The sequence below is a fragment of the Tympanuchus pallidicinctus genome, unplaced genomic scaffold, assembly GCF_026119805.1.
Source record: "Tympanuchus pallidicinctus isolate F22 unplaced genomic scaffold, pur_lepc_1.0 scaffold16, whole genome shotgun sequence".
Classification (NCBI taxonomy): Eukaryota; Metazoa; Chordata; class Aves; order Galliformes; family Phasianidae; genus Tympanuchus; species Tympanuchus pallidicinctus.
In genome coordinates, this window is record NW_026294679.1 from 2009771 (window position 1) to 2253563 (window position 243793).

Sequence of the window (243793 nt, forward strand, 5' to 3'; positions counted from 1 at the left end):
TGCATTCAGACTGTCACCAACTAGTTCTGAAACACCCGAGCTTGAGAAGGTGATACTTAGCATAACAGCAAAGACCGTGCCAGGTCACATTTGGAAGAAACCTAATTAGGGTTAGATCCAATGCACTGTAACACTGGAAAGTTTTGGACCAAGCCCTTAAAACACATGCTGCTGATAGTTTTCTACTTCTCAGCTTACTGAGCATGTTTAACAGCATGTACTGAACTGGCTTGACTACAGATCCGCTCCACAGAGAAAGGCAGTATGAGACTTTTAGGATATCTTATTGTAGAGCTTGTCTAAGAAGTGAGACTCAGATTATGAAGTTCATACGTCACTTTTCAAGATTTATGTATTTTTTCTTGGCAACACAGCTCCAAAGTCCAGAGGCCAAATCCTACAGAATTCAAAGTCCATAGTTATGCCACTGACTTCTGTGATGTCAGAATTTCAGGCTTGGAAACCAAGTTATTGTTTATGGTTTATTTTCTTCTTCTGGCTGCATTTTTAAAGCCCTTCCAAAAAAAAAAAAAAAAAAAAAAAAGAAAATAATAATAATAATAATAAAAATCTGTATAAAAAAGCTATAATGAACATTCACATAAATGGTATTCCCGATACACAAACCATCAAAAAGCAAGGTATCAAAGACATTGAACAGAAAACTTATTCAACCCTGACTTCATCATTTTGGTTTAAACATATTGCACTTCTTTTTTCAAACTGTCTTTTTAATTACTGCAATACATAGCTCCATTTTGGTGATTTTAGATATTACTGACGATCAGAGAATCACCAAGGTTGGAAAGACTTCCAAGATCAGTCAGTCCAACCATCCACCTACTACCAGTATTTCCCACTAACCCATGTCCCTCAGTACAACATCTAAATGTTCCTTGAACATCTCCAGAGTCAGTGACTCCATCACTCCCTGGGCAGTCCTTTCCAGCATCTGACTGCTCTCTCAGAGAAGACATTTTTACAGATGCCCAACCTGAACCCCCCCTGGTGCATCTTGAGGCCATAGATACCAGACTGTGATATCTATCACACAATCTGTTACGTTAACAATCACTCTGTACGATTATACTACTAAAAATTAAAGTATGTTCTGCCTTCATAACTAGCTCCAGCCAACACAAGCAATCACACAAGATATCAACACACGCCTCAAATGTTTATTTGAAGACTATTGGTGCCCCACACTGCTCTCTGACGTGACCAAAATGACTCTTGGTGGCATTTTCTTAGGACCACAGTAGTCAACCTGCAGTGCAATCCCCACTCTGTATCGCAGCCACAATGGAATTAATGGGGTAAATGACTTTCCAGATATGGACATGGACAGATGAAAATAATAAATGCAGCCTATGAGTCATTAAGTGTAAAGCTTATTTTTTCACACACCTGCAAGTACTTCTACGGATAAGTTCTGGAGAATAAAGCCAAGTTAAAGGCAGCTTCCAAATAACCAAGTGGAACTCGTTAATGTTGAGGCCGAGACTTTGCCAATGGTATGTAAATTGAAAGACAAGCACCTCATTTAATGGAAATAAAGTTTTATTTTCATTTCACATGTGTTTAAGACATGAACAGCTGAAAAGAGGTTGCACTGTGCATAACAGGCACAAGATAAACGAATGTTAAGAAATTAAGCTTGGAGGTCATTGGCTACCATGCTCTGCACTAAACCCCGTTCCGACCTGCTTTGATAAAAGATGTAGGAAGTTCTTCTAACGAGTTTTGATCTTAAGTATTGAAATAGGCGCCATTTTAATCTCCAGAGCATTCTGCATGCATCACTGTACAGAGAGCTGGTGACAGCGATTTGCAGGGACAAATATGCCTCTCCACGTATGCATTTGTAACTCTGCTGGAGGCCCCATGATGCTGTTACCTAAGCCTATTGCAAACGTACACAATTTCACACTGGCTGTGGCAACAGCTGAATTTTCCAAGAATGGCAACTTCTGTCTGAATGAAAACACAGCCTGTCGTGGTGGAGGACTTTGAAATAATACCAGCATGGAACAGTGATGGATGAGTGCAGTAGAATCAGAATCCCCACTTCACCATTGCTGGTTCCACAGGCAATTTCTGTTCTCTGACTCTGGCCATTTCCTACTGTCATCAGCCTCTTTTGTCAATTTGCCTCAGTTTTCTCATCTGTAGAATGGAAGGTGTAATATCATACTCAAAGAGTGCTTTCAATGCTCGCTTATTTATTAATATACAGTGATGGTTTTAGAAAAAGCTAAATGTTATCCATTTAAATCCCACATAGTGACAATAATATGCTTCCTCCCAGGGTGTTTATGCATTCAGATACAGGTATGTCAGTGTTTTCTGACATACTGACATGTTTGTCAGTGTTTTCATATATGTATGTGTGTGCACATGTCTACAAAAACATTTTCCAATCTCCATTAACCTAGGTCTACACTAAAACATAGGTGGAAGTTCTACTTCTAATTCTTGATTAGTATTTGCTGACAAATGGGGCTGAATTCCCTCATGATCACTCAAAAGCAATGGTTGATCAGCACTGAAACCAGCTCTGGACCTTCAACACCACCTGCAACAACAAACTTAAAATGACCCAGTGTTGCTCCCACTCACCTCCTGGCCCATGCTGGGTGACCACCTACTGTAACAAAGTCCAAATGTAAGGGTAATCCCCTGATCCTGTAACTGATCTGTGCGATCTACAGAACAAATTCCTCCTGAGAAGATGAGGAAAATTGGTGGAATTTGGGACAAACCAAAATCTGACGAGGCTGACCTGCCAGCCTAATGAAAGATCTGTAAGAAGAAATGTAATATTATACAAATATATATTTTCTCAAATGACTCTACAAACCCGCAGGAAATTTTTTCTTAAACAGAGAGGAGAAAATCTATATCTGGGAGAGTGAAAAACAAATTAAAGGTTCTTGAAGAGTGTTTCTTAACATTTACCAGTGTTTTTCCCCATGGAAATGATGAAAAATTAGCTTGAACCCTTGAGCTTTTGGTCTTTTGTATTCCTTCCCCCCCTCCCCCCCAATGAATATAGATTTTTTTAATCCTACATATAGAGATTTCACATATTTAGATCTGAGAACTCTCCTATTATTCTATGAGACTGTTTTAAATTAAGAATGCATATAAGACTCACCTGTGCAACCAAAACATACCAGCGCACAAGCATCTGGAAACACCTGTGAATCTGAGGCGGTTCTGATCTGAGAGGTGTTGAGATTTTAAGGTCTAAATAATGAACAGGGACACAGAAATCTGAGTTATCTTTTTTTTAGTGAAAATTACTCTGTCTTGAAACCTCTTGATTCTCCTCAGCCAGGCAGGAGGTGATATTTCCTTGCTCTCTCCCTTTTTCTGTTGAAATGCAAAAGACAGGGGGAATCACCTCCACAATCTCTATGTTTCTGAGTCCTCCAGCCTGGCCCAATACTGACAGGAAGTCTAGAGATAGAAAGCGATTAATGTTAGTGAGATGGATTTTATGATACACCTGACTAAAAAAGAAACAAACCGATTACAACAGTTCAGATGGAAACAGCAAAATTTGCCAAAATAAGAGCAAAATTCTTATTTAGATTTTCAGAGTTTATGTTTTAAGATATTGTTGAATAAATACTCCTTTTGAATGTCTGTTTCGAAGAGGATTCCTCCTCAAAATGTTTCCTGACAACAAAGAGCAAAAAGGTTAAGAATTCGTTTAGAAAGTCCTATGAACAAGTGTGAAAGTTCTTTAACTACTGCATCTGAGATACGAGTCAACAGCTGAAAACCAATCGCTGAAAGCCAAGCATGGCACAGGTAGTTAATGAAAGGGTTGTTCACTTAGGACAAAAAAAAAGTGGATTCTGACAATCCTCACTCACCTGATTCATTCAAATACATTGAGACTTCCCAGGCTTTGGTGTTCCATTTTGATTTGGGTTTTGCGGCGTTCCTTTTGCCATGAAATGACGGTTGTGAATTTTGCCCAACAGCTCAGATATTTAGAGCTACAGCACATGCTCCTCTGACCATCAGATGTATCCTGTGAGTGATATGCGTGTGCCTGGAGCCACCTGGAGCTGCCCCCCACCACGGTCACTAGAAGCACACCAGCAGCATTGGTTGGAGTTAATGGGAGCCATTTGGCAACGCTGAAAGAGATGCGAGATGAGACCTGCGCGAAAATAAAGCAGAATTTTCCTTTTTTTTTTTTTTTTTTCTCATGCATTATTAAAATTGAGACTTTAAAAATTAAAACTTGATTTTTTTTTTTCCTTTAAAAATGCAACAGATGTGTGCAAAGAGAAAGCTGATGCCCGCGCTACCTTGTGGAAGCTGCTTTGTAGCTATATTGAGCAGTTACCGGCGGAGAGCACAGTGAAATGACTGCATCTATCTGTCATATGTTAATTAGGGGAATCTGTATAGAGCCAAGTTTTATAACCTTGTTCAGTTTTAAGAGGTTTTTACAGTTACTGAATGCATTAAAAAACAGAAAATGTTAAGGGGATTGTCCATTGAATTCCACACACTGGAAAGCTCACTTGTTGGGCCTACAGGGAGAGCTGATTTAGTTTTGCTATATAGCCATATGAGTACAACAAGCAAAACAATGGTATAAAACTGTGCAAAGCAGAGTCAGCCTAAACCACAAGACACTACACAATAAACCTTAATTTGACTGCAAAAAGCAATTTATGAAAGAGAGCTCTTGAACATCTCCAGTTCCTCTAATCTCTTCTAATTAGGGATAGATAGGTTCTGTACGTAGAGCACTGGGAGAACATGTTGCAGCTCCTCAAGGCGCGATGCTAAAGCCCTCAGTTGGGTAACTTCCCCTTGAAAGCAGTCTGTGTCCTGCCTCAGGAAGGCAGGTCAGGCCCTGAGAAACAGAGATCTTACTGAAATGTGGTGGATAAGCAGAGGGATTGCCCTGCTAGAGAGCAGCAGAGGATAAAATGAGGTATTTTTCATGTGGCGTTTAGTGGCTGCAGTAGAAGTGATCCTATCCACTTTATTTTACTGATAGGAGCCGTCCCCTCATCAATGGGACCACTGCCCCTGCTCACCTGCAAGGCATACAAATATCCATTCTCTTCCACCTGAGCTCTTCCCTGTGCTGTTTGGCTCTGCAAAGGGCAAGAGCCCGCCACTGCCATCACCACCACTACCACCAGCACCATGAACACCACTGGCACCACTATCACACCACCATTAACACCTTTACTACAGCCACCACCACCATGCAGCATCACTGGCTACCTCTCCGAATCACAGCTGAATCAGTCAGACATCCAAAATGAACATTTAACTCCCATCTGGGAGCTGGGGATTTGGAGATCAGGGCAGAGGCGGGAGCTTCTCCAAAGGTGTGAGCACAGGATGCTCTGACAAACTGTTGGGGCACAGCAAAGAGGAACTCTGCTCATGGCTAATGAGGCCGGAGGAGGTAAGAAGAAGCAATCCCAAACCTTAAGACTCACTGCTCACTCCCAGGAGGCCCCAGATGCAGGGGACAAGCAGCATCATGCATTGCTAGCAAGGATGAAATGGACACAGTATGAATTATCACTGTGTAATTCCCAGAGTTAATAAAGCTGTGGCCTAATTAAACCTTCATTCCCTCCCTTCTTCTCAAGACAGTGTGAATCTGTGCAGCTTTTACATCCGTGCAGGGAAACCCACGGAATTTTCTCAGAAAAAAATTCCCGTTCAAGTCTTTCTGCATTTCTGCTAGACAGGCCCCACTCTACCTTCAGGTGAAATACTCTCATTAAGCAGAGAAGATAACAATAGGAAAGCCAACACGGGATCAAATTTTTTTGTCACGCAGTTATTCAGTAATTACATCAGAAACGGGCCAGGTTGCTACGCCTGCATTGTCCAATTAACTCCATTGAAACTGCTCATACCAGAATGACAAACGAGATTTGGCTTAGCATAAATTTAAAAAGAAAAAAAAGGAAGAAAAAAAAAAGAGCAGGGTTGAATATACAAATCAGGATGCCATGGAAATTTCATATATCTGCAATATAGTCACACAACACACACAACAAATACAATCAGGAGATTTGGTGCTACACCCTGATTTCAGGAGATTTAAAATGGAGCAGCCACAAATTATATGTTTTCCACAAGGAAAATGTGAATGAACAGCATGATCTGTTCCCAGTCTTCAGAAGCAAAGTCACATCCATTATAATCACACTTTCTCAGCCATAAACATAGTGTGAAAAAAAAAAACCTCAGAAATTTATGTTGAATATGGTTATAGTTATTATTTCCCTTTTGGGGATTTATTAAGTATGTGTTAGGAGTTTAGGTATAAAATAAAATTGTTTTTTTTTTGCTACATGGTTGTCTTCCTTGACTATCTGTAAAATTTCATTAAGGTGTTAGACTTGATATTGCAGATCAAAGTAATCCCTTGAGATTAAGGAGACCCTGCTAATTGACTAAGGTCATGTACTGCACTTCCCATTGGCACTTTGGCCTACACTGACAACAGAGGAGCAGTCCCATCTCAAAGGACCGCTCTATAAAAATACCCTTTTCTTTATCTGTAGTCCAGTTTTCACACTGCTATGATAACAAGGGATTTCATAAATCCGGGTGGACTGATTAGAGTTTTGAGTATGTAACTTTCTGAGTAAAATATATACATGATACTTCCGAACAATTTTGACATTTTATCTTACCCTTTAAAACTCACGGGAACATACTGCACATTAGGTGTTTAAGAACAAAAATTGTCAGCATCTATAGCAAGTTCCATCATTCAAACTTGGCACTAAAGAGGATATTGAAAGTGTTGCTGCAGACCATTAAAACCAGCTAATTTACAACCATGGACACCGTTGCATGAAGTGCCAACTTGGTCAATAATTAGGCCCTTGAATATATATCCAGCTCTGACAAGAAAAAGTTTCTCAAATCCTTTCCCTGTTGATCAAAACATACAGTGATATATTGCTCTCAACTGGACAGTCAGTGTTAGTTCCATATTGTGATATTATTGAAAATTATGGACTACCAAGGGGGCGTGGTGAGGAATTATTGCTGCTGTCAGCAAGATTTGTGAACCCATTGCTGAGATATGTTCTCCCTACTGGATCCTACACTTCAGAATGTGAATGCTGGAAAAGTTCGAGGGAATTCAGAAACGAACGACAGGAATGCAGCGTGATCTGGAAAATATGCCTCTTTTCTGTCGGCATCGTGGGAGAACTAAGGAACTCGTAGCCAATTGACCAGAAGATTAAGGGTAAGATTCACAGTTGCGTGGGTACAAACAGGGGAGCTCAGATTATGCAGCTCATTAATTTAGCAGACTATGAATAAGGACAACTGACAAGAGCAAGCTGGGAGAGGAAGGTGAAAACAAGAAATTAGGCGTCGTTTTCAGCTCCGAAAGTTATATACCAAATGATTTTGTCAGTGCTCTTCCATGAAGTGTCTTAGAATCAAATTATTTTCTTAAAATTGCTTTTTTTCATACTTGTCCATTTTTCAGAAATTGATTTACTGCTTGTTTTCCCTCAAGCTTATCCAAGTACTTCTTGAGCAGAAGATTCAAACTTGAGGCAATGTCATATGCAAAATGTTTACTGGGTATATTTCAATGATGCTAGTGGATCAGCGAAACAAGCAGCCTTCCATTCACTGGATGAAATCTGCATCTATGCAGAAGGGTAGTAGAAGGCTTATGACATACATAAAATGTGTGTCGTTTGCATGGAGATGAATTTCAGACTTTAGAAGCCAACAGAATCACATTTTCCATTATGTTCACCCAGCAGAACGGATTTCATTAATCAGCCTATCATCAATGGCTAAGTTCTACCACATTACTCATACTAAGTAATACCTAAGATGCAAATAGATCCACTAAAGCCAAGGGACGCATCTGGAGAAGTTGTGCCATTCTGGAATAAAGGTACTTTAATGAACTTTGCAATATTCTTAGCTTCAAACCTGAAATTCTCATACCCTTTCAGCTCTTCAGAAAGGCCTTGAATAAATAAGCTGTTCAACAGAAGTATTTAATCACCTAGCGCACTGGAGAACTATTAAAAAGTTAAACTGTTGAATGATGTTTCTAATGAAAACAGATAAAATTTACCATATACTACTTTGTTAGCTCAAAGACATTCTTAATTCCCTTTCATTCAGCAATTGACATTGAACTCTTTAAGCCACCATTTTGGATAAAGTGCAGGACAACTGAAAGTCCCAGCGATGTGAAAAGGCACGGCTTTCTTGACTCTTGATTCACTGGAATTCAACATGTACCCAATATTTTTAATGCTTCATACAGCCGTATCTCTTACGTTGGCTGGCTTTATCCAGTGATAAGTGATATCTGTTTTAATAGAAAACGAGATACTTGTTTTCTATCTATCTCTTCAAATCTTCCATTTTATTTATTACAAAGTTTGAACGAGCAAACTAACCAAAGCACAGGAAACCTTGACCTCGGTGTCTGCATCCCGTTGCCCTTTGTTAAATCCCATGAAGTTTTTCCCCCTGGCTTTTCTCCAAATGCAAATCAAAAGTAACAAAACTTATTCCTCCCAGAGAATTGAGCATTCGTGTCTGATTGCTGACAAAATGCCTAATAGATGCTATGTGCCATTTATACCTTTTCATTTATTAAGTACGTTAGCTGTGGCACGTGAACCTTTGAAAGGCTCTTTGGGATAAAATGTGGAAAAATAATGATGTATTTGCTAATTGTTGTCGCCTCTCTTGCTGTGATCTTTGGCAACACCTGCTGGTGACAGCAAGCAGTGCTGTAGTCACTCTACATGAACACCTTCAACGTATAGACCTTCAAATGGCATCACAATTGCTATCCAACCGCAAAGAGCACAGGCACCGTGAGTGCGCTCGAAATGATGATGCCAAGCTCATGAAAGCATTTACACGGGGTTTACAGGCTCAAGCATTTTTTTCATATTAAAATGCACCTGTTTTTTTTTCATCAGTGCATCTGCTGTGATTTATGTAAGTTGTGATTTTGCACTAACTGAATCCAGAGGAAATTTTGTGCGGATCTTCTGTGCACTTCCTGGTGATAAGGTGTTTTGAATGACAAGATTAATAGCAGTCATATGTCTACTAAAAAATTGTCTGGTTTGGTTTGGTTTTGGTCTAAAATCCTTGTTTTTACATAGTGCAGCAGCAAAGCCCTGCATCGTAGGTGAAAGTCTGTAAATCTGCAGTAACTGAAAAATAACAGAAGGCGCAGCAGCATTCTTTATGTTAGTCTATATTGATCGGCTCTAATGAGCACCAGTGGAGCTGTAGCTAATGGTGGTATGTCTGGTGTTAAGGGCAAATGTGGGAGAAGATTATCAACCCAAGGGGTTTAACAGTTGCTGGACTGCCCTCAGCCCTCAGGGCAATGATGCACTTGAGAGGTCACTGTATCAAATGAGGGAAAAGATTCAGCTTGTGCTGCTGGAAGAAATGCAGCAGGAGCTGTATTTTAGCCGAGACTACAGGCATCAACAAAACAGTTACTACTGCCATTGGCTTTTCCACTCCTCATTCCCTCGACCACTGCCTACCTTGCGTTGCATCTCTAATTAAAAGCCATAACATCAGCGATCCAGTAATGAACAGCACAGAGCTGCTCCAAATTATTGAGGTTTAAGCATGCACATGGGCAAAGTGGGCACCTCAGCACCGTCGTCAGCACGAGGGGCATGCACAAACCCAAGGAGAGTGAGATGTGGCGGAGCAGAGTGCTCCCGCACCTGGAGCCTGTTTATTACCTGGGGGTCACACTACTATTTGATGTGAATTTGCTTGATATTTCATTCACTGTGTTGCTTGCCACCACCTTCTGAGATCTGAGAGGGGCGAGATGAGTGACCACCAGAGCTGAGCAGGCCACTGGGCTTCAAGGGGAAGTTAACTGGCAGAAACAGGAGAACGCTCGCAGTAAAATGTTAGTGCAGACAGGAAGCTACAGGTATTCAAAAAGATAAAAATGAGCTGAGAAATGCCTTGAGGTGTACGGCGTGCTGCACATTCTATGCTTTAATAGCGTAATGGAATAATTTTAACCGTGTGAGGCTCCAAAACACACCAACAAGGTCTGTAGAGAACTGAGCAGTGAGATTTCAAGTATTGATCAGAATAAATACTGCTAAAAAAAAAGGGGAGAAAGAAAAAAAAAAAGAAGCATAATATTTACTTAATGCTGTAAATAAGCAAACTAAATATTACCTTAGCTCCATGATGCCATGGTACCCTGTGGTTATGGCAAATTATTTATTAGGTCTTTAAAAATTCTAAGACATGGATTCCTCTTGTTCCTTAGAGACATATGATGGGTCAGATTATTAAGAAAATCCTCACAGATCTAATTTTTTTTTTTTTTTTTTTTTTTTTTTTTTTGCAGTGTTAATATGCAACACGGGTGAATCCAGCATTCTTTGTTCCAATAAGGAATTTCAACCAGAGTTTTACTTCTGTGAGAACAGAGAAGTCAGGATTTGGTCAAAGATGAGGAATATTTACAACTACCATTAGCAAATAAATAAATAAATAAATAAAATTAGGCTTTTGGCTGTTACCAGTATGCTGATGCAAAAATACCTGAAATTAGTGAAGCAGGCACTGCAGCTGACATGCACACTCACTGGGAGCAGTGATGCTGGAGACATTTTCTGCGAGGAAGCAGGAGTTGACAGATCGGATACTGGCTGCTGATGGGCTCCAGCTCGGGGGTTTGCCGTCTGCTGGCTCCCACACTGCCCATTAGACAGACACCTATGCCAGAGATGCTGCATCCACTAATATGCTCAACTGTTGACAGCAGGGAACCCGCAGAAAAAGGTGTTCATAGCTGCAGCTGCATGCACGGCTGAGAAGTAAGCCCACTTGGCAAAACAGAGCAAGAGAGCTCGCAGCCATCCTCCTCTCTGGTTAGTGCTGGATTTTCCAAACATCCCAGCAAAAAAATAACCCACAATATTTCTAAATGTATATTCTGAGATGTGCTTTCACAATGCATTGCCTGCTGTAGCTTGAATTTGTTCCTGGTTCAGCTAACGCCATGCTGTTTGTATACAATACGAGCCTGTGAGTGGATTATGCATGGCAGATTCATGACAACGTGTTTCCTAGGGACTTGAGCTCAGAAGCAGCTTCAGTGGGCTCTCCAAATTGCAACAACCATTGAGACTTGGTCCAATCTAAAACACTGTTGCTACAAGTGGTACAACACAAGCTGAAGACAGCCACCTGAGCTAAGGAATGGTACAGAAATGTTGCTGAACAAGCCAGCCTTGTTCTCAGCGAGGCGGAGGCTAGATTCAGGTGCTGTAGAGAGAAGAAAATGAGATTCCCAAATCAAAATGAAGCAAAGAGCTGCACGGTCTGTTTCATAGAATCACAGAATCATAGAATCACCAAGGTTGGAAAAGACCTCCAAGATCATCCAGTTCAACCATCCACCAATCTTTCCCACTAAACCATGTCAACATCTAAACTGACCTGTTCCTTGAACACCTCCAAGGTCAGTGACTCCACTACTGCCTGGGCAGCCCATTCCAGCACCTGAATGCTCTTTTGGAGAAGAAGCATTTCCTGAGATCCAGCCTGAATCTCCCCTGGCCCAACTTGAGGCCATTTCCTCTTGTCCTATTGTCTGTTACATGGGAGAAGAGGCCGACACAGAACCCACCACAGCCTCCCTTCAGGCAGTCGTAGAGAGCATTTCAAAAGGGTGTGCATCCTCTTTGAGCAATTTTTACACAACAATACATATTTAAGCATGTGTTTTACTCCAGCTCAGTTCAGTCCTAAGATGTCAGCTGATCATGTAAAATTGGGCACCCAGAAACACAGAGGGCTGCTTCAGCTGAAGAGGTAGACCTTATTTTCAGAATGATTTTTTCTGATACTCACCCTCATTGTCACAGATTTTTAGTTTGGGGCACGTTTCATGTCAAGAGGAAGCCATCAGAAAACTTGCAGATGCCTTTTTTCTTCTAATGGCAGAATCTCGATCAATTCCCACCCTTACAGTGGCAAACACCACATTCTAGGACCAGTTTTAAAATGTTTTTTAAAATTTCTATCTATGCTCTTTAGTGAAACATTCTGGCAAAACATTTCTCCAAAAGAAAACTTTGAATAACAGATTTAGAACAGTTCCTATGGCAGACTTTGCAGTTTTGTTATGTGCGTCATTAATTTGGTTCATGCTTTGTTCAACATCCTGTACCTTTGGACAAACAAGGGTCTGGGACTCCGCAGCAACAATTATTGGTTGATCTAAAATATTAACTAACGTACAGGTAAGAAACAGATGTTGTTAAATCATTTCTCATCTGTCTTTCAGCATTTCTCTTTCTCTATGTCTCTTTGGTTCTAGGCCAGTTGAGCATGAGAGCACTCATCCCAGTCCATAGATGAGTAAATCTCCTCAAGCACTGGCAGGACAGTGGGTCCACTTTGGGTTTACCTGGGACCCTGCTACATTTTCCCATATCAAAGATATTAATTTCAAAATCTAATTAATTCAAAATGCCCCTGCTAAAGCAAAGAGAAAAATGTAAACAAGCCCAATCGTTACTGTTACCAAAAAAGCCCCACCATATGATTGGCTGATCATGACATTTAGCTGGCGGCTTTAGAAGTCATTGGTTTCCTGCAATTTCTTGCTGTGACAGGTGTATAAGGGTAGGATCTCGCTCTGACATGTCTACAACAAAACTTCCTTGGAGTTTAATGATGCGGGAGCCCAGCTAAGGGACCGATCTTTTTTTTTTAATAGTCAGTATTGACTAGTCATTTTGAAATGTTTGCTTTGAAAAGGACACGCTATTTATTTTTTCTTTCCATTTAAATATCAAAAATAAAAGACCACTCTCTAGCTCGAAACAATAATCCATACAATGAATAACCACCCAGCAGCATAACAAGTTCCCTCATTCAAATGAAGAAATATTTTCAGCTCTGGAGATTAAGTAGCCACGAAGTCTGCCCCTTTATCCATCAATCCTGACAAATCCTACCGAGTCATTATAACCTAGGGAGTAAATAAAAATCTTCTAGTACAATTTTTTTTCCACAAACATTTCAACCACTTACATGAAATGCAGCTATTCCAGGGGTTTATAGGAAGTGTACCTTATTTTCTTTGCACTGGAGGATTTCACTTTGCAGTATCCTTGCCTTCACCCCTTAAACACAACTAAATCCCATAAGTGATCCCACGATGATGCTGTTTAGCACAGTACTATTATTTTCAGTGAAGCAGCAAGAGCAGCTATGTGAGCATTTGAAAATACAGGAGTCTTGCCAGCTTGTGAGAGGAACCAAAAAATTGAGAATTTAGAGAGGAAAAAAAAAACCCAACAAGATAATATAAATAAAAAAGTGCTACTTTAAACTACTTCAGTAATTAACCTGTGTTAACATAATAAAGACTGCCTCATATACATAGATATAAGGAAATCTCTTCCTAAGGAATCAAACCCTTCCACTTGCTAATATCCTCTCCGCTCTCTGCATCCTAACTGCCTTCCTGCCACCTCCTGGGGAATCTCACTGCCAGGACCTTCCCATGCGCTTCCCTTCTGGAATCACATCCATCATCCACGTCAGCCCTGGTGCGGTGAGAAAGTTCCCCGGTCCCAACACTCCTGCTTGGAGCATCTTGCTGATGGTTTGCAAAAAGTAAGGCGTCAGTTAAGCCATTCAAATGCAAAACAGCACAACTAGCTGTAGATTTGCAGGAAAGGGGTTCTGCCATTTACTTCAAGAGGTGCTCGGCTGCATTTACAGCACATCTCCTCATATTAAGCTTGTCTGTGAGCTCACTGGGTGGTGAAATGTTTTCAGCCTTAAGAAGTTCTCAGAGCTTATTTGAATAATATTTAATAGCAAGTCTCTTTGTTTGCTACTAGAATGAAAGATATAAAAAAATGCCCAATTTTCTCTGTGAAACAGAACCCAATTAACACTTTTAATTCCTTGGCTTCATGGATTCACTCCTTTCTTTTCAGTAATGGTGGGTCTTTAGATCTGTGCAGCTCAAGTCCGAGCTCAGCACAGAAGAAGAGTCTTCCTAATGTGGTATTTCCTAAGAATCTGAATATATTTATAGGAACTCTGTCAGTCTTGAGAACTCCTCTTTGGCTGATAGTTTCAGTCCACATCTGCTGCGTTGTCAGCTCTGCTGACTTGAACAGAGCTTCACCAAATTATATGAACAAAAGGCCTCTTATTCAGTGTTCCCGACTTACTTGAGGACAAGATAATCACTGTAGAGAAGATGTATCTGCCTGTCAGTATTCCTTTCCTTTCTTTAGGGTCAAAATGTTAAATATCCCCTTACCTGTGACTGCCAGAGCTTGGACTTTCTACAGACTGTTCTGGAGACCACGCTTTTTGGTCAGACAGTGCGATACTCCTGTTTTCAGGGATTCTTTCCATTTGGATTTCACTCTCACAGCCAGAAGGACGAGGTTTGGTGCGTGTATTAAATCTCACTGTAGATGACCTTTGTTAACAATCAGCTAAATGAAACTATCACCATTACATCCCTCCACTCATTTTGATGATCAACCTTCCATCTTAAGGCTTACTCCTAATTTTTTCTTTCCATCCTGTTTCTCGTTTTTCAGTGGATTCAATCCACCTCTACTTGCTTTTGCCTCTGCCTATATCATCTCAGTTTCTGTCTCTGTCCTCCTTTTGTCCTCCATCACCATTTTTCAGTAAATAACACTCCTGAGACAATAATGGTGCTCTGCATTATTTACCTGCATTTCTTACCAGTTTCTTAATGTTCAGTCTCCATCTTTGTGCCCACTGCCAAATGGTTTGGTCATTGTTGTCACTGAGTTGAAGCAGCTCTTCATTTACCTGCATTTTCCAGAGAAAGACAAGATTAAAAAAATGATGTTTCCTTCAAAAAATGTTCTTGAACCTCACAAGGTTCAAGAATGTGCCCAATGCTCTTCCAGAATGCGTACTTGATTCTCCAATATAGAAATGCTATGGTACCTAAAACTGAATTGTGATGGTTTCCTAATGTAAAGAATTATCAACAGCACTATTGCTAACAGTGCATTGATGTAGAAAACAGCAATAGCTAATTCGATACGGAGAAAAAGTTTGTCGATGGGAAAAGAAGGAAAAATACATTTTATTTACCTGATCCTACAACATCGTTAGCAGTAAAAGGACAGCAAGGAAAGAAAAATCAAGTGCTGAATCATGAAAAGAGTCAGCAGATCAAGGTCTTTCTTCTAAAAAATCTTTAGCAGGGAAAAGAAGAAACAGTGGATATTATTTCCAATTATTTCTCAAATTGGAACAGGGAAAGGAAAATAAAATGCACACACACACACACACACACAAAAATAAAAAAAAAATAAATCCCTGACTTGGTGCTACTGGAGTTTGTAGCTGGAAGGAAAGTCCTTGCTTATATTGAAGTAAAGTTCTGAAAATAAGCAAAGAACAGATTTATTGATTTTTGGTGAAGTCTGGGTGTAAAAAAGAGAAAGAATAAAGAAGTGCTCTTTGCCCGCTATGTCCAAATGACATCCCCAGTGGCCTTCTTAATGGTGGGGGAGGGGAGGGGGCAGGTGCCTACCCCGGCACATGGACACAACTGCCCTTAGGCTAGGGCTAATGGTATTGGCTGAGCCTGCTGTAAGCCTCTCTTTTCTAATAGCCAACTTTCTCTGTGCGAGAAGACAGACAGATATTGATTGGTCCAAATGCCCTTGAGTTGACAACATCTGAAATGAAAATCCACAAGGCTAGCACAAACTTTCTGCAAGTTCAATTTCTGGAATCTGATTATGAGGCTGGGCTGCGAAACCGTTCATACATGTAAAAGCCCTGCTTTTGTCGCAGGCTTTGCACGCGCCGTTATCGGGAGGTAAGCAAAGTCGTCAGATTTGCTAGACAGACAAATGGCAGCTTTAAAGAGGCAATTCACGGGTAATAGCGTTCTCGTTAAAAAAGGAGAGGAAATTACCTCCACTGCCGCGTTTACCCACGCTGGGTCTAATTCGCAAAGGCACAGGTCGCATTCCCAAGCTCTAAGAGATAATTACATATAAACAAATGAAATCAGCATTCCCTTTTCATCTGCTGCGACAAAGGGCGCTTTCAAAAGTTTCTCAGTGATGACAGAGAAAGCCTTACGCACCTGAGAGAGTTCACCTCCCAGCGAAGTTCCTTCATGCAGCGTCCAAGGTTCAGATTCACGCTGACTACAAGCAAGTCCCATTTCATTTTCTAGTGACTTTGCTGTCCTGAATTAATACACTGAAGACAGTTTGCAAGCACTAAGGATGGGGACTGGAGAATGCTGGAGGAGTTTATTTGAATCTTATTAAACATTCCTTTTCATTCTGCAAATTCCTCCTAAATCAATACATTGACGGCTATTGTATAAACCTTAAATAAAGCGTTATTAAACTGGAAGCAAGGTTCATGTCTTAGCAGGCTATTCAGAAGCACAAAAGATACAGTCTTAAGAATCAGGCTGATGCCAGGTAAAGTACAGCTGGAATACACATTAAATTTATTCAGTCATTGATTTGTTATGTTGATCCTCCACAGCTTCATGTTTCTTTTCTCATTAATCTTAGTTAACCCTCTCAAAACAATGCCAACACTGTTGTTTGACGTACTGAAGATCCAACATGCAGAGTGATGCTGCGTTCAAGACTATGATTCCTGCCATCAGTAGGGCTAACGTCACAGAAACAGAGAATATTTTTTGCTTATTTTTGTGTTAAACTCAAAAGGGAAAGTTCTCCCCTCAAATGGAGAAACAAAGAAGTTGCCCTGAGACAGGACATCTTGAATGAGCTGGCTGCAGAGTACTAATAGATCTGCTGGAGGTCTTCTGCAGAGCAAGCAGCAAACTTCCTGATGTTTGCACCAAAAGCCATCTCCAGAAGAAAGCCACTGTAAAGGAAGGCAGAAAGCTGCAAGGAACGATCTTAATTTCAAAATTAAGAGCTGTGCCTATAAGCTGCCACACTTGGATTCAAAATGACTCTTGCTAAAATATTTCCACAATCTACCTGCAGCTCCTTCCTCTCCATCCTATAGGAGCACTTCTGTAGAGAAGCAGGTCAAAGAGGAAGAGAAGAGGTCGTTTTTTGGAGGAACAAACAGCAAGTGTGCATCAGTGTGCAGAGCCTCAGGAGCACAACCACTCTGCAGGAGGCAGCACTTGCCATGAAACCCCATCTTTTCCCAGGGGCCTGATCCAGGCTTAGCCCAACACTCCTGTGGACTTCAAGTTGGACAGGCAGAAACTGAAGTGCTATCATTACTAGCCATTTCTGGAAATCTTTTCTGGTCTCTCTTGTCAAGTACAATATATTTGCCACCACATGTCATGAAATGTGACAGATATCAGCTGTTCAAACTAAATGGCCTACTTCAATTGTTTCTTTTCCTGCAAAATCATAGCTGGGTTCATAGTCATTCCTGAGGGTGCAAACAATTCTGTTGCTGCACATCAGCTCTATGGGTTTTTACTTTTTCATCCTGCTTTGTTTAAAATCTGTCTTTTAATTATCAGGCTCGAACTCCTCCCTCCCGTTTTTCAACAGTGTTTGATTCCCAGCAATTCACTGTCAATACAAGAAAAAAAAAAAGAAAGAATTTCCCAGGCTTCCATTTTGCTGATACTTATTTATAGGCAGTAGGAGATCAGGACACAGATGGAGAACGCACGTCCACATTCATATCCATGGTAGTTGCTCTTAGCATCAAGGGGGAAGTGTTTTTAGCTGAGGACAGAGTATGGAGTAAACATTAACAGCAAATGTGAGTCTTGTTTCTGTAAATCCATCCCTTGAAACTGTTTCTTCCTTCACTACCAGTCTTTCAAATCTTTTGTCTTTTCAAATAGCTGTGATAATATTAAAACCATGCTTCACGGTAAACAGCATTTTTGGGATTTTCCTAAGAGATGTGGCTTTGGATAAGAAAGTGCAATTGAGTTAAAGCAGTAGGAGAGCCTGGAGTCCGTGGGGTTTGTTGTGATCAGTTGACCACTTCCCAGTAGGCATCTCCGCAGTCGCTGAGAATTACTAAACACCATTTCAAGGAATATAGGTAATTCATTCAACCAAAAAAAAACCCCAAACAAAATAACCCCAGCATAAAATACATTTTAAAAAACCCTACTGGCTTCTGAAAAGTGGAAATCTGTCGAGCTTGCTTTGAATCATTCCTGGTGTACCCAGCTAAGTGAAAGTCAGATGGACAAAATTTCCTCATGTGTGCGTGGATTACAAAATCAGTATTTCTGTAAGTACTGAAATATTTTCTAGTTAGAGAAAAGTCAAAGCTGGTTTTATTTTCCCCAAAATACATAGAACATATCACTTCTTTCATGCACGGATGTCACAGCACTTTAGGGAGTAAATAAGAATTCGCTATTTGACACAACAATTCGGAACAGACACTGAAGCTGAAGCACTTCCTTGCTGTCAGATAAAAGCGTGACAGGTTTGCCCTGCATTAAGCATGGCTCTCTGTGGCCTGACTGTGATTTTTGCTGGATTGCCGACAAAAACTTCTTAATCCCCGCCACATTTTCTCCTAATTTTTCATGCTGACTTGAAGCAAGCCGATAGGAGCCAGGACAAACAGCTGAGGAGCCCTCAGGTACAGCTTGCACCATTCTCACTCCCCTGTCTTCTCACTTAAAGAGTCTCTGAAATAACAGCAAAAACAAACAAAAAAACCCTCTTAAAAATTACTCTGCGGGGTTTCCATTGCCACTACCGACACGTAAATGCAGTTATATATGCCCATACAGATGCCACACACTTTCCTAAAATACCAGGGCATGCAAAATGGACTGAGCACTCTCTGCTCTTATTTTTACCATTATTGCACTTCTAAGACAATACCGTGCTACCTCTACAAAGAACGATAGGGCAGGCAGGCTGGAGTAGCTGCAGGGGATCCTATGCCTGTTGACTGCCAAAGCTGCTTACTACTTAACAACTGATCAACTGGCCCCCAAGGCAACAGCTTAACAAGCCCCAGTAGAAGTGGACTCAAGATTTCTTCCTCAGCAAAGAAAATGAAACCATTTACCAGGTATGACCAATATCTAGGAATCAAGGCTAGCCACATCAACAGCACTTCAGCTCCTGAGCTCTTTAGGAACAGCAAGGTATTTTCAGTCTGAATTCCTAAAGCTGAGCATGGATTACTGATATCACAGCAGGTTGGGGGGGCTGCTGTCCACACCGTGCCCCTGACCCCAAGGCCAGGAGGGCATTTCGGGGCAGAGCTGTGCCTATGTGTCTCTCAGCAGAGAGACAGAAAGGGGGAATTCGGCGCCGCAACGCGGCCGTTCCTCTGGGGTGAGATGTGGCAGCTGTTTACCAGCGCAATGCAATTCTGTGCAGCAGTTCTGGAGAGGAAATGAAGAATGCTGTACTCGGCTGGAACTACAGGGGGGAATGTAGGGAGGCAGAATTTAATTACCCAAGCTGGATTTTGGCCAGGACACCAGGGCTCACACCTCTGCTCTCACAAAAAGTGCCAAGGGGTCTTTAATAGCAACAAACAGTCAAGATTTGGGGGTAGTGTTTCACCTCAACGACAGTGTCCTCAATAACATATTCTCCTTCACAGAGTGCTAACAAAACTTTACCCAAAAGTCATTGGCTTTGCAGTTCTGAAGCAGAGATACTGTGAAGGACAACTTTTCATGTGAAATTTCTGTTTATCTCAGGGTCTTCTAGGGAAAATAGCTTTCTAACACTTCTTCAGGGCCACTGCAGGAAATGAAAGCAGTATTTGCCATTTTCAGGTGGGGTAGGCCTCAGAGACTGGCACCTAATATATCCAGATTAGCTGCATCAGTCTCATAATCTACCCATAGCCCAACACATTTTCTAAAGCACCTACACCCCAGTTCTTCCACCCCTCAAGTCAGCAACATTCTTCTTATGAGAATTTTTTTGGAATGTTGCAAAAGGGAATGTAAAGGTGGAAGAGGGTTGGTATTTCTCAATTTATTTCTTTTTGGAGTTTTAATCCCGCAGCCACCAGGGGAGGTGCGAAGAAAACCTGCAAGGACAAACTGCATTTGCAAATTGGAGTGATCTGTTGACAGCCCTGCATCCTGCACACAGATTTATTAGCATATGTTACTCAGTGTGTTTCGTGCAGCATTATTGCATGAGTAAGCAAGAGTCCTCTGCTTCAGATCTGCTCTCTGTTTTCCACCATTTCTTACTTAGCCCTGCTCTCCAAATCAAGCCTGCAGCTTTTATAACGGAGTTCTTCCTGCACTTCGTTTCTAGATCACTATTCACCATCTCCCTTTATGAAGTGAACTAAAGAACTTGCCAATAACGAGTCTGCAGACTGCTGAAACGTCTGTATTAAGTTAACCAGTAAGTGTCACATCATTTCTCTCTATTTTCTACTCGTAACAAACCTCTTTGTGCTAAGATTGGAGTAAGAGCTGATTTCAATTCTGTGCCTCCATGCTGCCTTCTACAGAAGTACTTATAAACACTTTTTGTGAAAATCAAATAGTTACTAACAATGTTAATAATGAACAAGATACCAATACTGCAAGCCCAGACTCTTCCATTAACAAAGCCTTCTTCAAAATAGTGAGGTTTCAAAATTTTAAGTCAAAAATGCTTGTAATGACTTCTGAGAAGGTCTTCTTGAGGACTTCTGAGTCCTCAAGAAGGGAAAACCACATAGCTCTGAGGCTCTAAGCTCTTGGGAAGTATTCTGCCATGCTTCAGAGGCAGCTTTTTGTTGTTCTCCTTACATATGTTCAAACTTATGTATCCTAATCTAGTAATCCTTATCCAAACACTCAACCTGCAAGGGAAATGTAAGGATCTTTAGGACCCTTCTCAGTGGGTTCCAGTAAGTAAAAATAGAGCTTCAAAAGCAAGAAACTTGTTTTATATTATACTCAGTATCACATTCAACACATGAGAAAATGGATGAGATGCTACATACTGACCCCCTTTTGGAAAGTGATGTGACAAGCACTAAGTATTAGATTGTTAGACAGCTGGGGGAAACATTGTGAGATCTCTTGAATTCTGTACACATGAGCTCAGTGAAAGAAGAAGGACAAAAAGTCTTACTCAACAGAAGTATGAATAAAATCTTTAAATTCTAAGCATGGCTGCACAGTGATGCTGTACCACCATGTGAAATGTGAGCTGCACGTCTGCCTGCACCAAGAGGATTTCAATATCACAAGCCTTAATGATTTCTATTGCCTCATTGTAGAATCCTCTGAAAGAAAACACGGGACTGGATCAATGCAGTCATTGACTGACTCTGTGTATGTATAACTGATGCACATTAATATGGTCTGTATTCAACTGGAGTGCTCCTCAGAATTGAGACTAGAAGTATAACAATGCAACATTCACCTTAACCTGAGCAACAGCTGAATTGACTTTTCCAGCTCTGTTTTCAAGTAAAAACTGCTGGCTCCATTGCAAGGCAGTGTTGCAAGACCCCAAGCACCCCTCCCATAAAATGTAGTGAATCTCTGGGTGAATTAACCCCACTATACAAACCTTCACAGAATGCATCTGCACCATTTAGAAGTACTTTGCACTTCTAAAGCACCTCAGCAGAGTACACTGATCTATAGGTGCTTTATATAAACTTTTAAACCTCACAGGAGATGGTGTGAGATAGGAATCAATATTCACAGTTTATAGACAAGCAAGCAGATTAAACAACATACCAAAGGCTACAGATTTTTGTACCACGTGGCCACAAAACTGCAATGCTACTCCATTGCTGGAATGCATACAGGATAGCTTCCTAAGCTATAAAATTCATCCTCCTCTCAGGTAGCATGAACTTGCCCATAGCATGTAACTGCTCTCCAACTTTCCAGCCTGCTTCTTTTCATCTGTTTGTTTTACTGACCCTCTGTCTCACCTCTGTAACGTGGAAACCCAGACAGACCATCAAGTCCTGCTTTCTGACATGGCAGAGCGTGGGGATTAGAGAATAACAGTTCAGCCTGTAAAAGTAAATTACACATACTGTACACGCCATAGTGCATTTTATGTGCTGCAGAAGAGATCTTGTCTGTGCAGCTGAGGGTTGAACAGGGTCCTAGGTGTTACGTTGTTTATTTCGATGGAAAAGTGACCAGACGGAGGAAATCCCTATGACCAATAAAATTAACACCACAGTTCACTGGTACCCAGAGGGCAAGCAAGCCTGGGGGATGGATACCTGACAAGGAAAGCTCCGTCAAGCCAAGATAATTACTCAGAGTAAACAAATACAGAATCTCAAACACAACTGTGAATAGAAGTGAAATGCTAAGCGTGGTCCTTGTGAGTGCTCCTCTTGAAGTCAGATTCGTTCATTGTTTGGTCCATTTTTACATTCTTGTGCACAGAAAAACAAGGAAAAGCTGCTTCTGTGCCAGGGGACTATTTGTAAAGAGCAAGGAGAGTAAATGTACAGAGAATGCTTAACCTTTGAATATCCAGAATACAGAAAATGCGATTGAAAATTGTGCTTCCATGTGACTGACGCACAGCTTTGGAAATTCCAGTTTGGTATGTTTCAAAAGTAAAACCTTCCTTTCCAACGGGCTGAGGGAGTAAATTGGCAGGGTGATAAAGACTGCCATTGCCTGTGGTACAGCTACTAACAAAGGTACTGCTGCAGAATGTTGTCTTTGGTATACTTCTGCACTGATTCATGATGTCCTTTAACAAATAATTAATATGTACTATAATAATAATACGTAATATGCATCAAAATTATCTTAAGCTTTGAATATGAAAAATCTTGTTTTTTGTTTTGTTTTGTTTTGCTTGCTTCTCCTTTACTGACACTAATAATTCTCATGTCACCTTTGGAAACCAGATCAATCGTGGGAGTCATTTCTGCCATTTGGGGTTATTCAGGAATTTGAAGCAGAGATCATTGCTTTGTGGTGCAACGCCACACAAGATGTACCAGGTTTAAGCAAAAATATGGGCCCTAACTGTGACTTCTATAAGACAAATGCAAACTTTCCCCACATTCACATACCTAGCACACGGTCACCACAACTCCTTGGGGTATCATGTTTGCACGTAGGTACCCTCAGCCAGAGATTTATCTAGTATCACAGCTGCAAACATCAGTTTCATTTTTCTTTCAGAAGAACATGAAGGAATCATTTTTAATAATCTCAGCTATCAAGCTTTTTAAATTATTGTTATTATTTTGATTTTTTAAATCTTCTCCCTCCCCTTGATCTTCTACTTGGTGTAATCTCAGAAATTCTTGGCAGCCATTTGGCAGTTATTAGCAACGCTCAAATGAGACAAAATGTTATCACACACACATACACAATTACAGTATCTACAAGGCTGAAACAGAGCTAAAAAATATACATTTAGAATTCAGTATCTAGGTATTTATATGTATGTTTGTGTTTTTGCCTCTGTGTCTTACTTCACAATGAAAAATTTTGGAAATACTTGTTAGGTAGCCTAGACTGAGGTTAGATACCTTGAAACCTTTTTGAAGGTATTAATTCTAGCCACCAAAATGGAGTTCACAAATATTTTCATGTCTAGGAGTATCCACAATTTCCACTTTTCCAGTGAAAGAATTTCGCTTAACATCATGGGTCAATCAAGTGTCTTAGTCTCAGGAGAAAGTGGAAGAAATCACTTGAAAATGGCTGGAAAAAATCTTAGTTCCAGAAGGAGTTTTGAAAAGGTGGACTCAAGGTCAGCAAAGTGCTAAACGCTGTTCCCGACTCTTGCCAATCCCTTGGTGCTCCCGTTCATACAGCAAGTTGATTAGAACAAGCAGAGCTGGCTGCCTGAAAGATGCCCTGTAATTGGCCACAGTGCATCTGTTAGACTTGTAAAAATAAGGCATATCTTATGGAGAAGGAAGGCATACATCGTTTTGTTTTAGAAGAGGAAGAGTGTATGGCCTGTGTATTAAAAGATATAAATATACAAGCTGTGACTCAAGTCATCAAGATTCACAAATATGTGGGGTTTTTTAAAATCCTTCTCAGTTTCCCTTAAATATCTGGAAAATGATGCAACTTATTTGCCTTGTCGAAGTAGATGGCAGCCTTTATATGACAAAGCTATTTTTCCAAAGAGAATTCAACCATAGAACAGAACCATTTCTGAGCTCTGTTAATCTTACTCTGTTAAGTTTGGATGCATAAAGTACAATGATCAAATTGTAATGGATGTCATAGTATTTTGGAGGTGACTCTCCTATCCAGAAAGCAAATACTGCTATTGACCTGAATCCCAATAAACTGACATTATTATGTGCCAACAGTCATTTTTATATTAAGAATTAGCTAGTACATGCAGAATTGATTATAAAAGCCAAATGCTCTTGGGATCCCCTACACTGAAAATAAACCCAACAAGCTCCCAGGAAAGCCAAACAAACTGCACAATATATTTGTTACTTCTTCATAACGTGGTCTGAATTTCACAAGAAACTTTATCTTGTCTCTAACAGAAAAAAAAACCAGCAATCTAATGCCCACCCCTTTAACAGCACTAAAGGTCACCAAAACTGCAAATGCTCAGGCAATATCTCCGTTCCAAATGTACCTGTGCAAAATTTATTTTTCCGTGCTCTACTGGAGCTTCTGTATTTCTATAGATTTTCTATTTAATAAGGTTTTTAAAACTGTAAAGTTACCTGTAAGTTTTGTAGTGTGTATGGATTTCTTCTGAAAAAGCATGAATTACTGTGCTGGAATTCCATGTCTGCTCATGCAGAAGGCCAGACTGGATGACCATAATAGCAGGTCTTAATATCTATCAGTCAATTAATATAAGAATCTGATACAGCATAGGGGCTTCTTTTCATAGATTCACTAGAGATTAAACATAAATGCAAAATTTTTAATTATTTTAACATTTGATATTTGTAAAGCATGTTACCCTAAAATCAAACCACGACAGGTGAAAACATTTAATTTCACTAATTACTAGTAAAATTACACTATTAGTTCAGTCTGGTCTGAAATGCTTTTGGTTAGTGTTAAAAACTGACTCTGTTTATCATCCCTCTGGGCTGCAGCACTCAGGAACATTTCCCATTTCTACCAAGGAAAATACCAATGCATTCACCTGCAACAGAGGCACCACCAACAACAACAACCTGTGCCTTGTGATCCCAGAAGTGTTTCCAAAGAGTTGAAGAGTAACAAACGTGATCATTAAGAATGCAAGGACCTTTCAGAAGAGCTACCACGGAGTTTATTTGTGTAAGCTGAAGAAGTTCCCTAAAATGCCCTCAAAAGAAAAACTCTAAATCAATAAAACAGCTGTCAGTGACAACATGCCTACAAAGCCAGAGCTACACTCAAATAGAAGGAAGCAATTCTTCAACACACCACCAACAGAAGGTATTGTGATTATTGACTGATGAGGACCTGACAGCTTTTCAGTACCGTGACTCACAAGGAGGTTCTAGGAGCAAGAGAACCCCATTTTCTTTAGGTGTCCATTTCCTTGTGGTTGGGGTTAGAGTCAGGGTTATGGTTAGACACCAATACTCCTTCAATCTATTTTCCCAGCCACATCTGATCATTTCTTCAGGAAAATCCTTCTGCAATTGCAAATAATTTTTTTTTTTTTGGATGTGGTCTCACAGCAAAGCGAGCCAAGAAATAGAAGACTGTAATTGTCTGTGGGGAAGCAGAGTGCTGTTCTAAAATGAGGCATTTGCAAACATCAGTGTTAAGTTTCACTTCCAGTTATTAAAGTGAGAGTGATCTCAATAAGCAGAGGTAGCATTATGTTGTTCTCATTTGCTTTTATTCTACATTTTCATCATGACAGTAAAAACGGTTCTCTGGAATTGTTCTAGTCTGCATATCCGGAAGTAGTAAGGTGAAAAACAGCAGAAAAATAAAATAACATTCAGCCTCGCAATGTGTTACTGAATACTGTGATAAAAACTGGCTTTTATTTCAACAAGTTCACGTATTTAAGGATCACACATTCTGGATGCATAAATCATTCTCATGCTCCGAGTCTCACTTATGCAGGAAGGCAGCCTGCTAAAGCCCTGTTTTGAATGCACATTGGGATAAAAATGAGTGTCTTTGCTTTAACACAAAGAATTCAACAGCCCCTGGTCCTGCTCAGAGCCCATTACTGCCTGAGTTGCTGGCTACAGCTAAGGTGAGCAAGATATGGAGAGATAATTAATTTATACCTATTTAGAACTGATTCTGTGGCAAATCTTGAATGTAAGATTCAGATGTAACCTTACCTGGAGAACTTCTCCCTGCAGAGATATCAGAAGAGAAACACACAGGCTGGCAGAAAGGTGTAGTCAAACGCAAAGTGCTCTTCAGGCTGGTGGTTCTCATCTCTTCTAATCTCCCTCTCTTGATTAACAGTAAGGGCTTCTGCAAAGGACAATTGACATGGTGCTATAGGTCATTTTCCGGTCCCAACCTTGACACAGTAATCAGATACATGGCATGCTTAATAGAGGTCAGTTAATGCAAAGATTAAAATTAACTGGAAGTCAATAAGGGAATAATAAAGGGAAATGATCATCCTGTTGCTCCTACTTTGAAAGAGTAAACCTTACATTGCAGGCCAGTAGTAAAAAATGTAGTCACAAGTGATCCGATAGGCCTTCATAAGCCCTCCAGCAAACAATTTAATGATTTCAGGTACCTTTTAAACTAAGTGGCCAATCACTGTTAAATCCTTTGGTATTCGTTGTAATAACATTGATCATGATGAACTCTTTTGGTATTAATGTGGATGTAATATATACCTTTTTAATTATAGAACAAGAAAATCCAATTACCCCTTTGCCTCATCAAAGTTCTTTGCTAGCTGTGACTATTTAAACATACATTATGAAACATTCAAGCGGAGAGATTTTTGTGCAAAGCAAGGGTTAGATCCTGCTGTCTACCAACCATGGGCATTTCAGTGCCAAGCACCCCAAAAGGTGCGTGGTCCCTGGCAGCATCAGGCCTCCATAGCACATGGGAAGAATGGAGGGCATAAGAAGCAGCTTCAGGGGGATGCTGATTGAAAGGGCAGAAAGCATTTGTTTATGTAATGGAACGGAAGGTGTTCTGAATAGTTAATGTGGTTGGTTAGGACACAGTTTGTTCTGCAAGAAAGGATGCTTAGGGACATGATTCAGTGGTGGGTTGGTGGGGTTGCACGGTTAGGTTGTGGTTGGACTTGATTATCTTGGTCTTTTCCAACCTGAGCAATTCTATGATTCAGATTCTATTCTATGATATATTGAGTGTATTGCTGTTGTTTTATTCCATGTGCCATGGGCATAACGCTCGATGTTTTTGACTTGGCTGCAGGAAACTTTCTGTGTTCCAGCCCAGGTCAGTGGGAAGCAGCAGCTCACATCCTGGATGACACAAACCCAAAACACAGCCCAGCAGCCCACGTGAACTCATCCATCTTCCTGGACAGTGATCTGCTCAACCACCTACCTTGCTGTGTGGGCAGGGACTACTTACATGTGTAAGACTACCAGGACTCCCCTCTCAATCAATAACCAGAAAGAAATACCCAGAGAAAAACATATAGATATTCCTTCCCAAGAGATTGAGTGCCGTTTTTTTATTCAGTTCCTACTTTTGGGAAAACTGGCAAGCTGAGCACACAGTTCAAGGTGTAACTGTTGGGAAATAGGAGCAAAAAATATAAAGTTCTGGAATTAAATAACTCCTTTTTCAGTTGATCCTCTACTGTAAATAAATCTAGCTTCAGAAATGTATAATTATACCATGTATCACTCAAGTTCCCAGACACCGTGCAGTCAACCTTTTTGAAGCATCAGATCACTCCACACCTAATGATTACTCTTTTTAGTTGATTAAAAAACATAGGGGTTTGTTGAAATACCTTCAGAATTGTCCTTTCCTAGCAACTGGCCAATCAAAACTCAACTCTGAGAATTTATATTTTCATGTTTTGTGACCAACCTATTATTTCAGTCCCACAGAAGCAACATTTACCAGATCAGGCCCAGTAGAACTTTTTGCTTCGTGGAGTCCCCAGGGCAGAGTATGAAATATTGCAGGAATCTGCTATGGAAATGAGTTGTTTGGTATTTTCTCTTTTTTCAGTTCAAAACCAATCCAGAATCAAGCAAACAGGAAAATATCATGGCACCAGTAGATTAACCTAATTAGTATAATTGTCCAAAATGGCAAGTTGTGATGGAGGAGGCAAAACACACTGCCTGTAGGTGGGTATGCTATCTGGCTGGGGATCGAGTGAGATGTGTCCTGTGATACAAACAAATAAATAATGTATTACCTTAACATACCTAAACAATATATGTTTTTACAGCAGCAAGGCTTTTAATCACATCCCACTGTAATGTGCAACTTATCACTGAACATTTATGAGCTCCTTTGCAGCTAGAACCCACGAATCTCAAAAGCAGCATCCAATACCACATTGTCACAATGCTTTAGTACTCCATGAGGCAGTATAGGATTAATAAAGATATTTTCAACGTAGAAAACCTAGTTCTTTCTTTAAAAATTACATTCTATATTCTTTTCCTAAAGATTATTTGAATAAAGCCTCATTACTCACAGTCCAAAGAAGTTCATTAGGAGGAGATCACTTTGGAAAGCATTCAGCTAACTAGCCTTTCTTCTCAGCAGTGAATTACATTAGCTACTTCCTAGTTATTTAAATCTTGAAATAAAAGATGTAAACGCTACAGTGACATCTTAAGATCATTGGTAAGGCAGGTCTTGCATGCACAAAAATGCCCAGCTGGTCTGGAGATAAAACAGATTGATAATTAGTTGCAAAATGTAACATTTCATCAGGAATATTTTGAGTAATCCAATTTATCTTTGTCAGATATGCGGCTTTTTTTTCTTTTTTTTTTTTTTTTTTTTTTTTTTCCTTCGGAGACTCTTTGTTCTTTAACATAATATTATAATTCCAGCCTCCTAATTAAAGCGCCGGTCGGCCGGCCCTGCCTTGGTGCCCTGCCGTGGATGGTAGGCTGGCGGAGAAGGTGCGTGCCCCGAGCCACGCGCACCCGCTGCCTCCACCGCCCCGCGGAGCCGGAGCCGGTGTGAGACCAGGAGATCAAAGCTGGCTGGGTGGCAGGGAGGAGGCCTGGCTCTGCGGCTGGGCTGCGTGAGAGGGGCTGGTGTGCAGCAGCTGGGATTGCTGCTTCTTTGCGCTCTCAAAGCCTGGCAGTATGGGATCCTACCGCCACGGGTTTTCTAATTAACTGATGGAAATGCGCTGTCCCTTTTGGCTGCCTGCAGCGGGGCTGGGGTCCCGTGGGATGCGCCTCAGCTGGGATGGCCCCCTCCAGTGGGCGAGGGCTGTCTGGGTCTGCCAATGCCCTCTCCAAAACGCCCACTGGTCATCTTGGCCCCAACCTTTAGTCCCAGTGCGGCAAAGGATGTTCCCTAAGCAAACACCGCTCTTTGATGCACCGTAGATGTAGCAAAGACATGGAGGAGTTCTGCACGGGTTCTCCCAGAGCCACCAAGTGTTTGTTGGGAAGCCCTGCCTGGCTCATTTCTCAGCCATGAACTGCAAGTGACAGAAAACAGCTTGCAAATGCCAGGATGCATTTTCAGCCACATTTTAGCAATGCTGTTTTCTCAGAAGCAATCCAACAACCGAATATCTCACCTGCCGTAAACAAGGCTGAAAGGTTTTCTGTCTTCTCTTACAAACAGTGCGAAATTTCCCTCCATGAGTGCCCATGTATTGCACAATGCTTCTGACATGCAACAAGAACTCACACCCATCTCGTGCTCTCGGCTATTCCTTGTACAATTCCTAAAACAAACTCTTTTGCACAGACAAGATTGTGACTTTCCCAATTTTAACACGTATTTATGAAAATAAAATTAATCTGGGGACCTAGACTAAGGTTTCTTGCTCATTCTTTCCCAAACTACCTTCAAGAAGATGGAAGTCATGTAGCCTTATCAGGCTGCACCTCTGATATGATAATGATAGCTGTACCTCCCAGAAAGTAGGTCACAGTAATTCTTCATAGCAGTTTTTGTAACCTACTCAGGGACTACAAGGCCAGCTATTTTAAAGATAATTCTGAATTTCTTTAATAAGATTTTATTGGATTCAGATAATTGATCTGATTATTGAAACCTGGGGAAAGTGCTATTGACCTGAATATATAAATCAGTAGTTCTCTTTCTTAAATGAATGTAGGTCATTAAATACGTATTGCCTCTGCTTAGCGTTAGGAAAGGTGCCCTCTGCAGACCCAACAAAGGGGCACAGGTCTCACACCAAGACAAGTCCCATAGCCCATCCTGTGTCTGCCCACAGTCTCCCAGTCACAGGGGCAGCTCCTTCCACTCAAATTCACCACGGAATGGGACTCAATGCCTGAACCAAGCTCATTAGAACTGGTTTCATTTATGACAATGAGAATCATGGGTTTTGCTTTCTTTAAATCCTCTCTCATTTATAGTTTTTGTAAGCAACACCAGACGTCCAAACCTCCACAGCTCCTTGTCATCTTGTTTCCTGTACTCCATCTATTTCTGGCAATTCAATGCTAGAAAAACACACTTTCTTTTCCACCTCGCTCTTTGCTTACTTTCTGTACTCATATCTATGAGATTTTTCTCCATCATTTTTGAGATATTTATTTCTGCAGAATCTAGCCCTATCATCCTTTCACCTGCATGACACTCTGTGGCCTTGAACACACACAGACAAAGGCTTTGCCTAGGCGATGTGGAAGGAAAAAATCCCATTTCTCCACTTCTTGCAGTTTATCAAGTCCCGGTGTGGAGTGACCGGGTGCTCTGATTGCCTGGGTACGCCCTGCTGGCCAGGCCATTGCTCACCCTATTTCCTTGCTTTAATGCAATGCACTTGATTAGATCTCACACACCAGATACAGCACTGATGGCCATGATAGAAATACGCACAGAGACAGAAAGCTGGAACATCCTCATTCCCACTGGTCATATATATATATAACGTTACTGAAATTATTTGTACAGCGTGCCAGGGACATGCCTCTATCATCCTGGATCAGTTCCTGATGACTGACCTTCTGCAGGAGCGGTGGATTGCATTCATGAGGCCTCAGAAAGAAAGACACAATTTTTTTTTCCCAACTATAATCAGCTGCATAGTTGTAGAAACAAAACTTTTCTTTGACCTTAATAACCTCACATTCAATTTGGCTATGCAGGGAAACTTTTTGTTCGACTTGAATTTTGCCTTTTACGTAATCTTTTTCTCTCTTGCATACTCCAGGCACCACTTGTGCTGCCCTAAGTGTTTTCTCTTCTGTCCTGAAGCAAAAGTCTATCTCCAAACGCTACCACGTCAGCTCCAAGCCGATGGCAGTAATACCCATCCTTCTGTAACCGACCCCTTGGAATCATTTGAAGCACTGAAACGACAAGACCATCCATGTGGGAAAGGACGCAAGACATCAAATATTGAGCAACTATGGAGTTTAAAACAAAGGGAACGAGCATGGCTTGTATTGCATATCATTGGATTATGTTCTCGAAACTGTGCACAGGTCCCCTCCATCCGTGGTGCCTGGCTCTACTCAAGAATACCCCTAAAGACCACTTGGGAAGAATGGCCATTCTGACCTCACAATCCTGACAGCTCCCAGGGCTTTCCTCTAGTCTTCAATAACCAATCTGTTCAGCAGTGCTTTGCTGTGATTTCCCCTTTGCTGCCACTGTTTATTTTGCTATGGAATTACATGCTCTAATTGCGTAAATAAACAGTCAGAAACCAACCCAAACCGCTGGGCATCCTGAGGGCTTTCCCTTCCCTGTAGACTCACTGCCCATTTCCAGGTTCCCGCTATCTTTGCTTTTCTCCTTTTGTTCCTTCTTGTACTGCCTAGAGGGGAGAATTTGTCACCAAGCGTGAGGAATGCTCCAACTCCTGAGAAAATCATAAACAGGATGCAGTCCCTCATGAAAGAGAGGAAAACAAACGTGAGGAAGGCAAAATCCACCATCTTTATTTATTTTCCATCAAAAAGCTGACTGCACTCATCCTCAGAATCATCAAAAATGCCTCAAAGTGTTGCAAAGCACACAGGTGCTTGGGCCAACCCCTGGGACTCACAGCCAGCTTTATCACCTGCACTCAGTGCCAATGGAGATGATGACCCTACCTGCTCAGTTAAAGGAAGCACCAGGTAGGGGTGCAGGTCCCCATCTCAAAGGAAGGGAACAACACACAGACATGGCCCAGGATATCTTTTCCAAGACATTGTCAGGTAAGATGTGAGAAAAGCGACTTCCCACAGGGTCATGTTTTGTTTCTAAAGCCTTTGAGAAAAAAAAATGACTTTGGAAGACCCCTGTAGCATTCAATAGATGCAACTCCTTAACGCATCTAAATAAAGTATGGATAATTCCTATAGGCATTGTTTTAAAAGAAACAAACAAGAAACCACACCAAGCTACCTGAATATAAATGATAATCTTACCTGGAATCTGTATTAAAAAATAATAATAATAAAAAAAAAAAAACCAATTGAAAAAAAAAAAACAACAATTTTCTACAGTAAGATAAAACCCTCGATTAAATTTTACAGTCTGGTATAACAGCACTGCATAAAGGTTGTTATTTTCTATTAACAATCTTCTTTTTCTTTAGGGCTCTCACTAGCTCAGCAGGGTTTTTCTCAGACCTGATTTAAGACAGCCAGAGCTCAGCCTGAGCCAGCGAGGCAGATCTCCTGAAAGCCAAGGGAACCCCTGGGTCAGAGCAGGAGCACAGGCACGGCACAGGCGATCGTTTTCCCTTTCCCTATTCCCAGTCAGACAGCACAAGGACACAAAGAAGCTGGCCCTGGCTGTGGCAGCTCCCACGGGAAAAAGCAGTTTGCCCAATGTTAGATCAACTTAGAAAATGCAATAAAATGCTGGTAGCATCTTCTACAAATAGTGGCGTCCAACCAGGATATAGAAAAAAAGAAATAAATACCCAAATGGGAAGATAGATGGGAAAAAAAAAAGAAAAGAAAAGGATGAGAAATTGCAGAGGATGGGTGAAATGGTGAGGAGGCAGCAAACACACAGACCCTGCCTGCTGCTCCATGGTCACGTCCCAAGCCTTGGTGCCCATCCTATGCCTTCAAGCTCCTGAATGTGAACAAAGACTTCTTGAGTTGCATGAGTTGACAAAATTTCTGTGTTAATTTGCACAATTTGGTGGTAAAACTGTGTTAACAGTATTCAATCTCAAGCACATTCAGCACAAAAATTAGGGGTTTTTTTTTGTCTGCTTTGTCTATATATTCTTTGGCTGTAGGTTTCTTAAATATCTACAAAAATCTGATTCTGAAACATGGGTTTTCCTTTCTTTTTGTCTGTCCTTTCTAGTGAAATAATTGCAGGTATAGTTAAGTGTGTGTGTAATCAATATCCTCCTGCTGAGTTATGGGGACAGGCGATAGCATGAAGACAGTCCCTCTCTGAAACAAATCACTGACACTCACTATTAATCATTTCTGAAGGCGAATTTTTTTTTCCCAAACCAAATACAAGCAAGGAGTATGATCTTTGTACACACAATCATAAGGTGATCATTTGAGAGAGCTACAGATTCTCTGGGTATAATGCAATCTTTCATCACAGATTTATGCTGGATGGGCCACAACGCTTTATGCAAGCTGTAAATGGTACATAGCTCAGCTGCATGTGGAGATGCATTGGTGAGCCTGCAGATTAGCAAAGTCAATGCATGAGTGGAGGAAAATACTGCATTCTCATCAGATGGAAGCCATCATCTTTCCACAGAATGAGTAAACATGCTGTTTCCATTCTGAAAACCACCTTTTCAGCAAGAGCACAAATGACAAGGTGCCACTAAAAAGATGTCTACAGTACTGGGATGTCCCAGCATCCCCTTTCAAAGTCCTTTTTCTCTCCATTTAGGAAACAAGAAAAAAACACTGGTTTTGCCCAATGGAAGTGACACACATATTGTAATAAACATTAAACTTGCAATTTTGCATTAATCATAAGCCACAAGTAAAATAAAGCCAGGGTAAAAATGAAAAAATAATAAGGAAATGAATACCTGAACCAAGAAACTCTTTCTCTCGAGCAACTCAGTCAGCAACTGACTGTCATCAGGAGATAAATCAATTTGCAGCAGCTGTGGATCACTTTTTAAGTGTGAGCCCTGAATAGTTAAAGCAGAGAAGTGTGTTAAAAGTTGAAGGCCCCATCACCTGCAGTGCACATTATACTTAGAGGCATCTGTGTGAGCAATGGTACTCACATGTGATCTTCAGAAAGGCTCTTGCCCTCAGTTCTGCAGTAAAGGCACGCTCGTCTCTGCTGATCTGTGAGGACCCCAAATATTGCTGTTTATTTATTCGCAGAACTTTCTCAAATGAGAAGGGAAAATAATGACGCTGAGAGGATCGTGGAACAGATTCAAAAGTGAAATAAATGAAAGTCAAATAGCTTTCAAGCGGAAATGGACCTGTTTTCTCCTTTGAAGACAGAGCAGGAGATGGGAGGGAAGGTGGTGTGGGGCAGGTCCAAGTCAGACAGACAGAAATAGCATTGGGGAAGATCCAGGTGATCCTGCAAAGACCCTGGGAAACACCTCCCTCAGTCCTGGCAGCTCACGGACGATGAGATTGTACACTCCTAGCTTATCAAAGGCAAGCATTGCTAGCCAAGTCTCTAATGGCTCACTTTTAAACCCCTGACCCCCAAACTTCTGGAAATCTTGTAGCAATGCATCTCACATCCATCCTAAAGCATCTTTCTCCTTTTATCAGCCTGAGACATGGTCCCTGTCACTTCCTTTGGCCGTTCCTGTGTTCTTGCATTGGCAAAAAGGGAGAAAAAAGGCCATCCTCAACAATTTCCAGAGTGCTACTCATTATTTGATATCTCTTCACCGTTTTCATTCTTGTTAGCCACATAACTCATCTTCCGATCCTGACAGCCTCCCATCATGCACGAACCTCGCTCTGTGTCTAATCATTTCCATCAACTGTCTATGAACTTTTATATTTCAGCTGTATCATTTTTGAAATGGAAATGAAGACAGCGTTCAAGGCAAAGGCACATCACCCCTTTATGTAACAGCATTCAAATACCTCAGTGCTATTTTCTCTCCTGTATTTGCATGCGTCCTATACACTTTTATCAGTGGGCTACACACCTTTCAAAAAAGGGAACGCAATGTGCTGCCAATCACTTGGACTTGGTGGGTAGGAGTCGTCTGGTTCTCACTCTTGTCTCCAAGAGGTGGGTCGTTCATTTCTCCATACCATAGATTTGTCCCCAGAACAATAAATCACAATAGAAAAGAATTCTGGGCACTTCAGGGTACACTTGTCACCTGTCCTAAAGTGAATTAAATTGCTTTCTGCAACACCAGCACCTACCTTGACATTCTTGAGAGCCCCTCGTGGCATCGCAAGCCACAACTTCGTTATTCCCAGATTCAAAAACTCACCTGCTCACACGACTCCAGCATCCCAAGGACGGGGTTGTATCAAACACTGCATCAGGCTGCTCAGGAGCTGGGAGGCTCCCCATCCCTGCAGAATCATGACCAAGTGGCACTGAGGTATGTGGGCAGTGGGCACGGTGTAGGTGAGCTGGGGTTGGGGGGTCTCAGAGAGCTTTTCCAACATGAATGACTCTGTGGTACTATGAAAAACAAGTACTTAGCCTTCTCACCAGGACTAACTGTGCCTCATAAATAACAGCACTTTTTCTTGTGGGGGGACCATGCCTGCTATGTCTGAACCCATTTGCTTTTGAACGCTTAATGGCGTTGCTTCTTCACTCACAAATGGAAGTAACAAAACGGTATTATTTCTCCAAATATTGGAATCTCAATAATATATCACACTAATCTCCTAGCCACAAAGGTATTTTATAACTAAAGCAGGGTGTTTTTTATGGGTCAGATGTTGTTGTCCTACCGTACCGCAGCTTGTATCCTCCTGACACCACACATGTTTGTTCTCTACTTAATTTTTAATGTATGAATTTGTTTTTATATTAAAATTCAATAAAATTTTAATTATAAAACATAATATATCACACTGAAGTATATATATCTGCAGAGACACACATCTGCAGTTTTACAACAGATGCGTGCATCTCTGCAAATATTTAAGATGCAGATTTTACTGGTAAAACGAGCACTTATCTAGCATGATTACAGCTGAACGTTTCAGGTAGGCCCAGGTTGAAGGCCTCTAAAACATTCCTGATCTCACTGAAGCTGATAGGTGAAAACTCAGTCTCACAGGGGAGCAAGAAGGAAAGGCCACAAGAAGCCAAAAGCCATGGAGAAATTCTCAACAAGCAACAAGCTCCTAGTTTTGCACAAACGTGTTTTTGTAGACCGAACTCCTTCTAGTCTTTCAGCTTGCTTTTCTGAATCACACACACCTGGCATTCACCAGTAGAGGATAAACCAGCCCGAAGGCACACATGCAGTGTATCTGGTGCTGCTTGCACCCTGGCAGGACTCGGAATAACCCACATTTTCAATTTTCTGCTGCCTTTGACACGAATGGACGCCCCTATCTGCCATGTCTGCCATGTTCTGTGTTATTTCCTGTGTCACAGATGCAAGATCAGAGTCTGTCCTGCATATTTCACAAGGCATGTGGGATGAGAGAGAGGAAGAAAGTAACACTGAATGGTCAAAATTTAGAGTTGGTTTTGACTCTTATTTAAAGCGGTCCAAAGGTTTTTGCAACGGTCGTGTAGGCATGAAGCAAAAGGAGCCCCACTATAAAAAATACACGATGGGAGAAGAATGGGGCCCAACGGAGAGCAGGAACATAGAGCAGCTTTTTCAGAGTGAGATGTTTTATCACTAAACCTTCACGGTCCCAGTTTTGCCGGTGCAATTCTGGTGCAGATGGAGTGCTCCAGATTTGCGTTGAGTAAGTAGGTGTTAAAGCGGGCTCTTGACATGCAGGAAGGCTGCATGGGAGGCAACCCAGGCCTGCCCCACAGCAGAGCCTGCCCACACCACTGCCACTGGGACCTGGGGCTTGGCTGGGACCGAGGGGCCTCCAAGAGGTCCTCGTTCAGCTCCTTCATCTTCCTTATCTCACAGCCAACTTTCAGCTTCTCAACTTACGCTTTCAAATTAGAACGTGGAATATTTAAATCCTCATCTGAATAATAAATATAAATAAATCCCAATAAATCATCCGGAGGAGCCTACAACAGCGCATGACGGCTTGCTCTGCGGGGCCTCTTAAATTGGCATCTCACACTTTGCTGCTCCAAGCGTTGCCAGCCTCTTCTTTAAGGACATATAAAATTCAGTTCCTGAAATGCAGTGTATTTTCCCATTCATTGCCCACATCATAAGGCTGACCCACAAAATTTTAAGTGAGAAGCAGAAATCCTAACCAAACTCCGCAGAGATTACATGCGATATTGTTCTAACTGTTTGCTGAACTCTGCCTATTATTATTTGTGCTTCATTTTGGGGAAATAAAGTGAATAAATAATCGTGTTTCACCTGGGAGCATAAAATTCTAGCAGTGAAACCATTTTTTCGGGAGGGATAAGGGAGAAATCCGAGTCTGGGAGCAAGGTCTGCAGGTTGTCTACATGTTTAAAATATTAATCAGTTGGCAACCTTTCTCCTCTGGAAGAGGCAAAAATAAAGAAGAAAAGAAGAGGAATAATAAGAAAAAAAGACACATTACATCGAGCCAGTAACACTCACAACTTGAGAAACTGTAAGATGATCCTTTCCTCAGAAAAAATCCATCACCAGTTTAACTCCTAAAGCGGAGCGCATTCTCAAGATTGCTATTTTCAAACAAATGAAAGAGCTGTTCATTTTCTTAAAAGCATGAGACGGCTGATGCTAATGATGAGTTTCTGCCATAATTGCCACAATCTGTCATCTACACGAGCTTGCAGCTCAGAGCCTGCGTTGGCAGAACTGTTGGACAGTACAGCACAGAGTAAATCCTTCCATGACAAACTTCTGCAGATGATGCAGATTTATGCTGTCTGTTAGACTCCGATACCATGCGCTGTCTTTCACCTTTTTCTTCCTTTCTTAAAAAAAAATGCTTATATTAAGAAACTCCTTGGCGTGATTTCCTCCTTAACGTGATGACTGAAACCAAAGTATTTAATACTATGAATAAACTTAACCCTTTCTGCTTCAGGAATGTCTTTGCTGTTTGTGAGGAAACCTCCCTTTCTTCTGGCCTTTTTCTTCCTTCGGAGAGAACCTAAACCCACCATCTTCTTAGACTTTCAAATATGACACACAGATCTATTTTTAAGCATCTATTTTCAGATACAGAAATAAACTCTTTCCTTATTCGTGTCCCTCTTCTTTGCAGATATTATGGGAAAAAAAAGCCCAACTTGACATTTCCCTCCTTCTCAGCTGTCTCAACAGTTTATTTGCTGCCCGTACTGGGGACAGTGGGAGCTCCAAATGCTCAACCACAGCTCACCAGGCCCAAAGCTCAGCCTTGTTCTGCCATGATGGCAAACTGGGCTTTGGCATATTGCTCAGTCCTGAGCAAATCGCCATCTGATAAGTGCCACGTTTTTGTAAACCATCATTTTTATATTTCTTCTGCTTATAAGAATGAAAACTGGACCTTCGAAACCCTTTGTAATTCAGCCTGGCAGCCATGCAATACAAATATTTCCATAATCCAAGTAAGAATTAAAAGTCAAATTACTTTATGGATTTATTTATATTTGTACACCAGGGACATCATCAAAACAGACCTCCAGAGCTGAAAAACAATTTTTTTCTTAAGCACAGTTTTTCTCCTTCAGCGTTAGGTTAACAGGTTCAACTTTGAGATATTGCAAGCCAAGAAGGGAAAAGCAACTGTACTCTGTGAATTTAATGACTCCGACACTTGTGGTACAAGGCGTCTAAATGCGTGTGAAAGAAGCGTGAATGTGTTACAACACAGCTGTGGTGAAAAAGCACTGCTTGGACTCATCAGGACAAGAACATGGGTGAGATTTGCATGTGCTGTGCTATAGCCCTGGCTCTGCTCAAGCTGGTGGTGAGACGCCCAGTGAGCTCCATCCCTGTGCCATAGGGGATTGAGGGGCCTGCATACGTTCCCCTTCTCTACTGCATACCTTCTGCAAAATTTAATCACGGCTTTCTGGTGAGCTTGCTTCTTTTCAACAGCTTGTCTTTCATATGTGGGGCCATGTCAGCTTCGTGCCAATTGAAATTTGGGATTCTGTTAAAAAAAAAGAAAAGAAAAGAAAAAATAGTGACCTTTGGATGCAGTCTACAAAGTACTCCCACTAAACAGGCAATAAGTGAATCTAATAGACACCCCAACCCACGCCAAGTCCCATAAAATCAGGGTGTGAAGCATAAGGGAGAGAGGGATTCATATTAATAATTCATTCCAAGCAACCCCCTGGAGCAGTTTTACTATGATATGCTATGCAGAATGCTTCAACACACTAATTAATATTTTCAAAGTGTTCCACGAGCCCCTTTTAAAAGCACTTTTGCCATTCATTGAGCATTCTGCGTTTTCTAAAGGAAAGATGAGTTCTGCCCCCCAAACCAACTGATGAACTGCCCCCTTCAACCGAGACTTTCAGAGCAGAGGAAAGCACTGCAAAGACAAACACCCATGCCAAACCTCTTACATTCACTGGATTAATAGCCTGTGCCTCTTTGCTCTTCAAATCCAAAATTAACTGGAATAAATTATGCTCCCTTTGCAATACGCGTAACTGAAAACGCAGGTGACCTCAAGAGATATCTCATAATTGCAGTGAAGAGTCCCTGCCGCATTCCCCTTCCTCACTAATATGGAAATAAAAGCACTGTAAATAACTTGGTATTGATACAGCACTAACTTCTTGTGCACAGCGTCGATTGTTTTTTTGCAATGAGTTAAAGCGTATCTGCTGCTGGTTTGCCAAGCAGCACCGTTCCCTACTCCAGGTAACGAGGAAATATAACAAGGTGGCAAAAAAAATGCCCATTCTTCTTTACATGAAGAATGGACTTAACCCACTATTTGCACATCACGTCTGCCCGCAGCAGCACAGCAGAGCAGGTCTCCCCATCATACTTCTATTAAATGCACTGTAACACATAAAAAATAGTGATAATAATAAAAGCTTGGGATAACACATGACCTGCTCATGCTTAAAAATCATAACAAAAGGATTTCTTTAGTAAAAATGAGGCAGAGCATGCCATGTGAGTGAACTCTGCCCGAATGGTTCTTTCCCGTTTTGTACAAATAATCTCTTCTAATTAAGCACCGAGGACTCAACTAGCAAATTATTTTTAACCTCTGGCATGCCAGAGAGTATTTTGAAAAGGTTGGGGGTGATCCTTCTAAAAAATGAGACGCTGATTTGGCACGAGGATAAATTTCTGCAAAAACTGATTGGCTTTAGATGGACAAATTTAAGAATTAAGCCACCCAAGGCACGCAGGGTTGCAGGCAACACACGCACAACTCTCCCACATCCATGCAAAATTCAGGCCCTCTTTGACATTTGAAGATCCAAATTATTCACAGAATCACAGATGTTTGAAGATCCAAATTCACAGAGTCGCAGAAACCTTAAGATTGAAAAAGACCTCTGAGATCCCCAGGTCCAACCCCAACCCATTCCCACTGTGTCCACTGACCACATCCCTCAGTGCCACATCTCCACAAAAGAGGCCATTGTCTCCCATTCAGCTACACAGCCCCTTAATTTGGCGAAGCAGTGACCCATTGCTATGTAGGTCTTAATAAAGGGTTGGACACAGTGTGGTGAGATGAAATCTGAGCACAAGGTTGATGTGGGGACAGGGGACACAAGGTCTGTGGTTAGAGCTCACTCAGCTTCACCCTTGGTCCAGCTGCTGCCCTGTCTGGTACTGATTTCATGGAATCAGAGAACCACAGAGACATAGAACAACAGAAACATTGAATGGTTGGGTTGGAAGGGACCCAAAGCCCCACCCAGCCCCATTCTCTGCCACTTTCTGGCTGGCCCCCCAGCTCAGGCTGGCCACAGCCCATCCATGGCTGTGGGCACCTCTATGGACGGGGTAGCACGGCTCTGGGAGAAGTGCCAGGGCCTCACCATCCTCTGAGTGTGGGTTTCTCCATCAGAGAAATGGCAAAGTGAAAGCCACATCCTCTGAAAACAGGGTTGCCTAACCCAGCAGGAACAGGGGCACTGTGCTGGCAGTTAAGACCTACTGGAGAAGTTTGGAGTACTGCATCCAGTTGGTAGATGATACATTCAGGTGAAGAATGGAACAAAGGAGCAAGATCTCATGCTTTCCCTGCCAGGAAAAAGCAGCAGGTCGGTGACCTGTACACAAACCCAGGGCAAGCTACTGGCTGAGCAAGCACCGTGAGGCTGCAGACCCAGAAAATCCTTCCAGCCCCTGACCACAGTCCCAAACCCACCTGGCAGGCAGGGGGAAAGGAACAGAAATTGCTTGCACGGCTGTGCTGGTGTGCAGTGATGTGCTGATTTTTCAGACAGGCACACACATACCTCCCAGACAGGATGATATAGCCATCAGGGTAACTGCACAGCACAGAACAGGATCTGCCCCCACCGTCCCTCCACCTCCCTTCCCTCCCACACACACTTTAATATGGAGCAAATTTAGCACTCCGAGAAGTTGCCAGATTGATAGCAATGGATTCTTGTTTTTAAAAGACACTTCATAGCTAAAGCTGTGCAAGAAAGCAGCCCACGCTCTGACTTTTGTACAGCTTAGGCAGTGCAGAACCAGCTGCAACACAGGCAGTGTGACCTTTTTCCCCTATAAGCATCCAAAAAGCAGCCAGATCTGGGGCTGCTGCTTTTGTGGCCCTTTTGCCACACAGAAGGGTGTTTGTGTTTTTGTTTTTACCAGTTCTTTGAGTGCATCCAAACTCACGTTCCTGTCGCCTCTCAGCCATGCCAGGGCTGTGTCCCCATGTGAAGCTGTGAGGCCGGGATGAGGGGCTCTGGGGACTGCACAGGACGTGTCCCTTCCGAGGGGACTCCGCGTTGCGTGCCGCGTCCCCCCGTCCAGCTCCTTCTTTGCTTTTGGCAGGGGAAAAAAAAAAAAAATCACCAGCTTTCGCATTAAATGCAGTTAAATGCAATTGTTTGAAAGCTGAAGAGTGCCATCGTGTGGATAGGAGGCTGGCAGGGCCGGGCGCTCACCCCCAGCCCCGTTTGTGGGAGCAGCAGTGAGAGCCCTCCTGGAACTGCCAGGCTGAGCCCAGGTCCCCAGCATCAGTCATCCCACGTGTGACAAAACCCCTTGCCAGGATCCTCCCGGCATCCCCAGGCCGTGCAGCTTGTGGAGGAAGGGATGTGAGTGCCAGCAAAACCTCCCCAAGGAGCAGAAGGGATCGGAGCAGAGCGTACTCACAATCTGCCAAAATGCAAAAAGCAATTTGGGAGAACCAATGCAGCAATTTCTGAGGGAGCTGCTGGGCCTAAGGGACTAAGAACTGATCCCAAGCCCGCTCCTCCCCCATCAGACAACACAGTCCTTAATTCCCCAACGAGCCCTGTTTTGGGGTCCCACTGACTCGCCCTTCCTCCACTTGTAATGCTCCTCACTCCTTTTTACTGTTTTTTTTTTTTCCTATGTGGCCATCATTATTTTTTATCGTCATTACACTTCATTACCAGTTTAACCTTTTCCCTTTTTTGTTTATAGAACACACTTTGTCCTGGCACAAATCACGTGAAACGAAATAAACCACGTTACAGGGAAGCAAGAAGAAAATAAACGCCTTCATTCTGAGGCCATTTCCTTTGTGCTTTCGGACTACTTTTGCACCACAGAGTTCCATGTTCCGATTAGAAAATAAAAGGATAAACTGCTATTAGTGCCTTTGGTTTCGCTACATACGAATAATTATACTTCTGATATCTGTGAGGCTTTAAATTCCATACGTCTGCAGGAAATCTTTGTTATTTCCATTCTTTAGTGAAAGCAGCCCATGCATGCACAAAAATACGAAAGAAGCAGAAGGACCTTTTCTCCTTCAGGTTTGAACAGTCAAAGGCAACAAAAGTCCTTTCCTTTTGTCAGAGGGACCGCTATTAATTAATGAAATACTGTTAACAAGATATTGACGTGCATGGGACTGATCCATCTCTGAACTTAATGGTCCAATTCCTTCTCTATTCAGTAGGTCTGGGATAAATATCTGTGTTTTTGTGCCAGGGAGAGTTGAATCCAGTCCCACTGAAGTCACTCTGGTACCTCAGGCTGCCCCGAGGGGCAGGAGAACACACTGTCCTTACAGATCTGCTATTAAGCAGCCAGGCCCCGTAGTTGACTTACCACAAAACCACTGCGTTCTGGCCAAGAGCAGCCCCTGGATTCCAAGTATTTCCTTTTTTCTCAGAGAAATTCCAAATTCAAACACAGTGTGTGTGTGGGGGGGATGCTGCTAAAAAGACAACTCCTTGTCTTGGGGGCAGACAGAAGCAGCGCCATGTAGACAGCAGTCCACCTGCTGCCCACCTCCTGGGCACGATCCCACCTTCTGTGCCTCACCTTAGGGGAAAAAAAGCAAAATACATTTAGGAAAGCATGCAGCACTTTGCCCAAAATGCTTCCTATGGGTCAGCAGGTGCCCACCGGCCTCTCCTCCCTGTCACTTGGTGAGTGCTGCCTCCTCCCTGCTCACCCCTCTGCTCTCAGAACCCAAACTTTCCTGGGGCCCAACGCCTCCGTGGTGCCACATCCAACCCCCCGCAGCACTGGGAGCAGCTCAGCCCAGCACCCAGCCTCAGAGCTGGGCATCCCTGGGGGCCGAAATCTCGGCTCCCCACCTCCCTGCTCTGAGCTGCAACGACGCCGAGCAGAATGGAAATGGAGAATATTGGGGTGGAAAACTGCATCTAATTTGTTTTAAATCCACAGAAGCCTTAATCTTTTGGGACGTATTTTTACTTTACATATTTGTTAATGCAAAATGTTCTCGTTGCCAAATACGCTTAATATGCAAGTGGAAACCAATTCTGCCTTCACCTCCTTACTCTTCCTGAAACGAGAATAAATCTGCCTTTGCAGCGCACAGATTTCCCTCATCCACCCATCCTTCGGACTGCCAGCTGAGAAAGTACGAGCACAAATGTCACCGGGAGGGTGGGATTTTCCTTTGTTGTAAGAAATGTTGTGTCAGAACATTGCTGCACTTTGCTTTTCTAAACAGATATTGTCGTGGCTTCGGAAGAAACAGTACAAAGCTTTCAGCGCGGAGCGCGTTTCCTTCGAGTGTTAAATCTCAGCAGCCGAACGTGGCTCCTACAAACTTCATTTTAAAAGCAGTGCAGACGCGGGCTATCGCAGCCCCGAAATTGAATAATTCATATTATTTGCCATCATTTAGGCAAGCTGCTGAGCGCCAATGAATAAATATTTTGAGAAGTGTTGAAACCCGTCCTTCAACAAGAGGGGAAGAGAGATGTGCCAGCAGGGAAGGAGAGAAGCATCCCTGCGTCAGACAAACGCGTTGTGCTGCGAGGAGGAGCGGGTTGGGGAGCATCTGCTCAGCAGTGCCAGCTGGAAATCCTCCATGGGCAGCAGCAGCACACGAGGCACCGTCCCAGCAGCACAAATGAACCCACCTGGAGCCCAGGCCAGCAGTTGACCCAAAAAGCAGCACCCCATCCACAGCGCAGCGCTGTTTGGGGGCTGGAAGGAGCCCTGCCTCACCTCCGTTGCTTCTCACACCACGTTTGTCATCAGTCATATGATGGTAATAAAATTTGTAACTGTTTCGCTTACACCAGCGCTGCGATTTACCTAGTCTAATAGACAATGCAAATGCTAAAAGGCACATATACATCTTCATTATATAAGCTGGTGCCTGAGTCATTTGCCTCCAGAGACAGTTTTATTCATTTTTGTACAATTTGCCTACTGTACGGTGCAGATGGTTTCTATTAAGTAAAATATCTGTTTGCTTCCAAATTTTTAGTTTTTGTGATTAAATTACTTCCAAATGATGGTACGTTGTATTATCCTCTTCCACGTCTTAATTTCATTGCGCCGGCTCAAGTCAAAACTCCAAAGCCCAGCTCCACCCGCTCAGAAAATGGATATTTCTGACCACATGCTGAGAATTTCTTAGGTCTGGTTTGCACTTGCTGCAGCATTCTCCCATCAGCCTGAAGTGTTAAGGATTATTTACTGCGTGTGTCTTAACAGGGGATTTAAACAAAAGCATCAGGCAATATCACAGGGAGAAAAGAAAAAAAAAAAAGAAGAAAAGAAAATTAAAGGAAGAAAAAAGAAAGAAAAATGAGGGGGGAAAGAGGGGGAAAAAACGAAAAAGGAAAAAAAAATAAAAAAGGAAAAAAAACAAGGAAAGGAGCCGCGGCGTGTGGCGGTGCTGCCACCGGGTGGTCGCGGGGACGCGCTGCACGCCGCCGCGCTGCCATCAACCGCCCTGTCGCGATGTCGCGACAGCCCCAAGACTGCCACACACTGACACCGATGAACTCCGAGTGCTTGGAGCAGCTGGGTTCAGCAGCGAGACTCGTATCACCTCCACCTGATTTTCTTCTCTTTTATTTAGCATGAGTCGTTGTCTTTACCAAACCAGTGCCTATTCCCAGCTGCGGGGTGGGGATGGGGAGCGCTGAGCCCCGGCAGGGGTCCCCCGGTGAACCTGCTGAGATGGCTTTGGGGCAGCAGAAAACCTGCTGGGATGAGAGACTGGCAGGGAGAAATAAATAAAACAAAGTGCAGCATGCCTACAGCCAGCCCTCGGTGCCAAACGTGAGCTAAAAACAAGCTAACAGCGCTTTCAGGCGTGTGTACAGCTCTGCTAAATGCCAGAAGAGCGGGTAAGGCAACCTGGTAAGGGAATAAGTGATCCAATTTCGTGATCTGCAGTGTCAATAAAAGCTCCCTCCCAGGGACTGGAGGATGGAAGCAAACCCTAAACAAGTGGCAACCCCCAGGAAAGCTGAAACAGCTCTGGTGCCTCACACAAATGGCAGCGTAAGCCTGTTCTCTTCCCTTCCCAACCCACATCTTCCAGGATGAACAAATTTCTGGATGAAGATAAAAGGAAGAAACACACATCTGTAACAAGTCTCCACGACGCCAAGTAAAAATCCATTATCAGTCCAGATAATCTACTGGCAATGGCAGCACATAGTCATAAATCAGAGAAAGCAAAATGTTACTTTCATATCTGTTTGAGATAGTCAGGGAAATAAGGATCTCATCTCCTTAACTGATACAAGAATTATCTGTTACATCAGAGAACACGGGTTGTGAATGTCAGCAAAAGCAACAGGGATGTCCATGACGTTCAGCTTGTCCACAGCCCTTGTCCAGAGGAGAAAACCCACCAGGAACAAACAGCAGCTTCTGCCCCTGTCAGGGTAGGGCACATAACAACCACTGCCTCCCAAAAGGTCTCTGGACAAGCACTCCACACCTTCAGACACCACGTTGAAGGAGTTCGGTCACCAACAGCTCAAAGCCACACCAGTGCCTGCCTACAGAACGCCTCAGAGGCACAAAACTGGAAGTCCAACACTTCACTCGTGTCCAACTGGCACCAAAAATGGCAGCAAGAATGCTCCACTGAGCCTGGGTAATGTCTGCACACATACAGAAGAATGGGAAGCAACAACCACTGGCACAGATTCTTGCTACAGGTTTTAATGTAGCGCTGTTTGCTCTCTAAACTTAAGAGATTTGTTGAAGATCGGAAGCAGAACATTAACATGTACAACATGCTGGGTATCAATGAAACGTAAGATTCTTGTTTTCCCATCTGCCACCTCTCAGCAGGGTAAAGAAATTCCTCTTACAGCATATGAGCGGTCTGCTATTTTATAGCTTTTCTATGGGAAACAAACCAAACCTCTCCAACTTTGGGATTTATCGCAACCATCTTGAAGCAGCCCTTGGAAAGCCACCCTTCCTGAGAGCTGCACCAGCTGCACTGAGCGATGCCAAATCACTCATTCACAGATAGCCAGGAGGTTCAGGAGGTAACTGGAGCACCTGCCATCCAGCTCCACACGATGACTACATGTGGTGGATAACACGGGGGAACGCGGTTGCCAACTGAAACAATACTGCAAATTGAATCACAGGTAACCAATTTAAGCAAAGCCAACATTTTTTCGGGATTAAATCCCACCGTATGATAACCACAGAATAAAATCATTTCCTGGCTCCAACGTGGAACTTCATTCTCTGCGCTGGATTTTTGTGAGCACCATGCCTAAAACGAGTAACCATTAAATTGCCACCAGAAGGACAACATCAGGCTTACAGCCAATGTCCAGTGTGAACCACATCACTAAAAAGGCGCAGACTATGCAGAAGGATTCATATGTGGTTAGCAAGAAAAAAAACTTTGGCCTGAAATTCTGAAAATACCACTCAAAGGTTTTCATTTTTGAGTTTCTATCTTAAGATACAACTCCGTTAGCAAACGAGTGCTCTCCCAGGACAGGCTGGAACTGTGAGGCCTTTGAATATTTCTGGTCCCCAGAGTCAGCAGCAGTTTGGATTTAAGTTCAGCAGAATTGTTGAGCACACAGAAGAATGGATACTGCAGACTAAAAGGAACATACTGAGGTGCCAAAGTGAAAGTACTAAAGCAAGTTAAGTGTTGAAACAGCACCATAAAGCATAAACAGGAACAAAATCTTAGTAGATGGAACTCTTGGAGAAACACTCAGGAATTTCTTAGGGCAAGAAAAAGGAGAGAAAAGAAATGCAGTACTTGAAAAGATGCTCTGACGCAGCTCGTGAGCAAAATGACAAACAGAAGACAAAGTCCCATCAGTAAATGTAAAGAGCAGATTATGGCCATCCATGGAGTGTCAGCTCCTCCAGCCAGCAGCACCATTCTTCCTGGGTGAGGGATACCACAGAGGCAAGAACTAATAGCACAAAATTGGCAGTGTACATCGAGAAGAGAAATATCACATCTCTTCTGGGACCTACTCCTCTCTGAAATACAGCAGCAGAGAATCAACCCCGATGACAAAAGGAAATCATGCTGTCAGACGCTTCCAAAGGTGGGAAAGGCCAAAAAAGTCAAACACCCCATCATCCCCCTTCCCCAAAGAGAGAGAAAAGAGAGGCTAACAGCACAGGAACAAGTTCTTACCCTGAAAATATACTGGGCTTCTGAGCAGAAAGTCTGTAAGACAGAAAGGCAGCATCCCACCGAGCTTTACACTGACCAAAGCAGAAATGACTCCCTTGTTCCTCCTGTTTGAGATCAAAGGGCAGAGAGTAGAATAACTGGTCAAGTGTTAGTGATATGAACCACAGTCACATCAACAAAAACTCTTCCCAACAGAAGCATTTTACCCAAAGTTGCCTCTAACATTGCTGTCGTTTCATCTCAAGTGCTTTTAACATACAATAGTTACTTCAGCAGAACAGGAAAGAGAAGGAGAGCTGTGATTTAAAGCCACTCAGAATAGATCACGTCAGAGTGATGGCCCGTCTTCTAATGAAGACCAACACTTGTCCCTAAGAGCATTCATTGCACTGAAACTGCATCATGAGATGTTATATCGTGATAAAGGGTCGGGGTAATAATGCATAAATTGGAATGTAAATTTCGAAATTCCAGTGGTTGGGGGAGAAAAACTGAAGAACAGAAGAAGGAAAAAGGAAAATGAATCTCTTTGTGGGGAAACTTAAAAAAAAAGGGTTTCAAAGAATTGTAGTAGAATCCACATTTGAAGTACAGCATCTAATGACGCCCCTCTGCAGATGGCAAGGCAGTGAGTGAGTCCTCAGTTCAGAGAAACACCTACACCACCACCACCACGAAAAGACCATCTGCATCCTTTGGGATGGAGTTCTGAAAGGGAAATTAAATCTTGATCGTAAAGCATTGGAGTATGAACCAAAACCAATACTTTTTAGGCTCTGCTTCGATCTATGTCCCGAGCAAGTACTTAGGCATCTTAGTACTTGGCAGTACTTAGTACTCTGTGCATCACAGCCACGTAAAGCAGATCACTGCTTCTGTATTCAAGGATAAAACCTCCTAATCACTGAGATGGTCTCTCAGTAGGTTTGTAAGGCACCTTAACCATGGAAAACTCTCATTGGCTGAGACTGCACTACAGGGCTGCTCGCAGATGACCCCAGAGCAAAACCAGCAGGCCTGTGACCACATTCAGGAGAGCAAATACACACCTTTGTTCACTGAAGTTAACCCAGATGTGCATCTCCTGCAATGGGGCTTTACCTTCAGCCAGGTGGCTGGTCCTGAACAAGGAGCGTACTTCTGCACCTCAGCAGCAGCCATCAGGCCTGATAAGGGGCTAACGCTTCCAGCGGTCAGGAACTTGCCAAGAAACTCAGGTTCCAGCTAAATGAGTGGATCCACCCTGGCTGTGGGCCAGCTGAAAGATTTATGAAAACGCTCAAGAAAACCTTTCAAACAGCTGTAACAGAAAGGAAATCCATGCGGCCTCTGAATCACAGAGTTATTACCCTGCTGCTCCGTACAGTGTTACCAGGGTCCCTCCAGCAACTACATTATTTAATAGACCATTTAATGGACTATTACGAATCCAGTTGTCTTCATTACGGCAAACAGGCAAAATGCACAGACAGCGGAGCCGTTTTTGTGAGGGGAACAACTGCTCAGAACAAAAGGTGAAACAACACCAACAGAGAAAGCCCACAACTGGCAGAAGCCAGAGCGCATTACACGGGCGGAAAAGCATAAAGCTTCAGATGCTAAACAGCCTAATTCTTATGCTATCTTAAAGAGAGAGCAAATATAAATAAATCAATTAATATGAACGCGAAGGGGGAGGCATGTGGTGCTAATTACCTGATATACATCACGTTTTAAAGCTCTTGCACAGATGTTGACCATTTTTTAGGATGAGTCTGCTTCTTCAGTACAACCCCAACATCTGCAAACAATCAAGAAGGAGACGAGGCCCGGCGTTTCATGTTGCTCTTACCAAACGTGGTGATTTAATATTTGTAGGGTCATGATTCAATCCTGAAACTGAGCGTGGATGAGCCAGGCTGCATCTGATATGAGGTGGTACCAAATGCATGCGGGAGAACAGAGAGAAGCATGTAGGGGAACACGCCGAGCACTCAGCACATGACAGCACCAGCTCCTAAATCAGCTCCACCACGGGCAGGACTGGAGTTGGCCACACAGAGCTCAACCGAAATGCTTTTTCCATGATACAAAAGCTATTGAAATTAAAGAGTCCTTTTTGGAACTTTCGGCACTTTCCGCATTTCTAAGAGTTGCTAGTTAAGGAAATATATATCAAAATTAAGAAATGGACAGAAAGTACTTCCCTTTTTCAACACTGCTTACTTCCATAACAAACAAATCCAGGGGAGAAGCAGCTGTCCCAAAGTTGCAATGCATTCCCTGCCTCCTCCTGGTGAAAACACCAGAAAGTGGATTTCTCCCTCGTTTCGCGTCAACAGCACTCTCCTCTGTGACACTGCCATGGTGAACACCCAAAGGAGAGGCAGGGTTCCTCAGGCTGTTGTCTTCTCTGTGAGCAGCCAGCTCAGAGACGTGGCACCAACTCATCCCAATCTCCACATCCATGTGGCCACCCATCCCTTATGTAGACCCTGAGCATCTGCCACAAAGGGGCCTCCAGCGTCACTTCCTGACATGTTTCTTCAACAAGCCACTAACTAAGCATCACAGTAATTCACCCAAATTCTTTTCTGTTTTAGTTCTCCATCAAGCAAATTCAAGACTATTTCAGTATTCTCTGTATTTATGAAGCAAAATTCAGGGAACTTTGACTTGTTCTTACAGCACAACACTGTTAACAGTCTGAGGCTTGCAGAAACCTCTTGTAGTAATTCTAAGCAAATAAGAGTTCCCAAATAAAAGCAGAAAAATGAAGATAAAGCATATTTAATGCTCTTACACAAGTCAGGGAAATTGGTATCCCATTTAGGGGTCAGAAAAACATACAGATAATAGAACTCTTTTTCCCAGGCCTAAAACGGTTATTCATTTTAAACATCAATGGCGATGCTTCCCAAGCCTTGGGGTGAAGGCTGTGTTCAACAGCACCTCTTGTAGTGGTGGGTGCAGATATCTGCCATCCCACACCTGGGCACACAGGAGTGTTTTTCATTGGTGTTGTTTTAACAAACAGCCTTTCCAAGCAGTTCCAGGTGGTTCTGTATCGCTGGCAGAAAAGTAGCCACTAATCTTGCTTTCCTGCTCTCCGCGGTGTAAATTAAAGGTCCTCCAGGACTGTTTGCTCCAGAAAGACAACTTGTGGTAGTAACAAGCCATTTACAGCAATGAACCCGAAATAAACAATTTGGACATTTTGATTCTCCACACACTTCAGCTTGAAAGGGAAGTAAAATAAGCATGTGGACTTGCGGCTCTGCCCATGTGCAAACAATTTTAAAGACAATTAACCTTTCAGTTGTTAGGCTAAAATATAGCACTGTGTTGGAGCCATCTATCGTGCTTCTGCTTACATCCAGTAGCTCTCCCTTCTGAAGGTAACTCAGAGAATGAGTAAATCCACTCTTCCAGAGCTCCTGCTGTGTCCCGAAACAAACAGGAATCTGCTATTATTCGCGTTAAGCATGCTAATAGAATCTGAACAGAAAATTGGATCACTAGGAAAAATAAATTCATCTATGAAAATTTTACCAGAGCCATCATTAACACAGATCAGCATGTGTAATGTAAAGCGTGTGCTCCAGTGGTCTTAAATACAAGAAAAAAGTATGTCTTGGTAAATTAGTTCTCTGGAGGCCAAAGTTGAGAACGGAATAAGAGCATATCTTCATTTTCAGCAAACATCAATTCTTTTTCATGGGAATATCATTAAACCATCCTGTCAGTGCTAAATTTCTCAGGGAGCATTCCAGGGCAAAAGTCCCCTTTCCTCTGAGCTTTTTCTCATGCCAAACAATCAACATTTCAGCAATGTTTCACCCATTTAAGAGTGAGCCTTGCTGCACAGAGTGGAGGATAACGTGCTCCGAGTTGTCACCTGGTGCATCTCCACCTTGCAGCAAGGGTTTCACTTTGCCCTGGTGACCAGAAGATAAAACCATTAAAGAGGTGTTAAGACCAAATCTATAACACTGTGGGATGCTTTGCTGGGGTCATGCTTAATACTGAAGATGGGAAGAGTGGGTCCATGGCAAACAGATTGGCTGGAAGCATGGGAAAGCAGTGTTCGTGGACAGACCTGGCACCATCCATCCAACCAATAAAGCACGTTCCAATCTGGACATGAAATAAGGAAGAGAATCTCTGTTTTGAGTGAAACCAACATCCAGATTTTACTATGCCAGCTGGATTAACTAGATCTTGCATTTTTTAATTTCACAGTGCATCAATACAAACACAAAGTGCTCAAAATTGGCCTTCCAACATTTGAAAAAAGCATATAAACAGGAGGGAGAATGACTGTTTATGAGGGTGGATAGTGAAAGGACAAGGGGGAATGGTTTTAAACTGAGACAGGGGAGGTTGAGGTTGGATATGAGGAGGAAGTTTTTCCCCCAGAGGGTGGTGAGGCACTGGCACAGGTTGCCCAAGGAGGCTGTGGATGCCCCATCCCTGCAGGCATTCAAGGCCAGGCTGGATGTGGCTCTGGGCAGCCTGGGCTGCTGGTTGGTGACCTGCACACGGCAGGGGGTTGGACCTGGATGAGCACTGTGCTCCTTTGCAACCCAGGCCATCCTATGATTCTATGGTTATGATCTCAAAATTACTGATTCAAAACCGTAACTCCAGAACTGATGACAAAGCTCTGAAATTTCTGAGGAAAATCACATTTTTTTCAGCTAAACATAAAACTCAGGAAGTACAGCGTTTGTACCAGCATTCACACGAGCACAAAGAGAGGAAAAAAAGGAGAAAGGGAAGTTACCTTACTTCATAGTGGAGGTTCAGTCTTCCTTGGTTGAAACTCCTCACCGCAGAAAAGAACTTCAAGAGGTGGGTTCTGAAAACCACTTACATTAAAAGGTGTCACCACCTACGCGTAACTAAATGAACTTCCTTACCTTGTGGCGCCCAATAAACGTTGAAACTTTGGCTTTTATTTGTCCCAGTTGCACTCCATGGAGTGCTACCACGTTTCTTGAACATCTGGGACTCATCTTATCTCCGCTAATGACTCACTGGTCTGCAGAAAGGCATGCTGAGGCGCAGATGTGCGGCGTCACACGGGTTTAATGGCATGCAAAGGGAACAAATAAAAAGGTACGTGTTAACGATGAGGGGGGTGAGTGCACGCAGTTCAAGAGGTAGAGGATTTACATGGCAAGAGGGAGGCAAGCAGCGAACCGCTGCCCTTGGGAATGCACCAGGCTGCTCCCCTCGCTTAGGCACGGTTGTTGGGCTGGGGAATGGGCCGCCGCTGCCATCCAAAGCAACGGGATGCAAGGACACATCAGTTGAATCCTATTTTTGCTAAAGAAGATGACGACTTTTTTACAAGTGGTTCATTAATACAAATTTGACTTTGTCAAAGACGTGCATCTTTAAACCGTGCTGCTGAAGAAGAAAAGCTATTTCAGCAAGTACTTCTATGCTAAATACAAGGGGATTCACAACCAGAAAGAATATTATATTTTGGAATAAATTTGTGTTAGGATTTTATTACTAATTCATTACATTCTTAATCTGAAAAATCCTGAAGCAGCACAACTACTTTAGAATTATCATTAATAATTACACTGATACTGAATTCTTTTATGCAAATAGTACGGTAGACTTAGAGATAGGACCCTTCGTAAACCTCCTGAGTGTTTGCAGGAAGTTTAATTCATTTCATATCTCCTCCAGTTTGCAAATGAGGTGTGAAACAATTGTCTGTTTCTAGGAGGTGTCAGCATCAGAGTACACACACAGCACCGTTAAGTTAATGGATCGGTATACACTGCCACCCAATATATCCAATGTCACGCAGCCATTGGGTGAGGTCAGCCAGATACTATTAATTAAGATTGTTGATTGAGTGCTGACGGTGTGCACGGCACCGTGTGGCACCTTGCAGAGAGCCCAAGTTCTCCAGCTGCCCACTGTCCCCAAGGGGTCTGGCGTTGAGGTGCACATCACCATGGGATGGAGACTGGGACAGTGCCAACGAGGCAGGAATCGCTCGCTCCCATCATTAGGAACTCCTCTGCTTTCCCCAAGGAGAGATGAGCTCCTGAGCTCACACGGATCGGGATGACTGATTCATGAGCAGCTGCAACCAGTCTCCCAGATACCTTTTCTTTTTTTAAAGGAAAGCATCCCGTTGCCAAATATTTCTGCGAAAGAAACAAAACAATTTTGCTAAAGATATTTCATTTGAATATGTTGCGCCTGAGCCTCATCCTGGAGTATCTCAGCTTTCGCATCAGTCTCTGCTAATGAGTTTAGCTCCCTGGGTAATATGTGTCTGGTAAATTTTTCAAGAACTGATCATTAGCAATGTTTTGTATATTTTATTTTCTTGTTTTCACTGTATATAGAGTTGTCATTTTTAATTCATTGCCCACTGGAATTTTATGAAGGAGAACTTACATTCTTTTAAAAATAATATGAGCATGCTGGCACAGACTGTAACAGAAGCATTCTGTGCTGCAGGTGAAATTTTCTGATTCGACTGCAAGTATGTGAGAATCCAGGCACTGAGAGCAGAACCGTGCTGAAAAATTGCAACCACTGCAGAGAGGAGCAATGTGTTCATATTGCCACACCAGGTCAGGAAAGAGTCCTTAACCTCTCCTGCATGCACCGTGGCCATGGCAGCTCCTGAAGCTGCTTCTGCCCTCTGCCATCAAATTATCTCCCTCCCCATAAATCAGGTCTCTAACAGTCTTCTTACTGTATGGTATTTAAAAGCACATAGTAGAATCATCAGGTAGTTTAACCTAATTTAGCTCTTTATCTATTAAATTTCTAAATTGAGACTAAATATGCTTCTGTGCATAAGGGTTCAAGAAAAACTCAGGCAAAGGTTTGCAGTGGAGTGATACAGTGCAATGCAGCACTCACTGTTAACACATTCCTACTTTTCAATTTACTGTGTCACCGAATCAGAGTGCTGACATATTTGTGTATTTCATCACACAGACCTTATGTTTGATTTCCACTTCATTCTCCCAGGTTGCAGCTGAGTCCCTGTAGTGCCCAATGGGATCAGCCTTCCACTGCCAACAGTGAACTTTCAGTTCAGCAAAGGCTGCACGTCCAGAAGGAAAACTACCTATTAGAATCAAAGATTGGCATGGGTTGAAAAGGAGCACAGTGATCTTCTAGTTCCAACCCCCTGCTGTGTGCAGGTCACCAACCAGCAGCCCAGGCTGCCCAGAGCCACATCCAGCCTGGCCTTGAATGCCTGCAGGGATGGGGCATCCACAGCCTCCTTGGGCAACCTGTTCCAATTATTAGCTTTCTTCACCCATTTTTTCCCATGGAGAAACACCGAGCCCCATGGAAGCATCAAGTTCTCCAGCACCTTTCACTAATACACAAGACCAGAGATGTTCCACCAAGGAAGTCCATCTGTGCAACTATGAAGCTGAGCAGCTGACGGGAGTCAGCCAGCTCTTCCTTCCCCCAAACAAACTTCACAGCCACAAAGCTCAGAGCCAGCAGCTCCTTCCTTCAGCTCACAGAGCACAAACCACCTGCGGGATGTTTCAAAACTGCCTCCAGAATGCATCGATGGGGTTTGCTCAGACGCCGCTGAACTGGAAAATCCCAGGCTCAGAGCTCAGCATGGAAGGCAGAGCATACAAACAGGGCTTTTTTTCCACACACACTTGAGTCGGCATTTTAGAAAACATTTTCTCTCTCTATTTCTTCCACGGCCTGGCTTGGGGGATTTCACTTTCTCAAGCATTCCAGCAGAGCAATGCAAATCAGCAGCTGACGCGTCCCCTTCCAAACCTCCTCCACACATAAAGAATCCGGAATTCGTGTCTCGGGATGTGTCACAGATTAGAAAAAAAATCAACCAGAGCACCTCCCGAATTTCTGCTGGCGGTCACAGATGCCTTTTGCCGTGACGCTCATTGAGGGCGAGCATTTAAAACACTGCAGCAAAACATACTGACAACTGCAGCGCCTCTCACTGAGCGTGCGGAGCACAACAGCGTGGACACGTTGCTGAGGACTGTGCATATTATATGACAGCATATTTATCTGCTTTTGTTCGCCCTTTGAAAACTCATTTTATTGTGATTAAAGAAGATGGATAGTCAGAATAAGTTATCGGGTAACCGAGCCCAGATAGCGGAGGACAAGGAAATATTTGACATCTTAGTGGTAATTTTTAATCAGAAGGCCTGCTCAAAAAAAGAAATGAATGCATAATAAAATGATTCCACAAGAGAAAAATGCATGACTTCAGTCTTACCCATAACATTATAAATGGATTTTGTCAGCCTACAGTCTTACAAAGCTCATTGATAGTAAATTAAATTTGGTCAGTTTATAAAGGTATTGCTTTCATGTTTCTCTCATAAGATCTCACATTCCTCCGAGGTTTGGAATCACCTTGCTTCTCCTAGCTTGTCTCCTGTCTTCTATTCTTCATTACACAACAGATGACCTATCAGATATTCTTCTTCTACTCCAACAGATTTCCCGTTGCCAACCTTCAATGAGAATAAAGCCTGCAAACCTTTTTATCTTCATTCTGCTGCTGTTTCCATCCTGGGTTTGTTGCTTTTTTTTTTTTTGCTTTTTTTTTTTTTCTTCCTAAAGATCGTTTGCCAGCATTGCTTTCTCAGTTTTACCCAGTGGAACAAGCAGCGCCTTCTGAACTGACAATCCTGACTTTTTGCAGCTTGTGATTTTTCTAAAGCATGACAACTTCTTGCATGAAGACATGGCAAACCTTTTCAGATAAGGAACTCAAAAAATAAAAAAAAAAAGAAAAGAAAGAAGGAAAAAAAAAGAACGGCCTTTCAAAGAACAGCGGTGGTTACCGCAGAATGAAACAAGTCTCTCATGTATTAATTTAATTCAGTCATACCTTTTCCATGACAAGAACAATTAGAATCGTGGTGTGGGTGTTTTTTTTTTTTTTCAGCACACTACGTTAAATTGTTTTTTTCTTCTGTCAGGAAAAGTGCATTATGACACAAAGTACTTTTTTTTTTTTCCTGGTGACATATAAAATTTTAATATTGTTGGATATACTTTATTCTGTATGACAAACATCATAGAACCACAGCATGGCCTGGGTTGAAGAGGAGCACAGTGCTCATCCAGCTCCAACCCCCTGCTGTGTGCAGGTCACCAACCAGCAGCCCAGGCTGCCCAGAGCCACATCCAGCCTGGCCTTGAATGCCTGCAGGGATGGGGCATCCACAGCCTCCTTGGGCAACCTGTGCCAGTGCCTCACCACCCTCTGGGGGAAAAACTTCCTCCTCATATCCAACCTACATTTCCCCTATCTCAGTTAAAAACCTGAACATGAATTGAAATAAATAGGATATGGATTACTGCCAGTACATTGCAAGCACAGAAATGTCTGGGACAACATTCGTTAAAGTATTACCCACTGTGGATATCTCCTCTGTCACTTGGCACGTTAATTACTGGTCCATCAGTAGTCATAGGAGGGCAGAGATGGATGCCATGGTTTATTTTTGGTAATTAAGCATAGAAGGGTAAGAGGAGGCCCAGAAGCAAGAAGAGGTGATGCTGCAGAAGGGAGGTGCATCCTCCCGTGCCCCAGGTGCCCTGGCTTTGCTCATGCAGAACATGCTTGCTCCTGATTTGGCCCACAAAGCCAAAACAGAGAGGCTGGGGGAGGGCGGTTTGAAAAGGAATTCCTAGCAGGGATGGCAGAGATGGAGTTTGTTTTGCACAATTCTCAATGCAGTTGATAGAAGACAGAAGAAAAATGCCAGATTCTCTGTGCAGAGAAAGGCATTACCCACACCTTTATCTCTGCTCTTCAGAGGGATTCTCATCGATACTCCGCCTGGGCGGAACGCTATTAAGACGTATGGAAGTGAGGACAGCAGCTGCTACAAATGCAGCTGAAGGAGGGTAAGTCAATAGATCCTTACCTACAGAAACAAAACTATTTTATCCTTCTTCCATAATGGGCTTGGAGAACAGCTATCAGATTATATTATCTTATTGTAAATGTGAATGGAGGCAAATAGCCTTCTCCAGCTCTAATTTAACAGGAAGATTGAATCAATATATGTGAGAAGATGAATCAAGTGTCCATTTCCTCAAACTGATAGCAAAAATAACGTGATAAAGCAGGAAAAGCCCTACTCTACCAGTACTGCCATTTAGCTATGAGGTTTTCACTCAGTACCAGAGGACAGCGGGGCTCTTCTGAAGGGGGAAGCCCAAAAGTGAGAGTGTAGAAGGCACTGCAAAAAGAAACTGTGATTTCAACTATTCACTGATAACTTCAGCTCAGTAGCAAACGTGTCAGCTCGTTTGCTCTTCCCTTTTGCCAGCCTGGAAGTGGTGCAGAATGGACACCTTAAAAACATTTATTATCATACCTGCTATTGCCAATTCACACTGGGAGCATCTCCACCATAAGCACCCACCCTGTACCAGTTCCAAACTGACTTAAGGAGCAATTTTGGAAAACTACAGAGCAGCAGACAGTAATACATCACCTGCTTTCTGCAGACTTGCCTGGGGCCAGGCAAAACAGTTTAAAGGTGAGAAAGCATGCAATGTGACTTGATCACACCGTACCTCCTCACTGAGCTTCTTTCTGTTAAAGCCGTCAGCACCACTCACTGCCTTAAATTTTAGAGAAAAATAAACTATAAGTGCAAAACGATGCCACTGCCACAGCTGTTGCCAGCAGTAATGACCAACCTCCCAAGCTTTTATACAACTTAGCCAGTTTCTCACTGAGACAATATGCAAAGGAGAAAGATGAAGTCAGATGATTTTGGCATTATCAGTGTATTGATTCTGGAAAATTCAGCCCCAGTTCTGTTTCCAACTCTGGCAGAGATTTTGGAAGTGCCGTTGAAATTCTCACTTTCCTCACCCCATGTCCCTACCTGTATGGAGACAACAGTAATTCCTTGCTCTCCTCCTTTGTGCTGCAACGGCAACACAGATTTTCTTCTGACAGCACACTGAAGAACCTTTGCTGAACACACCAATGTATGATACAGTGCAGATATAAACTTTCCCCTTACACTTAAAGTTAGTTTTCCTTAAAAATATAAAGAGAAGAAAAAAATGCCTATATGAGTAAGCCTTAGAGTCTGTACAGCCTTTCAAATAGCTTTATCATGCACTTAATTGAGACCTGCAATACGACCATGCAAGAACTGAGGTTGGGTGGTACCTCTGGAGGCCGTTTAATTCACCCAGAATAACAGTGTTAAAGCTTTTATTCACACTAATACAACTGCACAACACATTTGCTGCTGGTTACTCTGAAACACCACCCAGAACAGCTCAAGTCAGGTCTGTTCTGCCACACACGAGAGAGAAGACCTTTTCTGTCTTCCCTCTAGTTCTGTCAGCTATTTTCATCTTTGTTTCAACCCCCATCATCCTTTGAAAAAAATATCCCTACATCTGTGGTTCTTTCTGAAAACTTATTCTCCTTTTTTCCTTCCACTTCATTTACCACTGTCCTCTTTTGCCCTCTTCACCCCACTGCTGAATATCCCACAATGGACACTGACTTCTCCTGACACTGAGGTCAGTGGCTGCGCAGCCATCCCACAAAGACTGTGCAGTGCCCATTTCTGCACAGATGGCTCTCAGAACTGCCTCCCTCGTCACATTCTGTCTCTTTCATTGAGCCTTGTCTTTCACTCTTTTGACTATTCATAAATATCTCCATGCAAATCCTAATTTGAAGCGACCAAAATTAGACTCCTGATTTGACCTAGGACATGCTCCTTCCACAAATTCACTGCCAGCTTTGTCAATACCCTCACCTGCCATTCAGAACAGTAAATTAAATGGTCATCGATGATAGCACCATACCCTTTACATTTTTGTCAACTAATGGTGACTAGAATGACAGAGACAGGAAGATAAAGAGTATCTCTGCTATTACATCTAAGTGCATTCATGCTCAGCAAGAACTTTAGTTTTTACCAGTGAAAAATATTTAACATACATTTAACGGGCTGCTTGTGGAGTGGTGGAGTTTCTGTCCCTGGAGAAATTCAAGAGCCATGAAATGTTGCACTGAGGGACGCGATGGGATGGGTTGAGGTTGGACTTGGGGATCTGAGAGGTCTTTCTAAAAATAATGACCTATTGTTCCATTTACAGACATGGTCAGTGGGCATGGTAGTGGTGGTTTGGAGTTAGACTTGGGGATCTTAGCAGTGTGTTCCAACCTTAATGATTCTATGATTAGATAGTGTGTCCATAGGATCCAGCCTGGATGTGCTAAACCTAAAATCTGGAAATACAGCCTATTAGCTGTTACAGATTTTCTGTAACTCATCTGAGAAAAAATATTAAATACTAGCAAAAAAGTATTTTAAAGGATCACTACTTAGAAGAGGATGCTAACAAGATGGCTTATAAAGTGAAAAATGGAAGTATATGTTACGTCTGGGCTTCTAGAAAGGCAGTGCACTCATGTTGCCCCTATGCATATCTAATTTCTTCCCAGTCTCAGTAAGGCCATACAGAGGAAATAATTTGCACGATGTTTTACAGGTGAGAATGAAAATCCTGTACATCCACACACCCTTCAGCAACACGGACCCAATGAAGGCCACCTGAGAGACTGTGCAGTGCCAAATGAACACAAGTATGGTTGCCCAGGCTCTGGCCATCAGCGTTTGGAAAGAGCAGAGACAGCCTTGGCTCTCGGCACGGAGCTCAGTGTGTAGCTGAGTCCACTGATCAACACCCCAGGATCTCAGCAGCCATCGTGCTTTTTTCCCTGATCCATTCCCACGTGGTACTGTTAGACAGAGATGGGACAAAGAAAACCAAGAAATCAGCAAACGGTTGCTGCAGGAACACAAGTGCCTGAAGCCCTCCACTGCCTTCCCATACGCAACAAAAGCGGCGTTCCTTGCTATTACCACAGAATGAACGAGCAGAAAACTCTAATTCCAATATTCCCCTAAAAATCACAGATACTGCAGTACCTCCCAGGTTTTCTGCTTCCTTTCCTCCTTGCTACAACAGTTTTTTCAACATAACAGTTACTGACTTGGACTGCCAGACTCTGTCATGTGGAGAAGCGACATGGCTCTCCTCCTGCCGCACGGCTGCCGTCCTGCTGCAGCTCACACATGCCTTCTGGCTGTAGACGCTTTCAAGATCCCCCAAAGGCTTCCTCGCTCTGTCAGAAAATAAGTGAGCATCTTGTTTTTGTGCAAGATGTTGTTTTGTTTTTGTTTTTTTAACTTTTTTTTTTTTTTTTTCCCCTTTAATTTAGGATCTGGAACAGGATCTGGAAAAGGGCATTGTCTTGAAATGGAAAAGGCATGCACTGCTGTCTGCCAGGTCCTGCAGCTGTTTGAGGAGCAATGAAAGTTGTCCTGGCTGAGTTCAACAGTGAGCACTCAATGCTCACGGTGGGCAGATCCCCCCCCGTGAAAGCACTAATGGCAGGTTCACAGTGATTGTATCATTCCTACAAAGGTACTTACTGTAGATCAGACAAATTAAAGCCTTACTCAACCTCAGCTGGCTCATTTATTTTGATGTAAGTACACCTAGGATGATGAAGATGATCCTAGGTGCTCGCACACAAAAACGTAAGTCTTCCTAGATGACACAAAGGAAGTTCAGGGTAGAGATGAATAATTTTTCCAATCAATGACCATTAGGATTTCAGCAATGTTACCAGCACAAATGAAAGCAAGACTTCAGGAGGAGCTTGTTACCCAGAGGGCGGTGAGGCCCTGGCACTGCTCCTGGAGAGCTGTGCTGCCCCATCCCTGGAGGTGCCCAAGGAAGGGCCCAGGGAGCCCCTGGCATTCAGCCCACTGCAGAGGTTGAAGGTCCAATCCCAGCTCAAACCATACCACTGTTCTATGACCTGTGATATTTCTTATTAAAGAGTGCGTCCCATTTTGCCTACTGCTAACTGATCAGGACTCGCATCTGGGCACAGGGACTCCAGCCTGTCCCTGTCATCTGCTTCATTCAGATGAAAAACCACAGTGGCAACCTTTTCCAGATTGAGACAATTGATCTGACCACACTGGTGTTCTTGAACTCTCATACCTTGAGTAGAGAAGTTTCAGCAAAATTGGAAATTCTGGACTTTCTTGCAGGTGGAACAGGGAGCAGGCAGTAAAACAACTGCTGGTAATTCGATTTCAGGAGATCTGCATAAAGAAACAAACCCACTTTCAGGCTTAATTGCCTTCTGCCGATGTAGCAGTTGGCCTCCACAGCCCCCAAGGCTCATCCCCTCAATCCTCACAGGCAGGGGTGGGGATTGCTTGGTCTGACTTGCTGGCACCCAGCAGTGCTGTCGGGCTCCCAGCAGCAGAAGCTGAAAGCCAGACACCAAGCCTGTGTGCTAAGGAGCCCTCGTACTGGGTTGCAGTAGGGCTCGTTGCTGGTATGCCCTGAGGTGAGTCTGATGTTGGATGAGAGCAGCCCATAAATTCACGCTTGCAGTTTGTTTCATATCAAAGCTCTTTGATTTACTTACGAAATAAAGTATCTTCTGCTGCACCATTCTAATGTTATATACAGATTTAATCACCAGCCCCATGATACTTTGTGTTATTCGCAAAGCTGTGCCTCTGTACATCTCAGATTCCTTTCTTTTTTTAAGTACCCATAAGGTTAAGAAGAAGAAAAACATACACCATCAACAGAAGTAAAACACAGGGACATCAGTGACATTTTTCTTTTTACACTCTTATTCCTAACCCAAATGACATGATCCGGGGGACTCACCTCAACTCCTGAGTGCTTGGGATTGCTCGTGCATCATGAGACAGGCTCTGTCACTGGCATACAGCACATCATAAGGACTGGAACACCACGGGTGGCTTGATGCTGCAGTAACAAAAAGTACACAGTCTGCTGGGGAGGGGAAAGGGTAAAACAAGGAGGAAAGGAATAGAAGCGAGCATCTGGATTCAATTTAGGAGAAGAAAAGGGTCCCTTGAAAGCAGGAAGACCTTAGGAATAAGAGTAAGGAGAAAAATCTTAAAAGATTAAGGGGGGAAAAAGAAATGTTGAAATAAAGATTTGAATTGAAAGGCTCGTACTTGCTCATCATCTGTCAAGGCTGAACTTCTCAACCTCCTGACATATCAAACCCAGCATGCACTTCCCCGACCCCAGCCACATCCCCATATTCCCCCTCACATCTTCCCAGTTCTCCCTCACCTCCTGTTTGCGAAAACATTTCTCAGCTCCCAGGTATGGGACCCAGCTTACCTCTTCCAGTAGGTCTCCAGGATTTGTTGGGCCCTCCTGCAGCAGGACCGCAGTTGGGGCATGCAGGGAACGTGGGTTGGAAGGCAGCATATAGCAGCTGGGCAGCTCTGTCTGGCCAACCCTGTCTCTTTGGACAACACTCCAGACATTGGGTCTGGATTCATGGAGGTCCTATCTAGAGTCAGGAGTTGGACCCAATGGTCCTTGTGTGTCCCTGTGATGTTCTGTGGTTCTACAGTTCCAATCTGGAGGCTGGTGAGCAGAAGCCAAATGGACAGCAGCACAATGCTGATAACAGGCTATGATTAAAGAGAGAACTGCTCAGCACCCCACAGAGAGAAAGGAAGAAGTGGCCTTAGTTCTTAAGTGGAAGTAACACACATTGTATTTGTTATTTTAAGCAACTTGGTCTTTCTTCAGTGACTGGCCATAACCAAATTCAGCCCTGCTGTAATTTGCCCATCATTTGCCCATACTGTTTGTATCAGGACAAGCAATTCTTCCTGCCAAATGTCTACTTCTAATCTAATAATGACGACCATGAGGAAAGAAAAATAGATTTACAGTATGTTCCCTGTTGTACCGATTTTCCCAGTGCAGACTTGCAACCCAAAGTCAATTTCTTCTATGTAGCAACAATATTCCTCACCTTCATGCATTTGGCAGGGATTGCATCTGGATCAGCAAATCTGCAGGTCAGCTCTACGTCCATTAGAGAGAGACGGGCACTCACATTTCCATAAAAAAAATCAAAGCCAGCAGCGTCCAGGTGGATGAAACCAAAGCTGTCTGGGAAGAACAGGAGGAGGGGAGAGGCTGATCTGGTGCCAGAGGGCATTGCTGGGAATTTTCACACTTGTTCTGCAAGCCAGCTGGGTCAAGCAGAAGAGACCATGTGCATGCCATGCTCAGCTGCCCTGTGGGGAGCTAAAGCCAAGCTTTGACACAAGGACACAGCCAGCTTTGGAAAAATGAGTAATGAAAACGATTACCGCATCCTTCAGCAAAAGCATCACGGGAACAAAGTCTGACTACCGGGTAAAAAATCAGAGCAAACACACAGCTTGGGCTGTTACTCCTTAAGTCTCTTCTCTGTTTCTCCTGGAACCACAGCTACACCGCCCTGCATGAAAGCACAGTGCAGGACAGACAAAAAAGAAGCCAGGAGTCCCTCTGTCTTGCAGAGGTGCCTGGTTAGAACAGGGCCACATGACCGAAGCAGGTTCAAGGTATAAAAACCAAGAATTGAAAACTTTGCTCATATATATTCTTCAAGTGGTGTTTAATACAGCTTCTTTTGTTTGTTTTGACAATGGATCTTATCTTTTGGTAAGGGCTGTGTTCAGGGCTATTATTACCCTATATAAAAGCCTCATAGTCTTTCTTTCCACTTGTTCAGCACACCAGAGTGGCATAGCAAATTTAATCGAAGAACGCAGCTCCAGGGAGAGCCTTTTGAGACTCTCCCCTTTTTCATAATGCTGTTATCTCCTCTTCCTTGTGTTGGGGATGCATAAAAATCACAAAAAAGTCATTCTGAGTATATTCTTCCCGATAATTATTGTCAGACTCCGAGATAAGTACCCTACGTGATGTAATGTGTGTTAGAACCGACTCTCTGAATGCAAATCCTGCCACTCTTATAGGCCCAAACAATGGTCGCCCTAAACACTAGGGCCTGGTATTTTGCCACAGACAAGAGAGAGCTTTGATTTCTTGTGTTTTGATAAGGCACAATCTGGGTGCCTTTATCTCAGCTGTTATATTTAAAGATGACATTCTAGCCTTGCCGCCTCGCCTATTGTTTTGACCCTGATTATCTCCAAATGTTGTTGTTTAGTCAAACTCACCAGTTTAATGAAAGGCCTGCTCCCAATTTAAGGAAAATTATTTAAATGCAGAGTATCCTATACACTGCGGTTTCGAAAAGAACTAGGCGGTTAATCAAAAGTTAATTGTATAATTCTCATGCAGATTAGGGCCTCTTGCAAATGAATCCCAGGTTGTGATTATTAAAAAAAGGGAAAGTGCTGGAGTAATGCACAAGGGTCTTCAGTCTGGTAAACAATCAGCTAAGGTTTAATTTGTGGTAAACAAAGTGCTGATACACTGGGGGTCTCCAAAGGAGACAAAAAGGTGAAAATAAATTAAAAAACAACATACAGATATGATCTTTTTGTTTTTTTAGGCATCTTTCAAAAACACCGGCTAAATGAATAAAAAGTAACCCATTAATATTGACTGGCAGCATCCCGGCAATATGCAAATGATAGCGGTCGTATAATTATACCCCAACCCTCGGACGGGGATCCTGGCCACAAAACGTTCACACCACCTCCAATAAACACCTATGTGTTGCTCCCAGGTACAATAAATAGCTGTAACGAGCAGCCTGATTAATCACAAAATGTTTCTCTATGTGCCGATAAACAGCGTTGGCAGAAAAGAGCACAAGCGGTTTGTTTACAGCTCACACGTGTGCTCTGAAGGTATCTGTGCTAAGGAATGAGCCAGCAATGCTTCCACTGGCAGCAAACCCTTCCTCAGTCAAACAAAAAAGAGCTGCCGAAGTCGGTCTTCGAAGCCTTTCAGTGAAAATGATTTTGACCGAATGGTTTTTACGAGCTGGATTCATCTGCGACGTAAAGTAAGCAGTGTGAACAGCTATGGGAAGGCCATGGGGCTGCAAAGCCCTCTGCAGTAGTGCTGTCGAGTGGGATGGCAGGAAGCAGTAACAGAATCACAGCATCACAGAATTGTAAGGGTTGGAAGGGACCTCCAGAGATCATCGAGTCCAACCCCCCTGCCAAAGCAGGTTCCCTACAGCAGGTAAACACCAGCCTCCTTGCATTCAATTATCAAGAATTACACTTTCACTAGCCTGTCTATCTCCTGCTGAGGCCAGACCAGGAGCATCCCCTGTCCAGGCAGTGCCAGCACAGCCCTCACCCTGGTCAGCTCTGCAGTGGACACAGGTGCACGATGCTCACCTCAGCTTTTGGTTGGCAGAAGGAACCCAATGTATGTTTCTTCTCTGCAGTGAAGAGGCTCACCCTCAGCTTTCAGGTCTATTGCATCCTCAACCAGATGCTGGTGAATTAAGCAAAAACTTGAATACCTTCTTAGCTGGCCATACTCAGGCAGACAGAAGTCTCCTAGAGGAGAAGAATCATAGAATCATAGAATCACCAAGGTTGGAAAAGACCTAAAAGATCATCCAGTCCAACCGTTCACCTATTCCCAATAGCTCCCACAAAGAGGCTTATGTATGTTTGGATAATTATATTTCTATATATACAAGCTCACAAATACAAATAGATATACATCTCTGTTCCCAATGCATTCATTTAGGTATGTATAACACCATAATACCCACTTTTTTGGTATTCCACACCAAGTAGAAAGAAGTGGGACTGTTATGGCAGCAATCAGAACCACAGCGAAAGCATTAGCACAGAGGTTTTGATGGAATTTGGCACAGTTTCTGAATGCATGAGATCAAATATGGAAGGAGAAAGATAAATTAAGCAGAGGAAACTATCATTCCACTTTCAGTACCTAAATGCTATAATTCACTGCAGTTTCAAGGAGAAAGGGATGAAACATTTCTAAATACTTAACAATTCACAAGATTACAGTAGTCTGCAGAATATGATGATTTTACAGAAACCACAGCAATATTTTAGAGAATATTTTATGTAAAAGATAACTACCAAAGATAGCAAGCCTCCTATAATTTGTGCTGCAGCCTCATGGAGGTGAAGGAAATGCTATCTGACATTAATTACTAATTAAAGGCACCCGTGTACTTGCTTGTAAATGGAAGAAGATTGCTAACCATCGAGACTAATTTGTGTCAGAAGGGGGTTCTATTTTTTTCCAATTTTTACAATGTTTTATTTGAAAACGAAAGCATGAAAAATGTTGCCTTACAAATAAAAGCCAGGGAATTATCAATGGCCCCCTTTTACCTAAAAAAATAAAAACTCAGTTCCAAATCTGTAACACTGCCATTAAAATAATTTCCCAGGAAGGTGAAATCTCCCTGCAAACATCTCAGAACTCCATTGTGGCACTGCCCCACACATCTGTAGGTACTCTAGAACCAAGCAGCTGCAGCAGAACTCAGCTGTGCAGATCCTGCCCTGCTGTCTGACCTCCTGTTATCAGCATGGCTTTGTCCTACGTTTGTAAGAGGGAAAGCAAATGGTGAACATGCCAACCTGGAGTGTCTCAAGGCCATGACACAGAGTTTGAGGTTGCAGAGGAGCCTCGGAATAGCAGAGATGTCTAAGTAGAACTGCCCAGGGTGCAGGTGAGGGTAATGCTGTCTTCCTGCACGTTTCAATCAGACCATTGATGCTACCGACTGAATCTTGCATCAGAGGAAGACTTTTGAAACTAAATTGTTTGGTAATAAGCGTTTTCAATCAAAACACAGGGGAGACTTTAAAAATTCACTGCGCATAAATAAAATATTTGATCTTTCTGACTCTTATTTTCCAACCCCTTACAGACACTTCATGCTCATATTGACATTAAGCCTCAATATTGATGTAGGGATGATGAAACGGAGCAGCACGGTGTAAATATTTTAGGAGGATGCAGTGGGACGTTTTCTCAAAAGCAGGTGTTTTTCAAGTTCTCAGGCTTACTGCCACCCAACATGGGGTGAGGTGAGCACAGCCCCACAGCAGGCCAAGAACCACGTGGGCGAAGCAATGGGCAGCCCAGCAGGACCAGAGCAGATGAGCCTGAAGCAGCAAGAAGGCACATTGGGAGGACATCACCAGGGGCACGTGGCTCTTACTCCAGCACAGGAGGTGCCTGCTCAGCCTATGAAGTGAAATCAGTCTCCACAGCATGCATTATTTTTTTCCTTGAAAAACATATGCTTCAACATTGTGAAATTGTCCTTTCAATGAAAACCCACGTTTTACATTTAGGTATGTTCCCTGTCTGTGGAGGAATAGGGAAGCAATCAGGGCCGATGTGAAAAAAAAAATGGTATTTAATCTACTTTAAAAACAGCAACAAAATTCTAGTAATTAGAGCCAGGTTGCTGGGGAATAATTACAGAAGTCAATATCCAGCACCAGGAAAGCATCTACGAAGTACCAGATGGTCACTAGTAAAATAAAGAACATGAGAACTAAAATACTATGTTGGGGGGGGGGGGGGGGAAAGAATAATTTTCCTTTGGGGAAAACAGAGCTAATCAAAATTAAATTCTTTCATTGTGTTGTGAGCTTGTTATGCTACTCAATATCTGAATGCAAAGCTCCTCCTGCCCTCACCTGACAAGAGAGACCAAACTTTGAGCTGCACAAACAACAAATTCAAGGCGAGATTTCTCAAAATCCATGTTTGAATGGGACAAGGCAGTACTCACAGCACCTGGCACTTCATATTTGTTAAGAACTCCTCAGTCTTACGCAATTATTTCAAGCGAAGCTCAAGAAGTTTGTTCCCCAATTAACCTTGCATAACAAAATTAACCAAAGAGAGCCCTTCTCCATCCTCCTGAGAACTTTCTCTGCACACCATGCCTGTAGGTACCCTGTGGCATCCAGCAAAAAAGTTGTGTTTTACTGAAGAAACAGAAGCCAAGAGCAGACAAAGAAAAGCAAGGGGTCATTTTGAATCCCCTGATGCCTATTGGTGACGTAGGGCTGAGGCCTTTTGCAATCTATATCTTCATATACGTGAACCACAAATAAGCATACTGAGTTAGGCATGAATTTTGTATTGGCTTGCGTGGTATTTAAATGTCACTTGAGCAATCAGAAGCAGCCAATACTACTGATATTTCTGCTCAGGGATAATTTCACTGCCTGCTAATTAACAGCTGGACAAACAGAGTAATGCTAAGCACTCTGCCCAATACCAAACGGTTGCAGCTATAAAAGATGGAAATAATTTTCATGATTTTATATTTATCCCACGTTTTAAGGCACTGAGGTCACTTACACAAACTCCCCTACTGATAGCATAAGTGCAGATGCACTGACCTGGTAATTTATGCTCTCCCATAAATCAGTCACAGAAACAGTCAATGGCTGCATTGAGGAATGCCAAGACTGCAGAAAAACAGGAGAGACAGCAAGTACAAACTGAAATTATAAAGCTTTCCATGATTAATATCTATAAGATCCTGTTTTGACTTGTGCATGACTTCTCCCACTGGTTAGATAACAGGTCAGTATTGCAACGGAACCTGAAATACTTCTAAACTCCTACAAAACGACGTCAGCCATATTAGCATCATGGATGCTCCATTTTGGGGTAACAACACACAGAGGAGCCGTATTTCATCTTTAATTCATTTGAAGAGACTCCATGACATCACAGCGATTTTCCTCAGACGGTCACAGCCAACTGGTGTCACACACATTCTAAGTAAATATGTCGAAATATATGAGCTAATATTTCTTTTATCTGGACAGCAATCAAATTAAATCAACAGAAAACAAAGTAAGATGAAAGCAAACATTTCCACTTTTTAAAGTCTCTCTCAAAAAGGAAAGAACAAATTATTTATAACACTGCAAATTTTACATGCAGGCAAGACCTTCTCTTTAGATTGCAGGAACAAAAAAAAGAAAGCAAGGAAAATATTACAAGCTTATGTTCGAGACTGCACAAATCCAAATTTCATAGGTGTACCAGCCTATGGAACGAGGTGCTCCCAGAGGACCATGATTCAAAATTCTATCTAGAAATGAACTAAGTATCGCTTTTTGTTCCAATGTGAGCATCACAGGAGCCTGGAAACAACACCAATGACTTTTTCTGTCGCTGTTTTCACAGAGGCAGGCACCGTTCCTGTCTCTCATCCCAGTCCCACTGTGAGTCACATAGACAAATGCTGGCACTTCTCTGAATTGCGTTTCACCCAAGCCTAAAAGGCAAATGGCAGCGACTTTGCAAACCTACAGAGACTCGTTCAGCGCTTTGAATCTCTGTCAGACAGCTTGCTGCAGCTTTAAATAATAAATAACATCTTCCACATTATTGACACATTTGTCACACAAACAAACGGCGGCAGAGAGCGGTGCCCATCTCTGTCCCCACAGCCTGGAGGTTCCCAGCCCTCACCTGTTGCACGCCAGGGAGGTCAAAAGCCAAACCGGCACCCAGTGGAAAGCAGCTGTGTCTTTATCTCCTTTTTCCTGTTGGCTTCATGCCCAATTTTGCCTTCAAAGATAAAGCACAGCACAGCCCTCACGCCTTCGCAGCAATAGCTGATGCTGTGCAGATTGCAGTGACAGCGATCGTGGCAGTTCAAGCTGAAGCACAACTGTGATTACAGCCCTCCTAACTCAGTTGCTCTTAATTTTCTCAAATTCCTGTGGGGCTGAAATGTTCCATGTTTGCTCTCTGCCCAGGGGCAAACAGTTTGTTGCTGAAAGAGTCAACAGAACCTGTTTTGCTTTCTGCAAATTGTTAGAGAGAGAGGAAAAAAAAAAAGCTGTCTTCAGCTCTGCAATCAGGAGACATTCCCTTGCAGCTCAGGGATGGCATTTGTGACCAGTCCCTGGATACTAATGGCTATGAGGAATAAATGATGTTTGAAGAATATCACGTTCACAGACTGGGAATAACTCTGCTCACAAATACGAAGTTCATTTGGACTTTTCAGCTGAGATCTTATTTAGACCACAGCTATGAGCAGTGGTTATTCAGAGACCTGCTTCAATTATTGCTTATAGGAAAATACAGAATGCATGGGCCCTTCAGATAACAACCAGAGGAAGGAGAAGTGGGAACTATTACCACCATTTGATGGTGCCCAAAACAGACTACCAAGAAGCATGGAGACCTGGGTGGCACAAGGAAGCTCCTTCCTGTGACAGGCAACCTAGAACAAGCTGCTGATTGAGATAAGACAGTGCCAAGATCAGAATGACAGCTCTTGGGCAACATCCAGTGTGCTGAACTGGATCACACTCCCATGTGTAAGTTTGTCACCTATAAAATGGATGAAATAATCTACCTTTACTGCTTTCTTGTTAGTAAAACAACCTTCCCTCCATGTATTCCGCTGTCCAACCTGCAGACATGGAAGAGGTGGGTGACTTCTTACCACCTGTAAAGCCTGACTCTCCATTTTCAGAAAGTTTTGCAGATGCAAATGGTATAAATGAGCATTCTGTGATTCTATGCAGAAGTATATTTTACAAAAGCTGCAAGGACGACACGTGATTTGGCAAGCACAAGTTTTTACAGGTTTTTACATGTTATCCAGGAATTTAATATGCAGAAACGATGCAGTCTTTACACAGATTAAGAGATATCTTAGATATTCAAACAGACATTGGTGACAGGGAACCAAGCATCAGAAATAACAAACCAAACAGCTCTGGAAAGTCCAGAGTTAGCTCTTTTCTCTTAAATCAGAACCTAAAGAAAAAATGCTAAGCAAGCATGCAACTGTTTGTATTGTGTACAGCTTCCTGTATTTCTTGCAGTTGTTTTCATCTAGCACTTGTTGTGTTGGACATCTCCAGCAGTGGCTTCTTGCATGGGACAATGCATAGCAATGCTCTGACACGCTGTTGTTCTCTATCTAGTGCTGTTCATCAAGATGTATCACCAGTATTTCAGTTTACACCAGGGCATGGAGACAGTATGTATGGAAATAATTACAGTTTAATTTAATGACAGCAACTGCCCACATTTCACAGCCGTGCAGAGGAGCAAGGATGACAGCTTCCCTGGACAAAGGTGGCTATCACTTCCATCAGTTTTGTCCCACATCTGCTCTGGTTTTCCTATTTTCTGCACAGTTCTATCACCAAGTGTGCCATACGTTGAGATAACAGCATTTGTCTACAGGTCCTGCATTAGCAACCTGTGAGATAGTTTGAGGTTCTTCTCATCTGGAAGAGCCTGAAACAAGATTTTTTTTAATGCTAATTTCAGCCAACCTCCCATTGATTTCAAGACCCTGATTTTTCCCTACATCAGATCTGATGGCCACCTGGCATAATGGAGTAAGCCAACAATCTTTCCCACTTTTCCTGGGCATACCTTTGTGCAGAGGTTTGCAAATGCCTTTTAACCTATTGATAATGTAGATTTGATTGGATACAGACAAACTCACAATTCAGACCAGGAGCCAAGTCGACTTTCTGGATGCATCTTTACAGGCAGCCTCACTAACAAATGAACAAGCTGATTTTAGGGCAGGGAGAAGTTTTCCATCAACAGAAAGCTATGGGGCTCACTGGTGGCTGAAAAACATCAAGTGTAATAGTTCAGCCAAACAGTTCCTAATCTGTGAAGAATTCTGCTTCCAGTGGCATACATACAATACATACAAACACACACAAAGTTCTGAGCTTCACTGCACATCAACGCACATTTTGAAGACAAATATTTTGGAATGTTTAAAGATACGTAGCGTACACATAAAACAAAGTGATCAAAAATCACGTTCTGGCCACAAAAAGTACCACGCTTTGTTTTTCTACTGCTTTTGAACAAGCACCACGGTGCACCTCTCTGGAGATGCGTACTCAATATGTGCTCAGAATCAATTTGTAGTATATTGCAGTGATGGGCTGGAGCAGCTCCAGCCTATCGTGTCAACACGCATTTTGGGCAGGCTTTAATCTGAAGAGCCACTCGAGTGTTGTGTAACTAGGTATGTTAAACTCATTACATTTTTGATAAAATGCAGTTACTCCCTATGCACAGAAGCCACTTTCGACTTTGTAACTTGACTATTTGAATAGTTGTTTTTGTTTTTAACTGCAGAGGACGTAGTCTGCATCAGTAACTGGCAGTATTCAAGACCATTACACAGAATGAAGTAGTTTAAAACGACAGTGGTGCTCTAGGAGGAATCTGTAGCCTGAAAATACCATGCACAGCACCATGAGTTCATTTACCATTTACATACCTATTTAAGAAATAAATACCATAGGTAACAGGATGTAGTTTATATTTAGGTCAACCAATTTGTTTTGCTTCTGTACTTTCAGAGGTCAAAGATCTTAAAATATTTGCAAATAAGAACAACAGAAAGAATGACTGACTTTGAAAGAGGAAAATTAAGAGAACTTCAGTGACTTTCCTCACCTTCACACACTATCTAAGGCAGCAGCTGATGCCTGCACGACCTTTGGCTCCTGAACACAGGACTGTTTTTTTCCTAGGATTCCACTTTGCACACATTGAGCCCTAAAAATACTGCAAACAAAGTGAACTATGTGCCACCCCACAAAGACACCTCTTCCTTCCCACTTCCCCGGCGTTATCATCTTGTTCACAGAACTTGTTCCTTCTCTAAATGATACTTTGCTCCTATAACCACAAAGAGATCCATCTCTCTGTGAATACCCATGCCCACGGCGACTGCCACTAATAGTCTTCAGCCATTACTGACTTCTAAAAGCAAGGCTAGGGAAGGGACACTGCAACCATCGTTCAATCCCCTGTTACCAAAATAAAAGCCTATCTGCAGAAATCACATTTAGCAGGGATAAAAGATAGCTAGCAGGAGCTCTATTAGCAACACCATTCAACTGCAGCTCTGGGTTTTCTCTTTCTTTGAACTCTAACCCATGCTGAACTGTAGACAAGGTGCCTGGTTCTTCCCTGGAGGAAAAGAGCACAGCTACCCCAAAGAGCAGAGCTGCCTTTGACCTGGATGAACCAGGCCTGGAGCCAGGCTCAGAGTGTGCCTGGCTTTATGATGGAGCTCACATCCTCTTCCCAAAAGTAGACCTGAAAGAATATCCTGCTAGGAATATGCAGCTGATGTATTCATACCAGCAAACTGTGTGCCCCTCAAATAAAGCACAAGGCCAAACGTCAGCAGAGTTACCTGGCAAAGCTAAAGCCACAAGCTTAGAAGATGAAAGATAATGTTACAAGCTACTCATCCTCCACACTTCCTCTCTTCTGCTGGACATCTCAAAGGGAGCAGGGTATGAGACATTGGCAATACATCTCTGTTAAGTATAAATAGAGGCAATATGTCTTCAAACTACATGTACAGCAAAACGATTAAAAAATAACCTAGCAAAATGCTCACAGCATGCAGAAATTTCAGATAGAAGTTTGTTTATCTGAAATCTGGGTGATGGAAAACAAAGATTTACAGATAGCCAGAAATGTACGTGACATCTAGATGCACATGCAATAAAAAGACATTAGATACCATTGGATACCATCCTGTGCCACATGGTTGCTTCTGCTGACCAAATCAGCACTTTTCAATTTCCAACAAGGTGAACAAAAGCCCTCTAAAAATTGGTAGAAAAAAATCCTTCCAGACAGCATCATTTGACCACAGTTATTGCTGACAATGCTTTCCTTTGGAAAAGAAAATGCCTCCTGCGTTTTTGATTCTGGATTGACAAACAAGTTGATTCTGGATTGACACCACAAAACCTGATTTACTTTCCATCATTTATTCATCTGTCAAAATTCAAGCCAGTTCATTGCAGAAGTCGGTGGAGTTTTCAAACTGAAAAGTTTTACCCAGCAAATCATAAACAGCAAGGGACCAAAAAGGCCCCAAGCATCAATGGGATGAATGAATCTTTGACAAAAAGATCATACAATCACCAAGGTGGGAAAAGACCTCTAAGATCATCCAGTCCAACCATCCGCTTATCACCAACCTTTCCCAGTAAACTATAAATCCTATTTCTAGGTGTAGAAGCTTCACGAATGCATTTCTGAATAGGGGGAGCAACGTTTTCATTTTGTTTGAAAGAGGATGCTGATGCTCCGCACATGGCAAAATTACACAGGAAGAAGCTATTGGAGTTGTGCTAAACCAACACACCTGGCGAGGGCAGCTGGCAATCCTTATCCCACGATGCTAAAAGGAGTTAAATCAAAGACTTCTGCTGTAGAGTAGGGAATAAACATCAGGAGAGCAGTAATGTAATCCCAAGAGATGATTCCAAAGTAACACTTCTTTCTGCATGTGTTCTGTTTTGCCCCCCCGACAATGTTTTGAGTAAGCCAGAACATTTGTTTGAGTTTTTTCAATCCCAGACTTTGATTTTACTACTTCTATGACTTTGGAGTTTGGCTTTAATTGTTTGATTGTTACTAGCAGTTAGTAGGACAGCTCTCATGCCTATTGTATATCCGACAATAATTAAAATGCTAATGGTTGGGTATTTACAAAAAGGGGCAGGAGGAGGTATGCAACAACTACTGATGGCAGAAAATCTGAAATGGGAAGAAGAGGGGTCTTGGGCAAGGAAGGTTATGAAAGAGTTCAGTCTGAGAACAGCAGCACAAGTCATCCAGTGCTGTACTTTTCAAGGTATTCTCCTACGACAAGACCACCTATTTCTTCTACCTCTCAATTATATTTTCAGCCCTCTTCACGGACAAATATTTACTTCCCTGCCTTAACATCATTCCTTCTCATTCAGAAAAGCCATTTACATCAACCATTCAAACACACAAAAACATTTGCATCGGTAGCATGTGGAGCCACTTGTCCATCAGCTGCTTTCCACCCCTACAGTCCAGCAGCATCACCTCAATATTAGCCACGAGCAATAACCCGGCCGCCTGCTGCCAGAGCCTGTCACACACCTAAAGCCACAACGTGAGCAGGCACCAGGAAACAAACTTCCCTCCTGCACCCCTCAGCACTGCATGCTAATTGTCACGCTTGTGCAGCTGAGAAATTACATCACGCTCCTCCATGCAGCTCCGGCAGCACGCGCCAGCCCTGCCCTCCTGCAGCCCTGCTCCTCCAGCCTTTGCCCTCTCTTGAGCAGACGCCGCCAGTTGAGCTAAATTGAGTGGTGGTTTTGGAAGTGAACAAATTGGGACTAAAGAAAGACCCCAAGCTCATTTTCAATTTTGTTCTGATCTCCTGTTTGAACTCGAGTAGTTAGGAAAGCAATAAATAGGCCAGGGCCATAGGGGAACAGCACTGGATGTACATGTGGGTCAGGGGCTACCACTAGGATTTCTTTAGGAATTCAGATTATATTGTATTACAGATAAATAAATAAATAGGAATTCAAGCCACGAAAAAGTTTTGCATGGAACGTTTTGGCTATTTGTAGGCACAGGCACTGCAGCAGCACGATCAGCAGCTGAAAATAAATAAGAACTGTGTTTAGAGTGATGCTTCTTTTACTGTCATTTACACACTGTAAATGGAGCTTCCCACATGTTACAGCTTCTGCTTCCAAATGGGCACTGGACACTGATTGCACACAATTGCTGTGGAAAGGCAGTCACTGATGGAGGCCCCATGCTTAAATCTGACTTTAAAAAAATGCGTAGTTTAATCTGTAATGCATCAATAATGTCTTTGTAGCAAAACGCCAGTCTCTACCATTATAAAATAGATGATTAAACAACACTTATTATACAACCCAAGGTTCCTATAGCTACATCATTCAGCAGAACCACAGATCTGCCCATATGCTGCTTGTTCTTCTCCCTGGTCCTTCAGGTGTTCCCAAAAATACATGCTGATGTCAATTAGGGGGTTTACTGTTAGTGGAGATGTTATTACACCTGCTTAGTGTTTCGTTGGCTATTCAGTTTGATATTGCCATACTATTCTAATGCAGAAATATCCTCATGACCACACAGGACAATGTGTGGTGAGAAGTGATGTCACACACTCCAGTGTGTGGAGTCATCCAAAAAAGAGGGTTTCTGTTTTAACTGCATCTTGGCAGAGATACTATAATCTAATTATTTTACAGGGCTCCACCTGCTCGTTTTTTAAGAAACTTTAGAGTATAATGCAGAACTAATAGTACACAAACCCTCTTATGCACATTGCTGCTATTACTTTTGAAATCATGAAGAGGATATTTCAGTATTCATACAAACAGTTTTGATTAATGCCAACAATGACCATTTGGAGTGTGCACTGACATCTCATCTCTCCAATGTTGGACAGTGATTATTAATTGCTTGTTTCTGAGGGGAAGAAAAAGATAAAATAGTCCTTCCAATGAAAGGATTCATTCAAAGAAACGAGCAAAGAACTGAAAATCCAGAAACATCCATCTTTGCTAGCACAGAGAAAACCTCTTCTCTCCATTCACCCTTGGAGATGCCCTACTGCATTTTGAGACATTTGGTTGCACAGTAGTTTGCTGCAACGGTTTGTGCAAAGGGAGAAAGTCACATGAAGACAGCAGTGAGGAGACATAAGCAGAGTACTGCAGTCAGTACACCATCACACTTACACACCTGGATGAATCTCATGAGCCTTGGAGCAAATCGAAGATGCTGTCTGTTGAGGAATTGACGAAGACTTCTTCAAAAAGGGGCACAGATTCAGAAGTGCCCGTCAGTATCTGCATCAATGTAACTCGCCAGCGTTCAAAGACGACATCGTGAGAATCCTGGGATCCTGAAAAATGTGGGCATCTCTTGTCTGTGTTGTGCCAAATCCCAAGGCAGATTGCCAGTTTGGTACCAGGCCTGCACACAATCCTTTTATCTAAGAAGAAATGGCATTCATTAGAGTAAGTGCAGGGCAATGCTAGGTGATAAAGCCTACAAGGTCTACTTAAGGAAAGGCTTCTCAGCCCTGCTTATTATAGTGAAAAAAAGACCTCAAAGATGTGACTTATTCTATTTTCTTGGTCAGAAAAGTAAGCCAGAACTATCTGACCATGTTCTGGGTAGTTCCTGAGTGATGCGTAAAAGCACAACAGAAGTCTTTCAGATTACTCCAACCCAAACCACCCTATGATAGGAGGAACATGGCAATATCTCAGCATGTGGTAATTGTTTATCGTAAGGAGCCTTCAGCTTGATGTCAGCTGCCTGCCATGTGGTCCCCTCATAACCCCATCCTAAGCCAAGAAGAGAAATCTGGAGCCTGAAACATGATGGGCAGGCGTTCATCTCATGTCACAGCCGCACAGAACTGGAGGTGTGACAGCTAGCAGGGCTGCCAAAAATAACCTTTCTTGCAGTCGTTCTCAAAAACTTACTTGATATTAAGGGCTGTGTGAGGTACAGAATCCTAATAAACAGACAACGAGCAACGGAGCAAATGCACAAATTGTTGGCCAGGGCTGGCAGCCAGAGGGAGCACAGAAACTTCCCCAGGGCAATACGGTCTTCCTAGTGATGGTCACAGAACAGCAGTGCAGCACAGACACAGGCCTACAAAGACATCCACTGTACATCCCACTTGTAACAAAACACAATCATAATAATGTATTTACAAAACAGTAGCACTAAAACACCATAGTGATGTGAAATGCAGAACTGTAGAACCAGTAAGGCTGGAAAAGACCATTAAGACACCCAGACCATCCCCTACCCACCTCCACCATGCCCACGTCCCTATATTTAAAGTGGAAATACTTCAAAGATGGCACCACTGAACAATTAGGAGCACGCAGGATGCATTAAACACCTTAGAGAGGTACTACTCCAGATTCAATGACAGGACAAAAACTTTTGGAGGAGAAAAGGTTACGTGAGAACTTTCCTAAGTCTTCCTACAGTTGCTTATAAACTTTATCAACTTTGTATCTTTTTATTTAAGCTTCAGTTGCAGCTGCTAATCAATCTGAACACAGACAGCTATTATTTCAAACTAATGCACTCGCAGGCGATGTCGGTGACCGTCCCACGCTCCGTGCAGGTGTTGGGAATTGGAGGATTTCAGTTTAACAAAGCATTGCCCAGAGCACCCGCTCTGTGCAAGTAGTGCACAACTGGAGCTCCCTTCAGCCTCTCTCTTCACAACCAATTCATTGGACAGAATTAGCACTTGCTATATTTTCAATCTGATATTTGAACTGATTTCTGGATTGTAAACCAATTCAATATGTGTTTTCTACACCAAAACAGACTTTTCTGTCTCCATTCCCCAAGGCAAGCATACTTCCCTTATCCTTCTCCTTTTCCTAAGGGAATAGGTCTTTTCAAAGCATTAAAATTATTTAAAATATTGGAAAAAGGATATGACTTCCAGAGAGGTATCAGAAAGTTCTTCACGTGTGCTGTAACGACACGTCCTCATTCTTAGCCCTGCTCTGTCACCGTTTCGCTCTGCGTACAAGGAAAGGTGTGAGAGCACAGAAAAGGTGGAGAACAAACTAAGAAAGAACGACCCCAAAAGTGCATCAAAAGTGCATCTTGGGGTGTGGGTGTCAGCCAGCAGGCAGGCAGGGCTGTGGGCAGCCGAGGTGCTCCACACAGCAGCATTCAACTCACCATCATAAAGGATGGTCCTGGCAAACACGGTTCGGTCTTGCGTTCGATTCTGTCCGACTACTGGTGTGAAATTTTAATCAAAAACAACAACAACAACAACAACAAAAAACCCCCCCAAAAAAACCCCCCACAACCAGAGAGCTCATTCAAAAAAGAAATTAGTGAAAAAAACTTTGGTCGTCTCTCATCAGTGAAAACTGATTTAGTTATGCAAATTACTGCTATGAATATTAAACCACTGATGAAAGGTTTTTAATGAAGGGATCTTTTGTTTTGGAAATGCAAGGGTATATGCTTTAATTTCTTGCTAATTTACTGTTCTTTGATAATGTTCGCATTTTCCCCAAAGTGACTTCACTGATGGGTTTAATACTGTGAATAGAACTACAGGCCAACAATACTGGTTTTGACAAGCCTTCCCCTGTGTAACTATAGATCATGATTTGCAGCCCCTTATGCACAATTCTATTAGGGTGAATTTTGTCTACAGGGCTTTCCATGAAATGAATTCTCATTTTAATGTTAGCCTCCTGCAGTTTTTAATTTTTAATCTGTAATATGAAATTGCAAATTTTACAAACATCATTTGAAAAAGCCACTAGGACAGAACCGAATGCCAAAGTTTACATATTGCCTAATTAGACTGTTATGAGAAGCAGCTTATCAATGTCAAGCCAAAGATCATCAAAAAATCCAATTACTAATTTGAAAAACACATATATTTATAGGTTCATTTTGTTTAATTTGCATCCGATTAGCTTAATAATTGTTTAAAAATTGTATTAAGGTTAATGATCGTGGTGCAGCTCGCAGCACACCTGGGCTGGGAAGGCGGCACAGCAAATTAGCCGGCTGTCCTACCTAAAATAAAACTCAGCTGCAATCTTTTCCATCATAAAGCACAGAGAATTCATTACTCAAATGACAAGGCAATTTTAAATACGAGAAGATATTAAAGCACTCGTTAGCTGTCTCTGTACAGCTGCAGTGCTGGTCAGGTGCTAAGGAAGGACGCACCCATCCACACAGGCACTTCTGAGCCTTGCTGAGGAGTGCATCTTATTTACAACACAGTGTGCCATGCCTGGGAAGGACAGCAGAGATCAGCTTTGTTGCACTAAGGCAGCATGGGGGGATCTGGGCTCTTAACAGATGGGATTAAAAGCAGACAGTCAGCGTGCGACGCCGAGCGTTGGGTTGGGTTTTATGAAGCTGAAGAGAAACTTGACAAGTTTCGGGTTTATAATTATGGCAGTGGATAAGTCTGCAGAACAGAGGCCTGCTGGATATGACATAGCAGGTTTGATTTGGAGCTCTTCACTCTGCCACTCCTGAGCTTGCCCGGGTGAACCCAGGTATGCCAAGAGGGAATGGCCACAGGCACTGCCAATGCCATGGATGGGGGTTTAGCCCTACAGGACGCCCACAGACACAAGCGAGCAGGGAGGGCTGGGTGGGGTTGGGGGGCTCTGTGCTCCACGGATGACTTGAAGGGCCCCACTGCATGGCTGCCCACAAACTGCCTTTGCCCTGAAACTCAGAAATCAAGCTCAGCCTGTGTCTTTATTCAAATGGGAGCCCCGTTCCAAAGGGCCAGCATTTGCTTGGGGACAACAGGCTTTCCCTTTAGTTAATGGAAAAGAGGAGGCTTCTCTAGAGGGCGAATTGGAGCTGGAGCCTCAGCCAAAGTGCCCTGGAGGCAGAGCTGGGTCTCCGCTGACTGCGCGGGGCTGTGGGAGGCAGGTCTCCAGGTGATCAAATTAGTCTTCGTGGCTGCCTCACTCCCTAATTGCCATTAGATACACCAAGTAACGAACAACGTGCAGCATAACAAAGGGAGCACAGATAGAAAAAGGAGAAAAATCAGCCTGAGCTAATTGGTGGTCTTGGCCAACTGTAATCACACACCTTTTAAGAGGAGGGCTACAAAGAAATACCCAGCTCCAAAGGACTCTGCAGAACCTAACAGTGAGATGACCTTGTCTTGGTATGTGTGCATCAGGAGATGAATGCTGATGGTATTCCACCTGGTCCAGTTCCCAGACCATTGAAAGTCACAGTGATGGCTGCAAACCCAATGGGTGGCAGGCTAGGACCTGAGTGGTTCTCCCAGCAGCTCAGTTAAAACGAATTTGGCCCATCTAACACATGAATTCTGACTGAACCATCCCTTGCCCCTCTGAGAGGGTTTTGCCATTTCACTTTATTTTAAAAGAGATCATTAGGAGCTTTATGAGCGCGTGCAAAATGTCACTGACCACAATTTGCCTGCAATGTGTGCATCTAGTGAGCTTGTGGGGTAGCTTTCTCAACAAAGACCAAGGAGTGACAGCAGTGTGCTTTGCCTTACAGCTTTGCATTGTCACTGTAGCTTTAAGTAGTTAAGAAGAGCCCAACTTTTAAATATAATTTACAGCTCTAGTAAAGCAGGAAATTTTTTGGGTAATGACACCTACATTTTTCCTAGCTTTCATAGACACTGCATTTCAAATACTTGGACAGTTCCAAAACTAAATCTGTGATAAAGAGGCGGGTGCAGCTCCCTCTGGAAGAAGCAGAGAAGTACACGAGCCCATTTCTCAGGCACCCAGCAGCCATCGGATTTCTCCACACCCTTCCACAGCACAGCTTCCCACAGCCTGGGGAGGGCTCTGAGTTGCAAAACACTCCCATCTCCACTCCACCACAACAGCACTTCTTAAACTGTCTTTTCCTACAAAATACGGTCCCTCTCACTGAAGGAAAGAGTAATAAGAGAACGAAATATAAAAGTTTATCACACCTTTATCAGTTTCTCTTGGAAGGGACATGGTTAGGGCTGAAAGAAGCACTGTGTAGAAGCATATAGCTGCAACAGGATTCAAATCCTATTCGAGCCGGTTAGATACCAAAACACTTTTTATCCATGAAATACTTACAGTGAAAGACAGCTGAAAGTTTTACTCACATTGCTGCCATCTGAGCTGAAGAAACCCCAAGCATCTGTTTCTTTGTTCATTATCACAGAGGAGTCCCTGAGGAGAAGTGGCAATGATAGCAGTGGTCACAGGCTGGCAGCTATTAGGGACCTGCTGGATACAGGTGCTCAAGCGAGCCAGAAAAGTGTGTTAGCATCTATCTGTATCTATCTGGAGTGCCATCAGGAGCTATCAGATGATAGCCAACATACCTGGCAGTTAGAATTCTGGTTGGATCTTCTTTTAATCCTATAGAAAGATGTGTTATTTCATGAGATGTTCTTCAACTACATTGCCTTCCAAGCACATCTACCTTTAATCACTGCCTGAGAACATTTACCAGTAAGGACTTCTGGTCTACAAAGAACCTCAAACACAAGTCCTTAGAAAGGGCATTTTTTTTCCTCCAACCAGCCTGGCCACTCTTTGGAGTAGAAATTGACCCTATGAGAACCACAACACCGCATCAAAACTAAACCTCTCTGTTCTAAATTCTGAAGAGGAAAAATTCAAAGCAGACACAACACCAAACACTTTGGTTTAAAATCCTGTTTAAAGCCTTGAAAGCGATATGTAGAATTACTGCTGAAACAGTCACAGGTAAAGCTTTAAATCTGAGATAGACACAGTCTAGCATGGCATTGCTTCTGTTAGAGTTAAGACTAGGCTGGTTTTGGAGTGAAAGTGAGGACAAAAACCAAAAATAATCCACACAAGGGCATTTCTTGGACTGTCCCCAAAGGCTGACAGGACCTCTTTTGGTAAGAGACTTCATTTTCCTTGGATCTCCACACACAACCAGTTGCTCTTCATGGACTACAAATAGAGGTCAATTTCTTCATGGTGGCCATTAGCTGCTCCACACAAAACAAACACAAAGCAGTTACTTTGCTGCAGACTGGAGCTCAAACTCGTAAGTCTGAGCAGCTGCACACACAGAAAGCTCAGCTGGACATTGCTACAACATCCAGGTACCTTATTTTTCCCACTGACAACAATATCCCCAAATTTCATTACCTCACTGATACAAATTCCCTCTGAAGGGAAGTGCCACATCCACTCGTTTCAGCTAGTCAAGAACAGGGAAGCAATTTCTCATCCATCTATCACACAAGCAGTGTCAGTGCAGGATTAGATGAAGACATAGCTGAGAGTAAGCACATTCTGATATTGCTCTGCTGTACCTGTTGCCACAGAAAGCCTCTGCTCTGGATGCATATCCATCTGCAGGTCTGTTATCTAAGTAACTAGCTAAGAGCTCAGCCCTGTTGGTTTCTGTTACTCCAGAAAAAGCAATGTTGATCTTTACCTCGGGACTTTGATATATCCTCAGGCCAGAAATTACTGCCTTGAGTAACCATGGAACGATACTAGAGATGGAAAAGAGGTACAGACACAGGCACTGGATCTCCAACGCAGCTGAAAATTCCCAGATGGGAGCACAGAAACCCACAGGGCTGCGTGGCTCACCTGGAAGGTACAGCAAAAGCCTCAAAAGCTCAAAGCATTCTCTCCTTCCCATTCATACTCATGTTTTCACATCGAAGGCCATCAAGCCAAACCAGCAGAGCTCACTGTGATCACGCAGTCAGGACAGGCAGCGGGAAAAACCCTTTACAGCACAACTAACGTATGTGTGAAAGCCAAGCAGAAGCTGTGCAGGAATGTGAAGGTGGAAGCAGAAGCATTCCTTCAGATGGATCAATAGCAAGCAGGATGCCACAAGCACGTAAGCGACTCTGCAGGAGTATAAAGCCAAAGAAAATGAGAGTTCTCTGCAACATAAGAAACACACATTAATGCAGTGGCACATGCATCAGCACAGCACAGCAGTGCCCTCCAACCTTGCTACCACGTTCAGCATTTCACTCTTTGCACACTGTCATTTATTTGTGTGCACCATCTCTCCCCTTCTCTGCTGACATCTTGTCATCTTCAGCAGAACAAGCTAGATAATTGCCCTCTTTCCCATTAGAACATCCAATACTAGGAAAAACAGGGTAGGAAGTGATACAACATCAATGCTGTCAAGAAAACCTTTCTTTTAGCACAACTTTTAAATAGTATAGCATATATACCTGCAGCAGTGCCTTCAGTACTAAAGTTGTTTTTTACTTTAAGCCTCAAAACGTGCACCATCGTGGTTATGGGTTTCTGACAAACTGATCCACTCTACACCAACTTCAAGGGGCTACAAGCATTAAATTGCTTTGTCCTGTTTCCCTTCTGTGAATAGCTTCAAAATAAATAAATAAATGAGGAATACTTCTACACAGCAGCCAGTAGGGGCTGACACAGCACTAGGTTCGTGAAATTCACATTCCCAACTCTGGCATTAGGTAGACTGAGAGCCACAAACCAAGCAGAAGAGCCAGGACCCAAAAGAAATGCAGTAAAATTGGTATGGATCTGAACAACTCCAAGACCAATCGCCCAGATCTGATGCTTCAGTTGTTGTTGGGACAACACAAGGCTGCATGAGCTGGAATTCTGGATGATCACAAGTGCTAAAGCAAAAATCCAGTGATACATTTTGTGAGAGGTTCCTCAAATCCGGGAGGCTAAAACTGAAACTGCAGGAAACACACCTCAGTCCTACAGTGATAAACGCAATAGACAACAGATCTCACAGACAAGAACTCACCCAAAGGGTTGTTTTCATCCTCAAATTGCCAACAAACGTCAGAACACGGAATCCATTTGCCTTTCCATTTGTCCATAGAAATGCCTGTTACTCCTCGAAAACTACATGAAGAAGTAGGTTCTCAACTCTGCTTTCAAAAATGCACTTAGCTGCTGAAGCTGGATTTTCTTTCTGCATGTAATATGGTAATAGAAATAAATGCACATTCTTACTTATTTCTAAGAATACAAAACACAGGAGACTCAATTTTTTTTTTTTACAAATTTAATGAATTACAAATCTTCCCAGTAAAATGCATTTCTTTTAAAAAACATTTCAACATAGCAGTTTTGCTAATAAATCTATAGGTTTGTTTTGTTTTGTTTTTTTAAAAGAATATTTACACAACTTTAATGAAAAATAAGACTTAAGCACATGAAACTACGCAGAAAATAGCTTACAATTAAATGGATTGTAAAGCAGCACGGCTTCCTGGCTGCTGTACTGATCAAAAGAAGAAGGGGATAAATACTATTAGAAAGGATTTATTTTTATATTTGCCATTCTGCACAAGCACCCCATGGTTTAAGAACCACTATACAGACAAATCTACTAAGAACAGGTATCTATGCTGTATCTGTAAACACATGAAGTGAAGCACTTCTGTTACATCACGATTGCTTTACAAAACCTGAATTTAAAACCCGAGTGCAATTCAATTCATGTTAAAAACTTGTTCAATTACTGAATTGTTTTTAAAATTGCTTCTGAAACTGTGAAGGCTATTTTCTGGTTCTTGCACTGGTTCTTGTGCTTGATCTTGTTCTCCTGTCTGTTCCACCAGGATTCCGAGTTGCTTTTACACCCGTTCCGTCAAGCTCTTCTTTGGCTTTGTTTCTTCTTCCTCTTTTCGGTGATCTGTTTTCATCATTATCTATTTGTAGACAGAAACGTCAATTGGAAGTTTATGTTATAAATGAAACATTTCATACAAAGTCAGTCTTCAGTCACATTGTTTTTCAAGAAATCCCCAGTGACCACATTCCAAAGATTACATCCATGAATTCAACAAACCAGCTACAAAACCCACACTTCTGCACATCCAATATCCTTCAAGATAGATCCCCACGGACTTACAGCTATTCCGGAAAGTAGGTTAGCATTAATGAGAGCACCAAAACCAATTAGCCACCATTTCAGCTAAAATTCATTCCACTGATACGCAAAACTAAAATACAATGCTGGAGAAAAATCCAGCAAAAATGAATTTATAGGAAGAGTTGCATGGCACACCTACAGCTAAGTCGGGCTTTTAACTGTAAACAAGACTGGATCTCTATGTAAGAACCTAGATAGCAGAGAACAACAAAGCTGCTCTAAGAGATGAGCATCAAGCCAAACACCACACAAGGAAACCATCATTAAACCCACACGGGAAAAGACAACCTCCCCAGAAAAGAAACTATCCAGGCAGGTAGGAAAGCACCAGTACAGGTGACTCATTTGGGATGTACACATAGCAGAGTCAGGAAGTGGAAACTAACAAATATCTAAAGAGAAGCAAAAATTTATAAACTGAGAAAGATGGCTGAATTGAAAAGCATGTTACATAAACGTTACCCAGAAGCTACAGATGCAGGAGCAGGAATTCAGATGATATTTAGGAGAAAACAAGCGTGAACGATGGGTCTTAAAGATGCAATGCTCACGTTATGCCTGCTACTATATGTTATGCCTGTCACGCTATATTACCTGCTACTCCTGCAGGTCAGTTAATTGCCATATTACTCTAAATTGAAAGTTGCAGATTGAGAGAGAACATGCACGAGGGCATTTGAATATCCCAGTAGAGAAATACAAGCATCACGTCCATAAAAATCAATTCATCCCACTTAGGAAAAGCATCTTTTTCGAATAGGATAACATAGCTGCTCTTTACTTAAGAATTCTTGCTGTATTAAAGAACCACTCTTTACCTACATTAGCCTATGGCAGTCTGCAGTAATATTAGATCTTTACACACATTGTTCTATCAATACCCAACTTAGCTACACACAGAAAATAGAAAGTAAATTGTTGCCTCACCTGATTTTAACTTTTTGGGTGCTACGTCATTGGGTGCTGGCAATTGACATTTTCTTCTGCGAGAAGTGGAAGCTGGCTGTGGAGCAGGGCTAACCTCTTTCCTAGGCTGCTTGTTTTTCTCAAAGCCAGTAGATGCCAAACACTTATTTTGAGTTCCTGAAGTGTTATCATTTTCTGGCAAGTTGCCCTTATCATGGAGAGAAGTAGAAGGAGCTGCCTTTGATTTGAATTCTACCTTTTCCCTCTTATTTCTCAGCTGCCTACGGTTTTCCTGGGATGAGTTATTTTCCAGAGATGTAACTTCATCTTCATTAAGATTTCCCTTTTGCCTTCTGTTGTTGCAGAAGGTACGTTTTTCCCTGAGAAAATTGGAACTAATACACTCAGATTTGAAAGAAACTGTTTTTTTTCTGCCCAATCTTGATGGATTTTCTTCTGAAGATGGAGTTACTTCCAGAAGCATACTCTGCTGTTTCTCTGGGGATTCATTCTTACCATCTTCTGGCAAGCCCTGAAGAGACCTAGAGTTAACAGGCTGTGAAGTGCTATTTTTTGTCCTAGTGTTGCCTTTTGAAAGATCCATTTTTTCTTGGGAAGCAGATTTTTCAGAAATCAGGTTTTTAGCTTCCCTATGATTATTCTTTCTACCACTTTCCTTTGATAAGCTGTGTGTTCCCTGAGCAGAACTTGTGGCTTCTGACAAGGTCGCTTGATTCCTCCTTCCTCTTCTCAGCTGATTTTCTTTCAGAGATGAAGCAACAGTTTCTAAAGGAACATTATCCTCTTTAGGAGCTTCTTCTCTAACACTGCTGGCTGGGTTTCCTCTAAGAGGAATTGAATTAGCTGTGTGTGACACCAGAGCTTCTTTCCTTCTGCCCCTTCGTAATGGGTTCACTTTTGTGAGGGACACTGATTCCAAAGGCTTATTTTTTTCTCCATTAGTATTCGCCTCTTTATCATCATTTTGTGACAAGCCACACTTCCCCTGGAGAGAAGATGAACTTTTTGCCTCTGCTGCTAGATCCATCTTTTTTCTTTTGTCCCTTGCTGATGCATTTGTCTCTGCCTGCAAAGTTTCATTTCCCAAAGCTGGATTTTGATCTTCTTTCACAGTCATCTTTTTATCATCACCTTCTTGCAAGCCACGTTTCTTTCTGATAGAAAGAAAACTCGTCACTTGTGATGCTACAGCAACCTTTCGTCTTCTTCCCCGTCTCGGTGGATTGTCTTCTGTTGAAGAGGGAGTAGTTTCCAAAGCTGGATCGTGGTCTTTTACAGAAGTCTCATCTTTACCATGATCTTCAATTAAGGTCTGCTCTTTTGTAAAGGTAGAACAAGTCGCTTGTGGAATGGAATTAACTTGCTTTCTTCTGCTCCTCCTTATTTGAGAAGAAGGATTTTCTGAAGTCTCTTGCTGACCAGGTTTGTAAGTCATTTCTTCCTCGTCCCCAGGTGAGCTCCTTTTTTGCCCAAGTGTTTTGGAACTGGTTTGTTCAAGTTCAGAATTAACTTTTCTAATTCTACCTCTTCTCCTCGTAGAGCCATTGTTTTGTGTTTGATTCTCTTGCAGAATTTCAGTTTGCTTTGATTTTAGTGCCTGTTCATTTTCTGTCTGCTCTTGATGGCTATGAGCACCACTGTCACTGTTTACAGCAGTAACTGTTGTGACAGATGTGTAGTTCTGGTCTTCTTCAATTTTGTCTATCTTCTTCTCATCAACACAGCCTGAAGGCTCTTTGGGAGCAGATTCCTCCATTTCTGTTTCCGATTTCAATTTGGGTGTTATTAGTTCTGAGCTATCTACATTTTTAGCAGATTCATCAGTCTTTTGCTCTGAGGAGGCCTTCTTGCCTCTCCGGCTCCTAGTTCTGTTTGTTTCTTGCACTGTGCTGTTTGATTCCAAGACTAGAACAGTAGTTGGCATTTTGTTTGTTTCTCCAGGAGGCGACTGTGATTTTAATCTCCGAGATGCTTCTGTTGTATTTGCCTGAGTATTTTCAGCTTCATCTCCCAGAGACGCTTCCCTCTCATTTTTGGTGGATGACCGTGTTTCAGTAATAGTTTCATCCAAAGTTTCCTTGATTTTCTGAACGTTCTGCGTATTTTCAGGTGCCATCCCACAAGTGTTAGATTTTACTTCTGTCAAGTGTTTTCTAGCATTTCTTGAAGAGTTAGCTCTTTTTTGTGTTATCTTCATTTCAACTGTGGCTCTGTTCTCAGATAGTTCTGCTGGAGCAGTCTCAAAAGCCCGCTCATCCTCTTGTATCACCTTTGCAGATGGTTGTTTACGAAGCCTCCTTGCTGTTGCATGAAGCTCCTCTGAAGAAGCTTGCTTAACTTGGTCATTCTTGGCTCTCCTTCCTCTTTTAGGGGCGATCGGTTCTTCTGCATTTTCTACTTTTCTCACTTCTCTAGCCCTCTTCCTAGGCAGTAGAAGCATTTCTTCACTGTCTCCTGGACTGGCTTCATTAGGTGTGTTTTCAGAGCTTTTAAAATCTGTCTGCAGTTGACAATTTTCATTTTGACTGTTCCTAGATGAACTTTCTGCCTTCATGCTTTGAACATCACCTTTTATTGATACGTCACTGATGATAAAATCCTGCAAAGCCAGTTTCACAGTTGCAGGTTCTTTTTGTAACACCGAAGAATCTTTGCCACAAGACTCAAGGCTCTCATCTGGAAGTTTTAACTCTTCTGCTTCTTTCCTTTTACCTCTTCTGGGTCTTTGAGTAGCAACAGGCATTCCCAAAGTTGAAACAGTTTCAACTTTTTTCTCATCATTATGTTTCGAAATGTTTTCTTCTACCACACAAGCATTTGTTCTCCTTCCTCTTCCTAGATTTTTAGCTACTGAACTTGAAGTTCTGACCTCTCCAGTCTCTTCTTGGAAGCTCTTTTTCTCCAGTCCTTGCAATTCTTGTAAATTTAAATCCTTTTCAGTCTGCTTTATTGAAGCAGGATGTACAGCCTTCCTCAATCTGCCCCTGGTTGGTCTCTGGGTAGACTGGTCTTCACTAGTTGACTTCCTCCGTTGAGAATCTTCACCTTCTGAAGTATTTTGTTTGCCTTCTAAAACAGTTTTTTCAACCCATACAAAGTTTTCACATAGAAAAGAGCACAAGTGAAAGTTAATCAGAACCATGCCTGATAAAAGCATCTGTGAGTTTTTCTAGCAGAGTGGTCTTGTATATTTCATATTCTTAATTAAAAAATAGGAAAGTGTGGTGATAATTTTAACAGATTCTAGCCAGCTTGCTGCACCAAGTTGTTTTATTTGATACTGATAGCCTTCATAGCCTTCAGATGAGTTATTGAAAGTCTTTGCTAAGAAAGGTGATTTTAAATGGTGACCTTTTCATTAGTGTTTTTTATACACTGGTATGTTTGGAGATGACACCATTACTACATCAGAACATTATACACCTCTCCACCAATAGAATTTCAGCTCCAGTGAAATTCAGCACCAGGAATTACTGCACACATTTCACGAGCTACTTGCTCTTTGTATACTATATAATTTTGAGCTTTTAAAGCACGTGTTTAAAAAACTTCCTAATAGCAAGTATATTCATTACAACCATTTTTAAAATAAAAGAATTTATACGCACCATGTTCAGGACTGCAATTAGTAGAAGGATACACAGTATCTTCTTGCTTAGGATCCGTAACACTTACTGACTTGACCTAGGGGAATAAACAATAATCAGTAATTCATGTCTGATGGGATTGGAAATAGTGAAGCCAGCCAATATAAAATTAAAATAGTTGGGAAAAAAAAAGGTCTTGTTGAGTATTCTTCTCATAAAACAAAGTTAATTTACTATAGTGACTGTATCCATATACAATATTAGCACACAAACTGAATTTCATATTTGTCATCTGAGCTAATGTAGCAGTTTTTGAAGTGAAAGACAACACTGGACAGTTTTTTTAAAAAGTGCATTCACTAAATTGGCTGAAAAGTGTCAAAATAAAATCCCAAAAGAAAGGATATTGATGCTGAGTCATTCGATGTTCTGTAGCGTTTTACTGCAGTTCAGCACAGACAAGCACTCAGCCCAGTGATACCCAGTGTTTTAGCTATGGATTTGGGAGCTTACACAAAAATCAATGCTAGTAAAATGCACAAACAAGAGTAATGAAGCTGTGTAAAATCAGAACGGTAACTCAACATTACTTCAGTAACCACATGGACAGAGCTCCTTCAAGCAAAATACACACAAATACAAGCAGATGTATAGCATTATAGTTCTCTCTCTATAGAGTGTCAATTCAGCAAGCAACAAAAGAAAGACTCATAGGAACAATGAGCTATCAAATGACCAAGAGGTTTCACAGTATTTTGGCAAAAGCTTAATACTTATCATGTTTAAAGAAAAGAGAGCTTTAATATTTAATCTAGAGGCTATGAAGAAGCTGTACAAAGAAGCATATGTTACTTATGAAAAGGAAGGCATAGTAAGAATTTGACTATACTACATAAGTAAGGTAAGAGTGCTATAAAAAGGGAAAAAAAATTATTCCTTCATATTTGTACTAAGCTACATCTTGTCAAAGGGAGTCACTGACTTGCAAAAAGCTTCCAAGGAAAACACAGGTTGCAATCTTTACTCTTCCCAAATTACCATGGTGTTTTTCATCTAGAGGTCGCACGCATGAGCTATTTTAATCAAAATATGATGCAATAAAACATGAGGTAGTATTAATGGCCCAGGGGTTCATTTCAGCCACAGACTTCAAGTCTAAATAAATTCCTAAACAAACAAACAAACAAATAAATAAGCAAGCTTTACCTTTGTTTTCTCTGGTGTATCAAATATTTCCTTCACTCCAATGTAATCCACTTCAAACTCAGTATTTTTCTGTCTGGGTTCTGCCATCAGCCTACTCAGACCCACAAAATCATCAACTGGGTGAGATTTCTCTCTGGGAGTCTTCATTAATCTACTAATACCAAATACATCTTCTATGGGTTTAACTTTTTCCTTTGGTGTCTTGAAAATACGGCTGATTCCAATCATGTCTTCTACCGGTTGGGATTTCAATTTTGGAGTTTTCTTAATTAAATTAACTCTTGTCACATCTTTTAATACTTCTTTTTTTTGTATTGGAGTCTCCAGCAATTTTTCAGAGGCGTTTTCATCTGTAATAGGTTTCGACTTTTGCTGTGGGCCTAATAGGGCCTCTGCTGGCTTCAGCTTTTCTTCTGGGGTCTTCATGAGCTGCTTGATGCCCGACAAGGACTCCACAGGCTCTGACTTCTGCTTTGGGGTCTTCATGAGCTGCTTGATGCCCGACAAGGACTCCACAGGCTCTGACTTCTGCTTTGGGGTCTTCATGAGCTGCTTGATGCCCGACAAGGACTCCACAGGCTCTAACTTCTGCTTTGGGGTCTTCATGAGCTGCTTGATGCCTGACAGGGCCTCTGCCGGTTCCGACTTCTGCTTCGGTGTCCTCAAAAGCTGCTTGATGCCTGATAGAACCTCTGCTGGTTCTGACTTTTGCTTTGGGGTTCTCAAAAGTTTCTTGATGTCTGACAGGACATCTGCTGGTTCTGACTTCTGCTTTGGGGTCTTCAAAAGCTGTTTGATGCCTGACAAGGCCTCCACTGGCTCTAACTTCTGCTTTGGTGTCTTCATGAGCTGCTTGATGCCCGACAGTACCTCTGCTGGCTCCAACTTCTGCTTCGGGGTCCTCAAGAGCTGCTTGATGGCTGACAGGACCTCCGTTGGTGCTGACTTCTGTTTTGGTGTCTTCATGAGCTGCTTAATGCCTGACAAAGACTCTACAGGCTCTAACTTCTGCTTCGGGGTCCTCATGAGCTGCTTGACACCTGACAAGGACTCTACAGGCTCTAACTTCTGTTTTGGGGTCTTTAGAGGCTGCTTGATGCTTGATACAACTTCAACTGACTCCAGCTTCTGACTTGGAGTTTTCCTTTTATTTGGTGACCTCATTTGAGGTGCTTGTTTCTCTGGATTTACTGAGACACTATCCATGCCAGTATCTTCTTTCAGCATACTTTTTCTCTTTTCAGGAGTTTTGGTGGATACTGCATCAAACACAGACTTTAGAGACTCCCTCTCTCTCAGAAAGTAAGAGATGTCTTGAAAATCCTGTTTCTGTTCTGAAACATCTGAAGCGTTTAATGGCGACACCACCATCTCTCCTGAAACAAAAGGTAGCTTTATACAATTTGGAAGAAACAAGAACCAACCAATAAAAAACAGTAAATCTAACCACACTAACTGCTGTATAGCTAAGCAGAAAACAGACTCAGTAAGCCCAAGCATTCTAATAAGCTAAAATCCAACAATGTGCTTCAGCAATCAATTTGGTAATTAGCATTAAGATAATCAGCTCCTATAAGGCACAGCATAAATCTACAACAACGAGTAGAGGTTACAAAAGAAACCAAGATTTATCAATCTGATATAAAAAATGATTTTATCAATGCCTCTTCTATAAACATTGGATTATTTATTCTTATTTTTTTCTTTTGCTAGATGCTCATCTTTACTAAATTCTTAAGAAAACAGAATTGAACAGAACTGTGATGAATTCTAAGCTGTACAAGGACACAATGACTGGTATGCAATTAAAAAAATACACCTACTTCCTGTTGTAAGATGCTGCCACTGGACAAAGTCAAGTCCACAAATAACCAACTGAAGAACTGCCACGCTTCAACAAAAGATTTGCCTGAAGCTACACTTTATCATATAGAAATGTCACACTAAATCCAAATACTAAAAAAATTAAAGCCTACAAGAAATTACTGAAGCTACAAAACGTTTTTTTAATACATTATAGATACTAAAATGTAGTTGCAAAATAAAATATCTTGTCTCTACACCAAGTCTGTCTAGCTCAAGACTGCTCGCTGTCTCAAATAATTGTAGACACTATTACCTTACACATACACATAAGTCTTCCTTTCCAAACAACATACCAGATTCTTCAGGAGTTTGCAGATCAGAAATCTCCATTGCAGTGAATGGTGGTGTAAAATTATGAGCAGTGGTCAAAGCTAAGGTTTTTCCACCCTTATTGTCTGGTGTTTGAAACATCTCGGTCAGTCCTATAAAACACATTCAAAACAAAACAAAACGCATACACTAAAAACAAAACCCACACATCAAATCAAACCAAATCAGTATCAGAAAACCCCACAGTTGACAGAACCAGTAACAGATCTTAAGATTTCACAGCTTACCTGTGAAGTTTTCATCCATACTCATGTTCTGTTTCAAGATGGGATTTTTTACCACTTTAGGGACCTTCCCAGCTGTTTGAACTGTGGTGGAATAAGCTCTACCCACAACTATTGTAGCAGGAGACTCTGCATGACCTGTACTAAAATGACCTTTTATTTTTCTTTCCGGTGTCTACAGCAAGAAAACAAAAAAACAACACCAAAACCATTAGTAAATATTGTATATTTAAAACCAAATGAGAATCATGCAAGCCTGCCACATATTTATTGCTCTTGTTTAGTTAATAAATGCTGTTTGTTCAGCATACAGAAGCGGTTAAATTGCAGCTAAACTAAAGGGTTAGATCTCTGTGAAATACAGCTTGTATCTTCTGTTAGATTTTGAGGGACTGTGCTCAACGAGCCGTGTGATGAGTACTCCTAGCTTAAGGAATGCTCAGAGATTACCCTGAGAGTGCTTCAGTCTTACTCCTTTTCATCTTCACAGAATCAACTATCTAGTCGATCTATTCAAGGTCATCAAGTCCAGTCATCATCAAGAAGTGTTTAAACTAAAATAGACACTCGTCCAAATGGCAGTACAGTTTGACTGTAGACCAAGGGCAAATACTTAATCCATCTACCCAATGCATTTGGTTATTTAGACATACTCTTACGACGCCTTGATTACCCTAAGTTCACTTTCAGTTAATGAAACTTGGTACTTATTTCACATGCTCAACATAGCACAGAATCCAGACACTTACCTAGTCCTTAACTACTGCTAGCACCTAATCACAGAATCACAGAATCACCCGGGTTGGAAGGGACCTCAAGGATCACGTAGTTCCAACCCCCCTGCCTAGCTGGGCCACCAAACATACACATTTAGATCAGGTTGCCCAGGACCCCATCCAACCTGGCCTTGAACACGTCCAAGGACGGGGCATCCACAACCTCCCTGGGCAGCCCGTTCCAGGGCCTAACCACTCTCCTTGTGAAGAACTTCCCCCTAACATCCAACCTCAATCTTCCCTCCATCCATCCCTCCTAATGGAGCTCACCAGAAAGAATAACTAGACATGATTCTTGACTTCTTCTTACAGGTCACAATATTCTTACAAACCATGAAAAAGACACCAATACCATTTAACATCTTCCTAAAAACTTACAAACTTCAAGCTTTTGTAGCAAAACACCTACAAGCCTTTCATAGTTCAGCAAACCCACACCCTTTAAATAGCAGTATAAGAATGTACCTTTGGTGAGCGTGTGGTTTTCCTTGCTGGTCTTCCTTTCTGAACACATTTTTTGACAGCCTTTGCCTGTGGTCTTGCAACACCTAATTTAACCACTTCTGCCCAAGTTTTTGCAACTAGAAAACAAAACAGGAATAACAACCTGAATTCTCAGCTGTGTGAATAGGAGTTCCTACCCATTTCTTTACTATTCCAAAGGATTTGCGGCAGTGAAACATCAGAAATCAGAAGTTGTATCATCTGATGGCACCTATACTCAAGTGCTGCGTGAAGACACTTGCAAATGAAGATGCTATTTCAAGCTGAAGCTTAACAAGCATCCAGGATAGTTTTGTTTCCATGACCAAAGAACACAAAGACTTACACAATGTCATACACTACAGAACCTGGAACTGAAGGCTGACCCGATTCTGTCTTCATACTTTTCATCAAGGAAACACTTTCCCCAACAGAAATTTGCCATCAGATTCTCAGCCCTGCTCATTATTATAGCAGAACTCTTCTTTGGCAGAATGAGGTTTTAAGTCAGAGAAATGATTTTTAAGGGAAACGTACTGATTTTTCCTTCATCACCTAACCAAGAAACTTTGTCATCATGGAATTATGTATTTATACTGCTTAGAGCATTTAGGTACATGTAGAAATTCTGTAACTTTCTTGTACTACCTTCATCACATGTCTCTGAAAATTGCCATGGTGTAGCTATCATTCTGTACACAGTAATCAGGAAATTAATCACAGCTGCGTAATAAAGCTGTCAGCTGGCAAGGCACCTGCCTCATTTACTGCAGAAATGGCAACAAGAAGACTTATAAGTAAAGATAAAAAAAAAATGGGAATGCGAGTTCTCAAGACATTCTGAAGATATTATTTTCTTGTCAGTTACTGTGAAAGTTAGGGAAAGTTGGCAAAACAAAAATCAAAAGCTGTCATTACTAGATGTGCAGAATATAAAGACGAAAGCCAACCATACAGGGAATTATCTAAAAAAAGAACTGGGAAGACAAAGTTCTCCCAATTAGACATCCAAAAATAAAAAAAATAATTGAAGATAATGGTGTTATTTTCATTTTACAGAAGAAATTGATGCACAGATACTAAAAACCACTTGCGTACTAGAAACGGAGTGGAAAAAGTGTCAAAAATTTGTGAAGAACTCTTGCTGATAAGTGAATGAAACAGACAAAACAACTAAAAAAACCACATTTTGCTTTCAGCAGCATTACTGAGGAAGGCCTGTGATTGTATCTCTATATAGTGCAACAATCACTGGGATACTGAATGCATACTGAATGCGTAGCTCACACTCTAAAAATGGTACTACAGAAGAACAGATTTAGAAGAGAATGATAAAAACTACCAAATGAATGTTGGGGGGAAACCTTAAATTTCACCTTGAAAGAGTCATTTGGACCTATTTCCTTAAATCAAAATGACATCCTGTCTTAAAGTATCTTCACAAACATTACATTTTCAAGAGCAAGTCTCAATTTTTCCAAGGGCACCAAAACTATTTCAACCAACATTCAAATTTGAAGGACCCAACGGCTCATTACAGTTAACCTATCAAACAAAACCTTAATTCTACCATTTATAAACTTTGGAATATTAAGATTTACGTTTAAAAGCTTTAGTAATTTATTTTTATATGTAAGGGAATGTAAAATTTTGCAATTTTCAGGTGTTTCAGAAAATCCAAAATCAGAATACGTGAAAATCATTGATGACACTGGTGTAATCAATTAACAACAGGTCTAATTCAATCTTGCCACCATTTTTTGCAGTATTTAAATTCGTATTAAAAATTAACTGCAGAAACAAACCTAGTAAATTGGCACTAGAAGCACCACTTCTTCTTTTCGCACTGAGTACTGCCACAGCCCCACTTCTCCTCTTCATGGGAGTCTTCTTCAAAGCATGCTGTGATCTTCTGGTTAATTTGTTAGGTGTAGTCATCAAAAAGGATTTCTCATCTTCTTTAACATGAGCAGATTTAGGTGTTTGCACTTGGCCAGCATTTTCCTCCTTTGTACTCATATCTTTCACACCTGCATTCTGCTCTTCTGCAGTGGGGGATGGAGTTGTTATTTGAGAAACAGAGAAACGTCCTTTTGTGTAAGGTGGAGAGCTTAAAGTAAATGTTGGTGTTGCTTTTCCAGAAGCAGAGGATGAGCCAGGTGGGGACTTCTGTGCCGACACACTTCTCGGTGACATTTTTTCTTTCTGCAAATGTACACTAAGTTCCTGACAGAAAATAAAAGAAGTGAAAGACAAGTTACCGCACAAAGCTCAACTACAAATGAGCTCTACTTATCTTAAAAGTAAATACAGTCCTACAAACTATCATGAGATCATTTGAAAATCCTTAGACATTACTCTCTAAAAAGAAAACACGTAACAGTGTTTAAATTTCAGAAGTCCCATTCAACTGAACACATTAAGCAACTTTATTATTCAACTCAAAACAAGTTTACCCAAATAAAGTACCCTACAAAGTTTTACCAGCTTAAAACAGCAGCAAAACGTTTTCCAATTTATGGTGAAGCCACGTAACAGTAGTTTGCACATTCTGCCAAATTTCTGCTCTAGACGGTGGCTATTTTCAATTCGTTATGGCAAACTGGTGCTGGCAAGCACAAACACACAGAAATAGACTCCTACATACGTATGAGAACAAGCAAAAGCACAGGAGGTAAAAAGCACACACCTAGAGGACAAAAACAGGTAGACAAAGGTAGACTGCACCCCTTCCTCTTACGGAGGAAGTTTGCTGATTAAAACTTGCTATTTACAAGTGCCATCTTAAACTGCAATTACTATGTCCACTTCCAAACACATACCGAAACAAGACATCATCTTCATTTTGAATTCACTCTTAGAAGCCTTTGAATTTCTATATTCCATCCACGTTAATTAGCTTAGCAACTTGATTAGCTTTAGCATTGGACGTTTACCTGCATTGCAAAGTGCTTCAGTCCCTGGCCCTTTTTCAGGACTGCCCGTGGTGAGTTTCCAAACGGTAAGCTCAGCCTTGCGGGAATGGCACCTTTTTTAATGGGTGAGTTGGGAGGCAAGCTTTTATCAAAGAGTTCTGGACTCAGATGACCACCAAAAGACACTCTTTTTCTTTTTCCTAAAGGCTGAGGTAACAAATCACCACTTGTCCTCTTCTGAGATTTCCTTTTAGTCTTATCTATAATAAATAGCAATAAAAGAAAATGACCAAGAAACAAGGAAGTGACCCTGTTAAACAACATAGAAAACAGTGTTTGTATGTGCATTTTGAATTTGGAAACTTACCAGATGGTAACTAATTTAGATACAAAATTTTACCCAATTGAGTTACCCACTGTGTAATTTTAAGGTCAACTACATGATAAACACCTTAGAATTAATTCTGTATTTTACTTAAGCAAAGAAATTCTAACACCAGTAGAATTTCCCCAATTCACTTCTAACAAGGCATGAGATTAAACCTATTTACCTGGTTCCTCCTCAGTTGACAGGCCAGAAGTATTTCTTTCTGAAGGAGTCTCATTCTCTTTTGGTACAGTAGCACTTCCAGAAGACCTTTTGGATGATAATCTGTGAGGTCTTAGAATACGGGCATCTGCTAAATCCAATTTCTTTTGACATCCCTCGTTGGCCAGCTCTTGGTTAGCTTCACTGTCTTTTCTGTCTGCAGTCTCATCGTGATGTTCTTGAACTGCATTCACCTCCACTGCTTTTTCAGCTAATTGTCCAGAGGTCCTCGTCCTTCCCCTCTTTCTTCCAGAGCCAGATTTCTGACTAGCAGATGCCAGCTCTGATGTGAACTCTTCTGAAGTTGATGTTTCTGAATGGACGCTTTTGTTTGTTAACTCATTACTTTGCCTGCTTTTTCTTCTGGGACTCTTAGATGCTGCAGGAGACCCAGAATCTCTCTTTTTCAAGTTAATATTTGTCTGATCACAAATTTCTGTCAGTGTCTCTTCTTTCACTGATTTTCCTGGTGTTTGTTGTTTACTACTTCGTCTCTGTTTTAAGCATTTATTTTCTGCCAAAGGCAGTTGTCGGAGGCTATCATCTCTGCACACTGCAACTTCCCCTCGAGTATCAGCTGAAATTGCTGAAAAAGACTCATGTTTGACCAACACATCTCCTCGAGTTGCTGGAGTCCCAATACTTACAGAATCTTTACCACACGCTTCTTTGGCAGGTGACATGAAGCCAGACCGAAGGCTCTTCCTTCTGGGCCTTGCTGTAGACAGAACGCATTTGTCGCCTTCTGAAACGTTTGTCACGTTAGCTGCTTGTGTGAGTTTATCCAGTATTACTGCAGAGGTGTCAATTTTATCTGCATAATTCAAGCATGGTTTCAGTGAACGTGCTGCATTCCCACTGCTCTCCTTACGGGGCTTGGGTGTAACTTCAGGACCTCTCAGTTTCCCTGATGCACTTAACTCCTTACGATCTTGCAGATGACTTCCCTTGCCATTATGTTCTGTCATCTCCTTTGAAACAGAATTTTGAGGAGTTTTTGTAAGACTCTTCCTGGTAGCATTTCCTACAGTTGAGCTCTGACTCAACTCTGAGTTAATTACATCTTGATTAATTTTAGATTCTTCAGTATTTTCATTTACATCCATTCCTTTTCCTCTAGTTGTGCTTCCCAATTCATGAACACAACTTGGTGAAATTTGAGCATTTGGCTCTAGCAGAACACTCTTCCCATCTTCTTCTCCAGTTTTTTGAAGTAAGTTTCCTTCCTGTAGAAGTCTTCTCCCTTTAACCTCATGTTTCAGCTTTTCATAGAGTTTACTAAAAGGAGACATTTCATTTTCCTTTACAGCAGGTTCTTGTATTTTGCAAGAATTAAGTGCTTGTAGCTTAGCTGGTATGGCTTTTGAACGGTTTTCCTCTGTACTTTGTTTATTTTCATCGGTGTTTTGTTCTTTGCACTCAGCATTATCTACAGTTTAAGCAAAACACGACAGGGAGTTACACAGAAGGTACAGAAACACAACTGAAAGTTCCTTAAATAGAGATGATAATCCCTTCCTTTCCTCCACCAAGAGTATCAACCAGGGTCCAGGACACAGTATTGTAAATAAAGCTCTGTTAACAATAGCAATTCTCTGATAATAAAAATCAGTGTCAAAATGTTAACAAATTTTCAGCTGTAATCTGGACTTCATTCCACATACGGATAAGGCAGTCTATATTTTCTCTTATTTTCAATAGCTCATACACGTTTCATGGCTGCCACACGATAAATCACTAAGTGCAACATAAAAACACTTTGGCTTACCACTGTTCACTAACTATCCTGTCTCCTGCTTGCAAAGGTGCTGCACCACTTCAGCTGTACTTTCAGCTGGACGTTACAACAACGCTCCTCTGGGGTAAAGCAAGGTAATAGAGAGCTAGAAGTTCCCAGATGAGACACAGCAAGCAATTTGCGTGCGTGCTGGAAGCATGAAGTAGCATGCTTTCCACAGTGGATTCCTTTAGACTTGGGACATTCTAGATTCTATGGAACTTCCTATCTTCTCATGAAAGTGTCTTTACTGGCCACAGGGAGGATGGTTCTGGCATCTAATCTGTTTAAGGGCTATCATTACTCCAGATCAGCACCTCTAGAATAAAGTTGCTTTGTACTACATCTACATAAAATAGGCACTGTGAACTATGATTGCAATCAGCAAAGCTAACTCAGTCTCTCTAGAATTACACCTTTTACAAATTATTTTTAGGAAAGAATACCTGACAAAATTTGTTTGCAACAAGATTTGCTCAAAAGCAATCTGTGAACATCTTTTAATCACAAAAGCGACTTTGTGATGTTAGACCTGTGGCTGGAAAGTAAAATGCAGCAATCAGTAGTTTCACACATCTGTTTCAACTGCCATCTTGCACTGCAGTTTCAAAAATGGTATAATCTTTATAAATCGACTCTGCAAAAAATTACTTAAAGCAATACAAACATATTCTGCTAGTTCCAGCTTAACTGTTCTGCCTGTTTGTCAGGATGAAACTACGTTATTTCTCTTGATGGGACCTTGTTTTTGGTAAATCACAAAGTACAATGAAACAGTACACAGGCGTAGAAGTGTGCACTGTACTCAGTCTTGAAGACTAAAGTCTTTAATAACATTTTTTTTTCAGCGTTGCTTTTCCTGCTGATGCTCATAGAGTAAAATTAGGTTAGAAGAAACATAGAATGGCCTGGGTTGAAAAGGAGCACAATGCTCATCCAGTTCCAACCCCCTGCTGTGTGCAGGTCGCCAACCAGCAGCCCAGGCTGCCCAGAGCCACATCCAGCCTGGCCTTGAATGCCTGCAGGGATGGGGCATCCACAGCCTCCTTGGGCAACCTGTGCCAGTGCCTCACCACCCTCTGGGTGAAGAAAAATATAACCACCCCCCTGTAATACAGGTACAAACCTGAAGAACAAAGACTTTTAGGTCCTGAAGTTTGTTTGTGTAACAGCTCCGCTTCTGCCACCTGCTGAACATGAAGAACCTGTAAATTTGTACAATATTACAGCAGAGCAACACATATTTATACTTTCCCTTCTACTATGCATCGAAAAAAACACTGAATTTATAACCGTGCAAGCATTATTTACTGAACAGCTTTAAAAGGATTCAATTTTAATTGTTGAGTATTGCACAGGTTAGGAACGCTGGTAGTTTACACAGTGAGAGTTCAAGCGCTGTCTTATCATTACCAGCTCTGAGTGCACCTGTAGCAGACAAATACATACAGCATGTTCTAAGCTCACTTCGTTATCAGATGTAGTGAAATAATTTTATTTAAATAGGAAAAACAGAAGAAAAGTCTTCCAATAACCACAGTATTCACTGAGCAACAGTATTCCCTCAAAGGGATAAAACAGTAAAAAATATAAAAAATAAAAGAAAACAAATGAAAATAAATTATTCAAAAATAGACTTATTTTGACACTTACAAACTCCTACACTGCATTACTGAAATAGCACACAGAACACATGATTTCTGAAAAAAAAGCATGCTTAGGCTCTATGGCAAACTCCCCCATTTAATGCACAAGGATTCTGAACGCCACACTCCTCATTTCCTGCATCCCGTGAGCCCCTCGAAAATGCTAAGGATTAATTTTTAATAGCATACCTGTATCACAAACATCACAGACCGTTAAGTACTACCTGAAACTGGCTACTCTCAAATCAATAAATTATATGTATTTTAGAAAGCGTTTCTCTAAAGGACTTCACTTGCATTTCCAAACAGAAAGTCTGCCAACAGTTGAAAAATGATTTCTAGTTTTCTAAAAAGAAGCACAAAACCCCACAACAAGCACACAGTACCACAGCTGTACCAATACTGACGTACTTGCAATAAGCAACTTGCTGACACAAAATTACCTGCAGTGCTTCATCCTTTGGAGATCTAGATTGTCTCTTCTTTGGAGTTGATTGGAGAGGATACTCAAATCTGGAGAAAGTATTTGCAAGGAAAATAGAATTATAGAATGGCCTGTGTTGAAAAGGAGCACAATGCTCATCCAGCTCCAACCCCCTTCTGTGTGCAGGTCACCAACCAGCAGCCCAGGCTGCCCAGAGCCACATCCAGCCTGGCCTTGAATGCCTGCAGGGATGGGGCATCCACAGCCTCCTTGGGCAACCTGTGCCAGTGCCTCACCACTCTCTGGCTGAAAAACTTCCTCCTCATATCCAACCTCAACCTCCCCTGTCTCAGTTTAAAACCATTCCCCCTTGTCCTATCACTGTCCGCCCTAAATTCTCATTATTAAGACCAGTGCCCTAGTCAGACTGGTCCCACTCTCAGCAATACACACATCGCTTTTAAATGCTTTAACTACATCAAAACTCTCCTAACATTACTCCTAGAAATGCTCATCCTGGAAATAAAACAACAAAATTCTCTCTCCAGATAATTCCAGCTTTTTGATTTAGCTTAACACAATACGGAAGCAATAAGAAAGTCTTTCAGCCACCCTGCCTTCTACAGGAGCTCTATAAGTTGTTGTAAAGAAAAACTAAATAAAGCAGGTTAACTTCCATATCTGAAGACTCTCAAGTGGCATTTTCAGCTGTCCCACTCTCTACCATATCTTCATCCAGCTGCCAGAGCCTGTGCCACAGAGCTCTCAGCACTGCTGGTCTGCAGAGCACTCTCTAGGACCAAGACATTCACAGTAGGCCCTTGACACTCACCTGAAAGAACGATCGATAATAGTTAGCACATCCCCATGTTTCAGAGGTACAGGCTGCTGGAAATAACCACCATTCAGCTGAGTGGGATTTACTGTACTTAAATTAGTCAATATTGCCTAAAAATAAAGCAAACATGTCAGAACCACAGTGAGATGCGACAAGACGCAAATGTTGTCAGCACAAGTAACTCACCTCCTTGTTCTCATTTACTTCAATTTTACAGTGTTCTTTTGAGACCTGAGGCAAGTGGATGCGAATATCACATTCTGTTCTCCTACAGGTTAAAAGGAGAAAAAGCAGAAAAATAGGATTGCTGTGGAATTAGGATGTCCAAAATTCCAGCTAATAATCCATACAATAGCAACCACATCTGTTAGGCACACGGAACAGGTAAATACTATATTTAGTGCTGACTTTGGTGACTCAAAGTAGTGAGAAAAACAACACTGAACTAAAAAGAGTAGAAAATGGAATGAGGCAAAGAGAAAAACACACGATCCAAAGCTAAATCATCTTATTAGCAAAACATGTCATTTCTAAAACCTGCCCAAGTGCTAACAGTACACAGATCCAAAAAAAAAAAAAAAAAGGGTCTGAACATGGCATGGCTAAGCACAAGCCTAGTGTTACCCAATTGGCACAAGCGTGAAGCCAGAGATTACCATTAGTATCATAGAATAGGCTGGGTTGAAAAGGACTACAATGATTCCAACCCCCTGCTGTGTGCAGGTCACCAACCAGCAGCCCAGGCTGCCCAGAGCCACATCCAGCCTGGCCTTGAATGCCTGCAGGGATGGGGCATCCACAGCCTCCTTGGGCAACCTGTGCCAGTGCCTCACCACCCTCTGGCTCAAAAACTTCCTCCTCATATCCAACCTCAACCTCCCCTGTCTCAGTTTAAAACCATTCCCCCTTATCCTATCAGTATCTCTGTTAATAGCATCAAACTCACTGATCTTAATTGACACTGGACATTTTGCCATCTGACTTGGGACAGAGTACTTACTTATTTCAGATATCAACTAGTTAATAAAGTGCTGACCAAATAGTTCCAAAGAAATAAAAACATTTTATTCGTCGATTCTAGAGCAGCTCCCGTATCCCGCAACCCATGTCTCAGAGAACCAACCAAAACTGCAATTAGTGCGGGCACGGTGAATATGGTTGAACACAATGCATGTGCTTCACTTCTAGAGATAAGAATCGCCCTGCTTGCCTGTCATGTGTACACTGCTTTCAATCTCAGGTTTGCCAAACTCGTTTGCCTCATTTTCCTTGGCCAGAAGCTTGGAGAAAAAGCAGCTTTAGTGAAGAAAGAGTGCAAAGCAGTGACTGTGAATTCAGCCCCAACCCACAGCACCGTCCCTCCCTCAAATATCACCCACAAACATATAAACATGATAGCAAGCATCAAGGAGGTTCCAGCAGCAGGAAATAGGCTATTAGCGCTATTCTGGTGCATTCAAAACACGCTCACCTTCCAAATAAACACGAGCTGGCAGTGAGTGGAAAATAAATGCCGTCCGTCCCATTCCGTTTAATGATAATAATTTTCCCAAAAAGCGGCATCTTCACACGAAAGGATCCTTACCTGTGGGAGAACGCCAAGACAACTCACGTGTGCGACGCCCTATGTATTTAGGAAAGGAAAGTCGCTTTCCCAGCCGTGTCACAGCGCGGCGCTGCCCGCCTCCCCGCCGTTACACGCGCGGGAGCTCACGGCGTAAAGCACGGCCCGCCCGAAAAGCGCGTTAGGAGACGCTTAGAAGAGCGGTTTGAACGGTTACCCCGAGGATCCTCAGCTGCGCCTCACAGAAGCGGCGCTCCGGCTCTTCTCCCTCAGCTGCACCCCGCGGGAGCGACTGGGCTGAGTGCGGCGCCTCCGCCGCCACCGCCGCTCACTGCGTCTTCCCGCGCGCGCCAGCGCCGCCGCGCCGGGCCTTCTCACCGCCGCGCGTATCCCTGCGCCGTGCATCGAGGGGCACGAGAGCGGCGCGGAGAGCACTGAAAGCAGCTTTCCGTCCCGCCGCCTTCACCTGCCGGCAGCCGCCGTGGCTGGAGACTCACCTAAGCCATCCGGTTGCGACAGCCGCCTCAAGGCGGCGGGATTCTTTTAGCTTTACCGGGTGCCGGCTCGGCGGAAGGAGAACAGAAAAATGTGGTTAAACTTCTAAAACGACTTTCGAAAAGGCGCGCGGCCTCTGGCGATTGGTAGAAGGGAGGTCACGTGGCGGCGCGGCGCACCCAATGGGAGCGCGGGAACGGTTTGATTTCAAACACCCCCTCCCGCCTCAGAGCCGCCCCGCTCTCCGGTCCGTCCCTCAGCGCCTCCGGCACAAGGGGCAGCTCCGGGCGGCGGAGCAGGACCAAAAGCAGCTTGCAGCAGTAAAACAGATTAAATATAAAAATAAATACTCCTAACCCTAAAACTATCTCTACTGTTAGGTTCTCTTACAGACAGAAATCCAATTCCCTGACAGGAGCTCACGTGAAATCGTCACTGAGCGCCCTTGCCACTTGCTTACACGTTTTAACTTAATTCAACTAGTAAAAAGGTAATTAGAGGAAAGCTATTTCACTGAGATCCGCCTTCTTAATGATTAGGCTCATCAGTGGAAGATCCAACAATAAAAGAGCCCCGATCATTAAAACATGCTGGGTCTGAAGGCTGCAGCCAAGAGCACAACAACAACACGAACACAATTAGAGAACTCGGCACCGTAATTCCTCATCAGAAGGTCCCAAGGCAAGGCTGTTTTGTCCTGGTTCTCTACAGGTGTGTTGGAAGCATTTGAATGAATGGAGCTTATTTCTCACAGATTTGTACCATTAATGACCATCAGCCGAAAGCCTCAAAAAGCAGGAATTCCAGTTAAAGCTTTCCCCACATTGGGGGTTTTATATAGGATATATACAGTATATATAGGCACTATATATATAGTATTATATTATATATATTATATATACATAATATTATAGTATATAGTATTATAGTATTATATAGGCACTAAACTCAGGCAGCAGTCTTAGGGTTAGTGAGATCAGCCCGTTACCTTTGGATACAGCACAGCATCCTCAGGGCAGCTGCAGCGTGGGCAGCAAATCCAGAACGCACAGCTGGGAGGTGAAGGGAGACAACAAAAGCAGTCCTGGTGCCTGGCTTCTACTCCTGCCAGCACTATAAGAGCTGAGAAACTGCTAGCTTCTCACAAAGCATTCAAGCAGATGTGATTGGCATCAATCGAGTTGCAGCTGTCATCGTGGATCGGTCCTCCATTTAGGAACTTTTCTCATGCACTGTGAAACACTGCAGTCTATTCACACTGCGTAACACTGCAAGTTATTTTAAGACAAATCTCTTTGCAGTAGATAACATGATGGCATGTTACACTGATGCTATTGCACCTAAGATTTTCAAATGTGCGTATTCATACCGAGAACCTATTTATTTATTCTTAATTCTTAGGAGAGAATCCTGCAGAAGTTTATTAACAAACAGGATGTTTTCTGAAATGGCTCTTATTACAGACAGCTGCTACTTGTGTAAAGGTTCCCGATTTGTACACCTGCTTATGGAGTACAGGGCAGGATTCTGTGTTCAGACTGATAGCCACCAGCAGAAGAGCCACTTCTATAGGACTCGCACCAGGGAGCAGAGCCATTCCACCTTACTGCTTCCTCACAGCAGCTTACACTCAAGCCTCCCACTTCCCATGAGATCTAAACTAGAAAACCCTCCTATACAATTCAGAAACAAGATCACTTGAAAGCAAAAGGTGTGCAACTTCACAGAGGCAGAGGCAGTCTGCAAGAAGAGAGGAACATAACCTTCTCTTGCAGAGACCAGGAGCAGGAGGGACACAGCCCTCTGCTGCTCACTGCCTGAAGCAAGAATGTGCTAAATAATTCCACCTGGACCTCTTCAGAAGTGCTACAGTTTCATTTTTCCTCCTCTACCCAGCTGGCACACAGCAGCAACCTGGATCTGTTGTTCAATGTTAATGAATAGGTTTGAGTGGCATCCATGAACACGAGGAAACAGTCACAAAGCAGTGGAAACAGGGGAGGAAGGAATGCTTATTTGTGAAAAGAACTTCCCTGGCAAAGTCTGAGCCCAATTAATAATTGGGTAGAAATTCTCACAGACTGAGAAAAAAGTGGCACAGAAAATGCATCAAAATCGTTAGAATAAAGCTCTTATTAAAATATCTAAATTACAAAATAATCCCTTAATACGCAAAATGAACAACATTCACAGTGAAGTTCAATTGCTCAAAAAATTCCCAGAGGCACTGAACAATTTGTGTATTAAGGAAAGCTTAGCTTCCACTTGACACATGTGCCCCATACAGAACAAATACGTCTTTGATCTTGCTTAGTCTGTATTGTTTAACCAGCCCACTGAAATCAATGTTTCATGAGCAGTTTACAACCAAAGTCCGTTCTTTCTGAAAGTTCAGTTTCTAAAAGCATAACCTTCAGCCCCACAGGTTGTGAAACACAAAACCTTCATGAAGAAGCACGAGGTCAAGGAAACAAAAAGAAAACACAGAACAAACCAGGAAGTGCAGAGGAGCGTTTGTACCACTGGAAGCCTTCTTGAAGAACTGCAGGGTCGGGCTTTGAGTCATTCCCTCAATGCTCACAAAGGAAGGATGCAATGGGACTCGGCACATCAGAGCTCTGCATCGTCAGCTCTCATTTGTTAACACAGTTTGGGAAGGCCTGGCTTTCTAATCGCTGTCATGAGTTTACTTGTGCTTTGATTGTGACATGGATCAGAGCACTGCTTCCAGTAGCGACGGATGGTAAGTACCAAGAAGTTATTGATGTAGATAATGGGTTTTCAGTCCTTTAGGATACTTTGCTTAAATGAACACACAGACAGGAATAAAATTTAAAGATTTAAAGAGAGCAGTGCAGTTTGAGAATAAAAACAAAGCTTTGTTCTTGCATCAGAATGTATTAGATCTTGCAATTTGCATATACAAATAATTCAGCAACATTCACCGGCATTAAAAACACAGCGAGATCAAATTATAAATGTAATAAAAGGAAATAATAATAGCCGAAACTGTATAATACATACATATATTATAAAGATTTGACAAATTAAATACAATTTGGTTATACAGAAAAGTTTCAATAGCTTTACATTAAAAATGGTGCAAGGGAAATGAAAGCATTTCAAAAGATTGAACACAGGCGGTCAGGCTGGTTTTAAAAGTTTAAAAAACTGATACGTAAAAATACCCTAAAAAACACTGGTAATTACAGTAAGCATTCTTCATTAAGGCCCAATTCAGCAAAGCACTTAAGGGATTGCTCCAGGAACAAAGAGCCAATGGTACTGTGTGTTCTGTGGAAAGGATGTCGGCAAATGCTTAAATGCTCAGGTGAACTGGAACCTATCTTAACTCATGAGAACAGTCAGTCAAGTCACACAGTGACCAAAACCACGCACAGATCAGAATGTACGACTTCTAATCAACTATTTGGCGTTTCCAAGTCATTCCATGCAACGTAGGAAAATTTCAAACAGAATTCAGCTATATCCACGTTGAGCCACAGCTCCCAGCTGAAGGGCTGCTGCAGCAGGCAGCCTCTCCATCGCTCATCACAAGAACTGGAAAGCAAGCTTCTCAAGTTATTAAAAAAATAAACGTGAAAATCACTACGTAGCTATATTTACGACTTCTGAACTACATTATTGTTGTGGGTTTTTTTCCTGTTTCCTCACAGATAATACAGTTAGCAACTACAACCCGAGCACTCACTGAACAGCTGATGTTCCAGCTGAGCTCCATCCTGCTCCTCGCTCCGACAGAGGCCCTTTTGTCACCCACAGCCTAAATGTTTGCAGCGCTCCTGGGGACAAACAGGACCGTAAGATACACTTGTTTGGAGAGCAGCTTCTTGGCATTATGTTCTATCATCACTGAATGCCTGGAGGCATTCAGGGCCAGGCTGGATGTGGCTCTGGGCAGCCTGGTCTGTGATTGGTGACCCTGCACGTAGCAGGGCTTTGGAACTGGATGAGCACTGTGGTCCTTTTCAACCCAGGCCATTCTATGGTCCTACGATCACTCTACCTCTCTGATTCTCTCTGTGCTGCAAATGACCGTACCGAAAACCCCACTGTCTCACACCAAATTTATTTGATAGCTGCTTGAAATTTGATTAAATTTTAGCACACAGTAGTAATGCAAACTTTGCATTCTTCTCATCTAGTCAACACTTTGCTGTTGGATGTGCTCAGAACACAAGTCACAGCAAATGCTCAGTCCTCAAACCACCTCTTTAAGTGCATAACTGCATGTTTCACTGTGCAAATAAACACAGAAGTGCATCAGTGGGAAGACAAGCAGCAGGAAACGGCAGCGCTCAGAGCAGTGTGCTTACAAGTTCTTAACCACACCTTTCCCATTCAGTATGGTAGCGAGGAGAGGCAGAAGGTGCTCCTGTCTCCTTGCGGTGCGTCAACGCGTGATGCTCCATGTTAGCAGCTGGTAGAAATGCTCACAGGAGTGGTGAAAGGATCCGTTTCAGTTGCTTAATTTTAAGTAAGGCTTTTATGCTTGCATTGATAAAACCCCGCCAACTGGACAAGACAGGACTAGGGCATATTAGTTAGGTACCCAAAGTACACATTCACCTATTTTGTGCTCATTAATTCCTATGCTAAAGAGGGGGAAATCCAGACTTTCCATTTGTTCAACATGCAGACGCCCTGCGAGCTTTGACTTTCTAACCCCCAAGCACATCCTGCCCAGGGATACAAGAAAGACTTGTAGAACATATTTCCCCAATCATATTATCAGTAGTACTTTCATTAAAAATACATCTATATGCACAACCACATCCCCCCTTTTAGATAAAGGAAGCACTCCTTTGCTGATAATACATATGGGAAGGCAAGAACATAAAGGAATTTTCTTCGTGTTGCTCATGCTACGCAGTTCTTTCTTTTGTTTTCCAGAGTTGTAATATTCTTGTTGAATCTGAGAGAGTTTTGCCCTCTGCTTTTTCTCACAGTAGCTGGAAATGATGCACACATATAGTGAAGCTTTATATCCATGGCCAACCAGGGCTGTAATGCCTCTTGAATTAGACAAATGCAAAATATACACTCCTGATATGCAGAATATCGTTCAATAGTGACAAAATGACATTACGGTACTCCTAGATTGATTCAAGCTGGTGCAGTATTTAGGAAAGAACGAAACAGATGAACTTTGAAAGTCATAAGACATCAGAAATTCCAACCTGCATTTCTAATGGTTGTATCCTACTGACAGTAGAACACAAAACAGAGCTGCCACCCATGGGGAGGTTCTTACAAACAGCCTTTAAAAGCAATACCATTTTTCAGCTGCACTGTGCACTATCACACATGAAGGGCTGTGTTCTGACACCTGGAACAGTTCCTTGGCCTTTCAGTGAGGCCATGAAGTCAATTCCAAGTAAGCAGCAGCAGGTTATCAGAACACGGCCCAAAATAAACACCTCTCTTCATTTGCTATTGACTTCTGTGTCAAAGGTTTGTGGCCAAAACGAGTTTCCTTTAAACAGATGTACCACAGCTCATTATTTTAGTATGAAAGGTAAATGTAAAGATGCACGAACCGGGCAATGGCACTGCTGATAAATATCTGTAAGTGGAAAAGGAAATAATCAAAGAAATAAACCTTCCAGAATTAATTTACTGTTATTTAGAATAAAGACTTCTCTACCATCTTATAGCGATATACTCTATATGAACATTATACTTTGCTTTAGAAGATATTTATATTTCAGAAATAATTTTGTACAGCAAATGCAAATTTTAGAGCAAACACGAGGTCCTATTTACAGTCAAAGTCAACAAACAAAACGACGTGGAATAAATTAATATCATATACAACTATTTATACAGACAACTTAAAAAATAAGGCAGAAGTTTTTCATTTAAAGTTAGCATAATCGGAAAATATGTCGATGAAGTCTTGTACCACTCTGTAGCAGAATTCATACTGTTCCTGAAAAACAAGAAGACACCAAAATGTACTCTGGTTGCATCACACCTTATGAATCGTCGTTACGCAAACCTGAGCGGGGCAATGTGTTCCAACTCCAAGCTCACAGCAACACCCCTCAGTTCGACCTCATCTCCCCCCCCGTTTGCTCACTGCCTACGGTTCCATGGCTCTGCTCTCCCTGCACCCAGCTCCGCTGTCGCTGTGAGGAGCTCTGCCACCACGGACAGGTGACCAGAGGACCTCAGTGCAAGCAGAGCCGAGGTTCAAGCATAGACCCACGGCGTGCTGACACGGGAGGCTTCTCTCATCTCACTTACAACCAACTTTTTGTAACGGCCAAATGAGAACACCCTGACCCCGCAGAACCACAGACCCGGCAGCACGGCTTCCTCTTCAAAGCTGTCAGCTTCCCTTTTATGTGCAGAAGCAGCTGAGGATGAATCCATTCTGATTTTTTTCTTTAATAAAGGCAGCGGTACTTCTCTTTTGTCAAACAGGCTGATTCCCGCCTGTCAGTTAACACGAATTTCAGCTTTCTAGGGGATAATTCTTCAAATGAACATCACTTCTTAAACCTGTCTTCTCATTCAGGCTGAGCTGCTGATGGCACTGAGCTGTTCCCATCGCGCTGCCGCGGGTGGCTCTTCCTGAGCACCCCAGGGAGCCTGCCTGCTTAACTCCAGGCTCTAACAGCTTCACAGCAGAAACTGTGTGACAACGCAACTTCAAATGGAGAGAACATTAAAAGAAAACAACTTCCCAGTTCGTTTTTTTTTCCTGAAATGGAGCTCCACAGGTAAATGCTGTCGGTATGTATCTACATACACAGCCATCCACTGGCGACGTGAGTCTGCCGCCTAGCGCTGTGCGTCCCAGTGATGGGACACAGCCCGAACCTGCAGGCAAGCCCACAGCCTTCAGTGTGATCTGCTGGGCTGCCCGATGCCTAATACCTGATCAGAGCTGGAACAGGCATCTGCTGGAAAGCGGCACTGAACAGAAGCTGTTCCACAGCTGCAGCTCAGCTGAGGATAACCCTGGCTATTACACAGCACCACTAAACCACAGAGCTGGAGCCCCAGAAGAAACATTTCCTCCCTGCAGGTAATCCCGATGGAGCTCTTCAGCCCCTTCCCCAGTTCATAACAAGGAGATTTCTACCTGGGAAAGCTGCTTTCAGATAACTGTTTCTAAAGGAGTTCCTAATGGAAATTGTTACCAACATACAAAGCATCAGTGCTTCTATGTATTTCCCAAAACAGTGTCCCCATACATTTTCTTCTGTTTGATCAGTAAGGAAAACCCTCACACCAAGTCAGCATTTCTCCATGTGACAACTGCAAGCCCATTCAACCCTGACATTTTCATGTAAAGAAAGAAAAACCTGAGCTATGGAGATAGGGCTTAAAAGGCATTTACTTCTTGACTTTGTCATCAGCACCGCAAACAAGATTTTGGTTTATTTAACTGTCACCAGCTGCTAACAAAGCACGGAACGTTTAGCCAAGCTCTACTTTCAGACAGGCTGTAAAAAAAATCTGGAAAAGATACAGATTTCTGATGCCTTGTTCATACACAGCCGTCATACATTATTTATTTCAACCTGCAACAAACCCCCTTTGTTCTCCTCCCACAAGGATATTTACAAACATACATCCTTTGAGAAAGGTTCGGATTGTTAAATACCATACCAGTGTTTGCACCATATGTGGCCTCTGCAGTCTTAAGCTCTTCACAGCTTGAAATACATCTAAGAGCCCCTCAGCCTTCACTCGCTCCAGAATATTGCTGAGTGCAATGAATGTACCTGTCCTTCCAGCACCGGCACTGCAACACAAACACATCTGCTTGGCATACAGCAGGATAAAAACTGCAAAGATAATATTGATAGAGAATACCCAAATACTAATAGCAGCTGATTTTGTCACGTCAGCCATGCTGAAAGCGAGCCAGAATTAATTCCAATGAATTGTGAGCCAGGCAGCAATTGAAGACACTGTTATAAAGAGGAGGGGGAACGGCTATTTGTGAGTGTGGATGGCAACAGGACAAGGGGAATGGTTTTAAACTGAGACAGGAGAGGTTTAGGTTGGATGTTAGGAGGAAGTTTTTCAGCCAGAGGGTGGTGAGGCACTGGCACAGGTTGCCCAAGGAGGCTGTGGATGCCCCATCCCTGCAGGCATTCAAGGCCAGGCTGGATGTGGCTCTGGGCAGCCTGGGCTGCTGGTTGGTGACCTGCACACAGCAGGGGGTTGGAGCTGGATGAGCACTGTGATCCTGTGCAACCCAGGCCATTCTGTGATTCACTCTATGGTTCACTGGAATTATTATTCCAAAGCAACGTGATGGACAGTGTCCAATCCAACAAAAAGATGGTAACTGCTCTTACGATCTGAATCATTCCTTTTCAAACAGGGAAGCTAATATAAGAAAAACCCCAATAAGTCTGCATGCAGGGTGATGTTACATACAACTAAACAGAAGCAACTGCTCTGCCTCTAACCTGATTACAGCAAGCCACCAAATATAGTCCCCAGTAACTGTGGTTCCTTTTGTTCTGGCATGCTTCTCTCAGGATATTTTGCTCTTTTATTCACTTCAGACCACAATTCTACACCAGCAAAATAGATTTGAGTGACTGTTACCTGACTTAGATACCTAACATCAGAGACAAAAAAAACAGAAGTGCTTTCTCTCTTCTAACAGAATTGTGGCCCGTGAGACACACACACAAATACAACCACAAAAACATCAACAATTAACAGTGGCTGTGCACTGCCAGGCCAATAGTCACTAAAAACAGGCTGGAATTTAGCACTCGGTGCTAAGCCGGATTGCAGAACAAGGAGAAACACAAAATAATTTATGAAATTTAAAATTTTAATGTTTTTCAATCATTTACAAGCAGATAAAACATAATCATGTGTCACTGCTTCTATCTTATTCCCATCAAATGAAAAAACATCTGATAAGCACAGCCCTATGCAGAGATTAAGTGCAAGTGCACATACCCTCAGCTGGAGGAAAAACAAACAGGAATGCTGCATGGGATGCATCCCTCCCTTCAGATAATTACTTTTATCAGGTTAAAGACAAAATCTGTGAAATCTAACAGGGCTGAGGTCTATTTGTCTTTAGCTAACCTGTAGCAACAGTATGTGGCTTTTAAAGCAACCTGTGAGCAATGCCCTTATCTACAGCTCCAAAAGCAGGAGGAAAAAGACATGGAGTAACCTGGCATGCACAGGGTGCTCATCCACACACTGCTCTTCATTTGTTTATGTCTATACTCCTCATGCTGAACACTCACTCTCTTTCCTCCCAGAACACATTCTCAGCATCTCTTTAAAGAGTTTGGTTTATGTTGGCTTAAGATTTTTTTGTATAGAGAACTGCATATGAAATACCACGGGGAAGTAGATGCGTTTCACAGGAACATGGCGCTGCTCTTTTCGTACCCGCTTCTCTCTCTGCACTTCTTTCAACACTTGTCTTAAGGAAAGGAAACTTTTCACTTTGACTCTCAAACTTTTCTCGAGACAAGTTCCAAAGCCAAGGGTGCTCTGAAAGGACACTGGGCAAGAAGCAGAAGGAAGGGGCCTTCAAACAACCCTGCAGTCTGGCGTTGTTTACTGCAGAACAGAAAGAGTGAAGAGAGAAAAGCACGGGGAGCTGTGAGCTAAACAGAAGGCAGTGGGAGACGTACACTGGAAGTGAAGGGAGCTGGGATTCAGAACAGATTGGCTTTGAATTCCATTGGCAACTCAGTCAGCAAAACCCTTCTAATCCACTTAGGGCCGTGCCTCTGTCCCAATTAATAATCGCTGTCTTCAACAGTTCCTGAAAGGGTTCATTAATATCCGGAAAAAACGAACTGCAGTTTCCACAAGTTTAAGTGAGCACTCCTCTAAACCAGTCTTTGACTTGAGATGTGTTTACTTACTCATAAATTTACATTCATTTACATCTGAAGCCTCAGGTCTGACTTCATGGAGGGGTTCAACTACGCTGTGTAGGGGATGGCAAAACAGATGCAGCAGAAAATTCTCAGTGTGGTAAAACCAGGGGCGCATTGCATGCTTAGTTTCATTGTCCTTATTTTTTTTTTCCCCCATTTTTTAATTGTTACAGTAAGTTTTGAAAAATTCACTTCAAATGATTAAGCCAATGCTTAATTGCATTGGTTACAATGCTGAAAGCTCAAAGTAGCAGCAGCAATGCATAACCCACATAGTTCTTAAAATCATAGAATGGCTGGGGCTGGAAGGGACTTCAGGGATCATCAAAAGCTCCAACCCCCTGCTGCATGCAGGGCCACCAATCTCCAGATCTGGCACCAGCCCAGGCTGCTCAGGGCCCCATCCAACCTGGCCTTGAACACCTCCAGGGAGGGACGGGGCATCACAGCCTCTCTGGGCAGCTGTTCCAGCACCTCACCTTCTTATGCAACTAATTTGTGTATATCAAAGACAACAATTGCTTTTACCTCTTACTTTACTGGTTAGAACTATTTGATACTTTACTCACTGTCACTATCTCTCACAATTTTACCTCCCCAGCTTTTCATTAAAAAGTGGCTGTTCAAATGGAAGAACCAAACTTAAAATAACATTGCTGCCATTGAGTTCAGCCACCACAGGGTTGGGGAACACACAATGCCCCAGGAAAAACACATGAGAACAGCAAAGAGCAAAACAGTGAGTAAACAAGAAAGAGCAGAAAGCTTTAGCAATGAACACATGCTACTGCAAGATCCCCATGTCCAAAAAAATCCAACAAAGCTGAGATCCCAGGATCTTTTTGCTTCAGCAGCACCTGAAAATGCATGATGCTGCAGACAGCCAAAATACAGACCATGCTTTAAAGACTCTTCAGAAACTCTTTAAAACTCACATCAGAAGAAACAAGAAGTCAGCATGCACTGCGGAGAACAGCTCTAACCAAGTCAGTCCTAATTCTAACTCGGGCTCATCTATCAAAACACTTCCATGGATTAAATACTCAATTTTGAGGTCAGAGACATGCTGATTTTCCCTTTTCTCCATCTTTGCCTTGTATTTCTTCTTTTTTTATGGATGCAGCCCTCTGGCTCACAAAGGAGGGCTGCCCTACCAGAGCCAGACAGGAGAAAAAGAAAGCCTAGCACTTGGCTGACTGTGGGAAGGAGAGGGAGCCTCACCTGCAGTGCACCGTGATGGGGTGATTCCCCGTCTGCTGCTGCTGCTTTTGGACAGCTGCAATCAGGTCAATCATCCCTTTTCCTTCCGCAGGAATTCCGATTTCTGGCCACCCATGGAAGTGGAACTGCCGAACCAGCCTGCTTTGCTTCTCTTGGTTACCCTACGTGCATGCAAAGAACAGGTTCAACCAAATGTTAATGCCAGACAGAAATGAACTTCAGACCTTAAAGATAAGCATAGGTTTTGTACCATCACGGTGAAGAGGGTTATTTTCAACCTGGTCTGTTATATATGAATCTGTTACATACATATCTACATACATGTAAGAGTTCTGTTTCTACATTACCTCTGCCTCTTAGCTTGAAACTAACATTACTTGTCTTGCCTTTATGTCAGCTGATTAAAAGCAGCCCTAAAAGTTCAAGTGAGCACTACCACCCTGCTAGTTTTGCCAGGCAATCTGAATGTTCCATCATTATTCTATATGTAATTCAATAGGATGTTTGGGAACAGACTTCACACGAAGCACTGCGTATTCACACCTTATCCCCCATCCTCCTATGAAATGAAATGCACAGCATTTCAGAGGCCTTTGGCTCTGCACATGCCAGCTAGCTAAGTGCATAAATTAGATGCAGTGCAATTAATTAAATTCATCATATTCTAAACTGCCAGTAATTTCTTTCCCCCAAATGTAGCAATGCAAACCAGTTCTGAATGAAATGAAGAAGTGAGCAAAGAGATGCATGCAAATTCAAAAACAGGTTTGTGTAGAGCCTGCCTGTAGCAGAGGTGCATGAAGGGGCAGCTGCCAGGCAGAGGTAAGTATGAGTGCACTAGAATGCTTCACAGGACTCTAATATCTGGAATTAAGTTTTCAGTAATAGGTACATGAGAGATGGTAGGAAAGGCAAGAATGCCAGCAGAGCAAAATACTACCAAAAAACCAACACCTTGCTTTGATCAAAGGCGTGCTTTACTGACCAAGATTTTCATGACACTTTATGCAAGCGTTCCATACAAGCTTCCTCTTGGCTGCTAATGTGACAGATGACAACTAACAGCAGTTATCTTTAGTCAGAAATTCCAGCATTGAAGTCACATCATCACATTTACGAATGCCTTAAAACAAACAAACAACTCATATAATTAAAAACAGTACCTGATTATATGTAACTATGAAGTCCCTTACGCTTATGGCATCTAAAAGGCTGTCATTCTTTATTTCTACAGTTATCTCTCCGTGAGTTACTGAGCCCTCTGATGGCCAGTACTGGAAGCACTTCTCCTGCAAAATGGAGAGGGAATTGTAAGCATTCCTTGATTCGTTTTTTCCACTTATCTACACCACCACCAACCTGTGATACAGGATGTGACAAAGCATAACGTGTTCTGGACACTTTGCAATGAAAAGCCTAGAGCCCAAGAACACAGTTGCAAAACGTTTCTGTAACACAAAGCATTAAGATGAAACGGGAGCAGAAGTCATATCTGATAAATGCTGCTTTATAAATAGACCAGGAGAAAACTAAGCAACTCTTACAATCAGTGCAGGGTTGTTAAAAATACTCAACAGAAAAACGCAACAACAGAAACCATTTAATGGCACTGAAGTATAAGGTGAACACTGCAGAGCAGGAAGATGCTGTTCTCTTCATTAATGAATGACAAAGATGCAGAGGAGAGCTTCAGAAGCTTACAGAGATGTAACAGAGAGGGAAGTTTTCAAGAAAGCCTTGTCTGGCTCTTCTCACACCCACATCAAGCATCCCTAAGAACTGTGCTTTTAAAAGCAAACTTGGCCCTCTGAAAAACAATTCTGTAGCTTAGGTGTTTTTGTCCGACAAATCAAGCAGGAGCAGCCACACTGGCCTACACCTACTAGTGAAGCAAGAGCACATTTAGAATCACAGAACGGCCTGGGTTGAAAAGGATCACAGTGCTCATCCAGTTCCAACCCCCTGCTGTGTGCAGGTCAGCAACCAGCAGCCCAGGCTGCCCAGAGCCACATCCAGCCTGGCCTTGAATGCCTGCAGGGATGGGGCATCCACAGCCTCCTTGGGCAACCTGTGCCAGTGCCTCACCACCGTCTGGCTTAAAAACTTCCTGCTAATATCTACAGAATCATAGAAATTTCAGAAAAGGCAACAAATCTTATATTGCTAGAACTTGTAGGCAAAGTGTTAATCTGGTGTGAAGACTCATATTTATGGCATTTGTAAAATGGAGCCGTGGGACACATACCTGCTCCCTCTCCTGCACCTCTGTGAGCATGACAATGGTGTGGCACTTCCACTCCCACACCATCCGCCAGAAATCCTCCACGGTGTGTGGCAGCGGCCCTTGCGTGGCAATGAAATAATCCTTCTGGCGATAGCCCTGCAGAGAAAGGCTGGCTTGTGAGTATGTCAGGGCAGCACAGACAGAAGTTGGTGTTTGGAGAGAGCAGCACCAGCTTCTGTTCAGCTGCTGCCCACACGAGACGTGTTCTTGCACAGCGTGAGCATCGCCCAAATCTTTCACGTGCTCTGGGGATGCAGAGCCCACCTGATTCTTGCTCACCCCTCCAGCACTGAAATGCACCTGAGATCTGAAAATCCACATTCCTTTTGTCTACAGGTCACAGCAGTAACACAGAAGCAGCCCCACTGACATCAAGGGCTGGATACAGGCTATGCTTTAAGGAGCACCATCGGTTCCTGATGCTCACTGTCCTCATTAGTTCACCTTGCCTCCTCTCAGAAATGAAGATTCACGATCCTGAGTCTTACTTTATGAGTTTTTACAGCCGTGGCTGAAGGAATGAAGTTCTGCTGTGAGAGCTGAGGTTTTCACCAGGAGATTATTGACAACTGCAGTCATTACCTTTACTATGGAATGAACATTAGACTTGTTTTTTGAGCTACAGTTCTATTTCCATACTGATGTGATCACATTGTAGAGTACTCACAATCCTCAGTCACCGGTGGGCTTTTACTGTTTTGGGATATAATTAATTGCCATATTTAAATAAACTTAGGAATTGAAAGTGTTGCCCAGGTTCCATCAGGAAGCCAGGAGCAAAGCTGGGAATTAATGCAAGTCCCCTCAGTAAATGCTGGCTCCCAAACACTATGAGAGCTGTTCTTTATGATAGAAGTGGAGAGGGGGAAGTACATATTTGAGTTAAAAAACCACAAACAGTCAGACTCTTTATTAACCTGGATACAGGCAAGAGAACTGCTGGATGTTTGCTGCTTAGTGAGTCTGGTTCTCTGCCTGCTTTTCTCAGAACTGAATACAAACCTTAGTTTATAAATCTAGCAACAACAACAGGAACGTTTAAATTATACAACATTTAAACTGGAATTCAGAACACTGAATAAGATTAGAAATTCATTTGGGAACTCTCATAAGCCAAGCCCAAACAAAACTAATGCTCTTCATAAGCCAACTTGGCTGAAACTCCTTAAGAAGACTTGCAAGAAGCAGTAAAATATTTGACTTGTAGCCTAAATGCATTGAAAATATTTATACTTACATCTATGAAGGAAGCATTGATGTAGTCTGTGTACTCCTGCCCTCTTTTCATTGACAGAATCACTCTATTAAAATCATCTGGAAGGAAAAAAAACGCAAACATTCACTCTTTTTTTATTGCTAACTGCACGTTAACCGTTCCACAATTACACGTGTGGAAGAACTACAAATTGCTTACCTGAAAGCCAGACAAGGGACCCTAAAGATCTTACTCAGGATCTACCGAGCGTGTGGAGGAAGGCAGTATTTTTTCTGTGGATTATTTCTGCATTCATGCAGCAAGCAAGGTGTAACACTTATGTTCATGTGCAGACATTGCAGCAGTGCCTCGGAGGAGGCAAGGAATCGTACAGAAGGTACATTGGTGCAGGAGGTGGAACAGCTCCATTATTTCATTCTGTTCTTAAAACTACCTGTCATACACTTTGTGCACACACTGTAAGGACATCACTCTGTCCCTGACTTACCCAGCCCAGCTGTATTCTGATACGAGCTGCACTGCCACCAGCACGCAGGCACAACTTACATTTACTCACAACAACCTTAGGATAACCACACATTTACAGCACCACTTTCTATACACACAAAGTCAATCATCTTACACGGGATAATCTGGATGACTCTAGCTTTCTTCATATTTGCTGGAAGATTGCCAGTTCTCATGTTCTCTTTCATTATTCGAACGTTTGTTAATTTCTGCAATGAAGCACACAAACGAGGACGAGGATTAATTGAAACGGAAATGGTTTTGTTTCATTATATTCTTCATAACCTGTACCCAGAGGATTGCTCACTGGATACAGACCAATAGTGCAGTCATAGTTAGCTGACCATTATGAATGGTGAGGTGCTGGAACAGCTGCCCAGAGAGGCTGTGATGCCCCGTCCATCCCTGGAGGTGTTCAAGGCCAGGTTGGATGGGGCCCTGGGCAGCCTGGGCTGCTGTGAAATGTGGAGGTTGGTGGCCCTGCCTGTGGCGGGGGGTTGGAGCTTCGTGATCCTTGAGGTCCCTTCCAACCCGAGCCATTCTGTGATTCTGTGAAAGCCGCTTTGCTGCCTTGTCTGTACAAATGTAATCATGAGAACAACAGAACAGACCACTAAGATCATCACGTCCAACCAGCAGCTCCGCACACCCAGCACGACCCTGCATGCTGCTCAGTCACACGCTCCAGTTCTACACCACTTCCCTTTTTAAACCTCCACTTCCCCCATCACTGAAACGCACACTGAACTCAGGCTCGTATTCATCCTGTTCCTCCAGCAATCTTTCATTTATCAACGATCCTTCTTAAGATTATTAGAACTCTGCGACGCTCTGCAGGGCATGAGAGGCTGCACGGCTCAGAGCCTGCTGTGCACCAAATAACCTCATGGGGCTCCACGTATCCGTGCCACTGCTGCTGCAGTGACCAATGCCCTCTATTTCATCAGTGATGAGAGCACACAAGGGACACAGAAGACAAGCACTGCCCTCGCCCCACCAATCCGTAATAGCAGAGTTTACACACATGCATGGTTGTGCCAGCTGACCTGACAGCAACCAGCTGCTTCTGCTGGGGGGATTTGCCAGGTAACCACCAGTGACAGGGCTGTGTTTCAGCAGCTATTTAATACAACTTCAATTTGTACTGATCTGAATTTAATTTGCAAACTGCAAGCACTTTTTCAGGCAGTTTTCTATATTTGCCATTTTCAGAAGCACTTCTAATTCCAGCAAAAATCCAAGTACCACCAACAAACCATCAAAAAGAAATTCCCACACCTTAGAAATCACTTTTCAGCTGCTCTGTAACACTGTGGTTAACAGTGTGCGTCAGAGGGTCCCACACTGGTTAGAGCACTCTTCTGTTCCTCGCTGTGGATGAGCTCAGTGCCTCTGAACCATCTTTCAGAACACACAGCACAACTGAACGCTGCTCGTAAGCTTCCTGCAAAGCCTTTCTAGCACAGTGCACAGCAAAAAACAACACTGAGTATTCTAGTTTTTCCAGAATTCCTATGTGTTTGCTTGCTTGTTTCCCCTCAGCATCATACTTTTGAATTCTGAACTTGCTGCTTCAACTTTTACTTCATTTTCTTCTCCCAGTTCCCAATTTCTGATTAAATGAATACTTTAAAAGTAGAAGGGAAATGCAGTGAACACTGAATTCACTTGGATTGAATGATTGAAGTGACTGAATCTTTTAGATCTAGAGTACATATTTCAGCATAGTAAGTAGCACAGAAAAGTTCTATTTCCTCAGCATAATTAAAGTCTGTTTTAAACAGCCATCACAAAAATCCAGTATCATTTGTTTCTCCATTAGAGATTTCTCCACAAAACATTTCTTTTTTCCTTTTCCCCCCCCGGAAGATGTGAGTGTTCAGCACAAAATGTGAGAGTTCTCCATAATTCACTCTGCCAGCAGCAGTGACTGAATTCACATTTCTGCTGACACGCCAATTAGGTCAATGTAATCCAGCTTCATCCTCCAGCTTTATCTGATCTGGCATCCAGTTCAAGATCAGAAGAATAATTCCTTGTTTTTTTGGTTTTTTTTTAAAGCAAATAAAATGCATAGGGGAAAACACCCATCAAATGATGTAGGTCTGAATGGGCCCCCATCACTGAGTCCATCGGAGCGATTCACAACAAGCTGAAAATACAACTGGCATCTCAGTTTGGACAGCCCTTCTCTTTTAAGATTGCACTTGCTCTGCTTCTAAAGTACCTTTTTGTTGTGAGGATTTCAACACTCGAAAGTCTCAGAGCAAAGGCCTTTCCTACTTACCTTAAATTCTTCTTCCAGCCCTATTTTGACAAGGTTTGGTGCTGCACTGTGTGATGTTTGTAGATGTTTCTCCAAGGATGACACATCTAGCTCTGTGTCACCGTAGAGGTAGTACTCAAGTAAGGCTTGATAAATGAAGGAGTACTGCATCTGGAACAAACAGCAGGCAGATAAGCATCCCCTGAGGCAACGGAGCAAAACAATCTCATGTCTGGCACTTTCATCTGTCTCATTCAGTAATGAACGAACTGATCACCAACGCACACCTAAGGCTAAAACTGAATTCCTGTCACATCATTCATGTTCTTTACAATTCCATTCAATCACAAAAGGGGAAAGCCTGGACATACCCCAAGATAACGTGCTTCGTGGCCTGGTCTTTACTGCCAAGGCCTCTATCTCCTTTCCCAGTGCTACCTTCCATAGAATGGTTGGGTAGAAACGGACCTTAAAGATCACCCAGTTCCACCCCACTGCCACCCTCTAGATCAAGGTTCCTGTTCCAGTTATCCAGGCATGCAGTGGAACAGGGCACGCTCACACACACACGTACATTATTTGTGCTGATGACAGCTTGAAACTTGGAGAGCTGTAATTCCAACCGGTGACTACTTACGTCAGTCTGAACCATCTGCGGGCGCTGATTGCGTATTCTTGAAACAAACTCAAAAACATCAACTTTCTGCTCAGCATGCATCATGTCTATCATGGCATCTATAACGATAAACGTGCCCGTCCGGCCCACACCGGCGCTTCGGAAGGAAACAAAAGACAAAAAAATCCCTCAGTTGAACAACAGAGTCTGCAGGAATCGCTGCACCGATGACAGAGGTGGAACTTGTGCTGCTCTCAAGGAATGAAAATTCTCATCACTGCAAAACACGGGGCTTCAGTTTTTATTTTAGTAGTGACAGTAATGACAAAACTACATTTTAGCATTAAAAAAACCTCTTCTAACAGCTCAGAAGCTGACCAAAATTATATTACTCGAAGACCATTGGAACTTGTGCTTGTCCTGCTATAATTTCTCTTTTTAGCACTTACCTGCATGGCTGCTATTCCACACTACTTAGACACTTAGTAACTTGCTGTGACTTCTACACTTCCTAACGCTGCTATTCCCATTTTGTTTTCTGTTCAGACATCCTCCAAAAGCCACGAGAGGGAGCAAGATTCCCACAAATTACATCACTCCAGCGACATTCAGTTCTTCCTTTCAGAGGAAAAGGGCATGGCATCCTGTGCTAGGCATTAATAGCCCTCCTTTGACCTTCTGCTAGCTTACTTCATACAGCCACTGCTGCAAGGTCCCAAATCACGACGCACGCTTCTCCCTCCATCCCCACGTGCCCAAAGATACAGCTCAACTCTCAGCAAGGAAAAATCAGGTTTGAAATAGTATCAGGGCACAAGCAAACAAACAACACCCCACCAACAATCTCTGTCTGTGGCCATTTCCTACCGCCAAGCCTCCCTTCCCTCTTGCTTCCTTTCATTCACGTGTGACCTCTCCGTGCTGCCGACAAGCCCACCATATTCCCACAAAGGCTGCTCACTTTACTGACCCCCATGTTTGCCTTAAAGTCCCTTGCTTTTCCCCACACGATCCCCCTCTGGGCCCCCCCTCACTCAGTTGTTGCTTAGGATGACTGGATGGTATCCTTGTAAAAGCTTACTAAAGAAAAAAAAAGCACGGTTACTCACTACCGATGAGTTTCCCCTTCCTTTTCCCAACAATTCAATAGTGTCACATCCTGTCCGTGACGGAAATCAAGTGTCACCTTCCTCACTTGTCACCTCGGGCACACACTGAAGCTCTGCACTATCGCCCAGCCCACACGTCATGGCATCAGTGTGCTGTGCTGCACTGGCTGACTGAAATCTCTGGAGATTTTAATGAGATATTTTACACTTATCTCTATTTTGGCTCAACTTCTGTTGATTAAGTTAAGCACGGAATTTCCTGCTTGTGCAAAATAATGCTTAAACCCAGCACTGGTCTCCAGAGAACATCACTGCAAGAGGGTTTCCCGAAGGAAAGGCTGTGTGACACTGCTAAAAATCTCATTCCTTCCAAGAGTTTTCCTCAAGACTCCAATGTATGACACATGAGGGAGAAGACAAATTCTAGCCCAGAAAGGTCTATAGGGAAGAACCAAAAGCTGGGCTGGGCAGGACAAACAGGCTGCTTTCGACAGCACACAGTGACTCTCCAATGTTCTCTGAATATCCAACATAAGCAACAGAAAAGAAAGAAATACATCAACCTACAACCATTGCCTTGAAAACAAAACCCAGAAAGACAAGGCCACTACTCTTTTCTTTTTTACTTCAACCTCGATACAATAATTGTTCCTAAAAAGACACTTCGTAAACTCTTTTTCATTGTGATTTCATTAACATCCAATTTCAAACGCTTTTCAGAAATGTCTAATGCAACAAGTTCATGTGTCGGCAACTGAAGGAGTGGGATTGTGTTCTGCACTGGTATGTGGTACATTTCTTACATTGCAGCATTTAAATCTCCTAAATGCAAGCCTTTATTTCAAGATTTCTCGGCATTTGACAATTCACATAGCAAACTAATTCTGTTGTGGGAAAAGTGGAGGATGAATTCTCAGAGGAGCAGTTAATGGCGAAGGTCACAGATTTGTAATGACGAGGCTGTATGCTGACAAAGGACGTATTTGTACCAAAGATCACTCACGGATAAAACAAAACCTTCTGTTTGAATATTAAAGTGGCAGCAAAGACAGATCTTTTGGAATTGTTCTCGTCCCCAGCTCTAAGAAAGCTTAGCATAGTATTACATACCCATAAGCACATAAAATTAACAGCCTGTTATCAGAAAACACATCTTCAGCCTCCATTATGTGCCCCTAACTCCAGGTCAGACAAGCACAGTGGCCTAATGAACGCCGACCTACCTGCAGTGAACCACAATTGGCCCAGCAAGGGCAGGATTCAACGCCTTGACTTTCTTCAGGAATTTCAGCATCCCAATAGGTGTGAAAGGCACCCCGAAATCAGGCCAGCTGGTGAAGTGGAGCTGCGTCACGAGCCTCAGCGCCTTACAGCCATCGTGGAGCTGCAGGGAATACATGGGCTCTGAGTTGGACTTTCATTTTCCACTCGGAGATTTAGAAAAGAACTCTCAGGATTGTTTATGACTTGCATTCCTGCAACACCTGGATCCTGACTTCACAGCATACATTCAATATAAACATCCGTTACCACACATCCTTAAAATGCATCTTGGCAGAGAAAAGGAATAACCCCAAAGTAGGGTACGTGAAGAACGAGATTCACAATTTATGGTAACAACGGATCAAATCTTAAGTCCTTTTTCTATCATAAAACCTTCACGACTGTCCTTTTAGCAACCTGACAGGAAGCTTAAAAACTGTGATCTAAAAGTGCAGGACCTGCATTGTTACAAGGTGCCAAATGCCAGCTTTTGCAAACTGTTTTATTAGGACAAGGAGGAAAATGGGGACAAACTCTTAGGATCAACGCAGTAGAGGACAATGGTGGGTGTTCTGCAGTACTTCACAAGGCCTGCGCTGAGTATTAGCACTCATACCACACATGAGAAGTGAAATTGGAGTACTTCCATGCAGCTGTGCACAGCTTATCACCTCTCACTAGATGCACTGGCTGAAATTAACATTACGGTCTAACCTGATGGCTTCCATCTGCATCAGATTATCACGGCATCAGGAGCAGCACAGCCTTTCCTTCCAAGAGCGAGATCTACAGGAACTTGTACCCATACAAGGCAACACCCTGTGTATGTGTATGGAGCCACCATCACTGTTTGCCTCTCTCCTGGGACCCAAGGAGTCAGCACTTTGCTCCTGTTCTCTCTCCCTGACAATCCAAATGAGTGACTTTCTGCAGCACCTGACCACACAGAATCATAGCATGGCCTGGGTTGCCAAGGACCACAATGCTCATCCAGCTCCAACCCCCTGCTGTGTGCAGCATCACCAACCAGCAGCCCAGGCTGCCCAGAGCCACATCCAGCCTGGCCTTGAATGCCTGCAGGGATGGGGCATCCACAGCCTCCTTGGGCAAGAACAGCACCGAGCAGAGCCTCCTGCAGTTCATCAGTTGGCTGCAGACACACGGCGGCTGCCCTCCATTGCCCACCACCCTGCCAGGCCTGGCACTGCACCCTTTTTAATGACTTGCAAACACACGGAACTGATTTCCTCACTTCTTTCAAGCAGACATGGGACTGCTTGAAAAATTCAAACGCAGATGGAGCACAAGGATCGCGCCTTACCGACTGGACGCAGAACTTGCGAATGGTGTAGTCCACCAGCACAATGCAATCCTCCACTGACACACGGATGTTCCCATAAGTCCAGCACCCTTGGTCGGGCCAGTACTGATAACATTTATCCTGCAGAAACAAGCAGTGCATTTTATAACACTGAGCCTGACTTCATTGCTGGTCACACAGAGAACAAGGAAGTTACTTGAAAACAGAACGTAAGTATGCATAAGAGTATGTGGAGTTGATCATTTGACAGCTTTAACACTTTGCCAGTGCTATTGATGATTAAATTTATGCACAGAAGGGTGTGAATATAGCTTAGAAACTTTTTTTTTTTAAGCTACCCAAAACTGAACAGCATGGGAGAAGGGCTTTCTGGTGATAGAAAGGGAACCTGATGTCCTGACCCTTTAATTTTAGGCTTTAGGTGTTCTTGGAGAGAAATGTGAGGGTGTCCTCATGTAGGAGTCAGCAGGAACACTGAGTTTTAACAGTTCTGGCTGCAAGAATGTGCCTCTGGTTACAGGCTGTGCAAGACAACATGAGTTATCAGGTTTCTTTCACAAATTCATATTTTTAGAAATTAAAGCTACATTTATTAGCAGGCACTCATTTGTGCTAAGAAGGGCTAAAAAAGAAAGCAGATGCTGAGCAGCCACCTCCACGCACCCTCAGTTGTGCTGAAAGCCCTTTACCTCTTTCCTTTCTTTCAAGTTTGTTAACATGACAATAACGGCAGACTTCTGCTCCCACACCATCCTCCAGAAGTCATTGACTGTTTCTTGCTTGGGTCCTGCACACAGAACACAGACCTGCTCAAGAGACGTGGCAGAGCACCTACAACACATTCCTTACCAAGCAAAACAATAATAATTAAAAAAAGAAACAAACGACAACAAAACAACTTGTTTTTCTTTACCCAATTAGTTTTCCTCCCCCAGCTCCCCCGGATGAGATAAAAGAAGAGAAGCAAAGTGCAAGTGCTGGAAGTGAGTCTCCAAACTGAGAGCAGTATTTGTGGGTGAAAAGGCTGTGGCCTCCCTCATGCTCACCTTCCTTTCATTTACTCTCTAACCTTTAAAGCTCACCTCACATTTAGCCACTATCTGCACCTGAAAACAAACCCTAACACTTCTAAACCCAAACACTTCTAAAATTAAGTACTTTTAGACACAAAATTGAGACTTGAGAATAAATTGATTACCTTGTGCAGCTATAAATTTATTCTTTTCTTTATAACCCTGAGGAAATAAATATCATAGTTAAAAAATGAAATGTCAGCATGTGCAAGCATAAAAAGACCTATTTAATATTAATTTACAGGCAAAGTTAGCAGTTTGGCTAGCAGAGAAAAACTGAACTTACGTCTATATATGATGCATTAATGTAGTCTGAAGGCGAGACTCCATCTACTTGGGTCAAAATCACTCTGGAATGATCATCTAGAAGAAAAAGCATAATGAGAACATTTGCATTCGAACCATCTGCACTGGCTTTTGTCCTTGCAAACATCAGGATGGGCCCAGCATCAGCTGCCTCCCAGAACACAGGCTGGACACCAGCCGCTTCAGATCAGCTCCCACCAAACCCACTGACAACACGGATGGGCTTTGGTGGCCCTCCCCCTCCTGCTGCCACAGCCTGGAATGGCAAAAGCTGCAAGGGACAGCAGCTACCTAAGGTTTGTGGCTGCCCAGTCGTGCACTGCTCCCAGCTCTCAGTAAGAAACTTCCCCCACAGAAGCACTGTTCTCACACTTGAGGGTTACCAGGACCGCATCTCTGCAACAGCTGAAGCCCAAACTGCACTGCGCTGTCTGACCCAATGCTAACCTGAAATATCAGTTTGATGTACTGTCATTTGGTAGAACACCAGCTGCTGAAGGCCTTCTAGAACAACAGCTGATTAGCATTACACAGCAGCATCACGTAAAATGATCAACAGCTAGAGACACACCATGGCAAAACAAACAGGTTTTACAGAGACATGAAGAACATCTGCAACCAATGAAATTATGACCAGCACCAGCATGCTCAATGCCAGACAGACAGCTAAGGGTCTGGCCAAGAAGGAAGGGTAACATCTTACATGGGAGGATGTTAGGGTATCTGTTTTTCTCCCTGTTTTCTTCCTTATTTGCCATTTCAAATGTTCCCTGCACGTATCCAGGTGTTAAAGACTGAAAAAAAATAAAATAAAACAGACAGTCAGTGTGTTATATCAGCTAAGGGCTGACTGCACGTGGCACAGGACAAATCTGCATTTGTACGCACTGCCTCTCAGCCAACAGAATCAAACATATTTGACTTCTTTCAAAAATAACTTTCATTACTCTAAAACAGGAAACCGTGCCCTGGCAGATTTCACAGCAGAAAACGAGTTCAGCAGTTTTGAAAAATAAGTGATTTTTTTTTTCTACCAGCGATCGCAGTTATTGAGAAGCCTGTTGCAATCTGAGCTGCTGCTTTAAGATGCCATCTGCCACCGTGATTCACAGCACCGCAACCCGGCCCCCCATGCACCACTCTGCTCCGAGAGCTACTTTTAGCAAGAGCAGTTGGTTAATAACAGGAACAGAGTTTGATTGTTAAGAGCCCAGTGCTGGGAACGTGAAATATCAAATAGCTTTCCAAAATCTATAGGTGAGGACCCAACTCTGGCAGACAGGGAAGAAAAAAAGCAGTGGTTCCTTTCTGTTGAAGCTCGCTGTAAGAGCACAAGTCAAAATTCTGCTGGTAACCACTAAGATCTCAGACTGCAGATAAATTTAGTCCAGCTTAAAAATGTCTTGCAGAGCAATCAAATGAAGAAAAGAAATAAAGAGGGTGAGGATGAAAGCAAGGAGGAGCCCAAGGTGCGACTGCTGCACCTCCACGGGCAGAGCTGCTGAGCTGCACCTGCCAAGAAGTCATGAGAGAATGAAAGGGATGCTCTGGGAGGGGCCATGGAAAAGCAAGGAACGCTGCTCACTTGGAGACGTGGCCTTGTATTCTATGTGCACTGAGACACCCCGCTCACAGCCAAGGGTGGAAACTGAATGGAACTTCAAGGTTCTTCTACTGAACATCTAGAGCAGTGTTAAGGTAAAAGTAAAACCGCTATCTGGGAGTCAGAACTGCCTTCTCCCACCCATCACCTTCCTCCTCCACTTCCCCCAGCCCTGCTCCATCTGCCCTGAATCACAAAGCAGAAAGGAAAATTGGGAAATGACTGCGTTTTATGAGGTACCCTAAAGAAACTGCCCTTGCCTGCCTGTCAGAAAGCACTGCTCAGTATTCCTCCTTAGAAACAAATGGGTGCTGACAGGTTAAAAGGGAGGAAAGGGGCGGAGGGGAAGGAAGGACTTCACCACCGTCACAGAAAGAACAGCAACTTGCATTCGTGGGGGTTTTTTTCCAGCATCACTTAAACTTGTGAAGGTAAGTAGAGATAAGGTTAAAATAAGAGCTAGGAATTGAAAAATGAAAGCTACTTTGGGTAAGCTGCTTAATTCCTTATTTGATTGAAACCAGCTTCTTTGCTAATTGAACTTATTAAAACCCATTTACATTCACAAAAACCCTCCCTGCCCCTTCCCCACGCACCAAAGGAGAACCTCACCTCACTGCTCACACCCCAGAGCAGAGGATGTGATTCACCACAGCTGCACGGTGGGCACTCCATCCCCTGCGCCCCACGAGCACCTGATGCATCAGGGTGGCACTGGGTCAGCAGCCACAGCACAGCCTTATCTGCCTACCCTCCCACCAATGAAGCAATGGAGGGCTACGACCTATCCCAACATCAGTGCTTTTTCTCAGCTTTCCACCATGCAAACCACAGGGACACGTGGCAGCAAAGTCAAATTTCTGCAAGCAAATTGTGTTCAAAATCTTCCTTTCATCAATCTGGAGACAGGCAATGACCAGGCCGTCATACACTTCAACAAACAATGCACTCATTTTGCCCTATGGACAATAAGCAGACAAGGCTCACCTGAGGGGCCCATGCTGGAAGGAATACATTTGGGTTTGGGCACTGTTTGTTGCTCTGTTTTGCTGTGAAGAAGAAGAATGATCCCGCAGTGCTCCATTTGCACCAAAAAATGAAGAAGTTTGCTACTTTGGTTAGTGTACATGTGCAATGTAGGGTAATTTAGGATTCAAGTGTAAAACAGAAAGCATGACACCACAATCAGGACCACACTTCCAAGAAAACCATCCATCTTATTCATAAGAGTGGACAGTGACAGGACAAGGGGGAATGGTTTTAAACTGAGACAGGGGAGGTTGAGGTTGGATATGAGGAGGAAGTTTTTCAGCCAGAGGGTGGTGAGGCACTGGCACAGGTTGCCCAAGGAGGCTGTGGATGCCCCATCCCTGCAGGCATTCAAGGCCAGGCTGGATGTGGCTCTGGGCAGCCTGGGCTGCTGATTGGTGACCTGCACACAGCAGGGGGTTGGAGCTGGATGAGCACTGTGCTCCTCTGCAACCCAGCCATGCTGTGATTCTATCACTGCGTGTCTTTGCAGAAGGGCGCTCACTTTGTTTTCCTTTCCTCAGAAACCCCTGGGCCCAGCTTCTCTGTGCAGCCAGTGCCAGCTCACAGGAGGGCCAAAACACCGATTTCAGCCCAAATCTACTTCAAATCTGCAAAGGAGACCAGGTACTCGTGCTCCCCAAACCTCACAGCAGGCGTCGGCACCGCTGGGCGCTGCTGCCAGAACAGAGCAGAATTCTCACCCACACGAACAACCACAGGCAATACAAGGGGAAACCAAGTGCAAACCCCTCCAAGCAGATGCTACAAGCCATCATCTCAGGCACCTCCAGGCCTGCTCTATGGATGCCTGCTACTTGTGGGCACAGGAGCACAGCCTTCAGACTTGAAGCTCACCCGCTCACAGCACAGTACAGAAAGCAATCCGAGCAGAGGAGGTTTTAAAATGAAAACAGATTGCTTGCTTCAATCCTGACTGGGGAACATGTTAATCAGGGGAGTCAAAATTCACAAGCGTGCATCTTGTCAAATGAGTTTCTGCATTCATTTTGTCGACTTAGATAAATATCTCTGCAGTCCTCTTCCTCTCACAAGGAAAAGAAATTATATCTTTCAAATATATCGTCAAATAAATCACAGCTATAAATACACTACCAATTAAGAAGGTAACATAACAGACTGTCTAATCAACGCAAGCATTGGCTTTGAGAACTCTGTATTTGACATTTAAGCTCCTGCTCTGTGCAACTTGCTTCTGCTGCTATGGGAAGTGAAGAGGAATAACAAAAGTTTGGAAAAGGTCCCCGAAGTTGTGGGAGTGCAGTTCTATGTCTGTTCACGGGCACCAGCTCTGCAACAGCTCACCTCAGGCTCTGGATAAGACTCATCACCACGACCACATGCAGCTGAAGTTGGGTTGAGTGCAGGAAACAAAATCCCCTTTCTGACCAAGTGCTTCAAAGAAAAACCCTCACAGCTGAGACACTCAATGGAAACGCGAGGGCACCAAGCCCTACGAAAAGGGAAGTGATGGGATGATGAAGTGCAGCCGGTCAAATCACCAGAAAACCCCCAAACCTCATTAGGGTGACATTAAGGCCGCTCTCTCCTCCTACCTTAAGTACTTCCCACAGAGGTGAAGCACTCACTTGTAAAAAAATGCTCCTTTCCATCACAAACAAGAAAAGTCAATGCTAAAGATATTTCACTTCCCTCCAGCTGTCAGGCAAACACTAAAGATCTTTAAGTGCTAGCGAGTGGCAAAGAGTCCATACATCACACACTGGGCATCGCAGTGTCACACAGCTCCAGACTACTCCCAGAAAAAGAGAGACTGCACATGACAGCAGGAGCAGGCACACAGAGGTGCATGAGCATTAAGGGATGTGAGCACTGGGCTGGAACTGCCCAAATGCCTCAAGCAACCTAACACAAACAGCAGTTCTGCCTCAAAACTGACCCAGCTTAAATGACAGAGTGTTTAAGGATGACAAACTGTACCAGGATGCTCACGTAACACGTGCTAAGGCTCTGAGACATCAGCATCACACACATAACAAATTGGTTTCCATTTGCCCCTTATTTTTCATATGCTGCTCTTCACTCCAAATCTGAGGACTTACATTAAACTCTTCCCGGAACAGTTTCCCTTCATCTGCTGATCGTATCCTTATTTCCTCTTCAAGATTTTCTACTGGAATAGGGAAATACTTCTTGGGGCCCGAAGGAGACCTGCTGAGCAGCATCACCCTTTGCTGTTCTGTCAGTTCAAGGAAAAATCAATGTTAAAACCACGTTCAGAACATAGTGATAAATTATTTTAAATGGCAAATTTGTATGCTGAAAGATGCCGAAATGCACTTCTCAAATGAAGCTCCAATGAGTTACAAAGCTGATTTTAAATGAAGTAAAAAACAAAAGCACAAGCCAAATGACTTCTTCAGGAATGCACGAGGCTCAAGCGGAACCACTACTGGTAAAAACAATATCTTCTGCACCTACACCTGATAAAGAGGCAAGGATTGTTTTTGGTTTTGTTTACAAAAGGAGAAGATTCCATTCCTCCTGCTGAGGAGCACTGCAGAAGCTGAGAGCTGCTTTGCAGCATAGCAGGGACCAGAGGGACCATTTCTGGTATTTATTACCTGCCAGAACCCCAGCGTGGAGCAGGTTCCTGCTTGGCCTTGGCAAACCAGAAGAGATGCTCTGGGTAGGCCAGGCCTGCAAAGGCAGCACAGGATCGGATCTCTGCTGTCACCCTCATCTTACAGCCACGAGAACCAGCATGGCCTCCAGGAACTCAAACATTTATCTCTCAATAGGGCTGGGAGGAATTAAGAGCCTGCTTCACTAAGACAAGTTTCACTTGCATCCAACAGCAAGCACAAAACTGGATTATCTCCCAAATGCTCCCTGCACACAGCATGGGGGGTGAAACTAGATGGTCATTATAGTGCTTTTCAACCCAGGCCATTCTATGATACGCTGGCATGATTTCTAGCAGCCAGGCTCCAACACAGCCATACCAGTGAGTCAGGACCCTGCATGGATGGGGCACAGGAAGCTCCCAGCAGGCTGCCATGGGCTCATGCACAGCAGCCAGCACAGAGCAGGAAGTCTGGGCTCTGTATATTTAGCAGCCTGACTTTCTCAATGACTGTTACTTCTAACCAACTCTTCTATTCAAATGTAGCATCATGGAGTTGACTGAAAGCACCAAAATAATTTTCTCACATTATTTTTTTTTTTCCCTTTGTTTTGGTAGAAAGAATTTCTAAGCAAGAAACGAACAGCTCCTACACACTGCTAGACTTGAACTTCCTGAGCCCCACAGAGCAATCAGCCCCAGGGCTCTGTGCTCAAGGAAGTAAAAGCAGCACATTCAAAGAGGCAAGGGGAACTGTTTATCTGTTCCTAGGAGTACTTTCTTTTGGCACAACTGCCTTGCACCTCTTCTCCATCCCATCCTCTTGCTTCTCTCTGCTTATGTGCAGGGACCAGCTGGTACTTTCACAGAGTGAATGAGGGGTTCTCCCTCTTTCTAGAAGAAATTCTGCAATTCTTTCTCCAAATCCAAAGACCACAGTGCCAAAAACTCAGATCTCAGTCAGCATCTTAACAGAACACTTCTAAACAGCTCAAAGAATGTTTACAAAGAAATATTTGCTGCATCACAACATGAAGTGAGAGGTGTTTAAACCCAACAGCTGGAAGTTAACAGAGAGATGAATAGATAAGACAGATAAACGTGGACTTCTGTTGTTTTATGTTGCTGCTTTTACTGTTGTCACTAAAAACTCGAATTTACATTATACAGTAAGCAGCAAACATAACTAATGACTGAAAAACTGAATTCTTGATTAACAAAGGAACGTGTGCACACAAACAACTCCCATAGGAAAGGAAAACAACCCCCCACCCCCCTTACCTTGCTCCTCTAAGATTCCATTTGGCATCTTCTTGTCACCAGAGCTCACCACAGCTTTCCTGTGTCTCCGGAACCTTAAACACACACACACACACACACACACCACGTTAAACTGAGAAACTACATTTAAAGGCACCTGGTGTTTTTCCAGCCCAGCCTTTACCAACCAGGTAAGCCTGGAGAAGCTGCTCCTGTTCATCATCCTGTGACCGGCAGCCAAGAGCAGAACCGCTCGCTCCCTGCTGCGATGAAGGCTGTGCACCCCACGCACGCCGTGCTTTCACTTCCTCATTAGATCAACCCAACGTGAGGCTGAGCAATGCGTGCACAGCTCCACACAGACATACCTGAAAAAATAGCCAGCCAACAGGATGAAGATGATGAACACCAGGAGCAGGATCAGCATGGAGGTCAGCAGGTCCTTGTGTAAGTTGTTCTCCTCTGTGGAGTCTGCAAATTGAAACACGGCTGACATGAAGCACCGCAGATGCAGACTGCCTTGTGCAGCACAGGATATCAGCAGTCTTTGGAGCACAATCATGTCCTGCACTTACTAAGAGCATCACAAATTATGTAATAGAAGCCAAACTGAAAAAGAACATTGGGGGAATTTTTTTTTTTTTCCTTCCAAGGTGCACAAACCGCTCCTGTGACGTGGAGATTTCTGGCTAGCAAAATCATAGAATCACAGAATGGCCTGGGTTGTAAAGGACCACAGTGCTCACCCAGTTCCAATCCCCTGCTATGTGCAGGGTCGCCAGGCTGCCCAGAGCCACATCCAGCCTGGCCTCGAATGCCTGCAGGGATGGGGCATCCACAGCCTCCTTGGGCAGCCTGTTCCAGTGCGACACAAGCTTAAGCAGTGCATGATGCTAAGTAACACTTGAAGCCTATTCAGGAGGTTTCCTTGTGCAAGCATCCTGTGCACAGCAGCTGCTGCTCAGCCAGCCAGAAATCAGCCAGGCATTACCTACTCCACAGATACAAGTGTCTACTTAAAGCACACGGAGCTCATCCAGTCTGATGCACCACGACAGATGTGGCAACAGACAGTAACTTCTACACCTGCCCAGAATGAAGACTACAGAAGAAATCTGTTACATCTAATATGAACTGCTGTTAACAGTGGCACTTTGCATTTCAGTTTCACTGCATTCACGCTTACCAAAACTCTTTCGTTTTGTTTGCTTGCAGCAAACGCTTTTTGAACAGTCCCAGCCACAAGCCTTGACACAAACAGTCACCACAAGAGTACAGCAGCCATGTACACCCACAGAGCAAGTCCTCCTAAGGACAGCAGCACTGCACCCAAGGGTGCAGCTCTTCCACATCCTGAACGAACACCAAAAGGAAGCAGTTAGATTTAAGATATGGGAGCAGGAGGTAAGTCAGAGTGTTAAAAAGAAACACCAAAAAGATGGGGAACATAAAACCCAGAGAGATGTGAGGTTACACTAACAGCACATGAAGGTACGGAGTCACTTGCTTTACCTGAGTCAGAGTAACAGGATGAAGAAAAGAAAGGCTACAAAACCTGATGTTTCACTGGTATCTAGAGACCAAACAGGCACTGGTGACAGAAGAGTCATCAGGACACAGCACTTGAGAGCCTTTCAGAAGTACTGTGGCAGGGAGTGCTTGGATGAAGCACAGCATACAGGGCCCTGTCCCAGCTGCTGAGTGGCGTGCAGCAATGCTGAGCCCCGTACAGAAACAGCACTCTTGACAAAGACAGAAACAGAAAGTACAGACCGGTCCTTCGCAGCCAAAATCTCCTCTGCTGCTTCTGACTGACAATTTCAGATCCTCTACAGCCAGGGCTTGGGGATTTCATCAGTTCTTATAACCAGTTTGGTTGCGAGGCACCCGAGAGGCAAAGAAATCCAGCACAAAGCCTGAGTCACGGGAAATTACATTTTCCCGCAGTCCCTCACACGATGCAAAATCCCCTGTCTCCTTTCTGAGGAGCTGACACATCTCACACCCCATTTCTGAGGCAGCTTTGGACATGTACCACCATGCAGCAGAGGCCAGGGCAGCCCTGCCAGCTGCTGAAGGAGCTCAGAACCTTTCCTATGGGAAGCTGAGCTTTGATACCACCCCATTCTTCCTCCTGGAACACGGGCACATTTATTGAGCTGCTTTGGTCTTGCAGGGCCACAGTAGGGGCTTCATGCTGCAGAGGCTGCACGTAAAGCATGGCATGTTTTCAAGTAGTTGCAAGTAGTTTAGTAGCTTGTGGTGCTAATAGGAATGGGAGGGTGGTTGGACTAGATGATCTTGCAGGTCGTTTCCAACCTTGCGATTCTGTGATTCTGGGTGATTCTTCCACATTTGCCTACACTATCTTATAAGCATAATCCAAAAGTTGTAAGAGGAAGCTCTGATATGGATTCACAGACAAAAAGCCCTTAGGCCCACAAAACCCCCCACAGACACGGATTTTAAAGGGAAACTGACCCACAGACCTGAAATATTTCTTTAATCAGTTGTGCTTCAGGAGCTGACAACTGAAGCATCAGTCAGAACACGGAGGAAAGGCCGGTGGTTTCTGAAGCTGCTCTGCCCACAGCCACCGCCAGGGAAACGTCCCACCACCCCAAGCAGCCCCAAACCACACAGCTTCCTGCTGACAGCAAACAGGGCTTTCCAGCTGGTGGCTGGCATCCCAGCAAGGGCAGAGATGGGCCACCAGAAGGATGGTGACACCCTCGTGGTCCCCCCACCGCCCACAGCTCTGCCCCACGTGCCCCCCACGCTGCTGTCACAGCCCTTTGCTGGCAATGCGTCACCGCTTCCTTCAGGCTTAGGATGTTCCCAGTTTTAGCGTGCCAGCACCAAAAACAAAACCGACCACAACAAAAGGGAACTAACAGCAGCACAAAGCATCCCGCCCTCCTCCTTCCCTGCTCCCCCCACACTTCTCCCTTCCTCATCCCTGGATCAGTTCCTTCGCATTTAGCTCTGGGGCTGAGAAGTGGCCCATGAATGTACGTGGAATTAGAACTCTTATTTTTTGTTTCCATTCCACAAAGGCTCAGCTACGTGACTTATTGTGGATTAGCAAGTCATGTATCTGAAATAAGTTGGGGATTTGACAAAGAGCAAGCAGAACATCATTCATCTGAGAGCGGGCTCCAACTATCCACAGCTCTCAATCTGCAGACAAGAAAATACAGATACAATCCTCATCTTTCCACAGCTCAAAGCTAACCACTCTCACCAACTTGTGTTACATTTCAAGTGCCTTCTCTTGTCATTTTTCAGGCTGTGCCACAACACAGCTCATACCCATCCCACGTGTACAGAGCGCACAGCCTGAATACCACACAACAAACACACAAGTAGGGAATGAAACTTCTAGCCCAATTTTAAGAGAGCTGTTTTGTCACCTGCAGGTACGGCAACATTGCTACACAGGCACTGCTCCCACCAGGGACACTTCCATCAGGAGCTTCTGGACACAGCTCTGCTGCAGATTTCAGCCCAGCCTGCACCAGATTGTGCACCCAGCTTGCCTAGAGAGCGTGCAAACATCAAGCAGTAATTTAGGAGCAACTTCAGAATGGAGGATCTACCAGGTAGGAGTGCTGAGCATCTTTCAACTCGCTGCTGAGCTGCAGGCACTGGGTATGCTGTTTGCATTGCTGTCCTCACGCTGCTCCTTGGGCTGATTTTGAGCTAAAGACACACCTGAGTGGCATACTTAGAGCAGAACTCTGCACTTATCACAGGCAGTTCTGATATCTCTGGATTGCATGTGAAAATGGAAGAATTTTGTTGTTTCTGTAAATATTGCTCCCAGGGAATAACTCCTTGGCATCTCAGCAGATTCCTACACATTGATCCCATCACTGTCAGTACAAGAGAACACATCGTATGCTCTGCGTTCCAGAGAAGGCTGTCACAATGATCAAGGGACTCAAGCACCTCTCCTAAGAGCTGAAAGGTGGCAGGACACGGGGAAATGGTTTTAAGTTCAGGGAGGAAAGATTGAGGTTGGATGTCAGGGGGAAGTTCTGTGCTGTGAGAGTGGTGAGGTGCTGGAACAGCTGCCCAGAGAGGCTGTGATGCCCCGTCCATCCCTGGAGGTGTTCAAGGCCAGGTTGGATGGGGCCCTGGGCAGCCTGGGCTGCTGTGAAATGTGGAGGTTGGTGGCCCTGCCTGTGGTGGGGGGTTGGAGCTTCGTGATCCTTGAGGTCCCTTCCAACCCAGGCCATTCTGTGATTCTGTGAAAGATCTCAATCTCAAAATATCAGCAGAAAACAGGGCAACAGAAGCTGCACATTTGTTATCTCCCAAGCTCCTGCTCATCTGATAGATTCATTACCCAAACATGTCAGTACTGATAGCAGAAAGGAAGCACAAAGAGGGGCATGAAACACATGAAGTGTTCATGCGGTAAACTCTGCTGACATTCAGTGTTTGGAAAGGACTTAAAAGCTCAGTAGTGCAATTCTGCCACTGCTTTCCCACTGAAATGACATGTCTGGTAGAACACAGCAAGGAGAGGTTAAAAAAAAAAATGCAGCCATGATTAATACTGGATAACTAATTAATCCTTAACGAACCAGTCGGCGTTTGCTACGGACAGCATCATCTGTAAGCAATTTGTTAGGCGTATTTGATAGTGCAAGGTCCTACCTACTTGAAAGATAGATGTAAACCAACATAAATACTGATCTACATTGACAACTTCTCCAGTAAATGAAGGTGCAGTAAAAGACAACATTCTGGTTTTACAAAAAGGAAAATTCACGGTAGCAATTTCACAGTACTCCCATATGAGGAAAAGCTGCGTAACACCGATTGTGCACCCGTGTTTAGAATAAAAAGACTGCGATTCAGCAAATGTTTTAACAATTCACCCCGCTAGAATGAGGACATGCAATAAATTACAACTGTTTTTCTCATAATCAAATGCACCACATCTCTTTGGATCATTCAGCAAACCCGCATGCAAAATGAAAGCTCTTCTCAGTTACCTCCACATCCATTCAAGAGTCTTCTTAATACTCTAATCAGAATTATTTTAATTAAAAATATTGTGTTAATTCAATGGCTATTAAAAGTCTAGGATAATTCTACTATCTTGCAACCCTCTATACAGCATTGTATTTTCTATGTGCACATATTTGTTTAAACAGACAAAACCTCTCCTCACAGCACAGCAAGGAAGGCTTTGATAGTTCTAAAAAGCAGTTTAGTTGTACTGATCATTTCTAACCCGGATCACTCAAATGAAGGTTTAATTAAGACATGATTTCTTTTACCCACATTACCATATTCACAGTGAACACAATACTGCAGGAAAACATGAATCAAAGAACCATAGGATGGCTTGGGTTGGAAGGGACCTCAAGGATCATGAAGCTCCAACCCCACTGATGCAGGGCTGCCAGCCCTCATATCTAATACTAGAGCAGGCTGCCCAGGGCCCCATCCAACCTGGCCTTGAAGGTGAACAGCATCTAGGAGCAAACTCCCTTTTTACTCAGTTTATTAAAGTATTCTCAGAAGCAGCAGAGCTCACAAGCTGCTCCTTTTTCCCAATTCCCACACTGTTACACACTCAGACAAATACTAACACCTTGCTCTTACACTGCTCCAAGCACCAGAGAAGAAGCAAGGCAAGGACAACCACTTGACAGCATCACAGCAGAGCTATTTACTAGCAGTTTCATACTCAGCTACATTTGAATTGATATAAACATTCTACATCATCTCAAAGCTGTAAGCAAACAACAGAATCACAGAATGCCCAGGGTTGGAAGGGACCTCAAGGATCATGAAGCTCCAACCATCCTGCTGCATGCAGGGCCACCAACCTCCACATCTAATGCAAGACCAGAAACACAGAAGTTTTCTCCATTGCTGCTTGAACCCCTTCCTCCTCTAACCAACCCTAAGGTTTGCTGGTGCTGGTATGCTGAGCACCAACTCCTGAACTGCTTGCCAATGTGAGCCATCCCACCACCAGCCATGCCTGGCACCGGACTCCTGCTTGGCTTCCTGGCCGCCACACGGCCATAAAGCTCACAGGCAGAATGAAAACAACTAAAAGAAAACAACACAGAAATGCCTTCCTATAAAGACAGGGCATCAACAACAGAAGTCATCACGATTTCACAGGCTATTTATATGGAAAACAATCAGCTTGATTCTCTTTCAGCCCAGTCCATAGAGAAGCCATTCATACCCAAATCCACCTCTGATGTGAGTTGCAAGCCAAATCCTCAACAGATAACTGCTGTCAGTCAATCAAGACCCACCAGTAGCATGGGCAGGTGGAAGGCACCAAGCTATGTTTGGGAAGCAAAAGAGCAACAAGCAACTGAAATTTGACATCCAACTACAGAAAGTAACACCAGCATCAATGATCTTTAAAATACACATATCTGTCTTGAGCCAGCCCCTCTATGGGACTGCAATGGGTTAGGACAGCTATAGGAGGCCTTGGAGGAAAAGGAAGAAATTTGAAGGAGAAGAATTAGTGAGGTGGAACAGATGTGGTGGATTGGTGAGTAGAAGTTTCCCTTGGGCCTTCACAAAAACCTCTTCTATTTTCACATGAGCTCATCTTACGCAGGATGCTGTGCTCTTATCCATCTCAAGTCTTTCCTTAGATAGCTCATAGGACTGAAAACACGGAATACACACAAAAATTCTAGTTGCTCACAATGTTTAGCTATACCACCTTGCCTTTTAAACAATCAACTCTTCATTTCATTTCATTATATCAGTCTCCAAGTCCCGTCACGCCAACCTCATATGTCAGCAACATACTGCACTTCCCTGATACTGGAAACAGAAAGTAAACCGTAGGACACCAATAAAACACATCAAATTGATGTCATCAGGTAAGATTAGAGCATTAGTGGTGTCAAAGTCCCGCAAAAATACTCATGATGCCACTGCAGGGACCTCACCTGAAGTCCCTTCCACCCCTGCTCCCATCCTCACGAATTAAATGCTGTCCTTACTTGTAGTGCTGGTGGGTTTGGGTAATTCAGTTCCATTTGGTGGTAAAGCTCGCACAAACAGAAAGCTAACACAGAGCAGCAGGCATGGACAGGGCTGTTCCATCCTGGATCTGAAAGAAAACAAAAGCATGTGATGAATTTTGAGGTCAAATTGCTTTGTTTCAGAATCAAAATTAAAAGAAATAAACCAAAACAAAACAGTGCTCACTTTGGAAGAGGAAAGAGTTAAATCTCGCTTTATACCCTCCATTGCCTCATCACTTGACTTTCAATTTTGATGTGAAGAGGAAGGAAAAACTACAAGTTGCTGCATTAAGAATTCATGACAAAAGTCCACGAAGAGGAAGACAGCGCTCAGACATCGCTGAAAGGCAGCTGTGGAAATGGAGCCAGAAGAGCTGTTCTGCACCAGCGACCCACAGCACACAGCTACACTGCAGCAATGAACCCAGGAATCATTTCCAAACTATAAAGTACCAGGCTCTGGAATCACGAGCATAAGAGCCCATCAGAAGTAGAGCACATGTTGGGTGGTTCCTGTCTTGACTGCAGGTTTGATGCTGGGGCTCTAGAACACATTTCTGTATTTTCTTATCTTACATTTTCTTATGTTTCCATCCACACACAGAGTGTCACAGATGCATTCTTTAGGAGAACACTTGTCACAGCTATCAGCCTATGGGTATAAAACATCCCAGCAGAGCATTCCAACGACACAACACTTTATGCTTTGTGAGATCAGAAGATAATTCCCTGAGTACCACAGCATCACAGCATGGCCTGGGTTGCAAAGGAGCACAGTGCTCATCCAGCTCCAACCCCCTGCTGTGTGCAGGTCACCAACCAGCAGCCCAGGCTGCCCAGAGCCACATCCAGCCTGGCCTTGGATGCCTGCAGGGATGGGGCATCCACAGCCTCCTTGGGCAACCTGTGCCAGTGCCTCACCACCCTCTGGCTGAAAAACTTCCTCCTCATACCCAACCTCAACCTCCCCTGTCTCAGTTTAAAACCATTCCCCCTTGTTCTGTCACCATCCACCCTCACAAGCATCTGCCCCCCCTCCTGTTTATCCGCTCCCTTCAAGCGCTGGAAGGCCACAATGAGGTCTCCCTGGAGCCTTCTCTTCTCCAAGCTCAACAAGCCCACCTACCCAGTCCCTAAAGAACAGGTGAATTACAAAGGCTGCACCTCAGCCAGCAGGGCCAGCCTAGCCTGATTTTCGTGGTGTCTTTGGCAAAACCCTCCTGAGCTCTGTGTGCTGTACTGCACAGACAGCAGAATGTGGTCAGGCAGTGGTTCTCCATCCGCGGCCAAAATTACAGCAACAGTAATACCGTGCAAAAAAGCTCCTGATGTTATCAGTGTAATATATTTAACAGTACAATTTCCACAGGATATTATATAGCACTGCTTAACAACAGACCGAAAACACACACAGGAACTTCGCAGTCATTACAACTGTGATAGAGTCCCTCCTTTCAGCACAAAATGGGTAAATCCCACAGCCTCAAGCCCCATAACACAGATAGCTTCTGGCTTTTCCAACCTTAATGACTCTATGATGCCATATCAGCAGATTGGACACCTTACACTCCTCACAGCACTGCTGGTACTTTATGGATGCACTCACTGTGTCAGACACCTTGCATCTGTTCTCTTGGAAGTGCAACCTGCTTACACATTCAGGGCCCCAGATTTATCAGAAATAAACGCATCTACATGACAATGAAAATTCTGGGATCACCCCTTTGTCTGAAGCTATGATTAAGTGCTTTGCACTGCTGCTTGCTGAAGGAGGAAGGATCAAAGCTGACAGCAAATGTAGGGGCAGATGCAGCACACTGAGCTCCGTGCGCCCAGGCATTGCGCTCTGTATCTCTTGTTGCACTGCAGTGAGAGGTCAGCAAGTTCCAACAAGACACAACAACATGGAACGTTTTACAGCATATTTATCTCCTCCATAAGCTCAGTGGCATACAGTTACTGCAGGACCTCAGCTACAGCATTTTCTGATGCCAAAACTCAACTTGGACAGACCCAGCAACGCTTCCTTTTCTCAAGGAGGTGCAGTGCTGAGACATACTGTTAAAAAACAGCAAAAACAAAACAACTCATCTCTGGAAAGGATAGGTAAGTGGAAAGGCACCTTAGACAAGGAACCATATACAACAAAAGCCTCTTGCTGATAAAATCAGAAAGGAAGAAATAGGGGAGTGAGGTGTTCACTGCCATTATCACAGGGCTTCCAGGCAGCCCAACGCTGTCAAGGCACAAAGCCATCTCCTGCCTGCAAAAAGCAACAGGGGCTGCTTTGGGAACTGCACTTTTGTCTGCTGGTGTGCCTCTACATCCACTCCTTATTTCATGGGTATTCAGCTCAGGTGTTTCAGTTCTAGCAGTGTGGAATCACATTTTTGTATTACAGGATTATGAGCTATTCCTGATGAGCTAAAGCTCCAAAAAGGCAGAAATCTGCCAGCAACTCCTGCAACAATTGCAATTCTCGCAGTCTGCACTGTTACAGAAAAATGATTCCACGTCCCATTCGATAGCATGATAAAGAAAAAAAAAACCATCACTGTAAAACTGCACAGCAACCACAAACCCTGCCATGCTTAAGATGAAGATGCCATCCCAACATCAGTCTGGCTCAGAACCCTGCAAGGACACAGCCCTGCCCAGCGCTCGGTCTAACTCCATGCATGAGCTCCTTCACAGCGCCTGCATCTTCCTAAAGTGGAATCAAAACAGCAAAGCTTCCCATCCAACCAAGAGGATGGTGTAGAGACATTTCTCCCCAGGCTTTAGTATCATACAGCAAGTCTTCAGCTTGGTGCCAAATAGATTCTGCAGCCTAGGCACCAGGAGCTCAGTGCTTTCAGCCCACAGTTATGTTCTGATCCACAAAGCCCCAGGCCAGCCCAGTGCTTTGGAGGGCAGAGCACCCGCCTTGGGCAGCACCCAGCTACGACTTCACTTACACACAGCTGCGTGACTCCAATCCTGGTTGGATTTTATTGCTGCATTAAGTCATAAGGCTGATAAGGGAATACGAGCGCTTACAGCACGGTAAGGATAATCATTCATTCCATCGTGTATTTTTCCTAAACAACCTGACAAAGAAGTGCACCTTTCCAGCACAGATGTCAACTACAAAACTCTGAGAGTCACATCTGAGAGATCAGCATAGAACAGATGAAGTGCCAGGTATTCCAAGTGAAGAATACAGAACTCGCTTTGAAACCCACCACCAAGGATTTGAAGGCAAGGGAAGCAGGGATCTGCGTGAAGGTGAACTCCAAAGCTGTGGCTCCAAGATGCCCTTCTTATTTGGGTATCTTCAAATAATGCTGCTTAACCTGTGGTTACATCTGAAGCACCAAAGGACAATTTCAAGAAGTTGGATAGCAGTTGAACGTTTTGATCTGCCTTAAAAACCAGGAATTTGGAAAGAGAAAATAAAGTCATCAAGTATCTTTCCTTTGTTTTTTTGTTGTTTTTTTTTGAATCCTTGCGATTCAATCTGGCTCAGACAATGAATATCTCCTAAAATCCCTGAAGAGAAGGACTTGAGATTGGTTTTGCCTGCGTTTGGCTTTGTGTGCAATTGACAGACAGGCTGCCTCAAAACTGAAAGCAACATCTGGCTGTCGGCAGCAGCTCACGCTGATCACAGCAGAGGGGGGAGGAAATACAACACTGGAAATATAAAGAAATGCCTTTAGATACACACATACAGTAACATCTATACAGCATGCACGTACAGACACAGAGCTGCTCATGCAGGCAGTGCAGCAGCACAGAGGGGCTCGCTAAGTTCTGCACGAGCTAATGGAGCTGGATCCTCTCTCTTGCTGTAATAACACCCGGAAACAAAAAAACCCACCACAATTAAAGACTGCACTATGAACCAAAATTAGCAACCTGAGCTACTCAGAACACCTGGAACTTCCCTCCCAGCCCCTTTTTAAAGTGCCAGAAGCTGTGATGGATGACCAGCAGGAGCGCAGCTGCACGCAGCCAGCACAGCAAGGCTCTGCCACGGCCCCAGTGCAGAGGGAGCACTCCCTCTGCTGCCCCTCAGTGCCAACTTACAGACAATTGCACCCTAAAAACTTCTCTGTTCATAGCACACTCATCATCATTTCTGTTGTATGTATCTAAATACAGATACTGCTACAGAGCTCTTCAGAAACAGCACAGGAATGGAGGGAGTAAATACCTACAGAGAGAATTTAATACAACTGCTCACAAAATCACATCTGACCAAAACAGCTCCTGACGTGCCTAGAATAGGTGCAACACAGGCTTTTAAAGCAGACTGAAAGAATCAGATTAAAGACTACAAATTAAAGCAGCCACTTACATGTAAGCAATCGAGCGAGGCAAGGTAGCAATTAGCCAACTAAAATTAATTTTCATTTAGAATAACAAAGCCTGATGGACCATCTCATAGTCCATTCACAATTTTTTTTTAATTTTATTTTTTAATTGCTTGGCTTTTTAGTTTTGCTCCTCACCAGTACTGGATTGAAAGCATCGTGAAGATACGTGATGAATTATATATAAAGATGACTGCTTTAGATTTAGTGTTCCAAACCAAGAACATAAACTGTCACTGCGGCCTTAGTTTGGGAAAACGGTGATATATTCACGTGGTAATCATTAATACGTGAGGTACCATCGATCAGGATGAAGTTAGCTAGCAGTTCCAGTCTATAAAACAGCCTGCCATAGATGACGCAGCAGCTAACGCAGTCTGTAGCTGTGACATTGCTTATAGCTGTGATAAGCATTAATGCTTTCTCCCAAAGCTCCAAAACCACAGAATGTCCCAACCCATGGGAGGGACCCATGAGGACGAGCAAGTCCAACTCCTGGCTCCACACAGGAGCACCCAAACATTTAACCTTACGCCTGCTGACCCAACGTTAACGCACTGAGGATATCACCTTGCAATCTGCTTACCTGATATACAAACAAGTGTCTAAACAGCCTCAAAAACTTCAAATAGAATTCCTGTAGATCCTCCTGTTATAAAAAAAAATAAGCCAAGCAAGCAAAAAAAAAAAAAAACAAAACCAACATATCTATGTCAATTAAGGATCCTCTAATAATTTTTAAATATTCGTATCCATTAAGTCACGAACGGAGGTTTGAAGCACAAAGGAGGAAGTTTCAGCAACTCCTATCTAACACTAAGTGTAAAGTCCCATGATTTCAGTGCAATTAGTGCAATGAGTCACATCTTACATGGGTTTGCAAGAGGATTAAAATCTAAATATAACCATTCTAGCTGTGAAAGAGTTGAACAGCACAGCTGAGCTTTGCAGCAGATCCATGACAGATCACCTCTGACTCTATGACAGGTTTGTCTGAAGCGTGCATCTGAATCCCAGCAACACCATGCAGCCCTCAGCTCTGCAGCCCAGCCCTTCACCTGTCTGCCTTTCCTTGTAGGGTTAATTGCTGCTCTCCGAGCACAGTGCCATCACACTATTATTCTTGGTATGCTTCTCATAAAGCAATGCCTGAGACCAGGCCAAAAACTACAGCACCTGCAGGAGCCACAGGATTGATGCTTCACAGCACACTGTGGCACTTCGTACCCATCTGTCCAACTGCTTCCAAGGCTTTATGCTATTTCACAGAATCACAGAATGGCCTGGGTTGAAAAGAACACAATGCTTATCCAGCTCCAACCCCCTGCTGTGTGCAGGTCACCAACCAGCAGCCCAGGCTGCCCAGAGCCACATCCAGCCTTGAATGCCTGAAGGGATGGGGCATCCACAGCCTCCTTGGGCAACCTGTGCCAGTGCCTCACCATCCTCTGGGGGAACAACTCCCTCCTAAAGTTCCTCCAATTTCATTGTCTGGGGCTCACAGAATCACAGCAGTATGAAGGGACCTCTGGGGACCATCAAGTGCAACCCCATGCTGAAGCAGGTTCTCAGCACTAGGTTGCAAACAAAGGTAAGCAGACTGCTCCCCAGAGCACGTCTACACAACGCCCTCTGTGTTCTGACCAACAACTCGTGGCCCCACAAGCTTCCAGACAGCCCCTATGGGGCTCAGTCTGGTGTGCAGTGTGAATTCACACAGCCCATGGGTGTGAGGAAACATCCATCTTCCGTGAAACTCTGCCTCGTCCCATCTGTGCAGCAGCTGAGTTGCCATGTCGTGACACACAAGTGGAGCTGCTCAGGACCCTCCCCTCTACCTGCTGCCAGCGTTCCCACCCAAAGCCCCAGGAAGATGGCTTCTCTGTGACACCTACAGCAAAAAACCTACAGGCGTTCTGTGAGGCTGCAAAGGAGCCGAGCAACGTCAACTCTGCAAAAACAGAAGTCTCTCAGAAACCAGAAACTTCATCAGAAGTCACTTCTTCTCTTTTCAGACACAGGGAGAGACGCTGTTCCTCTCCTGAGTAGGAATTTGCAGTCCTTCCCCCCATGCAGCAATTCAGCACTGATGCTCCATACAGCAGCAATCCTGACCCGAACTGCCAGCTCCAAAACAGGCCGTGCTCCGCTGCACCACAGCTGCAGGGGCTGTGCAGCCAACTGGCAGCCCTCCATGCCATCTCTGCATCCCTTGAGCTCGCCCAGCAGCCACCCAGGACCCTCCTTTGCTCACCATCCTCACAGCAGTGCCTACACCCAGGCAAAGCACCACAACAGCTGGAGAAAAACTTCCCAAGCCAAGGAAAGCTGGATCAGCCATCTGAGGTGTTTACAGCTGCACCGCTTCTGTAAGCAGTGTGACATCCATGACACCCAGCTTCTCACCCTGACTGCATGGACTTGTTCCCTTTCTGCAGCACCACTATCACCATCTCCTTGCTGGTGATATGCTCAGCCACTAAAGTGGTTTCTGCAGTGCAGGTCAGGCTTTTAGTGAGCTAAGCACCACGCTGGGCTTGTACAGAAATGCCTCACCAAGAGCAATTTTATATACAGAAAAGCCAAAAGCCAGCCCTCCCTTGTCCTGTGTTTGCTTGCACAAGAGAGCATTCTACCAGCATTTTGACGAACATAACCTCAGCTTTTAGAGCATACAGAGAGGAGCAAACCAACCCAAAGACAGCGTGGGAGGAAAGGCCTCATCTTATTTTTAACAGAGAAGGTTTACAAAACCCCTGAAGCATCACTTTGTGCCATCGTTCCCTCTGCTACCACTAGAAGTTCTCCACCATCTAGAGGCCAAACCCCAAGAGAGCAGTTCAAGTTTTGGGATGCTCAGCACGGCACAAACCACGTCCAGATAACGAGTTTTCAAGTTGAAAAACCCCAGGCAGCCCCAGGGTGAGGAGCAGCTGTAACCCTGGCCAACAGTGCTGTCAGTACCAGAACAGCTGTGTATCCACAGCAGGGCCCTGCCATGGAGTTCTGAGTGGAGATGCAAGCATGGGAAAATACAACAGTGAAAGGAGAAGGAAAAACACTGGATTATTTTAAACAGTAGATGCTGTCTACCATTCAGTCTGCGCCACAGCCATTTCACAGCCCTATTCCATACCCAATGTGTGTCTCTTGCTGCATCAATATTCACTGTCTGTCCTTCTGGGTCTAATTTTAGACAAATAAAGACCTTTGCAGCAAGGTTCTGATTTGAATACTTACCATTTTACCTGCAAGCTCACAAGAGGAGTAAGTTCACAAGCACAGAAACATGGAGAAGGGAAGGACCAGCCCCCTCAGAGCACCAAGCAAACATGCAACACAGGCCAACAAAGGTTGGATGTCTGTAAAAAATCTTACAGGAACAAATACTGCAGGATAAACACCCTGACTCATTCTAAAGACTCATGAATACCTTCTATAATACCAAGCAGTTGCCACCTACACCCCAAATTCATTATGCTTTACTGAATACACACGCAGACCCTTTGCATTTACATTTTTGCAACTTCTAGTATCTCTTTTCTTCCCTGTAGGCCTGTACAGGAGACTGAAGTGACAAATTGGGGTCACCTTTCCCCATGCGTTGTCAGCAAATCAATTTGCAACGCTTTTCAGACAGAGTTCATACGTAAATTAGGCAGCATGCAATCGATTTGCAGGAGAAACCCTGGAGCAGCGGAGTGAAACACCAATAAAATCTTACAATTAACTTGAGAAGTTGCCTTTTGTTCCATCCCAGCGGTCCTTTTATTCTTCAGATGCAGAAAACATATCATCATACAGATGCTCCCTTGTACTGGATCCATATGAATATTTAAAATCAGTCCTTGAGAACTGAAACTAATTGCATACAATGGAAAACGTGTATGGGAGGATTACAGGCAGCACAATGGCCAGATTAAACCCTTGTGTTTCAACAGCAAGGTATCTGATTTTGGAGGAAAGGAGAGCAGGAAGAAAGAAAAACAAACCAAAAGCAGAAGTATATGCTCAGTCTGCATCTTCAAAGAGGCCAGATGAGGAGAACACCATGTCTGCATACTTGAGACTTCACTCATACACATACAGAAAAACTTAGGCAGCAACTTTATGGCTTAGAACCATCGAGCCCAGAAGGGCTTGAAAATCTCACGGGTTGGCTTCACAATACAAAAATCAATGAAGGAATGAATGACCTCCCATCCTATCGCTGTTACCTGGGAAAGCAGTGAGGCCAACTCTGAGCCTCCTGTCCCCACAAGACTGCTGCTCCACAACCTGCACAGCTTTGTTGCCCTTCTCCAGATGCGCTCTGGAGCTCCCATTAAAAAGTGGTAACTCTGTGACTCAGTGTCTCACCCAGCAAATGCAGACCTCCGGGTGCAGCAGGGATGCAGGAAGGTCCCCCAGTGGTGCCCAGCAGGCTGGATGCAGCACTCCCTGCTCAGACCCCAACACCAACGCTCTCCACCAACCAGCAGCGCCGTCTGCCAATTGAGATGCATAAGGAGCAGTGACAAAGCCAGTGGAGCAAGCTGTGCCAGATGTTGAACTTGTGATCCAGACAATTCCACTCAACACCTGCTTTGTGACTGCTGTCGTACCTTAACAAGGCAGCAGCGCACACAGGGATTCATCCAACAGCTGTTGCTGTAGTTAGGTGCTGGCTGGGCATGTAGCAAAACTGCTCCTCCAATTATTTACGTGAAAGGCACAGCTGTAACTGGGACAGACAGCTGCAATGGGGACAGGCAGTAGCTTGGGGTCCTCCAGCTCCCCTGTTCTAAGTCACAGCGATGGCTGGGCTGCTCCCTTGGCACCGGGGCAGCTGCAGGCAGCTCCTTCCCTGCACCATTCCCCAAGACAGCAGATGTATTTACTTTATATAGCTTAATTTATGACAAATAGCAGCAGCCTTGATTTAAAAATCAGGCTTTGGGACATTAAACACATTTGAATTTCTCATCTGTTACTAAGTCCTTTGCCCACTAATAGGCCACTTCTCCCAGAGAGATCATCCCCAATGCAAATATTTAGGGATGCTCAAGTTCTCTACAGACTAGAGCCTCAAAAAATAAACAGAACCATGTATCTACAATTCAAACTAAACTAGCAAGCCTCTGAGATGTTTGAAATGTAAAACCCAAGTCCCAAGCCTGCAGCTTAGTTTGTGTGCTGTGCTCAGGGACACAAGCTCCACAGCGCAGGAATCACTTTCTCAGGGCAAGTTAAGGCTTCCTGGGGAAGGAAGGACATTATTCTCTGCTCTAGACCTAAAAAGAAGAATTTGTATCATAAAGGAGGAACAAGAAATAAAAGTTAACTCAAGAGCAAAACACCGCTGCAGAGTGGGAGCGCCACCAGGCAGACAGTGGCAGGAGCACACAGCTCTGCAATGCTGCAGCAGAAGGGTGCTGTGCTGCAGGAGCTTCTCCTCCTCCCTGCCGTTTCACCACCGATGCAAAGCCCCAGAGCTGTGCCACATTAACCCCCCCAACCCTCCAGCTGAGCCCTGCAGGAGCAGCTGCTGAGAAGCACCCAGGGCACTGCTGAGGCAGCACTTCCCCTCTCCTAGGCATATGGCTATGCAAGGAGATGGCACAGAAGAGCAATGCATCAGTGGGATTTCTCTGTTTATGCAGGTAACCCAGGTGTGCAGTTCAAGCAAGCATCACCACAACATTTCAATAGGTTGTGCAATGCCTTAGCAAAATGCTGTGACCTTGCTTCCTGCACAGAGGCATCCATACCACGCAGCACACTGCTCACTAATTGCCTTCAGAAGCCTCCTAGAGAGCAGCCAGGGGCAGGAGCAGCTGTCTATCCTGTTAGCTAAGAGCCTGCATGATGGGGCCGAGAGACAGGCAGCTCAGAGAAGGGACAAGACTTGGGGTCCAGAAATACACCACACTGTTAGGCACTCTTAAGTATACACTGCTGATAAGTTTCCCTACAGTGAGTTTATTAAAAACAATAAGAAGCTTTAAGAGTACTCCCACTCAGCCCCATCTCAGCTTTATAGCCCTGCAACGCTTTGGTACCTGGTGGCATAAGAGATAAGGCAGCCAGCACTGAGCTGCCTGACCCCAGTGCACTGACCCCAACCCTCTGACTGCCACACAAAGCAGCCCACGAGGAAGCTGCTGCTGCACACCTGCCCTGGGTAGATGTGCAGTGTCCCGTGCAAAGGGCAGGATGGGGGGAAAAAGTGAATTTATCTTCTGAACAGAATGAGGTTCTTTCCATTACCCTGCTAGGTATTACCAAAAGAGAAACACAGCATCAAAACAAGGAAATGCCTTCCAAACCCACACCTTACACTGAGGTCCTATCAAAACAGCAAATTACCCCAAAGCTGTTTCCCTAGTGACGCAGAAACCTGCTTCAGACATATCTCTTTGTGCCACTGCTCACAAGGAGCGATGCAGGACATCCAGCAAGCTGGTCTGCAGGCCCTATCTGACCAACAGATATAAGCTTACAGATTTTAACAAGCATTTAAAACGTATTTTCAGCGACAGCCACCCGTGTTTCTACTCTATGAGGCCGTAAGCAGGACTAAGCACTGAGGTGGTGCAAAGCTCCTAAGGAGCCCTTTCCCAACAGCACTAGGCCAGGGAGTCAAATCAGAAATTCAGTCCTATGCACTAAGGACAATTTGTGCCATTTCAAATCCCCAGGTCTGCCTGCCATCCCCAGCCCTTCATGCCATCAAGAGCCACGCAGATAACAACTCTTCCTCCTTAACTTCTACCTCATGTCAGCTGGATTCCATTTTTTTCTTCCGAGCGGAAACATAAATTTCATTACTGGATCATCATTAAACTTCTCACTTCTTTGCCTTTTTGAACACCAGCAATTCACTCTGAAAACACAGATGGCTTCCACCCGGCCTTACATTTGCCTAAACGTGCAAGTAGGGAAGAGCTCCCACAGCACAAAGCATGGACAACTGGTCACGCCAACATCTTCCAGGTGCTCCTGTCCTCGGCTCTTGAAAAGCCAGATTTACACCTGCCTTTACTAACAGCTTCCAGCAAACAGCACGTGGGTCACCATCGGACCCAAAGCACATCCCATACATCCCCACCTCCTTTCCATCCAAAAAACACACAGCAGCATCTGAGCATCACACACACAAATTCCACCAGCCTCCACCTCTTATCTGCAAGAACTTAAGCAGGCAGTAATTAAGCCAAGACAAAGCAGAGCAATAAAACACAAGCTATGCAGTGTGCTGTGAGTGCTGGAGAACCACCTGAAGATCATGATTTCTTATGTAAGTAAACAGAAAGCTTTCCTTCAATAATTGCTCTTAATTGCCCTGCTTTTTTCTCCTGAAACTCCCATGTAATTAGTGATAGGACTTGAAGGAATGGCCTCAAGTTGCACCAGGACAGATTCAGGTTGGAAGGCAGGAGAAACTTCTCCAGAAGAGCAGATGGGTGCTGGAATGCACTGCCCAGGGAGCGATGGAGTCACTAACCAAGAAGATGATCAAGGAACATTTGATGTTGTACTGATGGACATGGTTTAGTGGGAAATATTGGTGGCAGATGGATGGTTGGACTGGATGGCCTTGGAGGTCTTTTCCAACCTTGGTGATCCTATGATAGAATGCCCCATGACAAAGTTTCTGCACTGACCAGTCCTCTGCTCCTTTCCACTCAATTTGGTCTTAAAAGAGGGGGAAAAAAGCAAGATATCTTGCTTCCAAGCTGCAAAAGCAAGGTGCCTGTGAGCCTGCCAGCTGGCATCCTCCTGCTGGTCCTGGCACCCCTCAGTCCACTCATTACAACTCTTTAAACCAAGATTCTAACACCCACCTCTAAAAGAAAGAGGAAACAATATTCAAAAGCCACCTACTGCATTACTGAGACACAGGAAAGTGATGGCTGGGAACACCTGAGCCACACAGGAGCAGAACCCTCAGCCAGCACAGTGCATTTTCACACCGCCATTCTGCAGAGGGAACACAGGCACGCACCAGTCAGTGCTCTGCCCCTCCTCAATTGCCACCACTTCTTTAAAACACTTCTCCTTAAGGTGCCCTCCAAGAATGCTGGGTGTTCTGTGGTACTACCAGGGTGCACGTCTGCAGCCTCTTTAGCATGCCAGAGATGCAACTTGCAAATGTGAGAAAGATGGGAAGAGACTTCATTCTTCACAGTATATAGAGTTATTAATTGCACTCGTTAGCAGGAAAAAAATAATCTAAATTTCCCAGAGCCTTAAAAAACATTTGAGCTGATCCACACAGCAAATGTTCTCCTCTCAAATGTAAAAGAAAGTGGTGAAAATGAGGTAAAACTGCTGCAGAGCAGACACTCCTTAAGTTGGTTCTGTACCTACACGCACGCTAACGGAAAAGGCAATGATACATAGCAAGAGAATTAAAGACGATTAAAAACTGTAATAAAGGAAGAGAAGTCCATGCAAATTTTATCAGGTCCTGTAGTCTCTAAAATCACCAAAGCCCTCCTGAGGCTGAGCACTGCAATGAAGATGGCTTTGATTTAAAGGCCTCCCCGTAACGCAATAGCTCTCAGATAAACGTGAATGTAGGTCAGGGCTTCCCCGCACTCTCCAACACACGTGCTGCTCACCCCAACTGCAGCAACATCTCTGGCAGAGCTGCAGCAGCTTTTGGGACATCACACCACAGACGCCTCATTCACTTGGTTGTTTGATGTTGGTCTAAAGATTTCTATCAGGACCTCTCAGTCTTCGGTGCCACACGAAGAACGGTCTGTACTACAGAAATAAGTTTTCCAGTCAACCGTGGCATTGATTACAAACTAAAATCATTGCAACTTGTGTAGTAAGATTCTTTTTGAAAACCGTAAGGACAAATCAGCAAGACTGCTCATCACTGCTTAAAAAATATATATGACAACGAGCACATATTTGTGGGATTTCACAAACAAAATCTGCAGCATTAGGCGCCCGCAGCTTCACGGCTGTGCAAGTCCCACATTGCACTGCTTTAGCAAAAGCAGGCTGCGTCCTCATAAATATGCAAGATAACTGCAGAGCCTTCCCAAGACTTCAGTTGTCTGCATATTCAGAGAAAACAACCTGGTTTAGGCCTTCTTCCAAAAACGCTGATTTGCACGCTACGCTGACTTCTGCCCATTTAATGCTTCCTATTGCCATGACAGCGCACTGTACCACGCACCCAGAAAGGACAAAACTGTGCCAGAAGATGCAAGTTGTCTGAAAAGCACGCATCCACCAAGGAAAAGGTGAGGAAGAGCCGTTATAAGCACTGACTGCACGGCCAGCCTGTAGGTACCCACACCTTTACCTTCATCTTGGTGTGACTGCAATTCCAACACTGCCAGACCTCTCCATCCAAGAGATTTAAACAGCAATAATAATAAAAGCAGAGGTGCTCCTGAGGGGGGCTTGAAGGTCTGCTGTGTAACAGCTGCTCCTGCAGCCTATTACTGCTGTCCTCCTGCAGCTCCCACTCCCAGCTCCATAGCAGACACAGCACACGGCACGCACCCCTTCTGCTGGCAGGCATTAAACACTGCTGAAGATCCCAATTTGATTTACACCAAATGAGCACAATGAGCATTTGCATACGCACGTGGCCAAATTTTAAGCGACAGCCATCCCTGCAAGTGCTGCTGTTTTAGAAAGCTATGCCTCAAACACTGATGCACAACGCAGCGCTGAAGCCAAGCTTGCACGACGCCGGCCATGCAAAGGCTGAACACCAACAGAGAGGCACAGCTGCAGACTTGGGTAGATGGGGGCACATCCCCATCCTTGTTCAGGCCACCTCGCTGCCAAGCCCACAGCTCCCCAGCTTCAGTTCAACCTCACAATATTTCAGTGGCACAGGAGAACAGTGTTAAGTATATAAAATGTATGCACAGCCTCCACAGCCACAAATTAGTTTCATTGCTGCCTACACACTCCACAATCACATTCACCACTTCAGAAACCCGAACACAAATTGAGCTTTTCTTGCCCCAAACACGAGGAGAGAATTATAAATTAAATATCACCACTATAGTTAGAAAATAAGCTCTCTCTCCACTGTGGTTATAATTACAGAAGTGTCAAAACAGCTTGAGCTTCCTGGGATAAATAAGTATTATCTGCAGCAAAAACATTTAAGCAAGGCATATTCTCACCTACATTAACAGCTAGTGTGGGTCCAAAAAAAACCCTTCCCATGAAAAGCCAGTGTAAGCACAAGGCATCAGCCCCAGCTCTCATCCCTGGGCTGTCCCAGGACACTTCTAGCCCATCCATTTCATACCATCACAGAAGCCTCCAGGTTGGAAAAGCCCTCTGAGATCCCCAACCTACTCCTACTGCCCGTGTCCCTAAATGGAACCACGGGGTCATTAGGGTTGGAAAGACCTCTCAGATCCCCCAGCCCACCCTCACCATGCCCACTGCCCACGTCCCTCACTGTCACATCTCCACTGCTCTTGAACATCTCCAGAGATGGCAACCCCACCAGTTCCCCACGCTGCCAGCCCTCAGTCAATCCGGAGAAGTGGGTGGGTGTGTTTGATCTTTGATCTGACACGTTGACTTTTTATTTTCCTTCATGGGTATTTACGTCCTGTTGGCTTCCAATGCTGAGCAGCAAGACGTGCACACCTATCCCCCCAAGGGAGGCCCAGCCTCTCCTTCTGGGTGCACACCCGTGACGTGCAGTGCACAATTTTTTCCTTTAATCAGACTGCAGCGAGCAGAGATGACTCCCAGCATCTCAGCAAAGCCACCATTCCAAGCAACACTCATCACTTTCAGTACTTCGCTATTTATCAAAAGGATTCATGGCTCAAATACACAAACAAAAATCAATCCCAAAGAAATGGAGCGGCATCCCGAATGTAACAGCTGCAAAATGTAGAGCACGGAAGATGTGAATCTCGACGCGAGTTACTTGGGCTTTACCACAGCCAGGGAAAAAGCAGGACGCTTACATGTCATACACGGATCTCACAGCACAGATCTGTGGCTCAGCTCTTCACAAAAATGAGAACTACATGCAAAACAAGCAGCGTTTATGTATAAACAGCTGTCAGAGAACACAGCCGTGAGGCAGGAGCAGTCATTTCTAGGACTTTCAGGTCTTTTCCTTCCCTTTATATACTCCTATCACCTCTCATTCCTTTAATCAACATGAAGCATCCTGCTCATCTGAAAGCAAGCAGTTCTTTATTTGGCAGTAGGGGAAGGCATCACCCATACCAGAAAAGCATGGCACTGAGGCAATCCACCAGCGCTCAGAGCGGAGCAGGAGGCTTGGCATCCTCCAATACAGTCACCTTAACTGTGACCAGAATTGTGAATTGTTTAGCTACTTTTATGGTGAATAACTTGACAAAATTTCATTTAGGAACGTTATCTGCTGGAATGCAATTAGACAGTACCCCAAAGCAGGCACTGCCTACGCGCAACAGGTACTTAATGGAAGTCTTTGCTTTCCACATGCATGCTTATGGCAATGGAAGTGGTAAGCCTGTAATACTTTCCTGCTCCACTCTTGTTAACCAAGGGATTACAATCCGTTCACATCACTGTTTTCGCAGCCACTTAAGCTAGGACAGCCAATTCATATTCATTGAAATTCTTCAAGCCAACTCAGCAAAGACCTTGAAATCTAGGCCCGCAGCGTTTAAAATAGCTTTAAGTATTAGTGGGGGCTGTTTTCGATGCGTGTTTATATAGGCTCATGGGTAATACAATAATCCAGAATACTTAGGAGGACTTAGTGGCAAATTCACAGAGCATTCTCCAATACGTCCAAAAAGATGTAGAAATGTTCCATTTTGATGTTATCTCGGTAAATGTTCTTGGGAAAAAAATACTTCAAACACTCGAGTGAAGTCTGAAACGCACCTCTAACACTTGTTAAACGCCCCTGGAGCACCGAGCAGATGCAGCACAACCCCAGATCACAGCAGTCATTAGGTAGCTCTCCTTTACAAGTGCAGGCAGAGGTTTTTCTCTATCCATTAACAACAGGGAGCTACACAGGACTGCATACAGCAACACCAGGTAGGGGTCAGCTATACTGACTTTGGACATGAAAACAGAGCTTTTTAACTGCTCACATATCGGGAACAGCCAAGGCTGAAGCTCAGCAGCTGCACAACAGCCACAGTTTTACGCAGCACTCAGTCAAACCACAGCACAGCAGACCTGAAACACGTGGTTCTCTACTTTCAGGTATCCATTGCCAGCATGCGTTTGGAGCAACTGCTTACTTTGCAATTTGGGCAACTTAATCCCTGGTTCTAATCTCACAATGGCAATGAGAATGTTTGAAATCATATGTTTGACTGAAATGATGTACAGATAATACTTGTCCTATCTGTACAGTTGGAAAAGCCATCCCCATTCTCGGGAAGGAAATGGAGCTAACCTAACCAAGCACAATATTTCTTCTAGGCATAAACAGAGGAAAGCCACTGCAGTCCTCAAACGTCAATAGTGGGAGGAAAGGAGGAGAGATCAGCTCTTCATTGCAAACTCCAAGCTCTCCACCTCAGGGAAGACAGATGTACTAAAATACATCTCCCAAAACAAACAATTCTAGGATTGCAATTACAAAAAGACATTCTTCTGTCTTTTCCACGTAAAGGTTGTTCATTATCTCCCTGAATTCCTAGCTGATATTGGAAACTGGATTTACACACTACAGTAGAAGAGGTGCAGATGATGCAGAAGGTAAAAATACTTCAGTAAGCTCCCTCCAACTCTAAAGTTCCTATGAGAAAAGAGGTTTTCCCATAGATGAGCGTCCACACCTACAATTTAAAACTGGTTCGTGTTCACCTCTAAATAAATTAGGTGTGAGCAGGACACCACACAGAATCACAGAATGGCCCAGGTTGGAAGGGACCTCAAGAATCATCAAGATCCAACCTCCCAGCTGCACACAGGGCCACCAACCTCCACATTTAATACCAGGCTGCACAGGGCCCCATCCAACCTGGCCTTGAACAAGGGATGGAGCATCCGCAGCCTCTCTGGGCAGCAGGTCTTTGAACAAAGGAGAATTGGGAAAGGGTGACAATCCTGCATTGTAAATGTGAACTTTGGTGCCTCTGTACTTAGGAAATTTTTCATCAGGAAACTTCCGCTTCCTTCGAGAACCTCAATAATGATAGATTTAGGCTTTCAACCAAAAACACTCCAATAGCCTGCATAAACCAGAGATACATTCAAACACCAACAACTCAGAGAAGCACTGCTATGAGTTGAAGGAAAAAAAGAAAAAAGTCACTTTTAAAAGAGTAAAATTCTCAAATTAAAATGCTTAAAACTTATTTAGTAATAGCTAAGTTGAACAGAGCCTTCCTACATCACAGTCTGCAGATCCACTGCCACAGCCAGTAGCCTGAACATAGCCAACTCACTGAGAACTGCCCATGGAAAAATCACCCATCTGCCCTTCAACCAGTGCTTAACAAGGCAGCTGTCCCAAACCAGATCAAAGAGAAAAGCAGCACTGGATGCCAACCAGAGGCACTGACCGCACGGACACCTGGCTCCCTGCTGGTGGAGATTGATGAGCTAACCCAGCTTCTAATTGGAAATGGTAAGGCTGCTTTGAAATTCTACATTTTGCACTTAGTGCTTCAGCAAACGCTAAGTAAAACAGGCGTGATTAAAATGCCATATGTAATATCATATGGTATTTTCTTAAATAGTTCTTAGGTTTCTTAGCTAAAGAGGACACGAAATGTAAATTTAGTGCAAAACATGCTCTGATTTAACAGCACACTGCTTTTCTAATTATCAAATTTACATTTTTTTATTTACCTCTTCTTTAAGGTTTTCTCAATAGTTTTAATAATGCAGTAACTTCCTGACATACAACTAATTTTGCAGATTCTATGCATAAAGAACCAGAGTGAACCGATGCCCCGAGGAACAGCAGGGGAGCTCAGTATTAAGAACACGTTTCTCACTGAAGAAAATGTATGGATGAATGGCCACTTCTTCCAGTGTCTTAAAACACGAATGAAAGGCTGCAAGTCAAACTTCCATTGTGGAATTCAAGGTATTCTGGTGGGTTTTTGCATGTCCTGAGAATCATAGAATCACCAAGGTTGGAACAGACCTCCAAGACCATCCAGTCCAACCATCCACCTACCACCAATATTCCCTACCAAACCACGTCCCTCAGTACAACACCTAGGTGTTGCTTGAGCACCTCCAGGGTTGGTGACTCCAGCACTCCCTGGGCAGTGCCTCACTCTTCTTATGGAGAAGAAGTGTTTCCTGATGCCCAACCTGAACCTCCCCTGGTGCAACTTGAAGTCTTACACTCACTCAAATGTTTAAACATACAGAAGTAAAGATCAGAGCAGAATTTTTATACCTTTTAACCTTGCACTTACTAGCTTTGTAAATGGAACCAATGCTGCATTCCTTCTGTATTTTGTTGGTTTTATCACTATTGGGCCATCAGTGCAAAACTGTAAGCACCTTTTCAAAAGTATTAGAGAAATGGCCACTGCCATCAGATATTAGTGACGAGGAACTTTCAGATACTAATCAGGTATTACTAATAATTCTTGGCTGCTGCTAGACTTGAACTCTGTGGCTTTCCCAGCAGGGGCCCGTATTTCCCTTGGTTGCCATAGAGCTCTCCCAGCAGAGCTCTGGAAGACACAGCTGGGCCACGGCACGAACCCATGGCTCCCAGGCAGCAGCTGTCCCACAGCAGCAAGCCGTGCTCCAGGCAGCAGCAATGCTGAGCAGCAGCCTCTGACCTCACAGCACAGAGCAGTGAGAGCTCTCGCCAGATAGGAGCAACTTCATAAACCTCCAAACAGATGAAACTAAAATGCCTTTATTTGTTAGCCTTCAGTTTCCCACCTCTAAGGATGCTTCGTCCCGTGGGGATGGAGGAGAGGGGTGGAACGTGGGCTGATTCACTGCCACATTTCTAAGGCAGCATTAGGCAAGGGCAGCAGAGTGCAGGTACCTGCTGCATCCCTACAGCGTGTCCCAAGCACTCACACCAGCTCAGCAGGCATTTTATCAAGTGAAAGAAAATCAGAATGACGACTTCTCCGATATCTCCTGAAAATGCATAAATGCTAAGGACGTCCTGGCACATAAACCAAAAGAATTCACAAATCAAAACGATGAAAAAAAGCCCCCAACAAGCTGTGTTTTCATTTTGTTCTTTCCCCTTTGCAACAATGCAAAGCCGTATGATACCAACATATGATACCAACAGAGAAATCCAGAGAATAACTCACCATCTCAAACCTGATTACATATTCCTAATGAACTATCTTGCACGTGCAGCTCTTTGCAGCAATGTGTCCCTTCTATCAATCTGCCACCCCACAGCCAAACGGACAGCAAACACCCTTTGGATACGAATGCGATGGGAGCTGAGCAGACAGACAAAGAATAAAGATGAAGAAAGCTGCTTCCCTTCCATTACTGCTCGTACTTTAAAGAAAAATAGAGGTCAAAGCAATTTAGCTGAAGTTGTCTGAAACCGCGTGCTGTGGTTATCCAGCAAACCTCGCACTGGCAGCGCAATGAGAAGAGGGAAGATTTCCAACAGGAATCCCAAGTAAACAAGGTATTAACGCCGAAAAAGCAATAATCAAACTTCAAAGCTTTTCAAAACACACTTTTTCTTGAGTTCAGGGCAACCAGAAGCATTTCAGTATCAGTGCACAAGGCACAGAAGACAGGAGCTGACCATCTGCTGGAGGATGCTCCCTTTCCACCCGAACAGGAACTGCGCTGCCAGTACCTGCTGAGACAGACACCCATCTGACCTCCCAGTCACGGGGTACAACATATGGCAATGGGGGAAAAACCACCAACACGAAACAAAAGCCACGAAAGGAGCTAAAGGAAAAGGAATCACCGGTGAGGAAATGAAGCGAATGCTGACTCAGCCCAAGGGAAGGCTCTGGGTCTGCTGCTCCTCTGCCAGCACACAGCAGCCAGCTGGAAATCGTTGAGGTTTCCACCTGCAAGCCGAGCTGACAGCAAACACACACTTCAACACTGCCAACCCTGCCAGTAAAGCCCAATGAGCTGTTTTCTAATAGCTGAAATATCTGTCCTAGCTGCTTTTACCCTTCACAGGAAGCTCTTGCTTTCCACAGTTCGTGACACTTCTTCCTTCCTTTTAACACGGTCCCTTTTTTGCCTGACCATATTGCTCTGAACAACCACCACCTCATTGGTTTCACATACTGTTCAAAGAGACTGAGCTAAAGCAATGAGAAAAACCCGTTTCCAACATATGTAAACAAGAGAATGAAAGACTGGCGCAGGGTGGGAGTAGATGGTTTCTCGCATGCAGCCACAACCACACACAGTTAAGCAAAAACACGAGGACACACCAAAGGAAAAGTTCAGCACAGAACCCAGGGCAGCTGTGACCCCCCTTACAGCTCCCTGGGACCTCTGGCTTCCCACTCCACAGGACCAAAGTCAATGCCCAAAACAACTTGAGAGAGAAACAACCAAACGTGCCACAACTTCCCATGGCAGCGTTAGCAGATGAGGACAAAGGGCCACCCTCTGCCATTATCTAGTCATGGATACAGCCCTCCTAAGTCCTTCTGAATTTTTTTCCAGAGGAGACAAGAGGTTGGTAGGAGGTGAGCTTCAATCAAAAAACTGCAGTGTAGCATTTAATTAGCAGATAATTTCAAGCAGTAAATTTCAAGCCATAAAATAAGGATGAGAGCATCGCTTCAGATGGAAGGAAGAGGAACTGGCAGACGCATGGTAACTGAGAAAACACGATGAGAAATAAATCAAGAGGTGATGAGGTGTCTCCTCCAAAGCAGAAATGGAGGCTTACAGTCAGGATGGCAGAGCTTTCCAGAACACCAACTGCAAAGCACTGGGATATGAAACCCCACTGCTCCCCAAGCAGACCTTGCCACGTGCATTTAACTTGCCCTGCTGCTCCCATCAGCACAACCCCCTTCTTCTCAGTTACAGACAATGTTAATTACCAATAAAGTGTGCAAAGATACAACAACTTGAGCTGGCATCATTCACGGAATCGCAGAATTGCAGGGGCTGGAAGTGACCTCAAGAGATCACCGAGTCCAACCACAGTATGGCAGGAGGCAGTGCCTGGTGCAAAACCCAGCTTCTGCTTCCCTACAGACTGCCAGAGCTGTAATGTTGCTGTGCTCAGTCCTGCTGTTTACAAACCAACAGCCCAAACATTTGGTGTCAACAGCAGTATGCATTCAGTCACTTATTCTGCAGAGTAAAGTGGTATTTTATTACTTAGCATGGCTTCAATCTGTAATTCCTGTTGGCTTTACTGCTTCTATGATATAGAATCATAACCACAGAATCATAAAAAGACCTGGGTTGACAAGGACCACGATGATCATCTAGTTTCAACCCCCAAACACCAGACCAGGCTGCCCAGAGCCACATCCAGCCTGGCCTCAAATGCCTCCAGGGATGGGGCATCCACACACATGTGGGTTTTAAACCCCTGACAAAGCACTGAACATCCACTGCCAGTCAGCATTCCAATTCCTGTAAATTCCTTTCAAGAAGTCACGTTTTTAAAAACTGTTACACTCAAACTTACTAAGGAACAGAACAAAAGGACTTGTCCATGATTAATAGTACAATAACTGTAATAATACAGAACGTACTCTTGGGATACATTCATCACAAGCAAGTGCTTCTCTGAGTACTTGCAGCAGAATTTGCTATAGTTCACAAAAACATGACTTGGTAAGGATTTCTTAAAGCACTTATTTCTCTTCCTTACTTTCCAAGTTGTATTCAAGACAAATAAGTGTTTTTCTTTAAGAAAAGGGTTAGAACAAGGATCACTGTGTTTTCCCATCAATCTTTAACAGCTGTCTATAAAAGACAACACATGCAGAATACACCAACAGCAGTCCTGTTGGTGCGAAATGCACAGCAAGTCAGAGGTATGGCCATTACGTTTTGAGATGTTGGGCTATTTCATCCAAAAATACATTTTGGTAGAAAATGCCTGCTGGTCAAATCTGGGTCGTTACTATGGGAATAACAGCTTGGACTGAAACTGAATCCTGGATGCACCATCAGAGGGAGTTGTATTTCTATTCTGGAAATGAAAAAGTTTATTAATTGAGAAATAAGAATCCAGCACTGGGACAGGACGCTCAGTTCCCAGTCTGCAAGTTTTATTTGCACAAACGCAGGAGCAGAAAACAGCAAGAGCAGGAAGCCAGCATGGGGCAATGGGCAAGCTCTCCCCTTCATAGAATCATAGCATGGCCCAGGAAGGGACCTCAAGGATCGTGAATCTCCAACCCCCCACCACATGCAGGGCCACCAACCTCCACATTTCACAGCAGCCCAGGCTGCCCAGGGCCCCATCCAACCTGGCCTTGAACACCTCCAGGGATGGACGGGGCATCACAGCCTCTCTGGGCAGCTGCTCCAGCACCTCACCGCTCTCATAGCAAAGAGCTTCCCCCTGACATCCAACCTCAATCTGCCCTCCTTCAACTTCAAAGCATTTCCCCTTGGCAGCACCCATTGAAATAACGGCATAGGGAAGTTCCTCCCATTCCAAAACCCACTGCTTTCTCAAGGACAGGAATTATTATTATTATTATTATTATTAAGATTCCTTTCTTTTCTGCCCCAACATTTATTATGGCAATCTCTGAAGAAAGAAGCTGACCCAACCACATGCCTACCCAAGCCATCTGCTGGGTGCAGAACCATCCCACATCCCCAAGGCTCGGTGGCCAGCTCTCCTTACACATTCAATTCCCTCACTTCACACGGCCCATGAAGAAGAAGGTGAAGCTTTCACTGGAAGCCTCATTTTAGAAGGACTGAGATGGGTTTATATGGATTGGAATGGTGTGCTCCCATCACTTCTGACATAAAAACGGAGACCGCCAGGATGACACAGCTAATTAAATAGCTACTTTTTAATAAGGCAACTGTAAAACCTGCAGATGAGCTGAGATTCCCTTAGGCTACAGAAACACAAACACTTAATTTAAGTCTGTCAGATACAGAACGACCCCAAAATTACCGAAATGACACTTCCAGCTTCAGAGATGAAACAACAGCAGTCGATCTTTCTTCTTTTTATAACACTTTCTGATGAAACAGGTTTAAAATAGCATGTCAGAAGCCTTCAGAATGAAAGCAGTACCATTTACACACACTCTGGTGCTCATATTTTACTTGGATTTTGTTTGTCTTTTAATTTTCATCTCGCATTTTGAGTCATTTATTACACCGTGGTTACGAATGGTAGGCACACAACATCCCTACCTCCCTCCTGAAGTCCCACAAGTGCACAAACCCACAAACACCTACACACTGCCTCCATTACAAACTGATTTTTTTCTTTATTATTTCCCTTTTATTTACCTGTCTTGCAGCCAACGCAGAACCGCTCGAGAACCAGCACTGCTGCCCCATGGCCCCCATTTTGCCCGATCTCCTGAACGCTGCTGTGTGTCAGACTCTTCTCTCCAAATAAACCAGCCGAAGGAAGGCTGAGCTTTTTTATAGGCAGCACACTTGTGTAGCCTCACCCTGGCCGTGGAAATTTGGTTTCTGAGTATTTTGCTTGCAGCTGTAGCATGTGATAACTGCTCATCCCAGGGATTCAACGGAACAACACAAGAGGCTGTGGCCATGCTAAACCATCAACATTTTCCTCCTGTGACTGGAAAAGGGAATTCCAGGCAGACTGAACACTGGCTGAAGGTACAACAGACTGAAATCCCCTCTTTTTTCAGCAGAGCAGCCCTACTGAGAGCCTGGGAATGAGCACACTCAGTTCTATACTGGGAAAGAATGAGCTGGACCAGACGATCCATATGGGTCCTTTCCACTTGGGACATTCTCTGATTCCACTAATCCAACAAAGGACATCTACTTGTGATAGAAGGAAATGAAATATTCAGTATCCAGTCCTCCCTACATCCCACCCTACGTATGGTCACATAGAGAAAGGAAAGGGAAGCTGCAGAATTGTCCCCAACTGCTCTTCCCTGTACCACTGCCCAGCACTATGGGGATACCTGGCTAGGAGAACCAGTACACAACTCCCTCACACTCAGCTAGCAACCGCTCACATCGCTCATCCCCTTCCTTCCCCTCCAAAAACAATAATAATAATAAATTGGGGTTCCTGCAATTCACCTGCATGAGTTTAAATTCAAAATTCTGTCCCCAGCAGCTTTTTTTTTTTCCCCATACGTGTAGGAAACAACTCATTTGGAGGAAAGAGAATGGAAATGTTAAATCTGAAAAAGACAGAGCAGCTGAAGCTCTGCGTGCCTGAGACATAACCACCAGCTTGTCCCTATTTCACACACTCCCCAACAGCAGATTACTGGGGTTGTACACACAGCACTCTGCTGTGATGGAACCAGGCTACATTTATGAGCAGCTCTGCAGATGTGTCTGAAGCACATCCCTTTCTTCCCTACCACATTAGACATTCAGTACAGCAACCTGCCCTGTGGCATGCATATTCTGTGCTTATGATCTTATTTTCCAGCTGAAGCCATTAATGTACAACTTAGTGCAAGTTAGCTGTCTCCTAAGACGTACCCTGCTCTTATCAGAAGCAGCACCAGGGCAATTCTCAAAAGAAATCATACGCTAAATTCTTCTCCCTTGTACTCAAATACGTCACATACATTTCCTGCAAGAACCAAGGAACTATAGTCACTGTATGGGGAAAAGAGACAACAATGGGGTTGTAACTCACTTCCAGGCTTCAGCTGGTTTTGCACCCATTTCACTCTCATATTTTTTCCCCTCTGTATCACAGGAATAAGTGATGTAAAGATTTAAAATAGTATTTTAAAAAGAGTTGATAAATCTATACCAAGAAACGTGATGGAAACTAAACTTGGGTCAATTGCTGGATGCTTCCCATATTCGCCTCATTACTTCTACTGTGCTGTAAAAAACACTTCCCTGACAAAACCCAACAAACAGCCAAAAGGCAATGGCTTCCAAGAGACCTTTATTCCACAGGCTGTGTAAGTCAACTCAGAAGGAAAGAGAAAGCGTGTCTGTGGAAGGAGAGCAAACCAAGTTACAAACATCCCATGAAACAGAACCCTACCACGTCTGAAAATAAGGTTTCAGTCATCCCCAAAACTGCCACGCACACAAAAGCTTTGAAAGTGCATGGAAGCACGCATGAAGCAGTGAGGCCAACTCCTTGCTTCTCTGGGTCTCGTGGATGCCATGCCTTGGTCAGGCTGCTGATCCAAAAGCCTGGCTGCTCATTGCAGAAACAACAGCAAAATGGTGCTGCCAGTGGCAATGCAGGTACGACCGCAGCGGGGTTGACAGAGCTACACAAAATCCTGAGATATGCTCAAGAGTTCTGGTTTACCAAAAATCTTTGCTGTTCCACTGACTGACGCCCTATAACTTTGTTCTCTCTCTCTCTCTCATACACAGATGCAAAGAGAGCTTTGATTATTCCAAGGAACCAACTAAAGGCATCAACTGAAAATAAAAACAGATCAGCTTAAACATCTTCCTTAAGAAAAAATATATATATATTTTCCTACTCCACAGTGTGCTAATTAATATAACAGAACCAATATTTTCACATCAAGATGAAGAACCATTCATTTTCAGCATTTTCCTAAAGAGCAGATCCATTTAAGACGCAATTACCACCAGCGCAATCATCTGGCAATTTGCTCACTAAATGACTTCCCAACACGTGTTACCTGGATAAGGCAGTGCCTTCTTTAAAGTCACTTTGAGCTGCAGAAAGATGAACCTGCGGGGAATGTTTTCCAAAGGATGAACATCTTGATTCTCCAACAACAAAGCAAGGGTCCCACTTCAAGGAGTAACACAGAATCACCAAGGTTGGAAAAGACCTAAAAGATCATCCAGTCCAACCGTTCACCTATTCCCAACAGCTCCCACTAAACCATGTCCTCAACACAGCATCCAGTCTTTCCTTGAACACCCCCAGGGTTGGTGACTCCACCACCTCCCTGGGCATCCACTGCAGTGCCTGACCACCCTTTCTGAAAAGTAATACTTCCTCATGTCCAGCCTGAATCTCCCCTGCCGTAGCTTGAAGCCATTCCCTCTGGTCCTATCACTGTTACACGAGAGAAGAGGCCGACCCCCAGCTCACTACAGCCTCCCTTCAGGAAGTTATAGAGAGCAATGAGGTCTCCCCTGAGCCTCCTCTTCTCCAGGCTGAACATTCCCAGCTCCTTCAGCCTCTCCTCATCAGCCCTGTGTTCCAGACCCCTCACCAGCTTTGTTGCCCTCCTTTGAACATGTTCCAGGGCCTCAATATCTTTCTTGCAGTGAGGGGCCCAAAACTGGACACAGTACTTGAGGTGCGGCCTCACTAGGGCTGAATATAGGGGAACAATCACCTCTCTGCTCCTGCTTGCAATGCTGTTTCTGATGCAAGCCAGGATGCCATTGGCCTTCTTGGCCAAGGCACACACAATGTACAGATCAGTGGGATGGGATTTTTTTCCTCCTTAGTGCATAAACAGCAGGCGGTATGAATACTGCAATGGAAAACACGTCCAAGGGATCTTCTTAGAGAAGCACACAACTGAAGTTCCTGACTACATCATGCTTTCAAACACGGGTGAAGACCTGCTAGCAGGTCACTTCTGCCCGTCCATTTTTCTGCTTTAACTACTTACTGGTTTCACAGAAGTGTTTCACATGGAGCTGTGCTGGTGTCTGGGCAACGTAACTAAAAGCAACTCTTCGGTGATCTGGAAAAAGGATAAACAGGGAGGTGACAAAGCCCGCAGATTTCAAGTTTTGCCAAACTTCACATTTCCTGATCAGAACTGGGGAAAGATGACACAACCCAATGATGCTCAGTGCAAGCTGGTAAAACACACAGAAGGCCACCTGTGCACCCAACCAGCCATCTCCAAACTGACCAGGTAGAAAAGAGCTCACAAAGATTCTGTGATCTCACTGCCCTCGAAACAGGCAGCAGGGAACTCGAGTCTCAGGAGAAAGCCTGGAAAAAGCAAAGCTTTGAGCCCTCCTGGACCCCCAAAGCAGCAGCCCTTGGCTTGGATCTGGAGGGCAACTCTCAGCACGCAGGGCACAGCGTAGCACTGAACCTAATTATCTGCTTATCTCCAAGTAGTTTCCCAATCTCCTCCTTCTATTAATATCTAAACCCACATAAATCATGCTGACACTTGAAGCTTGCAGAGCTTCCTCCTGATCTGCAGGAAACCCTCCTCTGCTTCAACTTTAGATTGTTGTTAATGATCCATGACTTTTAACAGTTTGTGACTTTTAATTAATGCATCCTCATTCAGATATGCAAAATACCGCACATCTACTTTTGTGGTTCCAGAAACGTAAGACAAACTGTACCAGATTGACCAAAATCAATCACTTATCTTTCAATACAGAAAATTCAAAACAGTGCAGAATTACGTTGTAGCTGTGACAGATGTATCTCACTTCACTTACAAACTGGTTCTGGTATAACAGGGGTAGGAAAAGCACTATTTTATAAACACAGGTAGTGTTAAATGGGATGGATCAAGACGAGCTCTTGCCAGAAAACAGGATGGGATGACTGACCAGTATTCTCATGTGTTACCTTGTTATCACTGAAATGCAGATTTACTTCTCCATTTATTTAAATAATTGTAAACTACAGACTGCTGTGATGCCTGTACCGAACAGTACTCAGATCTGCATCACATGAAACCTCCCTTTCCAGGGATAAACAGTACTTCTATTTTGCCCACCAGACTGCTACAAGATGGATATTTTGATCATCACACGAACACAAAATTTTGCTCTCCTCTGAATCGGTAGAATTGGTTTTGATTTCCAGAAGCACACCAGCTGACAGCACAGCCTGAAATAGAAGCGTAGCAGTACATCCAATCCACAAAAAATAATTTCAAATAATGTAATTCTATATGCAGAGAATGCTTTAAAGCCACGTGTTCCCACAGCACAGCACACACATCTGCAGTGATAAGCTGAACTGCTCCATCAGTACAAACTCTGCACATAAGCAATAAACATTCTCACAGCGCGGTCACAATGATCAGCAATAACAGACCTCAGTGGGACAGGCACTGGTGGCTCTCCAACCAAGGGATGCTGCATCCACTCCACAGGGGATTTTCCTCCCACCATAAAATCAGCTGCGATTTCTCTTGCTGCAACTCATCCCTGCACTAGACAAGCCTGGCCTGGTCTCCTGCACTGCTGCCTTTCAGGCACCTGAAGGCACCTCAGCCCAACCCTGCAGCCACCTGTCTCTGCTCCAGCCTTTCCTCCATGCCCTCACACCAGGCATTGGCTGGCACCAGGAGGTTCCTCAAGACCCTCCATGCCCTGCACAGCAGCCCTGCCCTTCCAGCCAGGCCAACCTGCTGAGCTTGCACTTCACCCCATCAGCCAGGTCACCCAAAGGGAGACTGCACATAAACCTACAGCTGAGCATCATCCAGCAGGAAGCGACGTATACAGAACTTCGCTCTCCTGCTTGTTCAGATTAAATGAGGAACAGCTGCTGTGCAAATGTGATTTCAGCACTTGCTCTCTGATAAGAGTGGCAGCAGTCATTTCATTCTGATGCCATGTGGCTGCAATGATAAGAAGATGCTATCACACAAAAGCCTGAATGAGCTCCTGAATGGCCCAGCCTCCTCCAGACATGCAGAGCATGCCAAGTTCCACTACCTGCCTTCCACAAGCTTCCACAGATGTTAACTTATTTGGTAGTTCTCTTCATGACGGAATAAATAGTTTTTCTAAGGGTCCTGGCCAACATAAACAGGAAAAAGCTCTGCGTTCAAAGGTCAGGCTGTGCATGCCTTCTGTGTTTTTGATGCACAGAGGATGTTTGTGAGGATGTTTTGGATGTATACAGAAGACAAAATCAGGAGGACGTTAACTAACATCCAACTCATCCACCGCATCTTAAATAATCAGCAGAAATGCTTCTTGATGAATATGAAATGCTTTAAGAGCTGCAGCATTTATTCGAGCAGACCTCAATTGCCAGCATTTTGACCATTTGCCACAAGCACTCGAGAAAGACAAACTCACAAATGTCACTGCATCTCAATTCAGTAGGAGCATGAGCAGCTCCACACAGGCATTTGCTGACAGCTATGCAAGCCGTCCCTACATGCTGCTTCCTCTGTCTGCATTTCTGGATGTGTTAACAGGGCTCCCCACCACCACTCCTAAAGAACAGGTTTGCATAGGCCACCCAGAGGCTTCCCCTAAGCACATCAACCCACCTGAAATCCATTAATTAACCGCTAGACCTGAAAGAAACACTACAAGTGCTTTTAAAATTGACCACAAAAGCTGACCATGGCAGAAGGCAACTGATTGCTGTGGCTGAATCTTTCTCAAACATGGACAGACTGATTTCCCAGGTGAAACAGCCCGCTAAGGTGCGCTCTGTGGGATGCTGATAAGGCTGTTCTCTCTGTCTGTGCACTGTGCTGCCACTTCACAGAATCACAGAACGGCCTGGGTTGCAAAGGACCACAATGATCATCTGCATCAAACCCCCTGCTATGTGCAGGGTCACCAACCAGCAGCCCAGGCTGCTCAGAGCCACATCCAGCCTGGCCTTGAATGCCTGCAGGGATGGGGCATCCACAGCCTCCTTGGGCACCTCACCGCCCTCTGGGTGAATTCAGTCTACACCTTTTGTCCTGAAGCACGTGAGGATGTTACAGTTCATCTCTTCATTCCAGCTTCCAGCCCCGTGACCTCCTTGCAGCTGAAGCAAGAAGGGCTCATTCTAATTTCAAACAGAGCAACAATCTGCACATTTACGTAACTCCATTCAGTCCTTCCCCTGACATCTGTGCCTCAGCAGAACAATGAAACATAGTAGATGCAATACAGATGGCAGGCAAAGTCCTTTAAAACACACAACTCGCATGCTTTCACCCTAAATGCATAAGCTGGCACTAAGTCCAGCACCTTAACATCCCCAAGTTTCACGAGGAATCACCCTGCAGCATGTTTCCTGGTGTCAGATGAATGCAATCCCAAAGAAGTCACTTATTATAATCTGTTTGCAGTGCAACAGAGAGCAGCAGTTTCACAAGACGGCCACAACCACCTTTCGTAATTCAGTCAGATTTCCAAGTCAAGGTTAAATGGAGTCAACTAAACAAGAGAAAAAGAAATGAAAGGCTTTTTTTACTTGACGGCTTTCCTATTGCCTAACCTATGCCTGTAGGAACCCAAGAAGCATCAGGCCCACCTTAGTTTCAACTCAGAAATCAGCCAATCCCTGCCTAAAAGAAAAGACTCAGCTGCCAAACATTGGCTGTCCCATAAAAAAAGGAGGGAGAGCAGGACCCATATCTGCCCTCATGATGACTTTCACCATTACTTCCCCAAATGGCAGACTTCACACCTTCAGTCACTTGTACCGACCAGGAGAAGTGGTTCTATCAGAAAACAACATGAAGGCTTCATGGTTTTGACTGCAGAGCAACAGACAGGGAAGAGGTTCGGGAAGTAATGGTGAACAAAACACAAACAACAACAAAAAGCCCATGATTATCAAATTACTCAACTGTTAGGAAGGGAAATCCTGGAAGCCAAAGTGCTCTGGTTACTGGGATCACTCCGTCCTCACCATGCAACTGTGGCCTCCACCAGCAGTGCCTTTGCCACATCCAGGACTGTACCTGCTATACACACCAAATGGGCACTTGCAAATGGGGACAGACTCTTAATGCTACCCACCAAATAGCTTTTGGGAGGTTGAAACACTGCTGTAACTTAAGCAAAAAAGAAAAACCTCTTCAAAGTGCTGAGAGCAGCCCTCTCTTCAACTGCCAGATCCTGGGAAAGTTCCTCATGAACAACTCCTCCATACAAACGAACACTGCTGTATTCATTTAGAAAACAAAAAACGCTTTATAAGAAAATATGCTGCTCACAATTCGGGTGTAATATCCTCAAACAACAGCGTAATGTTAAGAGTGGCATTCTGCTTACCCAAACTCGAGCAGTGAAATTTCTCGCTCTCTACGAACCAGCAGCATTCTCCACTTTTCTTCTACTGTAGGAGACTCATTTCTTCAAGACCCAATTTTATAATAAAGACACCTACATCGCTTTTAATGACTCCATTCTATTTTTCCACTTTAACTGCTGCACCTCAAAGTCCTCGTACAGTCAGAGAATACGTACAGTCATACCGAGCAATGCATCACAAACTTCTGCCTGCAGCAAACCGCAGCCCCACAGTGAAATGTCATCATGTTCACTTAGAGCTGCCTGAACTCAGCAACTCGAAAAGAAGTCCCAGCATCTCTGCCATTGCAGCCTTTCCTCCTTCCAAAACACAGTGAACAAACCCAAGGCAAGCTCTTCTGCTTTCCATGACGATTCCATATGCGCTTCTGCCAAGTTCCAGTTTAATATACTGCTTCACTGCATTTTATTTGGGATTCTCTGCAACAGATGCATTTTTTTTTTTTTAATAAGGTATTTTCAAGTCTTTTTTCCTCCAACTTAGCGAGGCTGCAAAAATTAGGCTATTTAAATACATGATTTGGATAAGATACTTCATGGAAGGTCAGTGCTTACATTTTGGACTGCGGACTCTGAGATCAAATGCACAACTGTAATGCTATAAGGGGGAATTGAGGTTATAAAAATACTAACAGTAAAAAGGAAGGTAAAGCTCATTTTCAGCCTTCACTTCAACATGGAACCTCAGCACCACATGAATATGCATTTTGCATTTTCTGTACATAATCACAAGTTTGTAAGGTGCCTTGGGACTTTCGAAGAAGGCACAGAATAAATGAAAATCACTTTAATTAAAAGCAAATTAAAGGGCCTCCTAATCCAAGCAGCAGCACCAAATCCACAGAGACTTTTTCAGAATATAGATCCTTGAAATTACATTGCTTATAACCCTCCCTAATTCCAGTCTCCTTCCCTCACTTCCCCCTAAAGAGGCTCTGAATCTGTAGGAGATCAGGTTTATTATGAAAATTCTGCTCCAGTTACTAAAAAAAGGTTTTGCTCTAGTTTCTGAGTGGCCAGAAGCATCAGAATCCACACGGAGCAAATAAAAATAAAGAAATGAAAAAGGGAATGTTTTTCCCAGTACAAGAAAATATATATATATATAATTTTATTTTATACTTCTTAAAAGTCATTTCAGCACTGATTTAAGAAGATGGAGTTCTCTTCCTCGAGAGAAGGCTCTTTCAATACAGCTCAAAAAACAAACCAAACAAACCATATGCTAATATGCTATCACAGCAGTGGCCTCATGCTAGCAATCACAAGTTAGAAGAATGTGCAGATATAAAATAGGTATCATAGTGGTACACTCCTTTGCTATTCCCAGAGCAGGAAGGCATTACCCATTAAGCAGAACCATAAAATCACCACGGTTGGAAAAGTCCTCCATGACCTAACCATCCACCTATCACCAATATTTCCCACTAAATCACATCCCCGTTCCTGCTGGCAGGGCTAGTTCTGACACAAGGTAGGATGCCATGGGCCTTCTTGGCCACCTGGGCACACTGCAGGTCCATTTCCTCTACACAGCCTTCCACCCACTCTGCCCCAAGGCTGCAGTGTTGCTTGGTGTTGTTGTGGCTAAAGTGCCTCTCCTGTGCTGTACTGCATTTCTGGCTTTTATCAGAGAAGGTGAAGTCACCCACGAGAACAAGGGCTGGCGATCGTGCAACTTCTGCCAGCTGCTCACAGAACTCATCTGTCCCTTCATCCTGGTGAGGCAGTCTATTACAGACCCCTACCAGGATGTCTGCCTTGTTGGCCCTCCCCCAATCCTTCCCCACACAAAGTCAACCTTTTCATCCCCAGCTACAAGCTCAATAACATCAAAACACTCTAAACATAGAGAGCCACACCACCGCTCCTCCTTCCTTCCCTATCCCTCGTGAGGAGCTCATAGCCATCCACTGCAGCACTCCAACCATGGCAGCAATCCCACCATGTTTCCGTAATGGCAACTAATACATAGTTTGCCTGCTGCACCATGACCTCCAGCTGTTTACTGCCCATGCTGTGTGCATTGCTGTAGATGCACTTCAGCTGAGCCCCCTGCCTCACCCCAATCCTATCATCACTCCCCCAGGCTCATTTCCAGCAGGCCTGGTTTTATCCCCTTCCCACCTCATATCCAGTTTAAAGCCCTCTCCACGAGCCCTGCCAGCTCCTGGGCTAGGATCTGCTTTCCCTTTGAGTCAGGTGAGACCCATCAGCAGCCATCAGGCCAGGTGCCAAGTTAACTGCCCTGTGGTCAAAAAAAGAACCCTAACCTCTTGCAATTGCACCAGCCTCTCAGCCATGTGCTTATGAGATGGGTTTTCCTGATCCTAACTTTCACAGGTCTCTGGCTCACCCCTGCTTCTTCTGATGAATGAAAGAATGAATTTACAAATGCTTCTGAAAAGGAATAGGAAATCTAAAAAATGGGTAATATTATCTTCATTCCTATCTGAAAGGCATTTTACACATATTTATGTCATTAAGCTACTAAGTGCCTCCATTAAGAGAGAAGTATAAATACATTCCAACCTTACAAAAAAAAATAATCTAAGAACTAATGAAAAGGAACAAAAAAAAAAAAGGAAGTGGGCAAAATGCCTAGAGAGACACTGCTTTGATACTGACACATGGGAATAAATGGCAGAGATATTCAGCTAACCCTTTTAAATCAAAACATCTCCCATCTCGTGTGCAAATTTCAACAGCTGAGAAAGCATCCCACTCAATCTCCCCAACCTGGTGTCAGCATGTTTTATGTAAATACCAGCTACCAAGGGGTGTGTTTGAGGCAAACGCTTTCGGGTTCCACTTTGTAAGTTTGGGGTTTACCCCAATCGGAGGAAAAATGGGAATGCTGAAGATCACAACAGGAGGCAAACACAGAGGGCAGAGGACATGTTTTTAAACAGACCAAAAGATTTACTTGCTATCGAAGAGTTTTAAGCAGTTATTTAGGAAATGAACAGGAGGGAGGCTTGATGACTAAGCTCCGCATCAATATGCAGCAATGTATGTCTCAAAAACAGCCCTGTCCAGAAATAACGCTAGCGTTTGAGAACAGAATGGATCGCTACCATCATCATAACGTCCTCATGGGGCAACCAGAGGAGTGCCAAATGAAGCACCAAGCTGCACAAGAGCACGCTCTCAAACAGGGGCAATCAATAAGAAACATCCAACTGAAGCCTTGGGTTTGGGTTACTGAGCTCTGAGTGCTCCAGGGGCAGGACGGGCAGCACCTCAGCCCACTGCCCAGGGAAAGGGCAGCTCCTGCACAGCCATCCCTGCTTCTACAGACACGCAGCTCCCCAGCATATGTTCCACTATAAGGCAATAAGGCTATTATTCTTCTCGTTCAGTTCCTCCACTTTTGTCTTTGCGTGGCATCCTTAAGACGTGACCACCAGCTGCGATGTGGCCATCTAAAGCAGCGTACGGCCACAGGGGATCTGCTTTCCCAAGCTATGCTGAAAGGAAGCCCAGCTCACAGCACTGGGAAAACAAGCATGCAGCATGTAAATGAACACGAAAAGCATGACAAACAAATGTCCGAGACCAGAGGTGAATAAGGAGGCTTGAAGAGTACTGGGAAATAAGACGTGCTTCTGGATATCACACTGGGATTCAGGCAATGCGATTCATTTTCTGGGTTCACCCACTCATTTCTTATTTTTTAATTTGTTTTTACTCCACGGATCTATTAAACCACCAAGTGCTTCACAGGGTACACACACGAGCTTCAGTTTGGACAGAAAACAAGAGAGAACCACCTCAGCCAGCCTGCACCACACCACTGCTTGTGTTGGCACTGCTCTTTGCTGTAAACCAGCCCAAGAAGCCATCCAGGTTACAAAGAAGGACAATACGAAAGCAGGATCCTTCCAGAAGGAAGCACTTCCCTGATGTGACTCACAGCCCAGAAACAACAACATTACACATCATCAGTGAGTGGCAGCTCAGGGGCATCCATCAGCGGCTGGGGATGGGCAGAAACCTATTCACAAACTTACGCCCAAAGATGACATCCATAGAACCACAGCATTCTTCATTCAAAATGACAGAGCAGGAATACTCTCAGTTCATTTACTTCAGCCTTTGTTTGCCTTCTCTATTTAGTTTATAACTTTTCCTGTCCAAAAACTCCTTCACATAACAGCTTCCTGGAGGCAAAAGCAAAGACAAACAGACTGGACTCGTCTGCGGGAAGCAAATCCCCAGCTGAGCTGTGCAAACACAGCCTCCACTCACAGGTCCTGCAGTCACCTGCAAGTGCTGCTCAGGTAGATGCTGAATCATTGCTGCAGAGCACAGCAGTTACTGGCAGTGGCAGAAACCCCCATGCTAATAGAGACCCATCCCAAAGCACTGCTGCTCCTGGAAGCAGAGCCGCGCTGCCAGACCGTGATAGGAGTTAACAACTTACTTCCTTCCATTCCCTCTTCCACCACCCATTTAATTCCACTCTACTTCACCAACTTGACAAATTGCACTAAATATTGTCTAAAGAACACATTTGTTCCACTAGAGTGCCCCAGAAACACTATTCCAAACGCGACAGCACGAGCCAAGGGATGATTATTTCTATTTTTCTTCTCCTCTGAAATCCAGATAAGTACAACAGTGCAATGGAGACAGCTGCAGAGCTCCTGTTGCTGAGGCACTGCATTTTATCAGAACAGGATGCTCACAATCGCATACCTCAGCAGCAGAGAACATTTAAATATCACCTTCATCTTCATTTTAGCAGAGCTTTTTAGAAATTCCATCGTCAATAATTAAGATTCAAATAATGAGTGGATAGCTGCACTGACAGCATCACAGCCCAGGAGACAAGGCTTTTCCCCTACTAGATTGCTACTTTTCATTATAACTGAGCCTTGACATTAAGCTAACCTACAGCCTTTTTTTCATTTGAGTTTAAGAACAAATGCATTGAGAGCAGTTTCTCTGCCTTAGGACAGAAACTTCCAACTTCAGGTGCTGCCCCGGCAGGAGAGGACCTTCCCCTGGATGCCCTGTACACCCACACCAGAGCTGCAGGAATGCTTCAAAACGCAGAAGATGGTTTCATGCTTCTTTTCTGTCACACTGAGGGGATAAATAAAAGCTACTGCCCTCAGGGAGCATTTCATGTGTGCATTTATACAAAGCTTCCTCAGCTCTGAGCAGCCTGGTCTGCTGGTTGGTGACCCTGCACGTAGCAGGGGGTTGAAACTAGATGATGTTTGTGGTCCTTTTCAACCCAGGCCATTCTATGACTCTATGATTTAAACATGCTGGATAAGTCCCACAGAGACCTGACCTCTTTGCTTGGCTGCTGTCATCCCAAGGCCTTCTTGCAGAAGCTCAGAACTGCTATTTGCTTCATAAAGACAATGAAAAACAAAGACTGGCATACATTTCAGTTATTTGAGTTCTCCTTCCATACAGTTATCCAAACAGGAACAGTGAACGCCGTTCCTCCTTAAGTATTACGACCGGTTCCAGCAACAGGTCAGATGTTCGTGTTTGAAGCTTGGACAAACAAGTAGAAATCCAGATGCAAAACAAAAACTACCGGTGGGAGAGCAAAATGAAAACAGATAAACCTCCTTTCAACAACAAGAGATTGCATATGGAGCCTCGCTGCTCTGCAAACTTTGAGGATGGAGTTATACAGCCCCAAGCCAAAACACACAATAAATACACACATGGGACCTCCAGGATTTGCTCATGGCTGAGGACAATGGTGGGTGCCCTGACTCGTCCAGAGTCCCATAGCTTTCAGTGTGTACGTTACACACATTTCTTCAGAGCAAAGTCTTTTTTTGTTTGTCTGATTAAGTCAAGAGGCCTTCTAATAGCATGGCTCTCCAAAGCTTTTATGAACACACCAAAGTATGAGTGAACACATCAGATGCATCAGATGTTTCCGAACTTTACTTACTCTCGGAGGATGGGAGTTTGAGACGGCAGATTAGAAGATTCTGCACAGGCTCTCCTGCTCCTTGTTTCCTTCACTCCTTAAGCATCAGACCATCCATCAGACCATTACACTGGCAGAAGCCCTCTGCCCCAACTGAACCACCGTGGTGAAAAGAGAAAAACCCTGAGAACAACACCCCAGGGGCTCCAGACTGAAACGATGGCACAAAGCCTGAAAGCTGAGGACAATTAGCAAGTGAAACCCCCCCCTAATCATTATAATTGTTTATGTCCTTTTGAGATGTTACACTAAACATCCAAGCCCCTTTTCTGATGGCAGTAAGTACACCTGTGCATTTAACAAAGTGCAGCAGCAGTGAGTTTGCTTTCTCTCTCTCTCATTCCTTCTGCACTTATTGTCAAGGCCAGGACCTTTCAGCAGCTCTCATGCAAAGCCTACGCCTGCCAACAAGATTGCTTCAGCTGCGTGGCAAATTATGCATGCAACCATGAGAAAGGATGTCGTCATTTCCTATGTGACAGCCATCCTTGTCCTTCTGGCACTCGAGCGATGCACACATACCTTTGTTACCACGCTCCATGCTTCACTCAAAATTGAAGAAAGCTCCTGCACAAGCTGGCCCCTTGGGGCTGCAACACCAACAGCAAGGTAACAGGAAACAGTACTGTCAAAATATACACCTTATATATATACACACAGAATAATTCCATATAGTATTACCCAAAGGTGGAAGGAGAAGCAAAGGTCCGGATGCAATTCCCTGGACCACCAGGTAGTCCCACTGCAATCTGAAATCCTCACTCATTCAGATGCAAGTGAAAGATTTGAAACTGGTTCTGAAAAGCTTTATCTTATCTGGTCATAACTCCTGGGCTGACACTCAGGACACTCTGAAGGAAGTCTATAATCTAATGCCATACTCCTGTAATGCTGCTTATTTGCAGAACTTATTTTCCTTTCTCACTTTCTGTTTTACCTTCTGGCAGGACATTAAATCAACGTAAGTTGCTTTGATCTGTGTTGGGAACTGAGCTCTCGTTTGGAATTTTCCTTTCCTGCTCAGGATATCAGGTCAGAAATAGTAAAAGCTCTTTCCAAAATAAAATCCAGTGCTGAAGTCCCAGAAGGCCGATACCAATATCCCTCCCCATTGTCCTGACTGCGAGTGCTTGGAAACAAAGCACACAAATGATTCTGGCACTCAGGAAACTTTATAAACAGGCAGTGCCTCACACGTCCATCCCTACTGCAGGAAGACACAACAGCACAAACCTCTCCCATACCTGCTTGCACACCTTGCAAAACAAGCAGAGCAAAACCAACCGCAGCTGCCAGGCAATGCAGAAGCAAAAGGGGCTGTGGGGATTCAGTACAGAGAAATGTTTTGTTTGGGGTCCAGCACTTGTGGGGAATCGCTGCCACAAACACCATCCTTGCTCAATCACTTTGCTTAGCCATAATTAAGTAGACTTTAAAGAAAAAAAAAAAGAAAAGAAAAAAGAAAAACCTTTCAAAAACCCACTGGTTACCATCTTAATAAGCAGCAAACAAACTTTAGTGCAAGCTACAACGGCCATTTACAATCCTGGCACATCAGACTGAATTTGATTATGTATTTACCACCAATTAAATTATTTTAACGACGCAGTATTTCCCAAATTCATATTACCAAACAACACACATTGCAATTAACACACTTTCAGTATTTAAAAACTGATCAAAGAATAGATACGTGATGCAAATGTTTGCTTATCTCCAAGGAGACCCAAAAATCTAGAAAACTCAATAGGAAAAAGAACCTGCAGGCTTCATCAGATTTCTATGAGAGTTCTTAAACAGAGTTAAAGATTACAGAAATATCTCTGTTGTCTCTGAGTTTTGTTTCCATCTGAAAAAGATCAGAACCACCCTGGTAAGAACATCAGCTATCGTCCAACTGTGCAATCTGATCAAGTACTCAATCTAGCTGTCAGCCACCTTGCCTTTGGCAAGAGGTGGAACTCGGTGATCCTTGAGGCCATTCCAACCCCTGTGATATTTCCGACTACTCATTTTACATACCAAAAGTGGCCCAAAAAGTTCCCTTTCCTTTCTACTTGTGGTCACGACTCTACTTTGAAACTGCATTTATATTCACAGAATGGCTTGGGTTGGAAGGGACCTGAAGGATCATGAAGCTCCAATCCCCCTGCTGCGGGCAGGGTCACCAACCTCCATATCTAATGTGAGACCGGGCTGCCCAGGGCCCCATCCAACCATATACAATACAGTACTTAAAAATAAACAAAAAGCAACTACTTCAGAGAAAGCATTGTTTCCTCCTGATCTAATGAGTCTTTAAAGAATAAATAGTAATTTAAACAAAAAAACAAAAAACACTTGCAGTTGGATACTCATAAAGAACAGCCATAAGGCAAGGACAGTGCTGAGTTGCTGTCTCGTGCCCATAGCACAGGGGACATCCTGCACTGCTGCCTGGCTGCAGCAGGATGAAGCAAAGCACGGCCATGCATGGCTATTTTCCTCCAGCTTTGTTGTTCTGTCCCAAAGGAAGATCCCAGGCTCTCTGCACGCAGCCTGCTGCCAGCCCCCTGCACGGTGCCCTGAATAGCCCCAGTGTCAGGCACTGTGAACAACGGGGTTTTGTGGCTGAGCACCAGCCTGCTGCATGGCCACAGATGTGCTTCCGTCATCTCTGCTTTAACCTGCTCAAGTAAACACAACAGTCCTTGAACAATTCAGCTTTCTTTGCTCTTGCTTGCCCTCCTCACCAACCTGCACTAACAACCTCGCAGCCACGGAGAGCCCCAGAGCAAAGCACCGGCAGGGAACGTTTTGCATTTACATTTGCAAGGTGGTCTCTGGATTCAGATCTTTCAATGCCAAACGCTGAACCAGGAAGGCTCACTAACCGCTTCCACTGCAGTATTTTTTTCCCCAGCTGTTTTTATGAAGCCGTGTGATGCTGGCCCAGCACTGAGGCCTTAAAGTACTGCAGGAGGAAGCAGCGATTCCACAGGGCCTGTGCACAAGGATGTTTGAACAGAACTTATTGCCCCAAGGGAAAGGAAAAGCATAGATACAAATAGAATATATAAGATACACATTAACCAACATCCAGAGTTGACTAGACACAGGCAAATAAGAGGATAAATAAATGGACCCAGGACTAAATGGAATGCAGGTGTCTGCATTTCCCTGCTCGAGTCTGAAGAGTAAAGAGAGAGCTCAAGGAAGCCAGCTTGTTGGGTGATGGGCACAATGCTGGGTGGTGCACATACCAAAGTTTATATACTGGGAAATAGAACCTCTTAAAATTCCAGTAGTACTAAAATAGCAACAGAACTACATTCCTGGAGGCTTTATTTTTGCAGCGTTCACAAACAATTTGCCTTTGAAAATGCATGAATACATGAAATTAATCTTGGGAAAGCACAGTATCGAGCAGAGTATTGAATGCTGATGAATGCTTTAGCACTGAGATACAGGAGTGAGAACCTTTCTCCAACCACATTTCCATCCTGATCATGGCAGAAGCAGCACCCTCGGAACACAACCAGTGCAACTCATGCTTCTCATAAGGGAAGCGTGAGCTCTGCGTGCATAAACACAAACACAAGCCAAGCAGAGCAGGACCCGCTGCAGTGGCTGAGGCACAGCTCCCTCTATCCCACCAGCAGCTGGGCCTGAGCAGAACACAACACACACACTTGGTACAGCACAAAGTCTGCTTTGAAGGACAGCGTTTCATTCCTCTTACGAGGATCACCTCACTACTGGGAAGAAGGCTGAATAGCACAGAATTGTAGAGTCACAGAATGACTTAGGCTGGAAGGGAAACCAATGAACACCCAGTTCCAACGCCCCTGCTGGGCTGGTTACCCATCTAGCTCAGGCAGCCCAGAGCCACATCCATGCCATGGGCACCTCCAGGGATGGGGCACACACAGCTCTGGGCAGAGGTGCCATGGTCCCAGATATCCTTGCTCCAGCTTGGGCTCCAGCTCCATGGATGCAAAACCCTTTGATTCAGTGCCTATTCTGTACCAAGCTTCAATGTGTCCACTGCTTAAGAAAAGACCACATGAGCCTAATTCTTAAGGCAAGAAGCATCCCAAAATAGGTGCATCATGCAGGACGAGCCTTTCAGTTTGGGGTTTTCATATTTTTGTTTTAAATAAAGTACAGTAAAAACATTTCTCCTAATGGTAACTTTATAAAAGGAATGCTTTCAAACTGATCCCACCAAAATTTTCCTATCATATCCATCATCACATGATGCCAGTTTGCCTGCCCACTGTTACCAAGCCTCTATTCCTTGGCCATATGAAAAAAGCAAACAGCAGTAGTCCAGCAACTAATGCTGTTTTGTGTCATACAGCCCAGGTACTTGAAAGCCACTTAAGCTGGGCCAGGCCCCAACCTCCTGCTTGCCACAACATCCCCATCATCAACCACACAATCACACAGCTGCCCTCTGCAGACAGCTGTACGGATTTGACACCCAATGTGCAAGCCCAGGTGGTGACAACAAGGCACAGCTTCTCACTTGTGGGCTGGGTGCCTGTGTTGTAGGGGAAACAACCATCACACCTCTGACTCATTGACTTGGGATCAGTATCTTGCAAGCAGCTTAGGGGGAAAAAAAAATAAATAATCAAATCTGGTGGATCCATTCAGCATAAGATGAGATACAAGGAGTTGAGGGCAGCAAGACAGGTGTGGCACAGCTCTGCTGGAGAGGAGCCCCATTCAGCTGTTAGGCTGAGTGAAAAACTGGAGATCCACCAACTTCCCTGCTTACCTGTGAGCCGTACCATAGAATCACAGAACGGCCTGGGTTGAAAAGGACCACAGTGCTCATCCAGTTCCAACCCCCTGCTGTGTGCAGAGTCACCAACCAGCAACCCAGGCTGCCCAGAGCCACATCCAGCCTGGCCTTGAATGCCTCCAGGAACAGGGCTCCCACAACCTCCTTGGGCAGCCATCGCTGGAGAGGTTCAGAGGTGGCAAAAACAACAGCACAGCTAGTAGAGTATGCAATGGCACAGGCCAACATGTGGTAAGCACAGCTGCAGCAGAACAGGCTGGAAGCACTGGACAAGGAGATGATGTTCTGTAGAAGGCTATTAAGCTCAGCATTTAAATGCAGGCAGGAAGACAGAAGAAAGCTTAACATCCCTGTGATAAATGGCACAGAGCTGTGACCACGCTCCTAGCACCAAAGCTGATCAAACACTGCTTTTTCCCCCACTCCCCTTCAGGTGGGATGCTCTGTGCGCTGCAGGATGGTTCCTCACTCAGCAGTCCTGCCCCTGATGCTGGCACCTCTAGGGCAGAGCAGTTCCTCCTGGTAGAGGACAGACACAGCAGATCACAGGAGCAGTGGTTTCCTATTTAGACACAGGGACAATTCAGGGTCCTGCCCTGCCACAACAACCAAATGCACCCTCTCAAAAGCAGTGGTGCAGCCCTGGCACTGCTCCCAGAGCTGTGCTGCCCCATCCCTGGGGCTGCCTGCGGCCATGGCTGGCCCTGGGCAGCTTGAGCTGGGGGAAGGGGAAGGGAGGTTGTAAGGTCCTTCCAAATGTATGCCATTCTTCTATAATTAGATGAAAAAGCAGAATTTTCTCTTGCTCTCCTACTGCTGGAAGAGTCAGTGCCACGTGCCTTTCATCTCATATCGCAAGCAGAATAATTCCCAATAAAAAAATTACAGACCTCCCACTAGAGGGAATTTCCTAATATAATCTTCTCTCTGCTTTCAGCATTTCATAACCAGCTGCTTTAAGTCTCATTTAAATATGAGTGCTCTGAGCAAATCCATTCTCAAAAAACCCACTGAGCACCTGAGAACACCAGCAGCACCGCACAGCATCCCTGCACTGCTCCTCCTGAGCCCCCACCTCTGCTCTAGGAATATCAGGAGGCCTCCACACCATCAATAAGAGGGGACAGCCAGGAAAACACCACCTGCATCTGAACAGGACACAGAAAATGGAACAGCTTCCAAAGAGGCACTGCTCTTATAAGCAGCTCTGAGTGCTGTAACAGTGATACAGACGTGGGTTCACAGCAGCTAACAGCAACCTGGAACAGGTTGCCTAAGGAAGTTGTGGATGCCCCATCCCTGCAGGCATTCAAGGCCAGGCTGGATGTGGCTCTGGGCAGCCTGGGCTGCTGGTTGGTGATCTGCACACAGCAGGGGGTTGGAACTGGATGAGCATTGCGCTCTTTTTCAACCCAGGCCATTCTGTGATTCTAATATGAATTCTGTGCTTGCATGTTGTATCACTGGAAAGAAAAAAAAAAAAAAAGAAAAACAACACAAAACCAGCAACGAAACAACACACCACACAGAAGGGTTTGGAGTACCTGGGGAAAGGAAATCACTCCTGCAGGTGTGAAAGAGACTGGGAGATGAAGCCGAAATGAGTAGCAAAGCATTCATAAAGAACTAAGCACAGAATCTGAGTGCCAGGAGCTGCATTCCCAGGATTAATCCCACCCAGCAGCAACGTGGGGTCCGCGAGGAGCTCCCATCTGGGACCTGGGGAGCCAGGGCTCCCATCTGGGACCAGGCAGCACATTGTAATTGCGATTGAAAAGCAATTGGGGGCAATGAGTAAAGCAGTTTAACCTGAAATTAATGAGCTTTTGACAACTGCAAACAAAGCACTAATGTGGGTCCATTTACACTAATCCCAGTATTTAACAGAGAAGGCATATATCACTTCAACTTGGTTACACAAAGGCTTTCCTTCTGCTGTGTGAAAGCTGTTTTGCCACCACCCAGCTCTCAGCAGCAAACTCTGCCCAACTGTACCAAATGAGCAGAACATATCACAGCAGATGCATGAATGCTGTTGAATGATCAAATATTTAAGCAACCTCATGCAGTATAATGAAATACATTCACGGGATGCAGATCTAAATTACAGAACTCGGAGGTGTGCAGGGTACCTGGATGCTCAATGCCACGTACACGCAGTGCTCACTGCTTGCTGAAATCCAAGAGCCCAAGGGAGCAGAGCTGCAGTGCCAGCAGCAACTATGGGACAGAATCATTAGAGAAAAGTTGGTTGAAGAGGGCGATGGCCCCCAGAGAAACAATTTAAAATGCACCCCGTGAATGAGTGAAGCTAAGTAACTACAGCCCTTTGCAAAGCCTACCTATGGAAGCCTCAAGAAACACACCAATTAAAACTCCTTTGTATCAAAAGAATGAGATTATCATGATAGTACAGTTGTATGTTTCTTTCCCAGTTATGCTCCAACGACTCTTACAGCAAGGAAATATAGGAAGAAACCTCTTAATTCCTGGGTGGGTTTTGCACCTCACCCTGCTTCCAACTGATTTGCAGCTTTGTTTTATGCTTTTCCCTGCTGGGGTCTCCTCTTACTGACAATTATTACTCTACATTAAAAAAAGAAAATCTATTGTAATGTGAATCAAAAACAGTTTGAGTTGGAAGGGACCTCTGAAAGCTATCTGGTCTCATGCCCTGCAATGAGTGGGGACACCCACAGCTCCATCAGGTGCTCAGAGCTCATCCCCTGACCTCAGGGGTCTGTAGGGATGGGTACCACACCTCTCTGGGCAGCCCGTGCCAGTGCCTCACTGCTGTTATTACAAACAACTTTTTCCTTACACCCGGTCTAAACCTCCCCTCTTTTAGTCTGAAACCATTTCCCCTTGCCCTATCAGTTTCAAAGACTGAACTTTTTTTTACAGCTGGCATAAAGGGGACAGTGAAATCCACGGATGACTCACGCCACATTTCCGTGCGACCATAAACTTCCACTGCAAGCAGTAACTTACCCCAGTAAATTTACTTCCAGTTTTGTTTTTCCCCTTTGCCAGAAGTCACCACTGATACCAGATCTGCGACTGCTGTCACACCAAGCCCGAGGTCTGTGCCCAGATCCTTTCACTTTGCTGCTTTGGCAGCAAGTCAACAGCGGACAAAGGCAAAAGGGCATTTTTAGGGCACTGCTGCATCCCCCAATAGCACGCAGAGCTTTGCCTCTCTGGCACAAAGCACACAAAACCAGCCCCAAACCAGGCTCTGCGCACAGAGCTCTCACTGTAGGTAATCAGTTGGTGGCTCCCTGTGAAAGCAAAATCTCAGCACGCTGCAATTCCAATCACAGTCCAAAGGCATCCCTTCTCCTATCAGCAAGGCAATCTCCCACTCATTCTTCCAGTCCCTGAAGGCATCCATCCTCTGCAGACATCAACATAACACATTTTGGCAGCCAAAAGGATTCATCAATGGAATTACTACACCTGCAGAAAGTAAATGGAAGTAGAAAGCACAATACTGCTCCCATATCTTAAAAATATGCCCCACACTTAGAAAACAAATCCTGGACAACTGCTGGTGCAGGGTTTCTCCTAACCTCTGCCTCAGCAGCATCTAACTGCAGCTCTGACTCACACAATTCTTCCAATCTGTTGTATGCACTTATTTAAAGAATATCTACAGCTTAGCAAAGAGTTTGGAATAAATACGGCCACTTCAAAAATAAGAGCAACCCCCATAGGATTTGACACTAGAATAAAACAGCTATTGGACAGAACAAAGACTGCACGCGGATGGAGCGTTTGCAGGGCACGGGCAGTGAGGTAAATGAAAGAGTGCTGTGAGCAGAGCTGCAGAGAGCCTGCAGGCAGCAGCCGGGTGGCCACAACCACTTCTCCTTCCGCTGGAATTCTGCTGCATCACATCAGCCACAGCCACGTCTGAATCACTCCCTAGGACCGTGCTGAGCCCATTCAGTGAGCATCGCAGGCGGATACTCACAAACTCAGCTCCACGCAGAACAGGCCCATTAGAACTCTTGAATAATGCATGAGTTCAATTTACGACACGTTCAATTGTGGGGCATCACGTTACATTTCAGATCAGTTTTCCTTAATACGGTGTCCAGAGTGCAGTAAAATAAAACCAGGTGCCAAAACCAGTGGTGATGCTGGGAGCCTCTGACCGCCGCGTGGGCAGCAAGAGCTCCACACACTGCACAGGCAGCAACTTGCAAGCAGGTGCTTCTCTGACACACAGCCCAGCATCCAGAGCAGGGCCAGGCCTTGCGGTCAGCCCTGAACTCAGCACTACAATTACAACACCCACCTTCTGTTTTAATTTCTTTCCCATCTCCCCATCTGCTCCGAGCACATCACTCTTGTAACCTGACAGAGCTCCCAAGGGCCCTTTGCTCTTATTAATAAAATCAAACATGTACCAGGACACGGCACGGTGTCCTCTCCAGGACCATCAGTAATGAGCGAAGATGCATCCCAGCACATCCCATACAATCTCCAGCTGCAGGATCTCCAGCTGATATTAAACCCACCCTGAAGATTATTTTGGAAACAGAGCTTGACATGCTATACATGTCATACAAATAAAAGGTTTACAAAACAACAGCAACATTCAAAGGGGATACAGTCAAAAACCTCCCATACTTCAAGGTATTGAACAGCTGCCCTGCACAGCAACTTAAAGGAGGAAAGCCACTGAGCCACACAGCAGCCTGAGAACTGCTGTGCCTGCCCTGACAGCAGTGCAGCCAACAAGACTGGCCTGCAGCCATGGTGCACAGCTGTGCAACCAACCTGAAGCACTGCTTGTCCATCTCATGAGAGAGCACACGCACGGTGAGGCAGCTGTCTTGCAATCAGCGGCAATGGTTTAAAAGTGCAGCTCTCACTGTAACGATGCTCAGACCACCCTGTAAGAAAGATAGTGAGAAAATACAAACTCTCCCAACCCAACTCCCTCTCGCTTAAAGCAGATAAACATAAACATATCATATAGAAAAGTGGAAAAGAAAGTGAAACACTGAAGCAAACAAGGACTCAAATGTGTTAAAATAACACCTGTGCTCCACAGGCTCAGGATAGGTTGCAACAGCCTAAACATCACAGTCGTGCTGACTGAGGTATATAAAGATCTCTGGTTCTGCTAAAGGTGCCTAGGAAGCTTTTAAACAAGGAGCTCCGTGCTTATTTCTTAACTTGGTAAAACAAGCTACATGCATTTACTGATACAGCATCTGTTACCCAAAGCACAGCCAGCACAGATGGCCGGTGCAACACAACACAGCACCTGCGCCGTTCCTCTATTTGCAGGCAAAGACAAAGCAAACTGAAGGAATCAGGTGGCACAGCCGTGGCCCCCAGCACAAGGAGCCCCAGGTCAGCCCCAGCAGGAACAGTGACCCCAAGACCACCGTACAAACCATACTAGGGAGCTCCCAGTGACCCACGTGGAGATCTATCCAAGATGACACCGTGAGCTACCAGCCAAACATCACTCATTTCCATCCAACTTCACCTCCGCATTCACGTTTAGGGGTCCTTCAAGCACATCGTGCCCATGCAAATAGCAGCATTTCCCACTACAGAGCATTTCTCAATCCTCAGCCCTTATCTCTGCTTCCTGCAGCACCGGCAGCACCTCAGAACCCAGCCAGGCCATCGCTTTTGGCATCACCCCATTACCAACCGCTGTCACACGGGGAGAGGAGAGGAGAGGAGAGGAGAGGAGAGGAGAGGAGAGGAGAGGAGAGGAGAGGAGAGGAGAGGAGAGGAGACTCGGAGCCATCTGCTCCCCGCCAGCCCTTTCTGAAGCAGCGCAGCACATCTCACCGCAGACGGTCAGAAGTTGTCCACGCGTTATTGCTGAGCTCCGGCATTATTTTTTTTCCCCATTTTAAGCAAAACCACAAGCGGGGCGGGGGGTTACCACCGAGGGCTTGGATTGGGATGCAGAAGACAAGCGCGTTTCCACCGAAGCCTCGTGTCATTCCCCCCCCCCCCCCCCTCTCCTCCTCACCCCCACATCGGCCCACGTAAAACACGAAGTTCGAGGCGGCTCAGAACCGCCGGGCAGCGGGAGGGCCGCTATCGGTACCGGCACCGGCACGGACGGAGCGCGGCGCTCAGAGCGGCACTCACCGCTTCCGCACGGCCCCGCAGCCGCATCCCAACCGCGACCGCCGCGCCGCCGGAGCCCCGCACGGCCGCTATGGGAGCCCCGCCCCGCGGCTCCCACCTGCCCCCACGGACGCAGCCCGCTCACCGCCGAAGCTCCCGTCGCCTCTCAGCCCTCCCGCCGCCGCCGCGCTCCGCTGGCGGCTGCCGGGCCCCGGGCGCCGGACCGCGGGACGCCCTGACGGTCTCCGGCGCTGGGCAGAGGCGGCGGCCAGGCAGGAAATTTCACTCCGCCGCCGCCTCCCCTCAGCGGAGCCGCCTGGCGGACGCCTCCCGTATCGGCGGCTCCGCGCCGCTCACCTGAGGGAGGGCGCTGACGGCCGGCGCGCGTGGCGGCGGTGGGGCGCGTGGAGCCGCTTTCTGCTGGGAGAGGAGGGGATTCAGCTCTGAGAGCTCCGACATCCGCACGGAGTGCCTCCATCAGTGTGGGCGTTCATCCCTGGGAGTGCCTAGGACCCAGCTCCAGCCCGGTCCTGAACCCCTGAGCTTTGAGGCTGTCCCTTCCCCTTGGCTGGGCACGCAGGACCCTTCTAGCCCTAATTAAGCTGAGTTGATTCCATCACGTGTATACACGAGGGCTTCCTTTGTTTCCCTCTTTGTTTCCCTCTTAATTCCCCACCTGGAGGGACCCCGGCACCCTCTGGGCTCCAAACCCAAGTCCCACAGACAGCCTCGTTACAGTGCTACCCACCATGAGCAGCAAGGCAGGGCAGAGGAACCCAGAATAGAAACATCAAGCTGGAAAGTAGGACAGGGAGGAAGGGATTACCGAGGGGAGGGAGAGGATCAACGAGCCCAACTTCACGCCTTGCCCTCCTTTGTCTTCAGTCCCACAAACGCTTAGCCTGGGGTACAGAGAAAAAAGAAATCTCTCCCCCAGGAGTGCCTTAAACACACACAGCTATGAGGCACTGCATGAGCTGCCCGGAGAGGTGGTGGTCCCCATCCCTGCAGGCACAAAGGGCAGGGGATGGGCTCTGAGCACTGGTGGAGGTGTGGGTGTCCCTTTGCACTGCAGGGAGTGGGACCACGTGGCCTTTAGATGTCCCTTCCAGCTCAGACATCGTGTGATTCCATGAACTTTCAAACACCCCATCTACGTGCACCGCCTTTATTTCAGTTGTACTGAAGGATATCAGACTACTGGGGATTGTAGAATACCATCAGAACAAAATACTGGTGCATCTGTGAATATCCGTGTCTGCTTAATGGTCTCATAACAACGTCCCTTTGGCACCACGATGACTGGGAAGCAGCGATTTATGGCACTAAGACCTTTCAGCAGGCCCATTTGCACAGCACCAGGAAGGCACTGGTCTTAATGAACCCTTTGGTGGATGGAGTGGTGCAAGTCAGCAATTTCCTCGCGAGTGAATGTTTGCAAGAAATTGTGTATTAATTTGAACGACTGCATTTATCCAAGCACTCAAATAGATGGGATTATGACACGTGCTGGGTACAATCGTGTTTTCTGATAGTGCAGAAATTGGAAATGCTGTTTTATTGTGGATCAGAAATTAATTAGTGGTGAGGAAGAAAAGTGAAACTCGAGTTGCACAAAAAAGAAACAAAGATAATACATGTTACAGTTATTAATGCATTACCTGGGAACAAGAGAGGCTGATTTTATCTTCAGTTGCTGTCCTTCGATAGGACAAGGGGGAATGGTTTTAAACTGAGACAGGGGAGGTTTAGGTTGGATATTAGGAGGAAGTTTTTCCCCCAGAGGGTGGTGAGGCACTGGCACAGGTTGCCCAAGGAGGCTGTGGATGCCCCATCCCTGCAGGCATTCAAGGCCAGGCTGGATGTGGCTCTGGGCAGCCTGGGCTGGTGGGTGATGAATGATGATGAAAAGGATCAAAAGCAAGGCTGCACTGACAGGGCTCCACTGCTTTAACGTAAAATAAATGCAAGAAATTTGAAATGTTGCAGCAAAACAAAGGGAATAAGCAGCAGTGACTGTGTGTTCATCCCAACGAGGCTCCAGCAGTGACTGTTCTTTGTCCGTCTTACAGCCCGCTGCTCCCCTGTCTTTTCCTCTCTCTTCATCACAAATCAACCACATCCTCAGCACTGTCAGCTCTTTGGCAGTCAGTTCCTCCTTCCTCCCAGTGTGCTGTGAGACCTGCGGCAGCCTTCTGGCAGGACCCAGCACCCGCTGCTCACCAACAATTACAGCCACTTTGCTACTGCCTGGTGCAAAGCGACCTCCTTGGTCCAAGAGAGAGAAACCTGATGGGAAGCAGGTGATATTTTAACATCAGATGTTTATTTCAAATATCCCAGCATGATGATTGACCATCAGAGGGCTGGAACACCTCTCTGATGAAGAAAGGTTGAAGGAACTGGGCTTGTTTAGCTTGGAGAAGACTCCTGGGAGACCTCATTGTGGCCTTCTAGTACTTGAAGGGAGCGGATGAACAGGAGGGGGAATGGCTGTTTGTGAGGGTGGATGGTGATAGGACAAGGGGAATGGTTTTAAACTGAGACAGGGGAGTTTTAGGTTGGATATTAGGAGGAAGTTTTTCCCCCAGAGGGTGGTGAGGCACTGGCACAGGTTGCCCAAGGAGGCTGTGGATGCCCCATCCCTGCAGGCATTCAAGGCCAGGCTGGATGTGGCTCTGGGCAGCCTGGGCTGCTGGTTGGTGACCTGCACACAGCAGGGGGTTGGAACTGGATGAGCATTGTGCTCCTTTGCAACCCAGGCCATTCTGTGATTCTTCCTGTGATTCCTTCTATAGTGAGCCTCACTGCAGTGAGGAAGACATCTATTGATAAATAATTGGCCCTGGTACACTTGGGAGCAGCACAGTACATCTGGGTCTTCACCAATCCCCTGGAACTCACATTGTAAACATGCTGGAGAAATTACAAAATCAGAGGCAGAACATCAAATAACAGATATAGGCATCATTTTTATAACAGGAAATTTATCTCAGGTTAAAAACACAATAAAGTCTTTAAAGTGAGAGTCATTGGACGAAGGCGTGACAATACGTAACATTACAGCAGCAGCTAATTTAATAACTTCAAAGACATTTGTCTCGGATTCTTACATTTGGAATCTAAATTTAAAGGTTTCTGGGGATGTCTTTAAGTATTCGAGACGACTTGTCTTTATAATTGTTACAGAAATTGCAGTAAATGAAAGCCTGCTCTGCCAGCTCTTCCCTCTATCTCCACCTCCAGGATTTGTTCTAAACATTATATGCTTTGAAGAAGCTCTAAGTCACATTTCATTAAATAGAAAAAAAAATAATAATAAATTGAAAAGCAGTGACTGCTTCACACAAGACCAGAAAGCTTTTTCCCTGCTCTTCAACAAGCTCTATCTGACCATCCAGCTTGAAGTGTTCAGTCAGGAATGGTAGCAGCTACTTGATGTCTGATGATGTTGTTTTAAAGATTAAAGTCTTGTAACAGTCATCTTTCAGGGCAATTATACCTTTTAACCCTCAAGGTTAAAGGAAAATGAAAAAAACATCTGTATGTTTTCCAAGTTTTGTTTTTTTGTTTTTTTAACTTCTTACTTTACTGCAATGGACAGCACTATTTTTTTTCTAAGGGTTTCAAGAAGCAAACCCAGCCCTGGGCCTGAGCACCTGGCAAGTCCCATGTGGGTACAGCAAGTGGGAATACTGCTGAACATCACTTCTTCTCTACTGAGATGAAATGAGTTCTGCCATGAGGCGTTTGTGTGTCTGGGTAGCAAATACATTACAGTGATATTTGGGAGCAGCACAACTTGTGCCTGAGGATGTCCGAGGAGACAGCAGACAGCTCGCTCAGATGGTGAAACTGAAGGATGCTCTTTTACAGCAGGTGAACATTTTAAAAGAGGATTTTTCCCATCACATTTGTGTTGATACCAACATGGTGGCTTTGGGATCTTCCTTCCTTCTTTTATATACTATGAGAGTGGTGAGGTGCTGGAGCAGCTGCCCAGAGAGGCTGTGGATGCTCCATCCCTGGAGGTGTTCAAGGCCAGGTTGGATGGGACCCAGGGCAGCCTGGTCTAGTGTTAGATATGGAGGTTGGCAGCCCTGCATGTATCAGGGGGGTTGGAGCTTCATGATCCTTGAGGTCCCTTCCAACCCAAGCCATTCTATGATTTACGATCCCTCCTTTTTCTCTGTCCAGGGTGAAGCCAACAATCACTGCTCCTGGTGGCTGCTCCCAGCATGGCTGCTGCTCGCAGGGTTGGGAGCAGCACTTTCTGATACCCAGAGAGAGAAGTCAATACCTGTCCATTGAGGAGATTTAGTCATTTCTGTGAGGAAATCCAATCAGCATTTGAAACGTGTTTGTTTTTTTTCCTGCAGCAGTGCTGTAAAAAGGATCAGAGCAATAGAGAACAAAGTCGGAAGATGCAGGAGTACAAATCCACCGCACAGCAGCGCTGGGAGCAGATACACAAAATGTTGTGATCACATCCAAGTTTCCCAAACAGCTGTTGCAATAATTTGGCAAAAATTCAGCTGAGCTTCCGATTTCCATCTCCAGCTACAATAAAATTCATGATGCTTTACCTGATTTCCCTCAGCCAGCCCAAAAGGCATCAGCAGATTCCTATTTCCATCACCACTCAGAACGCTGGCTGCAAAGCTACCAGAAAAAAAAGAAAAAAGAAAAAAGAAAAATCAATCAATCTCATTCATAGTATTCTCTATTACACTTCCAGCAAGTTGTTTCAATTACCTTTTATCCAGCTTAGAAGAGGTAGAGATAATTAGTAATGCACAGCCTCCTCCTGCAGTGCTGTGCACACGTGGATGATTATTGACCCCCTTTTGGAGCCAAGAGCAGCTCAAGGACTTTGCCTTCTTAGCTCTCCTCTGCGACTAGACATGGAAAATGGAAAATAAAATGGATGTAAAGGGTATGTGAGATCTGCAAGGGTGCACTGAAACAGTGGGCTCCCAGGAATACAGCACATACCTACAGGCCAACCACGATGCTATGTTAACTTATCTCCTGACATTTTTCTAAGTGAAAGATTTAAACTAAATATGGGATTTTGTAAACTGCCAGTGAACACTGTTAAATGCTGCTTTTGCAGCAGAACAGATGACCTGCAGTGGCTCACCTTGAATTTTTTCTGGCTGCAGGGTATAGGTGAGCACATGGCCTGCAAGCTGCTGCACTGTGTCTGCATGGCTGGGTCCTCATTTCAGAGCATGTGTGCAACACAGGAAGAGAAATCCATGTGAAATGTCATAACCCACCATAGGAAAATGCCTTTGGACCAGCTGTGAGGCCATTCAGTGATCAGCAGGGGCACAGGATATGGCCTGTCTGAATCAGCAGCAGGCTGGAACATTCCGTTCACAAATAAAACTTTCATTATATATACCTGTATATATATACATATGTTTGTTTTACAGCAGACCTAGTTGCCTGAAGCAAACTTGCACATTAATATGAGATAAATACATATTCCTCCTTTAAAAATACAAGGCTGTGTGTAATTTTATTCCACATCTCTCTGCTGTCTGCGTCCCTGTGAGTTACTCTGATTTATTTATTTTTTTTGACTGCTGTGTAAGGACTGCAGCATCGCTAGCTGGAGCAGAGCTGGTAAATTACTGATAGAGACACATTTTATCACAGCTGGATGAAGCCCATCTCTTCTCTTTTCCCTGAAGCAATGAGGTGTGCCATGTCAGACCGAATTTCCATGAGAGTTCCTGATCTGGAGCAAGGCATGGAAATGCTGCCATTGTAGGAGGAACCCTCCCCACATAGAGCTATAGTTTAATCTTTAGGATTTAGCAGGAGCATGGCATTGCAAAGTGATGGTTTTGCTCTGGAAAGGTTATGAAATGCATAAATGCTTCTCAAAATACAGGAGATACAATGGTTTTTTATGTGGCTATGGGAAGAAAAGACACAAGCAATGGTACCAGCAACAGAGGATGGATTAACTTCAAGGTAACAAGGAAGAAAAGGGCAAATTATGGGCTCATTTACAGGGTGATTCCCCTGGCTGCAGGAGAGTTTCAACAATTCGAGCCACAAAAATTTGAGCTGAGTCCCTGAAAACTGAGAATAATTGAATAAGATCTTTTAGAAAGGAACTACACGTTATGCCTTGCAGCTCTGTTGCTCAGCTTGCCTGTATTGGGTTCTCTCAAGTCTGCCAAAGGAGGTCTGCTGAGCAGCTGCTGAAAAAGCGCTCCCTCAACTTCAATACCAGGACAAATATTAATATTTCAATATATATCTTTTAAATGTATTTCATAGTGGGTCAAGCAGCACAGCTGAACCAAGGCAGAAGCTTTCTACTGCCTGTGCTTCACCCAGTAAAGGGAGAAGCTCTCTGGGAAAGGATCACTCACTCCTCCCCAGCAGCACGGACCAAAGGGTGGAGAAAATGGACAGACAGACCCAGAGTGGTGATCATAAGGAAGTTTATCCGTCCTTCTGTGGTTAAAATTTAACTGAAGGTCTGGGAGGAAAATGGAAGGCAGGTCTCCTGTTCCTCATTTGTTTAGAAGGGCTGAAATCTTCCCTTGGGTCTCCAGTGCTTAAAGCATGCATGCACTCAAAGTTTGACTGTCTATGAAAGTATATGCAAGGTACATAAAATGTATACATTCATAAAAGCAATGACATCAAAAGTATCCTTTAAATCCCATATAAAATAAAAATATACATGAGACCGTATCACACAGAATACCAGCAGTACATCTCAGAAATAAAATGCATTGATTTCAAACTTGACTTCCACTGTAATGTTTCTCCTGCTGAATCGCCCAGGGCAGATTTCCTTCTGTATTGCCTCCTTTACACATTCACCAGCCCACTGAAATGAATCCCTCTTTAAGGTGTTTGTTTCCTCCCTGTAGAGCAGTTAGGCAACCAGCAAATAATGCATATTTCATGTCTGAGCTGAACAAGAGCTGAAGGCTGAAAGCCCCATTGGTAAAGTGCAATCAAAGATCATTACACATCTAAAGCAAGCGATGCTTAGAGAAATTGACTGGAACTTAACAGAGCCCAAACAAGCAAAGAAACAACAACAACAACAAAAAACGAGGAAGAGGGAATAGGTATTGTATGAAAACATATGGAGTTTAATAAAGATGTACAGCTTTTCCTTAGGAAAAAAAAGATTTTTTGATACGACACGGAAAATCCTTCACCCTGAAATGGCCCAGAGCAGCCCAGTCCTGTCACAGGGAGCATCAAGAATGTAAAAGGTCCCAGAAGTGGAGTGCAGCTGTTAAAGAAGCAGGGAGTCAGCAGAGCAAAGGAGCACTCACCCATCTTCACTGTAAGAAATCAGAATCTATCGCTTGCTTCCAAAGGGATCTGGGTGTGGAGCTAGCAAAAATTGTTTCCAGACTAAGTACCAACCTTCCAGAAGAAAACACAGGAATACAATCACAGGGCCATGGCAGTTGGAAAATACCTTTCAGATCCTCAAATCCAACCCCAGACCACCACATGCCCGTGGTTCTGGAACACCTCCAGGATGCTGATCCCACCACTCCCTGGGCAGCCTGTGCGGGTGCAAGAACAATTTTTTCCTGATGCCCAAGCTGAACCTCCCCCGGTGCCACTCGAGGCCATGACCTATCACTAAATACCTGGGAGAAGAGAAATCCAGGAAATGTGGTCAGGGAGTTCCGTTTGGGCTCCAGAATTGCTGGGGGGGGGGGGAGCTGTGGGAATCCCCTCTATGGGCACTGAGTCACTTCCCGGCAGCAGCAGCTCCCTCCCCTCCACGTCAGGGGTGTTTGGGTACAGCCATGGTAACGCCTCTTCTCCAGACCAAAGTTCAGTTATTTTACATTTTTATGACTTCTGCTGCCTGCTTAAAGTTTACCAGGATAACTTTCAGAGCAGGTTCCAGGGAGCAAAAGGAGGAACAACCGTATGCCCAACAGGGCCGAAGGGAAGGAAATCTGAACCTGTGGCAAATCTGCCAGCCAAAATGCCAACCAGACAGAAAACGCTGATGTATGGAGGTGCTTTTTTCACCAGCATTGCATCTTTTGTCATCATTTGTGCCGTTCTGGGAACGCAGGCGTGGATGAACAGCGAGGTCAGATTCTCTGGAGGGAACTCTACCACTACTGTCAGCCTCACGTATGGGCTCTTTCAAGTGACCTGTGCTCAGGTCATCAACTCCGGGCTGCAGATCTCAGCTAGCAATTTCCAAGGTAAGGAATAGTGCACGGCGGTGGGTGCCAGCCTGGGTGGCAACAGGGGTGCAGGAACAGCCCTTCTTCCTTCATCTACAGCTGTAAGACCTTCAGTGAGAACCTCAGGAGAAGCTTAGGTTGGGTATTAGGAAAAACTCCTCCAAAAGACTGATGATGCACTGGTACAGCTGTCCAGGGAGTGGGGGGCCCTTGTCCCTGCAGGGGGCTCCAGAACCACAGGGATGTGGCATTGAGGGATGTGGGCATGGGGAGGGTGGGCTGGGTTGGTTTGTGGGATCTGAGAGGTCTTTCCAACCCGAATAATCCCCCTATGGTTACATTCAGGGACATGGTTTGTGTGCATGGTGCAGGCGGGGTGGGATTGGATGTGGGGGTCTTAGAGGCCTTTTCCAACCTTAATGAAATTATCCATGAAAATATCTACAAACTGTCTCAAGGATTTGAAGTGGTATAAAATAAAACCCAAGAAAGGCAGTCAGATGCTGAAGTGCTGCTACCAATGGCAACTTCTGATGATGTGTGGCCTTAGCCAATGCCTCCAAAGGAGGAAACAATACAGGATCTGAATTTGTGTCAAACAGATTTTAATTTTCAGAAGCTTTCAGCGACAAACAGGAATGCAACACTCTATTAGCATTTCATTAAAGGCGTACAAAACTAATTTGGCTTCCTTTAAATTTCATTATGTTAAATTAATCGTTTGATTTAAAACGTTTTGCCTGCCTATGATCAAATTAGCATCATTTGTATAGAGAAAGGTTCTGAAATCGCTGAAGGGAGAAGAGCAAAACACGTAAAGATAATTTAGACAGAGATGGTGTTTATGTATCTGGCAGACCTGCACTTAAAGGAAAATACTCGTTTTATTTCTTCTTTCAAGAGAACCCCATCCCATTTCTAAGTGATGCTATTAAACTGAAGCATGTCGTGTTTCAAAACCTACCTTTGCTCATTTCTTTTAACCACTCATCTGTGAAGTAAGCATTATGACATAGCTTGTCATCTTTTATAAGGCCCTCACCAAAGGCACAGGTGAGACGACACCTTTTCCAGGTGGCTCTTTGTCTCCAAGATTTTGGACTGAGGTTCTTAAATAGCACAAAAAGCTGTAGGCTGTTCATATTTTGTTGTTATGTAGCCCAGTTTTATTTATTTGTTTATTTATTTCTGCATTTGCAGTTGTCAGTATTTATCCTCAGTGCTAAAATTAAGAGCAGAAGGAGAAAAATAATAAAAATAGTTGAATAGTTACAAAGAGAAGAATTGAGAGACAAGGGAAGAGAGATGCTACGTGGGAAAAAATAAAGGTAAAAAAACAGGGGAAAAAAGAATAGGGCTCACCTAACAAGACCTTGGAGAAAGGTATTACAAAAGTGTGAAAAACTTTAGTATGAGAAAGAAAGCATGAGAAAAAGCAAAACAGCAACAAGAAGTGATGCATGCCAAATGCAACCACAGGCTGCATACTGATCTCAGTTCAGCACAACTACCTCTATGCACAAGGACTGTGCTGACATTAACAGAAATATTCATAAAAGCCCAAGTTAGCTAAGTCTGGACACTGCTGCAAAGCACAAGGATTTGCACTCATTTTCTGGCTTTAATCACAACGCTCACACGAGCACATGTGAAAGAGCAGAGAAGGCAGTCAGAAGAAACACTGCTGTCTTTTGGGAGAGCAGGTCAAATAGCTTTGAAACCTGAAGAAAGCTTTCTGGTTTTATTGGTAGGCTGTGAGATGTCCCACCACCAGGAGCAGACAAACCCTCCCAGGCAGAGCACAGCTGATCTAAACACCCAGATGGTTCCCAGCTCTTTCCCACCTGAATTCAGTATGAAAATTACACCTGAGGCACCCAGATTAGCAATGTGACAGAGCTGTACTGTGGATGTCAGTTCACATTGCAATGATTACGTTGCAGTGAAAAAGCTGAGTGCAGCAGCATTCCTAACAGTGTCTATACTGAGGTCAGTGCCCAACAGCTATTAAATCACAAGTCATTCAGACTAGTTTTCTGCTGTCATATCAGAATAACCAAAGCAGTTTTAGAAAAACAAATACGCATTTACAACAATTGCTTATATATGATTACACCTGCCCACACCAGGTGACTCAGGCACTACACCTGGCTCCATCCAGGTGTGTTCTTTCTGATTTGAGTAGGGTGCTGCATGAAAGCAGGACTCTGCCCATGGGGAGCTGAGCAGGGCCAGCAGAGGATGCAGGCTGGCAGGAGTTTGGGGCGTGCTTTGCCTTTGCCTGTAAAGCAATGAATTCAACCAAACCCCAGGGCCTTGGTACTGCCAAGCATCCCATCAGTTCTTTGCACGTCCACATACAGTTCAGTCATCACTGGAGTTTGTCTTCCTTCAGATTTAAATTTTTGGGCTCATCATTTAGGAAGCGTCATGGCAGTTCTCACATGCACACCATTTATAGATGGATAAATCAATTGAGCTTCAGGAGCTGCTTGTTGTTTCCAACAGCTGCTGAGAAGATGCTTCCTGAGTACTCTAAATATGGACATGCCTGCATCCCTCACTAGCTACATCAGGCATGTCTCCAAGACAAAATGAGCTCATTTAAAATTAATGCTTAGGTCCTATACTAGGCATGATTGTCACGCTTTGTATTAAGTAGGATACTGTGCATTCTTAAAACAGGAGAAATACTTCACAGACCTGCATGCATACTGATTTTAAACTGAAATCATAGAATGGCCTGGGTTGCAAAGGACCACAGTGCTCATCCAGCTCCAACCCCCGCTATGTTCAGGGTCGCCAACCAGCAGCCCAGGCTGCCCAGAGCCACATCCAGCCTGGCCTTGAATGCTTGCAGGGATGGGGCATCCACAGCCTCCTTGGGCAACGTTTACCTATAGGAACATAGCAAGTAGTCTGTCCCAAGACGGTAGGATTTCTCTCATTTGACATTGAGCCTTTGCAAAGGCAATATTATCATTTGGATACTGTACCATTAAAAAGAAATTCAGAGCCTAAAGGTGAAAGACAAAAACAAAGAAAATACAGGCTCTACAAGCACACAGTGCACGATGGATAAGTTTAACAAAGCAACAAAACATCAGGGCTGCTCCAGAGGCCCTGAGGATGCTCAGAACCTGGCCAAACACAGATATTATCTAACAACTTCAATCCCTAGAGCCTCCATCAGCTGCTTTAAAGATTCACCTCGGAAAGGAACCACATTTTCTTGCAACAGTGACAGCTGTGCTGGTTTCCAAGTCAGACCCACAGAGCAGTGAGCAAGGTGCAGAGGCGCACCCAGAGCCCAGCAATCAGCAGCACTCCAGGAAGTCTCAGAAGTTGACTGTGGCACAGAGGAATTGATTCGTTTTCTACCTTTTAAAATACAGAACAAATGCTTGAATTCTGCTGGCACTTGCATATTCAGCAAAGTTCTCATCAGCTTCCAGATCCTTGGTGGGACCCTGTGCCAAGCGGAAAGTTTGGGAAATTGAATCTGACCGTATGAGAGTTACAGACGAGGAAAAGGAGGTTCAGGGAAATATGACAGACTTGGTGAGGCACAGCCCTCTGCTTTTGTTCTGCACTCAGGCTGTTCTACCCTGACACAGGGGGTATTTCTGTCACATTCAAGCAGATCAGCTACTGGAGAATCCTCTAGTTTGCACAGCCTGTCTTGTTTGGAAAAATGTCTGCTGACAAGAAAGTTGCATTTTATTTCAAACTTTCTGCAGCTCTGTGCTGCTGCAGGAATGCTTGCAACAGGTGGAGTCTGGCAGAAGTGCATCCCCTGAGTGGTGGCTTGCCATTAGGACAAAAGGAGTGCAATGAGGGGGTGCAGCCGTCAGCTCTGGGAATGTTCCCAAGGATAAAATTAAGGGAGGCTGCCAGAGGGAAATCATGCACAGCTGTCTGCTTCAGGCTCAAGCGTGTTTCTTGTGGTAGGCAACAGCCAGCAGCATCAAGGCTGCTTCAGCACACACACCAGTATAGCTCTGCTCAGCTCACCTCCATTTCCTTGAGCAATGCCTCCTGCATGCCTGTCTTTCCCTTTCTTCTAGCAGAATTGCTTAAATCTGCATCTCATTTCCATAACGCATCCTTACCTGCCATTTGTTCAAACCGAAATTAACTTCTACTAAAAATAAAACATTAAATGAGATGAAAGCTCTCCTTTTAATTTATTTCCAGCAGCTCTTCTTTTTGCTCTGAATGTTTATTTTCCTTTTATGGCTGTTTATTACGGTTTTGTTCTCTTTACTGCTATGATTCCCCCAAACTAGCTGAACACTGCAGTAAGGGCTTTGCATGAGGAACAGCACAGAGGGGAAGTTTCCCTGCAGATGGCCGTCTATCACAACGCCTTTTTGAGCAGAGCATGACAACGCTGATGTCAGATCTGTTATAGGTTCAGGCAGCCTCAGGCACATTACAGTTGCCTTCTCAAGCTTTAAATTGAAAGGAGGATACTATATTTCAGTGTAGCTCTGCTGCAATGGCACTTTGAGTATGCTGCGTTATCTGCATAGGTATCAAATAACTGGAAGGATGTAGGTAAAACAATAAACTGATTACAGTCCTGAAGAGGCTGACTGCACGTACCAAGTGCATTGGGCCAGCCATGCACACAGCTACAGAAACAGCAACAACCTGCACAGGAGGACTGCAGCAAGCTGGAGCATGGGGCAGAGGTGCAAACCGTGAGCTTCCTTGTGTGTGGGTTTGGAGAGCCCTGAGATGCACTAATGCTCCCTGATAACAAAAAGCAGGAGCTGCATCTTTCCTTCAAAAGAGGGCAGAAGACACTTTCCCCAGCCTTACTTCTTCCTGTGGGATGAGGCAAGAGGTAGATGGGAGATGTAACAGGATATGAGCACCAGCTCAACACCCAGCCCTGTCTCATCCATCCGTGCATGGCTGCACTTGGGCATGTTTGTCCTACAAACACATCTGGCTGGCTGGACTTTTAGGGGCTGTTTCCCTGGTCAGATTTACTCCACACGAGAGGATTGCTGGTGCACTGAAAGGAAATAATCTGTAGTGGAAACCAAGTTTTAAATCACCAGACTTAGAATGTTTGTAGAGCCAGCAGGGATGGGATGACGGGCAGGAGCAGTGAGCTTCCTGGCAGGCTTAGCATGGAATTTCTGCCTGGCCTTGTCGAGATGAAACACTCTCAGAAACATTAAGGAAGAGAAGCTTGCTACCTAACCCACAGGTTTCTGTGCCAGTTGGATTAGTAGGCGTGCACTTTTTTCAGGCTAAGGTACCTCCATCCCATTGCAGATTTGGGCTTACATGCTGCAGCCAAACGTACAGCTCCTGCTGCATCTCTACAGCTCAACCAAATCTCTGGTTGTTAGCTTTTAATTACAATTAACTAGGTGTCAGTAAGCCTTGACCTGCTGGGCACATTTAAACACTCTGGGCACCTTCTGTCTCCCAGTTGCAGATGGTCTGAGCAGCAGTGGAACGAAAGGCATCAACACGGCCATCATCGTGCTTCTGGTTCTCATCTTGCTGAGCTCCCTCCTGAGCTCTGGCTTTACGTGCACCAACACTGTGAGCAACCCCTACCAGACCTTCCTGGGACCCATCGGAGTCTATACCTGGAATGCCATCAGTGGTGAGTAATGTGTCCACGTTGACCACTTTGTGCCCATCATACAGATAACTCCATATTCTCATTAAGAAATATTTATAACATGGAACAACTGAAAACGTGTTCATAGGATTGAGTTGGAAGGGATCTCTAAAGGCCATCTGGTCCAACCACCCTGCACTGAACAGGGACACCCACAGCTCCGTCAGGTCCTCAGAGCCCCATCCAGCCTGACCTTAGGTGTCTGCAGGTCAGGGCACCATCACCTCTCTGAGAAACCTGTGCCAGCTGTTCAGCTGGCTTTATTTTTAACCGTATCTGCTAGGGATATCTGAGAATTAGCTTAACTACTGATCGAGCAGCAGCATTAGTCTGTAGGAGGCTGGATTTTCTGGCAGCAAAGTGGAAGAGCCCCAGCAGGTGCAGAATCACTTCATGCATGACACACACCAAGGAGAATAGACTACGCTCATAAATCATAGGATGGCCTGGGTTGCAAAGGAGCACAGTGCTCATCCAGTTCCAACCCCCTGCTGTGTGCAGGTCACCAACCAGCAGCCCAGGCTGCCCAGAGCCACATCCAGCCTGGCCTTGAATGCCTGCAGGGATGGGGCATCCACAGCCTCCTTGGGCAACCTGTTCCAGTGCCTCACCACCCTCTGGGTGAATGCAGAATCAAAGCAGAACTGAGAAGTGTCCCTATTGGATGTGACTGCAGAGCAATTTGTAACCCCTTGAAGATTCTGTGCCACTATTTCATGCTATTTATAGCATAACATTTCCTGGGTTACCTGTGAAATAGTCCTCTAAGGTCTCATCAATAGGATGGACTGCAGCTTTGTTTCTGAAACATATGTTGAACCAAATACATCTAAAACAGCACTAACATCAAAGGGAAGATGGACAGAAGGCCTGAGTCACAGTAAAATACATTTCATTGTCTTAAAAAGCACTTGTGGAGATCAAAATATGCTTCAACTTTCCCTAAACAGGAAAAAAGATGGTGGAGATGCTGAGTTTCAGAGCCATGAACTCTGCCAAACGGCTCCCGGGGGCACAGCCCCCATCCCCTTGCAGCTGGCTCCTAACACACCTTGCTGCAGTTGCAGTCTGTAAGCCTTGACCCAAAAATGGAAGAATTATGGGATTGCCAAACTAAGTGTTAATGAGAAAGTAACCCACACGTTGGCTGAGGATTGCAGTTACTTTTTACAGCCCTCTAAGAGCTGTGACCTGGAAGCTGATTTTGCCACAGGCATATTTGGATGAAAAAATCATGCATCGTTTGACGTGTATCTTGAAGGCTCTTAATCTTTGTACCAGATGGCCTGAAATCCCCATGTCCTCCCTGCTAAATCCCGACCCAATGTCAGCAGGAGCACTGGTAACACGGTGTGCCTGGAGGGAAGGGGGGGAATACTTTCACCAGTGCCCATTTGTTATATCTCTGCTTGCACTGTGAGAGCAAGGAAATAAAAGCAGTGTTTGGTTCCGTGTCCAAGTGGCAGAACTCGACGTATGTTAAGGAGGCTGTGGGAAATAGGTACAGATCCAGTAAGAGATCTCATTTTGGCTCATCACAGTCACTGAAAAGGCTGGGGAGAAAAGAACCCCAGGATGCTAAGCCCAAGCTACTTCACAGAGCTCTGCCAACTCCGAGCCCATAGCAGGTTGCTCAGGGTCTCATCCACTTGTTGTACCACATATCCCATGAATTTGGGGTCATATCAAGTAGGCCACCTCAAATCACCTGAGGAGTGAATATATTATATGCATCAGCACTAAACTCAGTGAAAAAAATAACATTAAATGACTTCAGCTAAGGATAGCCAGCACGAATCCATTAATCTAGCAGAAGGCAGTTACCAGTAGCACTGGGTACTGACATCCTCAGGTTTTAACGACAGAAAATACCAGATCATATTTGTTCTGCAGGCATCCACACTAACTTAAAGAGAATATTATTAAGTAGAGACTTACAGAGCTACTCAGCACAAGTATTTCTAACATAATACTACAGACCCACCTCTAACTCTCATGCTTTTACTTCGCAGGAATCCTCACGCTTTTGGTCATGATACTTTTTCCTGTGAACGTGGAAGGCAATGACATGTCTGTGGAGTTGGCCATCAAATGTATTTCTCTGTCACTGACACACAGTGGATCTGAACACAGGTATGAGTACTCCTACTGGATCCTGCTGCTCAGCATCATTTTCAACATCGTTACTATTATCATCATCTATTTCTATGACCATGCAAGATATTCTAAGAAGAAAGAACAGGAAAGGCCGATTGAAAACGCATCAAAAGACGTCATTCTGTTTTAATGACCCAAAAAGAGGGTCTAAAATAAAATGACTGATTAATATGGACAATCCCAGCTGATCTTTTGTGTTCAGATTGAAGTGACGTGCATAGCTCGATTAACAAAACAGCCTGTTGCTTCTTCAAAGCAGATTGATTTTACTCTTCTGATGAAAGATGTTGGGTAACATCTATCAGCTCCCATTGGAAATATGCTGCCTGAGCACTTCTGAGCAGAAGCACTCAACACCAGCACCTGCCTGCAGGATGAACTACTGCTTGTAGCCAGAGGGATCAGCAGAAACTCTCCCCTAAAAGGAAAGGGGCACTAAGAGCCACCAGCCCCACATGCCTGAGAGGCTGCTACAGCCACGGCCCAGGCTTGGAAAGCCATAGCACAAAGGACTCAGGGCCAGCTCACTTCTTCATACCCCATACGGTTGCCTTCCTGAGTGCCCCACAAAACTCCCACCTCCTGGACCTGTTGTAACACAGAGCAGGGCTGCTGTGGCTGCCATGGGTGTGTGTCACTGTGAATGCATCGCTGCCCTTTGGGTGCAGACGATGGGAAGATTGAAGGCATCGCATCCATCATGCGTGCAGTCTGGGATCCAAGGGCAGGACAGTACTAAACCATGCAGAGCAGCCAGCACCTTCTGCTCCTCCTCTCCTACCTCTGCAGCTGTAAGAACAATGCTTTATTGCACATGCTTGGCATCTGTCCTATGATGCAAGAGATGCTCACAGGTGAAGTAAAGCATCTCTAGGAGGAGATGCAATGCAAGAGGTGACCTCTCATTATTTATGTCCCAAAAAATAAAGCTTCAGGATTAAGGCATTATGCTTTTCACAGCTTTGCTCTTTCAGAGCAGCCAAAAAGGAGGGTTTTAAGCATTTATACCCAAGCATTATGAGGGCAGAGCAAAGAAACATAGAACAGGGTTTGTAGGACCTGTGGAATGGGATAGCTCAGTGCCACGAGAGCCGTTATCTGCTCTCTCTGACAAGAACCATGCCTAGAACGACTTTCCCTGCTGTAAACATTTCAGTTCAAGTATCAGATGTTTTGCACCCACGAGCTAAGCTGGCAGCAAGTCAAACATTTGCCAGTTTTGCTTTGGCTGCAAAATTTTTCACACGGTTTCAGCATGCATCTGTCAGTGTTGCACCACGCCAGCACCCATCAGGCAGCGCACTTACGCTGCCATCAGGCACTTGCTTGGAGAGCAGTGAAGTCGGTGGAACAGAGCAGTGTCAGAGGCGGCTCCTGCTGGGCGAAGGAGCGGCTCGGCATCGCTTCGGGGCTCCTGTTGTGCAGAGCTGCTGCCCGCAGGGTGTTGGGGCGTGGGAAGGAGTGCTGCTGTCTGCAAAGAGACAGGTGGTTCAGGTATCCATTTCCTGAAGAGAAGCTTCATAAGAGGAGATGGAGCAGGGGCTGACACTGCATTGCTACAGAGGCAGGAAAAAAGAGAATGCAACACAAACCAGCCCTGTGTTTTGCTTTTAGGGTATAAAAAAGGAATGAGTCTGGCTCCTGCCAGCCAGCCAGAATTGAAATGAATGGAGCTGTTCAGTACATTCCTTCTCCTAACAAGAGCAGATTTTGGCAGTTACCCTTAGGTAAAGAAGCAAAGGGCACGGACTGTCGGCACCAAGTTCCCACCTTATCTAAACAGAGTAGCTTTACCCATTCATCACTTGCCAGCAGTGGAGGTGCAGTGCCAAGGGAAAGAGTGAGGCGAATCCTGGCCCTGCAGCCAGGCTTGTTTGATAGCAAGTGATTGCCACAGCAGCTCTGCTTCCTACTTCCCCCAAATCTCTTCTAGCCCTATGCTTCACTCAAAGTTTCACCCTACGGAGAAGTTCTGCTGCAGAGCTGCCAAAAAGCAGCGGCTTTTTCCTTGGAAAACACACAAGCTGCTGAACACGCAGTAAATTACCGATGACCTGAACAATTAGCAGCCACAGAAAAGAGTCGATAACACACAGAGTAACGCCTGGTGCTGGCACCTCCTTGTGACAGCGTGGTCAGAGCCCTCAGCAGCAGGAAGCAGAGCACAGCAGTGCTGTTCAGTGCTGCTATCAGCCGCAGCACAGCCCCTAAAACCAATTCCTGTCCCCCAGGAGCAGTTCTACTAAAGAGCCACCTGACTCGTGCTATTTAAAAGCACGGGGAAACCCCAGAATTAACCATCGCCATTCTAAATTGAGAGCCAAACCACCAGCACGGTAATGGCTTTTATTACAGAAGTGTCAGAATTGAAAGTCAGCGTCACCCTTCTGGCCGTACGGGGCAGAGCTCCAAACCAACACAGGCTGAGGTGGCAGCATGCCCACAGGATGTCAGATCTGGTCACACGGATGGGGATAAATGCACAACCACAGCTTTTTCTACAGGTGTCTCCTCTGCAAATGAGAAATGAAACTTATGAAATCTATTTGAGTATAAAGGCAGCTTGAGGAGTTTTTGTATGAAAATGGACAGCACGAGAGAGTGCCCTCGCAGGCACACGCATCATGTGTGGGTCCCAGCTGCAGCCAGCACCAAGTGGGGCAGATGGCATCTGCAGGGGAGCTCTGCTGCAGGGAACCCCAAGCAGAGCAATACCCACTTGGAGAGATGCACTGCAAGCGTTCAAATCTTTCATCTGGTCTGAATTTAAGTGTCCTTCTTCTGGATGTTCCTGAACAAAAGAGGCTCAGAACCCACTTTTTTCTAGGTGATGGGATCTGTGTGCTGACAGACACTCCTATGAGTTACACTGATGCTCCTCAGGGAATTGGGCTACGGGCAGCAAAGTGCTGCTGCAGAACACTTTGGGATGTTTGCAGCCAAGCTGTGCTGAAGCAGGGCTCACTGATAACACACAGAACACTTCCATATTTTTGCTTTTAGAGGAAACATCACCCCCTTAGACTCCTAAAATTTGTGTCAACTGACACGATGTGTTTACACTCAATTAAACCCCTGTCCCCAGGTTTGGTATTATTAGCATATCAGTCACTGACTTGTGGGAGGGTGACCCATCACCTGCACCACAACCCATTCCTGCCCACAGATGCACGCCGCAGACACCAGCAGTGGGACATTGCCACGATACACACACCTCACACCCACTGAGACACAGTGCCACACACAGCACATCTCAGAAAGCACAAAGTTCTCCTTTTGGAGACCAGCCCCACAGAGCGGGTGCACAACAGCACACCAAAACGCAGGCTTGTCTGCTCCACCTATGGTATTCAAAACACTCGAAATCCCCAGGTATATCAGGAGCGACTATCCCCCCCATCCAGCCCCGGGTCGGGGAGGGCCAGCTGGGCTTCTCTCTGAGCCTCTCAGACCTTTGGAGGGGGCTCCTCTCAGCCCCTTCCCCGCTGTGCGCCTCGGAAGCCATAAGAGGGCAGCAGTCCCCTTCCCAGCCTCAAATACTGCCTTTATTCCCCCTCTTCTGTAGAAGAAAATAGAAAACCTTCTACCAGCATCGTCCTTACATATACGTTTATTTCACCTGCTCTGCTAAGACACAGATAACAACAGAAACGTTGATCCTAGGTGCTCTACTGAGCCCTCCCCGCATCTGTGGATGCTCTGGAAAGGAGCACAGCAATGCATGGACTAAAGGCCCCCTCGTACAGGACTGGTGGAAAAGGCTGAAACACAAAATACAGTTTTATACAGCCTCAATCTTCAGAGTAAGGGTAAAAGCTTGATCTTCCATTGCTTGTATTCCAGTGCTCCATCAGACTGATGGGACTCTTTGGGCAGAGAGTTTGCCATTCAGAGTAGGGAAATCAGTGATGAGATGTGACAGGACAGGGCAATATATCAACATGCTGGTGCTCAGTCTGTCTAGAGCCTCCAGGTAACTGTCAGTGCTAATAAAGCACTCAAAGATGGATGATACTCTAATTACGAGAACTTCTAAAGGAAGTCACTAGTTATAACAAAAATACAGCTTAATTTCCTAATGGCTTTGGGGCTCAGTATACATATTGCTGTCTCCTGCCCACAATCCAGGTAGGTGCAGAGTTTCTGCTCTTCTTAGTGAGTGTTAAGTCTCCATTTACAGAGTGCCATGATGAAGGGACACAGCATGGATGCTGTCTCTCATAAATCCCCATAGGTAAGCATGGGAAGAGTGGGACAGGTGAGTGGGCAGCAATGGGGACGAAGACCTGGCAGCCTGGCAGAGCTCAGAAGGTTCTCTAATGGCCCCATCCACCACCTCATCACTGCCAGAGCTCTGAGCTGCACCTTCTAGAGCCACAAACCACTTCTTCGAGGCTTTTCCCAATTCTTAACACAACTTTTACTTTCTGAGGGAGAAGGCTGTTAATGCCCCACGACTGAGGTCTGAACTGCTGTGCCTGTGCCTGGAAAACCATTTCTGCCGATTTTATGAAAGCAGTTGGAAAGAATGGGAACCTTCATCGACTTTAGGGAGGTTTGGATCAAGCTGTGAACCAATTAACATGACAATGATGGGGAAATTCTTCGTGTTTATCCCGCAAGCTGAAGCTGATGGGGATCAAAATATCCTCACTAATCTCTTCCTCCCTTCAGCAACCTCCTTTAAAGAGGAGAGAACGTGGATTAGAGACTCCAGAGCAGTTGTTGCTTCAGCCATTAAATTCTCCAGCTCTCTCGTGCGTGTTCTGAAGCAGAGGGGGGGGGGGGGGGGGGGGGGGAAGAGAAAGGGGGGAAGGCACTAAACGAATTCCTACATTCAAGTCATCTAAACACTAAGCATTAGGCACCTCTGTGTAGATATCGTATCTAGTACTGGACCAGGCTGCCCAGGGCCCCATCCAACCTGGCCTTCAGCTCCTCTAGGGATGGGTTATCTGCTGCATCTGATGGTGTGAGCAAGCCCCCAGCCACCAAGGGGGAACAAAGCAAAAGCCACACTAAGCATGCACAGGGATAAAAAGTGCTGCCCAGTAACATCAGTCAAGGCAGAGCAGCCTGGCAAAACACACCTCTCAAGTAACACTTTAATTGATAAATGTTGCTCAAGCCATAAATTACCATTTTCCTGGCATGACATTTTACCTGCAGCATAGCTGTAGAGGCTGATGAGAAGAAAACTGACAATACATATTCATCCATCTTCATTTGTCTTTTGTGAGCAAGGGAACACCATTAGGGGCCCATTTCAGAGCATCAGCCTTTAGTACCTGATCCCGTCTTGGAGGTGACTCACCCCCATCCTTCCCCTCACCCCACTGCCCCCACTCCTGGCACCATGCTCCAGTGACCCAAGTTCCTTCAAAATAAGGCACATTTAGCCTGGGTTGCAAAGGACCACAACGTTCATCCAGTTCCAACCCCCTGCTGTGTGCAGGTCACCAACCAGCAGCCCAGGCTGCCCAGAGCCACATCCAGCCTGGCCTTGGATGCCTGCAGGGATGGGGCATCCACAGCCTCCTTGGGCAACCTGTTCCAACCTATTCCTCCAACAGAAATCATAGAATTGTAGGGGCTGGAAGGGACCTCCAGAGATCGAGTCCAACCCCCTTGCCAAAGCAGGTTCCCTACACCAGGTTGCAAATGAGAATACCATGGAAAAAGAGAGAAATAACAACACAAGAAGATGTCATCCAAAACAAAGCTTAAATGTGTACACCTGTTAAGTTTTAAATGCAGTTTGCAGCCTCTTGTTACCAATACCACAACAGTCCCTGCAGATTCCGTTGCACGGTATATTGGATTTTAATAGAGCCTCTAGCTTTAATATGAGACAATGAATGAGATATGCCCACAGAAATCAAAGGGTCCTGCAAGCAGGTGTGCATTCAAGCTATTTTGCTGCAGCCAGAGGGTGAATATTTCCAATCTGGAAATTATTTCTATAATTGAAACTAAAGAGGCTCTCGGTTAGGCTTGGGAAGTTTTTCTATGATGGTTGAAAGTGCTTTTAGGCAGCACATGGCTGAGCAGCACAACCAGTGCCAGGGAAGGCTGATAAGAAAGGACATGTGAGGATCAATCAGTTCTTTATCGGAGCAGAGTGTTAAAGAAACTGAGGTATGAAAGAGCTGCACTGAGCTGCAATTTTTGTTACTCAAAACTCCTTTGGTAAGAAAAAGGAGAGAACTGGGTGCTGACTTTTTCCTATAGATACCACTCTTCATCCTCAATACAGAAAGAAGGATGCTGTTACTTACTGCAAGTGACACTCTGTGGCTTGAAAGAATGGGCTTGAAAGAATAAGCCCTGGAGTTTTGTTTAATTGATTGCACAGATGTAAGTAATCAAAGTAATTGAAAGAGCCCAATTTTCTCCAAGAGGACAGCAGGTGCCAGCCATGGCAGACACCTACAACTGCACTGAACTGCTGCCTGCTAGTTGGGAAGTAAAGCCACCTTTTAGCCAGACATATTTTGTGGAACCAATTCTACTACAGCTGGCAAAAACAACCTACAACTGTCAGAGCATTTGTGAACTCTCTTCCATTGCACACTGAACTGAGACACAGCAATAAACAAGGGCTGCATCTCATGTCTTTGCACATGGCTGGGTGGTGCAGACTGGGCAGGGCAGCTCATCCTCCTCCTCTTCTTCTTCCCATGCTGTCAGCTGCTTTGCTGATCAATGGCAGGGAATTTGCCCAGAGGGCCACTGCTGCCCCAAATCCTTTTTAGAGGTGGATATTGAAGCCAGTGCATTCCTTCATAAAAATGGCAGGCCAGCCTTAGTTTGAAAGTGTAACAAATGAAAGGGCTCCATTTGTCAGTGTCAGGATGGGGCAGTGATCTCTTGCCTGGGAGCAGTCAAAGCCCCCCAGCAGGTGCTTAGCAGAGAGGGGATCACACAGGGAGAGACTCACCATTAGAACAAGAGCCACTTCTAAGAAGTCACTGTCTTCAGGCAGGATATGGCAAAGATACTATGAACAACATGCTACAGTAAGCATGAAGGAACATTACCATCAAGTTGATGAACTAATAAATGCCATGCAACTCCCACAGCCATATTTTTTTTTTTTTTTTAAAAATGGATTTTCCTGGAATTCCAAACTTATATACATATATATCTCACTGCATTTCTACTGGGGCGTGCACAACACTTCCTGCGTCACTTCCCACACATCCAGCACTGCTGCAAGTCTGACACCTGTACTGACTGCATTTTCTACAGACAGGCAAAAAAACAGAACAGCCCCAAAGCTATTACAACGTTCGCCGATGGATGGATGCTTCAGGTACCTCTCTGCCTACAGGAGCCTGTGATGAATGCAAGAGAAGTGATGTGAAACAAAGAATAAAGAGATCACAAAGGTCACTGGGGTCTGGAGAAGAGGTGAAGGAGCACAGGAAATTATAGAAGGGAGCAGAAGCACAGAGGAATGCCAGAAGGTCAAGACTTGAGGATCCTTGCAGTAAGTGCTGCCCAGCAGAGCTCTGCTTGCAAAGGATGGATGAAGTATTTTAACTATGCACTGCCAGAGGCTGTAACAAGGATTTGAAGCTTCATTAACCTATAGGCTCTCCTTTTCTTTCTTACTACGCTCTCCAGTGCTCCCATCCTGCCCTAACTCAAAAGGAAGACACCTGCAATGCCATTACGATCAGAAGGAAAGCCAGAGCTTCTCTACAATGACAGCAAAGCCGCATTTTCTGCCAGCAGTTGTGCTCTGCTGTTGCCTCAGGTATCATGACTGACACCTGTAGTCTGCCCAGGGAAGGTAGCTTCCTTGCAAAGGCCCAGGCAGTGTTCTTGTGGGGAAGAATAGCTTACTTCTTTCCACTGCTCCAACATACGATCTCTTTTTACTGAACTCTCCATCATACCTCAGCTTTTGAGCTCAGTGGGAGGTGGGTTTCCTTGATCCCAGCCAGGCAGCTCTGTGCCAGCCATTGAGGGTGGGGATACATTTTACCTTCTTCCATTTCTACTCTTGACTCGGTCTCTCCAGTCTCTGCAGGTGTAGGAGGAAACCACCCACCTTGGTGAAGTGGATGATGGTAAGAGCTCAGTCCTAAAGACAGGTTCAGTGATTCTGGGTCCCAGTTTCCGGTACATGAGCCAGAATGAAGGTGGAGCCAGGAGTTGGACTCGATGCTCCATATGGGGCCCTTCCAACTCAGGATGTTCTGTGATCGTGGTTGAGCCCATGATCTAGACTTGATCTTTGCCCAAGACCTTTCTATATTGAAGGGACTCAGTAATTGCTTGCTCTTGGGCAACTCTTGGTTGCCTGAAGAGTTTTCTTGGATTTGTAGTTATCCAGCCAGTTACATTATTCAGCTTCTTACAAAAATACTTTCATGCTCTGCACTGCAAAATCAACTTATTACAATTCCCACTGAGTCAGTGTCTGCCATGGCCTCCTGAGCAGCCACTGGCAGAAAGAAGCAAACCAGACCTCACGTGCTAACCTAGAACCACTCTGGAGAACCAAGCCCAACATCTGGACTACAGTATAATTCTTATTACTGTCAGGGGTTTGAAACAGCCTTCAATTCAAAAGTAGGTGAGCTGGATGCAGACACGTATATTTGCAAGTGTGTCTAAAAGTAGTTTGCATTATCAATCATTCACGTCTGGGTTTTGGCCTTTGTTTATGCAGTTAACACTTCAATTTGATTTTTTGTATTTAATACTCTGTCCTGGACTTGTAGTCAAATCTCTACAAACAAAAACTTCATTAACAAAAATGGCTCAGCAAGCCAACATGGTGCTCAAGAGATCTACTTAGTTTGCAAGCAGTTCCCCCAATGAAATTAACCCAAATGGCTTAATCCAAGTATGTAAATGGCTCATCTCAGCGAGATTTACACTATGTGCAATGTGCCTGCAGTCAGTAAATCAAACTGATGCAGAGACTTTATGTCTTTCCTTCGCTCTTCTCTCCAGCCAGGGGGGTATTTTGGGAAAGACTTTGAATTTCAGATTATTGTGTCTTCATCTACTTAAAGCAATGCAGACTTCATTAGTGCTTTTGTCTTGACAGGTACCTACTACTGCTGATTAATGTTCACCATTTGTCCAATAAAAAATTTGCATGGAAAGCTTTCGAAAGCTGCTACTGGATTTCAGTCCCTGTGAGCAGAATGCTTCTGGATAACTACTTTTAAGAGGAAAAAAACACCCTCACTGCAAACTTTTCAGGAAGGCAGCAAAGCATAGCTCTGTATGCTAAGCATTTCCAACGGTACTGATGTAAGAATATTTGTTAGTTAGAAGTGACAGTAAATGCACGCATAGAGGACAATACAACATGGAGGAGCTGGGGTCATAGGTTATGGTTGTGGGTTTTTTTTGACCAATCTATTTCTGAAGCCCTACCAATGCATTTATTTCAAGAATTCAAGCAGAGCAAACATCCTCCTCCCCGCTCACACTGCCTTTGAGATTTAGCCACTTCTCTTTCCCCTGAATCACAGAATGGCCTGGGTTGAAAAGGACCACGATGATCATCTAGTTTCAACCCCCCTGCTGTGTGTGCAGGGTCACCAACCACCAGACCAGGCTGCCCAGAGCCACAAAGTTGAGGCCCTTCTTGAACCATAACCCAGCTTTTCCCAAGTCAAGTACACTACATCTGTCTCCCTCCCAGCTAAGAAAGCACAAAGATTGCAGGAAAAATAGTAAGGCTTTCCATCCTATTTACTCATCATTGCTGATAAAATTAGAAAATGGGAGCAAATAAAAACGGTTGTGGAAAAAAGCAAGACAAGGAAAGCAAGTAACTCAGCTGTGTTAAGGAACAGTGTTTAAAACGGGGGCTTTTTAAACAGATAAGGTTGTTCCTTTGACCTCCGGTGGCACCAGTGAGCTGCTAATTACTGGGTTGTTAACTCAAACTGGCAAAGGATTAATTAGATAGGAAAATGACTGGAGAAAGAACTCTGCTAGGAAGTCAGGAACTGAAGTGTTTTGCAAGAGAAATGTAGATTCTGGAATAGAAGAGATGCAATTCTTTATGCATTTGCAATTCTTTAGGCAGCTGAGGAAAGTAAACTAACAAGCTGTTTTAAGATTAGGAGTCCAGAATAGAAGAAATCTGTGAGGCTGGAGAAGGCTGCTTCTTAGTCAGGGAACAGCGAGGTTGGCTGTGGTTTTGGGAAGAGATTTCAAGCTAAGAGAGACAGTTCTGCCTGTCAGCACAAGGAGGGGATGGAGATGGAGGGGATACCAAAGTAAGAAGCTAGAAGAAGCTGGGAACGAAGTCATATTTGGAAGGATTGGGCATGGATGTTCAAGTTGACACTGTAAAGGAGAATAGAGTCCTTTTCCCTGAAGCAGAGCAGAGGTGGGGACCACAGTAATGATGTCTAAGCATGGAGTGACCATAGCTCACATGGTTAGAGCCTACCAGGCAGAGATATCCTTCTGGACATCCATCCACTAATGCAACCACTGGATATGAACTACAAGGACTGGGAAAGCAGGGGGCAGCAGCACAGACACTTCTGCTCTGAGATGAAAATTTGGCCATAGCAATTCTTAGTGTTATTCTTTGGCTCTGTGGGCGGGTGTTGGGTCCTTGGGTGATCTCCAAGCGACAGAAATAAAATATAAGGGCTTCATTGTAGCATACAACCTCTTCTCCACTTCCCTGAGATCAGCACTGCTGTTTGGATGTTCCCGTGGTGATGAGGAAATAACACTGCAAGCTGGCATAGGTACAACAGCATTTCATGGGAAAAAACAAAAACAGGAGAAACAAGAAAACAAGTAGAAGTTCTTGAAACAGTGCTGGATGGAGCAAGAGATTCACAAGGTTAAAACACAGGGATTTACGAAGCACAGCTCCCAGATCAGAGGCTTCCCTTCCCATTCCTAATGTGCATTTCACCTTCTGGTGCCAGGTATGAAATTATACTCTCTGTGCAGAAACTCATTTTTCAGCCCACGTGGGAAACGTTCGGACAAATGTATTTTCTGCTAGAAAAGAAAACATTTTAAGAGCCACAAGTATTTCCCCTCGGGTGACTTCCCCTTAATCTTCCCAGTGACACCTCTCCCAGACACTTCCCAGCACACTGATCTGCACAGCAGCAGCTATTCCCAAGGTATTTAGTTTCTCCCCACAGGTTTTTGCAGCTATTATGTGACTTCAGATCCGAAAGGCTGCTCCTCTCGTGCAGTGACAGATAATTGAGCTGGGTGAGGCTGAGCGACCCGCAAAGACAGCAGAGCTGAGTGCTTCTAACCTCAAACCTGGGTGCAGATCTCAGCCACTTTTAAAAAGAAGATTTCATAACAGAAATAGAGCCCAGTCCAAATCTTTCATTAGACCAAGAGACACAGCAAACAGCGTTCCAAACACACACACAACGAAGTGCTGACTGTGCAGCACAGTACTGACTTTTTGGGACCGCTCTGCCTGCATGGGATCACAGCAAGGTGTGGGGGTATCTCTGCAGGAACAAGGTCTGCTTTTGCTGACCAGCCCTGCCTGCCACTAACTTTCCAGCGTACCACAGATGTCTGCACGTCCCTAAGACAAAGGTCAGTTCTCTTAGTATTGGATTCTAAAAGCATCTGTTGCAGTTAGCCAAACGCCTAGAGCTGCAGCTTTGGGAAGTTCTCAACATGCCCCAGGCTTCTTTAATAAGACCTGGTATTTTCAGTGTAGCACAAACTGCTGAAGCCAGTTCCTGATGTAGTGCCCCACGTGGGGAAGTGCTTGGCACGTTACAGATCCCTGCAGCATCATTACAACAGCTCCATAGAGACACAAGGGCAGCCACGGAGCTGTGCCCCAGCACATCCAGCACTCCATGCAAGCCTTTGAAACTGGGAGTCATTTAAACACGACTCATTTTCACATTCACTCTGGCTTTAACTAATTCTGTTCTACATCACATCATGGCTATGTTAGTTTTTCCCCCAGGTGAGAAATGAGAACGATGCTTCTGTCACAGCCCAGTAGCATTAATAGACCACTGCCTGTCCTCAGCTCTGCACCTATCAGATAAGGCTTGGGGACATGGACAAACCCAAACTCTGCAAGGAGACAGCAACCCCGGAGTGTAAGCTTTATAGAAATAAGAAGATATGCTTATAAATATCTGTTTTAAACTAATTTTCTCATGTCTCTTCCCCCAGATTAGCTTGTTACCAAAGGAGTAATTATCCTCTCCTCTTCCAAAACTCACCTTAACAGCTGAATTAAAAGATCAAACAAAAAGATTTCTGGGCATCGCTATGTTCTGATAGTCAGGGAAAGTCCTGAACTCAGAATCAATGCTCTCAATTCAGGTGGACAATCAGAAACACTCTGTGTTTTTCTAATCAGTTCCAAAGTCCCCAGGTCTATCTGTTTCTAAGGAAATAGGAAAACAGAAGATAGCAAAAGTCTCTGCATTGAGGTAAATTAAATAGCTCCTTTAAGAGTCATTTATCAGTGCTTTGATTGATCTGCACCCTACAAGTTACTGCTTGAAGTGACCACATAACTGTAAGAACTGCAGAAACAAAGCAAGGCAGGAGGGAGGGCAGATCTGGGGCACAGACACAGCATGCCATGCAGGTAGGGCACTCTGTAGCTGAGTGCCCGAAGAGCAGAACTAACACAAAGGTGCTTAAATAGCATTTGGCACAGCCAAACCTGCCTGCCAAGGGCTGTTTGGGAAGGATATTGAGTGCCCAAGGGGCCTTTTGTAGCCTGTTTGCTTTAAACTGCAAGGAGCATGCTCCAGTATTCGCTTACATTGACATAAGTGAAACTTAATCACAGCACCTTATTCTGAAGAGAGGAGGAAACAGAACTGTTTACACTGCGTGATCAATAGGAGCCATGAAATAGTGCTGCAGGACACCTTTAATCAAACACTGGGATACGTCAGGCAGGATGGATTGCAGGCTTTACATCATTCTGGAGAACCACGGGGTGAGAAGAGCTGTCAGGATCTCACCTGAAGCTTTCCAGCACAGTGATGTGTTGGAGGGGCAGGACATTGCTTGAGGCTCTGCAATGGATGGTGCACTGACTCTTCCATACAATTGGTGACAACATCTACTTTGACATATCACTTCCACCACGACAGCAGGTTGGCATTTGCTCAGGGTTTATAGTTTAAATAACCAAGGCATAAATTCTACCTAAGATGCCTTCTTTTAAAATCAGAACCGTGATGGGCAAGAGTAAAAGCTTGTCCAAGCACAAGGAGCAACCCGTTAAAATGGAGCCTTACAGCATCTCAATGAGAGATTTTCCAACAATGCCAGGCAACTTAATTTACTTTTTGATTTTTTCCTTATTAGTGTTAAGTTTCAGTGTATTTATACAAAAATGAAAACCAAGGAAACAAGAAATTGATGTGTGTAGTCTATTGGTCTAGATAGCAGTGTGTACTCCTGAGGGCAGTCATTGCAGTACTCCAAAGTCAGGGCTTCTGAGCAACCTGAACTGTGGATTCCAGAGGAGATATAGGCAAAATGAAGTCCTTAGCTTGAGTGGGACAACACTAATCCCAAAGCTTAAGACTTAGAAGAAGCTATGAAAGCCTACTACTAGTACAGGTAATGTTAAAGGCTCTCCCACCAGTTAACAGCACAGAAGCTGTGGAAGTCAATTCTGTCTGGGCAAAAAGTAGCACTGCCCAGCTGTGATCAATCAGCAGTAAGAAATGTGATGGAAACCATGTAGAGAACACCAGAAATTCAGCTCCCTCTCAAAGAGCAGCTTCCAGCACTGTCTTTCAAAGCAGCAGAGCAACCTTTTTCCACGAGCAGACAGATGATGGATCGCCTTCCCTCGCAGTCAGTGGAAATTAAAGGAGTTCAGTGCTTTACAGCCAGACACCAATTGCCCAATGGGTGCTGTATTATACTCTATTTGACTATTCCATATGCATGCTGCTCTGATCCTGCCTCCCAAAAGTACTTCTGCAAGGAAATAACACAACTCTGATTTATTCCTAGGGCAGCAGAAACTGATGTACAGAATTACTCACGGGTAGGCTGCAGCATTATTAGCATTCATTAAAAGCCCAGAGAACAAATTAAGTTGTCCCCATACAGCAGGAGCAGACCTGGAGCCTGAAATCAAGTCCCAGCCTCACGGTCTGCATGCATCACTGGGAAACACATGGGCAGTTCTGCAATGTCCCATCACAGGCTTCCTGCTGTAAACTCCCAAGCTAAGAACATGAGAACATATTTCAGCTTCCTTCTGGAGGTAGCTGTAGCAGGACTGCAAGGTTTCTATAGTAATAAATAAAACACAGTAAATTAATTTTTAGGGCCCTGAACTACTGTAACATGCCAGGCATTTCATAAGCAATATGAAACCATAAAACATCCAACAAAAAGCACAGGGAATCAGGGGGCCATAAATACTTAACATTTTATCACTGTGCCTTTGCCAAAAAGGTATTAGAGGCTCACAAAGAGATCTTGGCACTCATCTCCAGGTATGTAATCCTCCTCACTGTCACGTGAGCAGTGCTGAGATGCTGCAGCACGCACAGCTTCTTTTCCATCAGACCAAACCCATACAGCAATTTTCTCATCTCCGAAGGGATGAGGATGCTCAGGGGGACACTGGGATGGCAGCACATTTTCCAGAAGTTACGCAATTGCCAGGATTCTGTCACAAATAAATAATTCACCATAAACCATCAAACTAAAGAAATCCGCCTCTTCCCATGCCTAGCTCTTGAAGGTTGACACGAGCATAACACCTTGGTTATTCTGCACCAAAAACTTCCCAGCTGCTCAGACAAGTGCTGTAACTCATTTACATGTCTTACCACTGTAAGAAGAGTTTTTCAAATACAGGAAAGAAGAATCATAGTATGGCTTGGGTTCTAAGGGACCTCAAAGATCATGAAGCTCCAACTTCCTGCTGCATTCAGGGCCAGCAACTTCCACATTTCATAGCAGCCCAGGCTGCCCAGGCCCCCATCCAGCCTGACCTTGAACACCTTCAGGGATGGAGCATCCACAGCCTCTCTGGGCAGCCTGTGCCAGAACCACTACTCTCAGTAAAGAACTTCCACCTGACATCCAACCTAAATCTTCCCTCCTCCAACTTAAAGCCATTTCCCCTCATCCTGCTATTATTTACCCTTCTCAAAGAAGGAAGGCACAGACACAGCAGGACACACATACTCACCTTCCCCAAAGGTTCTGGTTCACATGGTGAGACCACAGCAACACCACACCCCACAGCAGCACAGTTTGGCCACAGAACTCCATCACAGAGACCCCACTGCCATCCCCCAAAGCAGCCAACCCAGCCAGCAGCCAGCACAGGCACATTAACACCAATTAGTGCTTGATTAGCAGCATTGGGTTTGGGGGAAATGGGGAACTGGAGCTTCTCTCCTGGCAGGTGGGTGGCTCATCAATAGTAGTGGGATGAGCACAGGTTGCAGGGAAAAACAAATTGCAATAAATCACAGCTGGCCCTGAGCTTAAGACTTACTTTTAGACCTGAATCCTAATTCACGTATTTGGGTTTGTTACAATTACTCCAGAACTCAGCCAGCAACAGTAGCCTCACAAGTAAAATGAAGCTTTATGAAAGCAGTGGAGGTGACAGTATCCAGTTTGGAGATCTTCGTGCTCATCTGTGCTTGAACTAGTGGTGCTGCGGGTCATTTATAAGCCTGCCATGCACACATGTGTTAAAACAACGTGGATAAAGTTCAAATGAATTTGTCTTTGGAGTTCAATTTATTTAAGAATAAATCTCTGCATCGATGTATGCTGCACAACAATTGTGCAGGCTCCAGCTCTGCAAGGATTAAGAATGGCTTTTATTCCTATAAATGCCTGGTACCACTCTTCTTTAATTTGCCCAGGGTTTGGTTTATTGCTGATGCCTGCCAATTTCAGCTCTCTTCCTAATTTACTTCTTTTTTCCTTTCTAACCAATCGTCCTCACTGCATTCTGTTCCTGCAGTTCCATGAGTGTAGTTAGCTTCACTTTTATTCACAAGAAAGCTTCCAGTTGGCACAAACACAAGATTGAGGGTAACTGCCTGCTCACAGGTGTGGGCAGGAGGAGGATGGGCTGGGGAATGGGCTGATAGAGGACAGCTGGAGCAGAACAACACGAGGCTCCCCCCATTGCTTAGAAGATTGCAATTGAAGTTTTAGGGACAAATCTTAGAAAGAATATGAAGTCACTTAAAAAAAAAAGAGGTCTTACAATGTAAGGATTTGAGATTTCTCAAGGCTAATGGGCAAGGCACTAAGTGAGGAAGCAGAGGAAGCAGTAGCGAGCTACAGTGTCTGATATTTGTAAAGGAAAGTTTTACTTCAGTCTTTGTATCCTACTGCAAGGAACAGGTACAGCCATACTGTTTCCCCGTGGCATATATGCTACAAAAGAAGCAGTGGAATGGGTGGTTAATGCCTGTTTTCCAATGTAGATACAGTTTTAACTTCCCTGAAATAGCAGTGTTAGCTTAAGATGCATACATCTTAGCATTCTTGTGTAGAATAAGTAAGTGCAAACTATACCATGTTCCATCAAAACAGAACATGAGCAGAGAGGCAATAATTTACCCTTTGGAGATAGCACAGGCTATTAAGGAAAGCGACATACACGGAAGGGCAGTGCTGAGCTTAATTAACAATGCAAACTCAGGGAGCTAATTTAACTCCAAGCATGGCCGTTAGAAGTCTTTGGCGAATGTAATTTATCCACAGCAATTACTGGCGTGTGTTCATGGAGATAACTCAATGAAGCATCGCTTCATCAGTGGCAATGGGATGCTTTCAAGGGCAGTATTTTAAGACAAGAAGCTGTGCAGAGGGAATGCCTTACCTCGGTTAGCTTCTACTCCCATCCAACAGCACGATTCTGCTGTTGAGATGAACTCGGCCCAAAGCACAGACACAGCTTCCTGACAAGTCATGCCAAACGTGGCCTTTTTTGGGTGGCACACAGCAAAACAAAATATGGTTTGCAAAAACAAAGTGGCACCGTGGATCCCTGTGACGTAAGGGCTCCGTGCTCAGCACTCATCTCACATAGTTACGATCCCAAAGGAACATGAATAAAAAATTGAGGCTAATTTCTTGGTCTGTACCCTCTCCAAATCCCCTAATATCTTCCTAGTGGTTGTACTGCTGGAGACAAACAGGGTCTGCTGCCTGCCCGGCTCTCCCTTTTGAGACATCTCAGCTGGGGAAAGAATTGAACTCGCTTCTCTGTTCAGGTAGATCTGAAAGCAACTGGACGTTGAAGATCCTCTGGGGACAAGGAAAGTTAATTAACAGCGCATTATCTTGAGAGTGTCTTCCTGAAGCCCCGGAGGTGCCAGCTAATGACATTACTGCCTCATTTATAGTGACAGCCCTCTCAACTCCACTGTCTCTTCCTTAATTTTCAGGGCAGAAGGAGTCAGCTCCTCATTAAGTATTTGTATTTTCTTCAGAGCTTCTTTGTTTTCCAGTCTCTTTCATTAAGAGGCCTTCACGACATGCTTACCCTGTGAAGAATTCCATCCCTGCTGCCGGATAATTTTTCTTCCACCAAAATACATCAAGATGAAGATGTTACATTCCTATTGGGACCATCCTAATACCACAGCAGTAATCAGCCTTTGGCTGACTTGCTTTTTTTTTTATTATTTTTTTTTAAACACAGCCAGATGCTTTAGGGGTATTCTTCTCATTGCCTCTTCTCTCCTCCCATCCCAGAGCTATATTTTCCTCTTTTATCCCTGTTTTCAGGACACTCATTTTACTCTTTCCTCCCTGTCTCCTCGTTCTCAGTTTCACTGATACCCACCTAGGCAAGGCATAACCATCCAGGTCTCTCAAAAGAAAGGCACTGCCATAAGATGTTGACACAAAAGACCTCGTTCTCAATTGCAGCATCTTGGCACTGCTGTGGGCATAGCAGCAAGGGAAACACAGCTGAGAGACTTGAGTTGTGTCAGTAAAACATAAATACAACGAGACGTACCTCGGATTTCAAGAGTTATTCCACTCTCCTGCATCACATCATCTTGCTGAGCAAAAGGCAGGAGGAATGAATATAATTTCCACCTGTATTTCTTTATGAGATGAGTTAATGAGTTTCTGCTGTCATTTGCGGTGAGAAATATGGAGAGCACATATTATTTTCAGGATCTCAAGAGTGTGAGAAAACTTCAGAAGCATGAAATATCTCCCCCCCCCCCTTAGCAAGCCCTTTTGTGCAGTTGTTTTATAGCCAGCAGGAGGAAACTGTTGGAACTTTCTCTGAGAATTGATGACTGCTGGTAAAAGAGATCCTAACAATTTGGGTCACTTTGAATTATAAAAGTCATCACCGTACTTCTGACTGTTAGCTGTTCCCAGAGTACAATGTTGGAAGTGTCAAGCCCAAATGATGTGCAGTGCATTTAGATAACCTCTGGCTCGAGACACTTCTGTCTGTAAGGTCATACCCCACTGATAAGAAGAGCAAAAGCCCAGTGGAGCATCCTGGGCAGCCACACGCATGCTAGTCAGGCTGATGGGAAGGATCTTTCACTTTATTACTACCAAATTATTTGTTATTATGCTTGGAAAAGGTGATACTGCAGGCTGCGTGCTTTGGATTCGCCATCCTTGGAGGTATCCAAAGGATACTGAACATGGTCCTGGACAAGCAGCTTGTGGTTGGTGACCTTGCACATAGCAGGAGGTTGGAACTAGATGATCACTGTGGTACTTTTCAACCCAAGCCATTCAATGATTGTATGATTCTCTATGTGGCCCTGCTTGTGCAGGACAGTTGGAGGAGATGGCCTCCAGAGATCCCTTCCAAGTGCACATCACAGTAAAGGAGAGGAGGAGGAGGCACTCCAGGATCTTCCCAGAGCTGTACAGTGGAGAAGGCTGAGGCATTTACACTGACTATTCACATTACCTGGAAGGAAAAGCCCCAGATATGAGCCATAAAGAGGGCAAAATGTTATGTTACAAAGTCACTGCCTTCATGTTCAGCACAGTGCAGTGCTTACATGTAACAGGAGGGAGTGCCAGAGGAGCCCTGCTTGGCGCATCTTAATTATATTCTATTTCTTCATTATCTTTTAGAAAGCTCTCACTTCCAATTACACATCAAGCTAGTGAGTTCTGTGTCCTCCTGGCAAGAAATTGCTAAAACCAAAACCCACCACCTCTCCTGCAAACAAACAAACAATCATGCAAACCAGCTTAATTGGGGGAAGGCAGCCCTTCACACACTCAACCAGAACTGCTGCTGTGGAGCTGGGCAGACACCAGCCATGGCCAGGACACTGCTGGCTTTGCCCCATTTCCTTCATCAATGTCCAGAGATCATAACTTCGTTGTGACTTTATGAACAAGTGGAATTACAAGCCCAAACATCTTGGCGGCATTAGGCAAAAGAGGTCATCTGTTTAGCACAGACTGCAGTGCCATAAGAAAAGACTGAAAACACAATATGGAAAAATGCTAACAGTTGCTAGTGGGAAAAAAATCCCCATTTTTGAAGAACACAGCAAGGAAATTGTAAAGCCCATGGAACAGCATGGATCTCCCTGCTGCATGTCTCTGAAAGGACAAAGTTTAACAGCAGTGAGAAAATCACAGGCGTGGTGCTTGGAACAGGAGAAGCTTTATTTAAATTAAATAGGATTACCAACATCTTCAGTCCATTTTCCTTTTCTCAGTACATAACACTGTGTGTCAGAATGTGTTTTATCAGCAACGTATATCCACACAGGAACAGAGGGAAGTGATCTGATGTCAGAATGCCTAACCCATACCTACATTGCAGATGTTGGCAGGGATGTATTCAGTCTTTTCCAGGCTTTGCCCAAAGTCCCTTCCTTTTGGATAAAAAAGGACTAACCTGAATGTACCTACAGTCAGGATTTATAGGATTAAGCACACCCAATGAATGTGTTTGCATCCAAAGAGTCACTGATATATTGATCCCAGTGTAAAAGTGCATTTCCACTATGAGGGTGGTGAGGCACTGGCACAGGTTGCCCAAGGAGGCTGTGGATGCCCCATCCCTGCAGGCATTCAAGGCCAGGCTGGATGTGGCTCTGGGCAGCCTGGGCTGCTGGTTGGTGACCTGCACACAGCAGGGGGTTGGAACTGGATGAGCACTGTGCTCCTTTGCAACCCAGGCCATTTTGTGATTCTGTGATTCTATGATCTTCCAGCATGATCCAGCAGGGTTTGAGATGTAATCTAGGAAATATATCCCCAGTAACATGTACAAGTCTGAAAATAGAGCAGAAAAAGGCCAGCATGACTTAAAATGCAAACATCTACAGTGAGCTGCCCAGACTGGTGCAAGGTGCCCATCTCTGCAGGAACCAAACCATGCTCCACATCCTCAGTGATGCTCCTGCCCAGCAGCATTCTCTCTGTGCCCCCACACTCCCCACCCACGAGAGAACAGTGTGTGGAGTTGTGTTATCCACACAGTGTATGGACATTAAATGTGGATAGCAGGTGATGCATTTCATCTTCTGCAGCGTGGTGCCCTCAGGGGCAGCTGGGATTTATTTGCCTTGCTGTCAGCACGCCCAGGGCTCACTCTGTAGCAGGACTGGCATTTCTTTGCTCCATGAGTAATTCCCAGAGTAATTCTAAGTAAAATGTGTCCAAATCATCCTCCCAACCAGCAAGCAGAGGCTGTGCCCCATGGAATCCCCTCAAGGACCAAGCAGAAGGTGGTGTGGGTACTGCCACTAAGTTGTGGTTATATTTCTCCATTTAAAATTCAGATGGATGAAAAACACAAGTGAGGTAGATTTTAAAGAGGTGCAATTATTAAAAGTTGTATTCAGTATCTGATATGTATTTCTGTGGCAAAAATTAAGGCTGCCTCCTGTTGTTTGAAAAGGCACTCTTGTTCTGGCAGGCTGACCACATCTCTTCTGTACCTCGTGGCCAAATCTTGAGATAATCATTTCAGGGTGGTGCACTGAAAATGGGGAGAGGTGTCCTGATACCAAAGGAAATTACCGAATGCCTAATATGGACTAAAATAAGCAAATGGGAGCTTGAACTGGAAAGGAGATCTCCAAATCTGTTGACGTTTCCAGCAGGACCAGAAGTGCAATTCCTCATCTCTGCTCCCAGTAAGAGGAGCCTTGGACCACGAGCAGTGTCTTTCAGGGCTTTTCCAACCTGAGCAGTTCTATGATTCTATGATAAAGATGAGAGCTAGCAGGGGACACCAGAGGAGTTCAGGCTACTAACATTCACAGAAAAAAAATTCCTGCTGCCTTGCATGTGCCTTTCCATTAATGAATTTTGACATATGGAGGTCGAGTTTTCATTACCATGATGTAATTTAAGGAGATCCCAGCAAGCAGTTTGCTAGAGCCCCCACTCCTATGTTCCTTTTGCTGTCGGCAGACTTTTCTTCTGCATGTGCAGTTATTTTCTTTAAAAGGGAGAACTAAACAACAATTCTTTGAATGGCTAGCACTTGAAATTGCTCCAAAAAAAAATGGAAATAGCCATTGAATGACATCCAGTGCCAGTGAGAGCACTGTGTGCTTTAGCAAGCAGGCAGAAGTGTTGCTGGCTGGTGCTTGTGTCCCGTTCCCCTGACTGGATCCCAGTTGTTTTATAGCTCTGCTCTGCAATCATCACATGGGTTCCAGCTCAGCCACTTACCAGTGCACCTATTCATGATAAAAGCCCAGCTGAGGAAAAGCTTTGAGCAACTCCTTGATGTTAAATATTGAAATCTAACCGCCTCAGTGGGAATTAAATTAAGCACACGCTGTTCTTAATAGGTATGATTTTCTGAACAATTTCTTCCACTAAAAAAGGACAAAATCTCTCCCGTAAGGTTGTATGAAGTAGTCAGAAACCACGATTACCTGGTTTGCAGTCCTGAATCACCAGCTTCAAAATCTGCTTTCATCTATTGTATCTTAACAAACCGTGAGCCGTTTAATTATCTCATTATAGAAGCAGAAGTGTGAAAAAGAAGTGCAAGGGAAAGCCATGAGTCTGGTCAGGATTACAAGGGGAACCTGAAGGGTTGACTCCAATGAATCTGAAACCTTTAATTAAAGTATTAAAAGTCTCCATTCTGAAGGCTGTTTCCATCTTCATGGCAACACAAACCCATCTGCCCCAAGGCTTCCCGTGTGCTGGGTTAACACGCAGCTTGGGCAGCCCAACCATTGGCTCTGAGCTTTGGTAACATTCACCTACACACCTGGGCACCATAAAGAACTTTTAAATAGCCATTAATTATATTCAGGCTTAAGGAAAATTGTCTTTATGCAAACGAGAAGCTCCAGAGTAGAGTTATAGGACATTTCATGAAATCTTGGATAAAATTTATTGATCTTTCAGAAAACACTTCAAGGGAAAAACCACCTCCGAGCGAACAGTAAAGGACTATGCTTATTGTAAAACTCACAGCTAAAATACAACTGAAAATGGGGAGCTTCAGATCAGGTATAAGGAAGCAACTGTTCACTATGAGGATGGCACTGGCACAGTGTGCATGTGGAGTGGTGGGAGATGCCCCTGCCCATGGGTGGTACTGAGTGGCTTTTAACACCCCTTCCTACTCAAGCCTTTCTTTGACCCTGCCATTCTAATACAGGTTGTCTTGGGGCAACCTATTTCCTATGTTCCTATAGGAACAGGTTGCCCAAGGAGGCTGTGGATGCCCCATCCCTGTAGGCATTCAAGGCCAGGCTGGATGTGGCTCTGGGCAGCCTGGGCTGCTGGTTGGCGACCTGCACACAGCAGGGGGTTGGAACTGGATGAGCACTGTGGTCCTTTTCAACTCATGCCATTCTATGATTCTATGACTGAGCAGAGCTTTGTCACCTCATGCCTTTACTTAGGGGCATTGCCACTTTTCTGCCCCAAGTAGACTGAAACACATACTTATTTTCACCAAGAAATTCACAAATTTGTAACATCCTTTTTTGTTGCAAAGACAAAAGGCTCCTTCCTCTTGCTCTCTGCATGACCCACTGAGCACAACCCTCAGCCACCTGGAAAAAAGGAGCCTGAAATGCAGCTGATCACCAAACTAACATCCCTTACTCCCTGTCATGCAGGACCTGGACCCTGCCGAAATGAGACTTGAGCTTTCAAGTCTCAAGTATCATTCTCCAAAGAAATAGGAGGTACAATTTAAATGTCTTCTTGCTGGAAAATAACAACATAAACAAACAGGTTATACCTGGAATATCTTAAAAGCAACTCTGGAGTTGCTGTTTTTACAAACAGCAGAAAAGGAAATCCTACTGCATAAAAATCACATGGGATTTTGACTGATGAGTACAGTTGCCTATTGCCTTTACTTACAGTCTACTGAATTTGGATATTTGTGAACCAGAAGTTTTGTAATCCTACTTACTACTGAATGGACCATCAAAAGCTTTGATCACACAGCTGGCTCTCTACCAGGGATTTGCATTTCCAACACAGCTTATGGCTTCACGCAGTTTGCTTACCCTGTCTTTTGGTCAAACTTGCTTTACAGTTCCCTTATAATGGAAAAAATACCACCCTAGGTTTCTGTTTCAGGGGTGTTTTCCTAACAACCACAGCAATAACACTGTTAGATAAATTTTTGTCCTAAGCAAGGAGTGAGATGGAGGACACAGAACCAGAAGGGAAAGGCAACAGGTTATACAACTCAGTTTGGTTTTCTTCAAACTCCACGACACCCAAAGAACAAACAGAAAGCTGGGCAGGGGAAGCACACCCTGAGCAGGTGGCCAAAATCCTCTTGTTTCAGATATTTAATAAAAATGCAGATGCCGCATCATTTTGAGGCTTCGTAAAGATACAGAAACTCCGTGTCTGTGTGACAAAGTGGGTAAACCAGAGGCATTTTAAACAAACAGCTCGGTCTGCACAGGGACACACGCACCGCAGGCTGTCAGCACCCTGCAAGCACTCATCGTGGGGGCCAGCAGCAAACCCAGCAATTAAAGGGCTCCTCAGCAGGGATCCGGCATCATTTTGGATGCTCGATTAAATCTGAAATTCTTTGGATAAATTATCATCAGCTCCACGGGCTGACACAAAGATCATCTTTTGTGCTTGGGAAAATAAAGGGGTTTTATTCAGAAATGCCATAGAAGATGTGGGGCTGGCTGCCCCACACGCCATGCTCAGCTCCAGGGGCACGTCCCGCTGTCCCTCCCCATTCAGTGAACCCAACACCACCCCAACTACAACTGAGAGCTGGGCCTTGCAGTGAGGGCATCCCAGCTGCACACCTGGACAGAGGAGAGAAAGGCACCTTGGGCATCCATGGGACAGGAGGTCAGCGGGCAGGGCTGGGATAGGCTGCTCTTGTCAAGGGGGAGGGAAAGCCACCATCCCACCCAGCTCACATCATGGTGATTCCTTTCAGTATCTAATGGGGGGCTGCAAGAAAGAAGGGGACAGACTCTTTAGCAGCAGCATCTGTTGCGATAGGTCAAGATGAAGTGGTTTCAAACTAAAAGATGGGAAGTTTAGACTGGATATGAGAGAGCAGTGAGGCACTGCATGGGCTGCCTAGAGAGGTGGCAGCGGTCCCTGCAGACACCCAAGGTCAGGAGCCGGGCTCTGAGCACCTGATGGAGCTGTGGGTGTCCCTGTACACTGCAGGAGGTGGCACCAGACAGCCTTTAGAGGTCCCTTCCGACTCAAACCATTCTATGAATGTTCCACCATGACTCGTGCGTTGGATGCTTTTGAGTCCCAACAGAGAGCGCTTCCCACAGCCCTCCCGCCTTCATTTCACCCTAAGCACACATACATCCCACTCCTTCTCTCATCTCTCCATTTATAGACCTACAGAAATGTACAGTTACGCATCGCAAAAACACTCCTTCCTCCTCCACCTCAGTGCATCTGGCCGTGCCCGGGGGCTGCGCTCACACGGGGGCCCCCCGCAGCCCCACCGCCGTCTCCGGCCTCCGGACGCCTCTTCCTCTTCCTCCTGAAGTTGCCGTTATCGAACATTTTCTCGCAGTTGGGGTCCAGCGTCCAGTAGTTGCCTTTACCTGCAGATGGGAGAGGAAAGGTGCGGCGCCCATCGCTCCGGCCCCGACCCACGGGCAGCACCGCTCCGCCAGCCCCGTCCCCACCCTCCGCCTTACCCGGGTCATCCTCGTCCCGCGGGACCTTCCTGAAGCAGTCGTTGAGGGACAGGTTGTGTCGGATGGAGTTCTGCCAGCCCGCCTTGCTCTTCTTGTAGAAAGGGAAATTCTCGGCCACGTATTGGTAGATCTGGCTGAGGGTCCTCCGTCGGCCCGGCGCGCTGTGGATGGCCATGGCGATGAGCGCCGAATACGAGTAGGGCGGCCGTGCCGGGCGGGGCCCCTCGTGCTGCGGGAGCGGCGACGTCCAGCCCCGCTCTGGGCACGGCGGTGGGAACGGAGCGGCGGGCGGGTAGGGGGCGGCGGGGCCGCCGAGCCACGCGTAGGGACCGCCGGCGGGCGGGCGGAGAGCCGCGTCCAGCAGCTCCCGGGCGAGGGGCGGCTCGGCGGGAGGCCCGAAGGCGTGCATGCTCCGGCGGCACCGAGCTCAGCCCGGCACCGAGCCGCCTGCCCCGACGGCGCGGCCGCACCCCGCCCGCTTAAATAGCGCCCGCGGCCCCTCCGCCAGCACTGCGCTGTCCCGAGCCCGGCGGCGGGAGGGCCGCCCCCGCCCCACGCGTGTCCGCTCCCCCGGAGACCCCTCCCTCCGCACCCTGCCGTGCCCCTGCTAGGATTGCCACGAAGGCACGTGAGCTCCTAATGCTGAATATCCCGAATTGGAGCCGTGCCCATCCGCAGGTTGCTCCCCAGCACCAGGCAGAGCTGCGGCACGCCGATGAACGGGGGCTGTCTGCTCACCCTGCTGCGAGAGCTGGAACTGCTTTCATTTCGTACTGCTGGTAGTAAACTTCGGGCTGAATTTGTACTCTGCTTTGGTCGATGCCAACCCACGTGCCTGACATCCTATAAACACTTTGCTTCTGCATCTCTTGTTCTCCTGTAACAACATTCTTTTGGGTTATGCTTTTCCTACTGATAAAGCAGTGAGAAGGAAATCATCTACAATTGTTCTTCTCTGCCAGAAGATGTAAATTGATGAAAACTCGATTTTCAGTTGCACTTCTGAACTTTCTCTCGCTTTAGAATCCATCCATCTTTTAGAAATTTCACACCATTCCCGAGACATACAGAAATAAGGCGTGGATTTAGCAGCAATCGTAGTTATAGAGAGGTGAAGGTGAATGGGCTCCTGTCCGTGGTAGGGAATTCAAACAGCTGAGGTGGCTTCCCATACCTGTACCAATAGATCTTTGCACTTTGAGCAGCATGCTTATGTTTGAACTATTTCTAAACCATACACTGTACCCTTTGTGTGCCTAATATTCACATTCCCCTGGCAGCTCTGTCTGATCCCATGTGCTTTCTCTGGGAGATGCCTTCTCAGAGGAGATGCAAGAATTGCTGTGCGGGTCAGATTGCTTCCTCATGGAGGGCAGTGGATAGCTTATGCCCTGGGGCAGGAGGGTTATAACCTATGTTATAGGTTGTCTATATTGTATAGAGATACGAGTGTTATAACCCATTTACATACATCTGTATTAGCATTATAGCCCACTTTAAGCACCTACATAGGTACATAGGCTTATGCCAAGCCTATTTGCAAAGTAAAGGACCTGCTGCAATGAAATTAGTTCAGCAATCCACCCCCAGACATTGCCTTTATTTATCTTCCCTTCTCTGGCTGATCCCCCACTGATGCACAGCCCAAAGGGCTCTCAGGGCTGCTCCCACTTCTCAGGTCACAATGTGTTCTGTGTCACTGCTACAGGGAGCTCATTACCTTCTGCCTTCCATAGTAGAGCTGACACCACAGGGCATGAAAATCCTCATGCACAATGTGTTTGGTGGCACTGACTGCTTGTTTCACAAAAACTCAGTATCAGAAAGCAGCAGTCTTACCTAAACGTAACTCCTTGCCTGCTTCATGATATGGAACCCATGGGAAAAAGTAGTTCTTGTTATGAGAAGTGTATCATTTTACAACTTTTGCTCTTCTCTTCCTTTAGAGTTTCACCAAAATCTCATGATAAAAAGCGTGATGACAGCATGACCGAGGAGCATCCTTGACTGTTCTGTGGTTATAGTCAATCCAGGCCTTAAACTGATCCCCAACCCCAGCCCTGCCGCATTCCTATCTCCAGCCCCTACCCCAGTTCCATCTCGATCCCCATCCCCAGCCGCCAGCCCATCGCTGGTAACGGTGTGCTTGCAATGCCATCTAGCGATCATCGCGGCTGATGAGCTCCAGGAGCTGCTTTTCCCCTCGGTACTCCCACCTTCCTCCCTCCTCCCGCCGCCGCAACATCCAATTAGGCGGCTTAAAGCCCGAGAAATGAGGTGTGCTAACAAGCAAGCGTGAGAGACAGAAGCGCTGCTGACCCCGTGTCGTTTGCAAGCTGTGTAGTGCATCCTCATCAAGTAGCACGGCTTAATTGGCTTGCTAAAGGCATCATTACTGCCAGGTCCAGCCTGCTCCCAGGTGTGTGGGGTGGTGGGTGACAACCACTCATGGCCACCAGGTCACCTGCACTTCCACAATTAGTGCTGTCTGTGGGCACCACTTGCCCCTTATTCTCTTGGTAAGGTGGCTTAAAAGGTCACAACACCTGTAACGAAAGGTCACTTCAACATCTGAAGGGGAACTTAAGGGAAAGAAGGGGGCAGGTTCTTCAGCAGGGCCAGCTGTGATAGGACGAGGGAAAATGGTTTCAAGCATAAAGAGGGCAGATTTAGGTTGGGTATAAGGAAAAAAGTCTTTTCTGGTGAGGGCGGTGAGGCACTGGAACAGGCTGCCCAGAGATGTGGTGGATGCCCCATCCATGGAGACTTCAAGGCCAGGCTGGATCAGACTCTGGGCAACCTGCTGGAGCTGTGCTGTCCTTGTGCACTGCAGGGGAGTTGGACTGGATGGCCTCCAGATGTCTCTTCCAACTAAGGATTCTATGATTGCATGCACAAGACCCAGCCTGCAGAAGGCAGGAGGAAGCCCGCCTCCCTCTCAGCAGAGCAGCTTCACAGGAGCAAAGCCACCACACTGAATCTCAGGGCACTCTATATCAATGCTACAATTTTTTTTTCCCCCCATATTTCTTTCTCATACCTTAAAATTAGAACCTTGAAAACTACTCCATGCCCCAAAACCACAGCAGAAAAGAAGTGTGATAGATCCCATATCAAATACCACTACCAGCCACCCTAATTGTTTCAACTAAAAGGAAGTGGGAGCAGCTGACATATAAACACACAGTGAGAAACAGCAAATAACTGGAGGTGAACTACTCGGATCATAGCAAAACAGAAGGAAATCCATCAGACACCACGAATGCCCACCCAAACATTACTTTGGACTTAAGGCAGCTCTGCTCGTTTGCTGTGACAATTATTATCTAACTAATGGACATTTTTCGAGCCAATCAAGCTTGAGACAATTGGCCTATGGCAATTAACTCTATTAACTCTAAAATTAGAATTCAGATAATTTAAACCTGAAATATGTATCTCATAGGAAGACAAATCTGCTGGAGACTGCCATATTTAGATTGCACAACATATTCTAATTTAGTTAACTCTCCAACTCACAAGAGCTCAGGCAACACTTTTCTGCAGCCACATTGCACAAGAGAAATGTCATAGGATCATAGAATGGTCTGGGCTGAAAAGGACCCCAATGCTCATCCAGTTCCAACCCCCTGCTGTGTGCAGGTCACCAACCAGCAGCCCAGGCTGCCCAGAGCCACATCCAGCCTGGCCTTGAATGCCTGCAGGGATGGGGCATCCACAGCCTCCTTGGGCAACCTGTGCCAGTGCCTCACCACCCTCTGGGGGAAAAACTTCCTCCTCATATCCAACCTCCCCTGTCTCAGTTTAAGACCATTCCCCCTCATCCTATCACTATCCACTCTTGTAAGCAGTCTTTAAATGTTGTATGCATTTTTTCCCCATTATTTGCATTTCAAAGCAATAGACTTTGCATACACCAAAGGTTTGGGCAGCAAAAGCATCAGCACAAACAGCACTAATGCCCTCACAGCGTGGTAAGATCACACATTCCTTCATTATGTTTTCTTTCAGTCTAACTATTCAGAAAGTCTGTCTATAAGAAAGTGAAACATGCATTCAAGCATTGATCTTCTTTTGTCCACTAAACACTTTATCTTTCACTTTTACTTCTTATTTTATTTCAGCTCATTAGCGATCCCATGTAGAAAGATCCCTTGGAGTTAATGGTGTTCAGATCTATTGATATGGAGCATCCTTGGTCTGTTGAATTCTGGAAGCGTAACATCTGCCTTCCATTGAGGAAAAATAAGTGAAGAATTATTGTTTCATGAATTTTATGGAAAGAATATCATTAATGACACATAAGGAGACTGCTTATTTAGGATATATGCCCCTTAGTACAGATCTCCCATACGTTAGCACCTAAAGGGAAGGGATATGCACCCCTACTTCAGCAGCAAGGCAGTTCCTGTGGTTGAGACAGCAAGAATGGAGAAACCAAAGTATTCATTGTCCACACTGAGCACAGAAAGCACACAGAAGTGTCACAGAACTCCAACCACCTCCCTGAAATGCTGTGGTCTCTACTGGTGGCATTGCCAGGGGGAACTACTGCTGTGTGGGGAATTGGAGCATCACCATTTGTGCACGTGTGTCACAACATCCTGTGTGTGCTCCCTTCAGAAGTGAAATGGTTATGGTCATACAGGCCACAAGCAGGTTGCAACATTCTGCTTTTCCAAGGCACATCTTTTCATCACTCACCTGGTCTAAACAGGAGATCGGTGTCAAACATGGGCTGCCCTGCAGCTGTTCCACTGCACAAGGGGCAGCAAGTTGTGAGCATCTCGTTCTGCTGCAATAGAGTGTGAAGAAACCCCCTGAGAAACCCTTTTTATTTTTTTTGCTTCCATTACTAAGCAGGCTATTAATTACTGCAAAACTCATGTTTAATGGAAAGACATTGCAGAACATGTCTCCTTGAGGACCTGTTTTGTTTTTGAAAGCCTAAGTGTTTACATCAGGCGTTGTGATTTATTCTCAAATCGGCTGAGACTCGCTGTGCTGGACTGTGGACAAAACCCATTTATTTCCCAGCCTGGGAAGGCCATCCATCAAAGAGAACACGGGGCACGTTGCCAGCCAGGAGCCCGTGAGCTGGGTGGGGAGGGGAGCTGCTCAGCCATCCCTGTTCTGATTTCCTCCCAATGCTCAGCAAAATAATGGGAAACTTCTGCTTGGGAGTGAATGGGGGGAGCATCTTTGGCTCTTTGTCCTTTTCCTGCTGATCTTCTCCAAAAGAGCAGTTGGGCATTGGCACAGCTGCCCAGGGACTGGTGGGGTCACCATCCCTGGAGGTGTTGCAGAGCTGTGGGGATGTGGCACTGAGGGATGTGGGCAGTGGGCACGGTGGGGTGGGTTGGGGATCCTAGCAGACACTTCCAGCTCTAACAATTCTAAGATCCAATGGAAGGGCACTGAGGGGAGCCTTGCAGGCTCCTGGCTTCCTTTAGGGGCAGCTGGAGCTGTAAGACAGCTTCATTCTCTGCTGGCTGTTTATGTTTCTTTGAAAGATACATTCACTTTAGCACCAACCAATTGCTCTCAAGTGACTCTGAATGTTGCTTGGAGCCCAAGCTCACCTGCTTTCAGTATGCAGTATCAAGTTTTATGCCAGTCCTCTTACTGACAGATTTGCTTAATAGCGTTTGTACTTTTAACTGCTCACCTTTAAGTCTTCATTTTCAAGCTGTTACATAAACAAATCCACATTTAAAAAGCATCCAACTTCATTGACACATAGAGCAATGTTAGCACTTCCAGGTTCATAACCTTCTACTGCTGGCTGCCCTGTCTCCAACACATTACTAAGAGGGATTTGTTGCCTTGCAAAACCCAGTTTGTTCCTGTGCAAAGGTATTTGACCCTAAGAAAAACCTCAGTGAAAGATTTTTGATACTATGCAGTATGAACAGCTATAACTTGCACAGGGAAGGGGTAACCAGGCACCTGAAATTCAGCTGTGTTTCAGAAGTCAGGCAGCTGTTGGATGGTTTGAAGCTGTGCACAGCTGAAAGCGAGCTAGGGGCTGATCGGAGTTGCTGGGGGTTTAGAATGTTTTTAGGCTCTCTGTTACACTTTCCAATGTGATAAAAATACAAATTGCAAGCAAATAATGTTAAGGATGAATAAAAAATTACGGTCCCCCAGGGCAAAGTAAGTTAATATAATGCATTTTGTATGTGCAATTCCTGCAAAGATTCCAGCGATTGAACATCACGGAGTGGCAGGGGTTGGAAGGAACCTCAAGAGTCCTTCCAGTCCAAACCTCATACTAAAGCAGATCCCTACAATAGATCCCACAGATAGGCTTCCAGACAGGTCTTCAATATCTTCATAGAAGGAGACTCCACCACCTCTCTGGGCAACCTTTAGCAGTGATCCATCTCCCTTACCATAAAGAAGTTCTTCCACATGTTTGCATGGAACTTCCTATGGTCAAGTTTTAGGCTATTGCTTCTTGTAAAAATCACCTTAAGATCATGTTTGTGGTTCAGCAAGTCTACGATTTTGCTTTGGAAAATATGATCCTGGCTATATGGCATATAGATTTATTTACTTTAGGCTGTACTTCTCTGCATATGGTGTAACTGCTAAGAAACAAGATCAATTGTTCTCTGAAGTGTATCTTACAGAAAGAGCCAGGCACATTACTTCAGAGAAAAATGCTTTTACATCAGCTGCACTATGGTCCTGACATCCCACAAAGCCCACTTCCTCACCTCTCCAAAGGCTTTTCCTTCTCTTTCTACACTGACAGAGTGACTCCTGTCCCTCCTCTTCTATACCAGATATTTGTAGCACCAGAGCCTGAGAGAAAGATGGATGGAGAAGGGCTGGGGATGTCAGCACGCTGCTGCTCCGAGTCACTGCCAGCAGACTCAAAGTCACAGGTCCTACATCCCATTTACTTTAATGGGTTTTGTTCAGCCAATTAGGCTCTTTTTCCTTCAGATCTCATCCGCACAAAGGACGGCGTTAATACTTAGAGCCTCGCGGGACTAATTGTCTGTGAAGTCACTTCGAGACCTTGGAGAGAAGCACTGGCAATTTAATTATTATTATAGGTATTATAACATTAAACATAAGTTCATGTGTCCATTTGGGGGGGGAAATAAAAAATAAAATCAGTATCAAAGGAGCTAACGCCTCCCCCAGGCTGTTCCATTATTCTATCGCCCTTCGTTTGAAAGGCGATGCTCAACTCTATTCTCCTCCTGGTGCTGCGGTGTGCCAACCCCTGTAAGATCACATCCAGGTCAGAAACGCAGCTCACTGCCTCACAGAAGTCAGAGGCAACAAGAAGTATTGTTCACCTGATCATTTTCTACAACCTATGGTTGTTTGTTTGTTTGTTTTCCCTTTATTCGAATGCTTTAATTTTGTTCTCCTGAGGAACGATTAAATTTGCTCCTGTAAAAAGCCAAGATGAGCAGGGATTTGGAAAGCTGGGATCTAACAGTGCCAACTGTATGCTGCAAAAGTCCAGTGCCTGTTATAAACGTGTAATATTTGGCAAGCAGCTTTCTTCTGGTGATAAAATGCATTCTTACCAATCAAATAGTCAAGAGGGCAAAATTAACCTCTTCCCATATTTACTGAGCCAAGTGACAACTCATCATCAGTGCACCAAAGTCTCACAGCACGACACAAACCAAAGATAAATGTAGATTATTTCTAAGGGTGAGTTACAAGAAATAGTTACCCTTGTCCTAATGAAAATCACAAAATGGAAGAACTATTCATAGAGAACAGCAGAAACAGAAACCTGGGCCTAGAAAGAAGCTGCTCTGTACTAAGAGGGTTTCCTAGGATAACTGCTATCTAGACCTTTCCACCAAGTGACCAGCACAGATTTAAGACAACTCACTGCAGCTAAGAGAAGAGAACATTCACCACTAGATGAACAGAAAGCCCATTTCTATACTGGTGATTCCAACCCCAACTGGGAAAGCAGTTCCCACTGTTTCCTGGGTGCGTTGGCTGACTTTCTTGCCACTAGAAGTCAGCCAGCAGCCTATAATTACACTGAATATCTTCCTGGAACCTAGCTTCCATAAAATGGTGCCATCTTTGGAGTAATATATCATTGGTATGCCCTGCTCAGATTATTACACTAATATATCATTAAAGCAACAGCTTGCTTCAGTGATGGATTGGTGTAATGTGGTGTGAGAGCTACAGCTCTTTCAGGTAATATACGACGCTCTTGTGCTAATGTATGGCCATCGTATCTCAGAGAGGAGCTACTGGGATGATGCATTCCCCTGTGGCAGCACAGCCCCACAGTGAACAACACAGGCTCGTTGCAGGAGGATGCTCCATCTCAGCATGTCTTTGCTTTACAAGTTCATGGGCTGATTTCCCTGCTGACGAGGCAGGTCCTGATGAGTTTTGATGTCCTACAGGACAAAGCTGGCCTGCAGGTGAAGGAAAACTTGGTACACGCTCATGCCAGGGAACCTGCCAAACTGAATTAAGGTTAGAAAATGCCCTTGCTGTGATCACCCTCAGCATCACACCATCTTGAGCCTAGAGAAACCCATGGGCAAGCAATTATTTACCACATGGCTGATGAAAGACTGTGAGATTACTAATAGAGCTTAAAACAGCTCTATTTCATCTGTAAACTGAGAGATAAATCTAATGCATCCTACCCTTGTTTTGCAGTCAGTGCATGATGGAAACCCACTCACACCTGGAGGCTTCTGAGTCCAGTGGTGTACTGCATGTTACCACTGTAAAGTTTTTACACAGAACCACAGAATGGCCTGGGTTGCAAAGGAGCACAGTGCTCATCCAGCTCCAACCCCCTGCTGTGTGCAGGTCACCAACCAGCAGCCCAGGCTGCCCAGAGCCACATCCAGCCTGGCCTTGAATGCCTGCAGGGATGGGGCATCCACAGCCTCCTTGGGCAACCTGTGCCAGTGTGTACATGAGGAGTTTCCACTGCTCTTCCACTTTCCTGAGAGTACAAAGGGGGGAAAAACATGACAGTTGACTTCTGAACTGGGAAACGTAAATCTTTATTCTTGAAAAAGTGAAAATGTCTTCCTAGATATCTTTTTTCCCCCCCAGTAGATTTGGAGCAACTCCTCAAAAGAAAAACCCCAAATTGCATTGTTTTCCCTCTTGCATTGCACAAAACCAAGCAATCACCACCCATGACAAAAGCACACAAAGCAGCTTTCTGGCAGAGCCCAAACTCATGCTAGCTCAAATTGAAAAGGAAAATATTTGCATGCTATGACTCAGTGCAAATGGTTTACATACTGTTCTTTTTTCCAGCTTTAATTACTGTGGTTGTCACCAAGAAACCACTGAAATTTTACAAGGACATGCAGAGGTTGTGTTATGTTTCTCTTTCATCATGACAGCAATTCTGTTACCTCAACAATGTGAAAACATTTAAAAATCATTAACAATCACTTGAGAAGTTATTTCTTCTATAAATAAGATGATACAAGCTGTAATAAAGCAATCAGCATTCCCTGTAATTTGTTTTGTTTCCAGACATTCACCTGACCTCTACCTGGACTTTCTGCTAGCCTCTGGCATGGGAGTGTTGTATTCCATCCATTATACGCATGGAAATTAAATTGAGTAGTGGGTGGAAAAGAGAATTAGATTTAGTAAGTTAAACAATGCATGGAAATCGATCTATGCATATTATGCATAACCTTCTCAATGCTGTTCTATTCAGTGCTGCTAAATGCATTTCAAGGGGCAGCACTAAGTGAAATGACTGCTATCTACCACATAGGGTGCTTTTCTTTTTGTTTCCCCCCCCCCCCCCCCCCTCACCTGCTGAAGCTTTGCAGTTAAGATAAAGTCCTATTGTTTCTCCTTCCTTGTGCCTCCAGGAAAAATGTCCATTGGCTTTGGCCCCCAAGTGCCCTGGTTCCAGATTTGTCCCCAGCACTGCTGGCCTGGCATCAGTGCTCACCAGAGGCCCTTTGGGCTTTTGCTCCTTCACTTCATCCCTCTTGTGCAGCAAATGCTGGAGCTGGGGGAGAGGAAAAGGGATGTTAAGAAATGAATGTGCTGTGTGAAATCAGAGACAACTGCCAGATACTCCTACATTAACTAATGACATAAGCTTTTGCACCTTGAGGAAATAATCAGAAGTTAATAAGCTGTGTGACACACAGAGGACAAGAAACAAAGAAAGACAGAGCACTTAATCAAAGCATAACCTATTCCTCCAGCTCTTGACTGCCTTTTGCCTGCTTGGTGCTCTAGGTGTAGCTAATCCCTAGTTCCACCCTCTTCCTCAAAATAGGCACTGGAGGAGAATGGAGGGTTGTGTGCTGGCCAGGGCCTGCAGAAGGCAACTTAAGAGCATCTACAGAACTTACAAAAGCTCACATGAAGTTCTGTGCATGGTTACTGGGGGAGTTGTTAGGGTGTGTTGTGATGTAATGCTATAGTGGGATGATAACAGCAGGGTGGCAAAAATGTTTGGCTACAGCAAATGAGAATGAGCCCAAATGCAGGAGCCACAGATGCAGAAATAAAAGAAAAAAAGCTGCTTACCTTTGAAAGGCCAGAAGTAGGCAGGGAGCTCCAACAAGAGATACCCTTGCATCCACTGCCAAGCTTTAAATGAGGTCTAGAAAGGGATGGATTCTGGTTGCAGCCCTTCCAGTCACTCGGGTGCATTGCATTGCACTGCATGCACCTGAGCTCCCCTGGTTTGGCTCTGCCTTCCCACCAGGTGCTCCTTCACTGCTTCAGACAGTGGCTTAGTATTGCCACTATATGTGATTTGATGTTTCCTATTTGCTAAGTTCCCCTGTTTCATTCTCTCCTATCTATCACATGAAAAGGGAGTTCTCTAAGGTGAGAAGTAGCAGCAGAAGCAGTAGTAGTCCAGTTTGTGTTGTGCCTGGCTGAAAAATTGTACTTTGCCTGTACATACCAGTGACTGCTGGCACCCAGAACACATACCCTAAGAGCTACAGAGGCACAAAGAAAATAATGAAATGATATTGGAAGAAAAAAAAAAAAAAGAAAAAAGGGGGTTATTTATTGGTATCCCAGGAGATGAGATAGAAAGGAGAAGTACAGAGGGCAGCAAGGTGATTTTGCAGCAGGGAACAGAGCTAGTTCAAGGACATTCAGCAGCAGCAGCCAAGGTCAGCACCATTGACTGGATGAGTGCAGGTGCTATGGCCTCGTGCTGTGACAGAAACGAGAGAAGGATGCAACTAAGCCAGAAAGGCCTTGAAATGAAGATACACTGTTCAAGTTTGCTGTGTATACAAGGGAAAAGCAGTTCATGTATTCAGAGTAGTGAGACACAGGTAATGTAATAAGAAAATGAAGGAGGAGTGTAAGTGGTTGGATCGGGCTGAAACAGCCAAGGACTACAAGCAAAAGCCTCCCAGATGATGGATATCCAAGAAGGCTGAATACATAACGTTATAGAATTTCTGATGGATTATGGCTATAATCTACCCTCACAAAACAGTATCCCAGTGTTTCGAGTTAGCTGAAACACAAGCAAAAAATCTTATAATATTAATATTAATTAATAGACCAGCCGAATGGAGGCACAAATAAGGCAGTGGGATGCCTGCCCTGGGAAAGTTACCCAGGTGGTTTGATTGTGGCAAAAACTGACCATGTTTTGTTTTGTTGCAGCTGAGCTTCAGGCAGAAGCTGGGGGCCTCAGACCAGCTGAAAAACTGCTTCATAAAATAAGAAAGATTGACTGGAATCATTAACTTGAGAGGGGGGAGTAACTCCA

At 44.4% G+C, this 243793-nt stretch overlaps 4 protein-coding genes and 3 long non-coding RNA genes across 17 annotated transcripts; 1 reads left to right on the top strand and 6 right to left on the bottom strand.

Annotated features, from left to right (window-relative positions):
* Positions 1-24729: 24729 nt before the first annotated feature.
* On the bottom strand, positions 24730-48287 carry LOC128077618 (uncharacterized). 2 transcript variants are annotated; one of them, XR_008205101.1, is made up of 5 exons: positions 48193-48287; positions 39179-39285; positions 26308-26446; positions 25189-25312; positions 24730-24901 (listed from the first exon to the last, which is right to left on the bottom strand). It is a non-coding gene; the product is annotated as an uncharacterized LOC128077618 (long non-coding RNA). The 2 variants fall into 2 exon arrangements; XR_008205102.1 differs by lacking the exons at positions 39179-39285; positions 48193-48287 and adding an exon at positions 34122-34195.
* A 37188-nt stretch (positions 48288-85475) lies between these two features.
* MKI67 (marker of proliferation Ki-67) lies at positions 85476-105874 on the bottom strand. Its single transcript, XM_052677075.1, has 16 exons — positions 105725-105874; positions 105415-105528; positions 104130-104211; positions 103938-104053; positions 103125-103194; positions 102162-102240; positions 99221-100687; positions 98691-98929; positions 97560-97980; positions 95737-95852; positions 94499-94670; positions 94235-94363; positions 92076-93451; positions 90891-90966; positions 87283-90351; positions 85476-86131 (listed from the first exon to the last, which is right to left on the bottom strand). Exons 2-16 carry the CDS (start codon positions 105504-105506, stop codon positions 85980-85982), a joined length of 7656 nt encoding a protein of 2551 aa, XP_052533035.1. The 5' UTR covers positions 105507-105528; positions 105725-105874; the 3' UTR covers positions 85476-85979.
* Positions 105875-108780: 2906 nt separating this feature from the next.
* On the bottom strand, positions 108781-191467 carry PTPRE (protein tyrosine phosphatase receptor type E). Of its 7 annotated transcripts, none has more exons than XM_052677028.1 (20): positions 191264-191467; positions 142600-142709; positions 135964-136066; positions 135617-135690; positions 133812-133948; positions 129799-129889; positions 129076-129152; positions 128915-128951; positions 128406-128503; positions 127717-127836; positions 126356-126516; positions 124045-124180; positions 123429-123578; positions 121257-121350; positions 120656-120732; positions 119380-119514; positions 118298-118423; positions 117135-117295; positions 113647-113782; positions 108781-111955 (listed from the first exon to the last, which is right to left on the bottom strand). In XM_052677028.1, the coding sequence occupies exons 2-20, from the start codon at positions 142700-142702 to the stop codon at positions 111881-111883; spliced, it is 2091 nt and encodes a 696-aa protein (XP_052532988.1). In that variant the 5' UTR covers positions 142703-142709; positions 191264-191467; the 3' UTR covers positions 108781-111880. The 7 variants fall into 7 exon arrangements, with proteins under 7 accessions (XP_052532988.1, XP_052532987.1, XP_052532989.1 ...); XM_052677027.1 differs by lacking the exon at positions 191264-191467 and adding an exon at positions 191052-191088; XM_052677029.1 differs by lacking the exon at positions 191264-191467 and adding an exon at positions 191025-191046.
* A 2391-nt stretch (positions 191468-193858) lies between these two features.
* Positions 193859-198694, bottom strand: LOC128077605 (uncharacterized). Of its 4 annotated transcripts, none has more exons than XR_008205076.1 (4): positions 198556-198694; positions 198229-198468; positions 195493-195568; positions 193859-195290 (listed from the first exon to the last, which is right to left on the bottom strand). It is a non-coding gene; the product is annotated as an uncharacterized LOC128077605 (long non-coding RNA). The 4 variants fall into 4 exon arrangements; XR_008205074.1 differs by having other exon boundaries at positions 198229-198322; positions 198556-198683; XR_008205075.1 differs by lacking the exon at positions 198556-198694 and adding an exon at positions 195662-195804 and having other exon boundaries at positions 198229-198549.
* An 81-nt stretch (positions 198695-198775) lies between these two features.
* CLRN3 (clarin 3) lies at positions 198776-207865 on the top strand. Its single transcript, XM_052677070.1, has 3 exons — positions 198776-199131; positions 204566-204745; positions 206776-207865. Exons 1-3 carry the CDS (start codon positions 198903-198905, stop codon positions 207048-207050), a joined length of 684 nt encoding a protein of 227 aa, XP_052533030.1. The 5' UTR covers positions 198776-198902; the 3' UTR covers positions 207051-207865.
* Positions 207866-230781: 22916 nt separating this feature from the next.
* Positions 230782-232450, bottom strand: FOXI2 (forkhead box I2). Its single transcript, XM_052677387.1, has 2 exons — positions 232042-232450; positions 230782-231945 (listed from the first exon to the last, which is right to left on the bottom strand). The coding sequence occupies exons 1-2, from the start codon at positions 232448-232450 to the stop codon at positions 231785-231787; spliced, it is 570 nt and encodes a 189-aa protein (XP_052533347.1). The 3' UTR covers positions 230782-231784.
* Positions 232451-233301: 851 nt separating this feature from the next.
* LOC128077612 (uncharacterized) lies at positions 233302-243534 on the bottom strand. The gene is made up of 4 exons (XR_008205092.1): positions 242578-243534; positions 241988-242047; positions 236746-236836; positions 233302-234587 (listed from the first exon to the last, which is right to left on the bottom strand). It is a non-coding gene; the product is annotated as an uncharacterized LOC128077612 (long non-coding RNA).
* Positions 243535-243793: the final 259 nt, after the last annotated feature.

What these genes read in the sequence shown, in the direction of transcription:
- CLRN3 (XM_052677070.1), top strand. Translation starts at nt 198,903, where the DNA reads ATGCCAACCAGACAGAAAACGCTGATGTATGGAGGTGCTTTTTTCACC. An exon ending in CTCAGCTAGCAATTTCCAAG is followed by an intron (nt 199,132 to 204,565) that starts GTAAGGAATAGT and finishes TCTGTCTCCCAG; the next exon opens with TTGCAGATGGTCTGAGCAGC. An exon ending in TACCTGGAATGCCATCAGTG is followed by an intron (nt 204,746 to 206,775) that starts GTGAGTAATGTG and finishes TTTACTTCGCAG; the next exon opens with GAATCCTCACGCTTTTGGTC.
- PTPRE (XM_052677028.1), bottom strand. Translation starts at nt 142,702, where the DNA reads ATGGAACAGCCCTGTCCATGCCTGCTGCTCTGTGTTAGCTTTCTGTTT. An exon ending in CAAACCCACCAGCACTACAA is followed by an intron (nt 136,067 to 142,599) that starts GTAAGGACAGCA and finishes TTCAATTTGCAG; the next exon opens with ACTCCACAGAGGAGAACAAC. An exon ending in TGGAATCTTAGAGGAGCAAG is followed by an intron (nt 133,949 to 135,616) that starts GTAAGGGGGGTG and finishes TTGAACTGACAG; the next exon opens with AACAGCAAAGGGTGATGCTG.
- MKI67 (XM_052677075.1), bottom strand. Translation starts at nt 105,506, where the DNA reads ATGCCGCTTTTTGGGAAAATTATTATCATTAAACGGAATGGGACGGAC. An exon ending in GTCAACTGAGGAGGAACCAG is followed by an intron (nt 98,930 to 99,220) that starts GTAAATAGGTTT and finishes TATTTATTATAG; the next exon opens with ATAAGACTAAAAGGAAATCT. An exon ending in ACCCAAAAAGTTAAAATCAG is followed by an intron (nt 86,132 to 87,282) that starts GTGAGGCAACAA and finishes GTCTACAAATAG; the next exon opens with ATAATGATGAAAACAGATCA.
- FOXI2 (XM_052677387.1), bottom strand. Translation starts at nt 232,450, where the DNA reads ATGCACGCCTTCGGGCCTCCCGCCGAGCCGCCCCTCGCCCGGGAGCTG. An exon ending in GCGGGACGAGGATGACCCGG is followed by an intron (nt 231,946 to 232,041) that starts GTAAGGCGGAGG and finishes TCCCATCTGCAG; the next exon opens with GTAAAGGCAACTACTGGACG.